At 39.9% G+C, this 288,358-nt stretch overlaps 3 protein-coding genes across 12 annotated transcripts in view; 2 read left to right on the top strand and 1 right to left on the bottom strand.

Annotated features, from left to right (window-relative positions):
* The first annotated feature begins 94,569 nt into the window (after positions 1 to 94,569).
* On the top strand, positions 94,570 to 236,706 carry GLRA2 (glycine receptor alpha 2). 8 transcript variants are annotated; one of them, XM_080375704.1, is made up of 10 exons: positions 94,570 to 95,409; positions 97,615 to 97,680; positions 117,383 to 117,450; positions 124,385 to 124,608; positions 138,104 to 138,186; positions 139,411 to 139,548; positions 142,274 to 142,488; positions 195,858 to 196,007; positions 197,871 to 197,990; positions 224,344 to 236,706. In XM_080375704.1, exons 2-10 carry the CDS (start codon positions 97,632 to 97,634, stop codon positions 224,620 to 224,622), a joined length of 1,326 nt encoding a protein of 441 aa, XP_080231830.1. In that variant the 5' UTR covers positions 94,570 to 95,409; positions 97,615 to 97,631; the 3' UTR covers positions 224,623 to 236,706. The 8 variants fall into 8 exon arrangements, 7 of the variants coding, with proteins under 7 accessions (XP_080231830.1, XP_080231831.1, XP_080231829.1 ...); XM_080375705.1 differs by lacking the exon at positions 117,383 to 117,450 and adding an exon at positions 117,219 to 117,286; XM_080375703.1 differs by having other exon boundaries at positions 97,599 to 97,680.
* Positions 236,707 to 262,665: 25,959 nt separating this feature from the next.
* On the bottom strand, positions 262,666 to 278,004 carry FANCB (FA complementation group B). 2 transcript variants are annotated; one of them, XM_080375444.1, is made up of 9 exons: positions 277,885 to 278,004; positions 276,014 to 277,058; positions 274,901 to 275,053; positions 274,298 to 274,390; positions 269,802 to 269,930; positions 268,801 to 268,967; positions 266,308 to 266,762; positions 265,226 to 265,463; positions 262,666 to 263,317 (listed from the first exon to the last, which is right to left on the bottom strand). In XM_080375444.1, the coding sequence occupies exons 2-9, from the start codon at positions 276,947 to 276,949 to the stop codon at positions 262,897 to 262,899; spliced, it is 2,592 nt and encodes an 863-aa protein (XP_080231570.1). In that variant the 5' UTR covers positions 276,950 to 277,058; positions 277,885 to 278,004; the 3' UTR covers positions 262,666 to 262,896. The 2 variants fall into 2 exon arrangements, with proteins under 2 accessions (XP_080231570.1, XP_080231571.1); XM_080375445.1 differs by having other exon boundaries at positions 263,134 to 263,295.
* Positions 278,005 to 278,095: 91 nt separating this feature from the next.
* MOSPD2 (motile sperm domain containing 2) overlaps positions 278,096 to 288,358 on the top strand; it is a 35,734-nt gene continuing 25,471 nt past the window's right edge. The window contains exons 1-4 of one of the 2 annotated variants that reach the window (XM_080375446.1): positions 278,096 to 278,241; positions 278,391 to 278,457; positions 286,919 to 287,074; positions 287,751 to 287,837. In XM_080375446.1, the coding sequence (XP_080231572.1) occupies positions 278,233 to 278,241; positions 278,391 to 278,457; positions 286,919 to 287,074; positions 287,751 to 287,837 (319 nt within the window). In that variant the 5' untranslated portion in view covers positions 278,096 to 278,232. Of the gene's footprint in view, positions 278,242 to 278,390; positions 278,458 to 278,613; positions 278,727 to 286,918; positions 287,075 to 287,750; positions 287,838 to 288,358 lie in introns of those variants that run through there. The other variant, XM_080375447.1, reaches the window with a different exon arrangement.

Here is a 288,358-nt window from a genome sequence, read left to right as displayed (position 1 = left end):
GCCATTCTTCCTGATCTAGTGTTGCATGCAGACTTGCTAAGAATGTACTCTGTCCTGCCATGGAGATTGGTAATGAAGACATTAAACAGCATGGGCTCCAGTGTCCATGCCTGAGGGACACTGATGGTTACTGTCTGTCAACTGGACTTTGGACCACTGATGACAACAGTTTGCTCCATCACCTTCCCAGGGAATGAGGTGAGGCTGACCAGCCTTTAGTTAGTAGCCTGGATCGTCCTGCTTGCCCTTCTTAAAGAAGGATGAAAACTTGCTAGAAAGATTACTGCTCTGGAGCTCCTGGTGGTTAATAATTGCTCTATACCTTAAACTATAAGATCTTATAGTCCTCATAGATCTTTCCTAGTATATACAGACTTCTATTAAATTAAAACCAAAAATAATCCTGTAGATTTCTTGGCTCCAAAAACAATTTGGGTCAGAAATTGCTCAGGGTAACTATACATGCAAATAGTTTAAGCTATTACTTTGAATTGTTGTTCCTGGATATCATCCAGTACTGATTTTTAGACATTATGCTTCTCACTAGCACATCTTTATGAGGTCCCTACAGAACATCTTAGAATTTTCTTTAGTCTTGCCAAATGAAATATTTTTTTTGCCATCTGCAAATCTACCTGCCTCACTGTTCTCATCTTCTCTCATTGTCTATGCATTTTAAAGATACAGTGTTCTACCATACACTGGTCCTATCATGTTCCTTGAGGTGTTCTAGAAGACTGTTTTTTTAAAAGGCTCTTCTTATTTATTGTTCTGACAAGATTAACTGATAGTGAAATAAATCTCTGTGATCTCTGATTCCCCAGATCCCTGCTACCTTTTCTGGACCTAGAACAGTTGCTACCCTGCAGGCCTCCAATATAGCTGCTCATTTTAACCAGATACTGTGTATTTTATTAGCTGTTAAATCCCCTCTGTCTTCAGCACCTGCAGAGTTTTTGGATAAATACCAGCTAGTCCTAGTGAGTTGTTGCTGTTCAATTAGCCAGTTTGTTCCAGCTTCTCTTCTTGCAGTGCTGTTGTGCTGTTCACCTTGAGTCTTTGTTCATGGCCTATCTTCACTACTTGAAATTTCTGATCCTGGATTAGCAGATGTATAATTTTGTTGTGAAATAGTGGAAAGGGATTATTCAAAGAATTCTTTTAGTTTATTTCCATTGTTGGTTCTTTTTAGTTTTCATTTACCTTGTCCTGGGATTTACTAATTCACTCATGATTTCCTGTTTCTGTAATAAATAGAGAGTTTAATCAGGTTTGTGTTACATCTGGCAATTATTCTCCATATTCCCTCCTTGTGTTTCTATTTTTATTTCCTGCACATTGCCAATGGTGGCTTCCTATTTTTGCACTTGACTTCTTTTGGGCCAGATTTCTTTCTTCTGAATGAGGCCAACTGCACTTCAGTAGATTTTTAACTTTGCTACTTACCCAGTTAATTTCCTTGGCTATTGACTTATTCTTTTATTCATCATATCATTTTATCCATGAGGACAGACTTTTAAGGTAGTTCAATGATGACAAGAAGAATTCAACCTTAGATAATATTCTGGGGAAAACCCAAGTAATCATTAGTAGTCTAGAAATCCTGTTGCTCAGTCCAGTAAAGATGCTTCTGTTAATTAAGGATCAGTATGCACTTCATCAAAGGAAACTGGAAAGGAAATATCAGGAGATGAGGAAATGAGAGATTTTCCAGTACAATTTGTTTAAAACAGTAATCCTGATGTCATCTTTAACAACTCTTACAGAGAGCAAAACATTCAAAACACTTGACAATGGCCTTTAAGGTGAAGAACAAATACTGGGGGAGAAAAAAAACCCAGCCCAAAACACACATAAACCAAAAAAATATAAACCAGTTTCTGGATTTATAGATCGCAACAGAGTACTGAATGTGGTTATCTTGTTCAATTTCTGTAAATCTTTCTATGTGGAAATCAGTAATGCCACTTGTATAGTACCTCTACAGTTTAAAATATTAAAAACTTTCCTAAAGATTACTGGTAACTTTTTGTTATAATTACTCAGAAATCCACATGTATTTGTGATTTTTTAAGAGTAAAGCAACCTTGTATTTATGCCTAGAAGGGAATATTTTCCTGACCTCAACCCTAGCCTGAGAGCTATTTTTCTAGCATTGTCATTCCCTGCAGCAAAAGAAATTCACAAAGGCTTCTTTCTTCATAACCTACAGGCTTCTCTACCCTACAGCTATTCTGAGTACTTAATGAGCTAGTTTCTGAGCCAGAGCTAGGAAGGTGATATATTTACAACAAAATAAAATAGCCAATGGAAGTCTGAAAACTGAAGAAGCTATCACTTTCTTTCTCTCTCCATTTTCACCATAATATCGTAAATTAAGTTACCTTTTATTTTCTTGGAAAGGCATTTGTGGCTACAAATCCAAATAGTTATAACATGAAGCCAGTTCATTCCTCCTACTAGCCTTTAATTCATTTTGCACCTCTGCCACTGGTTCTTAGCTGAAAATTAAAGCTTGGTGGAGAAAGCCACTGACATTTCTGGTCATTTCTAAGTTAGAAACAAAAAATTAACTATTTCAATGGATCAATAGGAGTGAAAGAGCTTTCGGTCATTTTGCTGTCAGGATTCTGAAATGCTGAAGCTTTACAGTATTCAGCTCCATTAACTGCTTTGAATGTGTCCAGAACCACAGTCTGCACCTCAGGACTTTTCTTGTTTTCAGGAGCTTACTGATCCTAGCGTTCTGTGCTACGCTGCGTCTGGTAACTGCTGGTCTGTAGGATGCTTGTGAGGTGCTATCTTGCAAAAGAAGTGCAAAAGTTAAATCATTTCACAGGCAGTCAGAGTGGGTACTGTTCAGGAAGGGTTAATGCTCCGATATTCATTATGTTGCATCCTCAACCCTTCTCACATTCGTGCAAGATGTCACCTGTGCTAATGAGAAAATGGAGACTGTGTTTGTAGCCAACCACTATACATGCTACACAAAGCTTTGAACTCCATCTCCCTTGGATTCATCTCTTCTCTCTGGAAAACGGTATTTATTAATTTATATATTTTTTCCCTGAATTTAGGCCTTGTAGAATCGGTGGTACTGTCAAGAAAGGAACCCAGATATGTTTTTTTTTTCCAAATAAATTCGGAAAATATCCTGCAAATCTGTTTTTACTTATTTTCTTGCTGATATTTCAAGAAGGATACTGGCCACAAGAATTTGTTTGCTTTGATCGTTTTTCTCATTGGAAAACACATTTCAAGAAATATATGTATGAAATAACAGTCTTCCTGCCTTTACATTCATTCCTAAGTGGAAAAGGACCCTATTAATTTTGAAATAGTAGTAGTTTACACCCAAATATTAAAAATCACAAATTGAAAAATAACCTTCATAGGATATTTTTCTTCCATGTTATTGGCTGGTGGAAATTATGTATTTTGAGCATTTGTTCCAGTCAAGAAGTGATTCAGGTTTCCTTCCAGGTATCCTATTTCTTCTCCTTCACCGTAGAATCACACAGCATTCGTTTTACAGTCTCTGCAGTCTGATACGTGCATGAGAGAACAAGCAGAGTGATTTCTATGCTTCAGGTGAAATGACTGGGGCAGCTGAAATGAATGATGATTACTAGGATTTCCATTGTGAAGTCAAGTGAGCAGAAAATACTACAGCAGCAAGAATCCTTCAAACTAATGTAAGTGCTGGAACTGTAACTTTTAAAGGCCCTTATTTCATCATTCTAATTATGTGATCACTGCCTTAATACAATTTTTGTGCATTAAATGGCCTAGGTCTATGAAAAGCTAAAAGGTACCTATATCTATTAGCATGTCTTAAATGTACTATTGGGTACTATGTTTCAGCGCAGCAGCATGGTGTTCTTATGAAATGTAACTTCACTGGAGACCTGAAGCAACTACTTTGTAGTGGAAGAACAGGTGGCTGAGATTTTTGTGGAAAGAGGAAGAGAGGAAGAGAGCTGAACCTGCCTATGAGAACACACATGCAGATGTTGTGTCCATCTACAAGTGTTGGTTGCATAAAATATGACTCTCCATGAAGCTTTCCAGATTCTAAATTCTCTACAGCAGATACATACTATTAATTTAATACTTTATACATTGGTTTTTTATTCCAATGAAGTATTTCAAAGCAGCTTGGTTTTGTTTATATGTCTTAGAAAGGGCTATACATATCCCAGTTTCAATCATGTCATTCTTAATGGATACAATAAAAGAAGTAAGTCAGTAGTTTAATGTAATGCTTTATGTTGCACAGCTTTAGTTTTGAAAAGGAAATTCTCTTCTAAATTTTGTTATTGGAGATAGGTAAGGTAAAGATTCCTCTCCTTAGAAGATATTGTCCCCATGCATTTAATTGCAGGCATTTCTACCATAAACAAGTTGCAATGACTTGTCTTTTGAGTGACCAAAATTAGCAGGCTAGTTCATACCACTGTCTTTTAAGATGTTGTGGCCATGCCTCTTAAGAAATAAGATATCCAGTCTCAGGTTGTGCGGTCTGTTAGGAGGAATGCCCCACACTCTCAAATGCTTCTTGTAAATTGATTCTTTTATTGATCATTATTCCCTGAATGTAAAGCATTTCCTGCAAAGGGTAAAAAGCATAGTATACTAATGCCTCTCAGAAGCTAGAGGGAATTTCATGCCATATAATCTGTTTATTCATTCACTCCAACTAATTCCTAAACCTAAAATTTAAAACTTTGATAAAAATTATGTTTAGGAGTTTTCTAATGACCTTTATGTGATGCACAGTATTTGAGAGCATCACATGAACTAGAAATGTTTCTGTTGTTTAACCAATGTTGTACATCTTTAAATCTTTTTAGTCCTAATGTTTTGAATTTAGAAGTTGCAGTAGCTTTTACAATGAGAAGTTTACTGAGGACACCGTTTCAAGATGGGATTTACTTGAATTCCCACTGCTTTGCATCCTGGTGACCTATTACATGACAGTCCACTGAGACAGAATGGACCAATGCAATGCTTTCTTTACAAACTCATCTGAGAAAAAAATCAAGCTCTTAATGTTATACTTTTCAGACATCTTCAGTAATCCTGCTACATTCCAGAGATGTGATATGGATAAGAAAGAAACCTGTAAATAAAACATCTTAGTAATGATGCATTTGAGTCATGTTTTGCACATCTGACCCTTAGCCTGCCTTGTCTTTGCAGTGATGTAACTTAAGTAATACTTAATATAAACCTTGTCTAGGTTTATATTGAATTTTGACTAACACCAACAAAACTTGAAAGAGAAAAATAAAAGGACAAGTCTTAACAAAAAACAGGAGTAAACCACTATGGACCAGGCTGGCATTGCTTGCTGAAACGCCTTTTCAGAGTAATTGATGGTAGCCAAAGGGAAGTTGACACAGTTACTGGTTGTTTGCTTTTTCAACATGACGGATCAACTTGGACATACAGAAATGAAGCCAAAACCACTGATAAATCTGCATTGAGCCATACTACCCATTCAGATTCTGTCTTCCTATTTAGTGAAAATCATCACAGAGAGCATGATATTACAAATGAAGTCAGAATTAATGCTGATAAATATGTGATCAGAGAAAGCCAGAGTCCCCAGATAAAAGATTAATAATGGCTGAATGGTCTTAACATATTTCCTTTGATTCATGGGAGCATGGTTATAGCACAGGCAAATGCCATTGCTTTCAGATGAAACAAATGGCTCTGTACTGACTATTGAAAGCAACAGATGTTCTGCAAACCAGTACTTCCACAAAGGGACAGTCTTGGAACTATTTTGTAAACAACCCAGCTTAAATTTTAATACATGCACTTTGAGGATGGCTGTGTGACAGAAGCTTGTACAGATGGGTCCAGGAAGCTGTGCAATGCAAAGGCCATCTAACTGAATTTGGAAAGTCTCAAACAACCTGGTTTGTTGTTTGGAAAAGAAAGTCTGAGAGCACTTGCATATTCTTAAATATTATCTGTGTGTGTGTGTCTTTCTCTGTATATACATCTGAGAAAATGAAATATCTTACAAATGTTTGAAACCCATTATTATTGATAGTACAGATACATATATATATATAATTTTCTGAAACTTTTCCCCATTTGTTTTCTTTCATTAAGTGATGAGCTTATGGATAGATATTTAATGAAAAAATGGTTGAAAAGCAGCTGGAAAACTCCAGGGATACAGTGAAGCCATTGTTGTCTTTAGGGTCTGTCCCTCAGGTGTAATTCCCTCAGTGTGCAGCTTGCAAAAGTACATTGCATCACCATGACATCCTTATCAACTGAGCACCTTCTGAAGGTTCATAATGAGAATGGCAAAAGAGACATGCCATTTTGGGGAAACTTCCATGATGGACAAGTGTCGAGCACGCAGCGGACACACACGCATCTTAGGGTAGGGATTCAGTTCTTGCCAACTCTACCTGCCTACTGCCAAGGGGCAGTGAAGGGCTGGCTGCTGCATGAGGGATTGGCAGTGCTGCAGCATCATGGAGAAGGGATGAATGGCCCAGGGCTGGCTTGAAATGGGACTCCTGAGCCCATGAAGGGGGTTGGGGGTGATGGGGAGCAGGTACTCAGGCCCTATTGGTGCCCTCAGGGACCTGACACTTGATGTATCACTGTTTGTTCTTGGAAATCAGAGAGTTGTAGTAGATGATGTTCAGCTTACACAAAGGATTATCACTGGAGATATTTATAATATTTTTCTCTCATAATTTGCCCTGTTTTCAACTGCAAACTTCACAACACATCATCTTTTGCTGAAGTGTCAACTACAAGAAAGCTAGAGAGAGACTTTTACAAGGGCATGTGGTGATAGGACAAGGGTGAATGGCTTTAAACTGGAAACAGGGTAGATTTAGATTAGATATTAGGAGGAAATTCTTTACTGTGAGGGTGGTGAGACACTGAAACAGGTTGCCCAGACAAGTTGTGAATGCCCCATCCCTGGAAGTGCTCAAGGCCAGCTTGGGGCTTTGAGCCACCGGGTCAAGAGGAAGGTGTCCCTGACCATGGCACTGGGGTTGGAACTAGATGATCTTTATGGTCCCTTCCAACCCAAACAATTCTATGATTCTATAAACATTTTATTTTCCCTCCCCTCTCTTGCCTGTGCAGAGTGGAGAAGCCCCAAATGATGCTGCAGCAAGACCATATTATCTGTGAATCCATCGTGGGGGAAACAGTCCCATGGGCTACTGGGTTAGTTAGGTACACTGAAAGAGAGGTCCTCTTGGCTCTCACTGCAGCTGGTTGTGTGCTGCATGGTGGGAGATCTGTTATAAGGACTGTTTCTAGCTGTTGATCTGCAAGGTGCTTTTCCAAGTTACTTGTTGAATGGGTTCACCTGGAAAATCAAGACAAATCTGCATTTTCTTGTTTTACACATTGGTTCTGATGGCCCCAGGAGATCTGGCAGCTTTATTTTGTAAGGATATTTGTGACTATCTATAATCCACACTAATCATTATCTTACCCAAGAACTTCCATCTGGCATACAGCATCAAGAAGAAAAGTTCTTAAACCCGTTTAAATGTCCCCTTTCAAAAAAATATCCTGATAAAGAAAAGCATAAGTCTCCTCTGGGGAAGGCAATTGTCTCCTTTTTGGGATTTTTTCCCCCAGATTTTCCTTTAGTTTTTCATTTGCAAAGGCAAAGACTGCAGAGGGAGTGAATGTTTTGAAGTTTTGCATAGCCTATGCAACTCTCTTTTATGAAACAACAAAAAATTATTGAAGTTCTATGCTTTTGAAGTCAGTGAACTTCTGATTAGCTTATTCAGCAGTTAGCATCATGGACAGTCACATTACCAGGAAGCACCCTGCTCTTCTGGTACACATATGAGTCAAAGGTCAAGATTATAGCAGGACTTTCACGTGTGTGTTTTAAAGAGGAGAAATAGACTATGCACAAGTATACACAGTTATCTGGCCTTTAAGATGGAATTAATGCTTCTTTATTGAAATGGACATAAGCCATACTTTTAATCTCATTGAATGAGTGGACTTTAAATATGTGTTTAAGCAAGTGCCTTTCCAGTTCTTCTCAGACCTGCAGCCTCTGAGAATTAATGTTGCTAACTTAGGACCACGGAAAAATGCAAAAGCTTATTTATCTGTCACTTGTGAGGTAGGTAGATGAAAAATACCAGGCTGTTTTGCATAGATCCCAGTCAAAGGAGTTACTATCAAATCTCTCTTAGTAAAAGTAATATGCATGAAAAATGGATAACTGCCTATTTTGACTGATCTGATAATGAAAATATGTTGGAGTGAACCTGGTTATGGACTTACATATAAATACTGACTGAATGCCAGGGAGGTAATGTACAGGCAAAAAAAAGAGAAAGTTAGACTAACTGCAAAGTCTACATTACAATGCATATTTTCCATTTCCAGAGAAACATTGTTTGAGATATATTTGTGTGGATCAAGAAAGGTATTGCTCTGGCCCTCAGGTAGCAGATGCAGTAGTGTTGTATTACCTCCAGGGACAGCTCTAACAATTGCTGTGCTAAAGCCTTTCTCCTTCAAAGATGGTAATTTGCATTGGATTCAGATAAGGTTGCATCCTGAATGCAAATATGATCATAATTAATACAAGGAAGGGACCGGCACAATACTGCAGTAAAATCCATTATGTTTATAGGAAGCTCCTGACAGAAATAGCTTGCCTTCTTAAATAGCACTAATGAAAAAAAAAGGAGGACAAAAAGTCATTGATAAAGTGCCACCACCCCAATGCCCTTGCAATATATTAGCCTGAAATAGTACATTGACAATGTATAAATCTGTGGAATTACAATGGGGAAACATGAAGGGTACAAAAGCATACATTTCCAAGGGCGTTTTTATTACGCAACCCACTTCTGTGAGTCTATAGATCTTAGTATATTATTCACTGTCTGATAATTAAAAAGGGAGAGTTACTGAGGATTTTTGACATTATTGATTTATCAAGGTATCAATGGGAAATGTGCATATTAAGAGTTCTGAGACACAGAATTATCCATTTTACATTAGAGTTTCTCAATAACCAGAGCAAAGTTTCAGTTTTCCTTGACAGGAGCAGTGGCAACTCTCCCAGCTGCTGTTGAAGTCAGTGGCAAAATTCCCACAGATGTGGAGCAAACTTTCATGCGATGTCATTGAGGTTGATGTCGTTGCCTATGTCTCTTCTCTCCTAAGCACAAATGACCTTGATTCTGGGCCAGGAGTCTCAGAACTCATTCAGAAGACTCTGCCAGCCGCTGCTCTAAATCTTGCCCAGCGGCCTCAAGAAAACACAACATGCCCATGTGTGCTCCTCGTGCCTGTTGGCATTAACCTTACCTGGACTAAGGATACTTGCTGGATCTGCTCTGTGCTCATTGGTCCATGTGAGCCCCAAATTTCATTCTGTTGGCAAGAAACTTGGACCAGAATGAATCCATGGCTACTTAAGGAAGGTACTGCTGTCATCAGAGCTGCTTTTCATAGCTTGGTCTGCCTTAATGACTTCTGCGCTGTGCATGGGCCTGAGGTCCTGGGATAAGTATAAATGCTTTTGATTTGGCTGCGGTTGCAGCCAACCCCATGCACTAACTGAAGATTGAACAGACTGTGAAGGCACTGCTATCAGCTGAATGGCAGGCCGTGATGGTAGACTAATATGGGGTTTTTGGCATGAGCCACAGCAGAGATGTCTATGAGTAAGAAATTAATCGCTGGTCCTAGCAGATGCCATGTACTTTACTAATAGCAGTTAATATTGGTAACACTAAACACAGTAATATCAATGTAACAACTCTAGTTTTGAATAAATTTCTTCAATTGAAAAATGAAATTAATTTGAGTGTAAAATAATATCTTACAGAAGCTGGTGAGACTTTATGCAGCTAATTTAAGGCATTCTGTAAGAACAAGAGCTTACAACTGCAGACTCAAAAGCACATTTGATTTAATGCCTTCTAAGTATTATTTACTTTCCCTCTGGCAGATGTAATTAGTGGCTCCCTAATACCTCAGAGTCTCATTTACCTTCATTTACCATTAAAATAATGAATCGATTATTTTTTAGCTGTGTCACATACCTATTCTGATCAAGAGCAAACTGCATGGGATAAGCCTGCACTAAATATATACTGGGCCTGACTTTGTTATTTCTGCTTCTCTGGGCTTTTTTGTAACAGAAGGCTCATCCTGGCACATCTTGATATTTTGAACAGTATCCCAGCGGAATTTAACTGGACTAGTTACATAACTGAAGTGGACACTGTTTGGTCCAGTCAGATCCATGTGTGCATTCACCATGTGTGCATTCAGCATGAAGTATATTCACCATTTCAGTATGTGCCCAAGCTTAAAATTTCTAGGAACAGAGACAATGAACTCTCCAGCCTATTCTATATTTTGCAGCAGCTTTTATTCACTACTCTGCCAGTCCTGAGTAAGGGAACACCTCTGAATGCCATCACCTGCTTAAACATTATTTGCTTTCCTATCCCTTCCCATTGGATTGGCCATTTCAGTATTTGATTTGGTTTTGTGGGTTTTTGGGGGGGTTTGTTTTAGATTTTTGTTTACTTTTTTTTTTTTTTTTTTTTTTTTAAATCTCCTTTGCGTACTACAAGGCATTCCAGTTACTCTAGTAAAAAGGCAGGTAAGTGCCTGTCAACAGGCATAATAATAAATAATAAAAGACACACAAAACAGGCAGCTTTCTGAGTGTTTTATTAGTGATGGTCACAAGCAACAATCAGGACAGACTGACAATCTAAACCTCACAGAATGGCAATTCATTGCCATGCAGGAGTGAGCTATGCAAAAGGCAGGCTGAAAAACAAAGAGCTAATGTTACTGATACACACAAGAGCTAATTTAAGAAAGCCCCAATTCATCCCTTTTCATAGACAGTAACATTGTCTTGTTAATATGGTGGTGCCTAAAGCCTTTTTCTTTGAAACCACAGTTAGAATTATATGGTTACTTTTATCTGCTGTGGCTGCAGTTAAGTTTCAATTAAGTATTTAATTTTACCATGTACCCAATCAAGTAAAGTATTTTAATACTTACTGATAGTGCTGTATCCCTCTCCATCCCATATTGAATTTCAAATTCAGGATGGGCTGATTGTATTGTGGCAGAAGCTGGTTTTGTAGGATGCCTTCTGGTAGATCACCAACCATCATGGAAAAAGCATTTGTGCATGGTATTTCCAAACAAGGAATGGTGTGAATGTCCCTGAATTATGTAGGCTATAGGCACTGAAATCTGGATGTTTGTGAAAAGGCAGAAGAGGAAGCCTGGAAGCGGAATGCTGAGTTAAAAAGGTGGGTTCAGGGGAAACCTTGTGAGTCTTGCCATTTGCTGGAGCAGGTGAAGAGTCAAGGCATGGTAGGAGAGAAGCTATTGAGGGAGGGAAGGCACCTGGAGAAAACACTGCTGTCATGGCACAAGACCAAGGAAAGGCATGAACAACCAGCTGTTGTAGGGGCCAGGCTTCTAAATGCTCACTTTCTTGATCTTGTATTGAGACTCAATACATCTTGGCTTCCTTCAGCAAAAGGGGGACCTGGCAAGGTGAAGGGGGGAGGAAATTTGGGTCTGTTTGTTTCTTATGGACCAGAGGAACTGAAGAACGGTTTTACAAAGGAGCAGTGTAAGAACTCATCAGGACTAAGCACTCTAGCCTTCAGGGCATGATATCTCTACTACAGTTATGCACAGATGCTCTCCCTGTCACTCAGGCTGGAAAAGCTGGACAGCAGGCCTGGCATATGTACAAATGCCTGCACTCAGTTTATTTAAATATATACTTGGAGGATTTTGCATACTGAAGTCTGCAAACTTGGTCTGTGCTACCACTGTGTTTTGGAGTGGAAGAAAAATCATCTTGTTGAGATCCCAGTGTTCCTGCAGTCTGGCTCTGCCTGGGGGAGCCCTGCAGATGGCCTGTGTCATCTGTGAGGGGATGAATAAGCTCCCCAGCACAGACCTGACACTGGCTCTGTCTGTCCCCTTGGATGCTGAGCCCTTGACGGAAGGCAGGTTCAGTTTGGTTCTGCTGCTGTGAGATGCTGCAGCTCATTTAAACCAAAAGACTGCATGTACAAGGGGCTGTAAGTAGGATTTCATCCTTTTAACTCAGTCAGTCTGAAATAGATGGGTCTTTGTGATTTACACTCCTGTGCATACAGGTATGCTTGCAAATGTGTTCATACATTTAGCGGACAGAAAGCACAATATATCAGTCATTCTTCTTGCTGGTCTACATTTAAGACATTGAGGGATAGGAAAATATGTGTTAGTGGCACAGTGTGTGGGAAAAAAGTAGGCTGTGATGACTAAAATACTACTTTATCAAGGAAAGTAGCTACTATATGAAATATTCCATAATCCAGAGGAACCTCACAGATCTCAGTTTATCCCTCATCTCTCAAAATATTGTATATATAAATCATCTGCTTAAGACATGTGTGATTCAGCTTGTGCTTGAACTTGTTTCTCACCTTGTCAGTTGCAATATGGACACATTCCAGAGAAATAAATCTATTCCAGAGTGAATATTCCACAAATAATGCAAACTCTGATGTGCTGAAATTTGACACAGGATGTAACTTTCACTAAAAATAGTGTTTATAAAAAAAGAAGCACAGGGAGACCACATTCTGTATATTTGGTCATTGTTTCCTGAATTACTAGGTCTTCTCTGATGAATCTCATAAACAAATTTCATTTTACAGGTGCAATGATGTATTACACAACCCTACTGAAAAGGCAGATTGATTTCAATCATCACATTTGGGATTAGGATTTAAAAACAGGACTTTATACAATTTTGCAAAAGCCCTCCTCAATCAAGACTTTCAGAGCAAGATGTTGCAATGTGTTCTGTTGCCAATACAAGAAACTTCCACATGGCCTGAAATGCTGGTAACTGTATTGAGAATGTAGTAGCAACCACATGCTTTAATTGGCATGTACCATACCTTATTGCCAATGCTTATAAAATGGGTATTTGAGATCAAGCTGGGAAAAAGAAAAAGTACTATGACTGTCCAAAAAAAAGTTTTGCACAACCATAGCTTTTTTCATAGATGCAACAGTGAGTCTAGGCTGCTTGTCATGGCTAGTGATGAAATGGCAAAGAGGAGTATGAATCACATTAAGAGATGGAGAAACAGAGGCACTGTGAAACAGTCTTTTTTTCAGGTCTCTTACAGGCCAATGGAAGATCTGAGAACAGCACCTGTTTAAAAGCTACATAAAGCAGCTGTGCGCCAAAGCATGGCTGGTATTACAAGTTCAAAATCAGTAAGATTTTATTCTGCTCTATGGAAACTGGAAATATTTTTCAACTAATTTGAGTAATAGTGATCAGAAAATATAGTTATTACATCATGTAAAGTGCAGTCAAAATAAAGCTTGAGATGCTAAGATTATCAATGATCTTTAGATCATTCTTTCTCCTGCACTTAAAATACTGCAGGCTTGAGAAACATTTGATTAAAACAGTGAGGGGGGGTGCTCCCTAATCAAGCAACCCCTTGGGTGTAAGCATGATTCTTTGCATGAGCTGTTTATAGGAATACGATCTGTGGCAGAACATCAACCCCAGATACTACACTACATACTTCCTAGCAAATAATCTGAGAAAATCCATTATTATTGTAGGATTCTGGCAGTATAACTAAATAATAAGTGTGCATTCCTGTGCAAGAGAAAAACTTACAGTAATGCTTCATTGGTTGTCAGCAATATGCAAAAGGTTTACCAAAATTATGAAGGAGAACAAAGTCATCTTTCATTTGTACAAATTGATTTTAATTAATCTAATTAATTTCTATATCCTGTTGTTTCTGGCAATAATGAATACAGAATTGTGCCAAACATATACTATTAATCTGATACAAAAAGCTTTGGCAGCTTCACATTCAATAATTCACAGTAACATGCTGAACCCTAAGAACTGCTCCTTCTGTGATGCTGTAGTGCAAACTAGAAAGATAAATTGGATTTTAACTGGGCTGGATAAATGAGGCCATTACCGAGGGTTTAGTTCACTGTCATTTTGAGATGACAGTAAGACAAAAGATCTCTGCTTTACTTGATATTATGAATAAGTCATCATTCTAGAATTTTTAAAGCACATGTGCCTTTGGAATTAAAAAATTACTAATTCCCACTATCTTAGTATGTCTGGGCAACGTTTTTCAGGCTGTGGTATCAGCAGAAACACAAACAAGCAAGATTCCTGTACCATGATAGGAGTCCATTGCAAGGTCATGGATAGCCATGAATACTCCCATTTTCTGTGCTTGTATCATTGCCTTTCTTCAGTGCCTTTTTTTATCTGCCTGGAAGGGTTATTTGGGCAGAATTCACATGTTACATTCAACAAATCAAGATGATTTTGAAAAATCGCTGCCACTGTGCCATCATCAGTGTGACATGTAGCATAGATTATTGGAAAATTCTTCCTATTCCCCTCATTTTCAACATGTCAGCAACTGCTAAGCAGGTTGTCTGTGACCGATCATGAAGGGTCCATGTTTCACAGGAATCCCCTGTGATAGGTTTATGTTATCAGAGATTGAAAGAAATGTCTGAACTTCTCCTCTGGAGGGAGCCTAAATCCTGAGTCATGGGTTTGTTTGATTATTCTTTCAGTGAAACAGACATCAGCCTCTCCAAATAATTCCCCAGTTCCCAGGACAGTTTCTAGAATCAAAAAGGAAAAACTACTCTTAAGCTGACTTGAGGCAGTGTTGGCTGACTGATATATGACAGTTCTATCCATATGCCTCTCAGTACCACGGACATACACAGACCTAAAGCCATGACAGCTGATGGGTGAGCTTCTACTTCTCACAGGTCCAGAAAATTGCATTGCAGATCAGGAAAAGCTCAGCCAGGAAAATAAGTTGTTCAAATGGAGGTGATTACCAGCAAATGCAACCATATGACATGTGGGCTTCCTCCAGACAATCATTGTAAAATCTCTGAGTCCTCATCACAGTAAAGAGACCCTCATTGTTTATTTAGCTTTATACAGCCTCTCAGAAATCTTGGATGGTGCAGTTGCACTCAGTCTTCTTTTAATCATTGGTAATGAAAATTTTCCAAATAAAAGAATTACATTTTTAACTACTCAGACCTCCCATGCCTTATGGATTATCTTTCTGAATGTCTCCCAAAATGCTCATTATATCCTTTCATGCTGAACTATCTTTCTGAACCCAACATGTAGCCAGGACAACACCTGAGCTGCAGGCACTGTGACTGACCCTATAGCCTGTGCATGATTCCACAGCTGTAACAGAGAGCACACTTGAGATTCACCACCAATGTGCTCTCATGACTCCTTATAAACAAATCAATCACCTGCTTGCCTTTTCCCTGAAATTACAGTCACCACTGAAAGAAAAGGAATCAGCATACATTAGATATTTTTTGGAGCTTGGCTTTATTACCATGACAAGAACATACCATTTCAGGCTGTCATTTCTTGCGCATTCAGCTGTAGATGGGTTTCGTAAAGGTCAAGTTATCTCATCCCAAAGAATATCAGTATGGACTGAGAAATGTATGAGAGTGTAGCTGGTATAGCTCTCCAGTGAGACAGCAAGGCTGACTGAAACAGAATTCAGAGGTCATTTTCTTCTGGTATCAAAAAAGTGCCAAATCAGAAACCTGCAAAGCAGTGACATGGTGTAAGTGACTAACCTTTATAGAATGTTAGGAACTAGAGTTAGGTACTGGGTCAGGCGCCAGGTTCAGGAAAGCAATACAATAATCGGTGTTCAGCAGAAACTATGGATAGACCCTTGGTGCATCTTCCTTTGTGAATATCTACAACAGGACATATGCTCGAGAGTACCTGAAAAAAAACCTTACTCTGCAACAACTGTGATTCTTCAATGCTGTGTATTCACTAAGCCTCTGCCTTTCCCTGCTTCTTGAAGAATTGCAGGGATATGGAGTTTTGCTGCCCCTCTGCCATTGAAATCCTTCCACAAGAACATAGTGAAGCTGAAGACACATGTTCAGCCACAATTAACCAAAAAGATGTTTTTTTCAAACCTTCAGTGAGTGCTACTTGCAGGGTAGCATCCTAGTGGCACTAGAAGGAGGAGCAGGCCATTCTTCAAAGATGCTTGAAACATGGACTTGATCTTAGTGACTCCACACATGAAAGGTGAGTGAAATCTCTGAACGCCACTACTACCTCTGTGATCTGAAAGCTGTCCTTGAGTGACTGAGCTATATTGACTGAAGAATCATTTAGAGACAGACACTCTCATAGATCAGTTCCATCCTATGCCCAAACTCTAGATGAGAAGGTTTGTCTAACTGAAACCTTCGCTTGACACCACAAATAAATCTAATCATGCAACTCCCATTAGTGGAAACTACCTGCTGCTGAGAGGGGTTTTTATGAAGTTTCCAAGGGGAAGTAGAAAAGCCATGCAAAAGAAGGAAAGTGTATAAAGAAGCATTTTGTGCATTGTTTGGTGTCATCCGTGTCCCTCCCGCCCCAATGTGGAAGAGCATTCTTGCAGGTAATACAGTCATATACCTTTCTGTTGTTCTCTACTGTCTCTGGCCTAAGGACACATCAGAAGAATGGACTGGAGGAAGAATTTGACAGGCTGAAGACTTTTCTGGTTGCTGTCACCTGTGAAGAAACCCATAGGAATATGTCTGGCAGCTAAGTAGATGAAATTCACATATGCTGTTGTTGTGCCCTTGTTTGGGGTGCCCAAGAGTTCAGGAAGCATATTTTCCCACCTTCCACTAAGGCTAAGGTGCAGCCTTAAGACAATCCTATGCGTTGCAGAAGCCTCTGAGATCTGTGTTAATCACCCTACATAAAACAGGATGCAAGACAAATCCAAAGCTTCTAAGTATCTCAAAAGAATGCAGTATAGAAAAAAAGCATGGAGCTTATTCTTGCATATAAGAGAGTAAAATCCTCAAGAATGATTTGCTGAATATGATTTTAGGTATTAATTCTATGTAATAATGACTGCATGCTTCCTTTTAGGCAGTTGAACATAGTGAGTCTTTTGACATTAAGATGTCTGAAATTATGAACCTATCTTGTTTATACTGGCTGGTTCCCCCATAACTCTATAAAATTTTGTATAAAAATATAAATATATATTTTCTATATATGATGTTGTATAACATATAATTTTTACTCCTTACAGATCTTTTGTTAGCGTGTTTTTATTTCGTGCAGCAACTGAAATAGGAACAAATAGAAAATTCTTGCCTACTTTCTTCTTTCAGGAGTGCGGCAGTGATTCAGTGGTGGATTAGAAGACAAAAAAAAGGAAGATTATGTCTCTTGAGCCAGGGATAACAAGTTGTCACTGTATGTGGTGCAACAGTAATTGTGCCAGAAAGCAAAATCCAAGACTGTTATCAACACAGGAAAGGGTGCTTACAAAGGGCAATGCTGCTATGTTTTGAAATGACATAGTAGAACATTCATGTTTTAAGAAAAGAGTAAAACCAAGTAATTTAGTTATTACTGTATTACTGTAAGAAAGATGTAAAGAGCTGGGATCATACAAAACACAAACTCCCATTTTATCAAAGGTTATATAGAAACCTTGTTTAGAGGAAAATCTTTCTGAGTAGCAGCTGGTGTCTAGACTGTTTCTGCTCTCCAGTACTTTCCTGTTGAATGTTATAACCTTATTGATATAATTGCTCCTAATCCTGAGTTATTTAGGAGAGATGAAAAGGTTTTAGCTTCATACGGGTGAGTATGGCCCAGAGGTTGTGAGGCCTGAAGCTAACCGTGTGCTAGCATGTATTTTTTCTGAACCATTGACTATGGTTAGTTTCCAACTTTTTGCACTTTTTACTGCATTTTAAAACCTAAAATAGAGTTTAAAACAACTTCACTTCAATGCCTGATAGCTGCCAAACTCAATCATGTTTTGCAACTTTCTATTTACAAACAAGCAAAGAATATGGTTTATTTGTGTAGCATTTGTGGAATAGATGGTTTCATACAGATTTAATGTGAAGCTGCATATTTGTCCATGGACAATAAATTTGCTTTTCATTATTCATCATTCTTTAGATTAAAATATGGGAATAAGAACAATACCTTAGGAATTCAGTTACCTGTCATATGCCTGGAGCAGTCAATCAATCATGTTAAAACACTCATTTAAAAGGATTGAGTTCTAAACTCTGTGAAAATCTAATTTGAATAAGTGAATTTTTAACACAGGTTTGAAGGGATATGCCTGGTTTTCATGCTTTATGTATTTTTGAAAGGCATTTCTACTCCACGAATGTAAAACTTCTGGTCTTTCCCTCCTCAGATGAAACATTGCTGAACAAGTGCACAGAAAACCAAATCATCTGCAGTACGTTAAAAAAAAGCTGGCCTCGCCCTTCAGGGTGATCCAACAGTGTACTTGCTCTATGGGATGACTATACAAATGGCTAAGGGCTGCCTGGGAGGTAATTGCAATGAGGAAGGCTAAGGTCTTTTTGGAATTAAATCTGGGGGGGGAATGTTAAGGACAACAAGAAGGGCCTCAGGTACATCAGTAAGATGTACTACATCAGGCTTCAAGTACATCAGTAGGAAAAGGATGACTAGGAAAAATGTATGCCCGCTGCTGAATGAGGTGGGTGCCTTGGTGATGAAGGACACAGAAAAGGCATAGTTACTGAAAGCTTTCTGTGCTTCAGCCTTTACTGCCAAGACCAGCCCTCAGGTATCCCAGACCCTGGTGGCAAGAGAGGAAATCTGGAGAAAGGAAAAATTTCCCTTGGTCTGGGAGGATCACTTAAGGAAATCTGACACCTACAAATCCATGGGCCCAAAGGGATTGCCCCCATGAGTGCTGAGGGAGCTGGCAGATTTTACTGCTAAGCCACTTTCCATCATCTTTGAAAGGTCATGGGGAACAGGAGAGGTGCCTGAGGACTGGAGGAAAGCCAATGTCACTGCAGTCTTCAGAAAGGGCAAGAAGGAGGACCCAGGAAACCACAGGCTAGTCAGCCTCACCTCCATCCCTGGGAAGGTGGTGGAACAGCTCATTCTAGTGGTCATCTCAAAGCACGTGGAAGAAAAGGATATCAGGAGTAGTCAACATGGATTCACCAAGGGGAAATCATGTCTGACCAATCTGACAGCCTTCTATGATGGAATGACTGACTGGGTAGATGAGGAGAGAGTAGTGGATGTTGTCTATCTCCACCTAAGCAAGGCTTTTGCCACTGTCTCCTATAACATCCTTATAGGTAAGCTCAGGCAGTATGGGTTAGATGAGTGAACAGTGAGGTGGATTGAGAACTGTCTGAATGGCAGAGCTCAGAGGGTTGTAATTAATGGCACAGGGTCTAGCAGGAGGCCTGTAGCCAGCGGTGTTCCTCAGGGGTCATTACTGAGTCCAGGCATGTTCAACTTATTCATCAAAGACCTGGATGAAGTGACAGTGTACCCTCAGTAGTTTGCTGTACAAAACTGGGAGCAGTGGCAGATGCACCAGGAGGCTGTGCTGCCATTCAGCAAGACCTGGACAGGCTGGAGAGCTGGGCAGAGAGGAACTTAATGAAGTTGAACAAAGACAAGCGTAAGGTCCTGCACCGGGGAAGGAATAACCCCATTCACCAGTACAGGCTGGGCCTGACCTGCTGGAAAACAGTTCTGCAGAGAATGACCTCAGAGTCCTGGTGGACAGCAAGTTGCCCATGAGCCAGCAGTGTGCCCTGGTGGCCAAGAAGACCAATGGGATCCCGTGGTGCTTTAGGAGGAGCGTAGCCAGCAGGTTGAGGGAGGTGATCCTCCCCTTCTGCTCTGCCCTGGTGAGGCTACAGCTGGAGTGCTGTGTCCAGTGCTGGGCTCCCCAGTTCAAGAGAGACAGGGAACTGTTGGAGAGGGTCCAGCAGAGGGCTACAAAGATGAAGAGGAGACTAGAGCATCTCCCATATGAGGAAAGCATGAGAGAGCTGGGCCGAGAGGGATCTTATCAATGCATACAAATATCTCAAGGGTGAGTGTCAAGAGGGCAGTGTCAGGCTCTTTTCAGTGGTGCCTAGCGACAGGACAAGGGGCAACGGCACAAATTGCAACACAGGAAGTTCCATCTGAATATGAGGAAAAGCTTCATTACTCTGGGGGTGCCAGAGCACTGGAACAGGATGCCCAGAGAGGCTGTGCAGTCTCCTTCGCTGGAGAGATTCAAAACTTCCTTGGACACAACTCTGTGCAACCTGCTTTAGGTGAAACTGCTTTAGCAGGGAGGTTGGACTTCATGATGTCCAAAGGTCCCTTCCAACCCTGACCATTCTGTGATTCTGTAATGAGTGCTTCAATGCTTATTAAGTCATTTGGGCTTCAGTGTCCTTTATACTGATGCTATTGGATATGAATGGATCTTTAAAGTGAGAACAGCTATTTTTACACTCTCCTTAAAGCATGTTTAAAGAAAAATTGGAGCCTGTGGGGAGCTGGGAGTATTTAGCACCCTTCAAAGTCACCTTCCCTGCCATTTTCTTTTTCTGATTGTCACCTCGGCCTGAAAACCAGTTTGTGAAGTTCCATGTAGAGATAATTTTATAGATTTAGAAATCTACAATGAAAATCACAGGGAGCAGGAACTTCAGAGATCAATAGAATCACAACAGTGCTCCTGTATAACTTGTGGCACAGCATGGCAGGGCTGCAGTCACAACATGATCCCATTTCTTTGGAAAGATGATGGAAGACAGGTTTTACCATATACATAGCACTCTAATTCTCAAATGCAAATATGGATCTCCATAATTTATAGCTTAGCCTTCTTTTAAGGTTTATTTTTTATTCTCTCTCTCTCTCCAGAATAATCCACTGCCTGAATAATTGCAACAGTGGAGCTTGTGTTTGGAAGAGACATCTAGATTATGCTGTGAGGCTTCCAATAAGTTTGCACACTGTGAGCATTTCAGCAATTTCCATTTCTAATTGACACATGTAGAACTCTCTCTCCCCAAAAAAACTTTCCCAAACTCAGAAGCCTTAGACAGGGATTGGCTGTTTTCAATCACACCAAGGATGGGCAAATCTGTTCAGACAAAAGTAAGATCTGGAAGAAGCATTTACCAAAAAAACTCAGTCAGCTCTGCATATAGCCAGTTGGGATGCAGCGTTTCATCTGGTCCTTTTGCTAGAATTTCTCAGGGACACTTTGTAAATCAGAGGGAGAACAGAGCTGTGGGCCCTGGGAAGGATCCAGCATGTTTCAACGATAGGCTGGAACTAGAAATTGGAAGAAAATATCCCAGGGTAAGCGCTCTCAGAAAAAATATTGATGCTTTCAGGAAATGAAGTCACTAGGAAGATCATACAAAATCTGTTCTTGTGATATTGTCCATGGGATTTTCTGAGAACAAAACTTTTTGAAAGCATGTGCAATACAGGAATGATTTTTTAAATGAGTGAGAGGAATTTGTCTTAGGATGAAATGAGGATCACTTCCTTCTCTTTCTTAGTAGCCTAGAACAAATCAGCTGGAGCTTCATTTTCTTTCAGTAGAGGTGTTCCTTTCCTACAGCCACAAAATTCTATCTTCCTGGGTATGAGTAATGTCAGGAAGTTTAATGTGTATCTCTTCAGTGATAAATAAATCCACCGTCTCTGTAGGATTTGTGTACACTCCTGATACAAGCCTTTGTTTGAAAAGGACGATGCTGTTCATGGAACAAACATCTCTCAGAAATAACACTGTAGAGTAAAAGCTGACCTTGAAATCAGCAAGGACATTTACAGTTTCCAGTGATAAGGCAATACATGATAGACGAAAGGAATGCTGGGAAAAATGGCAGGATGGTGTGGGATGTTTCATACACTGTATCTGTGGAGCAGTTGTTGAGGGTCAGCAACTCAGTTGAGTTTTGGGGAGGAGGGAGGTGGGTGAAGGTTCAAAAGCCCCTTAGGACATTCACTGTGCCTGAAGAGAAGCCATTTTCTAGCTGTCTGTGTCTGGAGACTGGCTGAAAATAAAATTGCTGGGAAAAGGAAGCATTAGGTTACCCTCCTAGACCATCCACTTGCTGGTGCAGCATTGTTCTGAAAAACAAACCAATTTATACTTTTTGACATGAGATAATTTTGGAGCTTGGATGATTTTCTTTTCAAGGAATTGTCTGTGGAAAAAACCACAACATCCTGACACAGCCAAAGTCATGCTGACTATTGTATAACTTTTTGGATTGCTATACTGCTAAAGACCATCTGATTTTCCACTGTTGTTCACCCAGCGCACCACTATTCTGGCTGCTGGTAGCATGTGGTATCCATAGGCATTAGGTGTCATGACCCCAGATAGAGACCAGTTTCTGGGCTGAGGCAGCCAGCACATAAGCCCCCTGGCTCACCCTTGGCTATGGCACACAGATTAGTCCCATATGAAAAATACATCAAGCCTTCCCTGACCTGCTTTCCTCCTTCTTCCAGCCCTCAGGGGCCACCATCAATAGACATGATGCACTGTGATCTGAGCACCAGCAAAGCCACTTGACTTACTTTTTTCCCCTTTCAGGCACGATTTTTAGCTGAATGAATCAGTTAGATCATATGCTCTCCCACTACTGATTTCAACTGCAGACGTGGAGAGGCAGGGGAACCCATTTAATCTATGTTACAGGAAAATAGCTTCAGCATACCTGGGAAGTCAGACGCGGTGCTTCATTGTGTCCAAAAAAGCCTTGAAGGATGAGAGAGACACAGTGCTTCTGTCAAGGGCCCTGTGCCCCTGTTCTCCACTGCCTTTGGTGTCCTAGCCCTTGAAGTACCAGGTGAATACAAAACAACATGTATCCCATGGAGCAGAGAGTGGTTACACTTCTTTGAGACACGCAGTGATTTGCAATGCAGTGGAGAAGCAGAACTTCACACCTTTCTGAAAAGCTTAAGCTGGCTGTGATTTCATATCTCTTCTCGACTTGCTACAGTTTGAGGGAGGGTGATGACTTTACACGTCTTTTGTCTGTCGGGCAGACCCCTGACGGGGTCTGAGCTGATCCAGGAGGAACACACTCCATGAGCACAGCTGTCATTGACTCCGCATCCTATTACCGTCTCCAGCATTATCTGTTATCTGCCTTCCCCTGTGCCTTGTGTATTAAAGAAGGTAACTTGGCACTGTTGGAATAAGTATAGCACACTGCTCCTCCTGTCGGAGTGCTTACTTCATCAGTCAAAGAAAAAAGTGTTTCTCATAGTTTTTCTCCTTGTAATTTTCCTAAAACATTTTCTGCTGGAAGCCCTGTATATGTAATCAGCCATTGCAATATATTGTCTAAAACAAAATTTGAGCTCTCTGTAAGTGACCCTTTCAGCAGCATTACTTATTTTGGAGGAAGAAAGGCATGATATCGGGAGGACTGAGAGCTGAATGGTGCATGGCCCTTCCTGACATGGTTCAGCTGGGAGGAGAGTCACATTGGGTTTTGGACCAAGTCAGCCACCAGTGAATTCTGGAGGCAGTAGCAAGGTTTTGCAGTCAGGCAACAACTTGCCAGAACAAATCTAAGCAAGACAGTGAAGGAGAAATGATTCTTCCCTGTGGTTTTTGATGTCTCTACTCCCTGTTTGTCATGTACCTGGACCACAGGCGACACGGCCACTGTAGTGCCATGTCTGCAGGAGGCTGGCTACACTTGGGCCGCTACCCCTCCCATTTTTACCCTCAGGGAAATATGGATAAAAGCCCTTTTTACCAGATTGGAGGCTGGTTTTGCAGCTGAAGGCTGCCGTGGACTCGTACCATGAAGACAATCTCTGCAAGCGCAGTTTATTTCAAATTTTAGCAAATTCTTCCAGTTTCCTTTCCTACTAGAAATACAGACACTGTCTGCTCTTCCCCAGAGGACTCTATGGATAACTGAAGAATCCACAAGTTTCTATCATCAGAAGCACAAAAACAGGGTGAAGTGATAAAAAGGACATGGGTTTTTAGCCAGGTGGCTTAAAACTCTTTCCCTTGTCTTTTTTTGGTGACTCTTAATTAACTCAGGCATCTGCCAGACATCCAAGGCTTGAGAAGACTCCACAGACCAGTTTCTCAGTCCTCTAGGAGGACATTAAAAAAAAAAAATAATGGGGAAGGCAGCAAGTTGTACCTCAGAAAGAAGAAATGAATGGTAGGGAATAATCGTTGCTTAAGTTTTGGACTTCTTTATACAAAATCAAGCAGAAAGAAAGCATGCAAACTTTTTTTTTTTTCCTTTTGTGCTTTTGTGCATATATACAGTACTAAATGATATGAAGTAAAATATTAGAGGTCAGGACTCTTTTTAAACAAATCTTAGAATGAGTCCTGTTTTTAACAAAATAATTATGGTTAATATTACTGATCAGAAAGAGTGGAAGGTGTTTTCTTTGTAAAAGATACTGTAGTATATTCAAAGTGGCAACTCCTACATTTAATCAGAATTTGCAAGACGTCACCTTGTAGAAAAATACTAAGAAACAGGTTGCTGCAAAACTGGGTAGTACGATTTATCCTGCCAGATGTGTTTAAACTGTAATTCCTGGTCAGTGGCCTACATATCATGTTTAAATAGCTGCACTCTCTTTCAAATAATAAGTATTAGAGTCACCTTTATTTCTCCTCTACTGAAAGGGGCTGTCTCTGGATGGCTGATTCCTGAGCCAAACCCATGGAATTTTCTTGATGCTAATGGAAGAGGGCAGAAGATAGTACGTGAAGCCAATTTCAAGGATAATGAGTCTGCTCTCCACTTTCCAGGGCTGGCAGGCTGTTTTCAGATAGAGCTGTAACAGCACATTTTTCTCATGCTCTGCCCTTTCCAGAGGTCGTTTGACCTGGTATACACTTGTCAAATGGTACAGATTGCAAGAGGGCTGAGACATATCCAGGGTGTCAGAAGAGGTATCAGGTGGATTTTCCTCTCACATTAGATAGTTACCAGAGGAATTGTTTGGGACTCCAGGCAGAAGAAGTGTGTGACCATAAATAGAGTCAGAGCAGCAGGCTGGATCTGAAATAGTGATGGCTGTAGGTGCTGTCAGAGAACCAGTAGGTGAAAAGTGGAGAAATATTTTGAAGCTCAAATACTTATTCCTTTTTTCACTCTCAATGGAGATTTGATATCAGCATTTTACAGAGATCATTCTCTGGCAAAACCCAGAGTCAGTGGTGTCCTCTGTATATGTAGATATCTAAGTTACATCTGCAACCCGCACCCCAACAGCCTATGCTTCTTTCTGTGGTCCCTTTAGTTGGTTTGGTCTGAGGGCAGAGATACAGCTGTTATGAGCTATGATTTGGCCTCACATGAATACATGGCTTCTGCAGTGAAATGCTGCTAAGTTCTAGACAGGAGAGAAAAAAAAAATAAATATTAAATATAGCTTGGGTCTTATTCCTTGTTGAGTGTCCCACAACCAGTTTCAGGGGATTTATCATGGGCATTCTTTAGCTAAACTCTGCATTCATATTTAGTTTGTTGCCAGTTCATCTTCTGCCACAACCTTGTCCCCCATGTGGAAGTTACAACCTATTTTTATGCGGTTTATATTATCAGTTTCAGAGACTTGTCTAGTAAACTTCCAGTTATCCATGAATGCAAGTTGCTATTTTAGAATAACTTCTTATGTGAAAATCTAGAGATTCACATAACATACCCCTGGTACACAATTGGCTCTGTGAATTACTTACCCTAACATATCCCAGCATGTGCTTGTGCTAACTAGTTAGCTATACTTTTTATTCAACTATACCTGAGTTGTCATAGTGTGTATCCGGGACTGCTGGTAAAAGAAAACGTGTATATTAAGGTGATGCTGAGGCTTGAAAACATTTATAAACACAGATAGTTAAAAAATGGTTGTTCAAAAGCCATGAGTTAGGCAGGCAACTCCACTGAAAATTCAGGAAACATTGGCATTTCCATCCTGGAGTTCCAGCTTAGATATAAAAATGCAGAAAAGTAAAAAATGAGTTAACAGCATAGCTTTCTGAGGAGAATCCTTGCTAACCAGGATGTGTCCTTATGACTGTCACTGTTACAGACCGGATACACATGCATGTGACCGGTTCTGTGCTTGGACCTCTCACTTCACAGGGGGAGGTGTCTGTCTTCATGGGAGATGTGGTTTGTGATCTAGGAGTAGTTACTAGGCTTGCTAGCATTGGACTGAAGGACGAAGGACACGTCTGTCCTCTCCTCATGGGGTAAGGCACAGTGCTATGGAAACTTTTGCTAAGGTCAGCTCTGTGATAACCATGCCTCTGTAAATGGACATCCCAGGAAGAGCTATATGTGTTTGGGATTTAATGAAGGACTAGAACTTATGTGGAGCTGAGGAGCACCTTCGCACCTGTGCTTCCTGCAGGTGGTGCTCAGCTCAGTCTGTGGCAGAGCCAGGAATGAGTGGTAAAGCAGCTGGGATGAATTCTAGGGAACTTCAGTAAAAAATATCGAATAGGACATGGAGCATTTCAGAAAACTGCTGGAATATAAGGTTTTACATTGTCTAACAAATAGTCCACCTCCTTTCATGCTACATAGATGGGTTCTGAAGGCAGTATAAATTTTCCTCCTTTGCCTAAAAATTATTTGTATTAACACTGAGCTCATATTGCAGTCATGCTCCTGAATCTCCCATCCAAATCCTTGTTTAATATCACAGGCAGGGTTTCTGCCAGTGTTTTCTCAAGAGAGCAGCTCTATTTCGTGAAACAATTAAATTTAAATTTGTTTGGTGGCCTGAAAGTCCTCAACTGCATTTCAGGCTTATAAACACAGTGGGAAGAAAATGATTCCTGAGAAATGAGAATAGAGTCAAGTTGGGGACAAATATCCTGAATTGTAATCTCAACCACAAATCCTGTTTCAGGAGCAGGGAGCAGTCAGGAGAGGTCATGATCCAGACTGACAAGGGATGAAATTGGCAGTATGGATTTACAGAATCTAGCACAAGCGTGTTAAGCACAGCCAGTGAATGTAAAAAAGATGCTGAGCTGACTGACAAAATCAGGCAACAAAATTTGATTTGCTAAAGCAATCTATAAGAGGTAGAGTTCCTTCTTAGGGAAAAAGGTCACCAAGATTCAGAGTCCTGTGCTCAGTTACTCACACCGTAGCAAAATGTGTAGCAGCCAGTGATAAAATCACTTATAAAATCACAATAGTATATAAGAATTAACCAAAACAATTTTTAACAGCAGTAAATAAAAGCCTTTCATTTTGATTGATATGAATGATATAAAATTGTCGGGACTGCTTAGGCGTTTGAATGCTAGCAACGTTATAATGGTTTTAAGGCGAAGCTCACTTCTGGACCCATCGTCTCATTTTCCTATTACAGTAACATCAATGTAATAAAACAGTTGTGCAAGATGAGAGCTATGCCCGATCACAATATGAGGCATGCCTTGTGCAAACTGCGCTAGCAGATTTTAGTAAGTGGATAACAAGGTACTTTAATGTGTCTGAGATGTGGTTATAAACAGCCAGCTCAACAGAAGGATTCATTCTGAGAAAACAGGGTCAGAGGGGCAACACCCAGCTACACAATTGAGACGGGCAAATCACCCCCAGAGAAGACCAGCTTGGCCTGAAAGTCTTTTTCTGACTAGAAAGGTGCCCAAGCAGTGTTGTACATTTTTGTTTGCAACTAGCTCCATCAACGCTAGACTTCTCAGTTCTTCATCAATTTCAGGATTTTATGCTGCTTCTTAGCATTGCAACACTAGCTAGCTAAATTTGGAGTTGAGCTATATTTGAACATCAGTTTTTAGAAGATACTTTGTCAATGTCTTGCTAATTTGTGTTCTGTCATCTGCAATGCTTTTTGAACAGATGAGGTGACACTGTGGATAGCCCTGGTCTCCTTTACACGGTGCCCTATATCTGGCTTTCCCTTGCTAGTAATGCCTTGTTCCCATCTTTGATAAATTTGTTGCCAGACTTTCTCCTTGCCCTGATCCAAAAGAACATTGCATTTTCTGTTGCACGTGGCCTGAAACTTAGTCTTCAGCAACAACTGGTTTTCCTCATCAGTCGTCTGATTTGCCTGTTCAATGGAAAGGGTGACCAGGTGCAACTGAAAGACAAATTTTCCTCTTTGCTTTTATCACATTTTAGCCCATGCAAAGGATGGAAGAGTGAGGTAGGTTTGCTTGCACTGCAGCTCCACTGCTACACTTGTGGTGTTCTTCAGTAGTGTCTGTGGAGAGATGCCACAGCAAGTGCAGCTGTGAAGGCATCTTTGCATAGATGGAAAACACAGTGAGAGGGACATGATCTGACTGGAAACGCTTTTGTGAATTTGTGGGGGGGTTTAACTGGTGAAACTTTTCTTTTTGAATGTAAATGTTCTTAGTTAAAACACAGTCAGGAAATTATTACCAGGTCTAGGATAGCAATGATACTTGTCTGGAAGGAGAAAAGAGAAACCCTAATCTTGGCTAGAGAAAATAAGAAGCCTGGGGAGGGAGAGAAGCCATGGAAGATGTCCCAGCTAGACTTAGCAGGCACAAGCTGCATGTGTTTCTCCTGTGTGTGTTTTCCCGAACAGGAGGCAGAGCACCCCTGTCCAGGCACCCCTCAGTGCCTTCTGACATGTCATGTGCATCACCTCTGAAGGGCAGAAGTCTCCACAGATGGTGAGAGCCATCCTTTTGTGCTTTCCCAGGGATGCTTGAGCAGATTGCATTCTTCAGGGTGGTTAGGTTTTGTCCTGAATTACTCTGGTTTATCCAGAGGAAATCATATGTAGCTTGTGACCTGATGGCATCGTGGCTGACTCAGATGGGCTTTGAATGCTCACATACGGTGTTTACTGAGTCTGGCTTTTGTTGTCCAATGCAGTTTCCCATCAGTAGGCAGTGTTGAAAATGTTTCTTCAGTATGCTGCACCTTCAACATGACACATGAAAACAAGCATCTTTTAGCCCCTTCCTCCCAGTTCATGACATTTATTTAAGCATGGCAAGAAATATAATGAGAAGAATTTTTTATTTGTCTTTGTCTATTTAAAAACCCTTAGATTTATTAGCGTGGTGGTGGGCTGACCCCACCTGGCAGCTAAGTCCCCACTGAGTCCCTTGTTCACTCCTCCAGTGGATGGGGGAAAGAATCAGAAAAGCAAAAGTGAGATCAGCTTGTGACTCAAGATCAAGACAGTTTAATAAGTGAAGCAAAGCTGCATGGACAAGCAAAGCATAATAAGGAATTTATTCTCTGTTTCCCATTGGCAGGCAGATGTTTAGCCGCTTCCTGGAAAGCAGGGCCTCAGCACTCAGAACGGTTACTTGAGAAGGCAGGTGGCATAACCCCAAACCTCCCCCCGCCTTCCTCCTCCCTTCCCCAAAATTTGTGGCTAAGCATGATGTCATGTAATATGGGATATCTCTTCAGTCAGTTCAGGCCAGGTGTTCTGGCTGTGTCCCCTCCCCCGCCTGCTCATGCTGGAGCCAGAGGGGGAAAAAGAAAAGGCTTTGATGCAGTGTAAGCACTGCTTAGCAATAGCTAAAATGCTGTGTGTTATCAACACTGGTTTGGTCACCAACCTGCAGCATAGCACCATACAGGGTGCTATGGAGAAGACTAACTCTATACCCACCAAACCAGTACTGTCTCCACCTCTTATCCAATACCATTTACATCATGCTCAGGTGATCAAATACACGCCTTACATCTTTTGATATCATTGCCGTGGTGTATCAGCCACCCTGTAAAATGTCTGTAAAATGTCCATAAAATGTCCATTGAGTTTTAGTCCATGACTTGGGCTCCATCTTTTGTGTTGGTCAATTGGGACGGGAGAGGCAGTGTGTTGTGTGGGGTTATTGGGTGGCAAAGCCAGCTCAGGTGGGGTCACTGCTACACTTGCCCAGCTTATAGAATCATAGAATCATTTAGGTTGGAAAAGACCTTTAAGATCATTGAGTTCAATGGTAAACCTAACACTGCCAAGTCCTCTACTAAACCATGTCCCTAAATGCCACATATACGTATCTATTAAATATGTCCAGGGATGGTGACTCAACCACTTCCCTGGGCAGCCTGATCTAATGCTTGACAACACTTTTGGTGAAGAAAGTTGTCCTAATACCCAACCTGAACCTCCCCTTGTGCAACTTGAGGTCATTTCCTCTGGTTCTAATAATAATAATATCATTATTTATTTTTTATTATATGATATTGATAATACATTATCAATAGTAACTGGCTTGTCACTTGGGAGAAGAGACCGACACCCACCTTGCCACAGTCCCCTTTCAGGTCGTTGCAGAGAGTGAAGAGGTCTTCCCTGAAGCCTTCTTTTCTCCAGGCTAAACAACCCCATTTCCCTCAGCTGTTCCTCATAAGACTTGTTCTCCAGACCCTTCACCAGCTTTGTTTCCCTTCTTTGGACATGCTCAAGCACCTCAATGTCCTTCTTGTAGTGAGAGACCCAAAACTGAACACTCAGGATGATCTACTCCATAACGTTCCCTGGCACTGATGTCAAACTGACAGGCCTGCACTTCCCCAGATCCTTCTTCCGCACCTTCTTGTAGATGGGCGTCACATTTCTAACTTCCAGTCAACAGAGTTAGCCAGGACTGCTGATAAATGATTGAAAGTGGCTCGGTGAGCACTGAGCACTTCTGCCAGCTCCCTCAGCACCCTTGGGTGGATACCATCCAGCCCCATAGACTTGTGCGTGTCTAAGTGGTGCAGCAGGTCGCTGACCATTTCCCCATGGATTATGGGGGCTTCATTCTGCTCCCCATCCCTGTCTTCCAGCTCAGGGGGCTGGGTACCTGGAGGACAACTGGCCTTACTGTTAATTATTGAGGCAAAGAAGGCATTGAGTACCCCAGCCTTTTCTTACCCTTTGTCATTATGTTTCCCCCGTCATCCAGTAAAAGATGGAGATTCTCCTTAGCCCTCCTTTTGTTGCTAATGCATTTATAGAAACATTTTTTGTCTTTTATGGCAGTAGCCAGATTAATTTCTAGTTGGGTTTTTGTCTTTCTGATTTTCTCCCTGCATAACCTCACAACATCTTTGTAGTCCTCCTGAGTGGCCTGACCCTTCTTCCAAAGATCATAAATTCTCTTTTTTTTCCCCTGAGTTCCAGCTTCTTGCAAGGCTCATTCTTCACTGGTTAGAATGGTTCCTTCTTGTCATGTTAAGAAGGGGGGTTCCCTGAACCTTTCATATTTGATCAGCCTGTCAGTTTCCCAAGAAAGATAAGACCCTTATGTCCAACCAGCCTGTCTGCTACCTGTGTTCTGACAGCCCACTGTACCGGAGGGTGATTCGACCAACCTATTCAGGGACCCCTGCTGACAGTCACTGAGTCAAATCCCTTGTAACAACTACTCAAATCTCCAGAGACTTATACAAAATGAACTTCAGCTGAAGATTTTTATTATAAAAAACACAAGTTTGTGACAGAGTAAGGTTTGAAGATTGCCAGTGATAATACACTGACTGCAAAACAAGCTTAAAACAATATACTTCATATCAGCCCGAATGAGTTAGTCATAGAATAAAGTTCTTATATAGGCATGACTATGGGGGAGAAGACAGGTTCAGGCTGTGCACCGATCCCAGAAGTTACGATGGAGTCTTCCCTAACTTCTCCCCTCATCTGTCCACTTTTTATACCCTGTAGTACACTGCATATTCATTTAACACACAAATGATTGGTTACAAGTTTCTCACTTCTAATGTAAATTAGTATGCATCCTCAGATGGCACCGCTGAAGTTTTTCACTAACTACACATGCTTTCTGAGCGGGGGTTTGTTCTCTTTTGAGGGTGCTATTTGAGTCTGAGGTCACAATCTCCCGCTACCACAATTACCTTTGTTCTACTTCTGACTATTTTTCTGTTGATGTATGGGGATTGTAACATCTTATCATCTTGTCTTCTTCTGCACCAGAACATTCTTGCTTGAATGCTTCTTTCTTAGATAACTGTTCTTTTTACCATCTGTTCTTTGTCACTTGTCCTTCCCAAGGTTGACTCCCTTGATTAGAAGTCCCTTCATTTGTAAAGAGTGGGTCAGTTTGACCTAACTTTGTGCACAGATGTGTTTAACATAGTTAAATACTAAATCAGTGTGGTAATTCAGGAGTTTAGGCAGCAATTCCCTCCTGCCTTTGGAATTTTTTCAGTCCAGGACCAGTCCATTTTCTTTACATTTAGGTGGAGCTTTAGTGACTCCAGTCATACATATTTTTGTTACTGATTGGTATCACATAACCAGTGAGGTGTAGTAGTACCTTGGAGGCAGGTAACTTTGGGGTGGAGGTGTGCATCAGTATTACAATGAGATTATTTCATTTGAGGAAAGTAATTTCTCCACAGTGGTTGGCTCAGCAGTAGATGTCTTCTCATATATTCCTTGAGTGGCAGCTGCTATGCAGCTTATCAGCTGTGTGGTGCCATCAAGTTCCCGTTCCTGCACGGAGCACAACAGAGCCTGGGTGCAAGGTTCACGCTGCTCCATCCTCTGTTTCTCATATCAGCAGGTGCTGAGCTGGCAGGATGTGTTTCTTAGGGAGCTGTGGTAAAGTAGTTTCTGTGCATGCCAGCCACCCTGAAAGTGGTAGCTATATTTTACCCTAAAAAGCTTTCTATAATACTATGCTTCTATTAGGTTCCAGTTTTCTCTAATTCCCTGCCAAAGTAATTTTCCCACACTGCTATAGTGCTTCCTATAACATACAACTCAAATAATGGCTTACAGTTTAAGGGTGTATTGAAGGGTAAGTTTTCTAGATATTTCACAGGGCAGGAATGTCTGGGACCCAAGGGCACCACTATCGCTGACTGTCCCTGTGCACCCCACCTAGCTTCCCCTACCTTGCCCATGGGCTAAGACCCCATGTCAGCCCCTCGGGTTCCCCCAACCCTGCCCACAGAAGGTTTCCTCCCTCCTTTTATTAAAATTTTTATTTGGTTCCTGCTTTCTGCATCAAAGCTGAGTTTCTTGCCCAAGCATGGACCTTAAAGAGGAGTCTTTCAAAACAACCACAACCAAAAATAAAACCGTATTTCACAGTAAAATTGGATGTATTTACACTCATGAATACATTGGCTAAAAGGCTATGTTTCAAGAAAGGCAAAAAATGAAGGGAACACAAAAGAGGCCAGAAAAGTTTATAGACAGAAATACAGGGTATAATTTAGGTGTGATTGGGAAACTGTTTTTTCTAATGGAATATAGTGTATGGTTATTAATACAGCATGACCCCTAAGAAATAACTTACAAACAATTGCTTTTTCCAACATCTTTGATTTTGTTAAGATTAGTTTTTCTGAGCTTTTTCTGTCTTCTAGACTGATTTGTGTTGCCTTCTTTGGGCTGAATATTTGCAACATATTAAAATATTCCTTCTGCTAAAGCTTTGAGATCAAATACTCGCACTCAGAAAATTCCCGTTAGTACTAACATTGTAAGTACTCAGCATTTTGTTGCTGCAGTGGGTTTGCTCTGCCATGTTACATGTGTAGTTTTTCATGCCTGCTTTGTAGTCACAGTGTGAAGGATCAGGCTATGTCAGGTCCAATCCCCAGTCAGAGGCCAGTGATGCTGCATGTTCTGATGGCCTGATGCCAGAAAGAAAATTGACCTCTCCTTCATGTTCTTAAGCAGCTAAATTCGGATTGTTTAGTATGAGGCACTTGCCTTCACAACATGGATATATAAGAGTTAGGCCAGGGTTTTATTTCAAATTACATTTTTTTTTTTTATACAGCTCACCAGAGCCCCTGGTTACTGTGATTATTGTTGCACACACCCTACTCTTGGAGAACAAACATCCAAAATTCTAAGCTACCTTTTTAACTAACAGGCAAGAAGGTATCTTCCTCCTAGTGTTGACAGGGAAGTCTAATATGGAATTGGCTTCAAAAATATATATGTGGACCTGTCAAAGAGTTTTTTCAATGAAAGGTTGTTCTATTGACAGGGAGGTTGAAGGAGGCAACTATACTACTATACGCAAATGTGTTTTTTTTCTCAGCAAAAGTTTAAGCATACACCATGCTTCTAGAGAAATTTAGAAAGCAATGAACAGTCACATTTATCTCTTTATGTACATTCCATTTGTGTTTTGAATGAATCATTAAAGAAGGAATTGAGCAAAGATATGACAATCTCTTCCTACTGATACCAAACAAATCTGAAGCAGATGATGTACTAAGATTGACAAAGGAGCATGAAGGAGGAAGAAAGAGAGCTCTGATGCTGGCAGCTTGAAGTTAGGAAATACTCTAAATGTTAAAGCTGACGTAATTTGACAGCTCTGATGAAATCATAGGAGTATGTATGCACATTCAGCAAAAAAATGGTGATGAACTCTATCTGTTCTGACAGGTTGCCGCTTGAATGGATACTTGATCAATATTAGCTGTATTCACAAGGCTACTTGGCATGAGCAAATGAATTTCAAAATATTGAGCTAAATGCTTTCATAATTCACTATTGCAGGAAGGATACAGTACAAATGTGACCTGGAAAATTAGTCCAACAGTAAACACGATCCATCTCTTTTCTAACAGTTTGGCTCACTGGGGTATATAGGTAGGCTTGTACAATACGATTATCACCAGAGCACAGATTTTATATAAACACAACCTAAATGCTTATTCAAGTTAAAAAAAATATGTTTTATTGGTATGTGGAGTAGGGTCTTTATCTGAAAAAAGAATACTATCCTGTTTTGTGAACTCTAGGCTATCATTTATTCATACCATTGATTACAATTTCTCAATAAATTAATTCTCCCTTTAACAGCTGAATCTAGAGGAAAAAGGATCCAGCACTAGAGCTATCCTATAAGCAAGCAGTAATTCTGCAAAGAGCAGGGTTCTAGGAGTAAATTCTGGGGCACTTTAATGCAGTTTTCCTTGTGCTGCTTCCAACATTACTACAAGCTGTGTTTGTTCCTATTTCTAGGGATCTATTTAGGATATCAGGGAACCTTCAGTTACACTTTCCCTCTCTTGTAATTTTTGTTCTTAATTCAAGCTGCTGTTATTTGGCTTGGCTCCTCCTGGAAGCTGTCAGTGCTGTTTCTGGTTGCAACCATCATCATAATATGGGAAATACTGCACTTTTGGCATAAAGGAAAGAAGTCTGTCTAGGGTGTTTCTGTATTCTGGCAATACTTGTGTACAGGATCATGGTCCTTTGGCACAATTACAGCTGAGTATGATTTGGAAAGAACTGTGCTGAGGCTTCTTCAGTCCCTACTAGAAATTCAGTTTGCAAAGGGCTTAGAAATGGAAGATATGTATCACCATTGCCTTTTTTTTTTTTGTCTTCCTGGTGAAGGAACACTGATAAAGATGAAAATATGAACCAGTTGGTGAGAGGAACCAAAACATGAAGATTATGTTTCTGCAAGAAACCGTTCTAATGCTACTCTTCAGATTTTTACCTTGCAAATCATGGGGTAGTGTTCAGGCACTTATGCATCAGTGTCTAGTACGATTTGCGATACCTTGGGACACTGGAGACATTCATAAGGCTGCAGATAAGCCATGGATCCTACAGAAGATCTGTACTCTTTTAGAGAGAAAGCTGTAGTACAAGTGGGACTAGGGAGACTTAATTATTATCAGGTGTCCTGTGCCTGTTTGGAAGATTTCTGTTTACGTCACCTCTCAGTTAAGTACCCGGTGGTTGTAAGGGCAAAGCAGAGGGGAGAGAAGGGAGGTTCACATACATGTATGTGTTCATAGAATGTATTTTGTAGGTTAGAGAAGATGTCCCTTGTCTTTACCATAGCTGCTGATATGAAAGCTCATCATGTTTTACATAGCATTTTATGAGTCTGCCTTTCAGCATATGAATTGTTCTTACCACATTTGCTCTGAAAACTTGTTCCTTGCCCTACATAAGTCATGATCTGGAGGAGAGGCAGGTTGAGTGCATCAAGGCATGGATACTTTGTGAGTGACCACTTATGTAGATATATGTTGGTCTTAGAAACTGAAAGGTGTTCTTTCACACTTAAAGAAGGATTTGCTGGAAGTGGAAATTGCTCATAGAGATGTTCCTTGAAAGCAAGCAAGCGTTTTAGGAAAAACTAATGAAGTGACTTAATCACCTTTATTCATAAAAACACATTTAAACACATTTTTGTCTACTGATCCTTCTAATTCTCACATGGACAGAGTCAGTGACAGACTGGTTATACTGAGGTTCTCTGTTTGATAGAGCTGAATGAAGGAACTGCTTATTCCATAACAGTTCATGGGCAATGATGCTGATGTTTTCTTATTTGTTCACTTACTATATTTGTATTGTATTCTGTCATGTACGAGAAAATTCAAGTGTATTCATTTCATTTTTCTTCTGGCAACAGAAAAAGTTGTTGCAGGTTTTGTTTGGACATGTGCTTGTTTTCCTTCCCAATCTAGGACAAGGTGGTTTGGAAATTGCCTTAATAGACTGCTCTGGGAACTGTTCCCAACTAATGAACCCTATTAAGTAGCCAGATCTAGTTCAAGGATGATGGCTTTGGTAATTCTGTGTAGAGGAACATGCTGGTTTTACTTTGCAGTATAATTAGTCTGTGCATGAGACACACCTGCTTTATTTTAAATGTAAGCCATGCACTTAGTTTATGGAAACCAAACATTTGCCAGAGTTAATAAAATAAGCACCTTAAAATACCTGCTTCTGATATGCTGCTATGTATCTTAAGGTAAATGAACAAAAATATGTATTGATGTTTCAACACTGATTTTATGGTTGTTTGTCATTTAATTCATAGGTTTTCTCAAGAACTGTACTTTTGACATACGTAAGTCACTTGGTCTAAAAATGTCCTTTATATTTCTGAATTATCTTTCACATAGTAACTAGAAGGCTTGCTTCTCTCCCAGAATGAGTAGATCTTATGAATTTCTCTGCTTAATTGTACTGGGATTGATTCCTTTTGACCTCTTGCTTAATGAGGTTTACCCTTGGAAGATTTAAGACCAGTTTATCTTCTGTCAATTTCTTACAGAGTAAGAGGCACTGATTGATGGAATGACCATTTAAAACTCCCCACATATTTTGAAAATGCCATAAATTTTCTTTTTGCAGTGGTACTTACAAGAAAAAAACCTAAAATATACCAATAGAGTAGATGAATGTGAAGGTCAGACTGCTTTTTCTGCTGTAACAGAAAGCTTAATTCCCTAAATGGTGATACCTTTTACTAATGAGAAGCACCATTATCCTCTGTCTTTCTAAACAGTGTATTAAAATAGCTTGCTTGAAGTTTTTACTTTATCTCTCCTAGTTACTGTGACTAGAAAATAAAATTAATACGTTTTATAATTAAGTTGCCTAGTTAATGGAAAACTTAACTGTACTATTTCAGCTTGTATTAGAATCAGCAACCCACTGAAAAACGTGGCATAGTATTTTCATCATTCTGTTTTAAAATAGCAAGCTTGAAAAACAAACTAAAACATACATGATGGCTTTTTGTCACTGACAGCCTTTAGTCAATAACTGATTGCTCACCCAGACTAACAGTTAGCAAGAGGGTAAATCTTGCTCCCTCAAGACCCTAAAAGTGAGGCGTCCAGGTTTTCATGTGTTTCCTCTAAAACATTGTACTTACTTATAGGTGTACTTAAAGATATGGTTGTTAAAAACAACAGTGATTTCTTCTGAAGGTCAGAGATATATTTCATGGAAGGAGTTACTTTTAAAAATCATCTGCTACCTGAACAGAGTTTGGATAGCACCATACAATAACGATAATTCAATTTCTTTCTGTACATTCTCTTCTTCAGTTTGGGTGGGGTTTCTTTTTTGGGTCTGTTGTAGAGGGAAGAAGGGAAATGAGGAGAAGAGCAGACGTCTTTAAATAAGGCTGTGAAAAATAGCCATGACATTACTACAATGAAATATTCATCTTGTCCAGCAGACAACCCTACGGAACCATCTTCCATTAGAAAATGGAGATTGTTAAATCAAGAATATTTCACAGGGATTACATTAAGAAAGTTCTGAAAATAAATTCCATTCAGCTTCATTTTCAATGAAGAAAGTATACAGTTTGTAGGCTGTATGTTAATAGTAAACTTGAAATACACACCACATTAACATAATTATATACATATAATGTGCCATTGTTGAAGTGTTTCAACTTTCAAAAAATAAATTTGGTACTTTGGGCTGAAGGCATTCTGAGTTTCATTCTGTGAAAATTTTTGATCTTAAGTGCAAGATTTGTTTCAGGAGAGAAACAATGAACAGCTCTACATATAAATAAAGTTTAGTAGCAGATGGGGTTTTTACCTAGAAGGAGAAATATTCTGCAATTTTAGAGTTCGGATCTGTTTGTGAAACTTGGGAAGGCGACGTTTCTTCCTAATACAACATTTTAATGTTAAAAAAATAAAAAAAGATATGAGAGAAACTAAGATGGAACTCAAAACCAAGTTGTTTATTTTTCTCTCTTAATACCTCTTTTGAGCACATAAATTAAAACATGGTTTTATTTTGTCCTAACCATTATTCAAGGAAAAAAAAAAGTTTAAATTTGTGCCTCTGTTTTTGAAAAAGCAGCTAGCAACTAGTACATGAGGGAATAACCTTTTCATCTAAACAATTTTTCAGTGCTTATGGATGTTTGCAGAAAATAACATTTTTTTCCAAGCATCTGTCTGTAATGCCATCTGCTACTATGCTTTGGGCAGCTTTGGTTGTGTAAACTTGGCTTTTCAAACAGTTTGTCAAATGTAGTGGTTTTGAAAATGTATCGCCATTCATCCTCTACTAAGGCATTTCATGATGTTCAGCAGATCCAATGCAGAACGTACCAACTGCAACTACAGTGAAAACATTTCTTTCCTCACTTCTGCTTGTGCCTTTGTTGTGGTTTAACCCCGGTTGGCAACCCAGCCCCATGCAGCTGCTTGGTCAATCCCCCTCACCCAGAGGGATGGGGAAGAGAATCGGAAAGGAATGTAAAACTCAAGGGCTGAGATGAGAACAATTTAATAAGTAAAGCAAAAGCCGCTCACGCAAGCAAAGCAAAGCAAGGAATTCATTCACCACTTCCCATGGGCAGGCAGGTGTTCAGCCATGCCCAGGAAAGCCGGGCTCCATCACGTGTAACGGTTACTCGGGAAGACAAATGCCATAATGCTGGTGTCCCCATCTTCCTTCTTCTTCCCCCAGTTTACATACTCAGCATGACGTCATATGGTATGCAATGCCTCCTTAACTAGCTTGGGTCACCTCTCCTGGCTGTGTCCCCTCCCAGTTTCCTCCCCTCCCCTCCCCCCCCCCCCCCCCCCCCCCCCCCAGCCCTCTTGCTGGCAGGGCCCAAGAAACTGAAAAGTCCTTGATTTAGTATAAGGATCACCCAGCAACAACTAACATCAGTGTCCTATCAACATTGTTCTCTCATCAGAGCCAAAACACAGTTACTAAGGAGAAAATTAACTCTATCCCAGCTGAAACCAGGACAGCCCTCACATATGCCACAGACACCAGAATAAGCCTTAGGGACAGATAACAGTATACTGCCCATCACTACAAATTTGCATTAAATACACATCTATAGTAAAGTTTAATTCCAATAGTGGGTTTAACACCTGCGTTCACAGTTTCTTAACATCTTTTTCCTTATTATGTTGTTTTCTCATGGCTGCTGAAAGACAACAAGTTAGTCGCAAAATAATGAGCGCTGCTACTACCAACAACTACAGCCCCTTCTGTGTTCCATTGACCTGAAACAAAACATAAAGTCTTGCCATTTTCTGGACTGCTTGGGTGACTATCTCTTAAGCTGTACTTGTATAGTTATACATCTAGTCTTCTATTGCCAAACCTTAAACTTTATGTCATCTGAACTATCCCCTGCCTGTCCCCATGGCTGCTGCAGTATGTGTGGTGACAGCCTATCTGCACCCACGCGACACCTGACACACTGTTGTGCAGAATCAGCGCTTGTGGGGTGTATCCCCAAATTCTCGAGTGACACACAGAGCTGAGTCTTTCTGGGAATTTTCCTGAGGGGTGTTGTGAGACAAATTCTTCCAAACCTTATTTTTTGCTTCTTAAACAGCTTCCACCTTAGAACACCCACCTCAGAAGCTGATTTAATCCCCTTGTTATTGCTTTTGTTAATATGAGCTTCCTGCACTGTATTTTGATATGCTTGTAGCAATCTGAAATAGCCAAGAAGAGAAGGTCCTTAGAGATCAAGCCAGAGAAGTCACGTAAAGGGTCAGCTGTGTCAATATCATGTTACTGAAAGACTCTCAGGGCTTTGCAGAGGCAAAGTTTGAAGAGATGGGTACTATTTTTTTTTCCCCCAGACGAACCTGTAGAAACTTCTGTGCTTTTGATCACAACAACCCTTTTTGAGCTCTGAAAGAGGAGCAGCATCACACTACAAGCTAAGAGAAAACTGGGAACAACTGAGTTTAGATTAATTATGTTAATCCATATAAATTGAGAGAAAAGAATGATTGGCACCTTTGGAGTAGGGAGAGATGTTAGCAAGGGAAAGAAAAGTTAATGTTTTTAGCCATTGTGACAGGCAAGTAATTATCACCAGTGGAAGTTAGAGGTTACCAGGGGTGAGGGTAGAGGTAAATAGTAGTATGGCATAATATTTTTGTGTCTGTGATTTTGAGTATCCATAGGAATGCTGAACCAAGTTTCCAGTTTCATCTTTTGGGTCTCAATTGTCCATCATCCTTGAGATTCAGGACTCACCTGTCCTAGAAGTGGTCCTGTTGTTTTGAGAACATTAGAGAACATCCTCCCATTAATAGCCATGCTGTTCTGCCCTTCACTGACCACACGAGTCTATCCTTGTGAGTGCAACACCCCTATTATTAGGACTGAGAAAGACATGTTAGGCCACAGAGGATGAGTAAAGTATCCCACTTGGCTTTCTTGAGATGTCTTCTGCTGTGATCAATACTGATCTTCATTTGAGCCCCAGTGTTTCTTGCTGAAGAGGATTGCAGACCCTGGGAGAGACAGACACCATTTTTCCTGTTTATAAACTTCTCTCAGAGGAATTAGATACTTCTGAGGATCCTGTGCAAGAAGCTTGCCTCATCCTGCTGGGGCCAGAATACATGAATGAATTAGTCTGAGACTGTACCTACACACCATAACAGCTCAGAGTCACAAGAGGCTAGGGAAATTTGGGACAACACCTAAACATGCAGCCAGTGGCCGCGAGCTGCTATTTCGGTGGGTGCTGTTGGCTGGGTGGGCACTGGAGATGACCTGTACTTGCACTCTGCAGCTCACAATTCTATGGTGGACATCAAGATGGGTGGTAGCTGAAGTGTCTACATAGCTGGAAGCCAAGCAGATCCAGAAGGCCCAGGTTTAACAAGTCTTTCCAAATGAGCAGTTTTTCATCTAGGTGGGAAGAACCTGAATGTGAGCTTTTTGTAGTGTAGATTAACTTCTAATGCAAAACCTAGCAAGATATATTTCTGTCTTGTACCTTCACAGCCAGTGTGGAAAACAAGAGTGTCTTGTTTACTCACAGCATGTGTCAAGTCTGTGGTTAGACTTTTTGGTAGGTATTATGCAAATATATGAACAGTATTTGCACTACAGGAGCTTCTCAAGAATGGTGTAAATTGCAAGACAGCTTGTTATGGCAAGCACAGTGTATTTGAGACTTTCTTCTGCTTCATCAGATGATAAAAAATAGAATTTAATATATTCCCATTTCAGAGGAAGCCTGATTTATACATTTTTAATTGCTACTATGAAAAATGGGGGAGCAAATGCAAAAGTGAACAAAGCTGTAGGAGTTGGTGGAATCAATGCATAGATCAGAGAGTGGAAAAGCTCATTAATTGTGATGACTGAACATGATTTTAAGTGCAGATGTTTTGAATCTTGTTAAAGTACAAAGTTCCACTTTTTGAGAGAGAAGCAAAATAAATAAACGTATATTAATGTAAAATGGATCATCTACTAGAAGTCTATAATGTGTTCTATGGGAAAAGTAATTTATCAGGAATTTGCCATTTGAAAGTGATTGTGAGATGAAGGGTAAAAAATAACACTAGAATTCTCGTTAGCACCAGGAGTTAAGGAAGCTGAGGCTGGTGTTTCCTCAGATCAGTTTCTCTTGGGACTTATAGAGCTGGATGTCTTGGAGCATGGCTCTACGTACAGAGGAAAAGGCACAAGAAGTTCTCATCAAATGAAGCTGGATGTGTTCTTCGGCAGTGACTGTACAGCCTGAGACAGCTGAGTGAAAGGAATGACAATCTCACATAGCTGAAGAATTAAATTCCTTTTGATCATGATGACAGTGCTATTGCTCTAAATAGTGATAAGTGGACTTAACTGCTGCTTTTCAGCCTGGGGGATCCTAGACCTGTCCTATACTGAGAAGGTAAAATGAAGTAGTATGGAATGACTAAGTGGTAATGCTCTAATACTAGTAAGCCCATCCAATAGTCTGTTATGATACTACAGCTGGTAGAGTCTTTACAGTAGCCTGCAAAAGCCACATAGAAGTACTTGTCCTCTCTAAGGTTCTATGGAGAAAGGAGCTGTTCCCATATGTGCAGAAAATTAGTAACATGTATATCTTTCATTGAATATGAAAAACATGGACGAAACCTGCCTATGTCCATATAGACACATGAAGATCACACTGGAGGCTACAGTTTACAGCAGAGAAGACAAGGCAGCAGTAATTAATTTCGTGGAGTAAAATGGCTGGATACCTAGTAGAAACTATAAATGAACACTTACTTACAACAATAATAGCTGGTAATAGAAGGCGTAAGAGACTTGGCTGGGAAGGAGTACATGGGTTCAGCTGAGTTTGGGTCTGTGTGCAGAAATCTTCCTGGAGTTCTGGAGCAATACTTGGCTTTGTTGCTAGAGAAACAGAAGCTTAGAAGGACTTACAGGACTAAGCAAGGCCCTAATAGCCCTAGTACCACCATGGAAACCTGTCTCATGGCAACTCCAGTTTCTCTGAGAGTTGTGCTTAGCATCTACACACTTAATTCATTGAATGAATAGTCCTCTTCTGGTTTGTTTTGGTTTTTTTTTTTTGTTGGGTTTTTTTGTTGTTGTTGTTGGTTTTTTTTTCCCCCTCATTTTCGAGAAAAGCTTAGCTTCTTAGGCTAAAAGAGCCGAGGCACACAAAGGAGCCATTCAGTGATTGTCTCTGAATCCAGATGACAGCATGTTTCCTTGGAGTCCTTCACATTGGATTGGTGTGGTGGTGGGGTGGGTGGGGTGTCTAAATTTTAATTTTTTTCCCACTATGATTGAGGCTTCTGAATGGCAATTTTCTGAATGAAAATGAAAGATACAATAACTAGTGATACAACCAGCCCTGAGATACAGACTGAAACCATGGAGTAAAGAGGTCAGATTTTGCATTAGCTTAAGGAATTAAGGAATGTTCCTGTATGAAAGTGTCTAAACAGCATTTATCTATGCAAGAAAATAAGCATTCTCATCTATGAATGAGCCTAACGGATTATTCTTTTCTGGCAATAAAAGCATAAAGAAAAGAAGGAAAAACCTGGGACTATGGATATCTGAGATCAAAGCCACCATTCACCTAACACCACTGCAATAATCTACCTTCTGCTTGATCTTGCCAGACTTCCATAAAGCACCATGAATTATGGTGGGGGTGGAAGCAGCCGATGGTGCCATGCACAGAGCTCGCAGTTGGACCTCTGGTCCTTCTATGATGGATGTGACCTGGACTTTAGTTCTCATTCCCAAAGGCATTTGTCATCTCAGTTACAAATTCAGACTTTTTAGAATGGGAAAAGCAGAACATTTTTTTCTCAAAATTACTGCTGGCTTTCTTCTGCACTCAGACTGCCCCTATTCCTATGCTTTTTACTAGCCTGTTACTGTTTTAAAGAATAACATATTTTCCTCATAGTAACAGATTAGAAGATAGCCAAGGAGTGAGGGAGCTTTCAGATTAATACAGGCTGGTGGGTGTGTTGTGTCAATAAGGATAATAGGAGCAACAGATGTTTTGTGATCCCTTTTGTACTTAATGGCTGTTGATGCATAAAACTGTCATTGGTGATCAGGTCATCCCTTCCATTGCTGAGTTCCTGAGTGTTACTGGGATATAGGTCATTACACTAAAGCAAACAACCTATACAGACAAATATTTTAATGCCTGTTATCTCTATACCATTCCTTTACTTTCTGTAGAAGAATTTGTATTTCCAATTTATAAAGCAAAAAGTAAATTCTTGGTGGATCTGAATGGAGTTGGTAACTTGCTAAGCCAGCATCATATTTCCTGATGTTTATTAACTATGGTTACCTTCATTACTGGTGGTAATTTAGAATAAAAATTATCATTTTTTTTTCAGAAGGAAACATTCTTTGCATTGCCATGTGTTGCAGGTTACAAGATTTAATAGTATTCAATTGTCATCAAATTGAATTCTACCACTTAACATAGGCTATTTTTTTCCAACATGGAATAACTTAAATGATTTCCTTTGATATCAAATCCAGATCAGTCAGATGGGAGAACAAAGAATAGACTTCTAACTAACTGCAAGTAGCCTATGTCCTGCTCTTCAGCATTTACCAGGAACATTGAAGATGTGTCAAGTGAGTGAATACTAGCTCATTGCCTAATCTTAGTCTTGGGAAGAGTGGCAATTGACAGAAACCACTGCATTAAAGGAAACTAGCTGGATACCTCGGTGGTCAGTATTGTCTATATCACATCTCCTGATGGCCTTTATTGGAGACATGACATATTGGAGATATGTATGTGCTTGGCACAACTCAACAAGAAGCAGAGAGATAAAATTATCTTCTAATCATGGAACTGTGAGGCTGCTGCTTTTGCCTTTAGCACAGATGAGAGAATACTGAGGAATATGTCAATTATACCAGCCAAGTATGGCCTCAGAGACTGGGTTAGCTGTGATATAGGATGCCTTTCCCTTTTTCTTCCCCATGTGGCTCTCTGGATTCAGGTAGATTGGACTTGTTTATGGCTTAAATATGAACTAATCAAATGGGCAGAAAAACGCTGGATAATTCTATAACAACAGCTTCAACAGCTGCTACATTTAATGTAAAATGTTAGGTAAAAACTTAAGAGTGATTGCATCAAACCAGATCCAATTTTCCTAGCCCATAAACTGTTTCCAGTGTCAGTCAAAAGCAGGTATCCAAGGAAACATGCAAGAATACAGGTGCATGTAACACTCTGCCCATTATTCTCCTGCCATGATTGTGTAGATCTCTAGCATATCCCCCTCAGCCATCCCTTTACTATGCTGAAGAGAGCTAACTTACAAAGTCATCCTTTATGTAGAAGCCATTGCTTATTTCTGATCACTCCTCTTGCCCTTCTTCAGCTCTTCTCTAGTTATATTCTATTGTTCTTGAAATACCGTGCATTTACATAGGGACATAGTGTTGATCTTTTTTCTTTCTTTTTGTTTGTTTTCTTTCCCCTCTTGTTTATTCTATTCCTTTTCTAATTAATTCCAATACTGACTTGCTGTTCTGATAGGTAGTGAACTGAAGTTTTCATGGAATTGTCTATGATCCTGTGCTGTAACAGACAACCCAGAGCCCATCATTTTAAGCACAGTTATAACAGGTGTTTTTGCATCCCTTGAATATAGAGTTCAATACACTGAACTTCATCTGCCTTTTTATTTACCATCACTTGACTTGATAAGCTGCTTCTGCTGATCTTGACAGCTAATGCATATCTATGGAGATGCTGTTCAGTCTTTGTAAACTCTTTTGCTGCAGCTGCCTAAGATGTTCTTGATGTATGCCCACATTCACAGCCAGGCAGTGAGAACTGGGTAGTAGTGAGCTGTGCAGAGAAGACATTTAATGGTGGAGGAAAGTGAGTGTCAAAGCAGCACTGCCCTTCTCCCCATCTTTGCCTGGGGAGCTGTATGATCACCTGTCAGTTCCTCTGCCTCTGATGGTAGAAGCTAGGATGGAGCTGAGAGGAAAAGATTATAATGAGGTCCAGTGAACTTCTTTTGTCCCAATGTGGTTAGGAGATACTGGCTTAGCAGAGAAAATACTGCATGTTTACAGGTATCTGGAGTTCTTTCTGTTATTTGTTTGTTTTCATCCTTGTGGCTAGGCTCAGGAATGGTATATACCCTTTTTAGGTGCCCTGAGTGAATTAAAAGACCATTGGTTTCAGTCCATGTAGGAATCAATAGGCCCCCAAACAATAAGACTTTGTCCTTCAACCCATTTTAATACGTATTCCTGTAGCTGTCACAGGGAAGACAAAACAGGAGCGTAATGTTCCAAATGGCAAATCAACATCCTCACATTTCAGCCTTAAATATTCATGAATATTTCCCCCCTTGTTTCTTTGAAGAGTTTTGACATTTACTTAAGTAATTACTGTCACCTCTAAATGGCTGCCCATATTCTGTCCTTTTGTAAATCTTTCTCCGTTATTATTTATGCCTTTGTTTCATGTTAGCTCTTTGAGCCAGGCTTTATCATGTCTGCCAGGTGTACTGTGCACACAGATTCTGAATTAATCTCCCTAGTCTGTCAGAGTGTAAGGAAGTTCATATATTCAAAGGAGGCAGGAGGGGTGAGGGGAATTCAGCCTGAGATACCCTGGTCTTAGTTGTCTTTGTGAGATACTTACACTGGGCAAAACATTGCTTTCCATGTGAACAGTTTCAGCACAAGAAAAGACGATGTCAGACATTAGTATCCTTGAGTCAAATCCTTTGCCATCAACATGCCTCAAACCAAGCTGAATAATTCTTCAAAATCTTTTATTCCAAGAGCTTTGCTGCACTGCACAACTTCCATCATGGAAAATATCATAGCAATGTTCTTTCCCATCACAAGTGAGATAGCAACCCTGGTTCTGCAGCCAGGCACTTTCTGCAACCCTTCTTACACTTACATATGTAAATGATTCCTGGGAGTTTAGTGTTAGCACTCCACAGCCGAGCAAGCAGATTTACAGGTGAACATGGTGAATTTACAACACAAACAGCACTGCAGTTGCATGAGCCTTCTCCTTTGTGAGGATGGCTGGTCTGACCTGCACTGGAAGACTGACTGGCTGGGAAAGTTTGGGGTGTCATGTGGAGGTAGAGCATTTTGCTGATGAACTGGGAACTGAGCCCTGGTGCATTGCTGTTAATTGGTCAGTATCACATTCAAACAATCAAGAACGCAGAATGAAGTTGGCAAGGAGTTGAAGGAAAACTGGAAGGTCTTCTCCTTCAAGTCAAGTTTTTCTGGACTCAGTGCAACTCCTTCAGGTGATTTGGAAGAGCCTGGCTCTTAAATTAGAACAGTGTGTTTGAGTGACTATTTTCTACTTGAAAATGAGAGACAAAAAAGAACCAGGAGGGAAATAATTATGAATGTATGCTGAAAGTTACTTTTTAAGTTTCAAAACTGTGGAAGAAATGTATGAAGCAAAGCTGTTCACACAAATTGGTGAAGACAATCCTAGGCAGATTTCACCAGTACACAGTGGAAGCTGTGTAAGAACTCTTACATCCTGCTGAGAAGGGAGTTCTGTGGAAATGCTTTGAAGGCAGCTAATGAATACAGTCAGGAAGAAGCAACTGGGAGATGCTAGGAAAGCCCTGAGAAGAATCACAGCGGATACCCATTATCACAGGCTCTGTCTTCAACATGTGTTTTGGTACAAAGCTTTGGGAGAGAAGAAAATGCAACTGAAGAAGAGAACTCAGAAATATTAGAAAGCTATTTCTTATTGTATATGATGACAAAGATTGTTTGAGTTTAAGTTAGCTGTTACAAAGTTTATCACTTCTGTCTTCAGCTGATGTGATGTGACTGCTGTGCCAATAGATGTCCCTTAAAGGTGTAATGGTGCTATCCATGATGTCTTTTTTGAGATTGATTGCAGTGTAACTTCAAGCCTGGTATTTTGGGGGAATTTCAACTGGAGAAACATAAAAAAAGTTTGTTTGTTTGTTTTTTTAATAGTTGTTTTAAATTTTTTTTACAATTTTGATCTCTGAGACATACAAGGAAGGACATTATCAGGCACTATTGGCAGATTCTCAGTCAAGAAAACAGTGACCATGGAAAAATGAATGAGTGAACTTCTGACAAGTCATATTTCCCACTTCTTAAAAGCTGCAAGCACATCACGTTAGTCTTGAAAGTCATACAGAATGGTCCACAAAAGGATGCATCTAACCTTTTAATCTCTGTAGCTTTTTAATGTTTGTTTTCCAGTGAACAGCTTTGTCATTCTTACACTTCAAAATACCTAGCCTGCTTGCTGGACCAGCTGCCATGGTAAGGTTTATTCTTTGTTGCTGCTTTGAGCTTTGTCTTTCTGCTTGTATGTCTACTGATCCCAGCAAAGCTCTCCCCTGGCCTGCTGGCAGGCAGTCTTGCAAGCCCTGAGTCACCTAAAGTGACCACCCTCAATGAGTGGGTGCAGGAGGTTTTTGTGTGAGGTTGCGGAGGAGGGTTTTGTGTGCTGGTGCGTGTTTGGCGTTTTGTGGGAGAGAAGAGCAGCCTGGGCTTCAGTCACCTGCCAGGGGGCAGAGGACAGGAAAGTAAGCTAGCACAGTCACTGGACAAAGCGTCATGTCTCTCCTCTGTGTTGAACGGACTGCAAGAATGTCTGCAGGCCTCTTGGAGCAAGAGAGAAGATTTGTTTCTCTTTACACATAGTACACAGGAAAGAAGTTATATGAGGAGTGAGTAACGGGAATCAGTCTGGAGGAGAGAGCACAGGCCAGATTTGTTTCTCCTCTGGAACCCGCGATGAGGAAAACCTTTTTAAAATTTTCCTGGTATTCTTGTATTACTTGTGGTTAATCTTTCCACCTAATTTTCTGTGTCATTATTCTCCCTTGCTCTTTGGTTGCCATTGTAAATATTGTACTTGCATTTAAAAATACAGAAAGAGAATAATAACTTTATTTCTTCTGTGTTGTGGTGGCTAAATGATCTTTACATGTAGGTAAATGATTTTATTTGTCCTATTTGCCTATTGGATACCTTCAAGAAGGTCTTGGCTAACTACTGAAGAAAATAAATTTATAACAGTATTTACTGAGAGGGCTTTTGGTCCTTTTTTTGTTTTCCCTTTCTGTAGATATATGTGATTAATTTTTTTCTGTCATAAGCATTTATGGAAAAATTAAACTCACTTGCTCAAATACTCACTTAAATGTAATTTAAATTATTTCTCCCTAAGCAATTTTCTCATCAGATAATCATCAGACTTATCACCTTTGTTCCCTGAAACCTTACAATCTGTTGACTTACAAACCTGTCCCTGTGGCTCAGCCATGCTCTGAGCTCTGGGTTTATTTACCAAACAGACCAAACACAGATTTCCTTCCCTCTGCTGCAGAATGTATATCAGAAATTGTGCATAAGTTAACAGATTTTTGTGCTATATGCAAGCTTCCACTGCAAGAAGAAATAGAGAGGATTTTTTTTTTATTTTTATTTTACTGTTCTATGTTGAGGACACACAACTGCTTCCATCTTCAAAGGATCAAGACAATTTGTGAGTTAATAGACCAGACATGATTGCACTAAAGCACTCTTAATCTGAGTTTATGGAAGTAAGTTGTAGTGGCAGATTTATGAACCAAGTGATCATAAGGTTGCAGTGAACTGAGGTTGCAAGTTTGATATTTCTGTGCTACAAAAATTGCCCAGCTTCCAGAGGAACAGACAGGTAAGTGTGACATCCTTGTTACTTTTATTATGTATGTACTTTCCGTTGCTGTAGTCCCCATGTCTTCAGGGCTTGTAAACAGAAATGACTTTAAAACTCTGTTGTGTCAGTTTGCAACTGCGTCATGATTGAGGGGGAAAAAAATTTTTGTACCACTCCCTCTCCTCAATTTTGTATGAATGCAAAGGAATGGAAGAGCCTTCCTTTAGAGAGTTCAGTTTCTCTGTTGGCTGTTGCTTGCTCTGTGTTTAAGAAGCCATCAGAAACTTGCTAGAGCAGCCAGGTGCATCTCATGTGTTTTGAATAATAACTAAATAGTGCTCCTAGGCCCCCGGCTGGGCTTGTATATTTTCTTCACGATGCTTTTCTTCAACTTAGGGTGAGAAAAGTGACCTTTTGTAAGCAAGTAAAAATAAAGGGATTATATTCTTTGCTACAGTGTGAGAAAGGTAACTTGCTGGGGCTGATTCCCATGTTCAACCTGTGTCTTCATTCTGGTGACGCCAAACAACTGCAAGCCTAGCTAGTTAGGCACGGCTGATGGCTGCTTTGTGCTTCTGGAGGAGTCAAAACCCAGCAGAGCTTGCTAGTGACTGTAGCACATCATAGCTGTGAAAGAAGTGCGAGCTCACAATCCAATCCCACCTGTAGCTGTGTAATGCCTATATATATATAATGCTGGTTGTGAGGATGCTCCCTTCAGCCCTTTGACTAAATCCCTCTAGGTCCCTGGATATACATGGGCTCATGGTGACTGGGTGTGAATGCCAGAAAAGTTTGTTTATTCTTAGTTGGTTTGATGTTATCTAGAGGCAGGGCTATTAGAGATATGAGTTACTACAACACATAGCTACAACATGGCATATAACTGCAGTAGCTATAGCTCTGTTCTTTGAATGAGGGTTAATTTTTTAGTTCACTTTAAAGTTATTTAAAGCCACACCTCAATCCGTTACACTTAGGTGCACTTAGAAAGCTGAGTGACTTACTGCATTTGTCCGATGTTGGGCTACACATATTACTTCTGTTAGGGTTGATGATACACATTACAAACTGTAGCCAAAATAACATGGATTTAAAAGTGTTGATGTTTTTTCAAGCAGAAATTTAAATATTTTGGGGTAAAAAAAATCATAGTAAGAGCTCCTAGCTCCTCAAATTGAAAGTAATTCCATGATGTCTCTGGGAGGCTGTAGTTTGGTTACATTATATTTCCAGTCTTCTGTAGATGACTCTTCTGATTATACTAAATATAACCAGAAGCAAGAGTCACCTTTCTGGGGAGAGAATGGCCTTTTTCATTATGGGTGTCGATGGCCTGAAGATGAAGTTGAGCCAGCAAAGGTAGCCAGTAGGGGAGAGCTAGGACAGCAGATGACTGAAGTACAGCTGCTCTGAATTAGAAGAATCCTGTTTCCGAGTCAATTCACTATTGCTATTATTTCTCAGTTAAGTGGAAAACATACATTTTGCCAAAACCCCACTGGGTACTGAAAACAGATTCATCAGAAAATTCCAACCCCACACACCTTTGCCAAGATCATCACCTTTTTAAACTCGAGACTCACAACGGAGCTTGTTATTCCCTTCTTCTCACCACTCCTTCTATCTGCTCACCTTTCAAAACCTCTCATCATTAGCATGTACTATTCACAGGAATCTCTTCTCAGGAAAATTATGGGGTTGTATAGGGCACACATACACTCTATGGAAGATAGGAATTTACACTTGGATATTTAATTATAGATTCTAGCTTCTTCTTTAAACGTTCATTTTTAAAATGATTTATTACTTTCAGACTGCTCAGTGCAAAGAATTTTAAAATAAACTGAATGTAATCACATGAGTTCTCTGAGTTTTTACAAGATTCTGTAACATTTGTTTGAATAAATAGAGAAACTTAATAAGCATTTCTGGCCCCAGTTATCATTATTTTAATAGCTCTGAGACTTATAAATAAAGAAAAGTTCAGGGAACATAGTTTTCAGTCTTAAAGCTATCAAGCATTTAATATAAAATAACCCACATCAAGTATATGCATTAGAAATTAGTTTTAATTTCTTAATTTAAAACTTCTGTTTCCAATAAGCAGAGCTTGAATTAGAAGCTAAAACTTTCTTCTTTGGTCATCTGAGATGCTAACAGATGCTTTGCATGACTGGCAGCCACTCAGTGAGGAGCCACCCACAGCTTAAGCATTGTCCAGGTCCTCTGAGTGCTGGTCTCAGACACATGAACAGCATGTTTGCATCTAAAGGTAATACATGGAAAATGTTGTGGCATATAAATGAGTGCCACAGTAATTTAAGAAACACTTTACTATGTTCCAAAGTGCCAATTTGAGAAAAGCACACTGAGAGTTGTTTGAGGCAACTGGTTGGCATTTGAGAAAAATAAAAAGTAAACTGGTTGCAGTGGCTTTATGACTTATGCCTTCTCAGCCCAACCTGAGGTATCCTTGAGCAGATTTGGCCTTTCTGAGTTTTGAAGTCTTGTTTCAGACCAGGTTCAAAATAGGTCCTTGGAATACAGCTTCTGTGCTTCCCATTGCTCTACATTGTATTTGGGTCAGTAGGAGCTCACCCTTTCCAAGTTTAAGGCATCTACAGCATTTGCATTTGGTGCCTGAATCTGAGCTGAGCTCCACTTCTGCTGCTTTGAAAGGCTGTAAAATTAAAGCCTGCCAACAAATAAAAGATATTAGCCTATGCTGTATTTTGTGATAGAACATTAGTGATATGAGGAATTTAAGGGCGAAAAAGAGATGTGTAGATATGTCATAGTTACATTGGAGATAAGAGTCACTCAGAGTAATGAGAGAAACTTTCACACTTCAGGGCTTAACCAATTCTTTTTGATCACTTCCTGAATGGTATTACAAGATGTGGTTGCTTAAAATATCAAGGCAATGGATTCACTGATCAATCCTTGGTTCTGTTGATTAAGACCCAGGGCCTGAAAGATGATTCCCTCCATGGAGAAATAATTTCCTTAACTGTCCATGACAGGCTGCTTTTGTACCATTATTTGAAACATGTGGCACACACCGCCCTTCTCCACACCTGGAAATAGAGTATTGAAGTTGATGAATCACAGCTCTAGTTGGCTTGGCTGTGCCTACACACTGTATTCAACCAACCACTTCTGTTACGCAGTCTTGATTAGCCTCTAACCATTAGGTACCATAAGCAAGACAAAGCAATCATCTTATTTCTGAGACACTGATGCACAAGGCTGAGTTTGGTGGTGAGGCCAAGGGACCTTGTTCTCACTCATGACCTTTTTCTCTGTGATGCTTTAACAAAAGCAGCTGTCTGCATCATTGGTGCCTCCTTCTGCCCTTTGCTTATTTTTGCTCATCTGTTTTTCCTGCAGATGCTTTTTTTTCCTTTCTTTTGTGGGGCATAAAGCATGAATATTAAGTACTCATGCCCAAGATATGTGCAAACAAAGTCCTAGTTTACAGGTCAGTTCACCTAAAGTTTACGTAGCCTTGATCTCTAATGGCTGTGAGCCACAATCTTCATGATATTTGAAAGGACACTTTCAGAGGATCTCCCTGTTTCAGTATAAGATCATTTTCTTCTTGGAGTTGGTAGATTGCCAACTGAACTTTTGGTTATTGAAGGTGTGGACAGATTCTGAGCACATTTTATGCTCACTTGGAGCTCTTAAAGGTGCTCTTAAAAAAAAATAATTTTACTTCTGAACTGTAGACCTTAGTATTTCATGGGAGATTTATGGCATCAAAATGAAGCATAACTGAAGGCAGTGACCGACAGTCAGCAGGCTCCTCTGATGTGCAGAGCAGCTATGGGAAGGCTGACATTTCAGTTTGGGACAAAGGACTCTATTCCCACCTGCACAAAAGCAGAGAAGAAAGAAAACCAAGGCATTTAATTGTGGCTGGGGACAGATCCTAACTCAGGGGCACAGGCAGGAAAGACAACACAAAAAAGTCTTCTTGACATCCCTGCATCCCCCCTGCCATATTCTGAGACAAGTGCTGTCAAAGCACTTTCCATATGGATGGACGGAGAGACAGAATTTTTCTTTTTATTTATCTTAATGTTCCTGAACTAATAATACTGCTAAGGAGGAATCAAAATGATATTTTTACCTCATATTTCAGCTGAGCAGGGTTTAGTGGGTTTGTTGTTGTTGTTGGTTTTTTCTATTATTATTCCTAGCTGTAGAATACACAATCACAGAGTCACAGGATGGTTGAGGTAGGAAGAGGCCTCTGGAGGTTGTTTGGTCCAGCTGCCCTGCTCAAGCAGGTCCATCTACAGCTGATTGTCTAAGACCAGGTCCAGACAACTTTTTAATATCTCCAAGGAGACTTTCACCTGCTCTCACTCCCACTCACAGTTCCCTCTCTTAAATCAGTTCTCACATTCAGAAGAAAATATGCATGCAGCTGTAAATGGAGGGATGTGTGTGCACACGTACTTGTGTGCTTCCCCATTCTTTTCAATACTGTGAGGGGGTCCATGTAAGGGAAAACTGTATCTTCTTCAAGGCCCTAGAATTTTTTATTTCAGAGGAGGACTTAGTTCTATTTGATCTACGTTTGAAATCAACAATATTTAATGGCCTGATACAAATCTGTTTGGTGTGCCTTGAATACTTGAATGAGGCTGCAAACTCTTTAAGACATTCAAAGCAGTAGACTTGTCAGTATGTCATCATTAGTTGTATTAATTGCCAATATAAGCATGAAAAGTTTGTGAAGTATTTTACATATAAGTAAGAAGGCAGCTTTTCTTCCCACAGCATGTTACGCTTAGAGCAAAAGCCTGACTTTGGAACTGATCAGTAATCCCACCCACCCCCCACCCCCCCACCCCCGTTCTTTTTGGTGTTTTTGGGGGGGTTTGTTTTTTGTTTTGGTTTTTGGGTTTTTTTTCTCTTTATGAAGATGTTTTATTTAGGTGTCCCACCTTTTCATAGAAATAAATTCAAACAAAAAAGTTGGCATTTCAGAGAATGAACACTCACAATCCTGAATCTAGTTTTTTGACACATTGACAGGGGAAACCCGGCAGACTGAATTGCAGGCAGTGGTTCCAGTTCTGCAGCAAGCTTCTCCACCTTGTCACTAAGCTGTAACATGGTGTGAAAGTCTGAGCCTGTTGAGTATTACTTGGTACAGGGAAAATCGAGATTGCAGGGACAACATGCAGACACCCTCTTCCTTAGGATTTTAATTCCTTTTCCTGTTATCTTGTGCAGAATTGCTCATAGACAAATAATAACAAGCAGCTGAGATGAGTGGGGTGGAAAAAGGACATACACTGAGCTAACCAGGGCAGTAAACTCAGCAGTGCGTTTCCCATTCTTGCAGCTTTAGTTCTGGCAGTATTCAGCGCTATCTCCATCAGAAGCAGAAAATCATGCCAGCCTCTCCTCAACTTGGTGACAGAGTTTCTAAAAGGAATCAAAGACCTTAAGAGTCCCTCCAGGCACATCACTGCACTACTATTTATCTTGAAAGTATTTAAACTTTTGATTTGTATGGATTTACAATTTTGAAGATGCCAAAGGGAGTTAATGTCACATTGAAGCAAAATATCAAAACATACAGCTGCAAGTTTGAGACATAATGCTTTGACTTAGATACAGGTTGCACTTACAGAACTTCTGAAGCCTCTTTAAATGTCATTGAGTTATATGTGATATCCTTTACAGCCTGTGACTGCCTGCCTTAAACAATTTCATTTTATTATGCTGTGAAGCATTTACTGACAAAAGAACCTTCAGAATTACTTTTGGCATAGCCTGCATGAGAAATTCTTGATGCCGCGTTTCATTGGAAACTTCTATTCTTAATTTGTGTTTGCATTGCTCTTTGGTGAATTATAAAAGTAGCTATAGTTATAGTAGCCTAGTTAAGTTACAAAAGAAATAGAAAGCCAAAAGGAATATTTTACAAGGGGCTGTAAAAATTGTAGAGGTATAAACAAAGAAAGCAGCATGGAAAATATTCAGCTTTTTCCCCCCTGCTACTGCTTGTGTTCAGACTTCCGCACTTAACCTTGTAGAACTGATGATACCATAAGCACCTGCAGACCTGTAGGGACGCCTTTCTTCTTTTGAGTGGTATACCTGCAGTGCAACAGTTAGAGGAAAGACAGATTTCTTGAACATTGAACATGAAGACATGTCTGAAATGTTTACAATTAATTCTCCTCTGAGTTTGAGATTCTGAAGAAAAGTTAAAGTACATATTAGAATAATGTGGTGACCTATTAGAAGTATCTAGTGAGGATAACTGAGGTTAGTTGTTTGAACAAATTTTAGAAAAGCATTATTTTTTCTTGAAGTGTGAGAAAAATGTACAGAAACCCCCTATAATTTGGCCAAATGCTTTCACACACTTTAAATTTACTTTAGTTTTGTTTATTCATTAAAACTCATTGAAATACAGTAGCAGAGACAAATCTATAGCCTTCCATATACCCAAGAAAAATTACACTACAATTAGAAATAAAATACTGGGGGGTTGTGTGATACACATTCTTCCAAAATGAAAGGAAAGAATCTAAAAGGAGGCACACGTTGAAACATTTTGAGCAGCAAGCTTGGGACTGGTTGCCTATTTCAGCATGCTTGTCCTTTCAACTGCTACTCAGTGGAGCCCATTTGATGGTGACATGAAAGAAATATTTTTGCTCTGTGTGATTTGCAGGTTCATTTTTGACTTTTGCATCACAGCCTTCTGGGCAAGCATCCTGAGTGCATCCAGCATGCCGCAGGTGCGTGAAGGGCTGCAGCAGTGTATGGCCAGCTGATGATGATGAGGAGCACTGGACCTGCCTTCTCGTGCTGTGCCAGGTGGCTGGAAGGCTGCTGCATCGCTTTCATACACAGGCAGTCTGCGTCTGCATTCACATGCTTATCTCACCCAGACCTAAAATGCCTCTTGGCAAGATATCTCTGTTTTCCTTATAGCCCTTTTCTTCCTTGCTGGTGGTGGTAGTAAGTGCAGTTCGTTGATCCTCTCTGTTGTTTCAAGTGTAGCCAGTAAATCTGGATAGAAACATGATCACTCTGACTAGGACTAGACAGGAGAGAGAGTACTCCAGTCACACCTACCGGGTCCAGAAAACACACAAATGTCTTTTGGTCGTGTCAGCATCAGAAATTAACAGCAGGGTGAAAAAGCAGTTCTCAGGGACCAGGTTTCTTTCTGCAGTGGATATCTACCTAAAATTCTTCACACTTCAGGTTCCACAGTCCAGAACGTGTCCTCTTTAGTTTGGCCTTTCATTCTCTGGTCTTTAAATAATTCCAACAACTGTGTGATTGCATCATACATCTTTTACTTAGATTTGTTTTAGGATACACAACCCTCTAAGCATGTTACAGAAGTGCACAGAAATGATGGGCAAAGGAGGTTTGGTTGTGTTGGGTTAAAGAAAGTATGTTTGGCTTTAGAATCTATTCTGGGTTTCTGAGTTTACTTGTAGTCTAACCGGTCTTTCTGTAACACTTTTGAGTGTTAAGCTTTGTTTTCATCATTTGTTTTCCATTTTGAAAAATAACTGATAAAATGGTCTATGAAAAAAACTTGCCTGAGAGCTGACACTGTTCATTGGGATGAAAACTGGCACTTTTGTTTGATAAACTAAACAAAAGCGTACGTTACTCTTGATTGCACCATGGTAAGAAGGATGGGATCAAGTCTGGGTTCAAGAACTCAGGCACTACACAGCAACATCTGCCTTTTGCCTTCAGTGATACTTGAATAGCTGATGGAGAGGTAATGAACTGAAAAGTGCGAAGTCTAATTAGAGTCATGTTTGCAGTACAAATGCTTCAGGATAATTCAGTGTGTGATAAAATACTGCTCTTGGAGAACATAATCCTTTCAATCCTTTAAAACAACCTAATCAAACCCCCCAAATGGCACAATTTTTCCTTCCTGTATTATATGAGGGCGTGGAAAGTAAAGTGACATTGGAAAGTCATAAGTTATGCATCTAAAGCTTTCCAGCATGGAATTTCACAACAGTAGCTCAATATAAAAGGAAGAAGAGCTCTTTGAAGGCTGAAATATCAACATGAGGCAGCTGGATCTTCATGTTCCTGCAAATAACTCTATGCCATGTAAATCTGGGCTTTTTTTTTTGTTTTTAAGTGAGCTTGGATGTCTTCTGTGTAGTGACAGAGGGCTGGCTGGCTTTGTGCACAAGCAGTACTTTGTATCAGAGGGAGAAAAAAGTACAGACATTTGCTCTGCCACCCTGATGCAAACCGAGGGCCAGACCGCTATGTGAGTAACTCTGAGAAGCAGCTAGTCTACTGTAGTTTTGAGCCACTCCTCTTCAGACACAAGGAATTAGCCTGAACAGTAAGTAAACTCTGTGGACACTTCCCTTTCTTCCTGCTATATATAGCAGAGGAAGGGTATGGGAGATCTTTGAGATCCCTGGATCTTCAGCTGTACAGGTAATTTGGCACCCTGGAGAGATATCACATACTTTGAGAAACACCAAGTAGTGTCCCCAGTGGGTGAGGAGATGAGTTATTACTGGCAGACGCACCATAGTTTAAAACCTCCTCAGCAAACACTATGGGGAACAGAAGGACTTATCAAGCAGTTGCCTGAAGGCAATGTCTAGCAAACTTGCAACTTCTGCTCTTTCATTTTAAGAGGTCTCCCTCCAACCACTTTTCATAGTGAATGGGTCTTAAAACTTCTCTTTCCTGTTTCACCAGCCAATCTGCCTCAATTTAATGCAGTAATTTGCAAAATGCAATTAGAAATGTAAGCCATATTCCACTTGTGGTTTTCTATCAGCAATTTGGAGACTTTTCCTTGGGACAATGGAAGGATAAATCACCTGTTCTAGTGGCTTTAGGTGCGCGGCTCTTGCATGGGTAGCTTGGGTACTGGCAGAGATACAAAATCTAGGGCAAAAACCTACTTTGTTAAACCAGCTTGACGAGGAAAATGGTCACACGGAGACAAGCTTCCGGAGCAGACATTCTTCTAGGGCATCTGGCATCACAGAAGCACTCTGCCACAATCTGACCCCTGTGTGGTCTTCTTTGAAGTGTCTATTTTTTTTCCATATAATGCCATTCTTCATCCCATATGTAGCTTGGGAATTTTTTGCCAAATCCTAAAAAGGGCACTAAATATTCAGCTTTAAAAGTTCCCTTGAAACACTGCTCACCTCATTCTACCATAGCCCAAGGCAGCTAGAAGCACTTTGTATACATTAACAGTTCAGTAAAGTTGGACAATGTCAGGACAATGTGAAATTGCTTTGGCTCTGAAGGTCTGTGCCTTGAACTGCAGTAAAGGCAACATGGGCATTGCAGTAAAGGCATAAATACATAAATGTCACCTAAAGGGCACTCCAGCATTGCCCCTAACAGAAACACATGCTGTAGGACAGGGAGCAGATCTGTGGCCTCTGAGCTCTGAACGATCTCTAAAGTGTATAACAACCTAAAATCCCTTTCTGAGAGCTGCATAGAGAGTGTGTGCTGTAGCTAAGCTGGCACATGATAAAACAAAGCATTCAGTTTCCAGCACCCACTTGGGAAAAACATCTACAATTGGACTTTCACAAATCGCCTGAGACAAATGAAGGCGACTTTTTGAAGTATGATGCCAACAGTGTTCAAACGACATGAGAGCCCGAAAGCTCAGCCTGAGGTTGGGAGCTGATAACACAGAACAAGAGGGTTAGTCAGCGTCACAGCAAATCGAGGGGAAGGTGAAACAAGTGAGAGTGCTGTGGGTCAGGTAGAGGAATGTCTGCCTACTTATCAGAATTAATTTTTCATAGCAGTTTGCTGTTTAAGTCTTTATCTCAGATAAAGGCTAATGTTGTCCTTAAATTATCTTTTGCTTGAGGAAAAGGATTGTGTTTTTTGCATGCAGAAAAGTTAGGGCTTTTTTTTGGTGGGTTGTGAGGTTTTTTTCCTCTTACAGATAATAGTGTCCTTTTATCTGTATCACAATTAATGACAACTCCTAGAATATGCAAAATCTAGGAAATGTGAGGCTGTATTAAGCTCTGGTCAGCCTGCAAAGTTTGTATATTATATCTACCATACACAAACCAAAGTGTGTATAATATATCTGCCATACTGCAGGCTGAGGATCCTCTGAGTTAGGTTAATTAAAGTGAATCTTCCTATCTGATAAAGTGTTTTTATCTGGCAGTGTATAACATAAATATTAAGCATATAGTGTAACATTAGAATGCTTCAAAACATCCTGGTACTTGCACTCTGCAGTCTAATGCAGTGAAACTGTTAAAGAATCCTGCATAAAAGCTTGTTTCTAGTGTAATGAAAATTGGTCTGAGCTGTGTTATTGATGGCACCTTGTTAAAATTTTCATGTGACACTGAAAATATGTGTAGAATATACAAATTTGTAAATTCATAATAGGAAAAAGCTTAATATTGTGGGAATAGCACCAAAATGAATCAATGAATTAAAAAAAATAATTCAATTCCAAATCCTTTCCTTGTTCAAAATGACAGCCTATTTCTTTTTAGCACATACAAAATCAGGTGTGGTCTCTTACGTGCTTCTTGCATGTGTTGGATATGTGTGCTCTGGCCTCTGCATAAGGCAGAAAGAAGAGAGATGCACCTTTCTGTTAGTGAGACACCACTTTAAGAAATGAAGGTAGGAGCTGGTAAGAGCAAGACAGTACGTAGTTACTTAGAAGAGGATCATTGCTACACTCAGCTGACTGCATTGGGGATGGTAGAGGTCTGTTCAGGAACACAGAACTTGTGAGAAATGTACGTTGATTATGAAAAACCTCTGATTTCTTATTGCTCATCATTGTTCTTAATCAGAGTGCCAGGATTTGCATAATGTGTGGTTGTCAGAAGTGAAGTATAGGTGCAGGCAGATAACTTACTAACTCATCCAGATGGAAGCGAGCATGCCTTTTGTAAGTCAGATGGCAATGGTACACTGTAAGCCAATTTCAGGAAAGGTGGTAAACTCCCACTCGTGGAAGTATTCAATTCACCTGGCACAAGCTAAAACCCATTACAAAAATGTATTCCTCCACACGTCCTGCTGATAGAAGCTAATCAGCTCATGGCCAGCCACATCTGGCAGATGATCTAAGCAATATCTGAAACTATCACTGAGGAAATTCACTCCAAGTACCTTGAGATGGTGCAGAAGGTTGAAGCCGGAGTGTGAAGAACAGGGAATAAAAGGGAAACTTCTTCTGGAAATTGTACATTTTAATAAGGCCAGTATGAATGTGTGGTTCTAGGGCTGCAGTATTTCTCAAAACAATCTGGGTCCCAGGTTTGAGGAATTCATCAAGCTTATGAAATAAAGTGGTTTCTGGATTATTGTCTCAATTGACAATTATGATAGGGAGAGGGAGCTTTAAATAGCAGTGTGGCATGTAATGAAAAGTGGCACTGAGTGCTTACCTTTTTAGGCATGCAGGATGGTTACTTTTTTTTATTATTATTATTCTACTACACAAATAAATGAGAGACTCTCCTCAGAAATAACTACAAGGGAAACAAATATGCACTATGCTCCATGAGCATAATTCCCAGTATATGAAGGTGGAATATGAGTGGAATGATTCTCAGGCAGGTGTGCAGCTCTGCTGTCTTTAAGATCTGAATAACTAACAGCATGGGTAGTCTGACCAGCATAAACTAGGCTGAATAAATCATGGGAAAATGAAACACAACGGTGCAGGAAGAATGCATTTTGAAGAACAAGTAAGCAAATAACTTTGAAATTTGTTAGCTTAAAATTCTATCTAGGGAAACTAAATCTTGCTTTATTCATGGAGACATTACTAATATCTTCAGTGTTCAACATAGCAAATTCCAGACTGTACTCAGTGACTGGTAACGAAGGTGACAAATGAGGCCTTACATTGTTTCATATTTAGAACATACCTGTGTAGTAATTCAAGCCTAGGAGCTCACTCCTTATTTGCCAATATTTAAAGTACCGAAATAAAACTTAGTATGCTTATCTTTAGCATTTTCCTATCTAGTTTGCTCATAAATGGGAAAGCCAAGGACTAGTGCTAATAACAGTTCAGGTAGATTTAAATAAAGTGTAACCCATGGTAACTCAAGTATTCATTGCCACATTTTTATTCCAAGAAACCTGCCTTTAATAATTGATGCAAAGTATGTGTTGCTGTCACAGTTCATTGTTTAATTAGTTTTCTGATCAAACACATTAATGAAGGAAGACCTAATAAATCATGCAAGAGCAGAATGAAGTACTTAGTTAATATGTGTTGCACTGATAAACAGTAATACAAAACCACAGCAATCTTGAAACAGTGGTTAGATGTGACCACGCACAATTAGAAGGACACCTTCAAACACCTATCTTAAAAGAGTGACATCAAATTCTATTAAAAAAGAGACTGCCTGCAACATCTCCTGACTTGATCTGAGTTCCAGGTTGTAGCTGTGATGGATTAAAGGTATTTTGAAGTCCAAGTGAAAAATGGTTCTCTGTGGTTTCCCAGCAGTGCTGCAGGATGCTCCATTGCAGTCAGTGCAGGGTAGCAGGAAGGGGACTCCAGAGAGCATAACGTGGTGGCATCCCTCTCAGTAGTCAGGAGTTTTGAGGTGAGAATAGTTCTCAATTATGATCATGGCAGACAAAACATCTTTTCTTTCTGCCAGAGAACATATTTTGAACCATCATTATACCAGCCACTAACATTAATACTATTCACAACATTATTCTAAGCTTAGGGTCTTCTGGCTGTTTTATGGTACTGGCAAAAAAACATGGTTGGAAGCCAAAGGGTAAAACAAAGGTGAGCAAGAGTAACATAATAGAAATATGAAAGAGTGAATGGAAAAATTATGTGCAGGTGATAAAAAATGAGGCTGTCACCTGTCACTTAGATAAGCTCTGTTTGATGTTAGAAAGTATGTGACTACGTTTGTGTATGAGGTGTGAAAGAGTAGGATATCCAGACCCCTTGAGCCTAGAGAGGTATATTGAGCTTTTCATTTTAATTTGGCTTCAATTTTGAATTTCTAAGCTGATGATATCTACCAAGACCTATATTTCTTCTGGTGCTGTGCCCTCCATGCAGGAACTGACAGTACTTCTTCAAGTCCTCTCAACCTGTCCCCTCACCAGCCACAACATACAAAGCTTGTGGCTATGGGCTCAGAGAAGGCATCTGGCCTAGAGATCTGCCTTGCTGCTGCTGCCATTTTGCCAGCTTGGCATTACATCTAAGGAAGGTTTCCAGGACCACCACTTTCCTACTTAGCTCTGGGCATTTGTGGATACATAGTGCTGAGACAATCAACCAGATTTGCAAGCTCTGAAGCACCAGAAGAACCAGATAGGGGTTTCCAGTAAGCAGATGTAAGGCACCTGAGCTGCTGCAATGCTTTGGAAAATCCCAGTGGCCCCTGATTGTATCTTTATGTGCTGAAATATTCTGAAAAGTCTTGCCCTACAAAGCTTCCTCCACATCCCACTGCTGACATGCATTACAGCAAGGTCTTCATCAGCCTACCCTTACCAGCAGGGCAACTATTTGCCTTGACTTGTCTTTGCAGCAGCTCCTTAAGGGCTTGCTTCCTGAAGCAGGTGCCTGCTTTTCCTTTCCTTGTACAGCCTCAGAGGAGATTCCCCCACAATTATGATTAATGCATACATGACCAGTTTCCTCTCCAAAAATCATTCCTTTTGATTTCCAAACAAACAACACAATAAGGATGGAACAAGTTGTTCACCTGACAGAGGAACTGAGGTAGCTGACCTGGTTTCCCACAGACACAGCTTGTAACTGTGAAGGAGAGAATAAGAGTTCGGTTGGCTGAGCCTTCACAAGCATTTTATTCATGCATTGCAAACTCCACTACCTTCCAGCTAAGAGAAAAGTGAGGTTACTGATTTATTTTTGCAAACACCTTCCTACAAGTCCAAAAGCAACTTCTCTGCAGTTGCTCCTTTTAAGCTGATTTCCCATGAGAAGAAACTGATCATTTACAATACTCTCAGATGACGCAAGAAACCCAAATTAGATTCAGAATCCTGTTGGAGTATCTCCAAAAAGGGGAAGCTCATAGTCATTACCCAATACAAGATAATTTGAGATGTTTAAAAATGTTCATGTGTGGTAGAGGAAATTCAGGAAAATTATAAGAAAAAATGGTGCTGGATTGTGTATATTTGATTGGATATATATTAAAGAGAACACAACAGAACACAACAGCTCCAATTGCCTTTTAATTGACACTGATGACAAACTTTCTCCTTTGAAGAGTGAAAATGAATTCATGCAAGCCCAACAACATTATGAAACTAAGGGCCAGAACTCCAGTGCATGCTGGAAAGAAAATGGAAGAAATGCCATATGCAGACCATTTTTAGCTTTGTGTTAAAATTTGTATTAATTAATTTTGGTAGAATTTCTTGTTTAGCTACATTTTGCAGTTAAATAGGAATCAGCTTGGAAACAGTGTCAGCCTGGTCCTCTGAATGCCAGGTGAATCGGCTTCTCTGTGCTTTTGTCTTCTAACAGCCACTCAAGACCTCTCTGTTGTATATATTATTGAGAATGGGGTTCAGGTATAATTTTCCAGCTTTGTATAGTCATTGCAGGTTGAGTCATTGTTCAGATTTAATAGAGATAAAATGCATCTTCTTCCTCAGAAGGGAACACTGAGAGATAAACATAAAGGATAATGAGAAGCAGAAATAGGATGAAGGAATTTTTATCATAGGTTATTTTAGCAACAACTTTTGTTTAAGTAAGAAAATTGAACCAAGTAAGACTAAAGTGTGCAAGCTGTAGTCCCAGACTGCCTAGAACAGGAGTAACAAATATCTGTTCAGACACAGAGTGTCTGACACATTCAGAAAGTAATCTCTCTTCCCATCATGTTCACTTAAAGAGACTTGAGCTATTCTGTATTTAAGGGTGTCAGCCTCTGTTCCTGAAGTTGAAGGCTGAAAAGCAGGCTCAGAAGAGGGCTCCTCTGAATCACTTTGAGGCATGAGTTTCAAATATCCCTTGTCCATTCTCCTGGTTATGATAACTTTTGTACTTCAGTAGAATTCCCACTGACTTGCAGAGAGGCAGGATTTCACTTCAGGTATCTGAGCTCCAAAACCTCAGCTTCCTTTTTTCTGAAATAGTGGAGTAATTTTAAATACATTACTTCTAAATAAGGAGAACAGTAGTTGTAACTCAAGAAGAAAGAAAGATTCAGGTGGATTGAGAATTTTAGGGAAGGTTTAACCAGAAATCCAAAAATAGGCTTTTCAAAACAGTTTACTTGAACTAAGCAAATGAGAAGCAAAAACATTTTTATCCTTTCTACAACAAATTCTTTAAAACTTCGGATGCCCAACTTGTTCCATCATGGCCACAAAAATAAGCATTTTGAAATGTTTCATGAGAAGTGGTGTGAAGAGACAGTTGTCCATGGAAATAGTTTTCCACTGCTTTTATCAATTCTATTAATTGTTTCCCCACTTTCCTTAACCAAAAGGTTGTTTCCTGCTTTTGTTCTGGTGAAAAGGTGAATCTTTCAATGGTCTTTTTCTGTCCCCAGTCAGAAAAAATCAGGTGCCCCTTGGATCCCTGATCAATCCTCCAGTTCGTACATCCTGTGGGAAGAAACTGAAGATAAAAAGATTTGGTTCAATGTGAAGTTCAATGGAACCCCCCAAAAAATCACTGGGCTCTGTTAAAAACAGCAACACTTGCCAGAAGTACAAGGCCTATACAAAATGTGCTCCAGATCACTTGTCTTCCAGTCCATTCAGGCCACATTCAAAGAGGCAAAGGGAATTACTTGTTCACCTACCTGTTGTGAAGGGAACAGCTTCCCACACCTTCAGTTCCCACAGGTCTCAAGGTGACCTCTGTAAGAGATCATGGAAAGGATGCTACCCACTGAAAAGGAAACACCTCCTGTCTTTGCATAATGGAAGATGACTTTGCTTACCACACCATGCAAATGAAAGTCCAAAGGATTGTTTGAACTGCTTTCCCAAAGACTGGTGGATCACAAAACAGGCATATTTCATGTGTGCAGGGGTCTGAGATCACTTAGAAAAATGATATATCATGAGGTGTGAATTCTGTCATGGTGGCCAGATATCTGAGTTGTGATGTGGCTAATAGTTTTTTATTCTTCACGTATTTTAATGAACTTGGGAGTCAGAGGCATCAAAGGCATTTGTGCCCCATGACAGATTGTGGCTAGAATATAAATGGTGAGATCTGATGTACATTGCTTGGGTGAAAGACAATAGAGTATGCCTGCAAGCTTCAGCTATCTGTTCCTAACTGTCTAACTGGAACAACAGAGAGCTGATACACCACAGGCTCTTGCAACTGTCTTTAAAAGTACAGATTATGCTAGAACATGTGTTGCTTTAGGGCATCTCAAGAACAGTGTTTGTAAAGCACCATGCAATTATGAGCCACAATTGTATAAATTAATTCAATGTGATGTAAGGCTAATGCATGTTCTGGCCTGATGCTCACAGGTGAGAGAGACTGCAGGAGGTCACACTTCTTCCTTTTCACTGACACTCCTTCCAGTTCCTGCACAGGAAGGAGGGAGGCCTTCTATTCAAAGATTACTATATCTAAATCTCGTTCAAGCCCTTGCTCAGTAGCCTGAAAGCCGAGTGATGTGCAGCTGATCCCGCAGAAGGGATCAGGCAGGGCTGCGCTGTCACACTAATTGATAGATAGGGACGGGCCAGGGTGCATGGGGGGTTCAAGGGCACAACAAATAGAGCTACCTACTAAGATGAGAAAAGAGGGGTTGCAGCAGTGCTGTCATAAATGTGAGAATCAAAACCCTGAGAAATAAGTGGCACAACACTCCCAGAGTTAATGTGTGTTTCAAGCAAGGCGACCTTGTGCGTTGTGTACAGTGATACTGCTGTGAATAGGAAAAGGGGTAACACAAAGACCAGCTATGTATATCAAGCATCTCTTACTGATTTTACCCCAGCATGTGTGTGGATGAGGTACAAGGTTTTGTGTATAACCATCTGGGAAGATGGCACATTTGACTAAATTTCTAAGCACTACTACCAGTTCCTTTCTTCAGGATGTACAGCCCTTAGGATTTGATGCTCTTTCATTGCCGTCATTTGAACTGAATTTTTCTTTGCTATGTATTAGGACCAAGTATGGTGATCACACCACTACCTGCCACCCTTCTTCCTCATTCCTGAGTTTAAAACTCTTCCATTCATGCCAGTCTCAGTGCCCAAAATCTATCTACTTCTGCTCTCTCAAAGTGCTCTGCCTGAAAAGGGTCAGTATTTTTTTGATGCTTTTCAGTGACTGAATGTCCCAAAACTTTCCTAGTAATATCAGTCCTCAAGTCATATGACAATCTTAATTTAATCACTTTTTTTGTCCAAGGACTGGAAGAATTTCACTTGCAATCACCTGAGGGTTTGGTTTTTTGAGACTTTTCCCAGCCTGATGGAGTTGTCCTGGGCTCATTGTCAGTGGGAAAGTGGCAGTGTATGTTGCCTGTGCAGCTTCCCAGCTTCTCCTTCCATGAAATGTTGGAATCGGGGCCTAAACACGCTTGCTGTTCTCACACCTATGCCTCCATGGTGCTTAGATCTGCCCTCTGTCTCTGGGCAACAAAATCCCCAAAGTAAAGATTACTTTGTGTTAAAACTTTAGAATCTCAAATTCAACAAGCTATGAGAATCTCTCTTGCATGAGACTCCTCAATCAATAAATACAGGTCATCTTGTGTCCAGCTCCGCTGACCTGGTTCATGCAAATAGGTTCATCAGCCATAGACTTAAAAATCAAGGTTTGTATGCTTGTTAGGATGTCGTGCTTTTACCTGGAATGATAATACTGTACACTGATTCACCGTCTTTTCCTTAAAACAAAAATCAGTTTAGTGAAAACAGTATAGTGAAAAACATTAAAATGTAATCTGAGTTCCACCATAGTACAAACAAAAGCCACCTGAACTATACAAAACTTGCCAGATTTTGAAGACTAATTTATAATGTCACAACATTGATGAATACAAAACACATAAGCATAGCCAGTTAGGAATAGACACTATACAGACAACTGTGATGAATATTTATGGGTTTAAGTGTGATGGCTGCATTTACATTTTGGTAGAAAAACCCAACGTATAGAAGAATATGACCAAAGAGAGATAATTATGTCCTGTTATTTTTAATTTAAAAACCTTGGATGAATCATCTGGTCTTGTTACCTATTCTTCCTTGGTCTTGGAGAAGAGATGAGATGGTCCTTGCTGCTGCTTGCAGCCATCCAGGGCATAGCAGAGTCAGCGGGCGGTGCAGTGCGGAAGTGGTTCAGCCCTGGAAGCAGAGGTTCACCACTTCTCTCTAAGTCTAATAGCCCAGGGAAGGTTTTGAAGGTTTGGGTACTAATTATGCAAAACCAGGTCCAAGCTGGTAAATCCGTGTGGATCCACACTGTGGAGTTCCCAGATCATGTTTTTTGCCTTTCCTCCATATGTGCCTCTCTGCAGTGGCCATTGACATAGCTTGCAAGCTGATGCCTAGCAGCTGACTGCTGCTTGTGGGCCCTGAAGTTGCTCTGCCAATGACAGATTTGGAGGGACTCACCAAAAAATGACATCCATTTCAATTCAGAGAAATTGGTTGGAAAATGGCCAGAAACTGTTGCAACTGTTCCTCAGGATCCAGAGATTTTCATGGCAATGTGAGACTCCAGGAAATGAGTTTTGTCTGGTATCTGACCCTTATGCACCACCTGGTACATCATATTGGCACAAACCCAAATGGATGTGAATGGACCAAAAATTAACCTCAGGCTGATCAGCAGAACTTGATTGATTAGGAAAGTAGTGAGGCTCTGGAGCAGCCTTGCAGATGACACACAGGGGTATGCAACAGGGACTATGGTTGGTTGCCCTGTTAGTACTTGACTTATGTATTTTCTTAAAGAGCACATGGCTGGGCAGCAGGAGTAGAAGACTGCTTAGTTGTCCCATGCTGGCTGGCAAAGTTGTTGCAGAGAAGAGGACATTCCCTCTACACTGAGCACTGCTGGGCTGACTCAGTCAGGAGAAACTTTTGGAGGCAAGATGTGGCAGGTGGGGTTGAAGGAGGAGGCAGAGCAGGCAAGGGAGCCTGCAGCACAGGGACAGACTACAAAAGAGAAGCAAGTGGCTGCTTTCTGCAAGGGTCAGACTCACAGACAGGCCTCAAAGATGGTGGAAGAAAGAGCTTGGATGCCAGAGCTTTGTTGGATCCCGTAAACCACAAAACACTGCTGGCTGGGCAAACAGGATTGGAAGGAAGGACATACCTTCCCCCCATGGGCTGTCTGTAGGCTTGTTTTCAGACTTCTGTCATTTGAATTTTCCACCTTAAAGATCCATCTGGTCATAAATTGTAGAGCTTGGAAGCCTTGTGGTATGCTCACTTTGAGAAGACGACAGTTTTTCTACTCCAGGTCTCTGGCCATTTCAGCATCAGAGGGAGAAAAACCCAGACTAGTTTTAAAATGGAGACCAATGAGTTTACTAAGAGCCCTGGACTTCATGATCTTGGGGTCCATTTGGCTATGTCCATGGTGAGGAGCGGTGTCCATTAAGTAAGGGCCTAGGGTAGGTAAGCAAACCCCAGTCCTGTGGAATTGTTAGCACATTCTCTGGTACATTTTTAGTGGTCAACAAGCACTCTTCATGCAAAGCCAAAGGTGGCCTAAGGAACAGCACAGGCCATTTCTAACAGATGATATGGATAAGGCTCTTCTGTTTTTGTGGGGTGGAAAGCTGATGTGTAGGAATGCAAGCTGTGCTGTGACTCAGCCAAAATGGGCTGGGGTAGATGTGCACCGCTCACGTTGCTTAATAGACAAGTATCTAGTTCAGACAAGAGTAAGCCAGAGCACTTATCTGTATGGCATGGAGAGAGTTTGTTTGATAGGAATCTGCTGATAACAAATATAGAGAGCTATTTTCTCCTCTGGACAGTAGAAGTGAAATTCCAGAGAAAGGGGTAAAATTGACTTCTGTGACCAATAGTTTATCCTAAGCTTGTGTAATCTTTAAGGCTTTTCTCTGCACAAATAGTTTCAGTAGTTTCCTAGCTCCTGTCTCCTGCTCAAGCCTGCTGCCCTGTATTTCAGGCTTGACTGTCTCAAGCATCTGCTTTCTTCCTGTGAATACTTTTTCTTGTACTGAGAACACAAAACAAAGTTTACTGTTAAATTGTATAGAGAATGAGATAAGTTTCCAACAAAACAATTAGAAAGAGGAAAGACATTCCTAGAACTAACTGGGATTGAATCTTGTTTCTCTGTAGTAGGATTTATAAAATTTCGGTGTGCTTCATATTATATCCTAGTGCACAGTGCATCAGGACCTCAGTGATGACCTGCTGGTTTGAGGTGTGATTATGAATGATCTTCTCTTGTTCTCTGGAGTCACTGTGTAAAAGTATGTTTTACACTGTGACTGAAAAGTAGCATGGCGCTTGTTCAGGGTGCAGCTGGAAGGAGCTCATCTTCCCCCTTCCAGTTTCCCCCATGAGCTATCGTGTCTGTGCAAGGACACTGCCACAGGAAAAAGAGTCAGATCAACTCACAAAGGCCCTGCTGGGTTCACCAACAAGATAAGGGGAGGTAGCACAGGATGCGGTTTCAGAGCAGTTCATATAAACACCTCGAGGGCTGAACTAGCTGATGGTGAACAGGAAGCTCTTGAAGCCACCGCTGGGTGCTACGGCAGTACAATAGAGTCATCAGGAGTCAGATGCTGCTGCAAGGACAAATTTTCACCATTGTTCAGATTTAGGACATCATGAAAACCAGTGAAATTCTCTGTAAAGATGAATATTTGCAGGGCTAAGTTAATAGCTGAATTGAGAACACTAAGAGAGAATATCCAAAGCGCAAAGGTCAGGACAGAGGGTTGTTTGTGCTGAAGGATTCCTAGAAGTTGGCCTTTCCTGTTGCACTTTGCTTCTAACTGCTGCTCCTTGCATCTGTGCCCATCAAATAAATGCAGTATTAGTAACCGAGTGTGTTGAAAGTGAGTTGTTAAAGCCTTTTGCAAATGTTTTTCCAAGTTACCTCTCCAAATTTTGTATTACTTTAAATTTTATTTTGCATTAAGTAAGCAATGCTGGTTCTAGTGTTTTTATATTTGTATGCCTATATTTTGCCGTGAAAGATTGCATGTATTGTATGTCTTCTCCTTACTTGAGGCACACACAAGTTGACGACCCATCTGCTTTGGGTTTTTGTTTTTTATCTTCTGTTTTTTAAGCTAATTGTAAGTAAATATCATCTTGCAGGGTAGGATCAGCTAACTTGAATATAAAGTACCTAGACATGATGAGACACTCTGAAAGTCCGCTGCTTCTATTTCAATGCTAGAGATGTTTTTTTATTAATAAAGCTCATGAGACCTCTGGGTGTAGGAAAACAAACAACTCCTTACATACTGCTGTAGCTAAGAAGGATACCACAGTCTGTTACAACCCTGAAAAACATTAGAACTGTGGTTTGAAAATAGAAATATCATTAAATATGCCATTTTATCAGTTTCTCATCTAGCCAGAGTAAAGGAATAACTGCCAAAGAGTTTGCCACACCATCTGGGTTTTTTAGTTTAAGAAAATCTCAGTAGTTGTGATACTTGATTCTTTGATGCGACTGCTGCTTTTCAGTTGTCTAAAGAAATGTGTTACCCATGTTTTTAATTTCAAAAATTGATCATCCTAGTTCTGTTAGAAGCAATAAAGTAGGACAGAAAATGCAGTATTCTTAGTATTTCCATGCCTAAAGTTATTGGATAAAAGTATACAACTCCAGTGTGCTGTGCCAGTTTGGTGCTATCAATGCAGTCAGTACAACCCCGTGGGGTTCAGCAGAGCTATGGGTGAAGCTGGGCGCAGGTACCTGACTGTGTTAGACTGTGGCCTTTGGATATCCTCCTGCGCTGGTCTGCCAGCTGCTGGGGACTGACAGCAGATACAGGGGCATTAGGCAATAACAGTATGTGGGAGTCTGGAGTTTTTTCAGGAATCTGCTACACAAATGGGACTCGGAAGCCAAGAGAGGCTGGGCGCTGGGCAACGTGCTCAGTCAGTAGGGATCTGCTCATTGAGCAGATGTCTATGCTCACCTTAGAAGCAGGCTCTGTTAAGAGTGCTGAGTCCAAAAGTCAAGTCTAAAAGCAGAGTGGTTCCACAACCCATAAAAAAGCCCCCCAGAAGCTTCCAAAAGAAGAGTCTCTCTGAAACAGCAGTGCAGGGAGGTAGAAAATGAAGGGATAATCTTCCCTGCTGTATGTGTACTGTAGTGAAAACAGATGGTGGTGTACCAGTTTATGAGGATTATAAAGTAGCAATTAATCTTTCCTCAGATGTGGATCAATGCCTCCTTCATTCGGCGTGTCACGGGAGGACAGATGATCACTTATCTTCGTCCTGGCTTACCAGAAGGTGGTGCTGGCTGGTCACCCTGCCTTGCCATCAATTATTAAAAGGATTATTCTCGTGTAACTTGTTGCCCTGGCATGCGGGAGTGTGGCACCGTATTTTTTCAAATAACTGTAGAGCATCTGCTACACAGTATTATTTGGATGGCATCCTAGTGACTGGAGAAACAGATCAGTACTTTCAACTTAGAAATTATATTAAGCAGAATGTCCACCGTTGTGTTAAGAGTGAGAAAAAATCACAAGTGTTTGCAAGCAATTGTAAATAATTTCAGGGGAAGAGTCGATGGTGTTGGAATTCAGATGCTTAAATTTTAAATACAAATGATAGATCCAGCACAAGCTGGGAACTCTCCTGACATTGCTACAGTGCTAGGGACAAGTCATTTCATGCTTCCTTGCTCTTGCAAAATGTGTGAGCAAATTGTTTCTGAAAGGTAAGATATTGGGGTGGTCATACAAATGCCAGAAGGCATTTATTTGCAGTTAATGTGTGGCAAAGAATTTCTCTTCATACCTCCAATATGAACCCAGAGGCAGGGCTTTATAATGAAAAGCAGAGTTTGGTTTTGGCAGTAGTCAAACAGTGCAAGGTGTCTTGGATCTTTTTTCTTAGTAGAAAACTTAATTCAGTGCACGGATGTTATGCAGACTGTTTACATGGAACATCCTTCTCAGAGGAACAAAATATGCTCCTTAAAGAGCAATAGAAGGTAGAAGATCTTGATTGTGAAAGTGGAGAAAACCCTTATGACAACAGAGCACAGCATTGGTCAGTAGACGGGATTTTTAAAAATTTCTTGGAGCGACATGCCTTTATAGAACTGACACTAATAATCCTCAGCTTCAGAACTGAAATGTTGCCCATTACTGGCGCAAATAAATATTTTTATCATTTAATAGCAAAATCATGAAATGATTTGGACAAAAAGCAGTAGATTCTTTAAGCAAGAAGGCCTCAGTAGAATAAAGAACAAAATACCACAGGAAAAAATATAAATCCATTGAAATGCATTACTTTTAAATTTTTATTTAATTCATGGAGAAGTATGCCATCCATAATTGTACCCTTTTGTGCATGTGTTTTTTTAATAAATTTTTGCTTGTGTATTTGAAACTTCCATTATTAGAAAACTAAAACAGACTAAGGAGGTCTATGGTGTTTATCATCTTTTCTAGCTTGCTGGTAAATTTTAATTATTGTGTATTTAATTTGTTAATTGAACAAACTTATAATTAAATGCTTATTTACTCCAGACAAACAAACAAAAAACCCCTCACATGTCCCAGTCATTCTTGACTCCACATATTGAAAATATTGGAATTTTGGAACCCAATGTCTAGAAATGTTATTTTTCCATTTTCTGATTGGTATGAACTTTATAAGAGCAGGTGACAAACAAGCAAGCACGGACTGCTTATGAAAAAAGCACAAGAAACCAAAGAGATATGAAGAAACTTTAAGAACTGGAAGGGGATCAAGAAAAATCTGTTCTAAAAAAAAAAAAAAAGGTCAAAATACAAACCATTTCTACTAAGTAAACAACAAGGAAGAAACACACAGGTCTTTGTCAGTTTTAATCCACCTTATCAAAAGTCTTTCACTGGAATTGAAATTTCTCCTCCATGGAAAAGCAATGCTTCTTATGCATGATGCCTCCTTTCCTAGAACTGGGCTAGCTGCTCAGAAGCGTAAGAGCGCTTATGATTACAAAAATCAAAAAAAGCAATTACACAGAGGTGTCTTCCGTTAAGTTAATTTTATTTGACCAGTTCATGCACAGTATTGCTGTTGTTATCCAATCCTTCTATATTAGTCTGAATAATTCGAAGGCCTATTTCAGAAGTTTTTTGTGCTTATTTCCTGACAATGTACAGAACGTCATTGTTCTGTTATTTTTTTTTTCTGAAACACTGCTACAGTTTTGCAGTGAAACATCTCTCCTTGATTCATCTCTTTCAAAAAACCCATGTCTCTGCCTTGCAAGTACCGTATAGGCACAGCATACAGATATTATCACAGTCCCATTAAAAGTAATTGCAGGCAGTAATGCAGACAATTATTTCTGACTGACTGAGTTGTTGATCTTTTCAGTTCAAGAAAACAATATGAAAGTCTGCCCTCTTTCCGTATCTTGTCCTGTTTAATTGACATGCCAGCTTTACTTAGAATTTACTGCAGATTGCAGTCTCCTAGCTAAAGACATTCTGAATTCAGAGCATGGGTTACATTGCTTTGCTGCTAAGGTTAATTAACACTTCTTTTTGCTTATACCAGGAACAGAAATGTGAAGGAAACAAGAAACTGGCATAAATGGAGATCTGCCAATTATAGTCTGCAAACTTGAGTTTAGATACTGTTTAGTGACAGTAATAAGAAAAACAAGTTTAGCATCTTTATTTTGTAGAAAACATTTTTCTCATTTCAAGTCAGTATGCATCTGTAAAGCACATATGCTACCATTTTTGTCTTTAACTTTCTTTAGTACAACAGCTTAATTTGCCTACTTTTGAGTCACCATTAATTCTTAACTATTTGCTTTTTTAATTGTCTTATCTAAGTCTTCCCCAAAATAGTTCCAGTGCATGCCAGTTTCATTTTTCATTATTTTACCTCTGCAAAGTCCTTATATTCACTTAATGATTTCTCACCCTTTTTATGGCAATTATTTCTAAGTTTCATTTCCTACAGTTCCACTAAGTTTTGGGAGAGGAAAAAACCCCAAACCCCAAGCAACCTCAACTAAGTTCAGAAGATCCACATTTATATCAAGAACCATTTAAAAAGCTGGTTTCAGCGAAAATCATCTACAGTGTTCCACCAGCAGAAGGATGAATTCCTTCCTGCTGCTCCATTTTGGAAAAAGAGTCGATGCTTTTGAAGCCTTTCCTTGAACCCGTCCCAGTGACGGAGACTGGGTGGGTTATAACAGAACAGTTATTATAGTTGTAAATAGTTCAAGTCAAGCCAGATAGCTTTAAGTCAAACCTTGAATTGAACTGAGGAGGGGAAATCACAGAAAGGACACTATAAGGTCACCATTCCTTCCCAATACTTTTGTGCCACACTGTATGGATGTTTGTCTGTCATGTGTGAAATGGCATTATATAAATTCAAATCCATTTTTCCTTATTAGCTGAATTGTTCTGGTTCTCTCATTCAATGTTTATCCACCAGAAAAAAACCTTCCACAGACTCCCTCTTCTTTTCACTTATGGGAGCTCTAACATGGGTGTACGACCAGGTTCCTGAGTGAAAAGTAAAGATAATTTTATGTAAGGGATGAACACTCATTTGGCCTTAAAGGGATGTGGGTGCACTGACAAAAGGGCGCGCTCACGGTAGCCACATTGCACATGATGCATTGCGAGCTTCTGGCAGATTGTGGGAACTTCATGTTAGTGTAAGTTCATTTGAAATGTAAGTGCACTTCAAAAATCCCAAAAGGAAGATGTATTGTGAGAAAACAGAAAAATGCCAAGAAATTGGTCTGTGGAAATCAATTTTCAGCAGGAGGAACTGGGACCCACAATCAAGATGTTTGTAGCAGCTGTAGAACCCAAGATGTTTTCTTCAGTATGAACCTTAGACTAAAAAAGGAAGGCTGCTGACAAGACTTTTCTGTTTAATTACTTCATCTTTATTGGTGATAGACCTTTGTTGTTGATATCCCAGAATACCCCAGGGTACCCTTCCTTAGACAATCCAGACTGTGGGAGAAAAACAGTCATTTCATTTAAGATGTAATGCTGTCTCTGGCATAGGAAGTGGGAAATTATCTACTTTAATGCCTAAAGTGAACCTAATTATTTTTTTTAAACTAGACAAAGCTACTGCATCAAAACGGGATCTACTAAAGCAGGGTATGATAGGTTAATTGGACTATTATTATATGATGATACAATGCAATTATCACTTCTGATTCTGATATAATGTGGAAGTGTAGGTTCACAGTATATTACAACCTATTGTAAAATCTCATGACTGGTATGGAATTAACCATGTTCAACACTGTAATTAGGAAAAAAATCTTAGTAGCAGTAGTGTGGCAAATCTCCAGTTCCTTAAAAATACCAAAACTGTTCTTCATAAATTTAGTGTTCTGCAAATTAAAAATAAGTACATTCAAAATGATTTTGCCTCTTTGGGACTATATTTTAATTCTGCAAAAGGTACAATATTAACAGCAGAGTAATTCAAAGAGCTACTCGAAGAATACACATGAAATTAGGAAGCTGAAAATACCACAATAACCTCATATTTTAATTTTACTTTTAATTTCTACGAGGCAAAGGAAGCAAATATCAGTTTACATGAATATATACGCATTGAGAATATCATCAAAGACTCAGAAGGCAGGAAGTCCAGTCCCTCTCCCAAAGAAGAGGGAGAAAGTTTTTACCTTTCAGCATTCCAACTGACATTTCTTTTGCCTACACCCAAATTGAATGATGAAAACTTCAAAGTAATCCATAGCAGTGTTTATCTCCAGATGCCTTTTAAGAATGGACGCTATTGCCTGGGCATCATCTAGAACAAACGTGTTGCTGAACTAATTTAGTTTAAACTGAGTCCCAAAGGTGCTGTACCTAGAAATCACAATGAAGGCAATGGTGACTTTTGCTTTTATACTGAAAAACAGGACGTTATGTTTCTCAAGGTGAGATGTAAGATGCCAAGTTTCAATTCCTAACCTGACTAATCTTTAACATATAAAGATGTTATCCAACTAGAAATAATTCTAATACACTTCTTGCTGTCAAAGCAAGTTTGAAAATCCCCATAGCTGAGCATTTACTTTCTGTGGTGTTCTTAATATTTACAATACAGAGATTATTCAAAAGGAACAGGAAGGCTCTAAGGAAACCTTTTGGCTGCTGGATGGCAGCTGTGCATATTTTTGTGCTCTTAAGTTTCAGGCTCCAATCTAGTTGACCATTTAGGTTAGTGAAATTATTAGTGACAGTTTTTTGCATTTGTGGAGGAAAGTTACACAGCTAAAATAAATCCTGTATTATCTCTATTGGCTGTAATGATGTTTAACACTTCAAATGGGGAAACCAGGAGAGGTGTTCCTGGAGTGCTTTCTGTCTGATGTCTGGTGTTTGTAGAGCTGAGCAATGCTTGAAAATCGACAGGATGGGTCTCTCCTGAGCCATTCCTGCTAATCAAGCAAATAATGCTTCTGGGAAAAGCAGTTCACTGACCACTGGAGCTGCTCCTTGAAGTGAGATGTCTTGCGAGATACACTGTGAGATATATTCAGAAAAATAATTGTCCAGTAGTACGCTGGTTTCAAACACTGCTTCCACACGTCAATGGATTCAAACTACCCTGTTGACAGCACTTTCATAAATTTTCTACCTCCATGTGCAATAGTGCCCATTGCTGTTTCTCCAGACACAGGAACTTGAAGATGCATGGATTGTGAAAGACAATGGTCCTTTAAATGGGAGGGCCAGTATACAAGGATACAGAGTTTTGAGTTACTAAGAATTCAGGATGAAAGCAGAAGGAGATAGAATACTGATTATAGAAAAGACCATACAAAACATGATGGATACTTTCCTCTTCAAGCAATAGCAAAGAAATAGGGTCCTGAGGGACTCAAGCACCGTGACCAAACATGGCAATTGCAACATAAATTGGCATTGTTTGAGCAGTTGAATAGGGCCAGATGACCTCCAGAGATCTCTCACAAAGTAAATTACTCTCTGAATCCATAGATGTATTTTTATGACATAAAAAGCATAGAAAATTGCACTGCACAAGGCTTCAGGAGGCCATTTAGTCCCTCCTCTCCCAGTGCAAAGTCACCTGTTTCTCAGCACTGAAGTATTGGGAATATTCTCTGTGCCTAGCCATTTTTACAGCCTCCCAGAAATCAGTTTCATCATCCAACTGTTCTTACTATTAGGAACTTTTTCTTGAAGTACAATCTAAATCTTCCTTGATGTAATTTAAGTCCATTATATTTTACTCTAAACCCAGTGCTGACAAAGAAGAGTTCATTAATCATTTTTTTGCAGCTACCTTTTCTATAGCTGTACATCACCTTGGGCTCCTTTTCCCTAGACTAAGCAACCCAGGTTTCTTCAGTCTACAGGATATCTAGACCTTGGACCATTTGTATTATTTCCTTTGAACTTTCTCTAATGAGTCCATGGATCTCAGGAAAACAAAGTCCCATGCTGGCCCCAGTCCTACAGGTGAGTCTTTCCCAGTACTGAGCAGAACAGAGATTACCTGAACCATTTTAGTAATGATATTCATCTTTGTAAATCATGATACGATTTTACCAAATTAAAACCAGCATAATATCACTGACTCAGCTTCAGCTGTAAGCATTTTAAAGCATGAGAAAGTTCTCAATTTTTTTTGCAATTATCACATTGCTATTATTATGTCTTTTGGTGAGATACAGCTCTCTGCAGCAGCTAACAGAAATTATAGGAGGCCACTGGCTGGAAAGCTGTAGTACTTAGAAGGGCTATACCTCAAAGGAAAATGTGAACATGGACTTTCCTATACACTTCCCTGTCCTAGAGAAATATATGACCTTTTCTGAAAGGGAAGCAATGGATACTTACAGACAAGTAATAGTATCTTAGCATGTATTTTCAGTTAATTATTGCAAAAGCTGAGTGTTGTTTTGTCATCTGTTATTGGAAAGAACAGCAGGCAACATTACATTTCACACACGTTGAAAAGGAGTAAAAAAAAATATGCACGGTTCTTGTACCTGGCTGGATTTCCTTATTAGCTACAGTACTTCTACATTATAATTTTTATTCTGTATTCTCTGCAATCAAATGCAATTGTTAACAGTCATATTCTGAGTGACATGTAGAAATAATGAGGAGGTCTTGAAATGCTGCTTTCCCTACCAACAAAACACTATCACTTAAATGAATGCTTCTAGGAATGCCTCAGGAGTACTATGCACAAAATGGATCACTTCATATTAGGTAAAATAATGATGCCTCATAGTAACCTCTTTTAGCTCTTTCTACCTCAAACTAAGGTAAAAAACAATGAAATACTGTCCTTCAAATCCATTAGTAGTCATTGGATGCTTTCATCCATGAGGAAAACTGAGACCAGGGGGAACTGCGAGGCCAGTCGGCGAGAGATCTATGGCAGAACGGGGCATGTCTAATGAATCCTGGTCTGAAAGATGCAGAGTTGTTTATTTAAAGAAATGAAGGACAAAAAGTAGTTATTAAGCTAAACGATACATGCCATGCAGTATTATGTCTGTGTACGTGCTGTTTCTAAGGTAAACAGATCAAGTAAGCTGTGTAAGGAGAGAAGAAAAGGCATCAAATGGTGGAAGTGCTGATATTGCACATGTCCTACTGAACTGTAAGGCAAAAGCAAAGCCTCCCATTCATCTCATGAGCTGTCTATAACAGTGATCCTCAGAGTCCTCAACTATATTACTTCCAACTTGCTCAACTTTCCACAGACCACTGAGGACTCTTTGCCTCAAACTTTTGATTGAAAACACTTTTTTTTTTTTTTTTTTTGGACCATTTTACAGATGCCAGTGGGCTGTGGTCTACAGCTGTGGAGTCATTAATACAAAAAGACATAGATCACAAAGCCTTTGCTGTCTCCTGCGAGTATAAAAGGAAAACTAAAATTTTAGTCTGAATAAATGTCTCACAATGTTGGCATTTTCAAATACCTATACCAGCAATGTGGATAAGATACTTTCAGGACTTTGCATCAAACAAGAGAATTCTTAGCACTTACACCTATAGTTAAGATATGGAGTTCTATTTTATTTGTACATAGAAATAACTTTACCGATTATTTCAAGCCCTTTGGTCAAAAATCTGTTGCAGACTTTCCCCCCCTCCTCCCTGCCTCTCTTTTTTTTGCCTGTTGTTAGCCATTTCAATCCTTTCATATGATCAGCTGTAGTAATTCAATTTTCCTGCAATATTAAGCATCCAATCACTGGATCACTTCAGATTCCAGGTAAAAGGAAGACCATATGATATCTGACTCAGAGATATATGCATGGGCAGAGTGAGTCAGAGGTTGTTACTGGGGAAAATACTGAGAGCTGCAACTGGGGAGGCAGGAGGAAAAGGACATGGCAGCAGAAGGCCCAGGGGCAGGAGGTGAAGCTGCTCACCCCACGCAAGGAAGACCTTAGAGGGGACATCACAGGAGAGCAGTCTGCAGGCAGGGAATGATCTGAAACATGTTGGGAAGCCAGTCATTTTCTTCCTCATGTTTTCACTGCTTGATTTCACTTATTGACAGAGAACAGTATTTGGTCTTAAAGTTAATGTTTTGGAAAGGAGAGTCTGACAAAGTCGTAAACTGAGTAAATATGTGGATTCATCTAGTAGTGTGGATGGCATAGCAGAAAATAAAAACAGAACTTAAAAACTAATATATCTGGTAGTCTAATTTTAAAAAGGTTCAATATTATTTGAGAAACAAAAACTTTAATACATAAATAACATGCTACTTTTAAAAGTAAAACACACACTTCTATGCATTTTTTTAAACTTTGGATTAAAAACTTAATTTGTTCTCCATGTGGAAATTCCATTAACATCTTTCATTAAACATAATACATGCTACAAATTTATTTGTCTTATGTAAAGTCAGATGTTTATGGTTAACTTTTTCCTGCAGCATTTGTGTTTGCTACTGCATTTTAATGAAAAACAGATGTGAAAGACATGAAGTTCACTTCATTGTTCTAGAGATAGCATGAGGAGCAAAACACCAATAAATTGGTTTGATGGATGGAACAGTTCTTAACAAGCTTTACTATTAGTAATTATACAGCCCTTCCCTTTTAAAAAGTACAAGCATAACTGAGATGTCTAGCCAGAAACAGACAGACTACAAGAAATTTTAGTTTTGTTGTTGTTTTGCTTAGATGAAAAAGGGCTAATCTGTAAGAATGAAAATGAGGTTTCATCAGTTAGGAAAAATAATGTTTTCCTTAGTAATCACTCATGTAAAATTTATTTCATTAGTTCCAATGGTTCATGAGGAATTTTACCACTTCCTACTATGAAGGTGGTGCTAACCCCACCGCCTCCAATTCTCAGAGACGTTTTATTAAATGATGTGGAACTGACAAACAAAAGCTGGCAAATTCCCGCAAAATACTTTTGTTAAATGTCAGCTGGTATAAAAAAAAGTCAGAAAAATTCGATTAAGCTTATTTTATTTTTATAACTCTTATAGAAGAGTCAATAAATCTGGAATTCACTTGTTGGTATATATAATTTTCCAACTCATTTGTATCGTTTCCATGGAAACAGACATCCATTTAATTGTTAATCTGAGTGACTGAGGCAGGTAATTGACTCAGGTGACCATGGCGCTTCAGTCACTGGTGTCCCCAGTGACTCAGGTGTCTTCCTTACACAGGTGAGAGAGGAAGTCAAATGTCTGTAGCTGGACCACCAGTCAGTCAAGGCTATATGTAACCTTTTGATATGGAGATAAAGGGGAGGTATTTCATCACTTCCACCAGGTGAAGAAAACAGGGTATTACTGCTATGGCTGAGTTTAAAATGACATTTGGGATCGTGAAAATCCAGAAGGTGTCCATAAAGTGAAATGTAACTATTCATTTACTTTACTTTCTTTTCAGCCATAAAGGCTAAGTTTTAAGATGGAACCCCATGGAACTGAGTGAGGCTGAAAGCTGGGGACGCTTCAGGGTCCTGAAAACTCTGCATAGGTGACAGCCCTCTGGCTCTAGGCAGGCTTGTGTGGGCTCGGATTAGCTAGTAACAGAGCACCAACATTGCCAATGCAGTCCAAGCAGACATCCAGGCTGTCCCACCACAGGGATCAGATGCTACTGTTGAGCATGGTTATAATATTATACCATTTTCAGGTCACCCATGAAGGGTTTGGGTCATGCAAATGTTTGATGTGAATGCTTGGTTTTTCTTGATGCTTTTGAATATCTGGAATGATAGAAGAGACAATATTATTTTAATGCCTGGTTTTGTTTCCCATATATGTGGTATCAGACTATACTGAACTTTGCAGAACAGTGCTAGAAAAGAGATTCTCAAAATGTAAACCAACATTTTGGAATCAATCATATGGAACAACATCTGGAACCAATCCAGAAGAATTATTATGGGAGAGTCAGATATGCTTTCTTTCCAGGACTGATGTTCTTGATCTACTGAGTGTATCTGGGAACCTTCTTAATCTGGCCACTAAATGGAGATAGGGTCCACAGCTTCTCCTCTTCTTCGTGCCTTTCAACAAAGCTGATGGACTTAGAGGTTGCCAGCTGCACAGCTACACTTCTGCATTGTGTTCCCAGTAATATGGGAATAAATGAAAGGGGGAAAGAAAGATCGGATACTCATTTGGTCTTGTGGGTGAAAAGAAATAATTGCTTGGAAAGCAAAAGACTGTTTCTATTATACTAGTTTTGGATTTCCTCTGGAAGAAATGGAAAATTGGAAAATAATATTATTCTGAAATAATTCTAGCTGAACTTTCAAAGTTCAGAGTCAGCTCTGTGGTATCAGAAGGGTCTTTACTGACTTTCAAAGTAGTATGGACATAGCAGGTTTGGATTCCTCAGTGTTCCCAGACAGCTGTCCTGGAACAATATTTCTGTTGGAAAGTACTGCGTGATGATGCAGAACCACTGCTCTTCAGTCTGACTGTTATCATCAGAGTTAGTGATGACATAATCTGGATTTTCACCCAGATCCACACAGCATCCTGCATATAAGTGATAATACCTTGTTTACCCAAATAGGATTGCCTCCTTTCTAGCTTGAACACTACATTAATTTTAAGCTATTTTTCTTGTGGAATAAGTCTAGGTTTGTCTCCATGGGACATCATCCTAAAAAGTATCTTGTAGCTCTGTGTTGGGAAAAGAGGTATTTCTTATCACAGATATTTGCCTTTCTTTGAGATCATGTGGTGACTTGGAAAGAGTTTCAAAAATGCCATGAATATTGTAATGCAGCAGGAAGCCCTAGATAAAGTTCACAGCCACTCAGGAATTGGGTGATCTTTCCTGTGAAGGATATTTTAGGGAGCAGTGCTTTTTGTGGGACTGAACCAGTGTTTACCATATGACTAAGTGGGAAGTTACTTTGAGAACATATGCTAAAAAATGAAAGCAAATAAATATTGTGGAAGAGATTAGACTGCTCTGAGAATTTGTTGTGAAGGATCAGAGACATCACGAATAGTGTTCAGTCACAAGAAATGAAATGAAATGAAGGAAGACTGCTCTAAAGAGAATATGGGACAAAAAGATCGATGTTTGCAAATGGTAGACTAGCATTTTTATTCAGAGAGATATAATTTTTACATTTCTAAAAAGTTGCTTCAAAAGCAATCATAATAAAAAAGGAAGCAAAGGTCTCAACTCTCCTATATTTATTCAGCTTTTCCCAATGAACATGAGTTCTAATTGAAGTCAGAACACAGACTTGTTTTGATTGCATTAGGAGGTAAATCAAGTCTTAAATAGTCCCAATTCCTTTTGATATCAATACAAGTTCTGTACAAAGACATGTAGAAATCAGTGATGCAGATCAAGAAAGTGAATTTAGATTTGAAAAACAAAATTATGTAAACATAAAATATAAAATATATTCCTTGCACTGTTTCTAGGGGGGAAATAAAGCAATATTGATATAGGCCAACATTCTTTTCTTGAGCTGGATATGGGATATATGAGTGAATTCAACAGTGTAAATCTTTCCTTGTGAACTGAGGCTTGTTTCCACTTCCAGCATTGAAATTAGGTAGTATTCTAACAGAAAGATGTGGTCAGAGTTTACATAAAATAAATCTTTTAAATTCTCTGCACTGCTTATTTACAAAAAGCGCCATCAATGATATACTATAAACCTTCAAATACTAAAACCAGTTTGTATGAATAATTCATAGAAACATCTTCAGTAGTGCTCTAAAGGGACCAGTTAGGTGCACTAGATAAATAAATCTAAATTTTTAAATCAGCAAGCAACTTACCTACTTGCTAGCAGGTCTTGGTACAGTATATCACACTTTAGTTTGGTCTGAAGCACATTTGACTGTCCTTCTGGTTAAACACAATAAGGAATACGATTCATTAATTATGCACTGATTACCATTTATCTTTAAACTTGGTGATTCTTTTTTTTTCTTCCCCGTTACTTTATGTTATCCCCACAATTGATACCAGAGGATATCCCCACATTAAAAGATACCAAATAATCATACTGCCACAAGGAAGATCTCAGCATCCTAGCGAAATTTTCTTGAAAGAGAAAGAATAGACGGTTAACTAAAACAGGAGGTTTTGGTTTAATTCAAAGACATGAATTGCTTTCTCTGATACATACTGTGGATTTCCAGTCCCACAGCTCTGAGACAGTAGCTGTCTGATGAACACATACACCTTCAGTTGAGCTTTCTGCACCTTGGAGTGCATGAGGATTCACAGGGCTTAAATACTAGGAAAACTGACACATCCATTGCCATCTCCTTCAAGATCTGTTTAAGGAGACACTATGTAAGAACAACACATTTGCTGTGGTGGTAGTATTTCCTCTGCATTTATAGTAAAAATATTTTTTTTCTTGACTCTGCTCCTAACTAATTTTTGGTTGGCATCCAAGACAGCAGTGTTAGAAGTGCCAATGAAATGTTAAGATATCAGATCTAGCAGCCAGGCGCAAGAGTTGCCTTGGCTTGCACCAACAGAGAGAGGTTAGAGGATGTAAGATAGTTGCTACTTTTTCATGAGTGATAACTTGCTACTTTCTGAGTCTCAGTGAAAGTTTCACAGATCTCAAAGTTTTTCTGCATCCTGTTGTGCCAGATCAAATTTGGAGGGCATCCTGCACCATATTGGAATTTTTATTCATGCTATAGGGAGTTTTTTCCTAAAGAAAGAAAAAGAAATGATCCAGGCTAGGTAACTTTTTAAATTGCGCCTTATTTGCAGTGTCATTATCAAAACTATAATTTATAGAGTTTATTTTGATTTATTCTAAAAATGTTTTCCCGTGATTTTAAAGCCCTGTACAATTCATATGATTGAGGCACTCAACATTTGAGAGAAAATCACACGTTTTAGCTTGGAAGATCTCAAATTTAAGAGAAAAGAACAAAAACTGAGGACGATGCCATCCAGGGTCTCTGTGTCTCTAACCGGACCATGGAAACAGTCTGAGTGTATCACTAAAGGTCTGTAGCTATGCTTTGGTGCTGATTACTCCTAGATCTATATTTGCTTAAATAAACTTGAAGGCTGTCTTTCTATATTGGTGTCAGTCTTTAGCTTGCTATCAGGATTAATTCCACACCAAAACTTCCAATTCCACACCAATACTTCCCCCCCCCCAAAAAAAAAAAAAAAATCAGTTTAATACAAAATTATTGTATTTTTTAATATAGATAGCAACAGCTGCAAGACAATCTTAGTATTTTAAAATTATGTTGTTAGGCAGGCTTTGGGTTTGTTGATATTTCTTTCTTGTTGTCTCCTGTTGTAATCTATTGATTATTGAAGCAGTAAAAGCCGAACACTCCAATTTCACCAAAATACTTTCCTTTACGGATAGCAGATTCTGGGATGTTATTGTTAGGATACACCACTACCCAGATGATTTTGGAAGAGGCAGTATCTACCTAACTATAAAAGATAACCGTGGGAATGACTGAAACCTTGGCATAACCATCCTTTACTGAATTTACTTGAAAGCAAACCAGACTTTTTCTTGTTTATAAGAGCTTTGAAGCAAACCTGTTTAACAAGCTGAATACTTACAATGTCTGAAAGCTCCAATGAAACTCCAATTGACTTTAATTTGGCTCATACCTTGGCAAGAAAGGAAAAAACCCTGTGAGAATGACCTTTACTTACTCCCTAGAGTGTAAACAATTGAGAGATAGATATGAACAGATCCACATTCTCCATAGGAGCCTTTTTTTTCTCTCAGTACATACTGTGTAATGAATCTGTAACTCACATTGGTGTCAATAGTAATTATGTACCTGCACTGGGAGGGAACAAAATTTTAAATCTATAACTCTTCAAAAAATCTTATTACAAATTCTATAGGCCACCACTCAATGCAACGAGTTAATAACCATTAGTCAAAATCCTGTTGGGGTAGTAGCAATTATATAGGTAAAATATTTACTAGAAACTTGTTGCTTATTTACTTTCCAAAGAAGAATTTAGCTAAAAGATATGTTTTGTAATAGTTTTTTCTTTATATTATCTGTCTGTCACTTAGTACTGGTTTTGTTAGTAAATACCATCAGATGTGAAAAGATCATTTAAACATTGGATGAATAAAAATTTCATACAAAAAGCACGGTTAGGGAATACAAACCTGCATAGTTAATCATTCCAGTCAGGATATGTATGGGCAATCTTCATTTTACCCAATAATGAATAATGTGTTATGCTATAGCCTTTAATTATATGATCATATAACGCTTATTGAATAATATAATTTTCTTCTGCAAGTTTTAAGTAGTGGTTTATGCATTTTTTTCTAGTGCTATCTATTATTCAGTGTATGCTAGGAAGAATCTAAGAAAGTCTTCTATATAAAATCACATAGCATGCTAATGTTGCTCAATAAATTTACAAATAAATCACCCTTTTTGGAACACCATTAATCTTTGGATCTCAGACAGCCTTACAGGTGATTGAGGCATAACTCAGAAGCATTCTAATTCCTCAAGGTTCCAAGAACCTGACCCTGCTACAGCATGTATTACTGTCATAGGCAAACATGCTTTAAAATTAAGAAACAATCATAGCTCTAATATTGCTAACAACTTAAGAGCATACTTTGCAAATATCTCTATTCATAGAGAAAACTGGTTATACCAATAACATGTAGCCTGTGGATCTGGAGTCAACACATCTTCAGGTCTTTCCTCTGCTTTTGAAGGTTAATAGACTCCTTATCACAGCAATACCCAAATTCTGCCTGCTACCAGGCAGCTGCAGAGCTAGCAGTGAGTCACTGGAATGCAGAAACTGAGATCCCTCCCTCTCTACACTGCACCATAGAAACTGAAGAGGTTGTCAGATGAAGTAGAAAAAGCACTTTCCCTCCCAGTAGCTAGAACCCTGGAAAAGACAGGGAGAAAGTTTTTATGTACCCACACATTCACAAGTTTGGTCTTGGTACTCTTCTCTAGTAAACATTAGAGAAAAAAATAGAAGTGAGAGACAATTTTGTAGTGTGGAAACCACAAAATGAACTTTTCAGAGCACAATCAGTACTTTTTTTATGATGTTGATACCTTATTGCATACTCCACGTTATAGTGACAGCATATTGTTCTGTGACTAAAGAACTTTGTAGTGCAAATGCCACAGGTAACAGTCCAAATATCACCTGGGTTGAAGGTTTTTCCCCTTTCTATTCTGGGTTGGGTCTGTCCCTGTCCCTGTCCCCATTTGTTAACAGTACTGAAAATGAGTATGTGTTTGCATTTTGGATTTGCTACGGGATGGCTAATTCTGGTAAGGTAGAACCAGCACAAGTAAGACACACATAATTATCTAAATCATCTATATTTTGTACTATGATTGTTTTCATGACGCTTTTTCCCAGGCATATAAAATTAAATGATCAGTTTAAAGAAACTCTTGTAATCCATTTATAAATAAATTAAGCTTTACAGCTTTTCTTCAGTCTGCATACATGATTATACCACTCTGGATCTCAGCATCCTTATGGCTAGATCAGATGTCATATTGTAAAGCTTATTTTAAAATGTTATTTTGAATAAGCTTGATAAGCATTAAATGGGGTAAAAAATTGTTTTGTGGCAAGCCAGGAAGAATGCATAATTGATTAAATATCAAAGACCAAAATTTACAAAATAATACCACCAGAACAGAGGCAAGTTCAGCTTACAAGCATTAAGGGAAGACACGATTAAACTGATTATGATGCACAGTGTTAGTCATCATTACTATACAATTCCGCTGTCTGCTGAAGTCTCTAATCTACAGTAGAAGATATTTTTTTCATCAGGTTAATATATAACATATGGAAAAAAATAATTACTGCAAATGAAATTGAGAAGTATGACAGACTTTTAATATATGATGTGTATATATATATATACACATCAGAAGCAAGTGTTCACTAGATAAATCGACTTATCAGAACTCTGTTCGTCATCCTATCAGACATACAGTAGATAAATCTTTTTATAGCTCTTTCTTGCTGCTGTTTCTGTCAGAACTTAAAAAAATTGAAATACTAAAGCTGAATGAATGTTGGTCAGTCATTGAGTTTGGCTACCAGACTCTAAGAAATGAATGGCCTGTTGATTTCCTACAAAAACCTTGCCTCTCATAGCTGTGGTTAGCTCAGATATAGTAAACACAGAAGGTGGGCAAGAGCATATATTTACAATAAATTTATTGAGTTCATGTACAGCAAACACAACCATATCTTAGTTCACATCATTGATTTTTCTTTTGAGTGGCTCCAATTAGTAATCTCAATTTGCATGTATTGTGTTTTGTAGAAATTGTAACTGATGATGTTTCCATTCAAGTAAGATTAAAACAAGAGGTTTAAACTGTTTTGCTGTAGCAATGATGATGGTGATTCAAAGCCCAGACACAAAGCAACAAGATCTTACCTCGTAGCTAACTCAACTATACTTTGGGTGTAAGCATGCAGAACTGAACAAGGTTATTTGCTGTTTGCCCTTTTCCACTCTACACAAAAGCAGGCAATGGACAGCACTCTGTCAATTTATGACACCTTCTCTGCCTCTGGGCTATCATAAACTGAAGCAAGACAGTGCAGAGAGGGGGAAATCCACTGCTGGAATGGGTCTGGAACCACTTCTGGCTACTGGGCTCCCTTCCATGAAGCCAGCCAGTATTTCCAAGTAAGGAGGTTCTGATTTTACAGAAGAAAACTTAAAAAAGCAAGGCACCAGTTTAAGCTTTAAGACTGATTTTTTTCATTATGAGTAGAGGCTGCCTTTGGTGGAAGGGTTCTCTTTGGATACTTTCTTGAAATATGTGATATATAATACATGTTGTCTTAAGGAATTCAAGTAATAAATGACATCTAAGTACTAGGAATGATCAAGATTCATATCTAAATTGCCAGAAGGCAATATGAAAGGATGGATAAGAACAATTTTCTGATGTTTCTGACTATTATTTTTTCTCCTCCTTGGCTATCTGCCAGCCCCTCCCAGTATGAACCATATACTGGGACTGAAGGTCAAGGACTGAATGAGTAGCTTATTTTAACTTTTCTTCCTCCTCCTAATCCACAAAGAAATCTGGACCCGATGAAGTATATACAATTTTACATGAATGTTTTCCCCTTATTTCCAATGTTATCTTATTCTAAATGCCAGATACCTTCTTTTTATTTGTATGAAATGCTCCCTTATTCTGTAATGGCTTCACTGGTATCACACAAGGAGTGAAGTGTTATCAGTGACTCAAACAGGCCTTGTGGCATGGGAAGCTCTTGCTAAAACCAGGAAACTGATGATAATATAAAAAAACAATAGCTGAACCCACTTGAGCCAACTGAAAAAAACCTGAAGTAGCTCCCTACGTAATGACACTGCAAAACTATCAGACTTTTAATGGAGGAGAGAACAAACTGTCAAATGAGATTTAATGTATTCTTCACTTCCTATTTTGCAGTGTCAAAAAATTACACCAGGAAGTCATATTATAAGGCACTTTATAATACAGAGATAAATATATGCATATATTATAAATTATTTTTATATATAAATATATTCAATCTTTCAGAAAGCAAAATTCAGTAAGAAGTAAACCCAATACAAAACATACATTTACAATACTTAATTCCATTCCAGATAAATTTACTATGCTCTCTTTCCAGCTGTGTTTATTATTATTTTAAAGGAAAAACTACGTAATAGAGAACAATAAGAACTTTCTATTTTTTTTAAAGTTTAGAGATACTCAGGCAACCAATATGAAAATAGAAGGAAGGATGTGAAAATATTTTTAATATATGCAAAATGGGGCTGTATTCACAAATGTTCTGTTGTATCTGTTAATGGCAGCTTTAAAAATGTTCAAAATACATCATTTGTTTTCATATTGGACAGCTGAAAAACTAGCTATTGCCCTGTCATAACATAACTAAGGCTACCACTGTCATTTACTGAAAGACAATTATTGACACAGTTCTCAAGATTTAAGAGAAAGAGGATTTGTTTACATTTTTTGATCCTTTACACAATTTGCTATGGTACAGTTCAAAAACCAGGCCAGCTGGTTTCTTATCCTTAGCTCATCATGCAGTCATGTTAGATTACCTTCAGGTTTTTGTTTTGGCTTTTTTGCCTTCATTATAATTGGGCATTTTACATAGACTGTACTCTTTATTCATTTATATTTGGCAGTGCATTGCAATACACTTGGCATTGTTAACAAATATCCAACAATTATGATAATCTGACACACCATTTTGAAAGTTATATTGAATTTTCTCTTCTTATAGACACTAACTGCATATTTGAAGTGATGGATTTTGTTTCTTCAGAAGCATGCTTCTGGATCACTTATTTATCATAATTTGAGCAAGTGGTATGACCTTATTTCTTCTGTTTCTTAGGTTTCCAAAAGTGCATGCGCAGTGCAAACAAACATAAATCATGTGCCATCAACTAACTGTTATAAAACCATTGACAGGGCAACAGGGTCATTCTGCCCTATTTTCTGCCCAGTAGTTACTGCTTAAGAAGCTCAGGTGGAACAGAGAAATAACTGAATTGGTTCATACTTGAAATAATAGACCATACTTAGTATCATTATTAAGCTTTGCTAAATGGCTGGGGAACCACAGGGATGTGTTATTTAGCCTCTTCAGCAGAAGAGCAGCATTTCCCTCTCATCTTCCTTCACAGCCCCATGCCATTTTACTACAAGCCTCCCTGTCCCATCCCAGGTAGGAGTCCATGACTCCCATTCATTTGCCACACTTCTGCTGTCAGAAATGTGCTGTTGGAGACAACAAATGAGTGACACTGGAAAGAATCACATCTGTGCAACTCGATGCACACAGCGCATCCAGAAATTGCTGCACATCAATGGTTGTGCTCCTCGTAGCTCTGGCTCCTGCACAGGAAGCTGAGACGCGCCATGTATATCCAGGCACAGCGCTTCCAAATGCTTCCTCTTGGTCTGCAGAGCTGTGAATCACCCCTCACCTGGTGCACTTTATAGACGCTATTTAATTGTGGATGAATGACAACTTAAAGACTTTACGGTACTCAAAATAACCACAAACAACTGTGTTTTTTCCACTGGGAGGAAGATAAGGAGAGACTGTGTTGCAAGAATGACTGAAAGCAAGAACTTTTTCATGCATGTGTTAATTCATGGAAAACTGGTGAAGGATGCACTGATACTTGCCCCCCACACCGCCCCAGCCCCAGTACAGGTGGCAGCTTGACCTGGAACCCCTCTGATTAGAGAAAATGGTTGCTTTGAGCCCTGAAGTTTCAAAAAGAGCTATCTGACTGTTGCTGTTACTTAAGTTAGTATCAGTAACACACTATTTCCAACCCTTAATAATTAAGTTTTGTTTAGCACTACCATGTAACAACCATGCTGAGTAACATGTTACTGAAGCATTTGGAGGTGTAAGGAATGATGTAGTAGGTATTCAAAATTGTCATTATTACATCTTTCATCATGTTTTTGCAACCCCCCACCCCAGTTAAGGGCAGGTTATTTTGAAGTACTTCCTGCAACTTTTATTTAGCTTAAGGATATAGTTATTTAGCATTTGAAATAGCCGTGAAGCGCAGAAAATAGCCACTAGCAGCTAAATCTTGGAAAGGAGCTTTCAATTAGGTTTTTCTCTAGTTAGAAAACTTACAGAAATGTTCAGTTACTTTCTTCTGCCAAGAAAGGTAATGAACAGTTATAGGTCCTTAAAAGCATGTCATGTCACAAAATCCATGTGAAACTCTTCATTGGAAAGATGCCTGCCATATTCAGTGATTTCTGCATTAGGAACTCTGCAAGCAGTCCTGAGATTCCCCACACTTTTAAGCAGGTGGCAGTGTAGGTTAAAGAGACATAGATTTTTCCCGAAGTTGACAGAAATTGTCACTTTCCAGTTTCTCCATGTATCTCAACCCAAGGTAACAATATATAGCAGTGTTACTGGGATCCTATCTAGATGGGAACAGGCACAAGTTTTGAAAAGTATGTATTTGTTGACTCAGAATTATTCCATTATTTCCGGATGCAGCTTTCTGAGCTTTATTTCTCAGAATGAGACGTTGCAGTAAGAGACATAAGACAACCTTGCTTCTTTAATATGTTAGTAGGAGGACCTAAATCTTCTGAAGAGGTTAGAGGATGTTACAGTGCAGTGGTTCAACCCTCAATGTCTACTGCTAAACATTGATAGTTTTAATAAAAACAAATTATGTGGCCTTTCTTCTGCTGGACTTCTATTTATGCTACTGACAGACTCAGCAGGCAAGGCAATGAAGGATTTAATTTACATTTGCATGTTTGGACTGCTTTTTCCAGTTAGCTCAATCTTTTATACATACAATGTTGTATAATCTAGCATTTGCATCTATGAAGGGTTGGTAAGGTAGATTTTTTTCAGGTATGTTCTACAGTATTAAACTAAAATGAACAAACAAAATGCAACAACTGCATTTCATTTAATAAATGGTAACTGACTTTGATCTCTTTCTAGTGTGGGAACAGAACAACTCCTTTCCAGAAGCAATTTTTGATGATGACTACAAATGTGGTACGAGTACCTGTCATGAAGTGGTAGGTTTTTACTTGGAGATATGAGAAATATGTGTTTGTGTAAATACTTCTGTGGAAGTGAAGCAGTGTTCAGGTAGACTGGTTCTGCAGCAGGAGAATACAGCTGGACCTAAAATGGAATTTTAAATAGTAAATTATTTCTTTTGGGAGTGCAGGATAGGTAAAAAAGACAACTTTGTTACAGGATTTGATTTCTAGACTGTTGAAACAGATTTGAATCTGATTACACAAAAGGATTTTCCAATAGGAACCAACTGAACTGCTGGGGCAGCATCCAGATTCTTCTCACGGTGTTGCAGACTACACAGAACTAGAGCATAACCAGTGGTGGGAGGGAGGGAAAACCACGGTGGTAGCAGAGGAAAAAGCATTTTATATTCCCTGAACGTTGCGAAATGAGATTCCTCAGCTGCCCATTTAAAACCGTGTTTACCAAAATGCTTTAAGGGTTGTAGCGTGTTGAGCAGTTTCCATCAGTCACCATATGTGCTTCAGAGGGGCAAGTTATTCTCTCCCTCCTCATGAATGACGTGGCTCCTGTGACATTTTGGGTTTAACATGAAGACCTGTAACTGAGCAATCAAAGGTGTGGGAAGCACTGGGGGAAGAACAAGGGACCTGGCCTTCAGAAAACGGCAGCGCCTCACCCCTGCTCTGTCAATGGCCTTCTGCAGCATCTCGGGCAATTACATCCCCTGTTTCAACTCCCTTTGTATAAGAACAGAAGCATCTCTTTTCAGTGTCGGGGTCTGGAGATGGAAACATGCCCTAGTAAGCTACGTGTCATTACCTTCTCCTCTACACCATGGAGAAAAGAAATAAAATGCAACTGGAAACGGAAACTACACGAGCTTTCCCCTTTGGTTTCTCCACAAAGTCCCCACAGACTTTCCTCCTCCACCTCACACCTCGGGTCTTTTTGGAGTAGCTCCCAAAAGGGGGGCCAGCTCCTGTCGCCGTGGCCATCCTTCACTCATCCCTCAGCCACCGGGGGCAGGGGCTGCTTCCCCCCTGTCCCCACCAAGCGGGGTAGCTCTTCCCCCCGCCTCACCGCAGACACCCGCGGAGGGCGGCACCTCCCTGAGGGGCGCGACACGGCGTCCCCCCGCCCGCCCTGGGCAGGGCCACCCGCCCGGCGGGGGGGGCTGCGGCCGGCGAGGGGCCGGCGGGCAGCGGCAGCGGCAGCCCCTGCCCCGGCGGCGGCTCCGGCAGCGGGCGGTGGCGCCTCCAGCGGCGTCGCGCAGCGCCCCCCGCGCCCCCGCCTCCCGCAGCCGCAGGCGCGATCCCGCGGACAGGGACATCGCACGCACGGACGGGCCCCCCTCCCCCACCCCGCAGACACACCGCGGGGATACAGTCCCCCCCCCCCGCGCCCCCCAAGGCACACAGCCCCACACACCCCGCCGCCTCACACCCCGCCACGCCGCGCACGCTGGGACACCCCCGCACCGCGCACAAACACCCCCGGCCGCAGCACCCCCAAGCAAAGACCCACACACGCCCACGCCGCGCGCCTCCCACGCAGGCACCCGCCCGCCCGCCAGCGCCCCCCACAGCGCCCCCCCGCCCCCACCCCCGCAGGCACCCCCGGGCGCACGCGGACACAGGCGGGCGCCCCCCCCGCCCGTCAGGCGCATGCGCAGCGGCCGGCGCGGAGCTGTCCGAGTGCTGAATGCACCGCGCGCCGCCCGCCTCATTCCGGCACAGGCGCTGGGGTTCCCCGCGGCCCCCGCCCGCTCCAGCCCCCTCTCCGTCCCTCCCTCCCTCCCTCCCTCCATCCCTCCCTCCCTCCCCGGCAGTGCCGACGCCTCCCTGCCCAAAGAGGGGAAAAGCAGCTCGACCCAATAGCCCCACCACCGTTCATAAATACTAATTTTCATAGCGAGGGGGGAATAAAACACACTGACAACAGAACTGCTCTCAACAGTTCCCTTTTGCGTGATGCCTCTTGCATAGTTCAGTTTCCTCTTCTTTTCTTTTCTTTCTTTCTTTCTTTTTCTTTTCTGGATTTTTTTTTTTTTTTCATCCCCCCACCCCCCCCTCCCCCCCACCTCCATTACCAAAAGCAAGGCGGGGGAACGACCAGGTCTGATGCTTTGTCTCTTTCTTGCCGGCTGCTGGAGATGAGCCTAGGCTTGACCTGACCATGATTCCAAGGACTGGCACTGCTTTTTTACCCCCAGTTTGTAGAGATCCAGACCTTCTCTTCCTGATTGTCAAGAAAATTAAATTATTGCTGAATTTGGGAATCTAGGCAGAACCAGCTTACTTTTTCCCTGCATCTCTCTGGAATAATTTCTGGGATATTTTCCAAATCATCACAGAAAGCAGGAGGAATGAACCGGCAGCTAGTGAAAATTTTGACAACCTTGTTTGCATTTTTCTTAAAGACAAACCACTTCAGGTAGGTGATACAACTCTATGTAATGATATTTGTCAGAGGTTGTGGAAATCATCAGTATAAAGATACTACATCATGTTAACCTAGTTTGTTTGCTATATTTGAGAGTATTTTGTGTTCATTCTATATAGGCTATCCCTTTTACACTCAGAGACTCGTTGCTTGGTAACAAACACAAAAAATAATAATCTCAAGTTTAGGTCATCTATTTTCAATTTCTCTGATTCCAAGACATGTTTTTTTCACTGAGTATCAATATAGCTAAAAACATTTTCCTCAGTTTTTCTTCCAAAATTCAAATTCTCTGCTCCCACCAGATGTTGTTTAGGAAGTTGCTTTGGTTCTCTTCTCTTCAAGCTTTGGGAATGATTGATCGAGTTTTGTCAGGGATGTAGTCATCTGAAATTAGAGAACCAGTCCTCTGATTCTGGGAAAGCCCTGGACCACATCAGTGTTGTGCTCATGCAAAGTACCGGTACATATGATTGTTTTTTATAAAATTTTATTAATGTTTCATGAGCTTTTGCTACAGCTATTGACTTTTTGCGGTAAAAAGCAAACAGGTCAGTCTTATTAACCAAAACACCATTGTAGCTGAGGTTCATTATTATATTGTACGCTGCTGTGTATCTACATGTACACATATAAAGTGCTTTTATATGACTAATTGAGTATATATACAGTGACAGAGTGAAGCAGTGTTTATACTCACGAGCCTGGGATCACAACGCAACTCATAATGAAAGTAATTTGTGTAGGAACTTCCCAAGTAACTGCACTGGCTTAATTTTCCAGTTTTTATTATCTTAACTGAATGTTATTAGTATTTAAGTGGAGAATATAATCTATTACATATTAAAAATTAAAGGCATTTTTTAATGGTACCATGTCATTGTCAAAAGATAGAAGAAGCAACTGCCCCCTGTAAATAGAACCTGAGAAAACATGAGGAATCACACCACAAGAATTTATGATCACCTTGCCTTTTAAAAATTCTGGTGCTTTTGTAAAAGCATAGAGATTTGATATTTGCTTCTCATTTCAGGTGCTCACTTGTGTATCTAATTTTCTTATACTTGCGTATAGATGCATGAAAAAAACCCCATGAAACACTCCTGAAACTGAGTGGTTCCCTTCCAGCAAATACATAAAGAGAATGGTTAAGAAGACACAGTCATAGAATTACTTCTAATATAGCTCAAAGATTATGTGAATAGAGATACAATGGAGTTGGTTATTTAAGAATCAAGATAATGCTTTTTGATTAAATCTGTGTCTCTACACATCAAATACGACCATTTCATTCTAGTTTCTTTTTCCCTAGGGAACAGCCACAGGGAACTCCCAAATTCTCTTTCTTTGCAATATATAATGTGCTTGCAATATGTAACATGCTATGTACACAGCATTTTGCATGCATGATATGATACCAGAAGTTTGCTTTTAAATCCTGAAAAGAGAGATCTGTTCCAAGAACTTGCATGTAAATACAAGCTGCTTATAACACTGATACATTTGATTACTCTATGTTCATTGGTACAAAACTCCCTAAGATCAGATGTGACTGACTGTGGAACACTTTTTGCTGTGTTGGGGAAGAATCCAGACATTCACCAGCATGATTTAAATCTTTGCTGGGTAGCATCTATAAAAAACATTTTTTTGCATCTATATCCTTCGCCAAATTAACAAAACCAATATTTTGCAGTGTTGCTTGCTAAGTGTTGCCAGCTATTGTTTGGAAGGTTAAGACCACCTTAAACCAGTGTTATATAGTTCTAACACAACACATGTAATTAAAGCAATGATATGAAACAGATTATCAAAGTCCCTGTAAGATTGCTCTACACAGTAAGACGAAGAGTAAATTGAATCTTCTAAAGTCTTAAAGCTGTAATGAATTTCTTTTTAAAGCTGAGTTTTTTTCTGAATAGCAAATTGTGCCCATGCATAGTACCTTAAGCTCATTTTTATTTCTAGAATAAATTTTTCAGATGAAAAATAGACTATTTGTTTCTATAAAAATATTAATTGCTACATTCACTGAATTGAGTCAATTTTATTTAGTGCTATAATTTCTCCATGACTTGAATACAATACAAGCTAAATATTAGCTAATGGTGGCTAATAATTTATTTAGGACGACTTTCTGTAAAGAACATGATTCGAGATCTGGAAAATCCCCCTCACAGACCCTGTCTCCTTCAGATTTTTTGGACAAATTGATGGGAAGGACATCGGGGTATGATGCTAGAATCAGACCAAATTTTAAAGGTAAGTTTTTTAAGACTTCTGATAAATTAATCAATTATGTTTTGGACAAATTATAGGTTTAAGAGTTCTACCCCTGGGTTCTGAGTCTCTTTGCAATAACTTCAGTTTTCCAGTGTGATATTATCATGGAGATCAGCCGATCCATGGGGAGGACTGGGAGAACAGTAATAGGGGCCCAGAGCTTGAATACCCTCTTTTCACACAACAGTAATGTTTAGCTGTCAGTGGATACTTCTGAAGACCTTACTAATTCCATGTGGCAAATAGGATTCCAGGTTCCACACTAAAAGCAATTGAGATGACCTGTTCCTGAAATTTTTAAGCCACAAAGACAATATATCTAACACTTCTATGCTGAGCTGTTCTCTGAAGAAAAGGTCTATGCTTTCCTTCAACTTGAAGAAAGTAAAATCTTCTTTCCCAAAGTAGGAAGATAGGACTTAAGGTATGCACACAGAAGATTTTATCCTATGAATATTGACTGAATCATAAGAACCGATTTCACAGGATCCCTACAAAACAGAGAAACCATAATCTGTTTGTCACTTCCATAACTCCCCTTTTTTCTCCCCAAAATTTGGACTGAGTTGTGTAGGGTCACTGCCACCATTCCAGCACAAAGGCAGCTGTGGACTAGAGGCTTCTTCTGCAAGCATTACTATTCACAGCAAGTTTTCCTTGCTGTAGTCCTGTAAATCCCTGTGGATCCGAGCACAGAATGTCTTGTGGCTTTGAATGAAAGCAGCTGGGAGAGAAGTTTTTCATTGCAAATATTGTGTTTGTGGAGAGCCCCATAATTCCACCAAAACTGGCTCTTCTATGACAATTTAAAGCTCAGAATGTGGTTTTACTTTGAAAACTGATAAAATGCTTTCTTTCTTAACAAATTTGGTGCCAATGTATGCTTGCACTCATATCTATTGGCTCTGGTCACCAAAATGCATGTTTTCCTCTCTTGAGCCCTGTTAGAAGTGCTGTGAAAGCTGATAACAACTGGAAAAAGCAATCGTGTCTTAGCCAGTGAATGAACTGTTAGGAAGGAAGAAGCTCACACATCAATGAGAAAAGTGTTTAATTAAATTTAGATCAAAGATCAGTTTCTTCTCTCTGTTTGGCATGTGCAAATTACACGATTTGGAACAAAGTGCCTTTTTGACTTCTTCCTATGCCTGAGTGAGGAGGAACCTAGTAGGGCTTTCAGATCCGATGGTGTGAAAGATGACAAGTTAAAAAAACCTCTACTCAGAGAAGCCTTAAGTTTTAATTTCAGATTAGTTTTCAAAATACTTGAGTTCCTGAACTAGACTCCATATTAGCTTGTAGTAAGTACTATGGCACTAGGGTCTCACATTCATTTTGTGCATTGGCACAAGTATCACTGAAGTTTTAGTGAACGCAAATGAAGGCCGAAATTGCCTGAACTGGGCATGGTAGCAATCATTCAGAACTGATTCCTGCCCTTTATAGGGGAGGAACACTAAAATAAGACTTCTGCTTAATTTCTTCTAGCTTGGATAAAACCAGGATTAATAGCAGTCCCTGTACATAGGATGAGTTAAAGACAGCTCTTTATTGCTCTCCAGTACATATCTAAAACTATTTATTGAAAAACTCAGGAGGAGACAAACACACAGCTTTGCTCCCCTGATGTTCAAATCGGCAGAGCAGGCATGGTGTGCATGTTGTATGGTACTTGCTAAGCTGTTTGACAGACACTGCTTGTGTTTGTGTTCCCAACATGAAGCTGCTGCCTGATGATACCTATGAACCCTTAATGGTGAAGAATCTGCCATTTCTTAATTTTGATGTTTTTGTATTAAGTCACTTTCCAGAGCAGGATGGTACTTTGCAGTAGTTTGAACTGATAAACAGATCTTGAGTGTTTTTTCATAACTTCACACCTCTGAGCTCTCCCAGAGCTCTCAGTCTTCTGGTGAGGGGTATGAAAGATTTTCTGGTTCTTTGTTATGTTGAACTTCTCATCATCAGTCAAAACCTTGTCAGCTGATGACCATTTTTATTAGTCAATATGAAACACAACCATTGTCTAGTTGCCCAAGCCTTGTTAAGTTTTTTTTAAAAAGCTGAAAATATTTATTGTTCTACATTACATTTTTTTTTCCTTTAAAGAATGTGAAATACCACTGCACAGAGGCCAAAATAAATTTATCTTCCTTGGAGTTAAGAATTATAAAGATTTTTTTTCATGCTGAGTCTTTATTGTGACCATAATACAAATTGTTTCAGCTTCTAACATCCATCAATCTGTTTGAGATCTTTCTTGGGGATATGGACAATTGTACAATTCTTATATTCTAAATCATATAAATGGATGGATGGATGAAATGTTGGAAGATTACCTAATTTGTAACACTTTTTGTATTTTAAAACAGGAACTTTTAAGCATAAAAGAGGTCTGCAGGAGGAACGGTTTAACCTAGGGATCCACTATCTGTCTTTGCATGTAGATTAATATTTGTTTCTTGCTTTTCACAAAAGACGTTGTGGATCAAGATAGTTGTGCCACTGCTCATGCATTTGTCTAGCTTTTTCTGCTTTAGACCAGTTACATGGTTTTCTCCAAGTTCACTATAGGCATTTTAAAGTGTCAGAAAAGTCCATTTTCATGGAAAGGCAACTAAATAGAACCCATTTGTCTTACTCCACTGATTATACAGCAATTAAATGTAGTTTTATGACTAGTCTGAACTACTAGAAAACAGCAGCTATTTGATTAATTTGTGGAATAAAGGCTACACATTCCAAAGAGAGAGGAAAATGTTACTTAATGGAACAAGGTGTTTTATCCAGATAAAGCATCTGCTTTCTCTTTCTGCTTTCTGCTTTCCTCTAACTTGCTTTTGCAAATTAGAAAATTCAGGAAGGTACTGGGAGAGCAACAGGTATATATATATATATATGTATATATATAAATGTTTAAGCATCAACAACAGTTTTTTTTTGGGTTTTGGTGGTGTTGGTTTTTTTTTACCGTGTATGGAAAGATCCTTTCTTTTTTTGTATCTTTCTGTCTTCTACAATCATTTGGAAGCACAGTAGTAGTCTTCTGGTTCTTTTTGACACTCTAAATGATCATATACAAAATGACCAGGCACTGAGAGGGACTGTCCCACTGATGAACAGCCAGAGAGAAGTGCCAGAGTGACACCTCTCAAAATTGCCTTTAATCACTGTCTTTCAGATACTTGAAGCATACTTTTTCATCTTACACTTATCTTTTATTGAATTTGAATAGACTAATAATTTGTGTAAGGGCACAGAGGGGAATACTTTTAAATGTAAATGTGAAGACTCTAATCTAATACTAATTGAAGTCTCTAGGAGTCTTTCTATTGACAGCAAATACATGCTTGTCATCCTATGAATTGATTTGCTGTTTCTCCTTCATTTATAACATCAGTTGAGCACGGTTTCTGTAAAATAATAAAAAATGAAACCTGCATGATGTACGTTTTACCTGATTAATATTAGTGTTATGGTTTTTAATGGTAAAAAAAAACCCAAAACAACACAAATCAGAATGATGCCTTTTAGTTTCTCCACTGTTCACTTCACTTTCTTCAACAAAACCAGAAATAGCAGCACAGGGCATCTGTGTTATAAAACGAGCCAAGGATGTGCTTTCTTGCTGGTAGAAACCAGGGATGGTGAAGTGGTATCTTAGATTACTGTCTACTCAGCTCAGGGTCCCTCAAGAGCACTGTGTGTAATGCCATGATACAAGGGATCAATCTACAACTTAATCACAACACGAGATGTGTAGCTAATGGAAAGTCAGCTTGAATTTAAAATTTCCTAGCAGATGTTGACCTTCAGAGGTTACTAAATTATTTCCACTTTTTAACACCTTCATCTTCTAAAACCGCTTCAAATCCAAACATAAGCTAGAAATGATCAGATAGAGGAAACTATCTATAGGCACTACTATGTCCTTTATGCCAAATGCTTTAAGTAGTAGACTGGCTGTCATGTACTGAGAGGAAAGAAGGGGAGTTTGTCACCAAGAGCTCCAGAATTATGTTATCTTTTGCTATGGAAAACATTTGCAACGATGATAGTTATTTTCTTTTAATTGACTTTCATCCTATGTTTTAAGTGCAGTCCTTCCCATTAAGTCATCATTTGTTAAAGAATATTGTAATTTTTATGGAGTCACATGGAGATGCACAACAGTGGTGCCCATTAATGCTACCCTCATCACTGGATGGTGCAATGCAGTGTGCATTAACTTGCCCAAAAGCTGCTGTTTCTTAACTCAGGGGAGGTCTTGTTAGAGGGTTGCAGTTTGGGGGTGTAGTGACTGTAGTTGTAAAAGATTAGTCTGTGATTACAGCAGTGTAATATCATTTTCATGCTGAGTTAGTGGGTTTATATCTGAATAATAAATACATGGACTAAGTAATTTACTGAAAATTAGCTTGACAACTGTTACAGGAAATGGCTTATGCACTTTAATACTTTAACTCCTTGGCAGAAAGGGTCAGTTTTTCCCATATGTTCAAGCCCATTGCTTACTTATTTGTCCCCTGAGTTGGCCAGTAACAAAATGCTTAAAAAAGCATGAGTGGAAACCACTGAATGATTTAAGGGTGAAATTAATGGCATCAGGCTTAATAAATAAAAGCAGCTTCTACGTACATAGAAGAGGAACTGTCTGCAGAAGTCAACTTGAATCTAGACATGACACTTCACAATAAATACCTTTCCAAAAAAACAACCTTTAAATATATACAAATGGTGAAAAGCATATCTAAGATGGGCTGCGGGACTGCAGTGATTTGTTCTGCAGTGGTTAACAACATTCCCAAAGCCAGACTTCAGTTGCTAACAACTACTGGCCATGAAATCAGATGCAGCGTGTGTCCTGTACTGGGCTATTTCCCACACAGTTCGAAGGCTGAAAGGGCCATGTCTGATGGAGACTCAAATCCCACCCAGGGGCAACAGCACATAGTAAGGAAGTGCACACTATTGGTACATTCACATGCAGGGCATAGGCTGAAGGCTCATTGTAGGAGAAGGAAGGTTACCTGGACACTTTTCACATGTGGTGAGGCCATCACACTCGCTAAATATAGGTTGCTTGAAATGTGCAAGCATCCTTTATTAGGGAGGAATGCTTCTGATTTATTTTCTGCCTTGAAACACATCTACAAATTACACTGTTTTCAGATGAAGCTGTGTATACGTATCTCACTGCACAGTTAGATGCTGCACAATGATCCTTACCCACAGGATATTGGGTTTGTTTGGGTTTGTTTTACTTTTCTTCAACTACAAAAATGTAGCTAAGGAAATTATATTAATCCCCTGCCCTAGGGATGCACGTTTTCACGCAGAATCCTTTTAACTGCAGTTAGAGAAGGATCCTTTCAATTGTATTTCTTTTAAAACTGCTGGTGAAGAGGGCTATGGAATTTGCCCTCCTTCCCCTCTTTCTTTAATTTCAGGTCCTTTCCAAGAGCATGAATAGACTGGGGGAGTTGCGTGGCTAGTTAGGTTATGCCTAGCTTCTAGACAAATGGGGCCAGACAGCAAGCTCAAGCAATCCCTCTGATTATCTATGCTGCTTAGCTGTTTACTCCTTCCCTGGATCTCATTCTGAGCTTCCTGCAGCCAGCTCCTCCAAAGCAAGTCAGAACAGCTGGAGCATGCAGCAGTGTAAAGCACAAGCTAAGCAATGCTGCTTGGTATCCAAGCTGAGGCTCTGTCCCGGGTCTTATTTTATGTTTAAAAGGCTAGCCATAGTGATCTGTGTGTGTTGCCTTTATTCAGAATGAATGATTTAATTAAGAGATATCAATGGATTTGGCTGCTGTCATGGAATACTGTTCTGCTGCTGCATAAACTGCCAAGGAAATTTATGAAAAACAAATGTCAAAGCAGAGGCAAAGATCTTTGATATCAAAGCAGGAGACACTATTGTTTTGATCATGTTCTAATGTTATTGTATTGTTTTTTTCACATCCAGTGTCATGTTTAGATTTAAATTTTCTATACAGTTGAAGACAATGCCCTTGGGTCACTCATTAAGCATCTTGTCATGCTATGGCCATTTTAGAAAACATGCAATTTATATACAGAATATATAAAAAGCATGTACACTTAATTTACTATAAATATATAATTTATAAGCTGCGAATCTATTGCATACTGTGATAAAATAACTAGGAATTTTTATACATTAAACAGAAATATCTAGTTTTATTAGACAAATTCACTATCTTTTTTTCCCTTTGGAAATATGAATATAAATCTCTGATTAAGTCATCAGAAAATCCATGCTTTATGGTTCAGCTTCCCAATATGCATTTCACAGTCTTTCACAGAAATGGGTGATTTTAACCTCAGCAGAGAAGAGTACCCCAAATAATGCAGAGAGGGTGGTACACGGTCTGACACAGCTCTAAGATGCAGTGTGCACAACGTGTGGCAAATGTCATAAACACCAACTCCACAGTTAAAATTCAGAATTTACAGAAATATAAAGGCTCTGATTCCAGACACCACGAAGGATCTGAGCAGTACAGTTCATGAGAGAGAAGTGCCATTCAGTTACTTATAACGGATAAATCAGAGCAGCCTAGTGGCTTATCTGAACTGTGCCAGCTACCAGTAATCCCCAAGTACTGGAAGGGCATGAAGCCACCTTGGTTACTCTTTATGCCCCAGCTACATGTTAGCAGCTGGGAAGAGTGGAAGCATAAAGGCTTCATGAGCCAATAAAAGAAGGAAGCTTTTAAAAGAGGAATTAGATGGAATATAAATCCACAAACAAACAAACAAAACCCCCTGGAAATCCTTGATCCACCTGCTGTGTAATGCTGGCAGTGCATTACTGTTTGATTTTAAAGTTCTTCAGATTGCCTCCGTTCTGGTCCTGAGTGTGTCAAGAACTGCCCCAGGCTGCCTTGCATAGCACCCTCTCCTAAAACAAATCCAGGGTCTCTGATGAAGCACTGTTCCAACTCTATATCCCTGTAGGGACCAGGCATCTCAGAGCCTGCCTTATACTCCACAGGAAAGGGATTCCTCTCAGAGTGGATCTGTGATCACTTAAAAACCACCACAAACACAAAACCGTGTCTATGGGTGGCCTGTCTTCCTCTGCAATATACAGAAGATCTTGGGTCCAGTTTCCCCTCAGTTTAAAGGGTTCAGTGTCTGATCTGAAGGACTGGAAATGATTGAGTGGCCTGGTTTTGCAGCAAAGAATTCAAACTTCACAAAGCCAGGGAGGAATAGAAGGGGAACATGGCTTTTCATCCTTGCAATGTAGTTCTTGTCTGAATGGGGAGAGCCTTTACTCTGGACCTTTTTGATGAGATGCACAGAAGTGTCTGTTGTAGCCATTACACTTTAGGGGCAGCTGATGTAACTGTTACAGAAAACATAAGGATGGGAATTGAGAGTCAGCACCTCTTTCACTCTTCCTGATAATTGCCCTGACCACTAAGATAAAAATGTGTGTGAGTACCCTTTCTCTTTATCCAAATGTTGTATCCTAGGTACTTTGCTGCACAGCTTGCTGGATTCAGTAGGCTATCTGCACCCATTACGTGTTTTGTAAAGTGACCATAGCTGCACTTTATGATGAATCCCATTTCCTCTGAATAGAAGACAGTGAGAGATATCCCACCCCATTTTCCAAGAAACCCACAGCCTTGTAGCCTAGGAGGTGCAAGTTTGCATTCTTTAAGTCTAAGGCAGGCACAGAAGCTCCTGGAAAGGCCCTTTCTGCATGAAATCTCTCAACATTTTGTTATTGGCTGCAAAACTTTAGAAGGAGAGACTGAAATTCTTCAAGTTTTTTCAAGTAAGGTTGTCTGTGGTAACTTGGTAGAGAATGATCTGTGCAGTGAATCATGAATGAGATACCTCAGCCTTGCTGAGAAGCAGGGTTTCAGGAGGACCCTCAAAGAGGCCATCACAAATTATTTGCTTTCGAAAGTGGTGCCCCACAGTGCTGAAGCATTGTGCTCTTCCCATGGACTCTATGAGGCCCTTAGGGTTCCTCCACAAAGGCCTGGGTGTTATGCACCAAAGCATCAGGCACTGCAACTTCTTCTACCTGTCAGAGGACTGAGATTTTTTTGGCTGTAGCAAACAGTGGGCTGTCCAGAGAAGTACTGTAGCAGTACGATTCTTGTCTCCAAAAGCTAATAACCCCTACCCATGTGTTTCTGTGTCTCCAAAGCCCAGGACTGCATAGGAAAATATGGGAATATCTGCAACTTGCTGAATTGTGGGCACTTTCCCTTAAAGAATAATACCTGATACTCAATTGGTGAAAACTGCATGAACAAACACATTTTTCCTCCATCCCAGGAACATGAGTATGGGCTATCACTCTTGCTTTTGTAATTGGGGAAATATAGCTGAGAAGAGGCTAAACGCTTTCCTTAAACCAATATAGTTAGTCAGGGAAAACTTCAGATTAAAATTTACCCAATGTATGCTGTCTTTACGTCTTCATCTTAGGCTGTAAAACTGTCTCATCAGGATTGCTCTTTCTTGTTGTGCTGTTTACTATGTCTAATAAAGAATTAGTCTCAAATAATAATAAAAAAAAATAACAGTAACACTTTGGCTGGAATACGGCTATAAACCCTTACACTGCAATTTAAAGCAGTTGTTGAAGAGAACATGCAAATTGCATGCACGGTGGCCACAACAGGAGCTTATGCAAAAACGTTTTTTGCCAGATGTGAACATAGCCTGTTGCCTGTGTATAAGCACATGCACATACTCTCCCCCACGCCAAACTGAAATGAGAATCTGGCCACTCCACAGAAAAGTTTCAGACTGCAGTAATTTTCCTTTCCAGGCAGTGATATCCCGTCAGATGGAGCAGTCTGAGGTGTTAAAAGCCTTTGGTCAGTCTGGTTATAGGAGCCATCCTAAAAATAAGCATTTGGCAGAATTTTGCAGCTCTTTGGCTCTGTACTCGTAAGAATAATTTTGCAGCTCTTCAGCTCCGTACCCCTGAGAATTTTGGTTTTGTCACACTTCTGAGGTGTGTTTTGTGTGAGGTAAAGGAGACACAAATGTTAAAAACAGATTTAAACTCTTTTATTTTTTCATCAAATAAAAAACTTTTGCTTATCAAAGTCATAAATAATTAGGGACAGATTCAATTCATGCCAATAAGCTCCTCAGTGTGGATATAGTCTCATTTGGATGACTCTGTAGAAGACTCCTACTCAGCATGACTGTTGGTGGTAGAAACCAGAAAAAGACTAGATGCCCTGACCCTGCAACACACTATATTGCAGCAGAGCTTTGAGCCTATGTGAAAGATGCTCTTCACAGCGATGCATTGAGCATCCTGCATCAAAGAGCTAGTTTGGTATTAATAAAAAGATAAGCCAGTCAATTTATAAGATGCTTATTTTCTACGTTGGTGAAGAGATCTCATTCCCTCTCCCCTACTTCCAGCCTTTTTATATATAGGAAGAATTGATGACTGAAAAAATTGCTGGTGAAAGACACCCAGAAGTGCCTTAAGGATGTCTTGCTGTTAAAAGACAGATTCTTTTTGGTATTCAGGATGTGGGGGACCACATAGGAGGTTCCCGAAGGGAGAAGGGATATGTGAAGGGGAGGGATAGGAAGCTGAGCTAAACATGCAACAGATTAGCTGATGGGAGCATTGAAGCTAGAGTCAGGAGGGAGGAGTTAGTTTCAAAGTAATATTCTGTGCAGATTTTATGGAAGTGGGTTGAAGTATAAGGAGGTAAAAAATGGGAAAGGTTTGAAAATACAAGGGAATTTTTTTTTATTAGTCCTAGACATTATGAGTATAAGGGTCTGTGTGCCTGACCAGTTGCAGATTGTCATCTACACCAGCTCTTGACCATCACTGCCATCATTTGTTCCTATGCCTGAGCCATCCCATTTGTTCCCATTTGTCTAAATCCCATTGTTCATCTATGTACCATGTATCTTTTGGTGTATAATCTCCTAGCAACCATAAATCAATGTCTCCTCACAAATGTTAGTCACCCAAACTGCTCTTTTTCAAGTCCTGCATATGCCTTCAGACAGTAAAGCAAGGAACATTATGGAGACATTAAAGGAAAAGCTGGCAGAATTCTGAAATAAAGTGAATGTCCAAGGCTCAGAGGAACAATAAAAGGGGTTAAAATTGATTTTGAGACCTCTCTGTGGCCAGAGAGAGGTATTGACCAAGCCCTGTATTTGAGACTGTACCTACCTATTGATGCTTATAACCAAGCTTCCATTATTCTGCAGCACAAGATCAGAATCACACAGGAGGAACAAAGTAAAACATATTTAGGGAGAAAGGAACAAAGTACCAATTTTGGTCTTTTAAAAGGGATCTTTTGAGGTGAGTATGCCAAGCAGAATGAAGCAGTTCATTCTGACTGAAAATAAAAACCTAGACTGGTTGACAACATTTCAATATTATTATTAATACTTTTTTATTTAATTAAGTAAAACTTCCCTCCTGCTTTCTCTTCTCAGTGAACATTTTTTATCTTGTGGTTCTGTGCAGTTCCTTGCATGAGTTGGCTGCACTGACTTCATAAAACATTGTTAAAAATAAGATTACCCAGGAGGAGTTTGACTGACCCTATGCTGGAGTGCAGATTTCATGACCAGACATGTAATACCAGCTTTTATTTGAACACATTCAGGAGTTTCCCAGGCCTCTGCACACATTATGCAGTTCACATGCTGATTAGGAGTGAAGAGTTCTGTCTTCATTAGTACAAAGCAACCAAGCAGTTTCTCGGAATCAGGTGCGAGGAGCATCTCTGCTACCTGCTCCCAGTGAGGCTGAGCTCCTCTGCCTTTTCCTTTGCTCACTTCAATGAACACTGTTTTGTGGTAAGAAATGAAGTAGGCGCCTGGATCTTTTCATGTCATAAGGAAAGCAAAAAGTGAATTTCCCCAAATACTACCCATTCCTTTATGGCATTGTAGGAAGGAAGACTTCAGAAAGAGATGCCTTGCAGTGAGGTACTTGTCATGACTTGGAATGGAAAGATTAGGAAGAAGGGTGGAGACCTCAGAGAAAAAGAAAAAGTTTGATGGACATGTGAAGAATTAACGATTTTATTTGAATATTTTAAAAACTGACATAAGATCTAAGTAACTTTGCACTGTAGGCTTATAGTTCCGGTGGGAAGTTTCCAGATGTAAGATTTCTGATTCACTGTTTTTTAGATTTATTTCCACAGACTTATTTGCACATGGAAGACTTTAGCTCTGGGACTGGCTGCACTCAGGTACAAGTTTGACTGAGGCTTGTGTAAAAATATATGAGTTAGCTTTCAAGTAATTTGCTCAGAGGTGCTCTGCGCCACACTGTGATGATACAGAGCTCGGCACAAGCTATAATGCCTGAGGTTAATGGCCTCCAGTGAATTCCAGCCTGCCATGACTACATTGGTAGCAGCCCTCAAACTACCTATGTGAAAGCCAGCTCCAGTGCATCTGTACAATCCGTTGTGACTGCTAAGGCTATATATTCTTTGTAGACCAGCTCAGGTTAGCTAGGTAAATCAGGAGCACGTCAATTGTTTAAAGGGCTTTTCATTTCTGAGCTCCTGGTTTGTGAAGTGAAATAAAATAGCGCATAAAAATTGTTCTTGTGCAGTGTCTATTAGATAACCTATGTGGAAATATCCCACTGCACCCCAGAGCTGACAGTAATGTATGTTTCTGTTATCAGCCTCAACAGAAAGAGTCAGGGAAGAATGAACACATCGTATAGACTATCCTGTAATGCCAAATGCAGAACTGACGAGGTTTTGTAGTGTGAGACTTACCTTTCTCTTCCAGAGTTGGTTCTGTGGACAAAGGCATTTACTGAATGTGAAGCATGCCAATCCAACATTTTTCACAAGCACTTTAAGGCACAAAAAAGTGCATCTTAGCAGGGATTCTCCTTCCGTGAAATGTTGATGGGATTTTACCGGCATGACTCCTGTTACATTCAGCAAAAGTTCCCACAGCTGAAAATTCACATACCACTTCAGAAATTGATTATTCACTGTTTGACCTCAGACTCTGTCAATGTATATATATTGATGGCTTTAGCTGTACTTACTACAGAGACATTTTCTTTCTGTGACTCATTCTGTAATCACCTGGATCTGACAGTCACTGGAGTATTTGTCTTGTGAGGCCTCAGTGGTATTTTGCTGAAGAAGAGCTTTCAATTTTGGGATGTCACATGCCCTTTTTATATCCAGGTCATGTCATAAGGCCATATTTTCACTCAGATGTTTTTTCAAGTTAACCAAGTGAAGAAGTGAAGCAGTTTACATCTTGATGTAAGAGAATAGCTCTCTTGATGCCATTTTGTTTATATGTGTTTTTGTGTGTGCCTGCATCTGCACTTCTGGATGTAGGCAGTTGGAATGAGGGGAAAATTGTACTTCCCCCGTCTGTAATGATTCCCTGCTGATTTCATTCAGTGTTGCCTCTACCTCTTGCCTGCTTTGGATAGGACAGTTATGTCTTCTGCAGTCTGCAAATACCATTGTCATAAGTGGTGTTGCTCACATGTATTCCTCAGACACTTAGTGGTATTTAGGCTCAGTGATATTAGTGAAAATGAGAGTCCTGAATAGGATTTAGACACCTAAATATCTCTGCAGATCTTGCTTTGGCTCTGTAAGTGCCTCCATGGCTCTTACCCTTATATATATATAGAAAAAAAATGTGTATTGAAGTCACAGAATATAATTCTTAGTCTCAGATGAAACTGTAAGCACCCAAAACTGTTGCCACAGTCCCACAAGGAGATATGGCATTCTTAGCAAGCTAAGTTATTATCTATGACAGATGAACTTTCAGAGGATGTTAGTTTTAGCTTGATGAAGCAGAACAAAAATTTTGTCTTTATTTGATTTTTCCAGCAAATTGCATCAGGGCAAAGTACCTGTACTACTGTATTCCAGAGTTTCCTGAGATCTCTACCTATGTGGTTTTTTTGGCATTTGATTTTTTTGTTTGTTTAGTAGGTAGGATTGTCACCAATGAATAACAGAAGTGACATAAGCATAATAATTTCTGTGGTACATTAGATTATGGTGAATGCTTCTAAAGAAGAAGGAATTCTGTCTTTACTGGGCATGATTATATTTAGGGAGTCAGGGTGTTGCACTCCACAGAAATCCCATAGAAAGACAACCTTATAAATGAAAGGTTTCACTCCCCAAGAAGAAATGCCACCTTGATTTGTAAGCCTTAGGGTAACTATGTTGTCCTGGTGTCACTGATTTTGCCTCCTGTGACTGATAAATTTACCTTGCTGTGAACAGTCTAATGAAATGATGATGTTTAAATGGAGGAAAACATTGGTTTTGGCCAAAGGCAGAATGGTAGAGAAAGAGAAAAGGCTTACCTAAGTACTTGCAATAAAGACTACTTCTGGTCTACCTTCTGCTTTCTTACTGGAACCTTAAGCAAACTTGTTAAATCATGTGAATTTTCTCATCAGGGGCTGGACTATGCACTATACAGATCCTTGAAAACAAGTGTGCAAGCTACACTGCTTCTGGAGTAACTGTAGGATCCCTGTGGGTGAGAGGAACTTTTCTAGTGCATCAAAGCTGCATTTCTCTCCCTGGCCAAATATCTATGGTCCCTGGCCACAGGATGGGCTGAGCTGCCTTTAACAGCATCTCCCTAGCCCTTACACTGCCTGCCACACTCTGAGCAGGGAGGAAGCTAGGATGATAAACAACTTGCTCCTGTTTAATGACCATGGCCAGCTGAGGTGTCCCAGCATTAGTTCAGCCTTGCTGTCTGACTTGCAAGGATGTGACTGCAGGGCCGTGAAGAGGTAATTCAGGCACCTATAGTACTGCAGCTGCAAAAACAGAGCCCTCCATAGGCGTTAGCTCTGTTTCAGGTCTCATAAGGACTGTGGTGGATGTTTGGGTCTGTTCAGTTTCATTGAGGAGAAATGGTTGCTAAAAGCCCAGCTGCCTCCAGAACTGGCAATTAAACACCCATCTCCAACAAACTCTGCTACCCTTCCCTGCTGTCCAGGGATCTGTGTTGCCAATGCTCAGATCAGCGGTTGGGTCTTTGTCCTACTCTACCCACATTTTGATTGCCTCCCTCATTTGTGTGTGGACATGAAGTCCCTGCTCCACAGACGAAGGGATGCTCAGTCCTTGGTGGGATCACTGCCTCTTCACTTTGCCCCTTGGTCCTGCTCCTGGATCCCTGCTCTATCCCCACACTCACACAGGATTGATTTTAGTATTTTCAAACAGTCCTGATGATTATCCTGCTCTCTGTGGTAAGGGGTGAAGGGTTCAGCTCACCTTTCTCCTCTGTATACAGAACAAAATAAACCATCTGAGATGGTGGGAAAAAATTCTGTCCATTGGCACATGAGCCAAAGTCAGAAGGTAGACCAAAAAATACTACATGTAGAGAAAAACACAGGATTCTTCAGAGATCTGTTAATATCTTGCCAATATTTTCATTGTCATTCCATGAGGTGGTTATGCCTCATTACCTCTCTTTTTTTGCTTTCACATCTCTCTGCTTTGCCTGCAGTTCTCCGTGTGTGCATGTGTACTGTATTTTAGTTTGCCTTACAAAATCCCTTAATAAATACACATATCAAAGAAAATTGAGAAGTGCACAGGTATCATTTTAAATCTCTTGTATGATTATAATATTCCCACTAAGGACATTTTAGCTTTATGGCTGAAATTGATATGAAGAGAAAAAGGCTGCCAGGTGCAGCCTGGAAACTGTACACCAAAAAGGCAGAGTTGGGATGGACGTGAGGATACAGATGTGATCGGTTGCAGTTAGGATGATCTCCAGGGCAAGAGTACAAGTAAATCTTCTCAAGAACCTACCAAATAAAGGAAGCTTGGGCGCTGTGTGTTATCAATACTAGACAATACTTAGCCAAAGCTGCAGTTAGCAGCTGGATGGGGCTTAGTGTACATCCTTCAGCACTCATCACTCAGCATGGGGACTCCTCCATGCATTGAGATGGATTCACTCCCTCTGGCAGCTGTTGAGGAAAGGACTCACTGTCTAGCCAGACAGCAGCAAGGTCACAGCCACCTTTGGTACAGGAGCTATGAGGCAACATGCCACAGAAAATTCAAGGGAATATTCAGTATATTCAGGTTTCTTGTAGGTAAGGTGAGCAGATGAGCGCTGAGGACTTTCTGTAAGTGCTAAGTGCCCTGAAGTCATAGGAGGTGTGGGACAGATTATAATGAGAGGGTTTTTCATGAAGGCAGAGTGTTGGAGAGTCCTGTCAACTGACAGCACAGCAGACCCTCTGGGGAAGCAGGGGGATGGGAGCTGCAGGGAACAGAAGCAATATTTTAGCTGTTTGTCAGAATACCAGACATCTATTTTCTGGTGGATTTGAACATTAACTACCTGGTTTGGGTGCAGGGTTTTTTTTTTTGACAGTGCTTTCAAGAAACAGACGTTTTCCTTATGATATGAAAATCACTTTGATTATCTTGAATGTGCCTGAAAGGCACCTGGATTGTTACCTTGTTGCATTGGAGGTGACAAAAGGAAAGCCAAGGGGAAAAAAAGATTTAATTATAAAGTATACTTTGCTTAATTTTTTGGAGGTAATGTCAACTCTTTTTAAAATTTAGGCAGTAAAGTAAAATTAAATGTTTCCATTGTCTTTGAAGAGTTTTAGGTTATGTTCTTAAACCTTGGCTATACTTCATAGAAGTTTACTGCTTTCTTTTTAAATGAACTATTAGATTAGAGAATTCTTATAGGATGGAGTGTTTGAAATGTTTCATTGGAAAAAGTGATGTTGTGTGCCCTCTTTAAAGTACAGGTCTTCCCTGAGATGTACAACACCTATACACCCCTTCCCCACTGGAAAAATATCAACAATAGAAAAAAAAAAAAAAAAAGATCAATACAAAAAGAATAAGAACATTGCAAATTTCAGTCCTGTTAGTTATCGTTTTCTTATCTACTTCATTTGGCTCATGTTTGCTACGCATTTAGAAACCCCAGCACTACCAGACTGACTTTAAGAGAAAGTTGGACTTTTAGCTTAGAATCTTTAAGTTATATCATTAAACGTTTGTTTTGAAGATCCTCTGATAAGTATCCTCTTCTTATTTGTTTGTAAATCTTGCGTTACACTTCTGATGTTTATAAACAAATATAAATGATCAAAAAAACCCTGAACTGGTGTTATTTAAGCAATAAAGCTCTTTCCAGAAAACTCTGAGGATTAAGAGAAAGTGATCAGTTTTGCTGGCAGTACTTAGGTTTATAGAAGTACAGAATCGTAAATATAGAATAGTTTGGGTTAGAAGGGACCTTTAGAGGTCATGTAGTTCAAACCCCCTGCAGTGAGTAAGGATATTTTGAACTAGATAGGTTGCTCAGAGCCCTGTCCAAGCTGACTGAATGTTTCCAGGGATGGGTCATCTACCACCTCTCTCTGGGCAACCTGTTCCAGTGTTTCACCACCCTTTGTAAAAAATTTCTTCCTTATATCTAGTATAAATCTACCCACTTAATTTTAAAACCATTACCCCTTGATCAATTTTTTGGTCCTCCTCTAGACCCACTCCAACTCTTTCCTGTGCTGAAGACCCCAGAGCTGGACACAACACTCCAGGTGGGGTTGCATCAGAGTGGAGTAGAGGGGCAGAACCACCTCCCTCGACCAGCCAACGGTATGGTTGGCCTTCTGGGCTGCAAATGCACATTGCTGGCTCATGTCCAGCATTTTATCCACCAATAACCCCAAGTCCTTCTCCCTAGGGCTTCTCTCAATTCCTTCATCCCCCAGCCTGTATTGATATTGGAGGTTGCCCTGACCCATGTGCAAGACCTTGTACTTGACCTTGTTGAACCCCATGAAGTTCACACGGGCCCACTTCTTGAGCTTGTCCAGGTCCCTCTGGATGGCATCCCACCCCTCAGGCGTGTCAGCCACACCACTCAGCTTGGTGTTGTTTGCAAACTTGCTGAAGGTGCAATCAATCGCACTGTCTATGTCACTGATGGAAGATACTAAACAGTACCCATCACAGAATGAATCTCTGAGGGACACCAGCCTCCGTCTGGATATTGAGCCATTGACCGTTACTCTGTGGAAGTGAACATCCCACCAATTCCTCATGCACCAGGCAGTCCACACATCAAATCCATCTCTCTCCAATTTAGACAGAAGGATGCTGTGGAGGACTGTGCCAAAGGCCACACAGAAGTCCAGATAGATGACATCTGTAGCTCTTCCCTTGTTCACTGATGTAGTCATTCTATCACAGAAGGCCGCTAGGCTAGTCAAGCAGGACTTGCCCTTGGTGAAGCCATGCTAGCTGTCTCTAAATCACCTCCATGTCCTCCATGTGCCTTAGCATAGCTTCTAGGAGGATCTGTTCCATCATCTTCCCAGGCACAGAGGCAAGGCTGGCAGGTCAGTAGTTCCCAGGGTCCTCCTTTCTACTCTTTTTAAAAATGTGTATAAGGTTTCCCTTTTCCCAGTCACCAGGAACTTCACCTGACTGCCATGGCTTTTCAAACATCATGCAGAGTGGCTTGGTAACTAAATCAGACAATACCCTCAGGACTCTGGGATGCATCTCATCAGGTGCCACAGACTTAAGTATATTCAGGTTCCTCAGGTGGTCACAAAAATTATCTCCTTTTTTTTCTTTGACTGAGTTTACCGAGTTCTTATAATATTTCACATCTACCAGCAGAAGGCAAGTAAAAGATATCGTGCAATTGAGTAGAGAAATGGAAGGAGATATTTGCTTTGTTGTAGATATTTGCTTTAGCACGTACCTACTTACTGTATATCTGAACTACAGTCTGTGGTGTGGTAGCGTACTCCTAACAAAGGTAAGCATGTTTTGCTAACATAGGTAAGCATGTTTACTAGGTTCTGCTGGCACTCAGGAATTGAAAGCTGTCATGCTCATATGATGGCTCTTGCAAGACAACACCATGAGATTAAAGAAAGGTTGACAAAGAGCATGGGAAAATGCCAAGGTACTCAGTGTCTCTTTAACCTCAGTCTTTACTGATAAGACTGGTCTTCAGGAATCCCATGCCCCTGAGACCCCGTGGGAAAGAAACTTAGTGGAGAAGGATCAGGTTACAGAGCATTTAGGCAAACTGGATGCAGACAAGTCGATGGGACCACACATGAAGCACCCATAAGTGCTGAGGGAACTGGCTAACAGCATTATGAATCTGCTCTTAATTATCTTTGAAAGGTCACAGCAACTGGAGGAGGTTTCTCATTACAGGAAAAAAAAAAAAGTCACTCCTATCTTCAAGAAGGAGAGGGAGGGAAATCCAGCAATTGCAAGTTGACCAGATTTACCTTGAAGCCTGAAGCATGTATTTCTTGAAGTCATTTCCAGATACAAAGGACAGGAAGATGGCTGGGGGTAGTCAGCATGGATTTATGAAGGGGAAATAATTCCTGACCATGCTAACAGCCTTCTGTGATGACTTGACTGGCTTCATGGATGAAAGAGGAGCAGTGGATGTTGTTTATCCCAATTTTAACAAGACTTTTGGCACTGTCTCTCACAACATCCTCAGAGACAAACTATTGGAGTGGACAGCTAAATGGAGAGTAAGATACATGGAATACTGGCTGAATTGCCATGCTTAAGGGGTTGTGATCAGCTGCATGAAGTCCAGCTGGAGACCAGTCACTACTGGTCTACTGGAGGCATTGATACTGGGACAATACTGTTAAACATCTTCATTAATTACCTGGAGAATGGGATGGGACAGAGCGCACCCTCAACAAGTTTGCAGGAGAAAAAAGAGTGGAAGGAATAGTTGATGCCCTGCTGCCATTCAAAGGGACTTGGATGAGCTGCAGAAATGGACCAACAGAAGCCTCACGAAGTTCAGCAAGGGGAAATGCAGTACTGTACCTGGAGAGGAGCAATCTGGTAGATGACCAGCTGGAATGCAACTTTGCAGAAAGCTGTGTCAAGCCAGAACAGATATTGCTAAACTATTTGCTTATGGCAAGGCAGACATCTACAGATCAGGTGCACAAAGAGATTCTTGTCTAAGTCCAGTTTCAGTGTACTGGAGTCAATGTGAAAATTGGCTCTTGCTGGGAATTTCAGTGGCAACTCTTTGCATACAGAGTGGAACAGGTGTGGAGAGGTAATCTTTTAATTTTAAGTCTGAGAAGGAAGACAGGAGTGGTTGCAATGCTAAAACATGTTCTGTGCTGGTACTGTGGATAAAGAAAAAGCTGTTATACTCATGCCCTCCCTCAACTCTTCTCATAAATCCTTAAATGCAAGGATGTAGTTCTGTGTATTTATGTAACAGCTTCTAATGAAACTATATTAATTAAATCAGTGTTAGTAATGTTTTTTCTTTTGATCAATATTTACATGGTCTGTTTGGGAAAACTCACTTTCTACTTGTTTTCAGCCACATCTGTACCAGATTGTACGGAGGCTGAGGGATCTGTACTTTTGTTTCAATGTATATTGCAACATTTTTATTGCATTCCACAGGTCCTCCAGTAAACGTTACTTGCAATATTTTTATCAACAGTTTTGGATCAGTCACAGAAACCACAATGGTAAGTGCTATGATGCCGCTGGCTAGAGAACAACAATACTTAATATATGTCATGAACACAACCTGTCAATTTTTCTATTTATTGTTCAACTTGCAGGTCCTCCTGTAAATGTTACCTGCAACATATTTATCAACAGCTTTGGTTCAATAGCAGAAACTACAATGGTGAGTGGGACTGGTCATTGAAGCCATCTTGTGAAGGAGTGGGATGTGATGTAGGATAGAGATGCTCAGGATGTGGGGACATTTACTAACTTATTAAGCTTTTAAAAATCTACTAGATAAATTAAAATAAAATAAATATAAAACAACCTATAGAGAGATATATAAATCATTAAACTCAACTTTTAAGTCTAAACACACCTGTGTTATGACCATACCATAGTCTGTAGTGACTGTGATGACAGCAAATATAGGTGTGTGCAACCTAGCTTTCTCAGGTTTTATTAGTGCCAAAGAGGCAGAGAAATGGCTGGAGCTCGGCTGTGGGGCTCCTTGCCAAGTACTCCATATTTTGAGTGGGTTTTACACCACATGCTGAATTATCTGCTGCTGCAGACTGTGCTGACAGAGCTACCAGAACGGTCTTGTTTAACTTAACTGAATCTCCGTGAATTGCAGCCACATCAGTTACTGAAGTGAATGCACAACTTGAGTAAAATGACTAAGACATATAGCTATAAAGAGACCTGGGTATTTTGAGGGTTAAATTGGTACTAGGAAATGAGGGGTTTGCAGCTGACTGAAATGTGTATTTTGACTGTATTCAAAGAATGTTATCAGTCAAAAAACCCAAGGTCAAAATGAAAACGTTAGAGTTTAAATTTTGATATATATATGAAAATAAATAGCTCAATTCTTCATTTCCAGGTGAGGTTTTTCTTATAAAAATTGCCAAGAAGTCAAGCTAAAAAAAAAAAAAGGAAATTAAAATTTTAGTCTAACTTTTTTAAGTCTAGAAATGAATTTTTTTTCAATATTTGCTAAGAAAAATGAAAAAAAAAATTCTGAGTCCATTTAAAGATGAATGTTTTAATCTTCTTTTTCAAACAATGAACAAAAAAGATCAGTTATTTATTCAAGCATACATATGCCTGACTACTGGGGTTAGTCCAGGGAGAGATTTTTGATGGCTTGATGTGATAAACCCAGAGTAATTATCAGGTATGCATATGAAAGTAGTAGGTTAAATCCATTAAAGAAAGGGTCTAGTGAAAAATTGCATCTTGACTTGGAACTCTTTAAGTCACCACTGACAAAAAATAAACTAAAAATGGGCGCTCTCACCTTCATTGAAACTTTGCAAGAGTGATTGTCATTGCCTCAGGACACTATGGACAGCTATGGATGCTTTTGAAGCAATCGCAATGTAGTTTCACAACACTGTTTTCTGGGGATTCCTACACAGCATCCAGGTCTTTCTATATTTGCTGAAGCCAGAGGCAGTACAGCTGTTTAGCACCCTGTAGGACTGAGATACTGGTAACTAAAATGAACTTGGTACCCACAAAAGGGCTTAAGGTATACCAAAAACCTATTTTTAAAAAAATTGGAATAGATACTGCCTTGCAATCCTTGCATTATGAAGGAAGAGCAGATATTTAGCCCAACTTAATTATTTTATTTACTATTCAAAAACTTAATATAAATTCAATTATAATTAATGCCATCATTTTAGAAAGTGGTACCTAAGGACTGCAGGAACTTACAAAGCTTTTGCTCCTAAATATTTTTACTTAAAAACTATCCTGTTATTTAATGTTCTTTAGACATAAAGGACGAGTTATTGCTAGGGAAGGTTGCTTTCTTAAATAATGTGGGAAAGACTCTCCTGTAAATGACAGGCTAAAACAGAGAGCTATAAAATAAACAAGGCAAGTGAGGTAAGTTAATGCTTTAGAGTGTGTATCTGTAATACTTTAAAAACACCTTATAAAAAACCTAAAATCGAGTTTAAAATGACAGGAAAAAACATATCTTGATGTAAAATAATTATCAACAGACTTAATTTTAACATTTTTGAAAAACATAATTTGTTTTCTTATGTTTAAAGGATTCTGAGAAGATTGCTGTGAGTGTAGCATTTTTTACCCAGCCATGTCTGTTGATCCTAGCATATAGAAGCATCAGCATAGCATTAAGTAGCAAAAATCCTGCACGTCACTAGCTTTACAAGATGGCATTCAATGAAAATATTTGCACGACCTAATGCTGATTGCATTAATTAGACTCCTTCATTGCTTTGATTAAATCCCCTCATTGCATTTTACCTTCTATCAAATATGTTAATGTGCACCTTTCCAACGTTCATTAACACATTCTGCTGAAAACAGCCAAGCATTCAAGTAGATGAAAACAAAGACTATTGGCTGTCTTATTTTGCTTTGTTCATAATATCTGCTGAAAATGTGGAAAGAGTTCTCTTAGATGCTGTTCAATGGTTTGATACTGATTTTTTTAATGCTTCTTTAATGACTAGTGTGACTAGTTTTAGGATGTTTTAAAACTGCTCTGAGAGGCTGACATCAATTACTGTTCCATCTACTTTGCCTTTCTGAAATAGATGTAATCATGTGGGTAAAAATGTTGGCATCCCTTGCGATAAATAATGAGTTTTGTTTGGCACTTAGGATTAATTTTTCCCCATAAAATGCTCTTGATTCTTTTGACATAAAACTAAATGATTCATTTAAAACCCTGGATTGTAAATTCTATAGAGACACTCCTGTCTCAGAGGACAGGAATGCTTGGAGAAACCGTTTATATATACTGAAGGGACATTACCAGGATATAACTTGAACGATCAACAGGAGCTCATTGGAAACTTGGGAGATGAAAACTTGTTTAGAGAAGCTTCCAGTAGGAGAAATGAACATGGCAAACAGCATTACAGTCCCAGACTTACTAAATTCAGTAAGCCAGTTTCTCAGTAACACCAGCTGGAGCAGCTCCTGTGTTCTGATTAGGACATAAGGACAGACACCAGGATGAAATTCATCCCTGTGTGAAAGGCCAGCACAACTCTTATGTACAGCATATTCTTCTAAAAGCTAAAACCTTTCATTCTGAATTAAAACATGATTTTGTGCTGGTTCTCTCCAAACAGATGAATTCCGTAGAAGCTTCATGAATTTGTTGCCAGAGATCTAGGGAAACAAAATGCATATGTATTAGTCTTTCTGCGCTATCATGCACATATGGGACAGTATCACCATTGTGCTTCTTTCCCCTCCAAAATAAATGGTTTTATTCCATATTAGAATGATATATATTATACCAAAATAAAAATAGTAGAAAAAATGCCAAAGTCAAAATGGAATTGTTGGAATTTTTTTTCCATTGATTTACTTGTCTTCCATTTAAGCCCTAACCTGCAAAGAGAAAAAGACTTTCCTGGGTAACATCACTGAATAAAGCAGTTATGCCAGTAAGTCTGTGTCTATTTTTGGAAGCATTCACACATGCAGTATTCAGCAGAAAATTCACTGTACAGCATGACTGCAGTTGAGTATCACAGATGAGTAATCTACATCAGGCTGGGCAGAGTCCCAAAGAATTCAGATGTTCAGTGTTGTTAATGACCAGGATTTTTTAGCTATCAGCTGTAGGAGAAGCTAAGAGCAGTTTGTACATTGACGAGCTAATTGTTAATTACAGAAATGACTAACTGTGAGGACATTATTATTGTCGTTATGCCCTATAATCAATGACTGACACTATGCAGCAGGTTCTCTGTTGGGATAAATGCATCAAACTCCAGTTGTGTTTTGAGTACTTATGTTAGCAGAGAAATTTGCCATTCCTTTATTTTAAAAGCTTGGCTGTGGCTGGCTGTATCTTATTATCTTCCCACTAGAAAAAAATGTAATTACAAATGAGCTTATTAGATCCTGATTAATTCACATGTATAGTTTTAACTGCATAAAAGATTCCCGCTGAAGTCACTGGGGACAACTCGCACGCTTAGGTACATAGATAACGAAGTGTTTTTCTGTCGTATGGCCTTGAAATAGGTCATTAAACCACTACCTTTCAGTTAGCATTCATATTTAGGATTTAGAGAGTAGTCTCTTTGGGAAGCCCTTCCTATGCATGGAAGGCTAGCTACGTCTGCTGTTTGCCTCAGACACGTGACTCAAAATCGGGGCAATCCATGCTGTTGCAGAAGAAGATGGGAGGCAGGCTAAGATCTAAGATAAGCATCAGTTCCGAGACAGTAAATGGCACTGAAGAGGGAGTGGGGATGCCCTGCACCCCTCTGCCACAGCAATGTCAGAGACCAAAGGGGCACAGAGCTTTGCCGAAGCTCTAGGCAGTGGTTTTGGTGGCCATGGATTTGCTGAAAGACCATTTCTGTCCAGACTCCTGTAACACAAAGTATATCTATGCATTGGGTACCTCAATCTTCAGATAGATCTACTAAAACTAATCAGATGGGTATTCCTTTAGTATGTTAGTATTACTCTGATCTTATGGCTTGGGATCAGAGGAAAAATTTATGTGAGTTGCCTTCAGCTATCTCTGGCATCAGTGTTACAGCTGAGATTGAATTTCAGGTCCACACTCCTCGTTCAGAGCAGTGGTGCTGTCAGGAAGAATTTGTGGAGCAGGTGTACTCATGGTCGCGTAGGAGTGTATTACTACAGTCCACCCACTTCTATCCTCAGGAACTTGCAAAATACACACTGTAGTCTGCCTGAGCTCCATGTTGTGACACTGTTCTCAGGAGAATTTTTCTTCAGAAGATAGTTACAATATTAGCACAAGAAAAGTAAATTCAAAATTCTGCACATGATTAGGTCTGACTGTGTAAACACAAAGCCCTCTCAACTGCTTATACCACAAGTAGAGGAGAAAAAAGTAATGATGGTTCCGTAACGTGCATGTTGTATTTCCATTTTAATTTCTTATTAAGGTGTATATGCAAATCCTATGAGACATAAACAAAAGTCACAGTGCTGTTTTGCTTCTAACAACAAAGCTTGCAGACAGAAAGCATTTCTAAGTGTATTGGTGTGATGGCTCTGATATATTTATGAAGGTATATACTGAAAAAGGTAGCATAATTCTATTGGCATTACTTATGCTTTTGGTATAATATATATCAACATATGCAAGCTCTTCTATGAATAAGGATTTTTTCAGAATGGTTTTTATTATCTAAATCACCAAGTACTGAAGTTCATGAAAGTACATTTATTTTTAGATATTTCTAGAAAATTTACTAATTTGACATATTTATGATTTCTATGTCATAGGGGGAAAATCCCTCTGTTTTCCATAGACCTCATTACATATCTTATTTCAAAGAATAATTAAAGGCAGTTGCACCATTAGTTGTAGCAACTTTATTCTATCAGCAGTTGATGACAGGTCCTGCTTTCTTTTCTGCAGAATGAAAACCAAGTGCTTTACTGGATTTATAACTGTAACTGCCCCATATAAAATTGTAAGACACTCAGTTTCAAAGATCAAGAAACAGGGGAGAATACGCTTAGGGTTAGTGTATACTTACAAGATTTGATGACATTTTATAAGCTCAGAACTGCAGGTAGCTATTTGATCTTTAACTGTATGACACATCATCATCATAAGGAGTACAGTGGCTTGTGAAAAACAGATACAGGCTTTTGTAAGTATCTTTAATAAGTGTGCTATTCCTGAGATCTCTCTCAGGTCTGCCTTGCTTTGATTAATGTTCCTGTTTTGACTCACATCTACCCAACAGCAAAATGAAAATTATAGAGAAAGCAAGAAAAGCCATGTTCCTAGTGGGATTGTAAAGCGTCATCCTATTGGGTTCAAAAACTGCATCAGTTTGGGTGTCAGCAATGTTCTGTCAGGGCAGCAACACACCTCATCACCAACCTACTGAACAAAGGGTGGAAAACGAAACTTGGAGGGGCTTGTTCACGGACTCTGCATATTGGGCAAACTGCTTTCTACAGCTCTAATCAGAATGAGAATATTTTTTCACGTTTCAAGGATGATAAATTCTTTAGACTATGCAGTTCAGTGGCCTAACTAAACCCAAGTCAGCTCATACATTCTCCAAGTCAAAAGCCCAGTGCTGCTGCTCTAACATACTGCAGCTACCATAAAGCAAATCCTAAATGTCAGGGGTCTGTACAGTTGGCAGAATTATTTCATAACGTATTCCTTCAGATAGCATTATCATTATAAATATAATTAAATATTTTCCTTTTAGAAGAAGAATAGATGTATTTCTGAGAGTGTGTTCACAAGCAAGTCGAATGTAGTAATTGCAGGTAAATATGTTGTAACAGCAGGGAAAGCTGAGTGAGGTGAAGCTCTTATTTGCTGACTTTGGAAAGTCAGAATAAGGAGAGTAAATATTAACATCTTTCCATTCTATCCAGAGAGTTTAGACTCCAAAAACTCTTTTCACACTCTGTTTTAATAGCCAGTTCTTGACACAGTGTTATTGTTGCTTCTAAATGAACCTCTAAGTAATTGCTGCCTTTCCCAGTTGTGACTAGCAGACCAGTGAGCAGAAGAATGCAATTAGAACAATTTTAATGGGATGCAGAGAGGGAGGAGTGAATAAATGGACAGACAGGGAAAAGCATACGGTAGATAGAGAAAGGATACAAACAGTAAATAAGTGCTGATTTAATGTCTTCTATATAAATCTGGCTTCACTGGAATTAGCAGCTATTCATGAGTACATTAGAAATAATTGATTTACATATTGGAAGCAATTTATTTAAATTAGTAGTTTTATAGAATCTTTGTTGAAATTGTATATATCTAGCTGCAGTGCTTTTTGACTTTCTAAGTACGTCTGAGTTAATCCATAGCATTTGAAAGAGGGTTATATTTAATATTGGAAGTTGCAGTTAATATTTTTTTCATTACTGAAGTAATTTTGATTTGGAAAATGTATAAGTTGTGTGTGTTTGGTTCAACACAACATTTAGACTTTTATTTTCAAATGATAATTCTTCTGTTCAAAGGATAATATAAATGTTTACTGTAATACTAGTACTGTAGTAAGTCTAAGAGCATAAAGAAAGCCAAAGTAGGCTTCCAGTTTTGGTAAGTGGCTTAGTAACCCTTTCACATGGCATTTCTGTAGGACTACAGAGTGAACATTTTTTTGAGACAGCAGTGGAACGACTCACGTCTGGCTTACAGCGAATATCCCGATGATTCCCTGGATTTGGATCCCTCTATGTTGGACTCTATTTGGAAACCGGATTTATTCTTTGCCAATGAGAAAGGAGCAAACTTCCATGATGTCACAACAGACAACAAGTTGCTGAGAATTTCTAAAACTGGAAAAGTGTTGTACAGTATCAGGTAAACCAGTTTGTTTATTTATTTTTTTTCTTCATCCCCTTCTTTCCCCTCACTCCCTGTTTTTCTGGATGGAACTATGCTTACAGAACATAATGTACATATTTAATTTTTTGTTGTTGCATGTGTACAACTGAAATGAGACTTAATTGTGGCAGGGTAGGAGGAAAATTTGCCTGTGTTCCTTTGCTAACCTTTAACTTTTTGCAAAATAGCCTGTAAGTGGCACAGCAGTTCTTCTTAGTCTTGTTGGAAACTTGAGGCTGTCCAAGACTTTAATAGTATGCCTCAATAATTCCCGTTCCTGTTATCTCAAGCCTCTTACAAAGACAGGAAATAAACTCTTCAGCAGTTTTTGATGGGTTGTAATTTAAAAGTAAAGGGGAATAGTATTTTAAATGACCTTAAGTGAATTTCACCTTAAGTGAAAACATGTTTGAAATGTGGTAAAATTGAGATGTGACTCTCTGGGTAATTGAATGTATCTATTCCCATTTAAAAAAACCTGGAATTATGGAAAGGTTTGTTTGGTTTTTTTTTTTTTTTTTTTTTTTTTAAATACTAAGTGCATTGAAATATGTGTCATGTGACTGGATTCAGACTTAATTAATAAACACTGACTAAACATGATTTGATATGACTTGATGAAATCAGACATATTCAGAGAATCAGAATTCCATTGCACAGGCATAAACATCAGCAAACAATCTGACATATTTGACACTCGGCTTACTGTGCACTGTTAATTGTTTAATATAGGTAGTCAGAGATGCAAAACACTGTATGATTGCTCTTATAATTGTTTTAAAAAATATAATTATGGTGGTTTATTTGTTCCTGGGAATGCTTCTCAGCTTTTGCCTTTCTTGCATTGTGGAAGGTAAAGATGATAGTATTTATTTAACCGGTTGCACGGTGAATTTGCTCACCTATAAGGCAGATTAGTTTAGAAGGCAGTTGTTTCTAACTGGATGTTCTGTTTGAGACCTGCATTTTCATTAAATAATTATTATTGATCCAGCTTCAGGACGGCTGTGTTCTTTAGGATGCTTAAATAATAATGCGGCACTTCCTTCATTTACTGAATTCTTGTGAAAATTTCTTGATAAACCCCCAGTAATATTTGGATGGATTGGATTAAGCAGGGTGGAAAGTAAATGTTTATTACTCAAGGTTTCAAACTGGCATACCTGAAGAGTTTGAGAAAAATAATAGGCTATAAGGATGAAACCAGCACTAGCAGAGCGATAAATAATGCTGTCACTTACAAATCTTTCTTGTTTCACCCTGGGAAAGAAATGAATGCATCTGTTTATTTGAATGACATCAGACACCATTTTATTGGAGGCAACAGTGCAGTTGGGTGCTGTTCTGAATGCAGATGGATACTTTTCCTGACATTTGTCCATGCGGGAGAAGTAATATTTTGAGCTGTCATTTCAAATTTCTACAATTCCCACACCCAAATGCAAATTCATCTGAAGCAGAGTAAGCGGTAATCTAATGGAGTACTAAGCAAAACTCATGGTGTCTCATTTGTATCACACAGCAATAACAGGCTTCCCCGGTGCCTTTAACACGGCATATAGTTTTTTAGTACTTTACAGCGAAGAATCTTTCCAGAGTATGGAAACTTGGTCAGAAGTAATTAGAAAAAATTGTCTCTATTATCTGTGTGTTGACAGTCACTTTTAGTTGTGCTATGTAGAAACAAACAAGAATATTTTAGTAATTGGTTTCAGTACAGTGAGGATGTTGCAATGCTGCCGTTTTCACTGCTGCATCAATAACACTTTGCCTGACATCATAATATTTAATATTTAGCATTTAGTGTGCTTAAATGTTTAAAGCACTTTACAAACACACCTGAGAAGTAGTGGTGTAGGCTGTTTTGTTGCATTTCCAAATTTAATAAAATCAAGGTTAGGTTAATCTTACATAAATATAAACTACTGTCTGCATAAAATGATTTTAGAACTTCTCCTGGTAATTAATGGGTAAGAAGGAAGGTGTGTGTATAATACGACAGTGGTATTCCTCTTCTCTACATACTGCACTGACAACATGGAAATACGCTATGCAGGAGGCACAATTGGATTATACTGGTAAATCCCCTCAGAGGCCAATCCTGCCCTTTCTGAAAAGAATTTGTAAGGTCACCTGGAACTAGATCTTATGGTCCATATTTTACTATCACCAGACACTTGGTGTAGGTTGTGGGTGCTCAGATAAGTCGTGGAAGGGTCAGTGAGGGTCTGGCCCATTTGTTAACTCCACTGCAGTGCTTGGCTCTGGGAATTCTCTCACCCTGTAGTGAGCGTGAGGCTCTTCATCCTTCTCTCACTGAGGGATAAGCCATCTTGCATTTACTGGTGATGGTAAGCATGATGTAGATTTCCATCACAGTTTACCTTATAATAATTAGTTACGATGCTCATGCTTGCAGACTCCTAGATCTATATTTAATTCTCTGGGAGTTATAAAAAATAAAGACAGAGTTGTTGATGGTTGATGTATCCATCTATGAATCATGGAAGCTCAGGAGTCCAAACCTATTTTTAGCTATTTGCAAATGACTACCTTGGTATTTGTTTTGTTCTCAGTATGTTATATATGCTATATAGAGCCTCAGGCTCTGTATCTGGATCACTGGTCTAAACCTTTGGGTACTGCAAGGAGAACTGAAACCTTGTGGAAGGAACACAGCACTACTCAGTACTGCAAACATATGCTATTGCCAGTAGAAATGTAACAGCAGCTCCTAGAGGTGCATGTATTTTGAGAAGTCAGCAGTTACAGCAAAGTTATATTCAGCAAACAACTCAGTCAAGATCAGTCTCAGTTGTACTCTTTGAGCTGCAAAACAGTCAAATAGCTATCACTTTTATTTTAAAGCCCTCTTCAACAAGAGGGGTTTGTTACAGCAATGTTCAATAAGATTTGCTTAAGTTGTGTATATTTTGTATGCTGAAAAAACAATCGCATTTAAAACCAGAACCTACATGATGTCACCCTCTAGATGCCTGTGACTCATCTGCTCCCAACCCTTGAATGATTTCTGCATGGATTAGATTTTGTAGGGGGTTATGCATCTGGAAAGAGTGGCAGTGTTGTGTGATGATACCGAAAATGCTGTTCCTGTAACTCATATTCTGTATGACACTTGGATTTTGCATTGTATCACTGCTGCATGGATTTTGCAATCCAAGGGCAAGGAACGCCTCTTCCGTGGCCCGTTGCAGACACCTGGCACATCAAGAAAATATTAAATAACCTCACAGGAGGCTTCCCATTCTCTCTGAGACACCCATTTATGCTACCTGAGTCCCACAAACTCATTTCAGGCTGCCAGCCAGCTCAGAATATTGTAATCTGCCAAAAAGCTTATTTTAGCAAAGTGATAGAAAGTGGAATGGTTTTATTTAAGATTTGGGGTTGGGTTTTTTTTCTGCATTAATTGACTCCCTCTCCTTTTATTATTTTCAGTGCATCTCAGCCACATGAGCTTCATGCAGAAGGTCATGTAACTCAACTGTAATATTGGTCCATGGCACTGAACCTAGAATGTATTGGTCAGGAAGAGAAAGAGGCTGTAACTTCTTTTTTTTACCTGCTGCTCCAGAACACACTCCCAATTGTCTGATAACATCATAGAGCTGTTCTTTGAAATGTAGTGTCAGTGCATTTAGCCAGAAAAAGTTACAAGGCAGATTTTGTCATATTTTTACAATGTGCATTTTATTTTAGATTTTAAATTTATTTAGGCTTTAGAAGGTGTTGCCTAATTTGACAAGAGGGCCACTTGGAATTCTAGGGGGAAGATTTGTGCAAATTCACAAATTACTTTACTCCACCCATTTTTTGCTATTCCTGTTCGAAGAGCAATGAAATACCTCAAATCTTTCAAAATATCTGTTTTTCTGTCTCTGTTCATCTTCACAGTGCAAGAAATGTTACAGTTATGTAGACAATCAGTTCTTCATGGTTTCAACTCTTGACCTAGATTTAATTGTTAAATGTTATTATGGATGAAAACAGAGTGTCTACTACAGAGCAGTACCGTGCTTTTAGGGCACTACAAAACAGAAAAAATTCAAGCTATTAGATTGCTCTCTATTTGTGCAGCTGTTCTGGGGTTGATTACTAGCCTTTCCATTTGGCAACAAGTAGCGGACAGGATGAGTTGGCACATCCAAAAGCCCTCACATGCTTATGCAACTGAAGGGAAGGATCTGTGAAAACAGCGTATTTGTTTGCAATGCTGTCTCCCGTGTCAGCTGCCTTGCTCAGGAGTTTCCAAAATCAGCTCTTCCTAGCGTGGACATAGTGCTGAGTGACAAAGCACTGAGCTGGCTACTCCCTGCACCCCCACTACCCCACACCCCATTGCGGGTTATATTACAAGTTATGACTACCATATATCACATAAATCATCAGAAGCGATCTATAGCACTTTTATAATTTAGCTTTGCTAAGTGAAACTTCTGTGGTTTGTAGTCTCCTCTATACTCGTAACTCGTTTGTACACAAACTCAAAGAATTTGCCCTATGGGAAAGAAATACAAAGCAGATTTTGGAAATATGTAGGCAACACTGCTCATCCCTCTGCAATAGACTATTCATAGGGCAAAAAGTCCACCATCCTGAAAAATTTTGTTTTAAAATAAAATCAGATCTCAGATTTTGTGCATGGCCACTACAGAATATGTTGCCATGTCACAGTAAAGTCAGGCATGGGTTTTCTAAAACAATTTTGGGGTACAGACCTTACCAGCTATACAATAATGAAGCTCCATTTAGACCTGATTAGATTATTATGTGTAAATCATCTATGGCACAGCAGTGTAGCCTAACAGTGTGGTAGGAAATATTACGTTCTATAGCTCTGTGTGCATCCTGCACTTTAATTTGATGACTTCAATTTTATTTTACAATCTAATGTTGGGATTTAAGAGGATTTTGTCTTTACTAGCAGCGTTGTCTTTTCATGTGACAGATTAAGCAGTGGGGGAAGCAGAGAGACTGTTATCATGATTGGCATGGCTGTTTACTATTCAGGAACCCCTGTCTCCAACCTCACAGAATCATATTTATTACCTCAGCTCCTATCAGAATAATACTGATATTGACAAGGTGGGGATTTTCTCTTGGAAGTTAATCTCAATCAGCACAGGAACATTTTCATAGAAAATTATTTAGCTCCTCTGTTGGCAAAACTGAATACTGTCCCATGCTCACTGCCTTGACTTTCCAAAAGAACTTAATGTCTTCATATATCTCAAAGTTGTCCCCATTTAAAATAAACTAAAACACTGAAGAATAATCGATGCAGAAATGCTAACTAAAATAGAGTACCTATCTAAAGAGTTTTTTGACTTTACAGCTATTGTACGTTGTAGGCAGAAGCCTTATAAACATTGTAGAAATAGTGCTAGGATCACTAAACTTTATTAAACTGCACAACTTTACTGGGACACGGTGACTTCCTAATGTGTGGCTGCATGCAATGTAAGTCCAGTGGATTTGACAGATTTGTCTTCCCATGGGCATGGTGACAATAACAGTGGTTTCAGAGCCTGAACTATTGGAGCCTTTGGTGGGACAAGCAGCCGTTCTCACTATGGCTGAACCCAACGTCCTTGGATTACTACGAGCTGCCCACTTTTCACCATTCTTTTTCCTGTCTTTCTTTTCCTTACTCCTGCCTCTCCTTCCATCCCCCCCCCCCCCCCCCCCCCCTTCTTTTTTGGATCCTTTAATTAAATGGTCTCAGATCCTTCTCATCCTTTGGGATGGTTTCCTAACACTCTCTTAACTTAGCTTCCCCCTCCCATTACCTACTCCCTTCTTATTCCCTCCCGATCTACAAATTCAGACTGAGGAACTAGCCCTGGGTCTCTAGTGTTCTTATTTTTCTGTTGTAGCTGAAATACTTGTTTTGCATGACAAATACTAAAACTTACTAAATAAATAATAAAGCCTAACGAGGATACTTTGTTATGCAACTAGCACAGCTATTGTCAAAACCTCATTGATCATCCTGCTTAAAGAAAGAATAATTTACATTTTAATGACACAAAATTAGTTGCTTTTTCACTTCATAAGGTATTTAAAGCAAAGTAGGGATATGGATGTTATATCTGAACACTTAGTGCCTCACTTCTTCCTCTAATGCTGTGCACGTCTCCAGCTGACACTCAAGAGCACTGGAGGTGAGGTAAATACAAACACAACAGAAGAGCTACTTAGACTGAAGGTCAATGCTGCCCGGAGAACAAACGGCTCTTAACTGGTCATAAGTAAGCTTAAAGTGGAAGTTATAAAGTTTCCAGCCTTATATGCCTTGAATTCCTAGAACAACACTCCAACAGAAATGGATAGAGGACTAGATATTAAATGAACCTTGTTCATTTTTGAAAGGGATTAGATGATGTGACTGTGGGATAGCAGATGACCAGATTTGATAGCCCAAGGTGTCACTTGTATAGTCCTATATTCCTGTGTCTCAAATAAAAAGGAGCTCTTTGTTCTAAGTAAAAAAGGTGGGAAAGTGATACCAGAGACCAATTTGGACACATGAAGTTGTTCTTTGCTGACAGGATCAAAAAATATTGGCAGATGGTTACTTCTGGATGTCTATGCCAATGGGATAGTTGCACAGGCAAGGCATGTGTACCCACTCTCCTTACAGGTAATGGCAATGCCTGTCCTTGATCACTAGTGACCAAACACTCCATTTACCCATTGAACTTACAGTGGACCAGTTAAAGATTAGGTGTAAAATGCTGTAGGTGTGGGAGCCCTTTCTAAATGGTACAAAAAAGATGTTTTCCTGGAACGTGCTCCCAGGGATAAAGGTCTTTTGCCAATTGCATTGCAATATATGGCTTAGAACAGAGATATCATCATGCCAGGAGGAAAGCAACTTCATACTAAACACACACTGCAGGAAAATTAAGATAGAAAATGACAAGAGGGGAAAGAAGAGATGAAATACTGTTCTTCATGGAAAGAAAACAGGTGGTTACGGAATTTAACTGTTACATTAAATCATACTTGAATCTAATTTCATAGATTTGCTTGAGCAATAATTGGAAAATCATTTACTGGCAGCTCATGTGCTGGCATTGTGTATCTACAGACAATGATTGCATTACAATGAAAAGTGGGATGCCTGTAATGAGAAATCCACCACCCCGCTCTGTGCCAGCTCCTGTGTTGTTAAGCAGTACATGAAGCAAAGCAAAGCACTGGAGGGAGTGAGAACATGCTCATAAGCAGCAGTATGTGAAACTCCAGCCTACATCTCACATTTTGCCATAGCAGAGAAGGCTCCACATCTCCTCTGAGCTCAACTTCACCCCATTCCCATCTGACAGAAATGAAGCTGTACGACATGACAAATATTAGAGAGGAATTCCAGACTCCTCAAAAATACAGGAAAAAAACGGCAGTTTGACTGTTACGTTTAACAGGACAAAGCCTGTAGACTGTGAAAATTATCAGAATTGACTTTCAAAATGATAAATCAGGTCCTGAAAAAATAATGAGATGGACTACAAAATGAAAAGCCCTTTAAAGGAAGAATGTCAATGGGATTTTTTATTATTATTATTATTATTATTTTACTTCTGATACATGAACAGTATGTGCCCTTCTTTCAGGCACAGATCACCCAGGAGAGGGGGCTGGGAGGAATATAAGGAGACTTTAGAGTCTCCTCTTTGTTTCAGTGCCACTAGCCTGAATGGCATTTGGTCCTGTGTCATGCGATGCTGTCATGGTTACTGTGCAGCTCCATCTCCCCTGCCAGTTTAATGGGGAACTTTCCTGCCTGTGCTTAGGTAATATTTTAATACTATTTCAGCAGCTATGAGGATCAGGAGTTTAATCTTCCAAAGGAAAACATACCATTAAAAATGTTTTTACCTTTATTGTCAGTTTGGAGCTTTAAGAAAAATACCAGAAATCTTGCCATTTATGATAGCATCTTTAGAACTGGCAATACTGGGGTGTGTGTGTGTGTGTGAAATCCCACTTATCTCACTAAACATAATACTGTGGGCTTTGGACAGGTATAAGACTTTTCATAAAAATGGCACATAACTAATGTTAGCAGTGACCATGCATGTACTACTTGCCTACTGGTATTTGCAGCTTAAAAACCTAGATTGTGAAGTCTGTCCCAACAGCTGAGGTACAGATGGGTGCAGTGTGAAAGAATGAAGGGATAAGAATAGAAACAAGATGCCATTTTTTATACCATGCCCACTCATAGTGAGGCATTTGTTGCTTTTCATGCTTGTGAGGAGATAATTATGGTTTTTTTTTTGTTGGTTTTTTTTTTTTTTTTTTTTGAGATGAGACTTGTACCTTTATCTCCAGGATTATTTAAATTTGCGGCTTTATTTCTATACTTAGTAAGACTGACTAGTTATTTATCATTAGAAAAAACTTTATGAGGTGGCTGCTGTTCTGTAGCCCACTCACAAACCACTACTCTTGCAGGATAATTAATGAAAATTATATTCCCCTGTCATCAGATGCCTTGTATTGTGATCCACAGGGCCTCTCTCCTGTGGGATCAATGTCCTCCTCCAGGGTGAGATTTATCTCTTAGATCAAGGGAAGTTTTGGGCGAATCGTGATACATCGTGTTAAGGAGTGATAGCTGCTCGTAAAGAAGTGGGTTAGAATAGCGTTTAATGGCTGCTGCAGATTAGGCAATACATCAAATCCAAGTTAAAATTTGATATTCTCTTAAATTTATTAAAAATGTATTCTTGGATTATATAAGGTGTAAACCCAATTTCCTAAGGATTTAACACAATACTAGCAGTTCTTTACTTCAGTTTTGTGCTGCAGACCATTCACAAGCTGTCTGTACATGTAGTACTTTAAAGTAATTTTGTAACATTATGAGATTGTCAGAGAAGTGGTACGATGGTGATGAACATCAGCATTCAAAACCCCCAAAAGAAAGGATGAGATTGAAGATCACCTTGAGAATAATCTGTTCACAGACATTTTACTCCTATAGAATTTTTTTTATATTAAAGGACCTTACCCTCCACTGATGGTGCTGCTTTGGTGATTAGGTGCCTAAGAGCGGACTGGTCTCAAGGCTTAAAATTGGAAAGGAGTTGGAGGTCGGATTTGGCAGGAGCTGGAAAAAGGAAAGGATGAGGGGAAAGTGTTCTAGGACAGGCTAGGATGAAAAGGAAAGAGGCTGGGCTCTGGGTCACGTAGGTGTCTCTGGGAGAGATGTAGAGTACACGGGCAGAGATAGGAAGAGGTGGGGCAAGTATGCCCAGGGCCAGAGAAAGGAGAAGACAAGGATGAATAGGAGATGGTATCTCAGCCCCACCACTGAGCTCAGGGCTTGACTGCACTGCACATAAATGCCTCTGAGCTCCCCTGGCTGCAGATGAGTGTCATCCTCTCTGTGACTTTTCCTCACAGGCCGATGGCTGGCTGCAGCAGCTACGTCCAGGGCAGCAACAGTGCCTGTGCTGAGACCTGTGCTGGCTCCTCTGAGGGCATGCCTGCTCCCACCTGGAGAAAACACTAACCTTGCAAAATGATGTGTTCAGGTGTTAAAGATCACCTGTATGAAGTTTGCTGATTACTAACTAGTCAGGCATTTTTTTCCCCCCATGGGATGCTTTATTCTGGGTTCTGTGACAAAGGAGGCCACAGCTTGAAGAACTTTGCCCTCCTACCTGCCAAAGTGGGAGATCTGAGTGATGCTGTAAGGGGGCTTCAGAGGTGACCAGAAATTAAAGTTGTTGAGCTGGGGTGGGAAGAGACACAGGCCCACAGCCCAAGTCTGAGGGATGAAAGAAGGGGGGTTGAATGAAATGCTGAATGAAGAAATCCCAGCAGTGCCCACTGCACTTTGTAGACATTTAAAGTATCAGCAGATGCTGCTCAGGATTTACCATGTGTATGAGGGAATCCTCAGGAGGATGGCCCAAAGTTTAAGACAGAGAATGATGCCCTGGAGTACTTGGGTTACAGCCCTGCCTCTGCCACAGCATTGCTTAGTAATATTGTTGATGATTTTTTTTTTTGTTATTATTTTTGTCACAGTGCCAGCTAATTTTTCATTCTTTGTTTTCTGGCTCTGTTTCTGCATTTTGTTCTGTTCATACTCTATTTGCACTATTCCAGGGCTTGATTCTTCCTTGACTGTGGGATGGGTGAGGGAGCAGGGAAGGAAAGGAGCGAGCAGCTTGCCTCTCCTCGGGGGCATTTTGCTGGCCTTAAGTGCTGGGGTGGGGGAGGCGGGGCTGTCTCCTGCTCCTTATGACCCCTGTCTGCCCAGCTGGAAAACGTGACATGCCCGACCGCAGAGCTCTCCCTGAGCAAGCTGTGAGCTCTGAGCCTGGCTAACAGAGGGTAAAAGGTGCCCAGGTCACTGAAGACAAAATCAAGCCCTTGCTCAACTTCTCCTTTCGGCTTTACAGATTGTTCATAAAACACTTCCCATCAGTGTTTTATGGTGCTTTGCCACCAAATCTGTTATTTATGCATCTCAGATGCCTTGGTGGCAGGGTGCCTGAAAAATAAAATAATTGTTTTATAGCAGTTTATTCTGTTTTATTAATGATTAAAGTATTCATCAATGTAATTGCCAGTTAAACTTGCACTTTGCACCAAATCTCCGGGGGCCCTTCTTGAAGTTGCCAAGTGCGAGACTTTCATTTTGCTGAAACATTTTCTGTCAGTGCCACTGTTACTATAGGCAATGTGAGTAGCTATACCTGCATAACGTTTTCCATTTCTGATCCTATTTCCTTGTTAATGTAAATATACAAGTAGTGACATGGCACCTGGGTTTGGAAACACTTGCAGGATTATATTTTTACTGAAAAAGAGTCAGCTGCTATAAATTGACCCACCACCATGGACTTCAGTGGAGCTACTTCAGAATGCAGCAGCTGAACATTTATCGTGTAGTAATCTTGTTGAAAATCAATGGATCTGTGGACAATACCAGGCAATAAGCATTGGGTTCAACACTTGCATTACTCCTAGTAAAAGGGATTACAGAGGCAAAGATGTTAACTTAACAAAGAACTGTTCATCTCTGCTGGGATGAACAAGTAGAGGTAAAACTGTAAGGGCATTATCTCACAAGCTAGCATCATCAATACAGAAAGTATTTTCCATTTGGTGGGGTTGAGTAGAGAACAATTCAGTCTTCCTGAAAGACAACATTGTTTAGGAAAAGAAGAGATTTCAACCTTTGTGTGAACCTACATAATGAACTTTTTCTCAGCTCACCTCCAGAAAAAAAAAAAAAAAAAAAAGAAAAAAAAGACTACTTACCTAGTACCAGAGTATCAGTGCAGATAGAACAATTTTTCCCCATGAGGGCTGAAAGCTGCAACTGGCTGTATTCACTTTCTCATGAGTTTGATATTAGACTAACAGAAGACCCCACTTGCCCATGTTTGTAGTCAGACACTCAAATTCTTTGAGGTTCTTGAGGGGTAGAAAGGGATGAAGGAGAAAGCGAACAAAGTCAGTGTGCAGTCCACACCTGACAGTAAAATCTGAGGGGTGGACAGGCCATGCCCCCACTTCAATGGATACAAAAAAATGACATACTTAGAAAGTCTGCATTTGCATAAAAGCATGATTGAAACTAACTTAAAACATCTAAGCCATATTTGTAAGATGACTGAAAAGGAAGAGATTGATATAGCAACATTTCAGAAAAAAAGGCAGAAGCAATCTTTTGTTAATATTGGGGATTATCAATTTAATTAGCTCAATCTTTAATGCAGGAAATTACCTAGTAAAAATGAGACTAGTTAGCATTTGCAGAGCACTTAAAATATTTAAATGAGTAAAGGGCAGATTTTCAATGACATTTTTATGTCTACTAGATATACTTTTTTTTTCTAGATGACGAACTTTTTATAATGCTTATGCTGTTTGCTCCCAAAGGTTAAAGTTATTTACTACAGTGATGAGAGGACTACTGGGGGCTTTTCATCATCTCAGTGCACTTTACTGCCCTAGACAACCAGTCGCTAATTTTCTGATATTATCTTGTACATTGAAGACCGTCAAGAGGAAAATAATGTGACTTTCTCTAGGTAGCCCACAAGTATGCAAAAGCAATGATGTTGACTTTGATTTTTGATCAGGCTGAGACCATTTTGATCTCAGTTACCTAAATATCATCTTTTTGTCATAGTGATTTTATGTCAGGACAGTAGGGCTGGAAGGCTTGGTCAGGTCATCCCCAAAAATTCACATGGTGGAGAAATAGACTGAAAGAACTTGAATCAGCTCTGTGTGATAAGAAGCACAAAATCACCTCAGGAGACAGAACTTAGTGAAGTCTTTCTCCGTAGAGATTACATTTGTCTGTGGGAAAACACCTTCAAGGTTAGCAGCTGGCCCATGAGTTCACTGACATAATTTAAAAAATATTCTCATTGTACTATGTTAATGTTTCAGTGTACCTTCAAATCAGACAATTTATTCTCATCCTTGAATGGTAAATGGGTGCAGACATTTTTTATTGGTTTGCTGGGTTTGTGTAAAAATGTTATTTGTGCTGGAGGTAATCTGAAATAAAAATGTACTCTTTCATATGATTTAAACCAAAATCTTAACAAATCTGTTTGTCAGAGCAGCTAGCTGTTTGTAATTATGTCATCCCCGTATCTTGGTTTGTTAAAAATGGTTTCTTCTCCCCACACAAAAATTGAAAAGAAATAAAGCTGAGGAGAAGTCTTGAAACAGATTTCAATCAAAAGTGAAAAAGTGAAATTAACTAAAAAAAAAAAAAGGGGGGGGGGAGAAAGAAACATTAAGAATAAGTAAACTTATGCTTTATCTGCGGTAATACCAATCGAAAATTAAAAGAGAAATTTAGTTTGTATGATAATGTTCCTTTAGGCTTACTTTCTTCTACCTGCACTCTATCTTTTAATGCCATGCGATTGTAGCTTTTACTGTATGATGTTTTTTTTCTTTCTTTTAATGGTTAAGCAGTAAGAATGAAAGGTTGGAAATGGGCCTTATACACAACAAAAGCACTCTCTATTGAAAAAAATCCATGGTTGTTGTTTTCTTCCTTTGCTTTTTCAAAACAAAGCTTAAAAATGTGTGTCCCATGATCAGCCATTTCAGCTTTTGCATTATTTGGGTTCAGTGTTATACGTGAACATTCACTAGTACATTAGTGGAGAACATTTTTTTGCTATTCTGATGTTGTCTTCTCTGCCTCTGCTCTGCTCAGCCAATGCAGGCAGTGAGCACCTGATTTGCTTACACACTCTGTCCTCACAGCTCTTACATCCTTAGAAGTTTAGAGGGGAGAGTGAGCCCAACCTCTGAGGTGTTAAGATTTGGTCTTGATCCTTTAAAAATACAGGGCTTTGGATAAAACCTTTAGATTTCTAACAATAGCTTCTTTCTTCTTCTTCTTCTTCTTTTTTTTTTTTTTCTTTTCTTCTTTCCCCTCTAATTTTAGGCTTACTTTAACCTTATCCTGTCCCATGGACTTGAAGAATTTTCCTATGGATGTACAGACATGTACAATGCAGCTAGAGAGCTGTGAGTGTCCAATTGCTTTATCTTTCAAAGAATTTGGTGGTTAGGTTGTACCTATATTGTTGTATATGTGTGGTAAGACTCAATATTCCTATTTGTATGGGAAAATCATAAACAGTGTTTTAATGGTCGGCCACCATACTACATGGATCCCCTGTCTCTGGCTGTTCCTGCTCCCTTCCTTTTCCCCCTCCTGGGGCCCATCACCTCACCCATCAGGGCTGCACCACTTCCAGGGATAACCGCAGTGATGCTCCGCAGGAGAAATTATTAAATCTCAGGAAATTAAGAGCAGTTAGTACACAGCAAGGGATTAGCTATGTCTGATCGAGACATGCTGTGGTCTTTTGAAAAATGAAGCAACACACCTGATAAAGCAGAGGTCCTATTAGGATACTTACGCTGTTAAGATAAACATGGCCAAGGCACGCACTAGGGTACCAGCACACTGCCAGCGGTACTGTATAGCTGTTAACACAACCATGTCACCATTCTGACCTGTACCAGGTAACAATCAGACAAAACCAGGAGTGGCTCAGGAAACGGCATATACCAGCCATCATTCCCAATAGTCAGCAGGTACCGGGCCACCTTGGGTTTTTGTGGGGATTTAGCTGTGTGGGTATGAGCTGCGGGTTACCACCTGCCTTTGCACCCAGAGTACAGCCACAGCTTGGGTTACCCATGGAGATGTAGCCATTGCAGTCAAAAAGACACTTCAGTGAGTTGAAGCCTCTCTTTCCCCTCCACACCTTTCAGTGGTAGGTTCACAGGTTTGCAAAAGCTGCTTTTTTTTCTTTTTCTTTTTTTTTTTTTTTTTTATAGTAAGAGCCTAACATTCTGCAGTCTAGAAATCGTTGTTTTATTCGTGCATGCCAACTCTATCATCAAAGAATGATGAAAATAAAGCAAAATGCAGGCTGGTACATAGACATAGAGAAATGTAATTTCAGTTGTAAACAGTATCTTTGATGGGCCAGCAAAATAATTTTTTAGTGGCAAACCAGGGCAGTATTTCAGAACAGAAGGATGTTACTTGTTGCTTTAAATAGAGTAATAGTAACTGGTAACTAACAGCAGGAGTGCTGTTGTTAATCAGACAGTTTAAAAATATAACCAAGATAATATGTATTGCAATAAAAGATACACTTTCCAGACATTATAATATTTGCTTTGAATATTTTTGAGTGAGCTATCATCTAACAAACTCTGATTTCTTTATTGTAGTTGGCTACACTATGAATGATCTGATATTTGAGTGGCTAAGTGATGGACCTGTGCAGGTTGCAGAGGGTTTAACCTTGCCACAGTTTATTTTGAAAGAAGATAAAGAACTGGGTTATTGCACAAAACATTACAATACTGGTGAGCATTATTCTGCTTTCTTATTAATTGCTCTAATGGTATCTGTTGTCAGTTTGTAAAGGGAAAAGATGGGTAAAATGAAAAAATATTTTGAAATTTGATTGTTTGATTCAGCCACACTTATTTCTAAATCTGAAAAAATAAAATTTCTCCCTTTTATGTTTATTGTTTGAAGGATTTTTTCCAAATTGTGTTTAATTTAATTAATGATATTCTAAGATACATATCCTAATGTCCTTCAAATCATTAAGGAATTTAAAATTTTTAAAAATGATAAAAAATCTAGTTGTTTTGACTTCCTTAAAATGAAATATATTTAACAAAACAAATCTTTTCTTAAATATTGATTCACCACTTTTAAAGTACTTATTTTTCTGAACATGATTTATTTTACCAGCATATATAATTACCAATGAGGAAAAATATCAAAAATTCACCAGTTTTTATGTGTGGTCTAATTTATGAGATGTAGTATTTGAAAGTACAGTGCTTTCATTGTTGATCTGAACAGTATACAGACATGAAATGTTGGGAAATTAAATGTTTGTTTAATACTCTATCTTTTCTTGTATTTGCTAATTTGAAATTTCAAATGCTGTGTTTTCTCTCTTTAGCTTTATGGAGCAGAGAAAGCTGTTAAATTTTTATTTAGCTGCTTGGAGTTTATTTAATAGGGGCAGCATTTAGAGATTGGTTTGCTGGGTGCTTGCTGGGATTAGATATAATCCCTCTCATTTGAAATAGCTTTTTCATCATTTCAGCCTAAGAGCCAGTCTGGTTCCATAAAATACACTTGTTTCACTCCGTAAAATAACAAAGCGTGAGAGGCTCTGTCTCTGCCAAAAAAAAAAAAAAAGTCACATTCATTTCTTATGAAAATAAAATTGTTGTTTTAAATTTTTATAAATGCAGCTTCTCATTTTGGGGCCCAAAGTGCCAAGGAAGGAGAACTTTGTGATTCCACAGTCCAAGACCTGTGAAAAGGGGGATTTCTGTGGCTTCTCATCTATTCTCATACTTAAAGGGCATAATCAAGAGTAAATTCCAATAGACAGAGTTTATGCACTTGTAATCTGGCTGATACGAAGTTTAGCCATTTCCCACCATGTGACTTAAACTCTGAATAACTGAGTTCATCTGCTTTTCTAATTACTGTCAGATAACCACTTGGCAGGGTCAAATGCTGAAAGTAAGAGGGAAGGGAGAGCATGGGCAATAGCTTCCTTGTATACCCAAGAAGATTATCCACAAAGGATAAAACCACCAATTAGTAGCTCCCACTACATGTAGTTAAACAAAATAAATGTGTAGTTACAAAAAGCTAAAAGTATATAGCTGCACAAGGGGAACTGAAAAGCAATATCCAAGCAAAAGAAAACTTTGCCTACAGGCACCCACATTACTGTCTTCTCTGTAGTATGCTCCTTCAGGTTTGGTGTGAAATTGAAATATGAATAAACGCTGTATTATTCAGCCTTCTCTTACCCACACCATCCAGGTTGTGCCACAGGAATCTGGAGAGCATTCAACAGGTTGGGCTGTTCTCATGCCACTGCTGCCACATGTGGCCACCCCACCCCTTGTGAGTCGCCTCCTGTATGGGCAGGCTGGTCAGCATCAACCACTACCCAGGCCTCAGAGTCTGCCTTTAGGGTCACAGGTCCAGTCATCATTTTAAAGATTCTGTCCTGCCAAGAGATGTTATTCAGTTCTTCATTCCTGTCTTTGTCAAACAGCCTCTGCATTGTCCTTTGTGCCAAGTCTATCTAGCACCCTGCTGTTCAGCTTTCTAGACTAGCAGAAAAATAGACGTGCATCACAAAAGGATCAAGAAATCTAATTTCCCCTGAAAGGATGGATGAGAAACAACACATCTCCATGCACTTGACCAACCAACACAAAAGGGGTCCTTTGAGATCATTAGCATGACACTTCAGGCAGAACTGACTTTCTTGTACTGGGGTTAGTCTGCCTCAAGTGAGAGCCTCCACAGCACCTAAACCACCGTACTTTGGAGAGCAGCACAGAGCCACTGGGTTAAGCGGTTGATGAGCTGTTGCAACTCAGGACTCCCCACCCCCCAATGCAGGACTAGCTCCACTGCCAGGCAATCCTAAACTTCTTCCTTACTCTACCCTTCCAGAACAGCTACCTGTTGTTTGAAGTATCACACACCTCCCACAAGGGATTGTTGTGGGTTTCCTGGAGTTAGACTTTTGGCAAAATTCAAAGTAGGCTTTGAGGTGATTCTGCTGCAAGATGTAATCCACAGACACAGGCAAATGGCATGACCAGAATGAGAAGCTGTGTGATCTACCATAGGTCTGTCAGATTAGTAGTTTATAATTTGTCTGTTTAAGTACTTTTGCTTAATCTCATGTCATCAGAAGAGCAAAATGCTGTCCCCTTTTAATACTAAACATTATACTTGACTAAAGTAAAATCTCATTAAATTTTGAGAAAAGAAATATGACATTGTATTTTCTGGAGGTGAAACAACTGTGCCAATATGCATTTTCTCAGCTAACGTGAAGACCTGAGGCAGTTTGCTTCAGGGGTCCCATGCACCCCCCAAGCTAGCAAGCAACAAATGGCCAATTTGCATTTGTGTATCAGGACTTTCTTATAGTGTTAGGTTAGGAAACAGGCCATGTATCTAACTTATGTTCAGAAAACAAGATAAAAATGTGCAAAAAGCATTTATGAAAGTAATTTCATGTTCTAGGAAAGTTTACATGCATTGAAGTCAAGTTTCATTTGGAACGTCAGATGGGATACTATTTAATCCAGATGTACATTCCTAGCCTGCTGATTGTCATTTTGTCCTGGGTTTCTTTCTGGATCAACATGGATGCTGCTCCAGCTAGAGTCGCACTGGGTATCACTACAGTTTTGACAATGACTACACAAAGCTCAGGATCGAGAGCTTCCCTCCCAAAAGTAAGGAAATAATTTTGTTACACCAAGATGCAATTTTGTTGTTATTAACAAGAAATATTTGTACTACTTTTTATAGTTTCTGAAAGGTCTGTGTAAATATGCAGCTGATATGAAAAAGCGATGACTGTGATGTTAAACCGCTGCAATACCCTTGCATTTGGATTAAGGCAGGTTTCTGTTGTATTGTGAGGTGGCTGGAGGTTTCAGAAGTATGGATTTTCAATGATTTCCTACTGGTTTGTACTTAGATTTCAGCACTTGGAAGCAAATTTTCTGAAGTATTTAAGTATCTGACTGGATTTCTGAAAACACTTTCATGAAAACTGGACATTCTATGTGACTGGGGACTTTATAAACTGTCTGGTCTTTCCTGGACTGTTAGACTCTTAAATATCTTGATGTTTCTGGATATGGCACTTAGTCCAATGTATATATAAATATATATTAAAATATGTATATATAAAATACATATATATACACCATGCATACCTAGATGGTTTCTCTGGTGAATCTTTTCAGTAAGGAGTGGCTGATGTCTTTGCTTCATGGCAGAATTTGTCCATGTTCTTATTCAAGTGTTGTCTGCAGACCTTGATCCTGTCTATGCACAGAAAAGTCCTCTCATTCAAATTTTGTGGTCTTTTTAATCCAGGCCAGATGCTGTAGATGAGTTTACAGGTTACAGAATGAGTTCTTTGTTTAGTCAGGCTGACAGCTCTTTTCAGAATAGGCACAGCCTGAATGCTTCTGCTGATAGTATTCCCAGCAGAATTTTATGTGCGTGTTTTGCACAATTTTCTGGAAGATACCTCAGAGGCAGGCCAGTTTACAATATTCTAAGGAGTCACGAGATATACTCTCTGAAGAGTCGTCTTTACAGCAGTCCAACATCACAGGGGTTGAAAACACGAATGTTTAGTGTTTGCACAGATCATGATCCATTCCAAAAGCATGTTGTATTTTGTTCTACTTTACCCCCAGTATCACATTTAGTCTCATTCTAAATACTGTAATTTGTGCAAGTGGAGCATATATAGGGCAACTTTGAAAACTGCACAGATTGTTACTCTTCTGTTGGTAATGAGAAAGTATCACTTAAAAATCTGGTGACTACAACACTTGGTTCAGCTTCACTTGTTCACTTGGAGATACATATAATTTTCCATGCAAAGTGAAAGCTTTTCATATATGAACTCAGAATTTCAAATTGATAATTTCTTAAACATTTGTTCAGACAATTCAGTCAATATTGCAAAGAGAACACCCTGAAAAGAAAGTCAACAAAGAGATAATCTTGGCAAGGAGCATGTAGACTCTATAGATGGCAAGTCTGGAATCACTGAAGACTGTGAATAGATGGTACAGCACAACTCCATGTGGTATATTCCAAATTTTTTTTGAATTAACTGGCTTGAGAATTACAGATGGTACAATCACTGTAGTGGAGATTTCCACCCATGTTTTGAACTGGGCAAACATACCCTGCAAAGAAGCTCTGCAATGTTAGCATGTCCAAAATGCTAACACTTTAGAAAGAGTTTTTGCCATCTGCATTTGATCCAGCTGAAATGTTTCTCCCTTTTGTATTCTGCCTTCTTTCAGTAGAAAAGTATTTTCTGGATAATTTTCTGGGCTTCTGCTGAGCAGAAGAAATAGGAAGATCCAGAATATGTTTACTGTGGCTATTTGTTTATCAGAGGTTCTTCTCCAGCCTCTGGATTAAATGCATTTATTTCAGCATCTGTCAGAGTCATGTCAGAATGATGATGCTCTGCCCCTGCTCCGTCATCTCCTTTTCTGCTGTTTCAGTTTGCCATGAGACGTGCACTAAAGTACCTCACCAGAGAGCCCAGCACATGTATTTCAGCCAGGCTACACCTGGCTGTTGCAATTTCACTGTGTAAGTCAGTTGAACTGTCCTTTACAGCTTTGGTCTCTATACAAGTGAGTTAATCCTTGTGGGGGCTTTTGAAGTAGTGCCAGTTGACTTTAACATGTGGTTTTAAGTAAATGTTAGCATACCCGCCAGGTGATTCCCACCTCGGATAATTCAGGTGCCTGAAGAAACATGGGACTGACCAAAACGAAAGCACTCCGAAACAGGCTTTGTGTATAGGTATAGCTGTAGAGCCATGCATCACCATACAGGTCTTAGATCACCACTATCTGATTCCTTACACAAAGAAGCAAGCTTCTCTTGCTGTCTCTGTTGCAGACACCTAGCCATTTAAAAACCTCATCTGTAACTTAATACCAAAATTGTATTTCTTAATTAAATCTGTCCAGCTGAAATGCATTTAGAAATAAAAATATTAAAATAATCGAATAAAATAAATGTTAAATCTGAAGTTCCAAAATGGTTCTTTAAAAGTAATGTTTTTTTAAGTCCCGTCTACATATGGCCAAGACACAGAAAGTTACGCTGTCAATAAAACATCCATTTAAAAAATGCTCCAAGCATGAATATCTAACAGAATAAGACATGACAGTAGGGTTATTTTTGCAGGAGTACTGAAAAGACAGATGCAACTTTGCTTTATGAAAGCAGCCAAGCAGCCTAGATTTGAAAACAAGAGTTTTATTTTTTCCCCATCCTTCTTTGCATCCTGTTCATGTTAACACACATTTATAGCACTTAACCTTTGATTTACCCACTGTCTCATGCTGAGAGTTTCTTCTCATTCTTCTCTGTTTTAGTAGAGCTTTACCACAAAAAACAACAACACATCAAAACTTGCCAACATTAAAGGGGACAATTTCTTTACCTAAAAAAGGCAAAGAAGAATTGTGATAAGATACCTTGTTAGGTGATTTGTCTGTTTCCAAGTTACTATCTGAATGATGAAAGTGTTATGGTTTAGAAGAAATTACCTATCTACTGTTCTTAACCCTGGTATAAGATTACATGACAGAGTTCTGTTTGCTGTAAACTGCTCTTTTCCATATTAGTAACTAATATTCATTTTGGTACAGATTTCATAATGGTAGGTCATGGAAACACAGACATTAGGCATTCAGTTGTTGAAATTTAACGTAAGATTGAGACTGTTGAAAAGAAAGGGAAAGGAAAGGAAATCAGAGTAAAATGAATTCCAGCTGAGGCTTATGTTTGCTGCACATAAGAGAAACATCTATAAAGCCTCTTCCAAATGAAATATGGTTGTATTTCTTTGGTAATTATTGTAGCATTTCTGTGGAATTATTATCTTTGGAGCATTTTGAAATTCTATCTAAGGATATAGGGTAACATTCCAATATCAGAAACAGAGTAATAAATAAATCAATATGCATTTTTTGTTCCTTATTCTTCTGCAAAACTGACCTCTTTGTTACAAAAGGTAAGGATAAAACATGACAGGACTTACATCCCAACAAAGCTACTGTTCTAGGAAGGGAGACCTGCAGTGCCTGTTTCAGCAAGCAGAAAGGTTCTTTTCCTTTACAGTTTTAGCGTAAGCTGAGCAGTACTGCATCCTGCTTCCTTCATAGAAGGACTTTCTGTATAGGGAGTATCTACAGGCAAATAGTTACTACGGTGTCAACCTCTTATAATGATGTAAATTGCATTATTTTGTGTTTGTTACAGAAGACTAGTGAGGGATCTGTAACAAGGGTTATCCTTACTGAGTGTAATAGGGCATGGTAAAGAGCTCATCCAGAAAGCTGGGGTTGAAAACTCTCCCTCCAGTTGGGCTGATCCATCACTGGGATGCCCAGAAATGGTAATCCAAAACAACAGGATTCCTATGATCTGTTCCCCTTGCCACACGTTCATGTGTTTAACTTCAGCTAGATAAATGTTTGTGCACCCAGCTACACAAGTAGCTCTTGCCAGTTGGCCGGCTGGGTGATCAGCGTGACCACATATTCACAATGAATCCCTCAGAGAGCCCTGAACTTTCTGTGCGAGCCCTGTGCCTGAGCCAGGGAGCTTCCTCGCACCCAGGGTTTGCTGGACTTCATCTATGCAGAGAAACTCTACGGCACACAAACAGGGAATCTGATGTAACCTACCTACACCCATGCAATACTCAGCATGTGCTTAGATCCAACGCCTTCTGGAAGTATCAGACCTGTGACACAGAAATGGCAATATGTATTCATCAAAATATGGATTAAGGAATGTCTGCGCATCCTAAGGGACACAGATACACAGGATATGCTTTTATGTACTTTTGGTCCCAGCTCCATATAAGCTGGAGAGTAAAGGGGAGGATATCAAGGTACGATAGCACAGAACTGTTGAGAAGTGTTAAAAACCAGTTCTTCAGAGCACTGAATGAAGATTCTCTTGCTATTCTATTTATGTTTAAACAGCTTCCCTTTTGTTGAATCAACAGAATCAAAAGTCTTAAAGCATTTTCAAAGGAGGCATTTGAAAGAATGAGTTTTCTGCTGTGCTAGTAATTGGGTATTTTTCAGATTGCTTTCTTCTTAAAACACTTATATAAACGAAACCTTAGCAACAGCAGTCCAAGAGAATGAATTACTTTCCATGTCATAAAGCAAAACATTTCAGAACACTTTAAGTCAAGTAAGTGATAGCAACTGTATTTTACACAGTTGCATAGCATTCGTATTGTGTTACTTTAATGCACAGTGCTTAATGAATGCATGCTCCTTCCCTGGGGAGCAATCTGTGCAGAAAAAAGTTTCATTCAAAGGTCATTAAAACCTCTGGGAACCCTTCCATTCACTTCATTTTGCTTTGGATCACTAAATGCTTTACCAAATGCAATAAAAGCATTATGTTCTAATAGGGGCAGACACTTGCAAAACCAAAGTCAATGAAGTCTATCCCCTGTGGCAGTAAATGACTGCTTTTACATGTCATCCACTGTCCACAGCATACTATTCCTGGAGGTGTGTAAAAAATGTGTAGATGTGGTGCTTAGCAACATGATTCAGTGATGGACCTGGAAGTCCTGGGTTAAAGGTTGGACTTTATGATCTCAAAGGTCTTTTCCAAACTAAATGTTTCTATGATTCTATGATTCTGTATTTGGAAACTTTTCAAGATCCTTGGGCTTCTGGCAGACCAGTCTGAGACAGTAACCTTTCATTTCTTAATGCCAAAAGTTAACAAGTAAAGAGTCTCCAAGAATACAGCGCATTTAAAAATTTGAATTAAGGTTAAAATGATGCCATAATAAAATTTAAAAAGAAAAAAAAGGAAGAAATGTGGGAAAATAACAATAAAGAAAAAGGAACAGATGCTGTTATCAGCTATTATATTATTCTGTGTTCGTTTGCTTTCATAGGAACTAGAGCACCTAAGGTGATAGTTTACTCTTTCATGTAACAAAATACAGAGATGATACATTTTGGAGCAGCATTATGGTAAAAAAAGCAATAATGAAGTAACTTGGAATGGAAGCAATTTTTTGACAAATTACTTTTACTTTAGTCTCAGGATCCAAAGAGGAAATATAGGAGTAATTTAGTGATCAGGAGATACATTACCTGGTACTTGGCTTATACAGGTGTCTGAGCACTTCACATACTGCTTAAATAATTAAGCCAATCCTATTTTTGTTAGATGTTTACAAATTCCTGTTGGAGAACTGATGGTCCTAAAACATTACTTTGATGTTTAATATTCCTGCCCTATGTCATACATTTATATATTCTGATAGGGGAACTGCAATCAAATTTCCATTAAAAAAAAATGTATTCAGGGACCTTGAGCAGATATAAAAAGAAACATCCTAGTGGTTGTCAGTTTTCTTGACCATAATAAAAGTGGGCATGCTGTCCAAACTCTTGGCAAGTCAGGATGCACTGCCAGGTAACCATAAGGATCTACTCTTCAGTCAGGTGCCTACATGGGAATGTTGTAGCACTCACTTGTTTTGTTCATTTTGAATGTTTTCTATAACTTTATTTTCCCTCCCCATTCTTTTACTTATAGTAAGAGATCATGAAACCTGCTTTAGCTCTTCCTTTTTTTTTTTTTTTTAGCTTGGCAAAGCTAGGTACAACTAAAACCTTTATTCAGCAAATCTGTTCAATATCCATTGTTACATTCCATGCAGTACTTGCATCTGGATACAGAGATCTGTTCTAAACTATATAACGAAGGAAAACACATAGACTGAACCTATTTTTCAACAAAAGGTTCCAAAATAAAGCATGGGTCATAAGTAAATGGGCATGTCCTTGCTTGCTGCAACTTATTGAAGCAATTTCTTGAGTACAAACTGATTGTGATGTGTAGAATTCTGTGTGTAAAGTAAATAGTCCTTCAAAAAACTGTAAGATAAATTCCTGTCAAGTTGTTTATAAACACCTGCTCATAACTTAAAGTTTAACAAAGGGTTTTTTTCTGATTCTGCTCTACAGCTAAAAAGCTGCATATTCCGTTTCTTTATTCTTACTTTTCCCCCCTTTACTTATATTTTCTCATGAATGGTTTTGAGGCAGGATATTAATGTGTTTGTGCTTGAGGGCAAGGGAGTGTTTGAGCTGCAGTAGAAGATGTGGTACATGTATCAGGTGATATGTGATGTACCAGAAAGAACTTTCAAGTATCAGTAGCACTGTGGCCATGTTAATACCAACTTGACCAAATGCGCTTGGCACTTATGAAAGTAGTGTATGATGCCCAGAAACTTCTCTGCTGCTTCCACCTACATCAGCTTGTCTTATGAAAGACACTTTGCCTTCTTGCAAACTTTGCACCTTTAAGATGTAGGTAGATACTTACACAGCTAGGTTGTATAGTTACAATTTCCCTTGGAGCAGTATCTCAATTACATCCATGTTGGATGAGCTTTGGCACAGTTATATATGCTATGATCATGCATCCATTATAGGAAGATTTTTTTTTTCTTCCATTTCACAACCATTTCCAATTCTGTAAAACTGAAGACTTGGGTCTGCTGCATGGATAAGAGACAGAAAGCACCAGGATCTATGCTTCTTGTGAGAACAGCAGGAGGAAGAAGGATGTAGATATTAAAGGCAGGACCTAAATCTGCTGTTAGAAACTGCCACATTATTCTCTTTAGCTTGGCCATAGACATGTGATGTCCTACATGGTCTTTGGGTCTTAACTGTGGTTGTGTATGAATTTTAGTGAAATTCTTGCTGCCCTTCATTGTGTGGAAAGCTGATTGACAAGATACTGACTGGTATGTTGTCTGATAAAGACTACTATATTAGGATCTGTAGTAGATTTTACTCTATGAAGGTAAAAAATAAAAGACTGAGTAAATCAGTCGCTTTTTCACTGGGTTAATCTAAACTTTAAAATTTACTTTCCTGTATAGTGAAGACAGTGGTATTTACTGTACTACAAAACCAGTAGTTGCTGCCATGCGTGACAGCTAAAAATATGCAATAAGATGTGTCTGAATACATCTGGGATGTAGTTTGAGTACTACTGGCACTTCCTCAGCAGGTTTTATAATGCAGTCATCTGGGAGGACTGGCGTTCAGCAAAGCCTATTTCAAGCATCAGAGAAGAGTTGAAGTTATTGTGCACACCAGTCTGCCAGTTGTTTCATAACCCTGGTGCAGTACTGGGGCTCTCTGGATTCATTGTTGCACCCTGCAGGACCTGCTGGCAGCTTTTAGTGGCTCTCTGAGGAGTGCTCCGCGTCGCTCTTTCACACACATAAGCACTGCAAACCCACTCTGAAGCAACAGCGTATGCTGTTGTGGCTCATTCATTTCAAATAATTGCAAGCCTTGACTCTATTAGATCATCTAGGAGTATTACTTATGAATATCCTCTGTTAATATTTCATTTGAAATAATGTTGATGGGACCCCCTGGAGTCAGGGAAAACCACTTTCATTTGCAGTGTACCTTAAGCCTGCTTCCCTCCCATCCGAACAGCAGCGCACACTGCACGCGGCTGTTAAGTCGGCTGGGACATTGGCATCTTACTCCTCAGAAGTTGTTTTTGAGTTCCACTGCTTTGGATGCCAGGTCATTTTTCCTTTGGGAAACATTTCTGCGGGGAAAACAATTGTTTGTTTATACTGATGCCTGGAAGTATTAACCCCTTCCTCCCCTCTCCTTCCCAAAGAAAACAGAGAGAGGCAATTTACTTTTTTTTCATGGATGCATCAAACAAACTTCTGCAGGGGGAGAAACTATATGACTCAGTGTCTTGTTTTTACGTATAGTATATGTGTTAGGACATGACCATGACTTTAATTTACCGGTAGTGGGGCACACTATTTTTTGTTGTGGTAAAATCAGCTTTGGAAATGAAACAATTGTAAACTAGGCATTGGCAAGAAAAGAATAGAATATTTTTTAAGGCATGGAAATACAGTCACGTACTCTAGAATGCATCATTATGCACAGAACCTAGTAGTAACTTAAAAACCCCTGATGAAGTAGTCTCTTTTCCTCTTTATTTCTTCTTCCTAGAAGCTTGGAGTTAATTGAGATATCTTGTCTCAAAGAGAAGGGAGCATGAGAGCAAAGGGCTTTGATTTTCAGTAGCTTGTATCTGGTGTTAGGCATCCCTGTCTGTGAGAAATAGACACAGTGTGCTGGCTTTCCTTATTCTACCAAAGGTTAAGGCTCTGGAGAACTGAGCCGGAACTCTCAGTACGTCTGGAAAGAAATGTCACTAAATCACAGCAGAAAATATAAGGTAAAAAAACAGGGGAGAACACTTTACAAATGTTCCTCAGTACATGTATTCATAGAAAAGATAGCACGATTAAGTTATACATAATTATCAATAATGAATTATAATGAGAACATATCAATATCTGTTACATATGGGAGAAACTATTTCTATTAAAAGATAGTCTACTGAGAAACTAAAAATTAAAGTATTTCATTGCTATAAATGATTGCTTTTTTGTCTCTTTTCTGCAGAAGGCCATTTCCCTTTGTGGGTGTAGTGGCAATCAAAATACTATTGATTGAGTTGTACTAAATACGATGAACAGTGCTACTTTTAAAATTTATCTGTAGTCAGAAGGCACTGATGTCCATCTCTTTATAGTGCATGATCAGCTTAAAAATATGTCTTAACTTTCCAGGGAACCATGTAGATGGCCACAGATAGCAATGAGAGTACCACCTTCCTGGACTGCACCACTATGCTTGAGCGTGCTCTGCTCATCAAAAACTGGCTTAAAAACAGTTTACATTTGCATGGAACTGACAAAAAAAAAAAAGTTAGGAAAATGAAGCAGCCCAAATGCCAGAATTATAATAAAAACTAGTTAGACAGTGTGTTCTGTTGCTTTTTCTTATTCAAACAGTCAAACTACTTGCTTGCTTTCTTAAGGAAGCCGTAGTTGTCTGACAGGATCTATTTTATGAATTTGTTGGCTGCATTTTGCTGTCTCCTGAACCTTGTAGCAGAAACAGAATCTGCTCCGAATGAAAACAAAATCCTGTCACTGGGAATGATGTGAATTAAAGCGTGAGATGCCTAGGCTTTACTGCTGCTGTTACTTCTCACCAGCCCCCCTCCAAGTCAAGGATGACAGGGTTATGCCACAAAGATAACAGCACAAAACAACTCAGTTATGTATCTATCTATCCCTGGATATGAAAAAACAAACAAACAAAACAAACCCAAACCCTTTTATGTATCTCAAAATAGCTAAAATACTGCTCCAGGAAGCAGTGTGGTCTTTTTATATGTCTTGTTTTCTCTATCGGTCCCATCTAGTGAGTGGGAAGAATAAGTCATAATTACTGTCTTAAATGGTTAATTATTCTTTCTGAAGTTGGTTCATTTATCATTCTTTAGTAATGGTATAGTGTTGATTTTAACTGGGTAGTGTTGTCTTTTTGGTAAATAAGAAATGAAAATTTTATTTTCTTTTAACAATTTTCCAGTGCCCTCTTAGAATGGGTGTAAACACTGCATTGCTCACGCTAGATGTGTACGTGCCAGCCACACCACTGCATACAGAGGTGACTTCTTATCTTTTTCTGCATTGACTGGAGCAGGAGACAGATGTTTTGCAACAAGTCAAAAAAGTGTGTACTACACATGTTTCCAGGCAAGACTTGTAGCTTGGCAAACGATTTCATAGTGAATTGTTTAAACGTAAAACTCTCTCGGTGAGTGCAGCTGTAAGAGTTGATTAGCTTCTTACATTAATGAGGTTTCAGTAAAAGCTTTTCCCAAATTGAAAGGCATATCTAATTAAAAGACTGTGGATTGCCTGAATATTGGAACTGCACTTCATGACAAGTTCATCTGGCCAGTTTCATTCATGATTTCCATGATTAGGCTGACTTCCTCCAGATGTACTTCCCTCTTAGTTAAGGAAAGGCAGCCTCAATAGCAGCTGTTGACCACAGCAGAGTTCAAAAGCATTTTACCCAGCTCCTTTGTCTGCCATCTGTGAAACAGGCTTTTAAAATAAATCCTCGCTAGTGCTAGCTGTTGTCCTCATTATGATTTTTTTTTGTAATTCATACTCTTTTGACATGCCCTTCTGAAAGACAACTGAAAATCACCCTGAAGAAAGAATAAAAATGAATTTTCAGCTATAATATTCATAGCTAAAATCAGATTCTGCTATTTTCAGCTAAAATCAAATAAATACTTCTTTAAGTCCTCTTTATCTCTATAGTACATGTTGTGTTAGATCTGTGCTCCAGCAGTGATACACATTTTTGGAGGGGTCAAACATTTTCTCTGAGGAACTGCTTTTTGTAAAAAAATATCCCTTTGTTGAAGCTATGCAAAGGGTAGTTTAGAATAATGTTCTTACTTATCAGGGAATTTTCCCAAACCATTGCTGCTGACTTTGAACCACCTTTTTTTTTTGTTGTTTTTGAAATGGCCTTGTTACTTGGAAATCTAAAGTTAATCAATCTAAAAATATCTGAAAAGTTTGACATGAAAATGGAAATTATGGAAGTGGTTCAATTGACATGATTTAAAACCCCTGAATTTGTGATTTGTGGCTTTTTTTTTTTTACATTTTCTTTTTTATTCTAATTTAGAAGACATTTCTGAAATGTCAAAAAATCCCCAGGGAAGGGAAAAAATACATCCCACTCAGATATAGCATTTACTGAGATACTGGTAGGCACATTTCAGCTTTAAATAAGAATTCAGAGAGAAATTGCTCTAATTAAAACCTTACTACATCTCCAAGATCAAGCTTGGACACTGAAACACTCTGAGAAGAAAACAAACTGCCTTATAGTGAGCTCAAGCCATGCTATTTGTAGTCAGCATATGAAGCTTCGAGTCATCACAGCATATTTCAATCAGTTGTTTCTATTCTGATGTGACTTAGTAACTTGTAGAAATCATAGATCTTTTTCCCGCCCCCCCCCCCAAGTCCAGAAGGGATAATGTGGCCTTCCAGGATAACACTGGTTTTTGCATCTGATGCTGTTACAGTTGTGCGCTATAAATATTCTCTATTTGGCTTAAGCATGTCTTAACAGTGTGCAGTCTTGTTTTGAAAATTGAGTTTGGAAGTTAATTTCAATAACTACCTAACTACCCAAGCACACTCTTAGAGAGAAATGTTTTTCAGAGGCTGGGGATCCTCTGGTGTTACCCTCTAGTCAGTATTCTTTGCTATGCATTTCTCGTCTGGTCTACAAATCCTTTCCAAAGCCTGTGTCTTTTCTCATTCAAGAAACCCTATGATGAAATCGAGCAAGGTTTTGATCTCTTTTTTGGTAAACTAAACAAACTGATCTTCTTTTGCCTCACTCATACAATGTCTTCTTCAGATTTCAATCTTCCTCACTGTGCCAATATAATTTTTTAAAATACAGCAACCACAACCACGCTACCGTGGAAACTCTTAGTATAGCTTTCTTCCTCCCCCTCCTCTGTTCTGTTTATAACTCAGTAGTCATATTCACCTTTTCCCCATAGCTTTGAATAGCTGATGCTCCATTGTCAGTCCCTTTCAGTATCAGCCACGGTGCGCCTACAGATGGGCCCTGTCCTTGACTCCAGCCGCATGGCTTAGTACTGGCCTCTTTTGACAAGCATTTCACTTGGAAGTGCCCAGTGATCCTAATTATAATGTTCTTGTCATTTTTTTATAATTCTATCACTCTTCATTTTTTCTCATATTCTTCTACATTTTTCCAGGACTTTTTTTTTTTTTTTTTCCCATTGATCGGTGCTCACTTTCCTCTGCTTTTACCTGTTTTTTAAGTTTTTTCCTTTTAAGCCTTTTTTTTCAGTAATAATGACTATTTTTACTTCTCCTGTAATGCCATAAAGGGTTTTTATAAACCAAATTTGGCTAGTTCAATAGTTGTGGCATTACCGTTAATAAAATATTTAACTCTTGCATGGTTTTAACATACCTAATGCTAGTAAATAAGAAAACATTTGTGACAGTCTGTGCTTATGCCATGTGAGCTAGCGCAACGTACTGCTTTCTGAAAACCCAATCAATTGTAAATGGTTAATTCTTGGTGGGAGGAAATGTACAGAGAAAGCTATGGCTGAAGAAGTATCAGAGTGTAAATAAGGACAAAAAGGAGGACTGAAAGTTTCCGTGACTTTTCTTGCTGTTTGTGGAATAAGAACGTATGCTGAGAACCAAATTGAAATCAAAATGAAAAAGCTAGATCAAATTGAGTAGCAACTTGAGGAGTATCAGATGGTATGTGAAAAATGAAAATGTATGTCCATTTAGCCAGTGAAATAGTGATAGACTCTAGGGCAGCTGGGAGAAGTGTGACTGCATGACAGCTTCCCAGGTCCCCAGACAGACAAGCAGCTGATGGTTTGAGTGTATGGGTGAGGTGAAGCAAGGATCTGTAAGAAGTCAAGCCTTTGTAGCATCAAATAGGAACAATGTGGATTAAGATGGAACACATAAAAGAGAAGTTTATAAGTTTCATTAACCATGAGACAACAGAGTTCCAGGGGCAACACTAGCCTGAGAGGAGAAAAAGCTCTTTGTAAGCAAAGCTGGATAGGCAACCATTTCTAGTATCAATTAAAGTGAATAAAGACAATGTTACATATAAAAAAAATAATAAAACCTGAAAAACGTACATTTGCTTTTGGATTTGCGGAGTTGTAATAATCTATAGAGTTACTTTTCTGTCCATGCAAGATTAAAAATGCACAGAGAAAAGGAAAAAACTGTTTAACATATGGGCAGGGAGAAAAGAAAGGGGGAAATAAATAACAAGACCTTTAATAGTTACAGCTTAAACTCAACTAGTGTTCTACATGGGCTGAAAATATTCATATGTAGCCGAATGTGAAGAATATGAATAGAGAATTACTTTTCAGCTGGGGTCTGTAATAACAGATTTAGGAAAGGGTAAAACAGCCCATAATGGAAAGAAATTGTGTCCCTTTTGCATTTGCATTTCTAAAGTTTTCCATAGAAAGCCAGAGCAATTCTTTCCACTTAGGCTAATGATGGCTACTTTATTATATAATCTGTATTTCACGACCAATTTAAAATCAGAAAGTAAATATTGGGCTTATAAACCTGCAGAAAGAACCAACCAACAAAACTGAGGTGGGTGAAAGTTGTTTCAGACTGCCTTTCTAATCAACAGAGAGGAGGCACCTCCACCGCCAGACTCTTCTGCCACTCTGACAGGTATTCAGGGCAGGCCAGACGAGCTGCTTATTTCACGTGTCAACAAGGGAAGCCAGGGCGACCACTCTGAAAGTCATATGTCTGAAGTTGTGTGAGGTAAATCTAATCCTGAACACCTGATGTGAAAAATAGTAAAATATGCATCATGATACAGAAATATTCAAAACATTAAGCTCTATTTTTTTCTCCAGACAAGTGGCTTTATAAGAATCTTCTTACCCTACACCTACTATTTGCGTGATTAAGATGAAAACTGTTGTATTTATGAGAAGAAATCAGTTTTTTCCTCCTCATTATTTTTTGCGTATAGTGTCGACACAGATTAGAGTGAATGAATTGTGGATGAGGTGGTATCCAAACCCTTGTTTCATTACAGTCTGTTACACACTTTTTAAGACAAATAGGTTACAGGAGGTGACTCCAAGGCCCTGTTTAGAGGCAGCGGGGCTGCCCACAGGGCATAATTCAGTCTCCAGTACCAGTTTTACAGGCAAAGAACTGCATGACTGCAAGGGCTCAGTTTGACTCTTGGAGCAGTAAATTAGAAAAGAAAATTGAATACATAACTAAGTAGAAATAATTGAAACAGTAGATATGTAACTTCACAGTGGATTAAAAGAATCAATTCTCAGCATAAACTGGCACATGGTTTTGTGCATCTAGGAGGAAATCAGAAAAAGGGCTTATATTAGGGAGTCAATTCTTCAATGCAAGCATTTCTAGATAAAAATGATTTAATCATTTCAAGAATGGATTGTCATCAACTAATCTTCCTGCATATAAAATGGTCACATTGCATACTCACTGGAGCCAATACGGGTTTCCTTACATAATTTTGAGTGATATAGCAGTGGCATTTTTCTATTTATGCATAGGTCTGCCATGCATAGAGCATTTATATAAGGCTCCCTACTCTGTGAGAGCTCTGGGTTGCATTTATCCTCAGTGGATTTTCAGGCTTTTGTGAATGTCGCTGTGATCATGCATGTTTGAAGAAGGGAGAGGCAAATGCAAGGCACATGCCAGTGTCCAACTCAGGAGGTATCTTTCCCTCTGTGCAGAAGACCAATGCTCTAGTCTAGTATATAATTTCAGAGATTCTTACTCACTGGGGTCATATTTTATTTGCTTTCTTTTTTCTTTTTTTTTTCTGTAGATGCATTTAGAGTTCAGTGCGTGAACACGGTTACAAGTGTGTCTCAGAATCCAATATAAGGTATTTAATTGAGTCCTTTATGTTAGTGTGCCAAACAGGCTATGTGGGGAGATTCTAAAACCTTACAGAAAATACAAAGCTGAGCTTTCCTGGGTAAATTCTGCAGTATTATCAGTTCAGTGCATCTCGTATGCATGGTGCAAGTACACACCATGTAACTGATCTGCTTTTCAGAGCGGAGGCTGAATCTTCAGTTCCTTTACAGTGACACAAATCCTCTGGTTAATTTACCAACTAGACACTTTGTTTGAGTACATTTATTTTTTAATGGAAATGGAAGATATTTTTTTTAATTACATCAACATTCTGTAGATAAATATCATCTATGGAAAATTTAGGGCTTTTCTTCAGATGATTCAAAATAAAAACAACCAAGAAAAGCTTAAAGTGTTTCCATTTGGATACACTACTGCAATTGCTTCAGGGCAGTTGGGAATCACTCGTCATAGTCCCCTTTCTTCTGTGTCCTCCCCTGACTTTTCAGATCCTTTATTGTCTTCTATAAGGCCATACCAGCTCCTTCCAGGATAATGTATCACAGGTCATGTAGTCTGAGCTGAAAGAAAAACCCATAAAAATCTATTGTGGTTTAACCCCGGCTGGCAACCAAGCCCTACACAGCCACTCGCTCCCTCCACCCACAGTGGGATGTGGGAGATGATCAGAAGAGTAAATGTTAGAAAACTTGTGGGCTAAGATAAAGACAGTTTAATAGGCAAAGCAAAGTCCACGCACGCAAGCAAAGCAGAACAAGGAATTCATTCACCACTTCCCATCATCAGGCAGGTGTTCAGCCATCCCCAGGAAAGCCGGGCTCCATCATGTGTAACGGTGACTTGGGAAGGCAAACACCATCACTCTGAATGTCTCCCTCTTCATTCTTCTTCCCCCAGTTTATATACTCAGCTTGATGCCATATGCTATGGAATATCCCTTTGGCTAGTTGGGGTCAGCTGTCCCAGCTGTGTCCCCTCCCCATTTCCCGTGCCCCTCCAGCCCTCTGGCTGGCAGGGCCTGAGAAACTGAAAAGTCCTTGACTTAGTATAAACATCACCCAGTAACAACTAAGTAACATCCGTGTGCTATCAACATTGTTCTCACACCAATCCAAAACACATTACTGCACCAGGGACTGAGAAGAAAATTAACTACCCTAGCTGAAACCAGTACAAAACTCCAGGAGAATAAAGAGCTAAACCATACCCCAGCATATATGAGGTAGCCCTTCCTTATTGAATTATTTGTGGTTTGTTCCAAATTTGAAAGCTGAGATGTATGCTGTTGTGTGTGCTCTTGCTGGTCCCAGTGTTCTATTAGAGTGAAGCTGCTGTCAATATTTCAAAACTGTTCACATAATCACTTATGTGATTTATCGTCGCCCTGTGTTGTTCTCTCCAGATCGTTTCTACAATCTAGGGTCCTGAAACAACAATAAGTTTTGCTGATAAGGGAAAACAGTTTTGTGAAACCACAACTGGTTCCCAATACGCCCATCTTGTAAAAAATATTTGCTCTTTTTTTATTCTACCAGACAACCTTCATTGCAACAGTTTAGTTCTAAAACTAGCACTGGTCACATGGCACCTTACTTTTCATGTGCAAATATTTAAATTTTCAGATGCAATTGTTTATATAGCAATTTAGTGATAAAAGCAGAATATTTTGTAATTTAGACTTTCATAAATGGATTATAGTGCAAGAATTTTGTGACAAAATTAAACCAGAAGTGAAAGTACATTTTATCTAAGAAATACGCACATGCTTTGCCAATGGCAGGGAACATTCCTCTTCTCTGAGAATTTTGCGATGGATATTGTACATGTTCAACACTTCAGCTTACCATTACACCGCAAAAATCCTTTAACTATTTCACCATTGCTACTAATGCCCAGTAATAACAGGCAGATATAACAGTAGATAAAAGCAATTCAACTGGGATTTGAGTGTTAGAACGTAATTGGAGGAAAGTAATTATCTTGCATCCTTTTTGCCTTTAACTGTCATTTCTGCTGCTACGAACTTGGCCAAAAATCTGCAGATTGGTGGTTTCATAAAAAATCAAAGCTGCACTGGAAAAAAATGCACAAAGCAATCCCTTCTCATACCGTTCATGCCACTTGTAGAAATTAACTTGACATGAACATATTTATACAGTTGTTTTCAAAACAGCCACACATCCTTCCCCCTCCTACCTCTCTTCCCTCCCACATAAGCACACTCCATCCAGAGTTGCCAGGATACTGTGAAAGGTTGGTTTTTGCAGGACTCCCAGCTGTGACCAGGTACAGAAGTGTGATTGTTTTGGAGAGAGCCTTTCTTCATGCATCAGCTATACATCAGAGGCAATTCTTTTAGTGCTTTGAGGCACATCAATACATGAGAATACACTGGATCACATGCATCTTGAGATCTGTTCCTTCCAGTGTGTCTTTCACATTTGTCTCAGTTAAGCTTCACTAAGCTTGAGCTTACCTGGCATGTCTGGCTCTTAAAGGAACAACCAGAAGGTGCTAACATCAACTACTGTTTATCCTCCAACAGTGCACAGGAGGTCCAAGTGATCCTCTGGACTCGTATCTGTGTAGCCAAGCGCCCGAGTTGTCTGTTGAAGAATATGGATTTTGATCCTATTGGTGGACTTTTTTAGTACAGTCTTGTACTTTTATTTGAAAATACTGATTTGTCAAATTCAGGTAAGTTTCCTAGGGACAGCATGATTGTTTATGATCCCAGGAATAACTAGTAAACTGAAGCACAAAACTGGGAACTTGAGATGTCTGAGTCTGATTAGAGCCAGGTCTGATTTTAACTCTAAGTAGGGTGAGCTAAACCTTAACTCCACTGACTAAATGTGAATGACTCAGATGAACTGAATTAAACCCTAGAGATATCTGTTCTTCTCTGTTTATTGTAGAAATAATAGGTCAGCTGTAGAGCTGTAAAGATGCTGCAGTTAGATGAAGTGAGCTCCCTGCCATCATACATATCTGCTACTAGTGCACTAACTGAAAAAAAAACCCCAACAACAAACTTCTTTACTTTGCGGGTGATGGAGCAATAGAACAGGCTGCCCAGAGAGCTTGTGGAGTCTCCTTCTCTGGAGACATTCAAAACTTGCCTGGATGAGACTCCTTGCAACCTGCTGTAGGTGAACGTGCTTTAGCAGGGGGTTGGACTAGATGATCTCCAGAGATCTCCAACCCTGACCATTCTGTGACTCCATGATTCTGCAACTACTGTTGAACTGGCTATCTTAGTTTATTAGCTTCTCCCTTCACAGTGTTTCATTAAAATATAGATACATCACCATTTTGTTTTAAAATAGTAGAACAAAAGTCCCCCAAATAAAACTTCAGGTATTTCCAAGACAGAATTTTTATTTTCACTTTTACATGTGCATGGCTCGAACTTCAGGAAATACGTTTTGGAAAGCAGTAGATCCCAGTTTTAGAAACTATAGTGGACAATTACACAAGGACTACAAACAGATGTCGTGCAAAAGGGGCTGTCTTGGTCTGTGGGTGTCAGCTGTGAATGGGAACAGAAAGTTGATTTTACCTCTTTCTAAAGCATTTTTATAACTAACAGTTGGGGTTTACCTTTTTTATGTGACCAGGCAAGATTAAACTCATATCTACTTTATAAAACTAAAAATTGTGTTCTTTGTGTAATGGTTCTAGATACAGTTTTACTGTCATCTGGGTTTTGCTGAGATTCCAGTCTCTCCTTGCAGTCTCTTTTTTCACATTCTGTGCTGAAACCCTTTGACATTGTCCTGCCATTTTATATGATAGAGCTCTGTATGGCCTGATAGCTTCATGCAGGTAGCTGCAATCTGTAAACATGCACACCATTTATACAGAGGACGACAACATAAGCACAGATAAAAATTATAAGGACATTTTCCAGAGTTTCCTCCTCTTTTTATTTGTCATAAGATGTGATCCAGAGCTGAAATCCAGGTGGCTAAATTGCTTTACAAGAGTTTCACTTCCCTTTTCTCTAGTTTGTCTTTGATTAGCTGAAAATAAATTCCCAATCAAAACTAGCAAAAAGAACATCTGTTTTCTTGGCTGTCTGCAGTGCACCAGCAATGCACTAGCTCAGTGCCTAGCTGAGCTGCATTAAGTTGACACTGTCTGTCTTGGACACTTGGCACAGTAAGAACCAGTGGTGATCTGCACTGAAGTCCCAAGTGCTGGGCTTAAGCCAGACTTGCTTTGCAGCCCTCTGAGGTATATGTGACTGCGAGCTATGGCAGGACATGTTATGTGAGTGAATCAGGTAGATTGTGCCCAGTCAGTGTCCCCCTCTACCTGCCCGATCAGTTCTTGTGGTCACGTCAAGTGGTCAGCATCAAGCAGACAATTTGCTTATAGATACCCAAAAAAGTTCAGTGTCCCATGAGGCAAGGACTGAGAGGATTATGCTATTAGGGGCCACTACACATCATTACTGGCAGCTTAATCCTTTAAATGCCTAAGCTCTCTGTGCTGTTTCAGCACCAGTCTCATGCCTGACCCAGTGAGAACTGAGGAACCCTATCTCACGTCAAAGCCTTGGAAAGCAGCTCTCAGAGCCAGTACGTGCTATAGGGATTTTCTGAAAGGAGCAAGACATGGTCATGTCCTAGTGCCAGTGATGCTTCAGGGACATGAAAGATTTGAAATCATCTTCTTGCTCTATCTGGATCTAAAGACAGGAATCTTCTTGATGACATGTATTTAATTAAAAGTCTATTGTTATTTGTGCAGTAGAGAAAAACCTCTCTCGCTCTCCTCCCTTTCTCTTTCCCCTGATGTTTTGGTACTGTTCCTTTCTCCTAGAGTAGGCAGTAGCTGAGAGGTAAGGCCCTCAGCTGCCTTACACACCTGTTCTACTCTGGATCATGTTGAACACGACTTCTTACTTGCTGAATACCTGCTGTGCACCCACGGTGCTCAACCTTTGCCTACCCCCAGTCAATAATAAAAAAAAGTACAGTATCTTGCTTGGCTGTCCATCTGGACAACAGCAGAGCCCCTCAATACCAGTAGCAGTCGGCAGATTCCCTTTGTGGTGATATGCTGACGGAAGTAAATTTCAGTCCCTAAATTCACAGCAGGGCAGTTGTGTCCATAGCAAGTGCAGACAGTTAGGTGTCTAAGCCTTTTTGCTTTTCTCTGCACCTCATTCCTGAATAGCTTAGATGTGCTTCAATTCGGTTTCGGAAGATCTCCTTGCATGGCTGGCTTTGCCTGGGGAACGGAAGGACATAGGAAGACAGGACAGGATACCTCAGCCTCAGGGCACCTAGGAATTAGCTACAGAACCCTCTGGGTTCACCTGAAGATCTAAGTATTAACCAGTAAATGAATAGCACCTATTGCTACAGTAACAAATCCTGGAAACTTCAGGCACTAATGGTCTGCTCCCCCTGCCCATGCTTCCTTCTGTAGAAAGGCAAGAAGTTCAATAGAGATGTGACACCAAATTCACTGTAGCATGATTTCAATGAAGCCAGTGCAAGATCCCTTAATGTTTTGTCCTGTAGTCTATTTGTGACCCACTTTTCTTGTTGTTACTTCATCCTTTTAAGGGAAAGGAATCTCAAATTACTGAGACAATTCTCATTGACACTGTCAGGACCTGATGGCCTTGGGTTGCCTTGGTGTGAGGAGCCCTGAACTTCACTGGGAAAATGGCTGACCAGCTTTGGATGTACCTTAGACTCATACTAGGGTCTGCATCACAGGAGGTTACTTCTGAACTCCAAACCCATTCAAATGAAGTAACACAGCCACAAGCTGCCACAGCAAGTGAGCCAGCTCTGCTCTCTGCTCTGCTCTGGTCAGCCTGCTGTTGCATGATCATCTTAAAAACACCCATATTGTAGCTATTGGCACATTGTGACAACATAAGGTCAGAAAGACATGCTGTTCCCCTGGGAGCAGCTGGTGTCACCCTCAGTTCTGCAGCAGCTGGTTTGTAAAGTCGTCAGTGATACTCCTTGGTGAAGTGTGGATTGATCCTGTCGGGTGAGATGCCACCTCCTGGAGGTTATGTTTGGGGAGTTGCTGACTGATGTCTCTTGGCATCTTCTGGGTCCCGAGGAGGCAAGAGAAGGGTTCTGGAGTACTCTCTGCTGTCCCTTGTGTACTAGGACTCAATCCTGCCTGAAAGGACCCAAAACTGGGATGAGGTCCCTTGCACCCACTTCAGAACCAGCCAAAAAGGGCCTGGATGGAGAAGCTTGCTGATAGATCAGGTGACACAGTTCTCTGGAGGCATTAATTCATTTAACTGTAGGTGTGTGAGTATGTGCTCTGTGGTTGGTGACCATGATATCTGTATATTCACAGCCACAGTTTAATTAATCCTCTTACGGATAGAACCTCCCATGGCATTAAGAAAGCAAATATTTTTAGCCTGTATAAGGAGTCAGTCTGCCCACTCACATGAAATACTTTAGAAGGTAACTTATCTACTGCAGGTAGCTAGGATGACAAAAGGAACTGAGGTTTAGATTATAGTAATTAAAACTTACTGAGCAAAGGACGCCCTGTGTGAAGGGATAAGTATAATTGGTGACTTCACCTTCTAAACAAAAAGAACTATTTTGCTACATGTTAGTCTCCCTCTTTGCCCTCAAGGCAGAGTTCCTACCTCATTTGATTGTGACTTTTATAAAGGTGTGAAAATAAACCATGTTCACTGCTGAGCTCCAACAGCTGAGACTGCTGGAAGCAAATCGCAAGGACTGAGGAGGAAAACACCATCAGAGAGGCAGGATTTTGCATAAGCATTATGAACAGCATCAGTCACCTCTTTCTGTTTGTCGAGCAGATTTTTGCCTCTTCAAAACCATGAGGATAATACCAGACGTGAATCTTTTATAAGTGCATAAACCTTAATAAAAACTAAAAAGGAAAAGTGAGCTGCCCTTTGTCCCCTCTCAAAGAAATGACAAACTCAGACTGAATGTCTGCTGCTGATTGGCCTCTATATTCATGACTTAAGTATAGAAAAGCCCTCTAAGAACACTTGAGTATTCTTTCCTGACTACAAAAAATGCTTTTAGCTATACTTCATGCCTTTTCTTTACATACTTAGAACCAAAATAAATTTTTACCCTAAAGTTCATATTTGGCTTCTTACAACTTGGCCAACTTCCACTTTCCAGAAGAAACAGCTCAAACATTGCGTGTGTGCGAGTCCACGGGAAGGGCTTAGCGGGGTGGGCAGCGAGAGTGACAGCCTTGCAAAGGGCTAGGGGAGCGCTGAGCTGTGGCAGCTACTGTGCTGAAACTCTGTTGGAGGAAAAGTATTTAGAAACTCATGTAATTGAGATTTTTTAACCCTTTCCACGGCAAGGGACTTTGAAGCCTTGTATGACCATTTCTTTATTCAGGGCAAATACACAGCTCTTGGTGAGAAAATTATTTTCTGAACATATATTATTTCCTTGGGATAGAAATTCAAGCAAATATTGGGGGTGAGGGAGTGGAACCGCTGCCTTTTTAAGAAAAGTATATAGTAATGAAATGTAACCCACCTCACCGTATCAACGAAGTAGCTGCTAATGTTTTGGGATATATTGAATATTTACTTTTTTATTATTATTAAATGGAGGAAAAATAATTTTATGCATGCTTGATCAGGATAAAGTCAATTTTGACTAAAATCCATGTGCTGTGGACTACGAAGCTAAGCACTTTGAAGGAAGATAAAACAGAGTTTCCAATATGAGGACAGATAAGAAGAGGCAGAGAGAACCATTTTCCTTTGGAAACAGATTATACATTTCCATTTGAAAGTAACAGGCAGCTTATGCTGACTCACATGCATAAACATATACAACGATCTGGCACATACAGAGCAAAAAAAGTCTTAAAGAGCCTTTTGAAGCCCTCCTTGACTTGTCTTTGCCATGCCATCCACTGTCCAGCTACATAACTTTTCCCCCTCTCCCCATCCTTGTTCCAGCTGAGATGGGAATCGGGGGAAGAGGAAGAGTTAGAGAAAGGTACAACTGCATCTAGAGGTCTCATTTGCCTCACTGAAGGTGCCTTCCAGCTCCCTTCTTGACAACCTGCAGTTTCACATTAGAAGTTTCTCTGGACCACCCCTGCACCTGCATCTTGCCACCTTGTGGCGATCCCTTCACAGCAGCATCTCACCATAGCTATAGTAGGGGTGATGTAGAATCGTTGACTCCGTTGCCATCAAAAGGTTGAACCAGCACTGCAAGAAACCAAGACTGGGGAAAGACACAGGCTCCTGTACGCCAGTACACCTTTCCATCTGCTTCTTGCATGTCCTTGGGACCTCCACCCTGCCGTTACCTTCATGAGTACAGCTCAGCTATGAATCAAGCTAGTGAGACAATCTCTGAGACAGTGATCAGAACCCTTCTAGATCAGATCTTCAGGATGACAGGGTTGAAAGCAGAGAATCACCTCAGGGAAAAGGAGAAGGGCTCAAGGGGTTCCTTTATTGTACTTCTGCTGGTTCACTGGGTTGTGAGGCTTCCTGTCAGCATTCTACTCATAAAGGGTCTCTCATCCCCAAATCAATCTGCTTTTCTCAGGATATCATCTGCTGTAATAAGAGAGAACTCACCTCTTTAAACCCAGTTTCTTTTGAGTCTGTAACCCATCATGACTGCAGCAACTCCTTTGCTGTAATTTATTTGCATTCTGCTGAATTGCGGTAGATTTCAAGTCTCAGGTGCTAAAACCAGTACTAGGAAACTCGGTCATACGACTATGTCCTTCTTCAGCATTGACTCAATTCCTTCTGAATGGCCCTGGAATAATATCCTGCAGGGGCTTTGGCCGAAGCTCTGCCATCATTATCTTCTGCTGCTTTTGTATTAAAAAAAAATATGCAGCCAAGACAACTCCTCAGTAGCCTACATGGTCAGTCTAATAATCACTTATACTCAGAAAGAGAAAATCCACATTTCAGCCCACAATCTGAACAGCCTTTATGAGATGGAGATTTTGATTGTGTTGAATATCAGCTGAGTATTAAAATACATGAAAAAAGATTTTGAAAGTGTCAGGGATTCACTAATGGAAATTAAAACAATACGCATCTCTAGTTGGTACTGAGTGAAACATCAAACATCTGCTGCAGGTTATTATAGATGGAGAAGCCAAATGAAAACAGCAAATGTGTACTCTCAGCTGCAGGGGCTGGAAGGAAACAGCATGTAAATGCCATTTGAAGGAATCCCTGATCACACTACATTGCTCCTTGGAAACCCAGAAGCTTTTCTGCTGGACTTCCCAGCTCCTGAACAAAGCTCATGCACAGCAGGGAATCAGCAAGTGGGCTGGAGAGACTAGGGAAGGGGCCTGGTTGTGGGGAGCAGAAAAAAAGGCAGCAGAGATTGTTAGTTATATGTGTAGGGAACAGATCAGGGAGGCAAGATGGATCTCAGATTGATCGAATTTGCTCATCATTGTAGGAATTAATCAGCTGATTGGGAGAGAAGAAAGGCTCAGCAGAAGTGCTTTGGCACAAGGTAGGCAGTGGGGAACAGATGCTTCCTAAGGAATGCCTCTGAACCTAGCAGCCTGTAAGCTGGGTACTGAGGGGTACATACAGTGTATCCCTATCAAAATTAATTTATTTTTCTGCTGGTGGTTGTTCAGGGCTCAGGATAGTATGTTGTTCAGATACTACTACTAATTAGCACATTTCTTCAGTGTGAGGTACTCTGGAAACAGAGTAGGTACAGATACTTCGATGGATGAGAAAAGCCAGAGTTTCTTGGGCCAAGTGTTTTTAGATTCAGGGTTACTCCCAGCTTCCCTGAGATTGTAGGGCACAATCCAGGTCCAGAAGCAGCCAGATTACAAGGGCATCCATACACAATAAAGCTGAAGATGGACCTCTTATGTATGAAGCACATGGCTGAGTGGGGGTACCTCATGACAATGAACTCACTGTGCTTGCTTTATAAGAGCCGCTGAGGTTGCTCAGCCAAAAACCCCAAAAAAACGTTATGGTCGAGGCAGTCCTATCCAGCGCTGCAAGTTGAGGTCCAGGTACTTCTGCTCAAGTCACCAAACTCTGTACTCTTCAGTTTTCCAAGCTTCAAAATAAAGATCAGGAAATTGGCCCAGGACATGCACAACACACGCTTTGACCACGGGGCTTCCTCATTTGCTCCTCTTATATTTTCACATTGCAGTCTCTAATACACACAGTCCCACAGAAAGAAATGAACTATAGAGATAGAACCAATGGGAGATACCTTCAGTGCCTGGAGGCGTGGCAGGCCAAGGCAGTGTGTTAAACTGCCTGTAAAATCCCCTCCTTGCCCAAGTCTGCATGGCGGAGCAAGCACAAGCACTTACAAAATGTCACAATTTCACAACAGCAGGTTTCAAGAACCTGCATTTCCCCTTGGGGGCTGAGATTTTAAAACACTTGAAATATATTTCTATTGTGTTATCTTCTCCGTTTGCACACCAGGGAAACCTGTCAGCAGTTTGCTATGGGGATAGGTAGAAGGAATGGGAGGAGTGCACTGGAAATACTAGAAAATCACCTGCCATCTTCATCAGCATCATGCACAATAACATGACAAGCCCAGCACAGCACGGTGGTGCTTACTCTTGTGACGAGACAGAGCTTTGGTGTGATCACCTAAAGATATGTATATGCAGAGGTAGCGGTGGCTGCACCACCTCAGCTTTCAGCTTCTCACTTTCAGGCAATGTCAAACTAGTCACGCAACCTGTACAGCAATTCTTGTCACACAGGAACGGGCAAACTGGATCCTGTGTACCACAGATCTGACCCAGAGGTTTTTCCAAGGGACTGTTCATTGCAGCTGACAATGCTTTAGAAATAAACCCGTGATTTTTAGTGGGATAGTAATGGAAGACTAGAAAATTCCTTCCATCTCTTAATAAGGAGCCTCATGGAGAAAACAAAGGCAAATGGGTAAAGGTTGTATCAGGAGCAGTTTCATCATCTCAATACAAGAAAGAATTTTTTTTTTACAGTGAGAACCGCCCCCCCCCCCCCCCCCCCCCCCCCCCCCCCCCAGGGATGTGGTAGAGTCCTTACCACTGGAGGTTTTCACGATGCAATTGGACAGGGGGTAGATAGTCTCATCTGGGCTCCATTTCCCATGAAATGTTGGAGCAGATGTTATTTGCAGTTCCATTCCAACCTGACGTGTTCTAGGATTCTAAGATTTTTTTTCCTAGAATACAAATCTTTGCTGATTACATAACGTTGGGTATTGGATATCTTTGAATTTTTGCCCTGCTGTCAAATTTCATTGAAATTGCTTAATTTCTTCAAGTTTCTGAGAAGTGACAGAGCGCAATGTGTAAGGACCAGCAAGAGGGATATGGACAGCAATACAACATTCTTTTCCCTAAAATCAGGCTAAAAATTGAAAAATCAAAATATGGAAAAACTTGTTACTGGTGGTTTTGCTTCAGAAACTTTTTCTTTAATAGTTGCAGTATGTACAGTGAACTTCTTTGCCTTCATTCACATTCAAACTTGTTGCACATTTTCACACAGTCAATAGTGTGCTGATTAGCCTGATCTCAAATGTGTCAGTCTGAAATGTTATAACATGCACAAGAGAAATGAGAGAAAGACTGTGTATGTGTTTTCTTCATTAGACGTTGGTTTTCCTTTCAATGTGTAAGCCAAAAAACATATTAGCTAACACTAATTAGCTCTGCATGACTGACTCTTCTGAGAAACTTAACATCTAGTATCGTGTCAGCTAATTATGATTAAATAGCTGACTGAGAGGTAGCTCTTGTAAGTTAATGTTGAATGTTACTGGGTAGTCAGTTGTGTCAAGTTAGTCGTGTCATGAAATTGTAATAAACCAGGTCCCATTTTTGGGAATAATGTGCAACATACATGGGTGCCACCAAGTGATGGAGCTGGCACTCTACCTTCTACTAGGGCAGAGTTAATGAGAGAACTGGAAACTTGCTTCTTATTGTAATGTTTATTTCAAGGGGATAAAAAATGTCACACATAACTGTGTGGCCAGTTTCAGTCTTCTGGAATTTGACTAATGTTTTGTAATCCTTGCACATACACCTTTCCAGGGTCTGCCTATCTGCAAGGTACATAAAAGTCATGGCAGAGAAAGGCAGTAAGAAAACATAGTATCTAGCAAAATTACATCACATTATCATATGCAGGTTTTTATGTTGTTTTGTTTTAAATTCAGGATCAGAACAGAGTAAAAAAGTCATGATTTAAGCAAGGATTTCAGCTAGACATTTTTCAAAGAACAAAAACCAATGAATCAGACATGTAAAAAGTAAATAAGCTGTTCTTGCCCTTCTCAAAGTATGAGTAACTAGTATTGGCCTGTTACTCTTATTTTTGTACGGAGATTATGGAGTTGTCATACTCATTCTCTGCCCACAACTCACCCACATTGAATACATGGGTCATGCAAAAATACACAAAACACAATAAACCTCTTACAAAGCCATTTGAAAATTATGTGCCAATGACACTATCATTTATCTTTTATTTCAGCATGCATTCAAGTAAAAAACTTAAAGGAATAGAAGTCCTGCTGTGAATCTTAATGTGATTACCCTTTTGTTACAGAGATTGAAAGAATGCTTTTATTTTGCCCATGAACCTTGATATTTCAAAGGTACTGTAACAGGAGTGCTATGAATTCATAAACCCCTTTTTGAACACTACTGCATAGGCACTTATTTTAAATTTTCCCCATAATAATGTGAGGCTTCCTTCTTGGGAAAAATCCTTCCAAAATCTGACTGATTTAAAGATAGCAACAGAGAAAATTTAAACCAAAAGCCATCTGCTACACTTTCCTTAAGACAACAAATTGGCTGATATCACTGAGGTTTGAGTTTGTCCTGCTCTGTGCAGTAATAAAAGGAGAGGAATCTTCTAGGGTCCCATCACTATCCCACTAAAAATCACGGGTTTATTTCTAAAGCATTGTCAGCTGCAACGAACAGTCCCTTGGAAAAAACCTCTGGGTCAGATCTGTGGTACACAGGATCCAGTTTGCCCGTTCCTGTGTGACAAGAATTGCTGTACAGGTTGCGTGACTAGTTTGACATTGCCTGAAAGTGAGAAGCTGAAAGCTGAGGTGGTGCAGCCACCGCTACCTCTGCATATACATATCTTTAGGTGATCACACCAAAGCTCTGTCTCGTCACAAGAGTAAGCACCACCGTGCTGTGCTGGGCTTGTCATGTTATTGTGCATGATGCTGATGAAGATGGCAGGTGATTTTCTAGTATTTCCAGTGCACTCCTCCCATTCCTTCTACCTATCCCCATAGCAAACTGCTGACAGGTTTCCCTGGTGTGCAAACGGAGAAGATAACACAATAGAAATATATTTCAAGTGTTTTAAAATCTCAGCCCCCAAGGGGAAATGCAGGTTCTTGAAACCTGCTGTTGTGAAATTGTGACATTTTGTAAGTGCTTGTGCTTGCTCCGCCATGCAGACTTGGGCAAGGAGGGGATTTTACAGGCAGTTTAACACACTGCCTTGGCCTGCCACGCCTCCAGGCACTGAAGAGTTTGGTGGATCACGGTTTATAAGCACCTGGTCCTTGGTTCTGAGTGACAGAGAAGAGGGTGAACTGTGTGTTCACTGTCAGTAGCTGCTTGTGAGAAGTAAATGCTGTTTGCCCTTCTACTTGATTTTGGTGTAAGCTGGGAGATAAGGGTGTGCTCCTTCTCAGACAATGCTCCCTGACTCCCCTTTACACCCCGACAGCACAACCTGGGTGCCAGTACCCATGTCTGCACTGCTGACCTGTGCTTCCAGTGCATCAGAGCTGAGTATTGGACTTCATTTTGGAAGAAAGCAAATGACCTTTGAGATTGAGCAAAAGAATTTTACTGTGGTTGGGCAAGCTTAGGAATGACCAAACTGTCCAGATGCACATGAACCGTTCCTGTGTCCCTGAGACTGGGTGGCTTCTATGTCCCCATCCCTTTGCATCTCAGTGCAAGAAGTATGAAGTGGACCAAAGCTTTCTTGTAGCCCTAGAGAACATTATCCATAAATGCAGGGTTTGAATGGGAAGGAACGAGCCAGAGGCTTGGAAAGGTTAGCCAGCATCTCTTCACTTGTGGTCCTGGTAAAACACAAGATGTGATTAGGGGTTTTAGCATGTACTACTGCTGGCCAAATATAGATGAAAAGAGATTCAAGCTCTTCATATCTCCCTTTGGCAGAGAACTTACATGTTTTACAGGGGAACTATAATGGTTTGAAGTTGCTTACACATATGCATCTGTGAATTAAAATTCTCAGAATGTGATTACTTATTGAAAGCAAGTAAAATAATAATGTATGGAAAACTTGAATTACTTCCACTTGTCTGAAGTCACCTTGCTGGCTGTGTTGGAGTCTGTCCTGTCAGGTGCTGAGTATTCCTTCTTTGTCCAAATTTAGCCCCATGTTTCATTTTGGAGCATGTGAACTGTGGAGCTGAAGTCTTGCAGTGCAGCTGGGCACTGACTCAAGGTTTCGATGAATGTATACGTGGAGACTGTGTGTTGCTGGAGACTTTAGTTGATTCCCATCTGCTGCAGATAAGGGGGCTTCCTAGGGATGCTTCATGTGGCAAGTTACCATGGCATCAGGCTTCCTCAGATGCCAATGTAGCATTATGTTGTTCCACTTGTCTTACCAGGACCAAAGAAGTGATGTGCATATTATGCTGCATTTCTCAATGTAGTCAACTGTGGTCTTGTATGAAACAGTCAGTACCCACAAATCATGGGTATTGTGTTATTACCTAAGGGTAGAAATGGAGAGAAGAGGTTCTGCCATTACTCATGAATGAAGATGAGCCTAGAAATGACAGTTACATTGATCAAAAGTGAACTTCAGTGAGCTGTTTGCCAGAAAATGCAAGGTCAGGTAAAGAAGCTACATTAGATTCTTAAAAGTTGCAGTTAGGGCATCTTTTCACACATGTATTTAGTGTCAGGTTCACAGCAGCTAAGGGGAAAATCTCTGCTGTGCGGGAGGAGCTGAGTAAAAAAGTAAAAAATAGAGTTCCTACCTGGCACTAGAAGTTTCTGTGACCGTAAGTTGACTGGAAAACAGAAAGAAGGATTGATTATAGCCATATTTTGGGATTTCTTATATTCTGCACTAAATTCATGACCGATGACTACTTTTAGAAAGATGATATTCATATTCTTAAGAAATTGCTGACATTTCCTTTTTGTCATGCAGTCAAACTGCCCAGTAAAAACAATGATTTCATATGGTATAAATGTTTGTCACTACTCCATGTATGCTTCATGTCAGGGGAGCAAAATTATATCATCCTGACTACCATTTTTTTTCTCATTAATTTCATTCTGATTTCAATACAGTCTATCTTAAAACCCACCACACCCGATTAATTATAGCATATGGTGGTTTGAATATCCTTGTTTTGAGCATCCTAATACATAAATCTGTGCAGCCAATGGGTCATAACTGAAGACAGGATTTGTTAAAATGGCACAGACTAGGATAAATTTTTCCAAACTGCAAACCTACTTTGCAGTTTTACTTTACAAGTGTTCTGGATTACTGAAAAAACATTTGTTCCATAACAAAAACAAACAAACAAACAAAATTAAAAATAGAGTAGATTATGCTTCCTGTTACCATTCACTCACTGTGCAGACAGAGAAAGCAAGGACACAGGTGAAGAGAAAGTCAGAAATTTCCTCAAAAAAGCTTTCTGTCCTTTCTCATTCCTACCTATGAAGAAGGTCTACAGACAACTTATAAAAAGCAGATGTATTACCAGAAGCTAAAACACACAAAAGTTTGGGGAGGCTGCCCAAGCACTTTCTGTTGAACAGTATTTGCTGTCCTGTAGATCCTGTGAAATCTGATATTTCTGGCTAGACCTAAAGTGGGAAGGATGTCTTGAAGCTTTATAATTTTGTATCAGCAGCTTTTAACCATTATTATTATGAATTATGTTATGAATTATTGTGTAATTGTTACCTTTGTGTCTTTCCTTATCAGGTTTGATAAGTTAAACCAAGATTATATATATATTCAATTCCAAAACAAAGTTTTCAGTGGACTTGAGACTCCCCAGGATCATTATGATCACTACGTGAAGCTGTGTAACTTTCAAATTTCTGCTAGAAAACTACTTTTGCACACTAAGTTGTGATTTCTGACAGACTTTTTTTACAGAAAAAGAATATTCTCAATCATAATATTTACTCTTAATTTTGCATAACAATTTGCATGACATAGAATATCTCAGAGATACGGAAGGGACCCATGAGAACCATCCAGTCCAACTCCCTGCTTCTTGCAGGACTACCTGAAACTAAGCCATATGACTAAGAGGGCTGTCCAGATGTTCCTTGAACTCTGATAGGCTTGGTGCTGTGACCACTTCCCTGGTGAGCCTGTTCCAGCGACCAGCCACCTTCTCAGTGAAGAACCTTTTCCTAATGTCCAATCTGAAGTTCCCTTGATGCATCTTTGAACCATTTCCTCATGTCCTATCACTGGTTGCCAAAGAGAAGAGATCTGCACCTTCCCCTCCACTGCCCCCCTTGAGGAAGGTGTAGACTGCAATGAGGTTGGTCACTTCTCAGCTTTCTCTTCTCCAAGGTGAACAAGCTAAGTGATCTCAACCACTCCTCATAAGTCTTGCCCTTGAGGATTTTCACCATCTTGGTTGCCCTCCCATGGACACACTCTAATGGTTGGATGTCCTTATATTGAGGCATCCAAAACCATACACAGTAGTCAAGGTGGAGCCACATCAGTGCAGTCTAGAGTGGGACAACCATCTCCCTTGACTAGCTAGCTGTTTTGTGCCTGATGCACCCAAGGACACTATTGGCTCTTTTGGCTGCCAAGACACACTGTTGACTCATGTTCAATTTACCATCAGCCCAAACTCCCAACTCTTCTTTTAACAGGGCTACTTTCCATCCTATTGACCTCCAGTTCATACATATAACCAGGATTACCCCATCCCAGGTGGAGAATCCATTACTTGCCTCCATTAAATTTCATATGGTTGGTGATTGCCCAGCTCTCTAATCTATCCAGGTCTCTCTGCAAGGCCTCTCTACCCTCAAGGGAGTCTACACTCCTAATTTAGTATCATCAGCAAACTTACATAGTGTACATTCAATTTCTGCCTCCAGATAATTCATAAAAACGTTGAAGAGCACTGGCCTTGAAATAGAGCCCTGGGAAACCCCATTGGTGACTGGCCACCAGCCTGATGTGACCCCATTTACTATATCTCTTTGAGCCTGAGCCCTCAGTCAAGTGCTCACCCAACATATTATAGGCTTGTTTAGTTGTGTGCTGGACAATTTGTCTAAAAGATGCTGTGAGAGGCAGTATCAACAGCTTTGCTAAAATCCCCAAACTCTCACATCTACTGGCTTCCCTGATGAAGCAAGCTTTTCAAACCCAGGTCAGTTATTAATGTAGAGTAGCAGGTAGTGCTTTGCACTTTGCTCTTTATACATTGAAGTGCCTTCAGAGTCCAAAGGTGTAGGAATGGGAAAGACCCCAAAAAAATGAAGTCATAAATTACTGTGATAGTAGCAGTGATAGCCCAATGTTATCTGTCAGGGAACAGCACAAGCCACGCTGCTCCGTGAGGGTGAGCGAGCCAGGGGCCTAGGGCATCTACAGCACAGCCTGGGCCAGGGCACTGACCCATAGGATCTGGGCAGGGCTGCGGCAGCGGCAGTGATGTGATCCACTGACAGTCCCAGATGAGGTGAGGTGGTGAGCAAGAGCTGGGGTGCAACCAGGAAGAGAGACAGGGCTGAAGGCAAAGAAGAGAGATGCCAGATCCATCAAGGGGTGATCCAGGAAGCCCAGGCAGCCAGTGAGGACAGCTGGAGGCCAGGCTGGTGGTAGGGCTAACTGTAACACAGGTCCAAGATGTATGCAGAAGACCTGGCTGGGCACAGCCTATGTATGACACGGCCCAAACTCGGATACTCCTGAGCCCACAGACAGAGGGAGCTTGACTGGGGGGTCAAGTGAGATTGGTCAGGGTACCCCAAGCCTTGCTGGTACCCCCAGGGACCTGTCAATATCTTCATTTTCCCTGCCACATCTGCTGATGTCCTTGTCTAACAGGAGGTTTGCATAACACTCTACAAAAAATGGGCCAACATTCAGGTACAACTGAACTTTAGAAGACAATGCTTTATTTGAACTTTTCTGCAGTAAACATTATTTCTGCAATAATCAAGGCTAAGTAACAAGGTTCTATGAACGGCAGGTTAAGCCTTTGCCTCCTTAGAGTCTTTAAGAAAGCCTTGTCACAGTTTGGTCCTGTGGTCTCTCTAGCTGATTAAACAAAGCTTTTCTAGTGTGGGTTCTGAAAATAATAATAAAAAAATAATCCACTGAAAGGATAATGGATACAATGTTAATTGCAGTATGGCTATATTTGCTACAATTACACAAACAAGAATTATCATTCAAATGAGAAACATGAGGCATGTACAACTGCAGAGTCATGGCGTACTGTGCATATCATGGCCTAAGCAACTGAACAGTATTTGACATTTGTCTGCCCATGTCTTTATCTCTTTCCCTTTGCTTGCGCTCCTGTTTTACTGTATATCAGGTCTTTCTTTCAGTGCCCAGAATGAATCATTAGAGCAGAAAAATACTGATATAGTTTTGCTTTCTGCAGCATAATACTCCATACCTAGGAATAAACTGTATGACAATGAATGCAACATCTGAGGAAGTATTGTGTTTCAAAATGTTATATATAAGTGAATGTGTGGGAAGTGGCTTTGAAATTTAGACTACTCCAGCAGAACAAAGAAGTCTGAGTAATGCTATTTGCATTCATGCTATTTTTTTTTCCTTTCTTTGTTATCACTGTTTTTACATTGCAGGGATAATAGTACTAAGGGACTGACTTCCATCTTGGTGAGCAAAATTGATTAGGTTCTACCCCTGGAACCACTTTAATTAGTTGTGCTGGGGACCTGAAAGACAATGCTATTAAAGCAGGAGAAAATTCTCAAGGCGTCATGTCCTAAGCTAATAACAAGTCTTGTCAAACTAAATCATATCCAACCTTTTTAGTCTAGACAAATACTCCAGCTTTCAGTTTCAGCACACACTTGCCATTTGAACAACATTATTTTGGTTGTTAGAATTTTTTTAAGCAAAAATTAGAAAGCAACAAGGTTCCCTTCAAAAGGCAAAATAAATGGAATAAATGACATCAGCATGTGAATCTGCAGTCTGGTGCATACAACTGTATTAAACAGTTTTGCAGTAAAAAGCCATCGGCCTGGAACAGCTCAGCTTTCTAAGCTGATAACATTTTAGTGAGAAAATAACTTTAATAATCCCCCTGAACATCATATGCATGCACAAATTATTAGATTAGGCTGTCCTAGTTATTTGGTTATTACAAGGCTTCCGCAGGAATCACACCCAAGCCACAGGAAACCACAGATTAAAAAAACCCAAAGCCTAAACATAGCATAATTACCACAGGGAAATCAGTGATTAAAGAATAATATTTAAAATAAATTGCAATGTTGAAAGGCTTTTAAAAACTGTTTTGATCATGTTTGTCTCTGTTAAGCCTTGAAGATGAATAGACAAACCAATATATAGGAAATTCTCTTCCAACTAGAAAACTGTTCGCAGCAAGGATGAGGACAGAACTCTATGTCTTTGTAGTTTCTGAATTGAACTCCAAGTTAATTTCATTGGATTCTTCTCTTCTACATTTCTAGCTTCCCCTTTCCCCATCTCTTTGAATGCCCAACCTGGCTTTTCGGATTGATTTGACTAGCAGGTATTCTTTATCTCAGTTCCCTCTTCTGTGGACGGAAATTGATACTTCCTGAGAGCCAATTCATCCCTATGGCCAATCAACATCTAAAATAAATGGGATGAAGTCTACCCTGGAGCTTCCTATCTGTTCAGATGATGAGCTGAATCCTCCCCCTATCATTCACATAGCTGAGGACCGCTCTTCTGACAGTTGCAGTACCATTATTTCAAATTGGACAGGGAGCGAATAACTTACAAATCAGAAAAGGTGCTTCTTCATTCTAAGCAGTGACTGACAATATACCGGAGGCATCTAAGGAATAGCTCCTTTCTCCTCTTTCTTGCTCCAAAAATCATGACTCCTACTTTCCCTTCTCTGCAGCAAAACAGCTCCCATTTGGGCTTTAAAACCCTTTCTCTTCCCAGCCCTGCTCATGGCCTGATACAGATGTTGTGGGAGGTAGAAGAGATGCACTAATACCCTCTCAGGCTTGGAAAGGCATTTAAGGTCTATTTCTTCCTTCCTTGGTGAGTGCCACTACCACAAAGCTTCCAGTGGAAAGGTTGGCATGATCTTGTTTCAGCATTCCTGCAGCTACCAAAGCACGTTTTTTAAAGCACCGGAGGCTGTTAACGTGTGCTTGGTGGACTCTGAATAAACCCCTGCCCACAGGAGCGCATACTCCTTGTACGTTCTCACTGTAGCTCTTGAATCATGTTTGGACCCAGGCTGGAACTAGATACCTCCCTGCACATGTGCTCATGCCACATTCTGGGTATGAGCAGAATTCAGCTGCACAGAAAACATTGAAGTTAAACAGTGAAGGACCTGCTGAACTTAAATTATCTCCAGAGCTCAGCAGCAGCTGAACAAGGGCTAAGTGTTTCGACTTAAGCACCCAGATCTTTTATGTATCCATGATCAAAGGGATATTGGACACAGAGAAAAGATGAATTAAACACTCCCCTCCAGCTAATTGTTATTCCTTTGTACAGCCATTGGGGGAAAAAGAAAAGAGCAAATACTTAGGAGAACTGGGTTGTTCAGAAAGGCCAAGAGGGGAACATTGCTTGAGTTGAGTTGAAAGAAAGAACGTAGTATGATATAGCAAATAACCTCACAGGCCGTTGGACCTAAGGCAGTCATGAGAACTCACTTGCCCTGTAAAAGGGGGACATTTTCCTCAGGAATGAGATTGTGAGGTTTTATTGTAGCAATGGAAAATCCGTGCCAGTGCACCTGCTGCATTGCAGCACCAGTGCCAACAGGAACACTGACTTGCAGCCTTCCTGAAGATATATTGAGGAGTACTCTAAAGATAACAGCCCTCAGATAAGAATGCAAAGAGCTCCCCAAGAGCTTAGCAGATCCTTTGTAGAGACTGTCCTGCACAGAAAAGGCTGCTGTCAAATATGCTGGGCAGCTCTGAAGATACTAAGGATAAGAAACCTTTGGCTGAGGATGCTGCGTGCATCCCTTCCTCTGGTAAAAGCATATTAATATCAACTGGATGGCAATGCTGGATTTTGATGGGACGTGCATGAAAGGGATATGGTGAGCATGTCTGTTGGAGAACCAGATCCTGCTTGCAGCTTTTTCTGTGTTCTTCTGCAGTTAGTTGGCAGCTAGAGATGTTAAACAGATGTGTGTTTGTTAGAAACAGGAGGCTATGGAGGCTTTTTTCCTTTGCTTCCCTCCCATATTAGCACCACTTAATGTAATGTTTGTGCCTGGCACGTCCTGTGGGAGTAGGGCTGAATGGCTGTGCCCCCCTTTCTCCTTGCTGCGCGCACATTTCAGACTGGGGCTGTGGCTGCTTTGGCACAAAAAAAAAAAAAACCAACACCAAAAACGTGTTAAAGAAGCAGCCTTTAAATTTTAATTTCAATACTTTAAAGTGATTTTGTGTGGGAGTTTTCTGCACTTAAGCTTCCTGATGTGCGATCAATCAAAGTCATGGCTGCTGGAATAACATTAGGTTCAAGGTACCCTTTAGGCAGAGTAAGTGTTGCAAACTTGGCAAATGTGTTTACAAAATAAACATTGTATTGACAACTCGAGCAAAATCTCTTACAGCTGCATATGCTGGGGAAAAAAACCATATTTAACTAGAAGTATAACCTACATTGAAAAAAAACAAAATCTTTTTTGTCTTCATTGCTTTTTATTACGTTCAAAAACAAGTTGACAGCAACAGCTGAGAAGGAGTGGATACTGGTATTGCAAGTTTTTTCCCTTTCTCTTTCCAGTTGTCCTCCTGATGTGTCTGACACACACAAATATGCATGCTTTGCAAAATCCCATTTGCACTGTGGTAGTGATGCAGTCTCCCCAGGAAAATTCTTATGGATTCAGACAGTTCTGTGGAACAGCCAGCAATATGGAGCTCTCTCACAGCTGGTGGGAAGGATGATCTAGACTCTAAAACACGGATGTGGTAGCCAAAAGATTAAGATTTTGTTTAAAGATCTGCCACTGGCTTCTCCCGTAGCCCTGGGCAATGTACTTGCCATATGCATACCTTCATTTTCCTATTGGTAAAACAAAGCTAGTAATGTTTCCCTGCATTGCACATACCCTTTGAGAAGCAGGTGGCTTAGCTTCTTCAAGACTTTCATGAAGATCTTTCAGGGGAAAGAGGCAGAGAAATACTGAGTCCTATTTTGTATTCTTGAGTCTCATTAAGTGCAGTCTACTCTCTGTTAACATGGACTGTTCCATGCAGAATAGTTCTCTGATTTTTTTGTTTCTTCTTTTTTTTCTTTTTCATTTCCATCATATTGACAAGCAAGTAAATGTCAGTTCATGTGAGAAACATTTAACAGGGCTCACCAGCCAGGCAAGTACTTCCCCACAGCTCTAATTAATAATGATAGAGCAAGTGTTACTGAAATTTCTGACATCTATTAATAACTTATTAGACATAAAGATAGCTCTTAAATATAATATGAAGTGTGTCTCTTTGTATTTCTAGCCCTGTGCCACTCTCCTCAGCAACTTTCTGGTGGGATCAGAGTTATTAAGGGTTAGGGACTTTTCAAAAGATAACATTTATTAATGCTGAACACAAATACTGGGTAACAGGGCAATGCAATCTGGGCTTCTGTACAGGACTAGCAGACTCTTCTTCTGATCTAATAGGAGTCAAAACTGTGTATTTTGTGCTAATCCTGCTGAGTCATAATGGAAATGGAGCTTATAATAACCATGTGGATATAAAAGATGTAGGTGTGCATTCCTGCATTTAAGCTAGCAGGAGGGACAGACCAATCTTGCAAGAATACGTAGCACTGGAAAGAAAGCTGACGGTGAGCTACTGCTACCCTAGATTTACCAGTAAGGCAAATGCCTAGAAAATAATTGGAGGAAGATGCATGTTCATTCCCAGTTATGCAAGTAGAATTACTGGCTTAAGCAATTCATTAAAATCTCTTGAAAGGGTTATAACTCGACCCTGATCTCCATGATTTTTTTTTTTTTTCAGTGTGTTTTCTGAGCTTCCTTATAAAGTTCAGAGTTGGAGGGGGATTGGGGGGGTGGTGGGGTGGTGAGAGAAAGGGAGTTAACATGAGTCACTTCAAAGCTTTTTTCTTTTCTAACACCTTATGGAACTGTTGGGGGAAAGTTATATAGGTTATTTATATATAGGCTGTTGTCTTCTTTTGTGTAGGCTGTCTCAGTTTTGCAGCTTCTTTTAAGTTACACGACTCATCTGAGCAGGTCAGAATTACCCCAAAGTCAGAAAAGCTGTTCCCTTTCTCTCCTGACTTTGACATGTGCTGTGCCTGACCTGGAGAAGTTGGGCTTGAGCAGCGCCTGTGCCAGGTGTTCCCGCTGTCAGATGGACAGCAGAAAATGGGCTCTGGGGCACCAGGTGTGTGACTTTGCAAAAGGAACAAGCCCTGTGCGTTACATGGCTGCTCCTTTTTGGGAGTATTGCAGGGCAGCTGTAAATTATGCTTTTGCTGAATAAGTTGGCTTTTGCTTCTTGCTCTGAAGCCCTGGGAGTACAGAGAGGAGTATCAGAGGAAACACCCAGTGACTCTGTCTGACACATGAAAGGCCGGGCAGTCAGCTGAAAGGCGCCATCTCTTCATTCTGCAATATGGTGCCTGTGTCAAGACCCTGTATCAGCCAGATCTTTGAGGTGGATGTGCCTGCATCTTCTTCACACAATGAGATGCTGCAAGAGATTAAAAGGTGTTTATGAACTTAAAAAGCACCCATGTTTCATTAGAAAATGAACAGAACAAGAAAAGCTGAATATTTTTTATAAAGAAAACTCAAACAACTAGGTAAGACTAAGCAGAAATGCAAAGGCTCATGCACATCTCTCCTCCTACCTACTGTGTCCTCAATTCCAGCCATCCCAATGATTTGAAGTGGCAGAAAACTCAGTCTGGTCCTCTCTGAGTCTTAGGAAATTATTCTGTCCATCATCTCTGAGGTATGTCTGGCATCTCCTCAATATGGTTTCTCCAGATCCCATATCATTAAGTCTTTTGAACTTTCTCCATTTGACCAAGATTAACAGTTCCCCAAGGATGCAATAGATTCCTCTCCTTATAGGTGGGGAACCTTGTAGGTTCAGCCTCACTTATTCACTGCTTTAGAGACACAGATTGTGACACAAACTAGGAACACACAAAAAATTAAGAAGTAAAAGGACCTATACCATCAATTATAATTCCATGCTTGCAGGGAGGATAAACCCCAACACATCGCATGCAGGAGCCCAGAAAATTGCAAATAGAAATAAGAGAATCAGAAGTGATTTATTCCCTACGTCCTGCACAGATGAGCAATCTTCACTGTGAATATTCACTGAGCAGTGGCGATATGCTTGGTAGATATGGAATTGTTAGCTCCCTCCAGGATTTCTCCAGCCTTTTTGTAAGGTGAACATTCATCTGTCAGTATCATGAAGTCATCCTACAAGCAGCCAGCAAGCTTTTGCTTGCTACAGGGCAACAGACTTCAACAAGTCTTGTGCATGTGGCATCAGACTGACATGAAAACCATTCCCCTTACTTGTGCTGCAGTGCTTTGAACCTCCAGGGCCAACAGCAGCCTTTCTGAGAGTTGCCTGCATAATCCTGCAAATAGCTCTCTATCTGTACTTTAAACTGCCTCAGTCACTGGTACCGAGAGTGTTGTGAGTGTTGTCAGTGCTCAGTGGTGTGCAGCTCTGATTTTCTGTTCCTTGGAGAGTCTCTGGCTGCTTTAACTACAGCAGCAGACAGTAAAGAACAAATGCACCCACTCTGGCATTAGAAAATGGATGAGGGAGGCAGCAGTTTATAGGAGAAAACACTGGACTTCAGGCTAAGCTATCAAATAACCTTCAGAAAAGAATTTTCCTGTTGTGAAAGTCTAGTATTTTTGCTCAAAGTTAAGCTGAGAAGAAAATATAGATGTGCCCCAAACACAAGTCTGTGTGGCTAGAAGGCATCTGCACCAACATCCTTCAGTGAGAAGCCATGATGGTCTTAGCTATTGATTTTTTAATATATTTGCACTATGTTTCTAACTGTTGTGGCTGAAGATTACTTCACTCAGCCTTGCTGTGTGTTGGCACTGTTGTGAACAGAGCTCTTAGTATGAGAGTCCTGAAGACAGTTTAACATTACAGTGTGATTCAGAAAGTACTTGTATTTACAACTCAGGTGAAAATGAAATTCTCTGGAAAACACAATAGCTGCAAACAAAGCCTTAGTGCAGGACTCTGCTTGGAAGCAAAGTCTCAGAATCTGTGAAGCCCTATTTTTACTATAAATCAAGATTATTTTATCTCTTGAGTTGTTGAGGAGAGAACTGTATTCCACTTTACAATGCTAACAGCAGACCATCAGTAGGCTATTACAAATAATCAGAGTCTGCAACAGAAAATGATCATGAAAGGTGAGACTACCTCTTCTGTGCTTGAGTATCCTGGTGATTTCTTGCAGGTGTTCCTGGCAGTTCCACATGAACACAAAAGGGAGCCTACAATGATGTGTTCCTGTGCTTTTTTTTCCTGCTTTTTTTTTTTTTGTTCCATGGCTGGTCTTCCACAAGTACATCAAAAGCATAATTCAGTTAAGTGTTAATTGGTCAGATATCCCTGGATGGAAAGTACAGGCAGATCTTGATTAGGAAGTACTACCTGAATTTACAAAAGAGGAAAAGAGGATAATTAAATTTCAAAGAATGTGAACAGAAAAACCAGGGAAAGAGGTACTTGCCAGTAGCTTCATACAGCAGCTGTAGGTCTGCGAAAAGCTGGCACAATGTGAGCCCTCAGTCCAAGTCTTTTTCTTTCAAAGAGGTGGCGCAGGTTGATGATCTGGAGCTGGTTTGTGGGACCTACAGTGTGGGTCAGGTGGGTCCTTGGTTGGAGGAGTCCGTGGGAAAGGACTAAGCGCTTGGCTTCCTGCACCATCTTGAACAAGGTGTCCTTCTGCAAAACAGCCTGGGCATGCAGCCTGTGTTTCACCAAATGCAATGTTGATCTGAGGTTCTGAGCCTAAAGGCTTGAACTGATTTGGGGGTGTGATAGGTACATTTACATTAATGTGGCAGCTCTGATCCCTTTAGAATATGGAAACTGATTCAGTTTAAATAAATAAAAAAAAAAAGCCAAACAACAAAAAACTTTGCATTAATCTAGCTAAATGCTGCAGTTCATTCCCTTTTATTTAAACTCCATTTTCTTCCCTTTAACCTGCCTTATTTATCCCATTATCTTTCTTTTTGCTTATTAATATTCAGACCATCAATTTCTTTCTACATACATTTTCACCTTTGCCATTTTCTATTATTCCCATTGTACATTCTCTTTCAATTCTGCATTTAAGTGCTTTACAGTATGTGAAATATGACTCACTCACACTTACAATTAGAATTGGACCATGTTATCCCTTCTGAGTCTAAGTTTTCTTTGATGTCAGCATTGGGATTTTTTTTTAGAGACATTTTTATTTTTCATTTTAAAACTTTCCCCCCCCCCCCGCAAAGATGGAAAGAGAACAATTTGATGGACTGCATACACAAATCTATTTGTTGCACCATTGTTGTTGGCTACATATTGCTTAAATTGTCTACAAAGAAAGCATTTTTTCCCTCCCAGCTTAATCAGATGAAAGTAGCGATTCAGAATACAGAGCCCAAAGAATCATTATGTGTTGCTCAGGAACAGTAAGTAACTGATCAAGTAATAGTCAAGACAGAAGCATATGGAGATACTGACTAATGTAATGAACCATCCCATTCTCAGTTGTTTTAGTCTGATGTTATATTTAGTATTGGTAAAGCAATTTTCTCTGACTGAAGGATTGATTTAATTTACCCATTTCTGACCTAGAGAGAGTGGCAGTCATAAAATAAACAAATGCCTTTTCCCAGCAAATTACATTGCTAGAAGTCCTAACAAATCCAGAATTTAGGAGTATAATCTTAGGGGAGAATTAGAATATCGAGTCTCTATTCACAGATAGCAGAGATCACAAGTGAAAGAAGAAAAGGCATATTGCCCTAGGCATCCTTTTTCTAATTTTAGGTTTTTGTTGTTCAGGTCAGTGAATTGGATCACTTTTAATGGTTCGCTTGGTTGTGACTACAATAGGCAATACAGCACAGAGAGGGTGTTGTAGAATGTTCTGCAGTCACCTGAGCTTTAACACAATTTTCATGCCATCCAATGGAAAAAATAATACCTAAAAATGTACATATAGGTACAAATGTTCTTGGTATTGATCATGGTAGCTACACTGCCGTCTGCCAGTTCTGTAATTCTTATCTGCTTTACATGAAGTGATTTGTTCCTATTGCTACAAAAATAGAATCCTGATTTGTTAATTGATAACAGTCATGCACTAAGTCAGTTAACTCTTCGAAGGTCAAGGAATAATGCAATTTGGTGCAATTCTCTCCTAACCAGGTGGCAGAGGTAACAACTGCATTTGGCATGTCTGTGGCTGAGCTGAATGAAGATTAACTTTCACCTCAGGTGGTTGAGGCACTTTTGGATCTGCGGAGGAAATGGAAAGGGTTTTCTGAACCTGAGTTAGTGCTGTGTTTGAACCCCTCTGCCCCCAAAAAACCCAACAAACATTTCAGAAAACTGTAATCACAGCAGAAAAACTGGCATTTTGGAAGTAGGCATTCTGGCTGTACTCAGGTACATACCACATTGGCTTCTTATTTCAAATTAATCTTAAATATAAATGCTCCTTTGGTAAGTATCAGCATTTTACTCTGCTTATGAATTTAATGATACTGTTTCAAAATCCTGCCAGCGGTTCTTGCTAGCAATCATGCAATCATGGTTTTGTGTTTCCTCTTTAATCTTCCTCAGGCTTTTTTCCTTGGTGATTGTTTTTATCCAAGCTCTCATCCACTGAAGAATTTACCACTTAGAGTCCAAGTAGTGAAGTGGGCATTTAATGTCATTACAGAAATGTTATCTGTTGATTTCACTAGGCAGAGCCAGAAACTTCTATTGTAAATGTTGTAAATGAGACCAGAGACTGACATTGCCATCTAGCTACAAAGGCTGCCTGTATGTGTATTTGCCTGTGTCTTAATGCAGACACATATGATTCTCAATCTGCACTGAGCTCAGCTAGATATGGGGGTGTTGCTGTGTGATAAATGTCTTTCAATTACTTAACAATAAGAAGCTGCTTCCTTGTAGCAGGGACATCAATCCTTGTTTGTCACATTTGTAAACTGATCACCATGACTCCACCAATCTGTTGATTACTTTCTTTGGTCCAATCACAAGAAATGTCACAAATATTGGTACTATTTATTTTATTTCTGCCATCACAAGCTTGCTTTTCTGCCTTGCTTTATTCACAAGCCAAACCCAAAGGATTAATTGGTGGGGCACTGAGATGCTGTAGTAAACTGCAGGGAGTCTGTGCACAGCCAGTCCTAAGCTTTTTGTGGGGGCAGGGGAATCATTTTTCCCTTTGGTTTTGACGGAAGGAAGAAAAAGACTTAATCAAATGGTTGTGAGCTCTCATTCAAGACCAATTTCTTGAAGACTGAAGAGGACAAGACATACAAAGTAGGATTGAGAAAAGAGCAGAGGTATGCAGAATATTAGTGCAAGAAGCTGATGCTTGGTATTGCAGGTTTCTTTCTGAGACAGCTCAAGCACAGACTGCGGATTTTATTGGCTTGTCTGGGATCTGACAAAACCATTCCACCTCTAACTATGACACTAGGGTGGGGTGAGGTTAGCTGTCTCTTGGTCTGCAAGACTACTGCAGAGTGCATTTTTGTTGGCCAGTTAAACCAGGGTCTTTTTACCAGGAGAGAAGAGAGAGGCAACCTGGCTGGAGAATGACAAGACCCACAATTCCCTATTTCCATATAGTGTTGAAGATGTGGTTAAGCTGGTAGGAGTGGGGGTGTCCCCTGACCTGTTCTTTCACAGTGTTTTTCAGGATTAGGGCAATGAGAAGAATCAGCAGTGCCCTGGTGGATGACAAAGTCCTAATAAATGATGAACAGAGGAATTTGCATTACTCTCCCACCACCACCCCTCGCCTTCATAGTTTTAATTTTCTCCAAAATCTGTTTCTGTAGAGTGCTGAAAAAAAGAAAATCAGACAGAAATAACTAGCCCTTTTATTATTTGGTCTGTCTGTGTGCCCGAGCTTCATGCACCCTGATGAGGATCTGCTCAATCCTTGTTCCACTCTGCCCTTGTTTACAAGGCATGAACTCAACACAGTTCTTGGGGAGGGCCACCAGAACACTCCGTTTCCAAATAATTCAGCATTTCCCTTCTGTACCTTCTTGTTAACTGTTTCTTTAGTAGAACTGAGCTAGGCTTGAACTCCTGGCCTAGATATAAGAGACATACACTTTGTTGTCACCTTAGTGAAAACTGGTACCACACACAGTTGACCACTTGCTTACAACAGTGGGCTTTTAACCCTGGTTACAATTTCAACTAATGTTACTGTATTTCCAGTAGCAAAGGTCAACGCTCCATCCCTGCATTATCAATGCATAATAAAATTACCCAGTTTGCTCCCAAACTGAGCACCAGCACCATTATCTGTCCAAAGCACAAGCCTTTGTTTTCTCAGTTGTAACCTGCTTGGTTAGAAAAACTGCCTGAAGCGATTTTTCAGATATATATTTTTTTATTTATGTCTGAAAAACAGACAGTATTTTCAAGGAAGTCAAGGGCTTGTGAAGTGGAAATGGTACATCCTGTCTAAGTTTCGTGTACAGAAAGAATGAATTGTCAGGAATGGGAAATACAAGGCAACTACACCATATGATTGCATAAAATGACACATGATGAATATGCCAATACTTCATATGCCCTTGGGAAGGAAAAACAAGCAGTCTTGGCTTCACCAATCTGATAACTGAATCTGTATTTATGGGATTACTGTTTTCAAAGGTGGAAATACGCTTGGCGGAGAAGAGGGATCATAAAGTATGAATAGACACAGCCCATGCCAAAAAGAAATATTTTATTGCTTCTCTAGAATGGTTTTCCTTTATCTGGAAAATAAGCTTACTTTTTTTTTTTTTTTTTTAATGTGTCATATAGAATACAGTTAAATAATTTAAAGAAATATCAGTCTCTAGTACACAGTTACTGCTCTGTGATCTCTTTATCACGTCCTGCAGGATGGACTATAACACAGTCCTGCGACATCTGAATCAGGTGTTAGATTGTGTTGTAGAGGTTCACAAAGTGTTGGATGACACCTGCAGTTTCTTGGGAGTCAAGCCCATCCTGAAGGCGGGGAGCATCTTGCTTGCTCTGTTAAGTGGGAGCAGGGTTGAACTGGCACGGGGGTAGCACTCACCACTCACAAACAGGTACCGCATCTGTGGCATATGGGGCTGGTTAGCACAATTAGCTATTAGCTGTATTAGTAATTTTTGTTGCTCACCAGTGATTGCTTCTGGCTGCTGCCCAGGGGCCACTCTCTGAGCATCTTTGTAACCTTAACTCCCTGATCATCTTCAAACACTTCAAAATTTTCCTTCGTCTTTGAAAGAAAAAAGCCCCGTAAATGGTTTCTATACTTTTCCTGGCTTGAAAGCAGTCAGCATTTAGTTCCACATCAACAGTAGATGGGAAGTTTAACATCTCATGACTCAGAAGAACCAGCGATAGAAAAATAGCACAATATTTTGGATGGTAGTTTATTGACTGAAAAAGGCAGTTTTGGGTGACTGGAGCAACTTGTGAGTCCCCGCTGAGTTAGGTGGATGCTTTCAGATGGAATCTGAATAATGGAGAGAGGGCGGGAGAGTTTGTTTCAGCATTTTAAAATCAAGTATTTCTTGCTTGTTTCTTGTTTTGTTTTGAAAATTGCCTACAATTCATTTAAAAATGGAAGATGGCAAGGAAGAAAAAAAAAAAAGAAAAAAAAAAAGAGTTGAACGAAATATTTTTAGTCAATTAAAACAGTTAGAGCTGTTTTAAGAAAATAACTGGGAAACGTGTGTTTCACATGCACCATATACTGACATTTTTTCATTCATCCAACAAACAAACCGACTCAGTTATGTCATTACCTCAGAACAAACATGTTACTCTGACAGTAGTAACTTAATTCCTCAGTGGGGCATCCGGGACTTGATTTTAACCCCATTTCCCCTCAAAAGGAAGGAAGGTCATCAGCCAGACTGGTTGTCTTCCCAAGCCACCTAGCAATGCAGTAAGTGAGCTAATGAAGGACACTTGCAACTACCACAGGACTCATTCACTGATGAACTGTTGTCTCCTGTCAAAAATCTGCCCCATACTAGGTGCTTATTTTCCAGTAACAGAATAGCAGCTCTGATAGCTTATCCTTTTCCATTGCAAAATACATTATAGAAAGGTTACGGATATTAAAATCTTGAAGAGGCAAGCAAACATTTACCACAGCCTGGCAGACGAAAGCTTTTGTTCCCATTCTTTCCCCCTGCAGAAGCAGCCCCCTTCAAGAACAGGTCTCCAAGCCAGCTGTGATGGACAGTTGCTTACTTGCTCTCTCCTGAACACTTACGAGGCAATCAAACCTATAAATTTTAAACTTGGTGGAACCTGAACCACTTTGTTTTATGCCATATTGTCTATTAAGCTAAAAAGTCTTGTTGACCTGATTCATCAAGGTATTGCATGGTCACTGTGACCCTTTAGAACTGCACAGTGTAAAGGAAAACTAACTAGAAAGTGTTGCAACGACAGAGTAGTATAAAATGGTGGAGGTTTTAAGACTGGGAAAGTAATTTGCATTTTCTGATATGAATTGGGTTTAGAATGATGATATTTCATGGGTGTGAAACACTTGGGTGAAAAAAAAGATCCAGAGTAAGAGTGAAAGAAAAAGAAAATACTTGCATTGTGATAGCTTCTGACAGCATGTTCTTAATTCAGAAATTTATCTACCTGGAAATTATGATGAAGCCAGGACCGATGTTTTCAGCTTCAGCTATGTAAAGGTGATATGCAGGAAAGAGATATCAATTTCTTTATGAATTCAAGATTTGAAAAGAAAAATCCAGTATCTTTTATGATAACAGAATTTCATGTAAGTGTTTTGATTTAAAAGGATAAAGTGAAATTTAATGCAACATCAACCTTGTACTTGAAGGTAGTTTTATATAACTTTTGTTTCAGTTTTGATTTAAAATATTACTTTATTCTATTTCCATATTTCCCATCTGAAAAATTCTCTGAAACTTTTTTCCTGAAGAGATTCTTTTAATGCATAGGAGAAATTAATTACAAATCATAACATTTCCCAGCAGTTTAAAACTTTCTTATTTAAAAATTCTTGCCTAGAATGTGGTATTGTGCAAAAGGAGAGCTTTGGGGCTTCATATCACAAGTAAAAGATATTTTTTCCTGAGATCCTATCAACTAAATTAAGTTAATATAATTTTTTAACACAGGCTGAATACCTTGCCCTGCATGTTGAAGCTATTTTCACAATGCAGAACTCCAGGAGAGAATGGATGTATCTTTATTTCTATTTTACACCTGTTCGACAGAATCAGAGTTAAAGCAGTTGTCTGGAGTCTCAGGAGGTTGGCACTGTAGCAGAAATAGAGCACACATTTGGGTTGATTCACAAATGTCAACAAATGACAGCTGCTCAGCTGCAGGACCCATGATCATGTTTTCCCCCAGCTTCTCTCCACAAAAGCATATTTCATTCTGGTGGTGACACATGGTGATACGCTGAAAGGTACCCAGAAGCTGTGAGAGAGTCACAGTGCTAAAGTAAAGAGCTGGGAAAACGAAAGGTTTAATCTTCGCAGGACCTTCATGAACAGTGTAATCCTCTTTGGACTTTAATTTCCAGGAACTTCACTGGGGTCATTGATGCTAGAGCAGTGCTGTATAGAGCATAAAGTGGTCTTTCATTTATGTAGCGGGCATGGCCAAATAACAAAGGAGGAAAGTTATTAAGAGAAAGGAGTTGCTTTGTCACATTTACTATGCTTAACCTTATCATACTTGGCTCTTGGTGCAGACAGCTCTCACTGTGAAAATGTTCCCTCATTAGCTGGCACTAAAACATATACAGAGCATCTGAATAATTGAGATAATTTATGGTTTTATTGGTGGAAGCCATTAAATCCCCTCCCCCCCCCAGCCAACATTAGAGAGGAAGCTTTGCAACATGCAATAAAAAATGGAGCAGCTATTTAAAGGAAGAAAAGGACAAGAAAATTTTATTGTGCTTTCTGAACATGTTAACGCTGAACGAGGCAGAGTCTCCAAATATCCACTTCTAAAAGTACTGCAGAGTAAATGGAGCCAGTGTGCTGTTGGGGCTACAGGATTTTCAAAGGAAAGTTTGCAAGGTCTACCCTTGAAAAAAACAATCACCACTAATTTTTCATTTTATACTTGGTAGCTTGATAATGTCTACTCCAAATATGTAGTGTTATTGCAGAACTTGCATTTTGTCCTGCAAGCAAAATTATGGGAAAAGTGGCAAATGCTGAGGTAACAATCTCTATTACATAGGCTCATGTGGGGGAACTTTTGTTATTTTGCTCTGTTCTGCTTAGGATTACATCAAGATACTATGGAACTGAGATGATTCACAGACTTCGTCTAACCAAAGATGGCATATATCAAGCAGACACATATACCTGAAATAGGCATGCAAAACTCCAGTCTTGGTCAAAAATGAGAGACTGGCATTTTTAGGGTGCATTTTGTTTGACAATAATATAGATATCTACCTTCCACTTACATGCATTTTGTCCTAGAAGTGCTTATTTCTTAACATTAATTAAAAAACAAACAAACAAACAAATGAACATAACATGTTTTAAGTTAAGTGAGTATTTTCAGTACTTAAAGGGGGTTTATAAGAAAGATGGGGACAGAAGGAGTAACGATTTTAAACTGAAAGAAAGTAGATTTATTTTAGATATTGGGAAGAAATTATTCACTATGAGAGTGGTGAAGCACTGGAACGGGTTGCCCAGAGAAGTTGTGAATGCCTTCTCCCTGGATGTGTTCAAGGCCAGGCTGGATGGGGCTTTGAGCAACCTGGTTTAGTGGAAAGTGTCCCTGTCCATGGAACTAGATGATCTGTAAGGTCGCTTCCAACCCAAACCATTCTATGATTCTATGACTGAGATGAAACATCAAAAAAAAAAAGAGGTATATACTGTCCTGCATGTACCCAGTAGCGTGTATGGAGCATGGACATGGTAGCTAAGGAAGCTGGAGATACAGTACTGTGTGATGAGTCCTTACCAAAGCAGGTGATGTAAGCCTTTTTAGTTGAGCAAACATACGAGTTTTCATGCTATACTATGATCTGGGGAAAAAATTGCTGGCAACACTGTTTTTGAGGTTGGTGGAAGAACCTCACAAAGGAATGGATGTGCCTATGATATCATGAAGTACTCAGTTTTGCAGACTCCAGCTCCTACAAGCCTGTCATTCAGCAATATTTTTAACTGAAAATAAGATGTGAAACGTTCCTTGTTACAGTGCAAAGAAGAAATAAAAACCTGGGAATGAGATGCACACTAGAGGCTGCCAAGTGGAGAGTTTTCTGTGGAGGTGTCCTGGTTTTGGCTAGGATAGAGTTAATTTTCTTCTCAGTAGCTGGTACAATGCTGTCTTTTGGATTTAGGAGGAGAATAATGTTGTTAACACATTGATGGTTTTAGTTGTTACTAACTAATGTTTATGCTAAGTCAAGGAATTTTCCATTTCCATTACCAGCGAGAGGGCTGGAAGGGCACAAGAAATTGGGAGGGGACACAGCTGGGACAGCTGACCTGAACTAGCCAGAGGGGTATTCCATACCACAGAACATCATGCTCAGTATATAAACTGGGGGGAGTTGGCTGGGGCCTGCCCATAGCCGCTCGGGGACTGGCTGGGCATCAGTCAGCAGGTTGAGAGCAATTGTATTGTGCATCACTTGTTTGGGTTTTCCCTTTTGATTTTATTATTCTCTCTCTCTCTGTGTCTGTCTCTCCCCCGTTTTCATTACAATTGTTGTTGTTGTTATTATTATTTTATATTTTAATTATTAAATTGTTCTTAAATAGCTGAGGAGCTCCTAGAAAAAGGCATTTCATTTACATGTGAGACACTGCAGAGAGAAGCTACAGCATCTGGTAGGCAAATGGTTATAGCACTCACCTGGAATGTGTAGATCAAATTTACATCCTCTCTGTGCTCGTCTCACTGAGGAAATTGTTCAAGCACCATGAAATACTCTCTGATAGGGCCTTCCCAATTCCTGCATGAGTTTGGGACAAACAGACAGAGAATGACTTCATTTTGCACTGCTTAGGATTCACTCTGGGAAGAGGAGACTGTCCTCAGTCCCCAAGCCAATGTATTTTTAAGTGTTTTCATAGAAGATGGGACAGCTTCAGCAGGGGTGGTTGGGAGAGGTCCACTTCAGATCGGTCTGTGATCTAGTAGATATGACCATTTCCTAGTCAAAGGAAGACACAGGTTAGTCAGCCAAAGCAGACAGAGACCCTAAAATCCACTGAAACTTTGCACTGTGCATACTTTAGATAACAAAGTGCCAGTCTAAAATCTGGTCACTCACTTTAGGACTTTGGAAACGTGTACCAGGTGAGGCCCTCCTAGACTTGGTGTAATAGATCTATGTCATCCTCCATGCATAGATAAAGGTGGCAAGAAAAAAGTCTGGCTTCAGAAAATTGCATGGGTTTTTAGGTTTTTAGCAGCATAGTTCTGTACACACTGGGGATACATAGACAAAATTACATAAAGTGATTTGAAAGCAAAGTGGTCAACTTTCACTCAATGCAGGACTTTTCCATTTATTTATTTTTAATGTGTTGTTGGAAGCAATAGCTTTCTGTTTTCTCATTTAAAGCTGTGCCATGATATGGCAATAGCTAAACAATAAAACAAGATACATACCTGTCAAGCTTATAGTGATCCTCTGACTCCAGCCCAGCAGGCTGGAGTTAAAATAATCTAGCTGGCTCAGCAATTGTGTGGATGTCAGTTATGGCAGCACTGTGTAAGTGGCAGGAAGGCAAACTCAGGGCTTCCTTTATTATTTTACCCTCCTTGCTTTAAGCCCACTAGGACAGGATTTGCACAGTCAGAAATGTTGATTCTTGTGGCTTCAGCTCCCTGCATTGTGCTGTCTCCGGCAGCACAGTCCAGCTGTTTATGCATGTCTAATACGTCTCCTAAGGGCATTTGTAAAGGAAAACAAGCTGCCCCTTCAAGCAAGGTAACAAACAATCTAAACCCAGCCGCATTTTACACAAATTACACTGACTTGATTCCTACTGTGCCTCAGCCTGTGGCACAGAGCGTCTGGGACGTGGCAGAGTTTTCGCTGGGTTTCACAGCTGCTCAGTAAAGATGTAACTTGTAAAATTTGTTTATGTGTGGAAGAGAGAAATGCATACCTGCTGTGTATCTAACTGAAAGGCACAGATTCACAGTGTCACCATGGCGTGCTAAATCTCCCTCTTCCATCTCAGCCTATGCATGTTGTACTTGGGCATTGCACTGCGGAGCTGCACTTTTGCCTCAGCTACTGAAATGTATGTTCCCGTGATGCAGGCTGAATAACAGTACTTTTCTCCTCTAAAATGTCTGGGTCAGTGTTCAGGATCTGCAGGAATGGAGCTCTGTATCCTTTCCACCACGCTTTAAATGCCAGTTCTTCTGCTTGTATTGCTTACTGCAGCACATAGTGCAGTATATTCTGTTTGATGGTAACAAAAAATGTTCTACAGACTTCAAAAAAGCATGCTATTCAAGCACATGGCAAATGGGAGAAAAACCTACTGAAATATGTGTGCTTCCCTTCACCATGAAATGGTGGCCTCTATCATAAGGGCAATGTCATTTTCAATAGTGTGTGCAAAAACTAGAGGTGGAGTTTTCCAAGGAGATTTGGTCTTGTAAACATTAGAGTGTTAGATGCTCAACACATACTTTTCTTCTTTCTTTTCAGACCACTGCATGTTTTGACTGCATTGAAATATTTAGCCTGCAGTTGTATTAACATTTAGATGTTAAATGCCTTTGATTATAATTTTTCAGGGTTTAGGTACAATTCATTTTGCTTATCTTGATTCAGTTGTATGGTGCTGCCATTTGAAGTGGGTGACCTTGGGTATCTGAGACATCTCCAGAGGACTGGTTTGTATGGTACTGGACATTTGTGCTTTGCTGAATTAGCAATTGGAGGCTAGGTACCTAATGTGGCAGTATGTGATGCTTTTATTTAGACAACTGAGTAAAGCCGTGTGTGTCTATGTTTAGACAGTGGTTTTAAGCTCCTCTTTAAAGAAATGAAGAAGCACTATTTGGATGTTATTCATCTCATCCTAGAGAAGACATCTAAAACAGCTCAGATGCATCCTAGAAATGCTTATTCTTCAGGGGTTATCTTCATTCCTTGATTTATTTATATCAAAGTAGTTTAGACAACTACCTCACATGTATGCTGTAGACATTAAAAGTCAGATGTTTTTAATTTCACCCTGTATGAAATATCTGATAAACAAAAGAGACAACCTGCCGTTGCCTAATCAGAAGATCTCTGCTTAAAAACTGCAAGACTACAAAAGAAGGCAGCAACCAAATACAGTATGGAGGACAATGTACTTTTGATATGCATAGTGTGTGCTCATTAATTGGCTACTGTCTGGCTCAGTGTGGGTAATATGATAAAAATCTTGTGACATTGCAGTGCTGTAATATATCTGACAAGTCAATTTGAATGCGAATAGGCTTTTATTAGAACAGAGGCATCTGGTATTTGTGTATTTGTAGTAGACAACATCTATGAAGATTTATTTTTCTTATAAAATTGCAGGGTAAAAGTCAAGCAACTAGGATTGAATATTTAATTAGCAAAGTTATATGAACCCATAGGATACAGTACCCTGACTTTACTTTGAGGTTATGGGTATCAAACATAGCTAATTAATCAATATCATAATTGGTTTGTAAAAGATAAAAAAGGCGATAACTATATAACCATAAACTTTCTGGAGTTTTTTTCAATAGGTGTTGTATCATGCCTTGTATTTGAATTCTTTCTGGTAATCTATGATTGTGACTATAAGAGCACTTGTATTTTGTTAGACTAATCCTGATTCTTTTCCTAAAGTCAGCAGGTCATATTTTTTGTATTCTTTGTGAACATGCACCAAAACACAAAACAAAGAAAACCCCACCTCACTGAACAACTGGAACTCATGATGTGCAGAAATACGTTTATTTCTTCACATCAAAATCTTCAGCTTATGAAGAAGGTTGAAATATAACATACTGTGTCCTATTTCTTTCTAGGTCTCCTATGTGAAAGCTATCGACATCTGGATGGCGGTGTGCCTTCTCTTTGTCTTTGCTGCATTACTGGAGTATGCAGCAGTCAACTTTGTTTCAAGGCAGCACAAGGAGTTTCTGAGGCTTCGAAGAAGGCAGAGAAGACAAAACAAGGTACAGCTGCTCTTTACTTGGGGTGACTGAGTCTGCCCTGACAGCATGCTGACGTGCAGTTGATTTCTCACCTCAGTTGTTCTTGTCCGTGCAGGAAAGTCTCATTCTAAAGTTTCCTTTTGAATGATTTACTCCTTGATAAAAAGCTGATGACTGGCCACTGGGTTTATTTGCTATTTATGAAGTTATTCATAAATTAAAATATATTTGACACTGATTCCAAGGATTTCATTCTCTTCTTACAATTGCTGGGGCAGCTGTACCTTTACAAACATTGTGCTCTATGTGACACCCACCAGTGGATAAGGAACCATTGCAAGCAATGACATAGACAGGGGACCCGTAATATTTCCTTGGCATCATCCAGATCTGCTGACATCAGCACATGGCTGACACTCATCTTTTCGAGTGCTACCCTATCTAGTCATGATAAAATGTGACATTCCTTAGGGTATCCTATTGCAGAGTGATCCACAATTCTGTGCTCACTTTTAAATAACCAGCAACTGGTGTCTTTCCCATCTGAAACCAGAAAACATGGCCACTGTACAAAAGAGAAAGATCAGGAGAATGTCCTCTCTAGATGCTACTATTTCACAGTTAGTTACTGGTACAAACTTCACATTTTTAACAGAGGGCCTATTTGTGAGTATCATTATCACATCACTTTTTACCAGTGACTATAATGTAGAAGAAAGGCTTGTTTTTAACCTAGATGTTAGTCTAGAAATATTTTTAGGAAGTCTGTCCATCTTTACTCATTTTTTTCTTTGTTAAATGGAAAGACAAGAATAGACATTAAATTGTAATCCAGTTATGATCATTTCCACAAGTGTAAAGGCTTCATCTTTCCTATGTCTGTGTCACTGGTTTTCAGTATCAGTAGAAACATTTAGGTTTAGGCTGTACATATGCATTTTCTAGGTGAAGTAAATATTTCCTTGAGCTGCATGGGTGCTTCAAGCCACCAATAATGGTTTCCTTTACAAGGGGGATGACAACAATGGCACAGGGCATTTGTGTTTTGACAGATCTGTCTAATAAATGTTCTGTAGTTAACATATTATTTGATGGATGCTCTGGGAAGCAACCCAGTGCTGTTCTCTGCTTTAATATTGTTGTCAGGTGAATTGAGATTCCCGTTAAGATTAAATTACAGGAGGGAGCAGAAATGCTTGCCCATCTACATGCCAGATGCCCTGCTGGAAGCCTTTATTTCCAAACCCAACATGGCAGCAGCAGAAGCTGCTATATAGGGTCTGTAATTTCAGTTTGGGATACAACATCTTCTTTAGAGATGAACAAGTAGGCAAGAAGCCACCATTGGTAAGTAACAGTATCCAGTGGCATCACTCAAAAATTGTGAGGTTTTGGTCCATGGAAGTGGTTATTCATCTGCTGTGGGAATTATTATTCTGGTGACTATTAAAAGAAAGTTATTTAAAACAGAATCACCAGAAGACCTGTGTTTATCCTAAACTAGTCAATGCATGGAGTCTTTGCAAAATGGGTAATGCCCCAATTAAATACAAGGAAATATTCTGCTGGAGTAAGACACACCTGTCTGTTTGCACAGGCTTGCTTTTACTTTTCACGTGAATCTGGTTGCATGAATTTCAAAACAGAGAATAATGTTACTAAGGCCATCTCTTTAGGAGGTGTTTTCTGCATCTCTTTACTTGATTTTCTCTCTCACAATTTTCTCAGTTTATTTGCCCTGAAAGTGATTCACATTGTTTTGCATGATGGTCTTCTCTAACTGAGCCGTTCTTCTCTTTGCGTGTTGTGTATGTGTGTTGTCATGTTACTGCTGTGCTATTCTCATTCTTGCTGCTGCTGTCTGTGCTGACACTCTGGGGACAGGCACAGGCTATAACTGTTGGGAATGAAAACGTCAAGTCCGTGCGGCGCATGAATGGCTTGCGGAGCAAAGAGTCATCAGCTTACGGGACAGTGAATCAGATCGGCAATTCAAGTTTGAGGGTAAAACTGTAGTGAGAAAGAGAACGCAAGAGAGAGTTTTAGTATGTGCAGTGATGTCATAAATCAGCAAAACTGATTATTTTGATGGCATCACCAGCACTCTCTTGTATTTTCTTTGCTAAATGTTCCCACAAAATACATAGTACTGTCCCCAGCATGAACAGCAGTTTTATATTGTACATTCTTGTGGCCCATCCTTATGCTTGCTTTTTCCCAAGGCTGACTTGTGCCACTCCCATTCCAAACCCTCCAAGGAAAGAGCATGTATATTTGGTAGCCTGGTCTTATGTAAATATAGGGTAAATGAGGGGGACAGGAGCATAAGACATGCCTTATCGCAGTAAATCCCACATTGTGTCATCTTTCAGATAAGCATATTCCAACAAAATTTGGTATATATAAGGAAATGCATTTTTATTGGTATGGTATTTATTCCTGAACTGTCAACCTGCAGTGTTCCTCCTAGTGATGTCCTGAGACCCGCTTAGTGGGGTATGAATAGCTATGAATGAAAAAAAGTATTTCACTGGTTTCTTTTTATTTGCTTGGAGAAGAGCCATGGGGCTGAAATCTTTTACACAGTGTAATGTGTAGCAGATCAGAAGCAGTATGATAGCAGCTGATAGATCCAGATTATAGCTGAGTTGTGGAGGTAATAAAATCAGTGATGGAGAGAGAAACGAGCTTAGTGTGCAGTTCACTGCTTGGTACTGGTGGCTGAGATATAAAATGTATTCATTTAAATAAAATGGGGCTAGGATTTAAATCGTTCAGGACCTGATTTCCCAGAACAAAAACATCGCCTGAGCAGCTTTTGAGCTGTAATGGGCCTCTGACTTTGATCAAGCTCTGTAAAGTTATGTGATTATAAGATGCAGATGATTTCAGTGGATTTTGTACACTGTAAAGGGAATTAGTAGCTTTCAAAATCAAAGCAAAACCCACAATTCACGTTACACAGCAAAAATTAGGATAGAGGGTTTACAATGCAATAGATTGTTCATTTTCAGAGCTGCAATGTCAAGCAGTAGGAGAGAGCCTTCATTTCTGGATGCTTTCTATTATAGAAGTAATAATATTTGCACCTATACAAAACTGAACAAAAAAAGAAAAAAATCAGGGTCTCTAGAAGATATGACTGATATTACTATACTGCCACTGGAAAGCTGATGCCATACAACTACAAAACCAGTCCAAATAAGTACTCAGTGTTGCGTGTCTTATCAGTCACAAAATGCTAGTAGTCCAGCTAAGCTTTGTGTAAAGCCTGGTTATCCTTTCCCTAAGAAAATCTTGCAGAAACCTCTCTTCTACTTTTGAATATTGTGCATTATATATACAGCCAGGGCAGTACACAAAGGGGCCATACCGCTGCAGTACTTCTGCTACAGAGCCCTGAGAGCTGGAGCTGCACTGACGCTGATCTCCCCTGGAGAACTCCCTCCACAGAAGTGATGTGCACTTGAGAGGTGAACAGAGGAGACATACTAAGACAGAGGTTTTTGGAGCAATGCTACCATAGCTGCAGCTCAGTACTTTTGGGCTCAAGAGAAGGATGTTTATGGGCAGAGGAAAACATTGCAACATAGCCTGTGGTGGAAACCTCTCAAACAGGGAGCCTGACTTGCTGAAGGATAGCTCACTGAACCAAGGGTGTATGGTGAATGCAAATCTAAAAGTCATAGTCAAGAGGAGACAGTGTAAAAGAAGGGTGATTGAATATTTATACTGCATCATTCAGTGCTAATCTGGGGAGAGAAAAAATAGGTGTTAAATCACACCTGACCAGGATTCCTGGATTTAGCAGCTAGATCTACAAAACAAGAAAAACAAATTTCCCAGTTTTGTAAACCTATATGTCTCTGTCACTGCTTTCATTATTGCTTCTGCTGGGTCTTGTTCTTCATAGTGCTGCAACCCTCAGAGCATTTCATGAAAGCACAAGACACATTAAGAGACTATCAGATCTCTTAAGCCAAAGATCAGACTGGTTATTGTTTCTCTAGGAAAGTCTGGGTTGTATTGTTGATGGTCCAGAAATTGTATTTGCAGCTGAACCATTGACCTGTCATTGCATTAGGAAAGATTGCACTACCAGGACCTGTTGCCATCTGCCACACAGAATAACTCCCTGTATCCTCAGATAATCAGTGCTTCAACCTATCTGCCCTCCTTGTGCAGTATCTGTTGGAGGAAGCGTTCAATGCCTGTCCTAAAGATTCACGTAGTCTTCCTGCTCACAGTGAAATACAGCCATCAGTGGCAAGACTTCACTGCTGAGAGAAACGGTTGCCTGTTACTATATATCATGATACTACCTTTTGCATAGAGAGACTACAGGCTGCAGAAGCCATGAGTCTGATGTTACTAAGGATGTAGTAGCTTTTCATTATATTAAAATCTAAATGTGTGTAATGCCAGATCACCTGAAAGAAAATACCTTCTTCTTAAAATATTATCTATAATAATAAAAAAGGATTTGCTTATTTTTCAAAATGATGGGTTTCCAGGGAAGCAGAGCTCTGTTTACATGGGTTCAATCATGTCTTTTTGAAAACAGCAATTATTATGTGATATGATCAGTAGTCAAAATGAGTCACAGTATACTAGTATTCATCCCACCATCTCAAAGGTGACTTCCTAAATTATATGTGTGGAGGTTCCCACTGTGACCAAGAATAGGGGTTAAGTTTGGGACCATTAGTGTTAAAAGCAATACTTCAGTGTGAATGAAAAACTGTGCAGCTGGAGGCTGTGACAGACTTTAATCCCATGTGCAGGGAGCACAGAGCAATACAAATAACAATGTTGCAGCCAAGGGGGTTCACATGCATGCAGATTAGCAAAGAGAGGCACAAATGGTGTTTCCAAATGAAACAGCCAGGACTGAGGCTAACTGCTAGCAGCAAAGGACAACTACTGAGAAAAGATGGCAGTCCCTGGTCGAGTGCATCAAAGAACTGCTGGTCACTGGATGGAGCTGCTGGTGGTGAGGTGGGTACCCCAAGTGCTGAAACAAAGTCACTGCGACTGTCAAGATAAGCCAGTATTTCTATGTTTAAAAAAGAGAAGAGGTATGCATTGAGTAACACCGATTTTCAAAGGTCATCTCTGCCCTTTTACTCATATTGAAATCCCTTCATCAGACCCTCCCAAAAATTTCTAAGGTTTTCTAGACTTGCCCATCAAAAAAAAAATAATCGGTGCCTTCAGCCTGACTTTGCCTTTAAAACACTTGGTACTACTCTCCCTGGTGGAAATTTTTTCCTGCTACCATCCATGTGCACCACAGTCAGCAGGATGATGTGAACGATTTGCGTTATGTAAGGTGCCGCATCATGTGAATAATGGAAGTGCTCAAGGAAAGCCCTTTTTGCTGACCTATTTTTGGTACTCAACTGAGTGAGCTTGAGCAAATGAGTTTCATTGTGAAAAATAGGAATCTGATTCTGAATGGCTTTCTCTCTGTCTTGCATCTTGCTTGCTTAACGGATTAAAGAGCACGTAGCTTCCACTGTAAATAAACACCCTTAAGATCATAGAATCACGGAATGGTTTGTGTTGGAAAGGATCTTAAACACCATCTAGTTCCAACTCCCCTGCCATGGGCAGGGGTACCTTCCACTAGACCAAGTTGCTCAAAGCCCCAGCCTGGCCTTGAACACTTCCAGGGAGGGGACATCCACAGCCTCTCTGGGCAACCTGTTGCAGTGTCTCACCACCCTCATAGTGGAGAATTTCTTCCTTATATCTAATTTAAATCTACCCTCTTTCAGTCTAAAGCCTTTATCTCTTGTCCTGTCACTACATGTCCTTGCAAAAAGTCCCTCCCCAACTTTCCTGTAGGTCCCCTTTATGTACTGCAAGGCCATTATAAGGTGTCCCCAGGGCCTTCTCTTCTCCAGGCTGAACAACCCCAACTCTCTCAGTCTGTTTTCATAAGAGCATCTGCTCCAGCTCTCTGATCATCTTTGAGGCTCTCATCTGGACTTGCTCTCACATGTCCACATTCTTATAATGCTGGGGTCCCCAGAGCTGAATGCAGCACTCCAGGTGGTGTCTCACAAGAGGGGAGTAGAGGGGGAGAATCACCTCCCTTGACCTGCTAGTTACTTTTCTTTCAATGCAGCCCAGGATACAGCTGACCTTCTGGGCTGCAAGTGCACATTGCCAAGTCATGTTGAGCTACTTGTCAACCAACAACCCCAAGTCCTTTTCCTCAGGGCTGCTCTCAATCCATTCTCTGCCCAGCTGGTATTTGGGCTTGTGATTGCCCTGGCCCATGTGCAGGACCTTGTGCCCTGTTGGACTTCATGAGGTTTGCAGAGGCCCACCACCCAAGCCTGTCAAGGTTTCTCTGGATGGCACTCTGTCCCTCCAGCGTGTTGACTGTACCACACATCTTGGTGCCATCGGCAAAGTTGCTGAGGGTGCACTCAATCGCAGTGTCCGTGTCACCAACAAAGATGTTAGAAACCACCAGTCTCAACACCAGCCCCTGAGGATCACCCCTCATCACTGGTCTTCACTTTGATATTGAGTCGTTGACTGCAACTCTTTGGGTACAACCATCCAGACAATTTCTTATCCACTGAGTGGCCCATCTGACATATCCATGTCTCTCCAGTTCAGAGACAAGATATTGTGTTACTTTTCTTTTTCCAGGGTGATTGCATTAGTACTTTAAGTAACCACACAGGGAAAAATCCAGTAGATGATAAATACACCAAAACAATCATTTAGCTGGAAGTTATAGCCCTGCATACAATCACAGAGAAACAGGCACAATACATTTCAACATGTTGCCATGTCACCTTGTGATTTCATCTGAATGTCCTTGTCTGTCTTTTTATTGTGAGCATGAGTAGGGTAGGAATGGCGCTAATTAACATCAGTCAAAGTATCTTTACTGTTTATCAAATGGACTCACTACAGTGAGTTTAAACATTTTTAAAAAGCATCATCTCAAACTAGAAAAACATCTTGATATAAATCCTTAGTCTAGCTCTAGCCACAAGTCTAGAGACAGGCGTCCCCAAAGAAAGAATAACTTGTAGGAAAAGAAGCAGCTCAGCCATGGCCATGGTACGCAAGCAATGGATCAAAAAAATCTCGTAAGAGCAGACTGTCCAGGTGGTCAGAGTAAGCTTACAGGAAATGCAGATTTTCCAGTGAGAAGCAAACACAGATAAAAGGAGTGGAAGAGAGAAACTGTTTTTTATAAGGACCTGTTTACAAGTGTCATGAAAAGTGAAATGGAAGCTTTTCCCTCCCTTATTGGAAGAGGGAGGGTAAAAAACCTCAAAACAAGCATCTGTGTTTCAGGTGTTCTACAGCCTCAGACATAATAGGATGATGGACTACAGGGGTGGATTTTTCACCTCAAATCAAGAAACAGAAGAGAAAAAGGATAGTTATATTTCAAAGGAGATAACTCTGAAAAGCAAATAAAAAATGGGGTGCATTACACATTCTGTAATCAAAATCAGACTAATTTATGGAACATGTAATACCAGTTCCTGAGAAATACCTCTAAATATCAAAGCTTTAATTAAAGCTGATAGAATACAAGTGCACAAGCTGAAGTAATGGAATCCAGGTAGCAGAACAGAGGCAAAGCCAGGAGAACAAAACCAGGAGAAAAAATTACATTTTCTGAATAAAAACCACCCAACAACAACCTAAAACAAAACTAAAAAAATACAAAAATTGAGGGCAGAAAAAAAATGCCTAGTCTAGAGGTGGTGAAAACCAGAGAAGTGGAGAACTGATGGGAGTTGGTAAGGCTGCAAAATGGTGAATATATCTGCGGAAATGCTCAGTGGTGCAACACAGAGTGCTCTGTGGGGTCAGGGGACAGATAATCAAACCGTAGGGACCAGGCATGGCACCAAAACACCAAGCAGGACATGATACAGTATAGTGATTCACGTTGACCAGCTTGCAAATACTTTAGCAAATTACTCCTTAATATTAAATAAGAACGGGATATAAGCATTTCAAGGGGCTACAGAATAGTAATATTACAATATTTCAGATGATGCAGTGACTGTATGCTGGACCATCTGGAAAAGGCAGGAAGAGTACTTCATAAAGTGTTATTTTGTTCGTTTGCCCGGTAGTGTTACTTTTCTTTAGAAACTCCAAATCCTCTCTTGTATCTGAAAGGATCACCTCCGAACTCACAAGCCTTGGGGACTGAAGTTTGCACTTCAGTCAAGTGAGTTTGTCCTGGTAGTTACTCATGAACAGCAGGTAACACTCCAGAAATGAACTCTGCAGTTTTCCAGCTCATGAAAGGTACTCTCCAGCTGGGTGCAAATGTATCATTTTTTAGTATACCTAGGGGACAGTGCAAACTGAAAATAGGGCAGAGGAAGCTAGAAAGAGCCAGGAAATAGTGTTCTTGTTTTTGATGTTTTAAAGTGACAAGAAGTAGCTCTTCAAGAACCATCTATGACAGGCACAAGCTTTGGTTTTCTAGATTATTTTAGAAAGTGGTGGTTCTTTCACTGGATGTGTTCTGGCTCACCTCATTTCATGGAAAAAAAACGCCAAACCAGTGAAAAAATTGTCAAATACGTGTTTTATGATAAAAAATGAAGAAAGGGGACTTCAGCAGGAGTATGTTTACTCTAAAGTGCCCCTACCCAAGACTCCAGAAAGGAAGTGAAAAAACACTGCAGTACCAAGATTTAGGTTTAGGCTGCACAAGGGGTCAAGGAAACAACTTTTCCCCAAAGCTGGCTTTTTTGTTCTTTCCCTATAGGTAGGTGATCTTTACTGTTTCCCTGCCTAGAGTCAGGACCCAATAAGGCCCAGTCTCTGTGGTTATTACTGCAGTGATTGTCAGGCCCTCTTTCCAATGGTGTGTGTGTGTGAATACACCTGGGAGCAGAACAGCTTCTGATCCCACGTAGCCAGAGGTAAGTCATGATGCTTCAGTTCTGAGTTCTGTCGCAAGCCTCATTTTCAACACTAGAGTATTTCAGTGTGAGTAAATACAAATTAGTATTTCTGCAAGAGAATTGAAGGGTCGGGCAGTTAGAGCCAAGCATAATGCAGGCTGAGAATACCAGAAGTGCTGTATCCGTGTATTTCTGCCCTGACTGGCAACCGTGCTTGCCCTGCACATCTCCAGAGCATAGTACACCAGTTGTATCAAATTACATGGTAAATTGGCGAGATGGGCAAGTGTTCAGTAGGATCCATGAAATGCATATTTACATCTGACCCAATTAATCCCGTTCTCCACAGGGGATAGAAGCTGCTATTTGAATGTAATTAATTGTGAAGCATTCTGTAATGATGTTGTCCAAATGACATTGTGAAAAACCAGATTGTATTAAGTAGACTGTTGAAACATCATGCTGTCTCAAGGCCTGGAAAACTTCATGGGTTTCAGTAATATCCAGTTTTCACAGTACTTTTTAAAAAGTGTTGTTGAAGCCATTTGTTTCTCTATCTTGTTTTCCAAAGGAAAAACAACATTATTCAGTCATTTCTGTACAGGTTGACAGCCATTGCTTATGGCAAACCGATCAGTCAGACCTGTTTCTGACACATTTAGTTTGATTTAATTATCAGACATTATTTCACTTGATCCACTGCTAAAGCAAGATACTATTTACTGTAAATATGGATATTTGTATTTGGGTATTTCTTTTGCAGCCTAATTGAAACTCCACATATTGTGAATGCTTGTTGCTGAGTCTTCCTGGAGTCCTCACAAGGACCCATTTCAGGTTGAAAGCATCTGAAAACTCTGTGCCAAGCCCAACCACAGGTCACTAGAAATGTACCCACCTTCACTCTTTGTGACTGGACTCTCGTCATGACATCTCGGAGCTGGCACAGCCCTGGCTCTTCCCACACAACAGTTCTTTACTACAACAGGTTCAATGTCAAGAAGGACTTACTATTGGAAATCTCAGTTTTCCAGTAGATGGTTGAATGTATCTGGCATACTGAGTGTGCCAGAGTGTTTTTAGCTCCTGGAGGAACAGATTGGAAAGGCCAGAGAAAGCTGCTGCAGTTGTTAAAACACGTGAAGTGACAGAAGTCCAGAATCCTACCTGTGAATTTCTGCATCAAGCCTGTAACTTCTTCTGAGAGATAGCGTAGCCATAATTTAATCATTTTCATTAATCATTTAATTTCTGATTTCTATGTGTAATTCCTCATAGAGATACTGTGTGTGCATTTGTACACATACATTTATAATCCACTTGCATAAATGCAAGTTATTTTACCAAGGTGCCAAGGTTTTCATTTCTCTGTGATATCATGACAAGACTCCTAAGAGACATGAGACCTTTGTTTTCATGCCTCATCTCACTCTCTTCAAGTGGTTCTCCACGTTTTCTGAGATAACGTTCTGCTAGTCATGTGGAAGTGCTCTGCCTATGACTGACTAATTCATTCTTCTGTTAAACCTTCCCAAGACTGCTGGTGGTAGAGACTTACCTTTGAGTGCTCTGTAATCTTCATCTGTCAAAAGGATAACTAATTAAGAACGGAGATCACAAACCCTGTTCATTAGAGATTATCAGAGTTGCACAAATCTGATATCTTGTGTGCCATTCTAGGAAACCAATTTGTGCATTTCTTCTTCAGATTGGGAAGTCTTACAGGTGCCTCTGTGTAGCAGTCCTGATACTCTCTAGCACAAACTTTCTGAGAAATGAGTTTATCAGTGTTCTGTTAACTTATGCCATCTTTCTCTTTCACTTCCATGGAACGCTAATTTTTCTAATATGGTTTGCTTCAGTTGTCAAATTGACAGGAAAGATCTGTACAACAACAGCTATTTATGCAAAAAACAAAGGGTTTTACCACATTTGCAGGTTTTGCAAAGCACAATAGCTAACAAGGGACTGAGTCTCCTCATTTGCCCCATCTGCAGAATTTTCATCTGAGGACTTTTTTTCTGTGCTGAGCATGGCAGGCAAGAGAAATTATAGCAAGTCTAATCAAGTGTGGTGTTGCTACAGGCTGGTGGGATAGAGAGAATTTGTGCATCGCAGGATTTTTTAGAGCCCTTGGTATCTTTTGTCTGCAGGACATACAAGGTCCTATTATTTTTTCTCACTATTGCTTACATAGTTAGATGAATTAAGATGTATTTGTCTTAATACTGAGGTCTTTGCGGTCTGGAGCTCATCAGTGAAATGGAAAATGGAGGGTGGTGAGCAGGGCAGCTGTTTCTGCATCATCCTACCCTTTGTCTGGTCCCACGTGTTTCGTTGCATGTGCGGCATGGGTGTTTATACTGTATAAATACATTGCCCTGACTTTGAAAGTTTGGTGACCCTGCCACTGTCACGGTAGTTCTCGTGAGAAATCTGGGGGACATTCTTGTGTTTGCAGATATTTACACCAATGAGTGGATAGCTAAGTATTCTGAACATCACTCTGTGCTCTTGTTTAATAATTTTCCACACCTACCAATAGACTATAGGTATTTCCTATAACCTTCCAGTGGCTCTTGCAGAAGACAATTACCTTTCTTGCAAATTTTGCAAGTTCTTGTCACATCTTTTACAGAGGAGCAGAGGCAAATTATGCAGCTGTTCAACTGCAGTTTCCTTATTAGACCATAATGTCAGCTAATCTTCCATCAGACAGGTCCCTCCTTGGGTATTTTTGTGTGTATGTGCCTAAGATGAAAAAGCAGAGAAGGCGTAACACATTTTAGATATTATTCTCCCTACATTAGCTTTACACTGTATTTCTCACATAGGTCACTGGATTTCTTTTGTGCCTGTCTACCTAGTAAATGTCAGTTTCCCCCAGGCTCTCATATGCTGACGTGTCCTGCCATGCCTGAGCTTCAGCTTTTCTGAATTTATTAGTTCTAGTTTTCTCTCTGAGCCTCTTACATTTGGGTATTGTGCTTCTCACTCCAGGTAGCCTCATCAACATTTCTAGTAATTATTTCCCCAGCAAAAATAAAGAGGATTAGTTGTTTCTTGATTTATCTTCTACCTTCAAAATTATTGCTCTATATAGCTTTTTTTAATTACTTTCCAACCCTTTTCTACCATGTGTGAGCTTAGTTGCCCTTTCTACCCAGTTTGCAAATCTATTTTTTGGCTTTTCAGCCTAGTCAATGTGTTCTTCATGTGTTATTTGTTTTCAGTTTAACCTTTATACCTAGCAATACTCAAGTTCTTTATCACAGACCCCGTAAAACTGGATTCCTATCAGAAATAATAGATCTTTATTATAGATTTTTTAAAAAAAAGGCTTGCAAACAATTGTTTTAGTAATGTATACAGAAAGGTATCATATTGGATTTAGACTCTTGTTTTCAGGTTTACATTTTAGGCAAAATGAACTTGTCACCTGTTTAAGCTAAACATGCTGCATTATGGTCAGAAGGGCAAAGTGACTTAGTAGGAACATTTCTTCTGGTCATTATCTAAAATCAGAAGTTAAATAGCCAGTGTAGCTTTGAAATTCATGGGGCAGCTGTTCAGCAACTGGCTGCATCTCTTCTCTGTGAGAAGCTCCATCTGGAGATGCTAAACCCAAAGAAGGCTGTCCCATGTTAGGCCAGGACTCTGTCCAGCACAGGAAGCTCTCTGTGACAGCAATATGCCCTCAGTGTATCCTCCTGGGTTCCAGCACTTCGCAGCTCAAGGACTTTCTAAGCCAGAGGTGGTATTTTTGTGATGAGTAGCCTTTACTATTTATGGATTTAAAAAAATCATAAAACATGAAACACTAAGCCAGTGCTGCTGTTCCAAATCTTCACTTCACATTGACTTCAGATCTTACATAAAAGTAATAGATTAGCTAGCTATTGCAGTCCTTTTTTAAAATGTTTTTGAACACTGCCAGTTTGTTCCTTATTTTGGAGATGTCCTAGATTTGTCTGTCATGAACTACAGTGGAATCAGTTCTGTATTTTTTGCTAATGGGTGGGTCTTTTATTATTCTGCCCTTACTGTTACCTGTGATGGATGTTCATGCAGTGGAAATATAAACTGTACTTTTTCATAGAGACTAAACAAGAGTGGAAGAAAGGCTAATAAAAAGTCCATAGAGTGTAGCTTTTTGTAGGCACATAAAATGTTGTCTGGCTCCTTAGCTGCAAATACTATTTTTTTTTCTTTTCTTTTCTTTTCTTTTTTTTTTTTTTTAAGTTTGCACAAGGGATGTTTTTCCCCAAATACATGACAGCTTTTTTAAGATGCTCTGGTGCTGTATGCTCCTGTTCTTCTCTTACTTCTAGGTACTGGGGATGCCTGTTTGTGTTATCTGTCTCTTCTTTGTTCTTTCATCTTTATTCACTTTCCCTTGTGGCTCATGTTATGTTATTTTGTTGTAAAAAATAATCTATTTGAATTTTACTTTTTGATGCATGAAGCCTGATGATTTTGTCACTCTTCTTTGTTCTGTTACTGCCTTTCCCTTTGTTTGGTGAATTATCTTGTGGGTATTTTCATAGCTGGGGTTGAACATCAGACTTATATCATGACAACAGACTTTTTTCACCAGATGCTGTGTTTGAACATAACGGCTGTTATTTCCTGAATAGTTTTCAAACCTCACGTGAAGCTAATAGATGGTTTTATTGCATGCAGCATCCCAATCAGTGTTCTCAGAGGCTCGCTGTTTTTCTGTCACTGCTATTCAGTCCTAGCTGCCCAAGCTGACTCTTGTGAGTCTGTCAAATATGTACCTCCTTCATCTATGAAACAAGAACCTAGTTCTCCTGCAGTGAGGTCTTATTCATCCAAAGAGAGAAAGTTATTTTAGAGTTACCTCTTGGGTGAGCTGTGGGCTGCCTTAGCCCGAGGCAGACGCCTGCACTCCCAAAGCTCTGTACCCCAGGGGTACCCAAAAGATAATGGACATGCCATGGTGGGATGTGTATTTTGACCTTTCTTTTCCCACAAGCCCTTCCCTCTTGCCTTTCATATCAAAGTGAAGATGCCTTAGGAATTGGTACCAAATTCAGATGAATCTGGGGATCCTTTCTGCCAGAAGCTTTCGAAGCTTCAAAGCAAAGCAAAAAGGCTTAGCATTTAGCCTCTTTGCATGTTTAAAGCATTACAATGTAGAGAAAGCTGTTTGGCCTGGATAGTTATTGATTTCTATTTTGTTCTTCAAACTACCAACACAGAATCATAGGATGGCAGGGAACAGGACCAGAGGAGCCTTTGAGAGCCAGCTGGCAGAGCCTGCACCAGGCGGTACACTGGGAGATTTATAGTTGCTGAAAATATTAATCAGTGCTATTAAAGAGTTTCTGCTGTAATGTGCTCAATATATCAGGAGTGAGGTTAAGAGAGATTTGTGAGCTATTGCTCCTCAGGGAGACTGTCAGCTGAATTCTATGTCTTTGTGAATGTGCCGACCTGCAGTTGAGTATTTCTGGTTTACACCCTGTAATTCTCCTTGACTTGCAAGTACCCCTGGAACACAGGTCAGTAGAAAACTCTCTGAACAATTATTTACCATTCTGGACAGGAAAAGCAATAGGTTCTTTCTATCCTAAGGCTCTTTGGTTCACCTTCCTTCAGCAGCAGCACAGGTTACAGCTGCTGAAATACAGCTGCTCAAATTTGTATTTTGTAACTAACTCATGCCAATCTTCTACTGACCTGTCTGCTGTCTGTGTCTGTGTTCTCATCCTTTGTAGCACTGACAATTGCCCTTCACCCCACAGCCCCTTTTAGAGGTTACTGCTAATTTTAACTTCTATCTGGATGGGGGAAACAATTTTTGAACACATAGATGAGGAGCCAGGATTAATCCAATACTTTTTTTGACAGTGATATAAAACCCATAAATGCATAATGCAGTCTAAAAACAACCTGCCTGAGCAATTAGCTCAGTAATCAGACATTTAAAAAACAGTGACAGAAGAGCAGAGCTACGGATTAAGATGCACAATGATTTTCTTTATTTAATAGAAAAGCATGCAGAATTTTAATTACGATCAGGAGATTTTACGTTTGCTGCAAGTAGTCATGTGGGTTGCTAACGTGACAACTGTGGTTTGACAAGGAAGGACCACACAAGGCAAGACTTGAAAACTGGCAGATAGAAATACAGTGACTATTTCATTTTGGGCCCTGCAACAACACACATCTGAAATGAATATGTGACAAGTGGAGAGTATTGGATTTCTGTGCGAGGAGTTGATAAGTCAGACAAACAGCAGCCATATATTATCCGTGATGGTGAAAAGATCACATCACTTATAACCTTTGGAGCAATGGGAAAACTGAACGCAACATCGTCTTACAATGATCTAAGAGAGCACTGTCTCTTTTTTTTTTTTCTTTCACTGGTTATATATAGCTGTTAGAGAGAGCCCTGCTGAGTGGAAAGTGGAGCATATGATCAAGGGCAGTCCAGTGAGTCAACTTACTGACTAATACTGTAGATTATCATGTCAAATATATAGCATCAGCAGTACGAACAATAATGAAGCCTAGTTTATTTCTTTCCTGTAAATTGAAATGAAGATGTGATTGGAATTGTCACACCTTGGATATATGAGCCAGATTCTTTTAATCATCTGAAACAAATTGCCTTATTCTTTATATTGACATTTATTTTAGGAGCCATTCCAAGACTGGCAAGCTGAAACCATCTATTTAAATGTGTCAAACACGTTTAAAATATCCTCTAGACAGCTGTCCCCTCAGGTGATGGTTCAACGGTCTCACCCTTTGAAATACCTGCTCCCCTCAGACCCAGAGAAGGGATAACTCAGCCTTTCATCCTGTGGGGAGAAATCATTCGGCACAGCATTATGCAGACACACTGCAAATGAGCTCCGGGATCATCAGTAAACCATCCAGCCACAAAGCTGATAGACCAAGAGTCATAGAAACCCCACATGGCCACCAAAAGGAGCCTTTCCTTGCCTGGTCTTCTGTGTTCCCGTGCTTCAGAGTGTCAGTGAGCAAGCATGAGGAGGGGGATACTGCTGATATTGTGCAGACTCCATGGGTTTCATTACTTTTGTTTTCTTTCCAAACTACAGGCAGAATATATCCATGTGTTTTGTAGGTTTGTTTATGGCATTGATCAGTAAGGTGGTGTTCTCTGTAATGGCAAATTAAACCCACTTGAATAGAAGAAGCAGTTAGCAATCTGGTAAAATTTCCACTCCATACAGAAGGGGTTCTTTTTAATTTAGCCGTACAATACCAGGCTTCTTATGTTTTACTGGTGTTCAAGCTCCAGGTGAAAGTCTGATCACCTTTTGGTCCATCAGAATTCTAGCATGAGCAAAAACTAAGGGAAATAACATTCCAATTGCAAGTCAGTGCCATTCCATCAAGGATAAAAAGAGTACATAACCAAAGTTATTGATTTCTAAACTCCTTTCCCTAATAAAAGAGCTGAGAGTAATTGCAGAGACATTTACTAACTGTTTGCTAAAGATAAGTCACAAAGCCCAAATATTGCTTATCTGTTAAGTATAATTTCCTGAAGGTGGTGTGTAAACTAATATAGAAATTAGCACAGTGTTATAAATTTAACACGTATAAGGAAAAGCAGATGGTACTACTGTGATTGGACATGTCATTGGAGTTTTCCAAAGCATGCCAAATCTTTAATCTATTACTATTTGCATATGCTACCACATAACTCAGTTTTCAGTTGACTAGAACAACATGTACTATGCACAAACACCAACTCTTTGCTGAGGTTTAAACTTAGAATAAAAATGAAATCCCATTTGCTGGTTTTGCAGCACTCATTGTGTTCATTTTTCAAAGCCTCCAGATGGTTCATGTTGCACATTCTGGGAGGACAGAAAGCCACAGACTGCTCCATGGGCCAACATACTCAGCGATCTTCAGCTTTCCATGCCAGCAATGGGGTGTTCTCTATGTCATGGACAATAGTACAAATGAGAAGCAATAGATTTAAAACCGCCTTGTGGTACTGGAAACTCTTTGAGCAATTAGGAGTTCTGTGGATATCCAAAACTGAAAGGTTTTAATTAAAAAAAAAAAAAAAATCAACTATTTTCTGGTTATTCTTAAAAGGTAGAATGACACCTCTCAGATCAGAGGTGGTCTTGGCAATGTGGAGCTCTATTTTTATGATTTGTCTTTTCTTTGGAGGAAAAGAATTTAGCTGCAAAAAGCAGAAAGGGGCAAGGGCACACAGGGGTTGAGGAAGAAACTGAATTTGGTAAGCAGAAGATGGAGGTCACTTATTTGAAAATCATTGAGGGTGAAAGCATTAAAGAGGAGGTAGGCAAGAGCAGAAGTGGGAATTAGTGAGGCAAATGTGTGGTAGAAAAAAGTAGAAAAGGAGTCAAGAAGAGGAGAGGCAGGTGCAGAAGGAAGGCAACAGGGAAGCAAAAGGACCAAGAGTAGCTATTGAATACCATTTCCTTCATCACTTTTCTTGTCTTTCACATTAGTGGTTTTAAGACCCCATTCATGTTTCCAGCTCAGAGGACAAACAAATCAGGTTAATTCTCACTCATTATAAATGCACAGTGTGTGTGGTATCCTGTTGTGCAGTATTTAGGCTGCCCCTAAATCCATCATTTTGTTTGGTCCTCACGGAGTGCTCCTGCCTGGTACTTATGAGGCTGTTGGATGTTCGGTGAAGTAGAAACCCATGCTGCCAGGTCTCCCTTTGACTCTGGGGGTTCCTGCACTGCTTTCATTCTCTGGTTTATTGTCTTACTTCCTGAACACTATCCTTCCCCAGAGGTTATTCCCTCACAAGAATAGGTGACACAAGGTCAGGTGGTCATAGGCCCTCAGGATGAGTCCTGATCTCTTCAGTATACCCAAGGACAGGCTTCTCCAGAGCTCCAGCACTGCAAACACTGGTTTAGAATTACTCCAGGACACATAAAAGATGAAACATACAACATGTACATTTCAGGAAGGCTGCTGGCATAACAGCCCTTCATTTTGTTGTATTATTGCGCTTGCTCCTCAGGATAAATTAATCAGACATTTCTTCTCCTGTTTTCCTTGATATTCTTGAGCAAAACCTGAGTTCAGATGAGTGTCTCAGATCCTCTCCCAAGAATATCTTGTCCACTACTATAGCCATGCTTCTGCGTTTCATCTGCCTGTACCTCTCTGTATTGTATTTGTACTGAATTTTCTTATATACTATTAAATCTACTGTTTCAGGTTATCCTTTAATCAGTTTTGCCAAGTAATAAAAGCCCATCACCAGGCGATCTGTTGCTTAGCTACTGGCCTGGGCAGATGGTCCTCCTGGAGAGGTGCCAGCACCCCAGCAAAGAGCGTGTTCATGGGCATGAGAGGATTGAGATGGTTTAATGACCCTTGCCCATGTATTCTGTATCCTTGCTCCTCAGAACTGCATTCCAATCTGAAGGGGAGAAGCCAGCAGAAAAGTTAGCATTTTGAGAAGTTATTCAAAATGGAGTTTGCAGTTAAATAAAGACTGTGGAGAGAGCTCCCAACCTTAAGATGGAATAAAAAAAAGATCTCACTAGGTTCACTTCCATTAACAAATGCCTTTAGGGACTATAAAAGGCACTGGATGGCTAAATTAAGTAGATGCCCACACATATACGTATATACACATACTTACATGTGTGGGTGCATACAGACTGTGTGAGTGTGCATACTTATGTGTGTTTGTGTGTGTAATAAAGAGAAGAAATATCAAACTCATTTTAAATGAAACCTTACATCATTTATGTTGTATTCCCACTTCCAGTGACCTTGTAGGATTTGTGGATTTATTGCTTACAAGACGAGAAAAAAAACACCCAACAATTCTGTGTAAAGATTGCACTATCAAGTTGCTATAGCATTGAGTGCCATTGATTTTTCACCTCATGATGAGTTTTTATTTTGCTGTGAATAAATGATATCAGTTTTATAGAGCAACCCTCATAGAAGCAAATCAAAATGAAAATACAGAAGCCCACTTGTGTAGTAAATTTCTAATACATTCAAACAGTCAAGATGATTCTAAGATGCAACAATTTAATTTTAGAAACAAGTCTGAAGTGCAGATACCTGACAAATACTTTATTTAACCCAATCAATCATGCTTCAGAGCTATCTAAAAACAGAGAAATCCAGATTGAGATCTTGGCTCACAACAAGTACTAAATGATATGCAAAGCCAGAAAGAGTAATTTGTGTAATAGAAGATAATAAAAGAAAATTGACCCCAAAACATTATTTATTGGAAGTCTGGTATTAAGATCTGGTAACTGGAAAAGGAAAGCATGATTTATCAGTTGGCTTGTCTCCTCAGGAAAAAAAAAAAAACCAACACACAAAACTTATAAAATTTACATGTGAACACTTTAAGATTATTCAGATATTCTTGACTATATTTAGCAACAGAATTAAGTTATTATTGCAATATTTAATTTGTTTTGTGCAGTGTTTGCATAAATTAAATGCATGAATGTCTGAGAAAGCTCTGGTAATTTCTGTCTGCATTTGTTGGGGTTTGTTCTGTGTGTTGTAGAAAATGGCTTGAAGGAGAGAATCCACCAACAGAAAGAAAAAAGTATCTTGCTTCCCCTTGCCCTTCCCCTGAGCATGAGACAGGCAGCACTCAGCAAGGAGCGTGGATGCCACAGGTCCCAGTGCTCTGTCCCCAGCCCTGGCCCAGGCGCGGAGGACAGTGTCTGCTGTCCCTGGCCCACCACAGAGTGGCTGCAGATTGGCCCAGAAAACTGGGGGAGCTGAGGGAATCAAAACCTAAGCCTGAAAAAATCCTCAGCAATACATTGTTCTAGGGGCTAATCTGCATGAATCAAATCACGAGTCCATTTATGGGTCCTTTATGCACACACACACTTTTATTTCCTTTTTTAATTTTGACTGTTTGGCACATGAGATACTCTGAGATGCCATGGTCAGGGCACAGGGGTGCTTTAACAAAGTAATCTAAGATAATTACAGCTGAGGCAGAGGCCAGTGAGAAATTTCCCAAAGGTGTAATAAAAACCATTTTCCCCAAAATATTTAAATCTGCTTGGAGAAAAGCACCAGAGAACCTGATGGGAACGGTCCTGCGGAGGTGTGTGCTCAGAGATCCCTGTCCATGACCGGGGGATTTGAGCTCAGTTGCCCCACATGCTGAGGTGGCAGTTTCCCCAAGCTTGTCACACAGCCAGGGGGGACACCCATGCACCTTTGTCCTAGGATGGGACTTGCTGGGTGGTGCTGGCAATGCAGCAGGTTTCAGGGCAGGAGAGCAATGAAGTCTGAGGCTGGGGCTTGAATGCTTCCAACAGGAGGCAGGTGATAGAGTCTGCTTGTGCCCTGCCTCGTCTCTCCTGAGGTAGATATTTTGCAGAAAGCAAGAGAAAGTGGGAAAGGTGAATTTTAGGTACATTCCTTTTGGTGTTTTAAGTTTTTGAGATTCTAAAATTTTAGCAAATAAAGTCTTGCTTTACATCATTTTGCTTTAATGTGCCCATTAAATGCTATTCAATGTTCCAGCTGAAATAGTCACATACTTAAACACTAGCTTTGCAGTTTGTTCAGCCTTGCATGCAGACAGCATGAGCAGAAATTCATTGCCCTGTATCTGATGGATTTCTGGTCAGAGCAGATTATCCTTCAGATTGAGGACATTAGCACCTCTTTGTTTCATGTAAAACAAACTAATATGCCATTCTCACTGATAAACTGGATAATCTCTGCTTTCATCAGAGACATGGGCAGAGGAGTTACCCATGAGCATTCAAGCCTCCAGACCTCACTGCTTTCAGAGGATTTCATGTGCAGGCAAATTATGTCTATGAGACATTCACAGACCACCATGTCTGGATATTTCAAGGTATTACGTTTCTTTAAAACAAAGGGAAACCAAGACACTCTGTTAGGAATAGATCTGCTGTTATTTAGGAGCTATAGCTCTCTATCATAACACCTATGATACTTTGCAGAACAGCAGTTCATCTGGTTCTCCCTTCCTCCCTCCAAATTAAAATATTAATTATATTATATATAAAATATGAAGGTGAATAAGACAGTTACATTAACTGCATTTGCAAAATCGAGAGAAGGAAACTTTGTTTTATTAAAGAAAAAAAATAATTTTGTAACAAACCAATCGCCCTTACTGACTGTATAATCTGTATTATTAAAGTAATCCTTGAAAAATTTAGGTTTCACTTAAAGATATTTCAAGCCAGGAGAATATTTTTGCTTCACAACATGTTTAGATGATGTTACTCTTCCAGTTGGATAATGTTCAATTCCTACTCGAAGAGGGTGAAGCCACATTAAGTAGTATTTCATTATTGTATTAACAACAGTTCACTTGCTGTTCTTACAGAATGAATAAGTAAATCACTCACGCTTCAGAGATTCTTCTGCTGTTTATTGGAGATAGGAGGTATTACTAAACACAGCTTTCTAAAACAAACCTAAATTTATCCATTGGAAACCCTCTACCGAAGACAACAATGACCAATCTCTCTCCCATTAATTAAAATGTCAGTGCTATTTATAATACAAGGTCTCATTTACTTAGGCTTTATAAGGTTTGAGTGTCCAAATGAGAGAAAAAACAAACCTCAGTGAGCAGAAAAATCCATATTAAGAGATAGAGAAGGGGTGAACACCACTGTCACACACAGAATGATGGGTCCTGATGGAGCGGCATCATGCAGTAGTATCAGTCAGAGACTGCTTATGCTTTCGATGAAACATCTTGATGAACATTTTGGAAAAACAATACTTAGGCCAAGTCCTGGAAAGTGTTTGATCTATACTTTGTGCAGGATTGAGGTGATAAAGTGACAATTTTACATCACCTTCTGCTCTTCTGAAACCTGGATTAAGGAGGAGTGGCAATAGCATCTGGCGTAGGTGAGCTGAGATCTAGATTTCTTCAGTGTGGAAGAAATCAGAGAAGCTTGTTAGTGACCTCTTTACTACCAAATGCCACCAGAGCTTGCTCCATCTTCCCTTTTACCCCTGTCTAAAAAACTGTAACACATAGATCTGCTATGTAAGAGTCATTTCTTTCTGTATCAGCAAGATTTAGCCTCATGTGAAAAGAAAAATATGACACTCAAAGTACTAAAAACCAGGGGAAATGCAGGACATTTCAACATTGGCTCCAGCTCCCAGCATATTGTCAAGAAATGGAAGAGCTGAATTCCCATAGAACATGCCATATTCAGTGAGAAGGAATGGCCTCTGTTCCAGAATCCTTTCTCCAGCAGTGGTCTGGCATGGATATTGAGGCAAATTGTATTTTAAAACCCCAAGACAAAGCTAGAAGGACTTCTCTGTTTTCTGAAAATAAGCAACCAAGAGTGCACTTTTGCATGAACCAGGTTGCACTTTCAATAGCTGCACATGGACCTTTGAATCTGTGTCATTGTGCTACTTTCAACATCTGAAATGTCATCACACAATGATTTATACACATAAATGAAAGATAATAATTTCCTTTTAAAAAAAAAATTCTCCATTTCTTCTTCATGGTATTATTGTGCTTTATCCTATTTCCTGCGTTGAAAAAAACTATCACATACAACCCCCTGCAAACCTACTCATTTTCCTTCCATTTATTAATTTTCACCATGATTTTATGATTTGTGATGTCCTCCCCAGAACACAACCTTTCTAAGATGAAGAAATCTCATCTACTTTGTTTCTCCTCATGCAGAAAGTCTATTATCCTAGCTGCTCCTCTTTGTATTTTTTCCTAGTTCTGCTGTCTTTGCTGAGTTTGAATGACCAGAAATGCTCCTTGTGTTCAAAAACTGATCATGCTATGAGTAGATAAAGTGGCAGAATGACGTTTTCAGTTTCATTCGCCCATTGTCTGACTGCTGCTTAGCATAGGGCTAATGATGTCAGAATCATCTACGTGGTAATTCCCCGAAGTCCCACCCAGGAAAGAACCAATTTTGAGCTCATTACTGTCTATGTGTAATTAGGATTATCTTTTGCAATGTGCTCTACCTTGCACATATCAACCTTGTATTTCATTTGCTGCCATTTGTTACTTAGTTACTCAGCATTCAGAAATCCTTCTGGAAGGCCTGGCTTGGATTTGTCCACTTTGAATAGCTTTTTTCACCTGTCGTTGGGAACCTTTGTCCCAGATCATTTACAAATTTCTTTCTTGTCACTGGTTCTCACACAGATTCTTGGGGATTCCCTCCAGTGAATCCCTCAGTTATGAAATCAAACTTTTACTCCTAAACTTCATTACTAACTTTTAAACGGTTAATCTCTGAAAGGACCTTCCCTCTTGTCTCCTGACAATTTAGCTTTGCAAAAGCCTTCGTCTAGACATGCTTCTCAGCTGAACTACCTTCATCCACATAGTCAGTGACTCTTGAGAAACTGAATGACTGAAACCATGCAAGCACGACTGTCTTTGCAAAACCGCACTGTGAATTATGTAAAGTAGTGAGAGATGGGAGGTGTTTCAAGATCATAAAGATGATTTAGGAATTAAGTCTCCAAAGCTATTTTGGTATCTAATTCCTATTGATTCCATTATGCATTGAAGTCTGAGTTTATTGTGGGTTTCTAACTTCCTCCTTATGAATGCCAAAAGGAAAATTTCTCTGACAGTTTCTATCCTATACCTAAAATTAATCTCCTATGTCCTTGAAATTTAATTAAACCAGATAGTCTTTAAAATTGTTTGTCCACCATATGTTGGAAAAAGAGTAGCAAAATTAAATGAATAAATCACATCAGAGACTAAATTAAATACACCGTTTGAAGCCAGCCTCTCATTTTCCTCATTGTTAAAACTGAGTCAATGCTGACAATAAGCATTTAAAACTGGTGAGGACAAAGCTTTTCAGAATGCATTGTACAGAAAGCTGTGCGTGCAAGGCATTGAATGGACTAGATTTTCTGAAGTGTTTTTCCCATTCCTGACTGCTTTGGTGTGAAGTTGGTAGTATGAATTACATTCTACACCTGATGGAATAGAAATAAAAGCTTTACAAAGATGGAAGATGAAGAAAGAAAACCATGTCAGAAATATAACCCCCCTGATTTACATCTTGCCTACTGTAGAGTTCTCAGGAAACTCTGATGCCATTACTTTGTAAAGCACAGAAAATTACTAAATTCATAAAGGGAAATTAAAAATTGAGAGAAAAATCTAATTCTTGTTTGATGAAAATTATTTGAGTCAAACATCTAAGCATGCTTATTATGACACCATAAGGTAATACACGTAAACTTGTGCTGTTTGAAAAAGTGTCTGTGAAAAGCATTTGTCCAGATCTCAAGAAATGTAATTAGTTTTCAAATGACAATTTTTCTAAAATACTCAGGAGTGTGAACATCTGAGAGGGAGCCATCAAAAGAACACTTTCATCCTGCTATTTGTTTCTTTTCTGTTTCTCCTCCTATCTTGTGACCCTTTTCTCTGTCTTTATCAAGGACAGATTGAGCTATGACTATACAATAAGCAAGACTACACATCCCTTTAGAAGGATAAAGTTAATGACTTCAATGGCAGTGGATTCTGATGCTCCAGTTGATGTCTAGTGGCTTCCAGATTCTCTTTATTTTGTTTTTAAAATGTGTAAAAGCATAAATAGCCTGTGATTTAAGCAAGTGAGATCCTGTCTGGTTTAAAATGAATAAGTTTTTTGTGTAACCCGATTAAAATAATGATAGAGATGTTTGCAAAGTCATTTGGACTCTTTTACCAGTGACTAAGCTGGTAACCAGCACAGGTTGAAGACTGTCTTTGGGTGAGACTCCATGGTAGGGTATGTCAGATGGTATGAATCAATTGTACCCTTAAGAATGAAGAGTCACTCTGCAACCCCACCAGCAGGTACCCTAGGCAGGTTGCCCAGTAGTTCACCAAGCCTCTAGGTTAAAGGAAGACATAGCCACTATGTTAAGGGGAGGCGCTTGAGGTCAGTTCCCCATCTTTCATTTTGAAACATGGAAAAAAAAAAGGGGTTCTCTTGTCAAAGGATCTAAATTTGGGGTTCTTTCTCTGTGACTATTCCACCAAATCCTTTATATGTAACAGAATGTTGCAAAATAATCTAAAATGTCAAACCGTAGCTCTTCCATAAGATTATGGCGGTTTAGAGACAGTTTTTTTAACTACATCTGTAGTGCTAAAGTAAATCATATTGGGGATTTCATTGCTCCTGAGGCCAGCTATCACCACATGGCTCATGACCACAGTATGTAGCATTAGTCTGCAGTGCAGCAGGTTCATCTGGGAGAAAGCTTGGCATGATCCATGCCGGAGTGTGGTAACTCACAAACATCATGGACAACGAAGTTCCAGCACTCGGATTGACCCCCGGCTCAGCAGCAGGGAGGAAGTCTTTCTGTCCCCACTGTTTCATTTTGGGTGGAACTGGTTTAAGGGCTAAGGGGGGCAACAGAACACAAGCCTGACTCCACAGTCTCATGGGAAAAGCATCTTCCTAGCACAGGCATGTCAGTGTGGATCTCTGCAGGGTTTTGCTGTTAATTTTCAACATTATTGGCCAATTTCACCAGAAAGAGCAGAGACCTTACCACCCTGAGATCTTTCAGGTGATGTCTGGTCAGGTGGGAGAGTGTTGATGGGGTCAGGTTTTGCCTGTGAGACTGCAGGTGCTAGCAGTGCTCAGAGGGCTGGCAGGTGTCAAACTAAAATCCTTTCAGCTCCTGGGGGATTTCACTGCCAAAAATCATGTAGTGGTTATGGACCTCTGGCACCTCCAGGGCCAGAGGTAGGGGGTGTAGGGATGGTGGCTTTGCTTGCTTCCAGTAGCACTTAGATCATCACAACAGCTATGGATTAGGTGTCTCTGGTGCTAAGTTTTGTAGAAGTGTGATATCAAACATAGAAACAAGTGGCAGGGTAGAAACACAGTGCCATTCTCTTAATTAATTATTTAGCCTTTGAAAAAAGCTTTGCTGTTAGAGGATGAAACAAAGCTACATAAACACACAAATTTTTGCAACTCGCAACAAGCTCCCTGTTGGGAGAACAGGTAACAAACCAATCCAGAGAGTTATCGTGGAGAAGGAGATTCAAAGCTTGCTCAAGCAGAGAAGGAAACCAAGCACGTGCTCCTCATACCCCAGGTGAATGCTGTACCTCTTGTATCCAGGGTAAATCGGTATCTACTGCAGTCCTATATAAAAAGCTAGCGTAAGGACTGGGCACACTTCCCTCCAGGTTTTGTGAGGAAGAAGGGGCACAGCCAACTGTGTGGAGGGAAAAGGAGGGCTCTAAAGCATCTTGGGAAATGAGTGGCTCCTTACAGCTAAAGGTTGGGTGCTGAAGACCTGAAAGAACGTGATTTAAACATCCCTGTCCCTGATTTCAGACGGCTTCCCGCTTGACTTACAACAGTGTAAGCTCAAAAGCAGGGCTATGACATTGAAGATTAATTGCTCAGCCCCATGCGAAAAAGCTGCAGCCCAGCAGGGCACAGTGGAAGCTGGGACTCTCCAAGTGCTGCAATGAGCTCAGTACATTTTTTTCTTCCCATAGATCCCTCAGGAGTAACAGAAATTACATTTTTGAAAAATGAATGAAGTACGTATGGCAACACAGCTGCTGAAAATCTGTTACCCTTTTTAATCACCTCTTGTGTCCTGCGCATGAAATTTTATCCTTCAAACTCAGTAAAATGGCAAGTGCTGTGAGGAAGGCAGCTGCCTGTATTATTGGAGGACTTTGTGATGTTATTAAGTCATGCAAGAGAAGCCTTGCCTACAAGACTATCCAGAAGCTAGGTCTCAGTGGGTTCATCTTTAAAATACTTTACATATTTATAATCTCTAGGACAAGCAGAATTTCAGAGTTTTCACAGAAAGACTGCAAACTGTAAATAAATAAAGTTGAAAAAGGAGAGGACCGTGTTTCTTTTTCTTAATGATGGTGAGGGATATAAAGGAAAGGGATATAAACCCTGGATAAGTGCTCAAACAGCCTTGCAATATCGGTTTCCCACCTGCTTGTGGGTACACTGTAGACTAGTCCTCAGGCTGAAGTGACAGGGGCACCAAAGCACTGTTTACTCTCTATCCTCCTTCCATAAGCACTCAATGTCACAAGCAGTCAGGGTGTCTATTTCTCATTTGGTAGCCTTGGATCACACTACTGGTTATTCATGTTTGTGTGTCATCTCCAAGGTAAGGAGAGCAAGTCAGGTGATATATTCAATTTGAATGCTGGAGCTGGGAAGAGAGAAAGATGCAATTATTGAAAGAGGTGCTTCTGTGAAGGAACAGTGATTTACATGCTGAATAGGTGTAAATTATCCTTCCTCCCCACCCCCAAGTTCAGCAAATGTACTTCTTATTTAATATCTTGCTGCTGTGATATTTTTTTCTTGCAGTCTCTGATTCTCTGTTAAGATCAGAAGGCTGTGGTTTAGTGAGAGATACGAGGGAGTATTCCCTGTGAGGGAGCGGGCTCCTTGTGAGCCCAGGAAGTGGTCATTTTAAGTCAACAATGAAGTATTTGTTGGTTAAAGAGAAGGTCTTTAACTAGGGCAAGCTACTGGACCTATAATTCATCCCTACTGGAATGAAAAATACAAAGCTGCTTGTTTGTTGGTTTTGACTCCTTCATGGAGGGCTTCCCATAACTGTTAACAGCTTGTGTATTATTGTGCTATCAGACAGGAGAAATGGCAGTGGGAATCTACCAGCACAGTCACAGACCTTTCATCACACAGTTATGATGGTGATGAAGTTCAGTGGCAGTTACTCATCTCTCCAAAAACAAGTCTTACCCACTCAGACAAGAGAGAGAATGGATTTCTGCAAGATGGTGCTATATTATCTCGCACTATTGCACCTAACTTCCCAGTAACCACTAAATCCAAGTGCCCAGTGCACTTTGAAGTACTGATTGTCAGAGCCCTCCTGTGAGCAAGGAGGGGCCGTGACCTACCCTTGTTTCGTAGATGGAGGTGCAAGGCCGCGGGTGGGTTGAGCCATGGACACACATTGCCGTGAGCCTGGGCCCTGGGATCTCTGGGATCTCTGGGTTATTCAATTCAACCTGGCCAGAACAGACTCCCTGCTACCAGCATGACCATGTTTCCTCCCCACAGCAAGCCCAGGGAGAGTGATAAGAAACCTGTGGAGTCAGATCTCCTCCCTGTGGGTTTGAGACAGAGCTTGCTGCCCAGCGCATTTGATTTAGTCATAGCTAGAAAAATTAAAGCTCTGATTCACACTGGCAGTCACCTAATTTACATGTATTTTATATCAGTTTTAATTGCATGCTTGTCTTTGAAACCTGAACTTTGTATCATAGCTTAATCAGCTAATTTGCTGAGGTGCTTTGGAGGGGTGCACCTCAACTACTCAAATACGTGGTGTGCTCAATAGATAGATGATTGTGTGTCTTATTTATCGTCTTTATCTCCCAGGAAGATGAAGTTGCTCGTGACAGTCGATTCAATTTCAGTGGCTATGGCATGGGTCACTGCCTCCAAGTCAAAGATGGCACAGCAGTCAAGGCTACTCCTCCCAACCCACCTCCTGCACCACCAAAGGATTCAGATTCCATCAAAAAGAAGTTTGTTGACCGTGCAAAAAGGATTGATACAATATCCCGTGCTGCATTCCCACTCGCCTTCCTCATTTTCAACATCTTTTACTGGATTACATACAAAATTATACGGCATGAGGACATTCACAAGAAATAGGCTACTCTGGTTCTTCAAGACTTCTTAGCCAAAGTGATCCATGTGTAAATAAACAGCGAAATATCTTACTGTCATTTGGACTAAGGGTTGGTGTGTCGTCATCCCCCCCATCGTCGTCCCCCCCCCACCCCCCCCGCCCAGGACAACAAATTAAAAATGAACAAAGAGGATAAGAAGTATAAAAGGAAAAGTGATTAAATAAAAAATATGCCGGCAGACCAGTCAATGAGGGTTCCCCTCATGTACTCTCAGTGTTGTTCTTCCAGATTCAGCATTGATCAGACATCTGTAAACGGGGCCAAATTTTACCCAGCTTTATCACTAAGAAAATACCTTACAAAACAAAAGAGAATCAGAAAACAAGCAATTCTCCTAACACATCTACCAAGAGACTGTGGTGGCTACAGTACAGTGAGTTATAAGAGGACCAAACTTTTTCAGGATGTTGCCTTTCTATTTGAAACAAGTCTACTGAGCTACATTCCATGACCATGTCTGTAGTTAGTGGTTTCACTAAGGAGTCCTTTTGTGGGTTGTAAATTATTTCTACTGATAGGGGAGAAGAAAAAAAAAAAAACGAAAAAAAAAGATTTATACTTTACTATCCTTGTGGGTGTGCATTTTAATATTATCTTGCTTTGCTAGAGTTGTAATTTTGGGGTTGAACTTGTGTGTTGTGTGATTTATTTGATAGTTGACACTCCAAACCCAGTGAAACTGCCCAGTTTATTTTTGTTGGAAGCCAGTGCACTTACTTTATTTTATGTCTGCTGATTTTACATGCAACTTGAGGTGCCAAACTGTATTTTACCTATTGTGCTACCCTGTACCACACAGCTTAGTAAGAACTTGTTTCCTCAAAGGTGTAGCTCAGTTTAGCATTGAGTTTCTATTACTGCTCTAATTGTAGCTGCAATCAATAGCTCTATAGGTAAACACAACTTGTTTACAGACCTCTAATTTGTATCTTTACTCAAAGTGGCTATCATTTTAAATATCATTAATTAACCTAAGAATTTTAAAACTGTACTGTGATTTTCAGACCCTGTTACCTTTTGGTGCCGGATCTGCGTTATTCAAATCCTTGCTACATGTTTTAAAGTAGAAAATTAAAAAAAAAAAAAAAAAAAAAAAAAGATGGTATTTTTGCTTACACAGAAGACAACCTGTAACATAAGATGAATCAAACATTAAAATTTTACACTTGCTGTAAAAGGGTTTATTAAAAAATGGTATTTGTTCAATTTCAATAAAGCTAAATGTGGTACTAACATTTCTTCACTCTTTTCTTCATTTGCAGCAGCAGGGCTGCTTGTGCTAAGGCCCAGCTCTTCCACCACTCTGTCAGCAGAAACAGGGTGAAAAGCAACCTTCTGCTGATCTGGCTTAGCATGCCAAATTTTGCTATCTATCCCGCAGCAAAGGGGCTGTTGCAGCCCCTGGGAGTACTTTAAGGACTGCGTCAGGAATGTTGCTAGGATATGTCAGGAACATTTGCAGAACATTTGCATTTGAAGAGCCAGGCTGGGGGTAGAGGGCACTACCGTCCCTGCTCACAGCACCCCTGCACGGCCAGAAGCATGCCTCAGCTTCACACACGCTGTGCTTGGCTTCAGGGGAATCCTAAACTTTCTCCCGACTTTCTTACCGCTTCACCGCTTCACCACTTCGGTGAGCTGAAGGACATGCTGAGATGGCCTACATCAGCTGTCTCATGTAGATATTGTAATGACCCATAGTTTCAAAGCAAATTAAATTGCATCCAGTTCAGTGCCCTTCCCTTGAGAGGCCAAAGTACACACCCTGTAGCTGCCGGACAGATACATTTTTCCCCTCCCCTTAGCGATGAGATGTGGTACAGAGACATACTGTAGCTGCAGTCCCCCTCCGGCTGCCTGCGACTACCAGGCTTTGCTCCTTTCCCAGGACAGGGAGGGAATCTAGAGAGCTTGACAAGTCTAATTCCCAAAGAGTTACGTAAATTAATGATAAAAAGCCAGCTGTGCATTTTATCTCCCCATACCCTCCTCAGCTCTGCGGACCCTCCTGTCACTCACACCTGTGACGGAATTGGCAACAGTCATCTTCATCTCTTTGAGACCGTGGATACAAACAGGACTGACAGCCCCAGAAGGGGGGACACGTGAGAACTCAAGGCAACTGTCCAAACTATTTTGCTTTGCAAAATAAGCTTTTGAATCAAAAATAGGTATGATAATATTTGTAATCTTTATAGTATAAGATTTGCTTTTATTCCTTTTTAAATCGGAACAGTATTAGATTAATGGGTAATGGAGTGCAATCCTAGTCCCACAAACTCCTGCAGGGTGAGGGTACCCAGCTGTAAACTGTGGTTTTATGTGAAGTTAGGAGCCTTCATTGATACATAAACATTCAGACCTCACTTTTACCAGCCTTTCATTCAAGAAACTCTGCTTTAAATGAAGGTGTAATGTCAGAATTAATGTTCATCCTCAGCACTTAAATGTGTTGGTAGTGACTGTCAGAGCCTATTGCTCATAGCTCCCCTGTATGACCACAGACCACTGCAATGGCAATGCAAAACTTTTATCAGCTGATGGATGTTTGTACATCCCTTTTTGTGGTGAAGCTCATGTGCCTCCAGCATCCACATCACGAATTCACCTGCACGCTCTGCAGCCCTTGGCTGTTAGCATGGACTAAATAGTTTGCTAAAACATTCTGCTGATCAGATTTGAGGTATGCTGACAGTATCCATGGGAAGATTGCTCCGCTGTTGCCTTGTATATAAACTGAAGTCCAGTCGTGGGAGTAATCTGCACAAAATCGTTGCTGATATCTCTTCTGACACAGAAGTTCTCAGCACACTGGCCAGTTGTCTGTGAACCGTCTCACACAGAAATGGTTTGATACCAGATGGGCATCATAGAACCTTTCCTCAAAGAACATGGCTGTTACCAGAAAGATATATACCAGCTGAGAAACTGCTTGCAGATAAAAAATCAAATAACAAGCATAGCAGGTCTTACAGAAGGACACGACTTTTCTAAACAAATGCTCGGTAGGGTTATCAGAGAAACAAGACTCAAAAACCAGTTACCTTGCACTCAGAGAAGTAGCGAATTATATAGTGAAGCAGTTTCATTTCAAGACACCATTACAGGAGGAAAAGAAATGGCTTTAAAGAGAAGTTACGGAAAAATAGCCTTTGTAAAGCAGGACACACAGCAGGATGGAAGGAAAGAGTCTTGGGATTAATTCTGAAGATCTTCCAGATGTATTGGAAAACCTGCAGGTTACAATTATAGCTGGTAAGATAAAATGAAGCCCTAGGGCATTTAAACTACTTGCATTTAGCTATAAAGTAATTATGATGACTTCTAATTTATCAAGAAAGCTTAAAAAGCTTTAAGCATATCTTTAAAGGATGCAACATCAGGTCAGGTCGTTGGCACCCTGTTGTTACAGGCTGGACCTCAGTGGTTCAGTACTCAAGCAGAAAGCTTTAACCACCTCTTGCCAGACAGATGCTGCCACATGCTGTGATAAAGCCAAATCAATAAAACAGATCTTTAAGAAAAACCTTGTTGCAATAGGAGGAAAGTAGAAAAAAAAATTAAAAAAGTGCAATATGAGATGAGAGATCTCTTTTTGTTCCTGTTCCCTGTTTCTTTTTCTCTATATTTTTTCAGGCAGCAGTGGCATCACTTGTGATATACTGAAATGTAAATGATATGTGGTGCAGCAATAGAGACTTTTGGAGTCTCTGATACAAGATACCAGCAATTCATAATTGCTGGGATACCACTCCCATACACACGACACCTCTGGGGTCGGATTTTTTCTTGTGCTACAGAGGAGAGGAGTAAGGCCCAACCCCATTCATACACAGATGGTGAGACTTTCTCACTCTGCTTCCTTTCTTCCCCAGCGTGAGATGCTGAAGGCAGTAGGAAAGAGCTGATGGAAAAATAATCGTCTACTGAAGACTGAACTGCTACAGCCCTTAATCTTTGTTCAAACCCATCATTGACACTGGTGGCACAGAAGCTGCTGACCAAATGTGAGGCACAAGCCAAAACATGCAGCCTTACGTATCTCACATTATTGACAACATTTTGGAGGAGCCTGGAACTAATCTTTGTGATTACGGGCATAGGTATTTACCAGGAAGGGCTCGTAGTGGGCTGAATTGCTGACTTTGGCTCAGCAACAGAATTATGGATCACCTGAAAGTCACATTTCATGAAATGATTCAAAAGATCTGACTCAGTACAAGATTGACATTTCTATATTTAGAAATATATTTCTAAATACAGGAATAAATATATTAGATGTGTGGGCATAAAAAGCATATGCACAGTTTTCTAATCCTTGTTCCTTTAAAATTAGAACATGGCAAGGAACAGAAAGAAAAGCTGTAGGATAAGCTTTGCATTACACAAAGTAGTATGAAAAAAAGTTAATTAGTCTATCTATTTTCAGTATTTACAATGTAGTATTTGCAGAAAATAAGTCTCCACCAGACTTTAAAGGTAATTTATTCTAATGCTTTTTGGCAGTTTGTGTCTTACAATGTTTTGTAAAACTAGAAAGCCAAAACCAAGGCCATCTAGAGGAACTCCTGCTTGGGAGAATAATCTGAGCAGTCATGCTTTCTCCACAAATGTCCTTACATTATTGCGGCGAATGAAGAGATGGGACGTAGCTTGATGCAAGCAAGATGTCAATTTATTGTACAGAAGCACGAGTTTATCTACACTTTCAGAAGCCGCACGTTTTAAATGGATTGGTTCTTGAAGCTAAGCATTGCATCCTAGGCAATCCCTGATTGGTGGTTAACTACCATCAATTAACAGCAAGGTGTTACCTTTCCTTGGCGCCATCCTTGGCACCATCCGTTCCTCATTCCCTTGTCTTCTCTCAGCATGACTCACCCTGTTGATTGTTATATATTCATATTCCTTGTCCTCCCAGGGTTTGTGGCCTACAAGCTCAAGCACATTCCTTTCAGCTAACATGGTCCTGATTTCCAGGCCCCCTCCTGCACGTTATCTTCTTTGTTTTGACAGAAAGAGAAAAAGAAGATATTTATGTTATCTGAAGATACTTTTCCTATTTTTTGCAAGGAAAATGTGAAATGTCATCACATTTAGGGCTAAACTGCAGAACAAGAGCAGTTTCACCAGTTCCAGACAAACTCATCTAGCCAATTTATTTCCAATTCCAATGCCATGCTCACTGAAATCAGAGGAAGAAAAAAAAGAAAAAGTGCTTCATTGACTTCAATAGCTCCTAGATCAGTCCCTAATGAAGGATAAGTTTCCAATGCCAAGCACTAGAAATAATCTGGGAAAGAAAATATTCAGAGTGGATTAGCTCTCTTCAGTATCCTCTAAGGAGGAATAGAAACTTGAGTCAAAACGAATGCCTCAGATAATAATTAGGGAAATTGACTTTGTGAAATGCATACACTCAGTTCTTTAAGTTCCCACTGAAACAAACAAAAAAAATTATGAAATTAGTATCTTTGCTATGGAGAAACCCTGCGAGGCAATACTAATAAAAAAACAGTGAATTCTGGGGATCCTGACAGCATTTTACTTGTGCTAAACCCTAGAATTTTACTGGGAAAAATCATATAAAATCCTGTCTATTCATCTGAAAGGCTGTATAATTTATATAAAACCAGCTTCTTCAGCTTACTACTGTAAGATCTGAATCTGACTTTCAGCAGAGAGGGTTCCTGTTGCTGTGGACAGCAGACAGCATGTGCTGTGCCAGGAAAATGGCAGCTGGATGCATTGCTCCTCTTTCCACTGCCTGGGAAAAACGGCAACACCCTGCAGGGTGCACAGGGGTAAAATATTCCTTAGCAGCACTTAGTGAAAATGCATATACACAGAGGGGTTGAAGGATTCACAGATTTCCACCTTGTCTTTGCTTTGACATGAATGCGTTTTCCCTAAGGTGATGCAGAGTGCTACCCTTGACATCGCAGGGTCAGGCCCATGGCTGGACATGTCTGGAAATCCCATCTTTATCTCTTGGCTCTTGGAGAATTCCCTTCTCAGCTGTAAGACCTCTTCTCCTGCCTCAAAGGGTCCCCGGAGCACAGCAAGCCAGATGTGCCTTTGAAAAACAGCTTTGACAGTCATTACACAGCACCCCATGGCTCCCAAGCATGGAGATGAGAGCAGAGAAGAGAGGATGCACCACCAGTGCTTGGTGTGGGAGAAGGACCATGTATGCAAGGATGCCTGTCCTTGCCCTGGAGAGCCCAAACCTAGGACGTACTCTCCAGAATATCCTCTAGGGCTCACAGGTTGGGCTTAACATCACATCCTGAAGCTGACTGTGCTGTGGGTGCTGAACCTGGTTCCAATGCTGCTCAGAGACCTCTTTACTAGCACTTTCAGCCTATCCTATGCCCTAAGATGTTTAATGGGGTTGCAGCTGTGGCTGCAGAAATGGTTTGAGAAACTGCAGCACTCAAAAAAAGCCATTCCCTGTTTTCCCTGTACTCCCAATGAGAAAAGAGCCAATGCAAGCAACAGAAACTAAATCAAATGTATTACTGGTATTTGCAGCAGTACAAAAGACCCTTGTGTGAAGCCACAGTAGCCTGGGCCCTGACTGTTTTCTCCTGACCCAGGTACCAGAAGAGTGTGCAGAGAGGGCTTTGAGGAGTGCAAGGGCTGGCGCAAGAAGAAAGGAAGCTCAAGAGTGATGGCAGTGGGGAGAAATGGGAATGAACCAGCCAACACAGACACCATCTTGGGCTGTCCTGCAAGTCTGGCCTGAGGTGAGAGCCCACTGTGCCCAGCACAGTGCCCCTGAGCAGGACCAGCCAAAGGGAACAGGGAAAGGGGATGCCCATAGATGGGAAGTGGTCCAGTAAAGGCCACAGAGCGCAGCAGTGGTGGGGCCAAGAGCAGCGCCCACCCCAGATCAGACTAACAGGAAGGGGGAGAATTCATCAAAGAAAAGTCAAGTCTAAGATATGTATTTACAGAATACCTTCAGTCTCATTTGCTGGGTGGAATCCTGCTAATAAAAATGAAGACCCTGCTGCAAAACACTTGATAGAGCACGTGTTCCAAACAGGAAGAAATTGGCATGTTGTGTGTGGAACCAGAGAGCCTTTAGAAGGGATTTCCAGTGAGAAAATGAAAGCACTAATTTATTTCATGGTGTAGGCATTACCTCCTCCTCTGTGCATCATCAGGCAGATGTTATGAAGAGGCATGAGAGTCTAGAAATGAAGAAGCCTGCTGCTGTGTGTTTAAAGGTGTCCCCTTTGCTTCAAGTGCAAAGGGGAGATGTGTATGGCTGCTTTTGGGGGGGACCAACAAGAACAGCATGGACAAATGTGATGCAATAATGAGCTAATTAACCTTTAGAAAAGGAAAGTGAGTGCATTTTTCCTGTAATAAGCTAATGAAGTTTGTCCTCAGAGAGACATGTGGGACATCATCAGCGCAGCTCTTTAGCAGGGGTTGCCAAAGATGGTTTTCAGAGGAGGGGTGAAGAGCAGGGCTGCTACCGAGCTTAAAAAACAAGGGCTGCTGCAGGAAAATTGGGTTCCCCTTCCATGTGTATTACGTGCATTGTAATAGGGCTCTGAAAGCATGTTCTCTGCTTGGAAGAATATCAGAATCTTCTGCTAATCCATGAAAGGAGCAAAGTGGAAAAAAAGCATCTTTTTTCTTGCCTTTTTTGTTTTTTTATAGTAGCTCAAGTGAAAACCAAGAGCAAGTTTTATGCGGACCTTGGATGTAATCTGGGCATTACAAGCTGATGGTGAAAGCTTCAGTATGGGCAAGATCTCAGTCTGCATCTCAGCTGTCTGCTGTTACGGCACATTTGATTCTCACTTTGGAGCCCAGTGACTTTTTTTCCTTGAATTACTGTTATGAGAGGTTTCATCACTGACCTTTCTGATGTTGCAAGTACAGTAAGAGAGCACAAAAATGAAGAATTTACTAAACATAATTTAGAATTTCAATCAAATTTTCATCAGAATCTGTGTGTACAATAGTGCTTTAGAGGCCTTTTCCAAGGGACACTGGTAGAGGCTAAAGAGCATTTTAATGTTTCCTTTGATTTATTAACATTGGCTCATTTTTTGATTTGTGGAAAAGAAGTGCCCCATTAATACCTACAGTCACATTTTACATTAGACATCCTATACGTGCCCAATTCTATTTTTAAAGGAACTAATTCCTGTGCGTTTGCTGACTTATTCCAAGCATCACCAAGCTTCAAAATGTAAGACTTGTTCCTGACATGCAGGGAGTTTCCTTGGGTTCGAACAGCTGCATTGTTATTCCAGCTGTGGCTTTCTGTATTTGTATCAGTGAGCAGGACTGAATTCATGACATTAAGGAAATAGGGGAGGATATTTTAGCATGAATTAAATATGTATATTTGCTGCTATAACAGCAGAGAAAATTTAACTGGAAATTAATAGTTTCTGCAGCTTGAAAAGCTTCAATCACATTTGTGCACATGCATGCAGACACATATACACACACACCCCGCCCCCTTCACTTTGCTTCCCTAATCTCATTACAGTATTTATTTGGCTGATATCCCTGAAAATTTCACCTGCTATCCAGCGCTTGCCAGTGTTGTAGCACAGAACAATATCTACCTTATTTATCTCTGACCTAGTTGTGGAAAGGGTCCAAAAGTTATCTGCAGCCTGATTAATCTAAGTCTGATCTGCTAATATGCTGCCACGGATTAAATACATACATCATCTGACATAGCTGAGGCACAGCTCAGACACCCTGCGAACGGCTGCACTCAGATGTACCTGCGGTGATTTTTGCTAAGCAGCCACTCTGCCCGCTGTTCTCTGATAAAGTTTCTGGGTCACATCTGAAAGACTTTAGCAGAAAATGCGATTGTGGGTACTACTGAGGTACATCTTTTCTGCAAATTAGAATCTGATCTGATATTAATAAATGAGAAGAGAAACGAACTAAGAGGCCTGGGGAGAGATCTTCAACCTCTCCTTGTGCTTAGTGCTGGTAGAAGAGCCACAACGATGCAGAAGGACTTCATAAACCCCATCTGCAGCTGGGGAGGATCCCCATAGCACCAGTGGTTGGGAAAGCAACCCCAACCTGCCAGACCTCTGGCAGGGCACAGGGAGTCCTGCCTGGCATTAACAGACAGGTTGGGGGGCACCTAGATTAAGCTATTGGCAGTGTCAGTCCTTGGAGCAGTGCAAGATGAGGCTACTTTACAAGTGGGTTTGTTAATCTTGTCATCACAGCTTAGTCAAATTGTCTTTTTGAGGCTGAGTGAACCCTAACGTTCACACTTGTGTTTTCAAGCTGTGGTTAAATGGCTGTGTGGTTACAAACCAGTAGCTTTTGCAACTGCCTCATGCAAATCTCATCTTTTGGCCATTGCAGCCTGGTGGGTTTACTCACTGCCTTCCTGGCTTCACTAGCTATTCTCCCTTCAGGCTGGGTGGAAGAAGTGAGCTAGGTCCTCTGTAAAATAAGGCAGATAAAGGAAAAATCCATCTGCCAACACCAAACCACACACAGCGCTGCTTCCCAGCTCAGCCAGGCAGGCTTGGGAGGTTCCCTATGAACTGGTGCGAGTGCAAGAGGGTGAATTTGTTTGCAGTGTTGTGTGTGCAAAAAAAAGTGTAATGGAAAGCAAAAAGAAGCAGGTTTTGGAAAGACCTCAACAAGAGCAGAGACTTCTGGAAAGTGCTAACAATAACAGGAGAACTGAAAACAGGGAGTGGAGAAAGGGCTTCCTCTTGCGCATCCCAGTGGTGCTCTGAGGAAGACAAACAGGACTCCAGCAAGGATATTGTCATCAATTGCTCTTTTTAACAGAAATCGCCTGGCAGATCCCCAGTATCAGCTACTTGGTCAGGGGTGCGTTTCTATTATTAGGACAGTCAGCTGGGAGAACGGCCAAGGTTTATATTATCTATATGACCTGCTGGCTCCAATGGGTACTGGAGAGCATCTCAGATTTTTGAAAGTATAACTGCACCTATTGGACATTAGTCCAATGTTCCTCGGTTTTAAGAAGGTCAGCACTGCCCCCTCAATAAAAAACCCATATAAAATAAATTTTATAAAAAGAAAAATTCTAGGCTGAAATAATGGAAAATCAAGGTGGGAATGACCTTAAAAGGGATTTTTGGAAACTGTAAGAAGTCATATGTTTGTTTTTGCTTCGGTAACTCCCTGTTCCCTCACCACTGCCCATGGTGAGCACTGAGGTCATGCAGCCACAGGAGCTTCTCCTGTGCCCCCTGGGACTTCCTCTTGCTTCTGCTCCATCCCAGTCTTCAGTCAAGAGGCTCTTCCTGACACCTTGCCTTAGGAAGGTCATCTAGTGAAGGATAAGCAGCTAGGACCTGGAGAGAAATTGTTGGGACACATCAACAGATAAACTGATAGAAAACTTGTTGTCATGCACAGTGTTTTCTCATTGACACATTCTCATGAGAAAAACTCAGTTTCTGCCCACAAAATTTTGCAGCTTTATTAGTAACGTTCCCATTTCATGGGGTTTTACAAAAGCAATCATTAAATTTTAAATCAACAAAGTCATTCAGCAATAAAAATGCTACAGAAAGCCCCATTCAGCTTTTCAGTGTTGAATGTACAGCTATGTATCCAAGCTATAGAACATGTTCCATTGAAGAATTCCTGAGACCCCATTGTTCCTGCTAATTCCAGGCGAACTGTTATTTTCTAAACTACTGCATGCCTTTTCCAGGGTGGTGGCTTATTGGGAATTATTTTTTTTTTACTTTATTAATCATACCTTTCCAACTCTGTGCGTTGGACTTCAAGGACACGGTTTTTTTTTTTTTTAATTATTATTATTATTATTTTCATGCATCATTGGAGCACCTAAACAGTATCCTACAGATTCAGAACATCAGGTTTCCTCTAGTGAATGAATCCTTCAAAAACAGTGATATTATTAGCTCTTCTGTGTCACTGAACAGACTAGCTAAATGCTAAAACCAGAAATTTCATTAAAGATTAAAGAAATATCATTTCATGTTTCACCTATTCCATTAGTATCAAAATTGAATTCTATCTTTCATGACACAACTGAAGTGCAGTGCAAGATTTCAGATATACTATTATTTAAACTCTCTTCCAAAGAAAGAAAAAAAAGGTTCAAAGTCCTTGAAGAGCTGTGTCTCAGCATGACAGTATGTTTTGTCTGACCATTTTAAGTCACTAAAGAACATCTTTGCCTTGTGATTTTTCAATAACTCCCTTCATGCACCACTTGAAATATGTTAATGGAGACATAATTTTTAGGAAACACCAAGCACTCATTCTCTGAGTTTAAGGCCTCCAAAGACTTCTCTGGTGGAATACCCAAGAAGTGAGGCACTCCAAATCATTAAGTGCTTTTGGAAATCTCAGCCTTAAATATTCTGTTCAGACTGCTTCTTTTACCTGAAGTTTTTCCTGGTCATTTATTTCTAACTCCTTCCTCTATTTTTTTCTCCCAAAAAGCAGATCCTGAGCAGACCTCTGACCTTTTCCCCAGATCCCAAAACCCCTGGGAACATGATGGGTTGCACTTTGCGTCTCTGCAGTGGGAAAATTTTAAAGGACTGTAGAATTTGCCTTAACATGAAAAATAAAAACTGGAAAAGGTGCCTGTCAGACATTTTTCTAAGATGAGCATCACAGTGAAGAGGCAAGTCCAAGAGGTCATTCCATCGTGTTAACATTACCTACATATCTCTGAGCCAAAAGATTAAAAAAAGACACCCAAATCTTCCCAGATGACACAACTCTTCCCCACTGTTCCTATATCGGTTTCAGCAGAGGTTTTTGGAAGATTATCAATATCCAAAAAAGTAACTGTCCTGCACAGGAGGGTGTAGATCTCAGTTACGTCCTCTGGCTGGAGCTATGCATATATAAATAATATAAATATAAATATAAATATAAATATAAATATAAATATAAATATAAATATAAATAGAAATAGAAATAGAAATAGAAATAGAAATAGAAATAGAAATAGAAATAGAAATAGAAATAGAAATAGAAATAGAAATAGAAATAGAAATAGAAATAAATATATATATGTGTTTGTCATCTATACATATATAAACATATATATATGTTTGTCACATTGTTCCAGCATCATCTAGCAGGAGCCATGAGGTGCTCTACCATGATTCTCCATGTTTGCCATTTTCTACGTTTTCCCAGTGTTTTAGGCCCTTGTTTTTTCCAACAGCATGTACTGGTGTCAGAGTAGGGCAGGCCATGGGGCTTTGCATAGGGAGTGAATAAGCTTCTCCCCAGGGGAAAGGAAAACCTGACAGCACCGCTACGCTTGTGAAATGACTGAGGTTTTTTCAGCACCTGTTTGGGGAACAACGCAGCAGGGCTTGCTCCAGTCTTTACTTCCCTGCAGATATCCTTATCCTAGCTACGGTCCAACTAAACAGCTTTCCAGTCCATGCACCTGTGCAAGACGTTGAGTACCTAAGGAAAGAACAGCTGTGATGAATAAAAAGGAAAATGGGCAAAAGCATGTATTTTTTTGAAGCTACAGCACCAGGGCAGCTTTACAGAAACTGAATCTCTGTAGTGCCAGGAGCAGCTTTTAGTCTCTTTTGCACTTCAGGGAGGGGGTTGCCAGCCCTTGGCTAGGTAGGACCTAGCCCTGTCTGCCTGGTCTCTTTCTCACTGCCCATGGCCCATGTGTGCACACTAGGTAACACCAACATCCCCCCTTTTGCTCGGAGTTTCCCTGGGCCAGCACAGGGTTGAGTTCATGGGGGCTACTTATTTCAGTTTTGGCTTTCCTTTGCAAAGTACGTGCAGAGATGGCTTGGCCATGGGCAAGCTCTCCTGCTCCCCCTCCCCAGGCCCATGCACCCCTAGAGGCAGGGGCAAGCTGTCCCTAAGACCTCCCAGCTGCCTTGGCTGCATGGCTCGCAGATGCTGGGGCAGTTCAAGCAGCACTGCCAAACCTGCAGTGACAGGTTATTGAGCCCATACAAATGTTAATGTGATGTTTACTGCTCATATTGAAGCGCCACATGGGCTGCAAGCTGTTTCCTCTTGGCCAGAGCTCTGAAGGAGATAACCCCAGCTGCCCAGTGAGCAGGGACATCTTCCCCTGACGCTGAACAAGCAGGGCAATAGCGCATGTTTGCAGTCCTAGAAGAGATGCATCAACTTTATCTCAGCTTCTCACAGGAATCTCTTTCCTGTAGATACTGTGTAAGGCAAGGGTTTACAGAGGGAAATGGTCTTAAAATACAGCCTTGAAAAAAACCCAACCAGATCCCAGCTTCCTGACTTTGTAAGGAGCACAGGGTTTGTCAGTCAATCCTGAATAATTATGAGGCTTCCTTTAGCAGCAAATATTCTCCGTAGCCTGACATTTGCTCCCAGTCTAATACTCCTGGCCGACCTTCAAATCCTTGTCCAAAGATTCCTGATCTTTTCACTGCCCTGCCAAAAAGATTGCTGAGATTGGCAAAGGTCGGGTGAGCTGAGCAGAGAGAGGCAAGCAAGTGCAGCTGGGTTCCTACCAGGCCACAACTTACTTCTCAACCCGCTAATTGCTCAGTAGTGCAAACAAGTGGAAAACAAACAGCTTCTGTTGGAGGGAGGACTGCGAGCATACCTAAATTACTTGGGAATTTAGAGACCCCTGTTTTCCTGATAGAAAGTGAGCTGAAGTTTTGTAATGAAAGGAAAACATCCCACCATGGGTTCTGCACTGAGGCTGCCGTCATTCAAAAACACAAATTTGAGGTTATCCTGAAAGTGTTTCACAGTCCTTCACATAATCTTTCAAATCCTCCTACAAACCTGATGTTATCCCTCAGGAATGTATTAGCAAAAGATTTTTATTTGATCAGCACTGATATCTTTTAGGACTCATAAATCTAACCTTCAGGAATACTATGTTATTCATTAAAACAACTGAATTCATGTTTGGTAGTCCAAAAAGGTTACATTAAAAACTCTTGGTTTACAACTTTTTAACCTGCTGGTCTGGCAAAATCATCTCATAGGAGACCCTATGGATGGGAGCAACTTGGTCAAAATGTACTTCCCAAGGACCTGATTGATTCGCAGGTGTGTAAGGTCTCAGGGGGTTGCCTCCTTCTAGGGAAAAATGCAGGAATCATTTGAATAATCACAATTTAAATTGTGACCCTTATTTAAGGCCTCTTCTTGTGTCAGGGCCTGGGACTCTGTCCTGGAGTACTTCACAGGTTTGAGGCTGGTAGAGGTGCTTCAAGGAGTGACTTTCCACTGAGAGACTCCTGAGAAGAATCCTCCTGTCCTTCTGCTGGAGTTCATATTAGAGCGTGCAGGAAAAGCGAAACATCCTCTGGGAGTGATAAATATGCAGTCGGGAGGGTATAACTTTTTGTATAAGGCATTCATACACAGACATTCATTTCAGCTCGATACCTAATCTGACTTCTTTCTCATTCAAACAGCATCACTCTGGTCAGTATTACGGTGAGGTACCATGTCCGAAAGAACCCAGGGACTCACTGACACTTGCTATCCTTCGGGATGGCTAGAAGGGCAAATAGACATTCTGAAACACTTTGGAGTTCTTCTTTGGAGCAACTATGAAAGAACACATTTCCATCATTGATCTAGGAGACTGAATTCTTTGCTTTACCACTTGAATCCATATAATCCTCTGTGGATCTGGCCAAATTCAACTTTTGTAATTACATTTTCCAGAAGCGGAGCACGCTTAAATCAATAATTAAACAAAATTAGTTAGCACTTTTAATTTACATTGTATGTTTGAATGTAGACTTACTGAAAGTCGACATAATTTATAGACATCTCCTTCAAGCATGTTTAGCCTAAACTATAATTTAAATGAACTGAAAAAAAAAATAGTACTTCTATAAGTTGAATCAATACGTCATGAATTGACATACTGCATTAAGCAGAGCAAATAAAATTGGATAGAGCAATTATACATCCTAGACTACAAGGTGACTGCTGTGTTCTCTGAACCTCAACATTTGCAGCTTAATGAATGTTGAAGAGCTGGACAGGTCTGCATAACTCAGTGGTCTGCCTTTATTTTCTGAAATGAAAAAGCATTCTTACTTTGTATCCCTGTGGAAGTCTGGGCTTCTCTGAGGAACTTTATTTAAAAATACAACATAGTTTATCTCCAGAGAAATGCTGAGGTTTTGTGGGTTAGGATATTTTTCCTGTTTCTAGAGGAATATTTTAAATTTATTTATGTATTTTTAATTCAGAGAGAGTTACATCACAGTGGTTAGCTGTAATGAGCATGATAAAGTAATGGCATAGACTCCTCAAATTTTTCACATAGTTGTAACTTACTGAAATCTGGCACTTAGTTGTGCCTGAAGAAATTAAATCGCAGCTTGTCTAATCAGTTAGTAGTGTTCACGTTTTATTTGTCACAATCACAGTCAGGGACAGGTAATGATATATGCCACTCTTAAATCAGGCTGTTTCCTATACCTGTGATAAAATCCAGCATATGCACTGTAGTGCACAGATGAGCTAGCTTTAATTGAGTTGTCAGGTATGATAATAACAATGCACTGAAACCTGTGCCCTGATACTTTCAAGCTGTCCAAGTTATCTGAGACCTTGGTTGCCTGGAAAACATCATGGAGATGAGGTTCGTGTTGTTGTATCTACATAGCTGTTGTTACTGTGGTTGAGCTTGTACTGTCACTGAATTACTTGAACTTGCTGTTATTATTGAATTAGTGAGGTTAAGCCTGCTTGGATATGCCAGCATATATAGCAATTACATCTGTGGTTGCAATGTAGACATAAACTTTGTGGGTTCAAGTGTAGTAATCTGTGATGAATTTTCCTCTGAATGATTTGCACATTGCTGCCTTCTTGGTCTGGTGGTGATTGTCCTCCTAGACTCAGCACTCTGGGGAAGCCTGGGCCCCAGGCTCTGCACACCATGGGATTTCTACTCTTCATTTCGATCCTTTTACTAGGTAGCAACCAAATTTTGCAACAGCCCAATGTTAAACGATGACTATGAAGTCAGACAGAGTCACACACACTGCATGTGTAAAGGTGGGAGGGAGAAATCCTGATGAGGGTCCACTAAGACAGAAATCTGCAAGTAGAAGCAGATTTCTGTAAAGAGGCTGTTGGGCTCAGTGCACCACGGTCCTGCTGCAAAAGAGCAGTGTTACTTTAGAGAGCAGCAGCAAAGAGTGAGGGAGGAGGTGGCTGGAGGTATCCGCAACCTGACAGGGCCGTGAACTGGGGAGGCGTGAGCAAATTCTCACTAACTTGTGCACCCTGCGAGCTAGAACATCAGCTGCAAGGAAGATTTCAGCCCACATCTAGCCTTCAAGCCCTTGCTCTTGTGTGTAGATTTCAGTTCTGAAGGGGACTTTAAAAATATATTTAAAAGAAAATAATTGGAGACTGTTGTTTAATATGCATCTTGGATCACAGAGATAATCTAAATGCTGGTATTTTCTAACTTTTGAGTGATTGAATTATCATCCATATAACACCTTCTTAATATAGTTAGCAAATGTAATTAAATTGAAGAGACTGGCTTAAAACATCATCGCAACTTTATCACAACCAGAGATGCTCATCTTAATGGCCCCTAATTGCATATCTCTCTGTAAGCCAGCCAGGCATGCTTTAATTCAGATTTTGCCCATACTACCCACTGTTGACAAAATCTGTTTTCTGAGAGGTAGCCCTGATGTGCTGCTACTGACAGAAAAAGTAGCAATGTTAATTTGTTGTTGTCAACAACAGGAAAATGTCACAAGATGACACAAGGACACAAGACAAATTTCAGTCAGGGGAAGAGGAGAAGAAGTCACATTCCTCTTGCTCATCCTCATTGTGCGCTGACTTTCCTTCTTAGGGATGTTTGATCAAGCACTTGGCTAAGCAGATGGGACAGGGTAAAAAAGTTCAAGAAAGCTTGGAATCAAAACTTCTAGAAGACAGGAGTGAAATGAGGACCACCACTGAGACCGATCTCCCACCAAGACACATTTGATGTTGATGTGCATGAAACACTCCAGGCTAAGAAGATGGGCCATTTCCCTCAGCTCATCAGCTCCATTGCAGTGACTGCTAAAACTGAAGTGAACATTTTTTGCAGGCACCATGTGTGATGACAACACTTGTCACTAGCATCTGGATGCATTACATATAGGATGCAGAATAACCAGGGAGCTGAGCAGGTACCAACCCCAGTATCAGTAGACTCCCCATTCACTTCCATGCCTATAGAGGGTAATAACTCCTTTATAAAAGGATGCTTAAATCATAGAATCATAGATTCATTTAGGTTGGAAAAGACCTTTGAGATCATTAAGTCCAACCACTAACCCAGGACTGCCAAGTCCGTCACTAAACTATGTCTTTAAGTACTGCATCTATGTGTTTTTTAAACAGCTCCAGGGATTGTGACTCAACCACCTCTCTGGGCAGCCTGTTCCAATGCTTAACCAGCATTTCAGTGAAAAAGTTTTTCCAAATATCCAATCTAAACCTCTCCTGACATAACTTGAGGCTGTTTCTTCTTGTCCTGTCGATAGTTATCTGGGAGCTACATCTTCTCACTCATCTCTGCAACGAGTACATAAGCAAGTAGATGAGTGATCCTGCAGGATCTGAGTCACAGTAAAAGAAACTTCCCTAGCTCATCTGCTGGATATATTTTATCCAGTAGCTTGGTGTCCTAAGAAAACGATGCTCAGGAACCATCACTTTTGAGCTCACTGGTTGAATGCAACCAAATGTGATGGTAAGGTATATGTTTAAAATACCCTACAAGACATATGAAAACCAGGGTCTCAGGGGGAAAAGAAAAAATAATCCCTTCATCTACATGATGGAAAGACAGGCAGATTTCAGGTGTTACACATACTTCTAATAACTGCTGGCTGGGCAACCAGCATGTTGTGACAGAGGTGTCACAGGGGCTAGACAAGGTAACCAAGATTGCTGTAGAGCAGGGAAGGCTTAGGAGTACAAGACTTTATTTCTCCTATTTCCAATGGAATAACTGATTTTTTCTCTCACAAACTGCTTATGCTCCTACCAATTGCACCACTTGAACAGTAAATAATAAGAAAGGAGTCCATTTCAATTCCTGTTCAACAGAGACAAACACTTTAAATAAGCCTGTGTTGTTCTCCCTAAGCCTTGACCACCTGAGGTCCCAGGTAGAGTCAGTCAATGCTGACAGCCTCTTGGATTCAAGGCTTGCACAGGAAACTAAAGGGTTCCTCGAAAGGGCTGTCAATAGTACACTAGTGTGGTACCAACCTTACTGCAGGGATGGGAAGGACATGTGGTATCCCAGATCAGCATTTCTCTAGTAGCAGCAAGAAAGCTGCTTTCCAGTAGAACTCCTCCTCTTCCCAAGTGAACTACACAAAAATGGAGAAAAGATGAAAAAGTGAAGAAGAGTAATTTAAGGGAGACTGACATTATATGGAGATGTTGCATTACCTTAAAACCATCCATTATTTACCCAAGGTGTTTGTTGTTAAGGTTGCATTTCAGACAAAGGCAAACACTTTTAGGAATGAAATTACATAGCTGGCATTTGTAAATAGCCTTAAGTCTACCCTGCAGTGACACCTTGAGGGGAAAACATTAAAAATAAATAACCAGAACATGCATTTCAAATCAATGCTAAAGAAACAGGAACCACAAGACTACTTGGATAGACAGCTGCCTGGTTTCCTAGAGAAACGCGTGACAAAGATTTATAAGAAGCACCACTCCCGCCAAACAGCTTTTGGTTAAACCGTACCACCTCTCAATTCTCCTGTGCATATCCCATACCTCTACAGCCTAGTTTTCCTTTCCCTTTTTCTTCTTCTCCAGAGGAGATACAGCAAGTATCTTGTAATTTTTAGGAAATGCTTTACATCAACACTCAGTTTTGACCTTACTATTTCTGCATTTGAAAATCACCTTCCATAAAAAAAACATTACTTTTCAGAAGAGGCAACCTCTTATTCCTTGTGTCATTAGAATAAATTGCTCAGCCTCCTGGAGAGCAACAAAAGGCCCCAGGGAGCCCTGGAGGTGACATCCCCATGGCACGGTCTGGCTGTGGGGTCAGCCTGGCGGCTGCAGCTGCAGGGCCCTGAGCAGCAATCACCCCTCTCCCCAGCACCAGCCTTTCCTCTCGTGAGTCTACCTGCTGCACACCAAAGGCCGGTTGTGAGTCCAAGCCCTTACAGAGGTTGTTCTCTAGCTGTGACCCAAGACTGGCAGCGGAGATTTGTTCCTGGAAAGGGCCCCCACTTAGGGCTGCGTGGCCCCGTCTCTGCAGAGTGCAGAGGCAGGCGTCTGGGGAAAAGTCCTCTGCCGAGCTGTTTTAGCAAACTACCATGACCGACCACCTCTGGTATCGAAGGGATGGTCGGTAATGAGGGAAAGCAGCTGCAGATGACCACTGCTCTTTCCAAAGGGCATTCCTATGGAAATTAATACTGACGTAAGGCTTCCATAGGTGTGAGGTGCACCTCTGCGCTGTGCAGCCACAGAGCAGGCCAGCACTCGCAGTGTTTTGTAAGTCCTCCAGCGGGGCTTTGGTTCAGTGTTTCAGAGAGCAGGTAATGCAGCAGGGTTTGTGTAGCTCGCAGCCTTGTGTTTTGCGAGTAAACACAGCTGTTTTGAGTTCAGCTGGGGGGAAGGCGAAAAGGGAGCTCTTTCGTAATGTTGCTGCCATGTACAAAGCAAGAGATAACACTGTGTGCTTTTGCTAGGAGATAAAGGGCACACACACACAAAAATTGTACACTGGTTGTTACGTGCTTTGGCATACTAATATGAATTAATTTTAATTTCTAATCAGTATGTTTAATTTGTAAAGCCTTAGAAAAAGCAATTGATGTCATTTGGGAAGGGCACATACTAAGAAAATGAAACTTTTTGAGTACAAAATTCATTTTAACCCTGCCCCTAACCTTCATAATTAAACTATCTCAAATGTCAAAAAATATTTTAAAATACATTTAAAGTGCAAGTTTGTGAGTTCAGTCAAATAATACAGTCAGTACATTGCTTACTGCTGCATGTATGAAATTCCACAAATTAAATTACACTCAATAGAGGCAGTATCACCACAGCAGTCAGATTTGTCCTGTATGTGCTGGCCCTGGGGAAATGGGAAATATTTTTTCTACTCATTGGAACATTAGTCTCAATTACTTTGAAATTAATCTACCAAAAAAAAAAAAAAAAAAAGTAAATCTATTCTTGGTTTGCACTTACAAAATGTTACAAATGATTCTGTAAAGGGTTAATCAATAATTATAGACCATTATGGGATTCAGCTGGTCAGCACTTGCTGACAGCCCTCCCTAGGAAATCCCACAAAACACCAGACAACTTTCCTGCCTTTCACATGCCTCTATCCTTTACTGGTCAGCTCATCAGCCCACTGGAAAAACTTAAAGGAGGGCATTTTATCTCATCTCAAATTACAAATCCCTTGGCACCAGGGATGCACAGGCTGCCTCCATCAGAGGCAGCTCACATAAGGCCAGGTTTGTTAGGTATGAACGTGACTATATTGTTTCCAATGTTGCCTTGGGAAACAGCTGTGCTGCTTCAGCTTGGCATGCAGCCTGGACCCAACCTGCCAAACCCAAGCTCACCACACACAGGACCAGCCAGGGTCTGCAGGCACATGGTCCCTACAGCTGAGCAAAGTGTCACACGCACAACTCACCCTGATCCAGCTTTCTTGGGATGCAGCTAGAGTTACGAAACCTGGCCAGATGTGTCTGCTTGGATACAAATTAGTGGTACAAAACTCAGTGTAAGAAATAGTGGAGAGGGACATGATACTTCTTTACAAACATCTCTAAGAAAGGAAATTTTACTTGTTCACAGCCATTCCCTCATATATTTTGTTCACTATTCTTTCATACCACATATTCACAAGCACTAAGATGTCTGTGCTCAGACCTGACTTGGATCACCTGTGTATGACACTGAGGACAAGGGACACCAGCTGCCAAGTCCTCCATTTCTCCCAGGGTTTTCTTTTGAGGGCCACACAAAATGACATTTTGGACAGATTTTTTTTGTATCTTTTAGGAGCCATCAGCTCTTACGGAGCAGTCCCTAGTCTAAGCATCATGTTGACTTCAGGCCTCTAATTCTTAGGCCAGGTTGCTGCCTGTTGCTTGTTTTCACCTGTTTGGAAAAGATGTCCATCTTCCTCATGGGCTAATGGGGAAAAAGCATATGTGCTATGATACATGTGATCTGTTGCTATGTTGGTGCCACCCTCCTGTTCTTAGGATGCAGGTTCTGCTGAGCAGTTGGCTGGGCTGGGGTCTTCTCATAGTGCAGGTCTTCTTGGCTTGGTATAACAACCTTTGCCTCCATTTTACTACTGGAAAAGGTGTTGGGGCAGAGGGGACGACAAGTATCTATGCATTTAACCCTTTGTTCTGCTGGTTCTTCTGGTGCTTAGTTGCACACACTCACTTCCCTTACTACTTTGTTCCTACTAGTTTTCATATTTCTGTTACAAATCTCCCCATCCTTCTGGGCAGACTCCCTATCTGGGATGAGGTATAGTGCATGCACAGAGGCGTCTGGTGCAGCTGAATACTCGGCTTCTGTTTTGCCCAAATGATCCCGGCAGCACTGTTTGCTGGTAATGGCAGATGGCAATACACCCTTGCTTGTGCTGCCTGCTCTTCAGCAGCTGGTGCAGAGAAACACTTTATATTGAAAGAAATTTGAGGATGCTCACAGGCATTGTGTACACCATGAGCTATGGTGAGCCTTAGCAGTAGAGCAACCGTCCTGTCTCCTCTGAACATTGCAGCCCATGAGCCTTGGTTGCTGCCACTGATGAGGCAGCTGGGCTGTTCACCAGGAAACTCCCTCAGTGCTGGGAGAAGCTGGCCCTGGGAACCACACAGCTACGTTTCCTGCTGCAGACCCATCTGTCTGGCTGCACACCAGCTGCCTCTGCACATGACCAGGGTAGGACCTTTTGGTTCATTTGTACGTCTTGCCTAGAGTTAGCTCTCAGTAACTCATCTTGGGTTAAGTGCCAATGAAGCTCTTCACCATGAGGAAGGTGGCTGAATGAAGCCCAGAACACCCAGAACACATCTTGATTTGGAGGAAGAAATCATGTTTTTCTTTATCACCATATATTTCTATACACTTGTCTTTTATGTACATGCATGGTACCCTATAAGCTCCATAAAGCTTTAACATCTGCAGTGCCTACAGCAATGCAACACAGCCTTAAAGAACTGACAATTTTCATTGTACAACTCAGCTCTACATTATTAGATGAATAGAGCTCCAGCCTTCAGTAACTACCATTTACAGTTTTCCTTTGAGTGAAGACTACTGGGTAGGCCTTTTAAAAAGGGGTGAAAAACAGCTTTGAATTGTACAAATTGCAACAAATAACGGCTAGCTGTATGTGTGCCAGTCTGTGCCACAGGGAAGATGAATATTATAAATGCTCTTGGATTCTGTTTCATCCTCTTATAGTAGCTTTTTCCCCACCACTGCATCCTCTCCAGTAATGGTGTTAAATAATGCATATGTAATTTTTTTGTTTTACACTGTGTTTTGCTTCTAACACCAGACTGGGACTGTGTTTCCCTCTCTATGCTGAAAGTCACAGTTGAGGATATAGAAATTCTATCCTTTGTTCCCGCAGCATTTGAAGAATTAGAAAATATTGTCTGGAGCACACACCGCTTTTTCATCGACATCTCTTGACTGACTCAGATGGTCAGACACTGTCATGCCATCTGTAGTAAGCCCTGCAGGTGGATGCGCCGTGCCAAGAGATTTTGTTTGACAGCCTTTATTCATCAGATGGGTTTGCAGGTACCTCATTACCAAATGATGAACCTTCCTGCTTCTGGTTAATTATCAACTTCACAGTCTGTTGGGTGAGATCAGCTCCCTTATAAGTGACTACGGGTTCTTGTAAAAAGGATTTTCTTTTTCCTTGGGCTTTTTACTGCAGCATTTAGAAGTAAACCAGCACTTCAGAAACTTTAATGACAATCACCTTTCAGTCTTCTATATGGATATCTTCACTGAAAAAAAAAAACCAACCCTTAAAAAAAAAAAAAAAAAAAGTTGTCCCAAATAGATAAACAGATGTACAGTGTACTGACCAGCTTTGATACATTATTTGTTTCTGCACTGGTGCATTCACACTATCAAGATGAAAGGCCAAACCCTCTCCTCCTGTAACTCCACAGACACCAGAGAGGTTGCACAGACAAGAGTTTGGCCAGAATAGTTTATATTTTTTCTCCTCTCTTTTTTATGTGAATATAATTATATACATATGAAAATTAGTTTGAAAAAATCATTTATTTGCCTGTTAAAACTTGTACCATTTATTTTAGGAGTTTACATCTTTCAGGCAGGCCCTGTTTTCTTCTGTGGCTGGAGACAATCTGTTGCATTCTGAGTACTTGTTTATTTTCAGAAGTTATTAGTTTTGCTTATGAACTTTACCATTCAGAGCTCAATCTCATAGAAAGGTGGAAGAACAATTCCCTTTCTTAACATCTTCCTGTGGGTCAGCGTGAAAGAAATGAGTGCAGAGCAATAAGAAATTGCATCAGGAACTGTGGTGCATCAGGAGAGACCAAGAAAGCAAAGTGTCAGGTGCCACCTGATACAGTTCTCAAAAACACTTCTCATGCCAACACAGGACCAGGGATGGTATTTTATGCCTGGAGAGGCACTGGATTTGCTGGTTTCAAAGCAGTCACACTGTACACATATGAAATTTGTATTCCAAGCTGGGTCAGGGGAAGCATCAAGTTGTGACTAGTAAAGCACCACAGAAATCTGTGTAAGGGAGGAAAAATTGCATCATGTCTTATTGCACAGACTTGATGGAATTGGGTGCCCCATGCTGTCCTCCCTTAGCAGCGTAATACTGTCACCCCATGCTGGCAGTACAAGAGGGTGCCAACCACCAGCAAGCACAGTACCACCCAGGGGCACAGGCAGTAGTGCCCAGTGCCTTGCCCACTCTCCAGGGGCCACGGGCTCACTCCCCACACTGCAGGGCACGCTTTGCCACGTGGACAGTTCTGAGAGTTGGGTTGCACAGTTCCTCCTGACTTGGGGCTGACAGCAACACAGTACACCCATAGGTACCAATCCCAAAGGGAGGCTTAGCAGCCTGCAGGAGCATCCAGTCAGATCCTGTGATATACAAATGCTGCTCCTCATGAATGCAGGCTAATCCACAAAGCTGATCCCTGGAGAAGATGCTCCTAGTTGGCATGAAGGTACTATAAAACAGGGGAAAATTCAGTAAGAAAATACAGGTTTGAGAGTGCAATAGCCTGCAAGAGGAGAGATCCTGGTATGAAGTCATAATAGGGAAAATAGCAATTCTTCTCTACAAAAGGGGTTTTGTCTTGGTGTTACCTCTACAAACAGAATGACACAACAGTGCAGAAAACACATCTTTTCGAAACACAAATACAGCCAAGGAACACACAAACAGAAATGCCATGATCTTCCATAACAAAATTCTGGGTGGATATTTAGAAGTGGCAAAATGTCACTTATGTAGGAGGTAAACCAGACATCCCATGCTATCCAGCTGGCTCTCCATCCGGTCTATGGCAACCTATCAATCAAGAGGTATCTTGGGAAATACCGTGTATGTATATATATATATATATAAAATATAAACTGTACTTAAAATGGCATGGAAAATATTTCCTTTGGGAAAATGCATCTCATCATAATCAAATGATGCTTTGTAACTGTATAGTGCTCTAATTGGGAGATAACAAATTGATTTACTCACAGTAAGCATCGATTTTATAACAGACTTCTCTAATCAGAAAGATAAATTATCTGTCTTTAAAGACTCTTCTATCAACGACTTCGTTGATTGGAATACCGCGGCGTAAGTGATTAAGTGCAATTTCTGCTGCGATCACGAGGTGGCATTCGGCCGTGTTGGCAGAGTTCAGTTTGGGAAGTCAAACGAACCAGTGTGTTGCATTTTGTACAGAGCAATAAAATGTAAGCAACAGGTCATTGACAGAAATGAGGATGTGGATGGATGCTTGATACAGATTCATAAAAAGTCTAGAATAAATATACAAAATAGGTCATTAAAATACTTTAAAATTACTGTAAGGTGCTTGATGACTAGTGTTAGGACTAAGCTCTGATTAAGTTTGTTAATGAGAGAAGAGTAACTATTAGTCTCGTGGGTGTGCCCTGTCCATCAGCCCACACCAGTCGGGCGGGATGCAGGTGCACGGCTCAGCTCAGCCCTTGGTCCATCATGTGAGACAGAGAAGAGCAACCAACCTCTGGACTCCTCCGGGGGTGACTCCAGGCACCCGCAGGTGCCCTGGGGCAGCCAGGCACAGATTGCAGCTGTGGGGTCACCTCAGCCTGCAGTGCTGATGCTGCGCAGATGGCCTTCCTGCCGTGCAGGAGCACACCGCTCTGGGTCACCCTTCACTGGGCTCAGAGGGCTGCAAAAAGGTCATTGTCTCACCAAACCCAGCAGTATCAGAGCGAAAGAGGCCCCACTAGTTCAGAAGCAGCCAGGCAGCAAGTTCCTCTTTCTTCTGTTGTACAAAGCACTGCTTCATACTGTCAGGGATGTCTTGTGGTCCATGGACACATGAATTCAGTGTGTTAAGAGGTACCTTGGGCACAGCTTTGCTCTCAGCTGAATAGGACACATATTTGAGATCTCCTGCTAACACTGCTGCCTTCCAGTTCCAGCAAAGGATTAAAAAAAATCATCTAGAAAGAGGTCAATGCTTTGTTTGTCATTTAAAGGAAAAAAATCAAGGAGGGAAAAAATATTTTTTGAAAAAAACCCTATGTTTTGCCTGCTCTTTGGAAAGAAGAATAACTGATTACGAACTCCCTCTTTAACTTTGCTTCTAGAACTACTTTTAGACATTTACTACCTGGACATGTGCAGGGGGGCTGGGAAGTTTTTTTGTTTTAAATGCAGGTCTGGCAGTTCTTACCAGGAAAAACCAAGCACACTTTATAATAATAATGTGAAACAGTAGAGAGAAAAAAAAAAAAGGTAAATACAATGCTAGGAGGGAAATAAACATTTTTCCTACACAGAAATGCACAAAGACTCTCCCTTATCTCTAATATGGAAGCCTCTTGATTTTTTGCTGAGTTGCAAAGTACTAGCAGAGACATAAAAGTACGTAGCTCCCACCAGTTATTTCCCCATACAGTCACCTGTACTCATATGACTCTTGAGATGTCCCTTTCCCTAATATTTGTAAAAAACCTGAAGCAAATAAATGAACTATCCGGTGTAGGTAAAGTAAGTCACAGTGTATTTATTCACCTGAACAAATACTAGACTTTATTAGTATGCTTTAAGAGAGCAGCCTCTCACTTGGTTTCCATCAGAAATATTACCTCTGTAATGCACGTTATAAAGGAGACCATTTTATATCTGAGGAGGCAGTTATTTCTCAGAAAAAGTCCATCTCACAAGCCTTTTATTGAGCTATTTATTTCCTCTTCCCACTTCAGCATTGCACCCCTTTTTCTGAAGGGTCATGAACATGCAGTCAGGGCCACAAACACGAATTGCTGAGTTAGCAAAGTTGCAGAATTATGCAACTTGGTGATTTGCTACATACTGCTTCACCTCCTCTTTCCTCCTTATACCTTATACCACCTCCTCTTCACACTGACCTCTTTCCCTGGAAAAAGGGAGTAATTGAAATACGAGGTCCATCTGAAGGTGAGACAGCTGCGTGAAACCAGTGCCTTAACCTAGTCACCACAAACGATTCCTCACCTGCATCCTAATCATCGCAAACACACTGCCAGTCTTCAGCCACGATACCAGAAACAGTCTCTTCTCATCACGTTTGCTCTTTGGTCGGCCACCTAATTCCACTCACCACCAGCAAAGTAATTCAGAAATGGATTTGTCCGTTAGCGTTGAGAACACAAGGTTAGACGGTAGCACTTAGTGTTCAAACTGGAAACGGAAATGTTTATTTTTCAGCATTGCAAAGTGACATGTAACTACCCACCTCATAAAAGATGATTTTGCTGCAGATTTGAATCATGAAGTCTCTTAGCCAGGTCATTCCCAGCCCAGTAGCAGCTGAGAAGCATGACCATGCTGGGGCTACCTGGGCTTGTATGTGCCAGTCATCTGTGTGCACGCAGGTGAATATACAGCTCTTACTCTGGGCCACCACTAAAGTACTGCCAAACTGGGATCTGTCCGTTAATTTGGAAAACTTGTTTTTTTTAGCTGTCACTGCAGACAAGAAACGATGATGGAGAAAACCAAGGATATTTATGAATCAGATTGTGTTGGGGGAAAAAGAATTAAAATAACTCACAGCACAAACCTGATGCTGTTACCATGCCCACAGCGCTTCCACAGATATAAACAAAGCAGTGGTATAGTACCCTGCCACCATCACTCGAGCAGTACGTGGAACTATTTATACACATGGGAGCACGATTGCTGCCTTTGCATCCCCTGGAGCATTACCTCTGGCCCTGACATCGCAGCCACAGCGAGAGCCACCTCCCTACGGGCCGCAGACATGGGGGCATTCGAGGCCAGCGCAGCTTTTGGCAGCTGCTGTGAGAGTGCAGAGCATCCCCAGTGCAACCGAGTTCAAAATCACAGGGAGCCCCTCCGAGAGTAGGGAGGACGCAAAAGGGTGTGGGCTAACCAAGCTCCAGTTCAACAAGCCCCAGGTGGCCCCCTCCACCCCAATATCTGCTGTCATCACTCATAACTTTTCTTTCCTTGACTGTTTAGGCATAGGCTGGAAGGGCACAGAGAAGCAATCAGGCGCACAGCACTCCGCACTCCCAGTCCTGCAGCACTCTCCAGCTTGAGTCCAGCAGAGAGGCACTCCAGAAACACCACTTGCTCAGGGTGGAGATCTCAGCCCTGCCACCATTGTGCTCGTTTTTTTGGAGCCATCCTGCCTGCCCCTCTGGTGGCTTGCAAAACGCTTCTTTGGCAAAGCAAACAGGAACCCCAGCTTGAAGTCACCCCGAGGTCTGCCAGCCACTGCAAGTCCTTTTGGTGCTTGGTCGCATGCTGCGTGAAGAGTGAACCACCTCCACCACAGACCATGTCAGTGCTAGCCAAAACAGGCCCACAGCTGCTTCATCTTGCTTCTGCAACGGCAAGACCTCTTCCTTCCAGACTGGCAGGGCTGCAGCTAAACTGCTCCTCGGTCCCCCCAACCTGTACCCTGGGACTGCAGTTGAGGAGCAACCAGTGGCCTTGGCCAAAACTGTGCTGGGAAGCGCTGATGTATGCTTGATCATGGACAAGCACCATCCCCATGGCCGGGGACCCCAGGGACCGTGCTCCTCCAGCCTTGCCTGCTGGGGAGTGATGGCATGGCTGCTGCCAGCAGTGCCCACCTTCTCCCTAGCAAAGCATAGGCTGCGCAGGGGCGTGCGGTGAGATTGCGCAGGCAAGGTGGGACATGGAAAGCTGTTTCATGGTCATGTGAAATTTCCTGCCTGCCCCACTGATGAATGCAACAGCAAAAGGTCATCTTAAAAATTCTCTGTGCAGTTGTAAGGAAGACATCCACTGTTCACAGACACAAACAACTCACTTATGCACCATCTCCTACTTTACATATCCACAAAGGCCAACTGCAGACAGATAAGCTTTCAACAAATGGCATCTTAGTCTATCATTGATTATTAATCAGCAGATATGCTGTAGGCTAAATTCAAGTAAATGTCACAGGGAGATTCAGATACAATTTTATTACTTCCAAGAGTATTTGAGGGGCCATACGCTGCCAACTTCAAATAATATACTGAAATCACTTTTTCTTTTGGAACTAATATGTCTATTTTCAGGTATCAAATAAACTTCACTATTCTTTATTCAGTGATACAGTCTTGTCTTAAGACAATACGAATTCAAGTCTGGTTTTTTGTTGGTTTTTTTTTTCCCTTTGGAAAACACAAATTTGCAAATGGTTTTGCAATTGCAGTATGTTACAAATGGAGAAGCTTAGCACAGTTTATCAAGGTATGATTTGCTCTGATTCAGAATAGGTTGATAAGGGATTCCAGCAGGAAGGTGAAGTAAATCAATGCACATCACCTGCAATAAATATAAGACTTGTAAACTGATAAGGGAAAAGATAAACCCTGTTTAAATGTATAAGAAACAGCTGAGGAATTTATAGGCTTGGGTTTTTTTAGGTAAGTGGTATAAGGTAACAATGTTATTTAGCAGGGACAGATGACTTTGAAGAATTTTATCAGGATCTGCTATCTTGTAGAAGCTTCTTAACATAAATAACAGGTTCTGTACTAATACCACTACCTACCCAATGCCACAGAAGTATACAAAGAATGCCTCAAGCCTGCAAGCTGATTCCCAAATTGCAGTCTTGCAAATCACCAGAATCACCGTGGAGTACCCTACAGCCAGCTTGCTGGTGGCCTAATGCTTGTGTTCATCTTTCAGACTCATAAGAGAAATAACACAACTACATTAGTTATTCCAGTATCACTTTTTCACTTAATAGTACCCGTCACAGGGAAGTTATGTGATTTTTGAGCAGGAGGGTAATGGTCAGAAAACTCATGTTTTGGTTGACACACTCAAAACAATTTGATAATTCATCCTGGAGATGTTTAGTTGAGTATCAGTAAGGACTCTTTAGCTTTTGAGTTACTCTTTGTGTCTCTCAAATTTCATGTTAGAAGCTGGAAACATGAACTCTTAAGAGTATTTCCTTTGCTATGACATTAAAGGACCTTGAACCTAAAAGGGAAATAACCCAAACAATATTTCTACTATAAATTAAAAAATGAATGGTGTTTCCTTGCCCTGAATTTAAATGTAACTGTAGTGCTTTCTCATAGTTCATGACTGAAATCTGGTTTTCTTTTCCAGCACACCTTTATTATTCAAAGCACATGTATTTTAGTATTTGTCCATTCAATCCTGAAAATGTGCAGCTTGCCGTGAAGATTTACAACCTGAAATATCATTATCAATGACTACAACAAACCTGTTACCTGTTGAATATGGGCACATTATTGGCCAGCTTTATTGCAAGCAATTAAAAAAAAAAATGAAGCATCACACCTGTTGCCAATGTAAATAAAAAATAAGTAAGAACAGAGACTTAAATAAAGTGACTAATTGCAAAATAAATGCAAGTCTAAATGTATTGCTGTGTTTATAATTTATTAGTTCTCTGCCTTCAACTTCGGAAATTCAGCCAAGTTGTACCTACTAAAAAATTACACTGCTGATAAAAGCCTGGGCATAGGGGTAGAACATTTGTGAATCCAGGTCTGTGAAAACCACTAAGCCCCGCTGCTGAGACAAAAAAAGGCAGGTTCTGAGTCATGATAGGGATGTGCAGACCTTGGAAGCTCTCAGAAAGCCTTGCCATTGTCTTGGATGAAGGCCAGGATTTAACCCAAGGAGCACACGAGGTCTAGAAAGGAGTTCAGGATAGGGAAAGGGGAGACAGTGGAGAACGGGAAGCATTGCACTGGATTTCAAGAGGTTTAAAAATTGACATTCAGAGGGAGAAGGACAGTTATAGCTGTACACAGGTGAATTGACCCCCCAGCCATATGGAAACAAAATGTTGACATGTCAAAGTTTTTGTGATTTTAAAAGCAAAGATTCTTATTTTTAGGTCTATGCGAAAAATTCAATTCCACAGCTGCAATGTTAGCATGGGAGGTACTTGGGGTGGGTTGAACAACCCATGTTAAGATATTAGAAAATACTGGGCAAAATGATGGCCCATGAACAGGACATGGCATGTGAGAAGTGAGTTCTCTCCAGATTAGTTGTATCACTGGGTAGATTTACATGTGTATGAGCTGTCTACTATACCACAAATTCTAGTAACTACAAAAAAAAAAAAACCAAAAAACAACCCAAACCCAAAAAACGGGCAAGCGTTTCATGTTGTGTTAAAGTAATCATTATTGTAACCTCAGGCTATCCACAGTCACTTAAAACTGGATCATTCATACTGTTAATGTGCAACGGTTCAGACATGCTACTAATTTATAGAAGGATAAAGTGGATTTTTAAAGAATCCAATTCACTCTAAGTGTTTTCCACAGCCAGTAAGAAAGGCTGCTTAGAGTAGAAGGACTCCAAAATCACTGGACTCCTCTGTTCTTCATCCTCTTTTTGCCTACAACACATCAATTTATCAAGAAAGTACACAAGTTTGCACAATTTCCTATTGCTTTGGTGGGAAAATAAAGTAGGGATTTATTCTTTTCTCAAGCCTTTTCAGTATTTTTTTTTCTCAGAGAAGATTATACAGTTTATGTTATTTCAGTGGATTATCTAGTTATAACTTCAGAAGACAATATATTCATGCTTGGGGAAAATGCAGTAAGCTGGGATCATTTATTCATCTTTTCTGATTATTTCTGCCAAGTCTATTTCATTGACCAATCCAAAAAAAAGGGAAAAGCTTTTAAATTAGCAATTTCTTTCTGAAATAAAACAGTCCAGTAATAAAGTGTCATGTTTTTATACCGATTGGGTGAAATGTATCAGTCATCAAGCAATAATATATGCATTCAGAACACATTTTAAAAAAGTGAGCTACTTTCAAAAGAATGAAACTGATATATTCTTTTCGTAAAGCTACTAAAAGCTGACCTGTAGTTAAAAAAATACCAAATTTATTGAGAATTTAGTGTGCACTACTGAGGTACTTTACATTGGATAGTTTTGCAGTGAGGTGAAAACACGAAGATATTAGCTCAGGAATAAATTTTATTTTCATCTCTGCATTTACACTGCCACTCTGGCTACATGACAGGTAAAATATGTTGCAGCGCACATGACATGAAACCACCTAGTGTAAACTGAAATCATAAATTCTTGAGCATTTCAGTTAAATAATCACAACTGAAATGCCCTGTTTGAGTAACTAAATATAAATCGTGTGCTTTGAAAAAGATAGGAACAACATCAGGGAAAAATAATCCCAGTGAAACCATCAGTATTAGATTACCGGTGATTATTCCCCACTGGAACCTGCAGTTTCAGCTCTGTTCCTGCTGAGGTCGCAATTTCTGTTATTTACAGGATGGTGGTTGTATTTATCTTCTCTCATTAATTTATGGACATCCCTTGGATGGGACAGTGAAAGACAACCCCACACCTACCTACAACATGATCACTACACTGACTCTCCAGCATGGGTAAGAATTCACAATCTAATGAATGGGATCACAAATGTGAATTAATTCTTACCCATGCGGCATATTCTAAGAAATTTTATAGAATCTTCAAATTCAACAGCTGCTCGTGGTGATTATTTTAGACTATGCTGACAAGCAAAAAAATAAAAAAAAAAGGTGACGAACAGGGAAGAGCACTGAACTGGTCTGACTGTCTGATATTGTTTCTTCTTACAGTTGTGTGGAAAAATATACATACCTACAATGTTACATGATTTTCTCTAACTTCTCTATCTCATGCAACTGATTTGGGGTGATAAAAAAGCTGGTACGTATTATCTGCATTTGGACACACCTAGATGATTTGATTACTAGGAAATTTCATACTACTTTGGAAAAAGGAGAAAGTTCCTGCCAAAACCCTCAGAAGTTCACTACTCTCAATTTTTACAAAGCTTGTGCATTAAAAATTCACATCCAAATAGAGATTAAAAATTGTAGTAGTACACTAACACATCCAGCGAGTGCTGAATTTTCTTACATGAGGTTAAGAAGCAATATTAAAGCAAAAGTTTAAAATGCTGTAGGCACCATTAAAATCCACTGCCAATAAGTACAGCTGAGTTAAGAATAAGCCTTAATTGCAGGTATCTTTAAAAAAATAATCCAACAGTCATGAAGTACTCAGCTGGGGAGGGGGGGCAGGTCAGGGGTGTGGAGAGGAAATGGGTTTTTGTGTTGCACGATTACTTGCTCAAGTGCCCCAGACACTTGAAAGCTTCATCAAGGTGGCTTTGCATCACGGACTTGACTTTTGTTGATTATCTGATTTAGCAAAGTTATATCCCTCAGAAAAGAAAATATACCTGTTTCCTACATGACAAAGCGAGACAAAGTTATTTTTTTGCATTTTAGAAGAGATTGTCTTTTTGGTCTTCAGTATACGATTACTGGGGTGAAAAGGGCTGGGAAGCATGAAGGCTCTCAAAATACACCATTGGTAAAGCCTGTGCAAAGGGAATAGTACAGACTGTACAGAAACAGTGGACTCCCACCAACCATGAATTTTGGAAGGTTTTGGCAGCTTTTGCTTTTCCCGTCACGCTCAAGAACATTTCAAAGGCAGGATTACAAAAGAAGACATCACATGTTCGGTTCAAAACTATAACAGGGGCTCTGGGGAGAGGAAACGGGGCAGCAGGTACAGAGGCAGCACATGCTGTTCTGAAGGACTCACTACAAAGCACTTCCCTTTATACGTCTGTGTGGTTAAGGATCGCAGCAGGGCAAATGATTCACCACCTCTCCATTTAGACGATAAAGAGAAGGATTAGTTAACCTGAGACTGCTTTACCAACCTGTGCATCTGACCTAAATACCAGTTAAGCAACAGCGTTTTGTGAACATAGGACTTCAGGCAGCAATGGGACTGATGCAGACTTGACGCTTTGGCAGTCTTTGATCTAAGCAAGTGATTTATAAACATGCAGCTGCCGTCTTGCACCTATGAATTATGAATTTCTCAACACATTCAAGAGGTAAGGTTGTCACATACCAGAAACCTGAGGTCATAGAAAAGACCAAAGTAGTATCACCTCCTTAAAGCAATAATTATTATGACTAAACAGCAGCAGTAAACCTCCCACTCTTTTGCCTTTCCCACAGGAGGATTTGGTATAGCTTTTCTCTTGGCTAGAAACTCCTACTATGTACTGATCAAGATGATCACCTTGTTCCTACTCAGTGGCATGCCTAGAGTGCAGAGAAGAGTATGGAAAAAAAACCCAACCAAAACCCGAAAGAAACTAAACTCAACAACAACCAAATGCTCAAACCCATGCCTTTACATCTATTCAGGATTTTAAATCCTTGCATTGACACCTTCCATTTGTTTAAAACTTCATGTTTCCCAGGGAAGTAGAGAAGAGAGGAGAAGAAAACTACCACTATTCGCATACTCCTTTTGCTGACCCTATCATCTTTGTTAATAGCCTCTAATGAATAACTTGCTCATGGATAAACATGCTAGCATTATTATTTTGGCTTAGCAGAGTCAGCATGATTCAGAAGAGAGCAGTCACAGTTCCCAAATTGTCAAAAGCTGTGGGAAAACAAAAATGAGTAACAGAGAGACTTAACTCTCACTACCACAAACAACCTGGCAACCTGTCAGTTTATCTGAAATATAAACATACGCGCACACACACACAAACTTACCAACAGAAACTACTCTAGAGCAAACAAGTTTCTCTTGCCTGATAGGCCTGAGAATGACAGAGAAAAATCACTGTAATAAGTAAATTTGTTTTTCCAGCCAAGCTGGTATAACAGAGCTCTTTGACACACAATCCCTTTTCTTAGGGCCTTAAATCATGCTGACATTAGAAGTGCTAAGACGGACATAAGAGTGCATTTAGGCATGACAGCTCACGCTTCCTATGCCAGGCTTCCCTTGCGCATCCCAGTCATTTGAAATGGGTTAGTAATAGAGCAATTGCAAGGTACATGTCTACACACTGATCACTGCCCTGGCCCGAGGACTGGAACCATTCCTATAGAGACCTGCCAGAAACCACAGACATCTGCTGGTTTCAGAAATCAAAACTATGTTTTCTTGATAATTTGGGGTCAAGAAAAGTTAGCTTTGAGCATCATTTTACTACCTTGTCAAAAGTTTATATGTGATAAAGGCCCTTCTGTATGAGTGTGAAGGGGTTCTACAGCTCTGGATAGAGAAATGGTTATTACGTTAGATTACATGCTGAGAAGCAGCATGTGAAAGTCTCCCAGAAACTGGTAAGCTCTGGAGACCAGCTGTCCTGTTAAATCCATCAGAACTGGTAAATTCAGAACATCAAAGGGCCTGCTGGCTGTGTACAAAGCCATTACCCACGTTAGTATAATCCACCATGGGTTGCATTAACTTGGATCATGTACAAGCAGGAAGCAGTTGCTATATCCAGACCAAAAAAAAAATAATAATACAGGATTACATATACACACCTGATGAAGCAAAATGTTCTTCAAGGGACTTTCTTAACTACCTGCCTAGGAGCTGGAGGTCCCAGGGTTTGGGATTGGCCTCCAAGTTATTGCTCTTCGAGAGTAATTACAAGTGTCAAAGTAAGTGAATGCCTTGTGAGAAAAGTTATCTGCTATTAGTAACAGCTTTAGTAACAAAAAGCTTTCTGTTGGTTGCGATCTGTATTTCTCCCAACTTGACCTGCTATCATGGAAAAAGGAATTTACAGAATCAAGCATCCAAATATTTTATCATTCTTTCTTGGCAATACTAATACCCAGCACCTAGGACTGACGCTGCTACTAACCGGTTTAATTTCTCAAGTGACTTGCTCAGAAAAGTACTTGCAGAACTCACTCAGTGCAAGAACTCACTTCCAAGAACTGCTGAGATTAATCATCAGGATAGACCAAATAAACTGAAGGCTAACACCTTTAGCTGCTTTTACCTCTGAAAGTTAAGTTTAGGAAAGCAAGTATCTCTAAACAAAGTTCCCACTGCTGCCACTTGAAGATTCTAGACAGCCTGAACCTTTCTTCAAACTCATTCATTTTTCCATTATTCATGGCCAAAACCCACCCACACCAGCATAAACCTTCCAAGAATTTCCAGCAGACCTTTAGATTCGGCACATGACAGTAGCTCCCAATTGCATCACTACCACTGAAAGCTGTCATTATGCATTACCAGTCAGCTGGAGAACTACTCCCCAGAATCTTAGAGCTGTTAGAAATCCTTTTGATGATCTCATCCGATGATATGCAAACGAAGCATTTATGCCTTTGGGAAGACTCTTCAGTAGGAACATGTTGTCGTACGTGTTATTATTCTACTCTAATAATTTCACTTCCACGCTTTTGTGATTTCACTGTTTGCTTCATTTGTCTCAGCTCCATGGAATTAAGAAACTAGCAACTTATGACCTTAGAAGCTTCTCTTCCTTTGTCCCACACTATAAGTTCAAAAGGCATGTGAACAAAAGTGGAAGTTTCTCTTTGAAGAAAGACAAACATATGACAGGTAGTTACATGACACCAGGCTGCTACACTAGTGCTAATGAAAATTAACAGCTGAACTGTGTACACCACTTTTCATAAACTCCTTGAAGCGCCCTGGGCTAAATAGTAGCTTTGTGGCTCTGAAAGTTTCTGCTCAGCTGGTTTACCAAGGTCTTGCCCTTAGCTGCAAGCTACAGGGTTGCACTTTGAGATTTTTCGCTTCATTTAAGTGTTTATAACCAGGAATGTTCTTCTGCAAATTCCAGTGACAAGTGACTGCCAAGTCCTGACAATGAGCTCTTAAGCTTTGACCATGGGCTGAGCAGAACCGCAGCTTAACAAAGAAACGTTTGCATTTTTTAAAACAATTCTTTCTCATCCAGTAAATGCCGAGTTTCAAAAACCCGTGACAATTTCTTAAGGTATTCTTGACATCTTAATGCAAAATTTCCCTTCTATATAGCCAAAAAGGAGATATTTAATACTTTGAGTATCTCAAAAGTGAGACTACATCACTAAACTGGGTTGAACTTACAAAGCAGTATTCTCTTATTTACTGTTCTCTAGCTAGTGCTTTGCATTTAGAAGTGCATTTGTTTACTCCTGTTGGCAATGTGAGAAGATGCCTCAGACTGAAAAAAAACACCACTCTAATGCTTCTAGAGGACATACATACAGAATTTGAACTTTCTGATGAAAAAAAAAAGGCACGGAATTATTCTGAAGTATCAGTGTTCCTTTGAGTCAACAATAAATACTTTCCATTCCTCCTGTCAAACTTGTATTGTCAGAGTGCATGCTGCAGATGTTAACTATTAAAACTTTTTACACGAAAACTGAAAAGCAACATTTTGACAGCTTTAGGAAAATGGTGACAAACACTAGGAATGGTTTGCTTACATAAAGCCGAGATAAAAGGAAGCAAATTATTGTGATTTGGGATTTTCTGAGCATTCTGCCCCTCATGAAACTGAAAAATGGTGGGGGAGAAATGACTGAAAAGTAACTACCACAGCAAGTACTATCTGCAAGATCACAGGCACGTCTCTTCCTGGATGCATAGTTCAAACCAGAGAAGGCAGGAATAACAGGCAAAGAGTTGCCCATTATTTAAGATACTTAAGATAGGCCAAAACCACTGCGCATCTAGTATCAGCAGCCATTTCAGACTCAGGGAATGAGCAAACAATCTTCTGACATTGAAGCCAAGTTAATGTCCAAGGAAGGACAGGTTCCTCCAGGATTTACCAATGAGATCAGTCCTCCCACTAGATTCTGGGTGAGAATGGACCTCTCAGACCTAAAGGTGTTTTACTAGAGTGAATCCTCATGAGTTCTTGAATTTTTCTAAGAGGCCTGATCTGGTTCTCCATCTCCAATAAATGCTCCAAAATCTCTCAGATCTGAGGGTGGACTCTAGAAGACAGGGCTGTAAGGTACAATCAGTGTTTTCTTCCTCAAGTGGTATCATTAAAAGTAATTTAAAAGGCTTTGATATGTCACAAAGATAAGCTGCTGCCTCTTTGAATTTGTCAAAGCCCATACTCAAATTATGAATTAAAATTGGTTGCTTAACTTCGATCTTTCCTATAGCTGTCTTAAGATTTCTAAAAAAGCTTAAGTTCTACCAATATAAACAGTAATCTTTCAAGTTTAATACAACTATTTTAGACAGTACATGCTTGTTAATTTTTTTCTAATATAGTTCATTTGTAGTTCAATAATTATGATTTTGGAATAGGCCTGATTAGAAAATACCTTAAAAATAACATTTTTGAAATCTGTAACAAAATGACTCTGATATCTTTAATATAAATTCTTGCCAAATCAGCTACAACTCATCAACCAAAATACCAGTATTTATCTGTAGAAATAACTGAGCTATAGAATAAATACATGGTCTACATTTCGGGGCAGAAAAAAGTAATATAAGTACCCATCAAAATATAAATATTATTTAATAGTATTATTTTAATAAAATGTTATTAAACATAAATTTAGTGAAGAGTTTCTAGGACTCGCTCAGCCTCCACACAATCGTATCCGAACTGAGCTGAGCTTCTACTATTTTCAAAGCAACTTCCTGGTAAAGGGCACCATTCAATGTTTGATTCATACTTAGCATGCTCTCTTCCCGTTCATTCTGAAACTTCTTTCTGAACTGCTGAACTCCTTCCTCACTGTCCAGTAAAGAAGCCGCAGAAGCATCACTGATTTTCTTGCCAGGCTCATTCCCCCATGTCAAATTGTTTTCCACTTTACTTTCTTTTGAGAAGAAAGAACTCCTTAAGGTGAGCATTTCTCTTTCCAAAGCCAGTGCTAACTGTTCAGTAAGTACGCTTTTGCTTCCAGATCTCAGGAGTTTTACATCACAGTTTGGTGGGAGAACTCTAGTCAGGCTATGAAGGCACTGGAACAAGACAGTCAGATTTCTGTAAAATAAGATTATCATTTTTGTTATCATTAAAGCTACCTTATATCCTACAAATTCTATAGTGGAAAATAAAACAAAGCTACTTAAAATCAAACAGAGAAAAACTTATGCTGATTATGGTTTTAAGTATTATGTGTACTGTACATACAAGAGTAAGCAAGGGCTTTCTAATGGTGCGCACGCTAGCAACTGTATGTCAAAAGAATTGACACTAAGCAAATTTCAGCAACATAAATATTCTCTACTACAATAGATGTTGATAATTAGGGTTACATATGCATCATTTGTTTCTTTAAGAAGCAATTAATTGTACATGAAGGCCACGTGCAATAACACAAAGGAAATGTGTTGTCTGGTCTACATTTCGGGGCAGAAAAAAGTCACTTATATTCACAGATTGTTGCTATCAAGAGGTATGTACGGCATGGCTATTAGGTGGCCCACAGTCTGTCCTTTTCAAGTGCAACTTTCTCTCTCCAGCGACCATTTAAAAATCAGACATTCAAAATTATTAAGAAACCAAGATAAAATAGTGCTGGTAATCATCAGAGAACCTACTCTCCTGAATACCAGTGTAGCATATGTGATGCAGTCCTCATTCTAAGAGGACTGTAGACTTTGTCCAAAGTCTTATATTCAGTGTTTTCCCAGATAAACTCCTCAGAAGATGTCTTTTGATGGCAAAGGAAAAAAAATATCTAAAACCCCCACAAACCACCAAAACAAACAAAAAAACCCAACACCCCCCACCCATGCATGTTTAAGTAGCTATTTTTCTCACACAGTTCAGAAAGGCATTTTTCCTTAAAGTAATTCTATTTCAATGTAGTTATCTTAATGTTCCACTACTTATAACAAATACAGTTTATTTTGGTTCTAAAAAGATGTGAAAAAGAATAGTCTGGAGCTCCCACCTATCACAGAAATATCCTAGCTGGATAAATGATTAATCCAAAAATGGAAAAAAAATCCAGAAAATATAATCACGGTTACACCATGAGCATGCAGCTCAGTAACTATTAACACAGAATTGGATCAAAAGGGAATAATATCAAGTAACCTAACTTTTCAAAAGGAACCAAAAGTCCTGAGGCTTAAAATTTCACTGATTGATTTGTTAAATATTTCAGCCTTTCCTCTTACACAAAAGAAGGAAATCAGCTCCTAATCTGAGTAAAATACTGAACTTCACTATAAATTCAAGACTCAAGAGATACAACTTTTCTTTTTGTTTTAGCTTGAGCTCTTCAGGAGAGGCAACATTTGTCAATACTTCAAAAGTAACTTTATGTTGTGAGCCTTACCCAGCTAAATTGTAAATTATGGCAGTATTAACTTCTTTAGCCTAGTTTAGAAAATGCAGACATTCATCCAAGAATCTACACAAGAAAAGGAAATCATGGGGACTCTTCTGATTATTTCCCTTTCAAAATCATGACAGATAGGAAATAAATATATCAGAAACATGTACAAAATTAGACTAAAATTATGCTGCAGTACCAAACTACAAAGTGACATAGCAACAAATGTAAATCTAGTGTAACTTGGGGTTTGCTGTTTTTTTGGGTTTTTTTCTGTTTTAACATCACCGTAAGGAATTTTTTTAAAAAAATCAGCACATGCTGTAGAAAAATTATATATAATACTAAGAACAGTGTAAGGAAAAAGAATATAAAATTATGATGCAGTGAAATGAGCAAAAGAAATAGTACCAAACAGATGCTAAAGGAGTCTTGGCTTGTATTTCTGTGTTCTAGCCCAGACAAAATTAAACAATGGCTATCATATCATCATATGGGAAGCCTATTGGTTATGATTTTGGCTGTTGTTTATAGTACCAGTAAGAATTAGTGTAAAGATAAAAAACTGGGTATGCAAGATGAATATACTCTTGGAGCAATTTTACCTGCAAAATAATGTTAGAACCCCTTCACATGGGTTTTTCAGGGTCCAGTTAAAAACTGTACCATACACATTTCCTGCTTTATGACAAAATATGTTGTCATGGCATTCCTTAAATGGTGTGCACTCCATTTCCCCAAGTAACCATGAATTTACTGGAGTCAATGTGCAATCAGAAGACACAATCTGAAAGGAGAACCTGACAGAGACTGCAAGAACAGCAAGTATATCTTCCATGGAACCTGCAAGAAAATACAGTAAAGATATTTGACATAAATATTTTGACCATGTTGCAGGCATTATATCTGCTTAGATTTTTGATTCACACTGCCAGCTGTACATGAAGGGTTTGCACCTACATTCAGGTATACTTTGGGAATTTTCTTCTTACCTAAATTCTTACATGTACTTCTGTCAAGCAAAACAGCTAGCTGATGAACAGAGCCCCACCTATATAATCAAAGTTCTAAAGATAAATGACACCTTGCCAAAAGAATACTATTAATAGTCTCCTGTGATTGTAAGACGACATGTTGGCCTCAGCTAATGACACAGCATTAAAGGAAGAAAGAAAACATAATTAATCGGAAACGATCAAAAGGATATTTCACTACATGAGTGGAAGCCCAGCTCAAAATCAGTTCAATCAGGAGTATTAAAAGAAAGGAAAATAAAATTATCTTATTAGACATGTAGAATAGGAAAAGCTTTGATTTCTTTAGTATTATTTAAGAGGTAATATATAGATTTTTTTTCTGACATAGTATTTAATCAACAGTATCTTATTTATAGACAAAACTCAGGCTTCAGCATTCTGTACTCGGACATCTTCAAAATTAACCTTTCTGGATGTACTTCGGCACCAACGCTAGCACAAAACCTTACAGCAACTCACTTAACATTTTTTCCATTTGAAAAATGTTCCATCCTGTTTTTCACCCAGCTTTTAACTCCCAACAGGTCTATGCAGTTTGTGTCCAAAGTGACAGATGTGAATACACCTTGAAAACCCACTTTGTCATCACCTAAAGCAAACAGAAGATTCAACCATATATTTATAAATCCAAATTCTAAAAAGCCATTTACCTGTACAGTAACTACTATCCCTGATCATCTTTACTGAATATTTTCCATTTGAAATATCTTCCAGGCTTAATAAAAATTTCCCACAGAGTACAGTAATCTTTTTGCTCTCCTGTAAACTATCATTCTGATGCTTTTGTTTCTTCGCATGTAGAAGAACTATGCAACATACATGATGAAATGCCAACAATGGTGAAAGGCTGGTAACAGCAATAACTGTCTTTGCTCCATCAAGCTGAACCCTTGAACATCTCTTAGGAAACTCTTTTTTCAGATCATTCTTGTTATGCAAGTCCAATTTCATCTTTTTTGGAGGAGGTTCAATTTGACATGAGGAGATGGCCAATGCTGAGAAGGCTTTGTTCAGCTTAATGATTTTATTTCGACACTTGATAATCGGAGAAATTGAAGAGGAGTCTTGATCCATCACTAAAGATAGACTGACATCACTCAGTGACCTGCGAAAATCCATACAAGATGACTGCACTCCCAGTTTGTATTTTGCCTTCTGACAAATAACCAGAACTTTGCAGATATGTACAGACATTTAAGACTACCACAAAGTCCAACATCATTACAGGTTAAGTCACAGACTGTGCAGAGTGTAACTCCTTCAAATGACTATTTCATCTAAGCTTAGCATGAAGATTTTGAAAATGTGGACTGAATTTTCTAAGAGCTTTTAGGAATTAGATGCTTCATTTCAACTGAAAGAATTTGGATGTTTAATTCACCCTGAAAATGTTGAAATTCCATGCAGATACTCTATGACATTTATAATTTACTTTTAAAGACTTAACTTTCTTTTAATAAAGAATTACATAAAGTATCAATTCTTCCCTCTTTGAGGACTAAAAGTTCTTCTGATATTCTATATTGTTATACAGATATTCAAAATTGAATGTAGAGAGTAAAATAAAGGGTTTAAATTACTATTACCTTAAAAACACAGCAATTTCCTGAAATGTATGAAGTATTTTATTTATTCACCACAGGGTTCTTTCAGTGAAATCCTAATATTACCATTTCAGATCCTCTCTTAATATTTCATTCTGTGAATCAATTCACTCTCAAGATGTCACTGACATCTGAAAGTCTTATGAGCGTCTAATTTTCTTTACGGAGAAGTATCATCACATCATAAAGCAATCTAAAACATCACTGCAATTGTGCATTAGTAGGAAGCACAAAAATAATAAAGATTTACAGTGTTGGGGGTGGAGAGAAAGCAAGTCCTATTCCCCAAAACCACAGGTGGTTGTATATAGTACTGAAGTGGAGCCCAGAAGACCTAGGTTCTGATGGTAGCCTGCCAGGTAACCTGTGACAAATGACTTCATCTTTTTACAAGCTGTAAAAATTGGGGAGAGCAATATTGCTGCTGGTTTTTAAAGAATGATTCCAAATCTTCTGAGAATTTCTGAAGCTATACAGGAATGAAATATTACATTTTTTTTAAAAAAAAGTCATCATCATCAAAGCTAAAAGAATAAACACGGGAAAGGCAAAAACAATCTCTTGCCTCAGCGGCTCTTAACAGAGGTTGTCATGAAGAACAGGTCAACTTTCTTGTAGAATTATAGCAATCTGGCAGTTGAGAAATATTACACACGCAGCTCCAGCAGAATGGCCAAAGGGTGTAAGAGGTCAGGTCCCTCATAACCACTTGAATGATTTTCAGTGACATCAGTAAGTCTTTAAGCTTACCCTAACAGTCTCGGCTATGCTGCTGGTGGGAATATAGATCAAAAGATAAGTTCTGACTCCACCAAACTATATTACACAACGCACATTGTAAATTTATGTTTCATGTAATTCTGTATTTTTAAACTGTGTTCCAAATTAGTTCCCTCCCTGTAAGGGGGAAGTGACACAAGTAGTGTTTACACCTAGAACTAAGCAATTAAAATGAACAGAATAAACAAATAATTTTAAAGATCATAAGAAGAATAAACAAATCCTTTTGAAAGTTTAAATATTGTATAGCCGATTGTTCCACATAAGTTACACAGTACATAAACTTAGCAAATATTTTATTTGATTGGCTACTTGACTGTAGCATAGTTAATTCAAAAGCTGAGTATTAAGTTCATCAGAGAACGTAAAATGTTTCCTTTTGTGCTTCTTGAAGCAAATCACTCTTTAGAAATGACAAGATGTTAACAGTATACTGATGTCAGCATAGCTATGTCAACACACACTACAAAGAGCCATAGTTTTGTCAAAGAAAACTGTTGTAAGAAGTCTCCAATAATGATGTGGTTACACTGACAACTGATTTTTGGCTATACAACATAGGGGTTTTGCACAGTGCTAGAGAGAGACAAGCAGCACCAACAATACAAAGACACAAACTTGAAACAATTTATATAGAGATGTTCAAAATGAGAATGTTGAAAGCTCAAAAATCCACTCTTGCTATTGCAGAGTTTAACTTGCAAATTCAGTTTCTATAAAACTATTCAATGAATTTATTAGATAAATTTATATACTTACAAGCAAAATGATTCAGTTAGCTTTACTCCAACTACCAAGCTGTCACCCACAACACGCTGCCACAATTTCTCTGTGAAGTGCTCTGGAACTTTAGACGCCAATGATGTCTCTTTATTAAGAGAATGAGGAGGATTTTCTACATCATCCCAGAGAGAGACAAGACCTTCCTTACAGAAAACGTTTTTTTAGATAAATTAAATGGAGATATTAGTTCTTTTTATACTGCATTACTTCGTGTTTTACCACAAATGATTCCTGGAAGTGCTTTTAAGATACATCAAGTGAAATCTATATTAACTAGTTTATTCTTTACAATAGATTCAAAAGATAGAATTGCATTTTCTTACACATGATATCATGAAAAGCACAACTCATTCTCTCTGTGTAAACATTATGTATAAATCTTGATCTGTCATACAATTTTTTATTTTATATTACTGCATTAATTGCTCAAAATTTTGTTGTTTGAGCATGGCTGACTTGAAAGGTACCACAACGTTAACTAAGGAAGATCAATTCCATTTCAAGTAAATTAGGAGGCTTCTTTTGAGCAACATATTAACATAACATTTTCCCAACCTCCATCACCTTCTCAGCCCACAGCTCACTCTGCCCTCATTATATAATCCATTTTGCTGACACAAATCTGACAGCTCATTTTTCATAACATGCTGGATCACAGACAGATATTTCATATCTAGGCAACTGTGCCAATTAAGACTGTACACTCCCTCGACTGCCACTAACTCTTTGTTACAGGTTACTCCTCCATACGACTCAGTTGTCAGGAGGTATTCTGCAAATCAATTTCAAATAAAGACAACTAAATTTAATCTTATCTACATACACTGACAGGCTAAGCTAATGAACCAGACTTAAAAAGCAGGTTAATGAGTTTTGGCAATCCCTACTGGTGAAAGTAACAAGTGGCTGAGTAAAGCACCCTCTACAAATTGCTTGGCAGAAGTCAGAAGTGATCTGTACTCTCTTCTGCAATTTACCTCTTTTGCAGTAGGTAGAATATGGTTTCTTTCCTCAACAAGATCTATTAATGCTCTACAAGATTCTAGAATAACTCTCCTTTTGAGTCCTAAATGTTGCTGTAGCTCTCGAATAGATGTGCAACCAGCCTGTAAAAGATAAAAATGATCATTAGACTCATGCATAGGTCTAGTGGAAATAAGAACTGATGTTGAGGCTGCCAAGATCTTTTCAGCTTTCCATTTTTATGCAAGTATCACACATCAAGAATCTGGTGTTCCTCAAGTAATGCTTCTAAAAAATGCTCATCAGGCTACTCTGCTGTCAAAACATGAATCTAAGAATCTTGGCCTCTCAATATTAAACCTAGAGTTTAACACAAACTTATAAGCTAAATTTTATCAAATTATGTTGATATTCAGGCCTTTCATTATTATTCCTGCTTCACTTTTCCATTGATAATCAGCTTTGTTTTCTTCTCCAGATTTATATTAATTATTGGTCAAGTAAATATATTGAAAAGCTGACTGTTTACTGTACATGCAGGCTATGTCTCCCTTGAAAAAAAAAAAAAAAAGCAGCATGTCAGCACCAGCTTCTTAGATTTTAAGAAAGCTCCTCAAAATCTATTCCCTGGAAGGCAAGATCCTGAGAAGTTCAGTGCTGCCAAGGAGAGAACAAAACACACAATTGGAATGCAAAACCAAACGTCACTCCTCCCTACCCCCCAAAAAAACAAATAAGGATCAATCATAACCAACTGACAAGCCTGAGTAAAAAGCACTTCTTGGAAGCAAAGTGATGCCCTCTGCTCAAGCTGCAATGGAAAAAGACATTCAGAGCAAGTAGCACTTCATCATAAATTCTGTAAAGAATTTGTCACCTGTGAAACCATGCATCATAAGCACCAGATTCCAGACTTGAGTCAGGAGGAGAAAAGGAAGAGCTAAGAACAAAGACAATTATACAATACCTTCCTAATCAAGGTCATCAGAATACCAAACCATTACTTACTCCCATTGGTGAGCAACTCCTGAATAAAAACTCAGAAACAGAAAGCAAATGGGGAAGCACAGACTGAAGAGCAATCAAAATGACCAGAGGTTCACTGACATGCTTGCTGACCAATCTGACTTTTGCAAGCTCTTTTTTCTCATAAAAGAACACAAGAAAAGAGACCTGAAATTCCCCACATGGCAAACTCAAGACTGTGTAGCACCCCTCATCAACTCTGGAACACCCAACATGCACATCCTTTCTGCCACATGCCAAATGTACTGTGTAACAAGCATCAGCAGAAGTCACAGTCCTTGCACTGTGAAACTAAAAATAAAACCAGCTCACCTTAAAATAGAAAATCAACAGAAAAACAAGGCAGTCAAGAGCTAAACACAATAGAGCTGTGAGCAAATCCGGCATGAACAACAGAACCAATGAAACACTGTCAAAAGCAGAGCAAATTAAGGCAGAGGCTTAGAAGTAAGTAGAACAGCCATACACTTTGACATACTGCAATTATAGTTGCAGTATTCATAAATAACTAAATATCCATACATACAGAGCTAAAACTACTGAGCCAAGAACTGTGGCATTTTTACAAAGGAAAGAAAATGGAAAAGAAGATTCACAATTGATAAACCCGAAAAATATTGGGAAAAGCAAAGGTAAAATGGGAAAAGTAGACAAGGAAGCCAGAGGGAACCATAATTCAGAGATCTATAGGCTGAAGCTGCTTATATGGTAAATAACTGGTTCTGTGTTTTTAAAGTGACTAAAATCCCTTACCAAAAAAATCAAAAAGAAAATGGGCCCATCCACAGCAACGGATGGAAAAAGAAATACTTAAAAATTACACTGAAAATATTAGTAAAAATCAGATGTACAGAACATTTTTAAATAACTTTCTATGCACCACCAAATCAGCATTATCAGAATAAGAACAATAAAATTAGACAATGCAACAATTCAATAAATCAGCACTAAGGATTAAAATATACCTGTCCCAAAACAGGCAAACCAAGTCAAAAGACATAAGTTAATCGTAGGTAAAAGAATAAAGTATTTGCCATTATAGTCCTTAGAAAACGGTTACATACTTGGGGGGGGGGGGGGGGGGGGGGGAGTCGGGCGAGAAAGGCCAGTAGACATAAAAACACACTTCTGACTCATGGTATTTCTGCCAAACCAACCAACTAGAACCTTGAGAAATCCTGAAACCTCAGTTGTTGTAATGTAATTGCAGTACTCTGCCAAAGAAAGTTTTTTTCAGAAGATACTAAAATGAGTGTCAAAGAAAAAAATCTTCAGAGAAGAAAAGGCTGGATTCAGGCCCAAAAGACTGTATACAAGATAAACATAGAACAGTTCAAAAATGCACACTGATAGATTTTTCAATCTCACTACAGCAAAATGCAACTTATGTGTATTACTGTGTATAACTTAAATGCAATCTACTTATATGTAGTTATTATATACACCATTCAGTCCTGCTGAAGTTCTCGCATGGCCAGAAAACAGCTTTGCAGCTATGAAATAAGGGGTAAGCAACAGAGTATGAAGAGGGGCTGCATCTGCTATTTCATTTTGCCCTAAAAGACAAAATTCCATAGACACTGTCAAAATATGATTTGATTGCAAGTTTCTAAAAGACCTGAATTTTGATGATAAATATCAAGAGGCACCACTTCAAGACTAAATAACCTTTGAAAATCCCCAAGCTATGCAGGATTCATGCATTATTACATCAAAACAACATTCCTTGAAATTCAAAATGACAAAACCCAGCAAGAGCACTTCACTTTTCAGGGACACATACAGAACAAGGGTGACCTCAATAAGGAAGCAACAATAAGGTTAAAAAGAAATATCTGCACCTACTTCCAAATTCATCAGCATGATGATTTCAGATTTACAGCATTAAAACATAGGAAGATTTTCAACTTGCTTACAATGTTTGTGCTAGAATGTGGCTTTCAAAATTAGAGATCAAAAAGATCTATAAATAAATAAACAAATAAACAAACAGATTCACAGAGCTGTACAGCTGAAAGCCCATTGGTGTATTAAAAGAACAGGGTCACAGAACAGTTACATGGAACACCTAGCCATCAATGGCAGGGTAGGCAAACTTCATTACACCAGCGGCAGGAGTAACAAATGAGAGATTGAAACTAATTTCTGTTTTGTAGAGGAGGAAATTAATGAGTATGAAAAGAATGCAGCAGCAAACAAATCCATTTTAAAATATATGGCTACCCCAAAGAATCCAGAAACGGGAAAAAAATGCATTTGGAAGGACGCTTGCACTTCTGCATGTAAATGTGCAAACTGAAGAACTGTAAAAAATGCAGGGTTGGAATTAACCTCAAAAGGTCCTCAGAACCAATCCAACTTCTACTTTCTTGTGCCCTCCAGGAAGGAAAAAAACCCCCTACTGTTCAGTGTTCTCTGAAAAAGTTTTTATCTTTTGAAGGTACATAATATCCCTTTAGACATGTTTTATAATTAGAACTAGAAAAATCTTTTTCAGTCTTTTCCTAATGGGTCATAGTTCTCCTTTTCCTCTAGTACTAAACTTTTGCCAGTTAATTTGCTTTATTTTTTAAGGCTAGAGATAAAACTGCCACGATATCCTACTTAAGCTTTCACTAATTCTCCAATGATGGAAATAATTACCTCCTGTCTCATACTTAAAGAACTCTTAGCAAACTAACAATAGCCTTACATCATCGCCTCAGGTTGGTATTTATGCTTTCTGTAATTATTTTTTTTTTTACTCTTTTGTCAATTATTACTCATTTGGTGTAGGCCAATGCACAATATCACAGAAGAACATCTTGAAGAGTATTCTGGGTGTTTACTAAACAGAATGAAAGGTAGAAAGAAAAGCAGTAATATATTCCCATTGATTACTTGGACTTTGGCAAGTTCCCCCCAGCTTGTTTTATAAATGATGCTAATTAAAAGAAGGATACATTTTAGCTTTACCTACTGTACTTTGCAAAATTATGCTTATAAAGCTGCCAGTATTAGGAGGAAAAGCATCAGCAGGTGGTAAATAACCACAGTCACTAATTTGGGGCAAAAGTAAAAGCCAACTTGCTTGAAGGCCATGAACAAAGAAACAGACCGTAACGCTCTTTATTTGCTGGATTAACTGCCACTCATTGGCACCCACTGGGAACCTGACACTACGCTACCTCCAAGTGTGTAATGTGGAACAAGAGTAGTAAACATTTTAATTTTATTAAACTAGTATTTAAACATCTACAAGTAAAATGACTGCTATGAAACTTTTTTAGAATAGCATCAGCATTATCTCAAAATTTTAATTAACATTAAACTGGACCCTTCCAATTACCCAAATGCATTTGTAACAACTGAAAGAACATAAACTACCACTAATTGAAGAATAGATACTTAATGTTGTTAACACTGAACTACTTCTCTAATAAAAACAGTATCATAAACCTCACCCTTTAGATAATGTAACGATACAGAACTACCAAGTACAAACCTGTAATCTTGTTTCAAGGGCTCGGACAGTAAGCAAACCATTTTCTTGCAATCCTTCTGCAGTAGGCACATCACGTTTATAATTAATACCTCTCTAAAAAAACCAAAACAAACCCCTGAATTAGTTGAAAAGCTGAAAGTAAGGTACAGGCTATTACACAGCATTATAAAAATCTGGGGAAAAATACAGAAAACAAGCAGAATAACAGTGAGCATTTTAAAAGAAAAATCTTACCTTCTGAAAGCAGTTAAGAGTTTGATACTGCGTAATGGAAAGACCCAATTATGAGAAGATAATTAACAAGCACTATGGCCTTCACAGCATTTGACCAAAAGTTAAGCATTGTGGCAAACCTGTTACATATGTGAAGCACTTTCATCTGCCTTGGCTTAATTTTCCAAAAGAACACTGACGTTATCAAGGAAGTAGAATAATGTCTTCAGATAACATATGATTACAGAGAGGAATATTGTGTTCAAACTTCAGGGCACTTCACAGCACACATCCAGTTTCACTTTGCACCAATACTTTAATGAGTTGTTAAGGTTTTCTTATTTTAGTAAGCATAGACTGAGTAACTGAGAAAAGGCAAGCTGAACTTACTGCATAGTTGACGTCTCCAAGATCCGTTATTTTGAATGTACTTAAGGGGTCTGCATTGGACTCATCCTCAAAAAGCAGTAACAGTTGCTCACTTCCAGAGCCAATAAAATCATCCACCAGAACAGATTTCACTTTTTGCCATTTGGAGGCCACCTACAGTAGAAAAGGTTTTAAAATACATGTAATTGAATAAATCTTGTATTTAAGATTTTTTTTTTTGTGAAGCTTGCTTTTTGAAAAAAGGTAGCCTATGCAAGTGTATGGAATACAGTATTTTAAGAAGTTTCAGGCTCTCACTCTTACACCATCATTTAAAGCTTATATAACTCTGGGAAAAATTAGCTATTTCTTTTTAAAGATCACTTTGCAGAATACAGACTACAGAGAAGATGCAAGTTTTCAGTGTATTCAAACAGCTGAATGCTGTAACGTTTATGTAGAACCAGTAACACCTGCAAATCACTTAAAGACATTATACCTCTGACATTCAGAAATACCTTTGTTGCAGTGCACACTTAAATATATTTGAGAGGTAAAGACAAATTTGTACAGTAACATTGCTGACCAAAAAGGACAAACTTTCATTTCCTGACTTATGTAAATCTTCTTGACACAGTATTACAAAACCCTAGGAGTTAACTTTGTCTCTCCTGACTTTAGGAAATAGAAGCGAGACCTCTTCTTGTCATTTTCATGAAACAATGCTTTTTGTTAGCAGGGAGTGAGACTCAAAGGCTTTTAAATTCCAATGGGAAGTTTATGCTTTGCAATGATACCTGTTTATTTGCACTTTAACACGAGGCACACTCATAACTACTTTACAACTTCAACTTCTCATACTATGGAACTTTTCAATTAGCAACAGAAAATTTGGCTCAGATTTATAAAATATAATGTAGGATCTAATAGAATCCAGGATTTATTTTCAGAGACATAAGCAAGCAATGAAAGCAAAACAACCTTATCCTTTAGACACGTTATTTTAACAAAAGTAATATAACAACAAAAAAACCTTAGAAATCAAACTTGTAGATTTTCAGTTGCAGAAACTTCTATTAAGACAATACATACAAAAAATAGATGCAGCAGTTAAAGTGTTTAAGCCATAAATACCTGTAAGCTGTCTCTCCTCTGCACAACACAGATATCTCCAGAGGCAAAAGACACAATTAATAGCAAATCATTGCTATTGGTTACCGCTGGTTTTACTGAACATGGTTTCTCATAAGGAAGCTCACAAACACCTTTAGGGAGACCATCTTGGAACCAAATAAGCTGATTCTTTTGGGTTATGGCGACAAGTGATATTTGGAGCCGTTTTTTCAGTATCTTATTCTTGCAGACATACACAAAAGATACCACTCTGCTGTAAGCATGAGGCATAAAGCATGTGCCAGTTAGCATTTTTTGTGTTTCAATTGCATATCCAAAGAACTCACTACCCCAGATGGCTCTGTCTGAAGTGGAAAACTCATCCTCATCTTCATTTTCTGGCAGGCAAGCAGTTCTTATCCCTAAGATAACAGTGCCTTCATCCTCAATTTCACCTGTCCACACAACAGAAGAAAGCTGAATGGGAGCACTTAGAACCGTGCACGTGTTGGAAGAAATGTAGAACAGCTTGTTGGCATGCCTCCACAAGACTGAAGGGCCAGTAAAGAACCTGATGTCTTCTTTCAGCTCATAATCCAATTTAAAATGAAAAGACTGTTCAAATTGATTTGAGTTGTGAAGCAACAATAGAAGGTATTTGACAGCATTGTTCTGTTTTTTCTTTTTCACCAAAATGCAGGGAAGGATAATCCCTGTTCTGGAATCCATTACGCAGCTACAACAAACTATTTCAATTTTTAAGTGACTGGCACGCATGCTGAACACTCCAGAAGACTTCTCAACAAACAGCTTAGTGTCTCTGTTGAATGCCATTCTTCTGACACATAAGTTCACTGTTTCATCAGCTGTTTCTTCCACATGTCTTGTTTTTGACAGCTGAAATATGAGGACTTCGCCATTGTAGGATAAGAATTGTTCTTGCTCACTTAGAAGCATCTTTATTTATCTTTATATATATATATCGTTTACAAGAAAACCGTATGTATCTCCATTTTTGTCAGGATTATTTCTTTGCAGAAATTTAACCTATCTGGATGTCTTCCATCTACAATAGTGAATAATAATAATAATAAAAAAAAGTTATTTTGGGACTAGCTGAACCGATCCTTAAGAATAAGAAAAAGTACATTGCAAAGTAATGACACAGACTAATTTGTAACTGCAAGGTCAGTATATGCTTTAATCTCACATTAAAATCCAGTTAAGCAGTGTTGTACTGAGATGTACTTAACAGAAACATTTCAGAAATGTATTCTAGCACTTCTTTACCAAAGCATGAATTTGCTGCCCATCAACAGCTACGTGACATAATATACATTGAAAGAAACCAAACTAAACAAGTGCGGTTTGTGTGACTGGAGTTGTCAGCTCCACAAATATACAGAGCGGACTGGAAAGCAATGGTGCTTTGAATTCTCGAATTTAAAACCCTTCACTCAGGTGTAGAGTTTATTAATAACTAATTCTTCGTTAGAATTGTAAAGTCTCTTAAGGTGAAAGTTCTCTGAAGAAAAGTCCAGTCATCTTACTGCTCCCTCAAGTAGGCTCGCTCGCTCCCTCCCTCAGACAAGACCCCAGGGATCCAGAGCGAACCACAGCCGCCTCCCCAAGTTTCACTCAGCTTTCGGGGCACGAAGCGAGGCCCCTCGCCCGGCCCTGGCAGCCGCGGCCGGGCCTCACCGCCCCCTTCCCCACGCCGAGCGGCTCCCACCGCAGCGGCGGCCCAAGGCCCAGCTCCAGCCCCTGAAAGCCGCTGACAGTCGTTAACCCCCTCCCCGCCAATGGGCCACGCCAGCGGGCCACGCCAGCCCCCACAGAACGCCGGCCCAGGGAGGCGCTGCACCACCAGCTCCACACCGGCGAGGCCTTACCCAGCTCCCACGGCCGCCCTGCGCCCGCGCCCGCTTCAAGTCAGGCGGGAGGAAGCGCGCAGAGCGCGCGCCCGCTCCGAAACTCCCGCCACAGAGAGTACGATGGGAGAGGAGGCGGGGGCGGGGGGGGGCGACGCGGGGGCGGGGCCAGGGGCTCAGCAGCGCGAGAGAGGCTTCCGGGTGCCCGCCGGCACCGGCCCCTCCGCTCGCGCCGCGGGGGAGGCGGGCCGGCGGCAAGCCCCGCCCCCGCCGGGGTCACGCGACGCCTCCATCCCCATTTCCGTCTGCCCCTTGCGCTCGCGGGCCCCGCTGTCGCCGCGCGGCCGGTGCGGGCGGCGTCGCTGGACCATGGCTGAGGTAAGCCCCTGCGCGCCTGCCCTCCTCACGGCTGTCAGCCCCAGGCGGGGCGGCGGCCGGGCCCGCTGCACAGGTGAGGGGCTGGAGCTCTCCTGGGCTCCGGCCTCTCCTTTCCTTGCACTTCCCTCCTGGTTTTTGTGTCCCCTCAGCAGCGACAAGACAAGGCCGCGCTGATAAGCGAGACTCGGCGGCGGTTCGAGGCGGAGCACCTGCCAGGTGAGCGCCTCGGTGGCGGAGCGGGGGGCGGGCGGGGAGCGGTGTGCCCCGTTCCCTGGCTGTGGGCTCTGGGGCTTGCCCGGTGTCGCTTTTCCCCTGTGGGCTTCCAGTGTCCTCGCTTTCTCAGGTGAGCGGGTGTTTCTGTCTTTTCTTCAGGTGGCCGAAGCTGTCGGGTGGGGATGATGCCCGGAGGAGGAGGTTTTCTGTGGTGGCTCTGGATGCTCTCTGCTGGGTGGCGGTCTTGGGCAGCAGGACGTGTTGGGGCAAAGGTCTGGGTCCTTTTGACTCCCAGTGACGTTTGGCTGGCGGCGGTGTGGGGTCTGGGGCACCGCTGTGCTTGATGCGTTTCGGACATAGACTGTGGCGGGGGGATGGAGAGAATTCTGACCTCGACCAGTTTGTCAAGGAAAGAGTTGTTTTTCGAGAGTAACTTGCGCTTCAAATTCGTGCTGGCCTTAATTAAAATCATGCAGCATGTCCAACTCGATTCTGAAGTGTAGATGCTTTTAAACTTGTAAATGAAGGCCAGGAAGTGCTGGGGATGCCGGGAGGATAGGAGTACCAGGGTAAGCCTCGAGGGGTTTCCTTTCATTTCAAGGTTGATTTGCATTGCTTATGATAGAAGAATATATAGTAGTAGAGTATGCGAACAACTGCAGTAAGCAGTACGTTTTATTATGACTGTCTAAAGACTTTGTGTTAAAAACATGCTTCTAACCAATTTTTAATGCAAATATAGTAAGGGCCCAATAGTTTAGGAGTTGCGTCTGTCATCTTTAATATAAGCCTCAATCTTGCAAACACATGCCTTGCTTTGATATTCCTGATCAGAATTATTGAGGTTACCTAGTTACTGCTTTTATGTAAGGGTTGCATGCTTCTTATGACTTGTGATTGGGTGTAGCACTTCTGTTGCAAACTTCAAGGATCTTGAGGGTGGTATGACTTCGTTTTATATAGTTGGTCTGCTAACTTTCATAAAGGAAACTGCTTTGGCTGTGGTTAAAGATGACCTGCATTTATGGCAAGATGACAAAATAATTAGAATAGTGTCTTGAAGAAGAGAAGGCTTACTTTAATAGTTGATATTTCTGTATGAATAAAGATCTGTCTTTGGCAGTCTTAAAGCTTAGGCACTGGAGAGTGGAGGGTCATCTTAAATTATAAATAATTTTTGTTGTTATGCTTTCAGTTTCGGTTAATGTGTATACTTTCCAATAATAAGTGATTCATCTTGCTTTGTATTCTATATACCAGAGTCACTCTCATAAAAAATGGCTTTGGAAAGCCTAGAACTTTTGGGACAGTTGCTGTCAACAGGGAGTACTACCTTTTCAATTGAACTATCCCTTACAGACTTGGAATTCCCCAAGTTTCTCTAGTTGTAATGAAGCCTCTGTTGGGCTGGTCCTCACAGCCATTAAAATAATTGAATACTGTTGCAAGATAAGCTGTAATCCTATTTGCAGTATTTTGAACACATTTTTTCGGTCTGTTTTTGGGTTCTGGTTTACGGCTCTTAGCCCTTTAAAGAAAATAGGATTAGGATTTTTGTTGAGTTTACATACTTAAATTCCTCCCTCAAATTTCAGAATGTCACAAGCAAATTAATGTTGTCAAACCCACCTGAAGTGTGAAAAACACATAGTTTTATTGTGGTCCTTCAGCCTTTACTGCATGTGTTCTAAAATGTCGTTTTCTATGTTTCCTCTTAATTGGAAAGAGGTGTGGAGGTGCATGTCTGCAGACACCCCCAAACATAAAACTTTGTGTTGTAAAGGTACAAATGATTGTTTCATATCCAGACATTTAGTCTGCTTTCAGAACTTAAGGGCACTGTCAAGGCACACAGAGAAATTGATACTGTGAAAGTTCAGTGTGGTCATAAAATTGTGGGCCTCTACAGGATGAACTTAATTCTATTTACAGGTGAGCTGCAAGTGCTAAAAAATGAATAAAATTTTCAGGCACTTTTGTTTCTGACAGGTGCAGCTGTCACTTTTTTATCTGTGTTTCAAGGTAGGATGGGAGGAGTTTTGTTCAGCAATTGAAAGCACTGGAAAGTCTGGGATTTTTTGAATTATACAGTTTCATTTTCGTGCTTCAGTCAAGGAATTGTTTTTATAGTCGGATACAGTTTGGAAAATAGTGTCAGGGAACCTTACTGGCTGATTTCCCCATAGTTTGTGTGAGAATTTTCTGGCTGAAATTGTTCAGCGAATATGACCATTGAGTGGTTCTAGAGGCAAAGCTTGGCCACTGTGAGATCTTATCTGCAAAGTAGTGTTTAATGTTAACTGAGACCTTGTTGGTAGTGTTTTCAGTTAATTTTATAGCTGTATTTGAAAGATAACCTCTATTCTTGTGAGGAATATGTATCCCTAATAATTAAAACCCTTGCATTTATAAGGCATATTTCCAATACTGAAAAGTTCCTGTTGGCCCAATAGACTAGCAGATGCTGTCTGATGTGGTAGGCAGAGAGCAATTTATCTTTGCAGTTTTGGGGCCTAATTTCTGTTTTGTCTGTTTGGATTCTTTGTGAGAACTGGTGATGTAAATGATTTGGGTGGTGACAGGAACAATGAAAACAAAAGATTATTTTCCAGTACTGACTGGTACTAACAATGTTTTCTAGCAAACAGTGGGTTTTTTCTTCAGTGCATTTTCATTCCCTAGAGCATTTCTAAAATTAGCTTTTTTTTTCCCCTGGGCTATTATTTCCATTTTAATGTTACAATGGAAATTATAAATAATCAAATCTTGGTAGGTTTTTCTATTCTACAAGTCTCTTTTCCACACGTCCTTTTGCATATTTACCATTTCTTATTGCCTGCATTTCCTGGCCCTCCCCATTTGCACCCTCTTCATTTCTTCTTTATGCAAAGCTTTATTTTCAGAAAAAAGATTTTGCAAGAGAGGTTTCCCACTCCAACTAAAGGAAATAAATTTCATCATGACTTTCTTTTAGCCACTAGCAAAACTTTTTGTTAATTATGTTGGCCAGTTGCAAATAAAATTTTAGGCATGGGGCAGTCGCAAAAAAATAGTGATATAATTACTGTGCAAAACTCAAGGTAATGTTTTGAATTCCTCTTTGTGTCAGTTTGTGCTCTGAAAAATTGACTTCTGCTGATTCTTGGCTTTCTTGCTGAGAAGTGCTGGAAGGATAGGATAAAAACATACTTTTGTAGGAAGCTATGTGATATTAATGCTCGAGCTTTCTATTGAAAGTAGTCTTTATTGCCAGTGAGTGTTCAATTTTGCTAAAGGTTTAAATGTATCATGTGTTATGGAGGCAGATAATTTTGTTTACTGCTGCTTGAATTTGTTACAATAACTCCTTATTGGGTGGAAACAGTTCTGGTTTTGTCCTCATTGTATGGCTACTGACCTTCTTAAATTGTTTTCAGTCTTGCTGATTTCCTCATCTACCAATTGGAGGCACATACCCGAATGGTTATAGTAATAGCTTAACATGTTGGGCATCAGCAGGTCAGAGGAATAATTATGACTATTTCAGACCTGAGACTTCTTGGCTGAAATAGCTTAAGGCAATATGTGTAATGGAACAATTGACATACTTTGCAGAGTTGTGTGTTTTTGGTTGTTTGGTTGGTTGTTTTTTTTTGGCACAATGAAGTGGTGTTTTGGTTTTTTTCTTCTATTCAAAGGTACCTAGTTATCCCTACTTAGCTTTATGTATGACTTGTTCTGTAACATTTGTTTTCTACGTAAGAGTTCTTCCTGAAGGCAGAAGTCATTCCTACAGGTTATGAATTTGGAACCTGTCTGGATTCATTTAGTGTGAGACTTAACTGTGCAGCCTCTTTTTCAGTCCTGTAGTGTGTCTTCTATATTCTTGTTTAATATTCTCAAACTTCTGTTTTTTTTCCTAAAGCATGAATGCCAGAAGAAAACACAGCAGTGCAGCGTTGGTCTCCTGGTAATGTAGACAGCACTGAAGAAAAAAAAGTTGAGAAGGATTGTGTAAAAATTTGTGCATCAAAGAATTTAATGAATTCTTCCAGTGAAAGTGTTGCAGTGAAATTTGTGTTCATTTAGTTTTGCATGATTCTGAAGTTCTTTTCAGACCTGTTGTCTTGTGTTATACAGGCCCCTTTATGTTGGAAGATGGTAATTAAGTCACAGGGTTTCACTGTAAGTTTCTCAGCTTAAAGATGGCAACTATTAAAAAGCCAGAATGTGGTCATAGAAAGAACAAAACTCCTCACTTGTGCAAGAGAAGAGGAAGGCGAATAATAGGAAGAAGCTGCTGTTCAAACAGAACTCTTTCTCTTTTCCCTTGACCTTAAATGCTCAGTGAGGAAATGAATGTAACTAGCTATTTTCAAAATAAGGTTAAATAAAATTATGAACTTTGAAGGTTTCAGAGTTCTCTCTGAGACTGGTCAGTCTTCTTGCTCACTCAGATTTTCCTGAAGAGCTTTTAGCTGAGGGAATGAAGAGAGCTAATTTTGGTCTCTTTTCCTTGCTGTTGTCACTGTTACTCCCTCATACATAACTTAGAATTTGGTTTTGATGCTCTGGTAAATAGCATCATCTGCTTAGCAAATCTGCTGTCTTTCACTCTTCTGGATCTGAGTCTTTCTTTGTTTCTGTGCAGTTTACCAGTGTAACAGAAAAGTCTTGCAGCATTCCAGTTTTGCCTCTTCCCCTATTCTGGGATAGTAAGGTTTGGATCTCTGGCTGAGGGAGAAACTAGGTTTCCCAGCTTCTGTACAGTTGCCCTGATCATGAAAGGTTTCATGAAGGTCTGGCATTGCTGTTAAATATGTGGCTTTCACTAGCTCTTTCTGAACAGAAGTAGCTGTGAATGCTGTTCCTTGTGTTTCTTTTGGGGCAAGTGGGGCATATTGCAAATATGTTATGAAATGTTGTTTGTTACGGACTTAGAGATGTCCATCTTCCTGAGTAGAGTGTGACTAAACTTACTGTTTCAGCATCTTAGTGGCAGTTCTGTAGGTGTGAAGAAACAGGCACTTAATTTTCTAGCGAGAAAAGCATCAGTATATGTTTACAGGTATATTAAGTGGTCAGGCTGGAGGTTGCCTGAGGTAAGATACTTCAGTTTATGGTGTCCCCTGTATTTCCATCTGGATGCCCCACAACTTCTGTTACCTTTTTAGCCTCTTAATTGTTGTGTAGGATGTGTTTGAATTATGTGTTGAGAACCCCAGATGTCTATTTTCTTTCATCTAATTCTGTTTTAACTCCAGAAATTTCTAACAATCCAGTAACTGCAGTCAGGTGTTCCAAAAGTGATTTATAATTAGAAACATTGGGATCACTTTACAGCATAGTTTGGAAACAAGTTTCCAGATGTCTATAAGAGTTACTGGAAATGCTCAGATTTGAGGAGGAATTCCTCCTCTGAACGGACATATTTTCAATTACTGGATTATTGGAAGGACTAGTAATTTCATATCTGCTTTTTTAATGTGTGAGATAAACCACCTTTCTTTTGAGTTCACAATCCCATTCTAAATTTTACTTATTCTGCAGCAAGAATTGGATAAATCAGACAAGGTTAATACAGTTATCAGTACTTCTGTTGTTCTGTCAGTCTTGTTATGCTTACCTAATTGAAATGCCAGCATCCTGCAAGTGCCTGCAGAAGTAGAATTTTACTAGTTGTTTTTGATCTAGTGTGTGTTGTAGTATGTATGTAGATTCAGATGACATGTGTCAGCTTGTTGAAAATTCCGTTGCTGAAGAGAGGAAAAATATTTTAATTTTTTCAACTGTTCCTATTGCTGAATCCAGCTTGTTTTACATTGCTGTTAAAAGATTGAGCAAAATGTTTTATCCATTCATCTTTCACTTCCATTTTCTTAAAATAATAATTAAGTTAAATGTATATATTTTTAATATTATCTAAGTTCAGAGTTCTGGAAAATTTTAGTGGCCCAGAAACGTGTTCTGGGGCATGTTCCACTTAATATGTGAACGTTTTTGAATTAGTTTGATACAAGGTGCACTATTCTGTCATTCTGACAGTTCTGCTCTCAAATAGATATTGAGAGCAAAGAGCCTCAGAAAGTGGTGTGAAATGTTATCCTCTTAGTTTTTACCTGGTGGTGTGTGGTTTTTATCTTTAATTACACGGTACCAAAATCCCTTATACGAATAGGATATATATGGGAGCGATCTCAGAAATTTCTTGGCTGGTTGATTAACTGCAGTTACTCTTAGCTGGAAGCTAGTGCATGTTACAGATTATTAAACCAAATTGAAGTAAAGTTGCTCAGGCACTGGAGGTGTCTAATACTGATGTTAAAGTAGATCTTTGCTCTGGCAAAGCCCTAGTTTGCAGTAGCTATGTGTAGCTATATATGGCTTGGATAGCCAATATACAACATTAAATAATCCATAGCATAGAACAGCTAGGATCAGATGGCAAAAAGCAGCCAGTGCTTGTCATGCTTCAGCTGACTATGGATGTACCAGCTTAGTTACTGTATGTGACGGTATCTCTGAAGGGGATTTGTTTTGGAATGCGCCTTACATGAAGAAAGGCTGTGGAATCGTTCTACACTTTTCAGTTTTCAAAACTTGACTGAAAAAGATACTTGATGACCTGTTTGAACTTGGAAGTTAGTGTTGTTGTGCGCAGGAATTAGGACTGAGAAATCCTCTTCAATGTCAGTTTTTTTATAATTCTACCTTAAAATTGGGTAGTTAACATTTTTCAGGTAAAACTGTCCAAATTGTAAATTTGTGGAATAAACACATTTCAAATGAGTGATTGAGACTTTAATACTCAAAGTCTTTGCCAGATATACCCAGAGCCACAGAGAAGTTACACAGCATTTCAGTCTTGTGCCAAGTGTTCACTTTACTGGGCTTAGAATATATAGAGAATGAGCTGTCTGGTACAAGTATGGAAATGATAAGGAAAGGAGCTGAGAGTGTGAGTTTTTAGTGGATTGGAGGCTTTGGGGCAGAGAGGAGCAAGAGGGGACTAAGATTTAGGTAAGTGGGATTTGACTGTAGGCTTGACTAAGAAACAAGGTAAGGAAGTGGGATGGGATCAAGGGAAGGAGAAATTAGAAACCTAATGAAGAAGGAACTGAGTGGATAATGTATGTGAGTAGCTGGATGTGAAGAGATGCATTGGGGGAGTCCAACTATAAGAGCTCTTAGTGGGTACGTACGTTTAAAATAGATATCTATCTTAGTTATATTGACTAATTTGCGACAGGAAGGAGTATAAATTGAATGACAAGTAAAATGGGTCATATCTGCATGTAGGCCAGCAAAACTAAAAATATTAGCAGAATTGAATGGTGTCTTAACATCTTTCTCAGAGTTTAAGATGCCTGAAATACACATCCCTAAAACATCCTGTCACAGTTCTTAATACTATGATGGCCCTGAAAGTAGTTATTTTGAGTTTATTGCAGCTGGCAGAGGAATAGGCTTTCCAGTATGTGAAAATTAGCATCTATTAACAACCAGTCTTAACTTTTTTCATGCTAATCACAAATAAATTTAAGTGGATATTTTAAGAGCTTATTTTTTTTGTAGTAGTTAGCAAAGAGATCTGTATCAGTGTGTTCAGAAGCTGTTTCTGTTGTGGGCTGTTGCTTGATTTACATTTCGATTATGCAGATCTTTCAGACAAAGAGGAGTGGTGATCTAAAAAGTGAGCCTTTGTTTAAGCATATCTACAATAAAAGTAGGTTCCCTTAGGCATTTGTATTTTACAAACTTTCCTGTTTAAGAAACAATATATTAAAGAAAAAAAAAAGGCAGCAACTTCAGTTTCATCTGAAGTACTTCCTAAAGCATGTTAACCTCTTAGCCTCTTGCTAACCTGACAGAAGAAGAGTTTGAGCCCTGGTGTTTTGTACAGCTCTGGAGTTGCACATAGCTTGTGTTCAGTAAGGGAACTACTTATAAAGTGTAGAGTGTGTAATCTTTTCAAAGAAAACAGTTTTGTTTAAGGCGGTGATGTATACTATGTGGTCAAACTCAGAAATTATAACATCTGTTGTCTGACACTTCATGGTCGGACATACTGATGCCTGTAAGTTTGAGAGCTCAAGCCTTGAACTAGTGATGCTTAATACATACATTTATCAGTACACAGATTCTTAGGCTATATACTAATTTGTTAATTATAGAAACCTGTTTTTAGAAGTTTTAGAAAAATTACACTGCCCTACACACACCTTTTTGTTTTCTGTTGTTTTTTCTGAGTAAGAATCACGGAAAAGATTACTCTCACTGGAAAAATATTGTAGTGTTCCTAAATATCATCACAATGGATACCTGGTTTTAACCAATTTCTTGTGCTATGCTTTATCTCCTGAAGTTTGAGACTGCAAAAGAAGTCCTTTGTATCTAGTAGATGCTTATATTGAAACTTTACAAATCTTTTTTCATGTTTTCATAGAAAATGCTATATTCTTACAATAATTAATTTATTTGCTAGATAAATCGGATAAATATGATTCTAGAGATGTGGACAGACTTCAGCAAGATGACAAATGGGTTGAAAACTATCTGATTTGGCGTCATGATGTTGTGGATGACACATTAAAGATGATTGATGAAAGCTTTCAGTGGAGGAAAGAATACAGAGTTAATGGTAAGCTGTGTTATCTAATGATTTTGATGGTGTGTGTTGGTTTCCTATTGAACTACAACTGACTTCTATATGTAGTTTCATTAAGCACCTTTTAAAGGTTTTGTAAATACCAGGGGTCACTGAGCAAGTTATATTCTTCTCAGTTAAAAAAAATAAAATTAGAACTACTGCTTTTTATGTTGGCTAGTACTGTGTCACAGTCTTGTTGTGGTTGCATTGTCTATTGAAAGGTTTTTTTAAGAGGATGGGAGCTATCTGTTCTTTAGTCTTCATGCATTTGCTAGAATGGAGTCCTTAAAAAAAAACAAACAACAAAACAACAACAAAAACAAACCACACACACAAAAAAAACACAACCAAACCAAAAAAAGCACCAAGAACCAGAGCTCTTGTTATTCATAGTAGCACTAGTCTGACAGCCTAGATAAAATAGTATTTTTTTAAATTTATTTTATTTCTTCCTAAATAGATCCTACTCTGCAGCATGAGAGGAAGAAGATGGTAAAGATTTTAAATGGGGTCAATATTTACTTTAGTTTAGTAAAGGCCTTGGAAAGTGGCTTATAAAGATGTTTTTGTATTTTCTTGCTAGACTTTGCATTTTTAGTGACTTCTGTTAAGTTACGATGTGATTATTAATATGATTACTGAAATAATCTTTCATTTGGCTTTGCAGACTTGACAGAATCTGTCCTTCCAAAATGGTTATTTGAAAATGGTTCTCTCTTTCTGCATGGATATGATAAAGAGGGCTATAAATTATGTAAGTTACACAAATATAATATTTTCAGTCACTGATAATTAATTTTTGTTTCCAGCATTTTAACATTTGTTTTAAAAAAACAAATGTTTTAAAAATAGAAGTAGGTACATATTGACAACTGTTTTTACTAAAAATAAGTTGGTAACTTAGTGTCTCTTTGGATCACAGAAGTGGAATGGGGAAACTTTATCAGCAGTTATCAAAAATCATAAGCCTTTATCCTATTTATAATGCAGTCTTTAACTTTCCTGTCGAAGTGCATTGCTTCTATATCTGCCGTGGTGAGTATATGACTAGTATAAATATTCATTATTACAGTGTATTGTCATTGCTTTTCTGTCAGCCCACTTTCTTGCACACTTGCAGTGGTTCACAGGAGGTCTGCAATGGTTTTCTTGTTTTGTGTTAGTTTCATTTTTTTCTGTTGTCATTGGAACGATCAGTAACAACTTGGACAGCTGAGAACTGTTGGAGAATGAACTCTCAATCTCAAGCTGGTGTTGTTAACTTCTAGTAATTAA

Source organism: Falco punctatus (genome assembly GCF_963210335.1).
Source record: "Falco punctatus genome assembly, chromosome: 2".
Lineage (NCBI taxonomy): Eukaryota > Metazoa > Chordata > Aves > Falconiformes > Falconidae > Falco > Falco punctatus.
This window is presented reverse-complemented; position numbering and strand designations above follow the sequence as displayed.

What these genes read in the sequence shown, in the direction of transcription:
- GLRA2 (XM_080375699.1), top strand. Translation starts at nt 95,342, where the DNA reads ATGAACCGGCAGCTAGTGAAAATTTTGACAACCTTGTTTGCATTTTTC. An exon ending in TACAATGCAGCTAGAGAGCT is followed by an intron (nt 138,187 to 139,410) that starts GTGAGTGTCCAA and finishes TCTTTATTGTAG; the next exon opens with TTGGCTACACTATGAATGAT. An exon ending in TCGGCAATTCAAGTTTGAGG is followed by an intron (nt 197,991 to 224,343) that starts GTAAAACTGTAG and finishes TTTATCTCCCAG; the next exon opens with GAAGATGAAGTTGCTCGTGA.
- FANCB (XM_080375444.1), bottom strand. Translation starts at nt 276,949, where the DNA reads ATGCTTCTAAGTGAGCAAGAACAATTCTTATCCTACAATGGCGAAGTC. An exon ending in CCCTTGAAACAAGATTACAG is followed by an intron (nt 269,931 to 274,297) that starts GTTTGTACTTGG and finishes TATCTTTTACAG; the next exon opens with GCTGGTTGCACATCTATTCG. An exon ending in TTCTACCTACTGCAAAAGAG is followed by an intron (nt 268,968 to 269,801) that starts GTAAATTGCAGA and finishes GTTTTCTGTAAG; the next exon opens with GAAGGTCTTGTCTCTCTCTG.